The sequence below is a fragment of the Neofelis nebulosa genome, chromosome 2, assembly GCF_028018385.1.
Source record: "Neofelis nebulosa isolate mNeoNeb1 chromosome 2, mNeoNeb1.pri, whole genome shotgun sequence".
Lineage (NCBI taxonomy): Eukaryota > Metazoa > Chordata > Mammalia > Carnivora > Felidae > Neofelis > Neofelis nebulosa.
This window is the reverse complement of record NC_080783.1, coordinates 145,915,534-146,179,068: the sequence shown is the minus strand read 5'-3', so window position 1 is coordinate 146,179,068 and position 263,535 is coordinate 145,915,534. Positions and strand designations below refer to the sequence as shown.

Below are 263,535 nucleotides of genomic sequence, written 5' to 3'. Positions count from 1 at the left end.
ATCCTGGGGAAGAAAAGCTTATTGGGGCTTTCATGACAGCCTTTTATCTCTAGGGGCTCTTTAGTCTCTACCTCTTGCACCTGGCCTGACAGAAGGTTTGGAGGCTTTGGGGGTCAAAGCATTTGGGTTGGGAGAGGCAGGAAGGGGCAGCAGTTACAAAGGTCTGACCTGCACCCAGCTCGAAGGACATCTTTGCCGTTCACACATTTACATGCACTATTCTTTTTTCTTTTATTTATTTTAATGTTTATTTATTTTTGAGGGAGAGACAGAGACAGAGCATGAGCAGAGGAGGAGCAGAGAGAGGGAGACACAGAATCCGAAGCAGGCTCCAGGCTCTGAGCTCTCAGCACAGAGCCCGACATAGGGCTTGAACTCATGAACAGTGAAATCATGACCTGAGCCAAGGTAGGCCACTTAACTGGCTGAGCCACCCAGGAGCCCGTACATGAACTATTCTAAAATAATAAGCCTCTGTACTCTCTCCTCTGTGGTCTCCAGTACACCTTGTTTGGGAAAGCATTAAAATAATTTTTTTGTTTTTTGTTTTGAGAGAGAGAGAAGGTGCACGAGTCGGGGGAGAGGGACAGAAGGAGAGAGAGAGATAACCCCAAGCAGGCTTTGAGTGCTGTCAGTACGGAACCCCATGCAGGGCTCGATCCCACAACCCTGAGATCTTGACCTGAGCCCGAATCGAGGGTCGGGCGCTCAATCTCTTGAGCTACCCAGGCGGCCCAGAATGAATTTTTTGAATCAAGTATTATTATGCTGTTGCAGCTTGTTCTATATCCCATTGGAAATGCTAAAAATGATGGGAAACACATTCAAAGTCCAGGTGTTGTGAGATAAGATTGACACTTGTATTCCAAGCTTCCTTTTTTTTTTTTTATGACTTCTTTTATTTTAGTGTTTTTTATGCTTAATACCACAGTTGCTTACTATGTGCTGGACATTAGGGCCTAAAATAATCAACAAGAAAGAGGCTGGGGGGAGGGGTCTTTAGGGAGGGGTGTGTGTGGAGGAATTTGGCCTGCCCATAATCTTCAGCAGCCACCCCAAAACCACCCAGTTAACACCAGGATCTTATGAATAAAGTGAAAAGGCTGTTTTGATGGATCTAAACCTGTATTCTCAAAACATAAGCTAACGGAAATGCAGCTTCAAGACAAGATTTAGTCCCGTCTTCCCATCAGATTTTTAAAGGTGCCGCAAGAGAAGCTTATGGTCTATTGGAGTAGGAAACTGATGTGTGCACAATGAAATAAATTACTAGAGGGTAAATGCTGTAATGGGTATTGTGTTTTCCTAATGAACCCTTCTGGGGTGGGTCAAGAGTGCTCATTTTCTTCTCGGAAATAGCTATCTGGCCCCAAGAGATAATCCTCTCTCAAATACCCGGTCAGTTGGCACCAATGTCTTTATACCTCCAAGGGGTGTCCTCCCACAGTCTGACCTCCTGTATGAGGCCATGAAGAAAGTTTGCCTTGCATCCCTGAACTCATTGCCACCCCTTACTAAGTGCCTTCACAGGAGGTCCTGCCCCGAGCCACCAAAGTTGGCCATGTATGGAAAGGTTATCTATCACTCAAGACTGCTGGATTTTCTTCTACATGGGACAAAAAACAAAAAGAATGGGTTCCATAAATGTATGCTTTACAGGATCAGGTGACTTTCCTATCAGTAATTACTTCAGGGGCCTTTTCCGTATGCCAGCACAGTGCTATGCATTGGCCATGCTATGATAAGCAAGATGGATGTCCCTTACTCCCTGAGTTCCTCACAAGATAGGTTACCCCATCACTTTAGGTTTTCTTTTCCCTCTTTTACCAGAAGGATGGAGCCAAGCTTTCTCCCTTGGAGCTGCCCCCCAAAGATTCGTTCACACACATGCAGACACCTAGATTTCTGTGCATTAAGAAAGAACATACTTTCCCCATGATATTCTTTTTCACAGCACCCTATTCACAGCCTTTCTAAGACTTATAATCTGAGGATATTTCACTAATCAATTTGTTCTCTTATTCATTACCTCACCCTCTCATTAGTATGGAAACTCCACGAAAGCAAGGACTGCTTGGTCTTAGTCCCAGCTGAATCCTCAGTTCCTAACCAGTCCCTTGCACATTGTAGGTGTTCAACAGTATTTGTAGAATTAATAATATGTGGAAGGAAGGAAGGAAGGGAGAGAGGGAGGGAGGGAGGAAGGAAGGAAGGAAGGATGGATGGATGGATGGAAAGGAGGGAGGGGTGAAGGAAGGAAGGAGATAGAAGAAAAAAAGAGAGTCAGAAAAGGTTATACAAGGCCTACACAAAGATAGGGTCACCCAGTATCTTAAGGACTTCACATATCCATTTATAAGGGGATTACTGGTCTGGGGTGGCATCTTTGATGAGTCTAGAGACCCACAAGCAGCTCTCCCGGACATTCTCTCAAGGTAAACAGTGACATACTTTGGACCTTGCAGACCTTGAGTCACACAGCTGAAAGGGGTTGTTTCTTGATGTCACTGACTAGAGAGACTAGAGAGAAAGGAGCACCAACCTCTGGGCTCTCAGCAGGCAGTTGTATCTGGTGGTTGGATGTGTCCTTGGAGACAGAACCCAAGCAAGGGTCCAACAACGTTTTCCTTCAATCAAGGCAAAAATTCTAATGAAAATCTCTTGTTTTATAAGACAATTTTTAAATACATTTTTTCTAATATCCTTAAATACATTTTTCTAGTTAGAGTTCACATAGGCTGGAAGCAAGCCCGTTAAATTGGCCAAGCAAAAATGCGTGCACACAATGAGGTCACTGCAAAGAAATAGATGGGATCAGAGAGGTGTGATCCCTCAGAACCACAGTGTAGGCCCAAGTTGAGAATTTTAAGCACCTGAAGTCATTTATTTATTCCTATTTCCTGCACTTATTAAACATTTATTGAGCACATATTATATCTTCAGTGGATTCATTTATTCAGTGATAAATATGGTGGACAAAACCAAATCACACAGGTTGGGGAGGGATATGGTAGTGTCCACTGCTGAATGCCCTGGACACGTAGTAGACTGTTCCATGCTGTTGTGTGTTGGATGTAAAGAACTCATCAGTCCCACACCTGGAGAGCAGCGTTTCCCAGCCCGCTCCCTGTGGGACTAAAGTGCTTTTTGGTGCTACCAACGGTACAAAGATGTCATTAAATTTATTTTTACATCAGGGGCATCTGGGTGGCTCAGTTGGTTAAGCGTCCAACTTTGGCTCAGGTCATGATCTCACGGTTCGAGTTCGAGCCCTGCATCGGGCTCTCTTCTGACAGCTCAGAGCCTGGAGCCTGCTTCGGATTCTGTATCTCCCTCTCTCTCTGCCCTTCCCCCACTCACACCCTGTCTCTCTCTGTCTCTCAAAAATAATAAGCATTAAAAAAATTTTATTTGAATTTTTTTACATCAGAAAGTACAGTGGGTCTAGGGGGGCCTGAGGGGCTCAGTCAGTTAAGCATGGAACTCTTGGTTTTGGCTTAGGTCATGATCTCACAGTTTGTGAGTCCGAGCCCACATCGAGCTCTGTGCTGACAGTGCAGAGCCTGCTTGGGATTCTCTCTCTCTCAAAATAAATAAATAAACATGAAAACAAATTTTAGTAATAAAAAAGGAAAGTACAGTGGGTCTCACTGCTTTTTATCAGGCACCATTTATATAAAAAAGCCGGCGAGATCATTTTCTTGATAATGCAGTGCAAATGCAAACACTAATAAGTAGTCCAAATTGTAGCCACACTATGTGTAAGAGAATTTCAGGGCCAGGCTGCCATTTCTAGGTCTCTCACATTCACTTTTGATGCTAATTAATGCTAGAATTCACATTTCTCTGGGTTTCCAGTTTGCTAGCAGGTGCTGTGTAGATCACCTATAGATCACGCAGGGACTTAATGCTCCTGGCAGCCTTCCTCGTCAAACAGCAGCAACATAGCTGTCCCATCCCCAGCTGACCCGCTGGAATCATGCCACTGGGCAGGCACTCTGGATCACCCTCTGGCATGCACTGATCAGCTGCTTTTCTGTGATCCTGCCTGACCATCAGATGTGGAACAGAGCTAGTTCACTTACACTATGAAGCATCGAGACTCCCAAAGTTCTTGGCATAGAGGGCACCCTTATATATATTTTTTGACTGGTTTTGTTAGTCTCTGAATTTCTCAATTCTCTCTACCTGAATACTCTTACCCTGAGCTCAGAATGTTTCAGCTGCACCATTCATAATTTAGTTTTGTTGTTTCTCTCTGCCTCTCTTTGTTTTTATTATTTTTTTAATTTTTTTAATGTTTATTCTTAAGAGACAGAGACAGAGACAGAGTATGAGTAGGAGAGGGGCAGAGAGAGAGGGGGAGACACAGAATCTGAAGCAGGCTCCAGGGTCCAAGCTGTCAGCACAGAGCCCGATGTGGGGCTTGAACTCAGGAACCGCAAGATCATGGCCTGAGCTAAAATCAGACGCTTAACTGACTGAGCCACTCAGGTGTCCCTCTCCACCTATCTTTGAAGTCAGGAAGCTAAGTATGGTAAGTGGAATAATGGCTCCCCAAAGATGACAATGTCCCAATCCCTGGAATCTGTGAATGTGATAGGCCACACAGAAAGTGAGCTAAAGTTGCAGATGGAACTAAGGTTGCTAATCAGTTGTAGAGATAAGATTAACCTGGATCATGCAGGTGAGACAAATGTAATCACAAGGGTCCTTATGAGTGAAAGAAGGGAGGGTGGTTGGAGGTAGAGGAGACATTACAAAGAAGCAAGTCAGGAGGGTTGTAACTGCTTGTCTTTCAAGATGGAAGACGGCCATGAGCCAAGGAATGGGGGCAGCCCCCAAAAGCCAGAAAAGGAAAGAAAACAGGTTCTCCCCTCGAGCCTTCAGAAGGAACACAGTCCTGCCATACCTTGATTTTATCCCAGTGAGACTCATTTTGAACATCCGATCTACCGAACTGTAAGGTAATACATTTGTGTTGTTTAAAGCAGATAAATTTGTGGCAATTTGTTACCACAGCAATAGAAAACGAATACTATGCTTGATTCTTCGTTTCCATAAGTGCCCTTGCTTTCTGCAGATATTCAATAAGCATGTGTTGAATGAGAAAATACCAAAGAACTACTGTTTTACACCTATGGTTGATTTTTTTATTGTGATAAAATATACACAGTATAATATTATGTTTACCATTTGTAAATGTACAGCTCAGTGTTACTAACTTTATTTACACTGTTGTATAACCATCAGCACCAACTATACCCAAAAGTTCTTAATCTTCTCCCTACTCTACTCATGAAACAATAACTTCCCCCTTTCTGTCTATCCCCACCCCCTGCTAACCTCTATTATACTCTCTGCCTCTATGGATTTGTCTATTCTAGGTAACTCATAGGTGGAATCGCACAGTAGATGTCCTTCTATGTCTGGCTTATTTCACTAAGCATGTTTTTAAAATTCATCCATTTGGTAGTATATATCATACACACACACACACACACACACACATATATACATACATATATATATGTATATATATATATATATTCCTTTCTATGGCTGAATAATATTCCATCATATGCATATGTCACATTTTGTTCAGCTATTCATCTCTCGACAGACACTTGTGTTGTTTCCATGTTTGGCTATTGGCAATAGTGCCACTAAGAACATTGGTGCACAAATATCTGTTCGAGTCCTAGGTTTCAGGTCTTTGAGGTATATACCTAGGAGTGAAATTGCTGGATCATATGATAGTTCTATGCTCGACCCTTTGAGAAACTACCAGAGTGTTTGCCATAGCAGCTTCACCATTTCGTATTCCCACCAACACTATCTGAGGGTTCCAATCTCTCCTCATCCTCATCAACACTTCTCTTCCACTTCTTTCGTAAAATCAAGTTAGAGCCATTCTAGTAGTTGTGAAGTGGTATCTTAGTGTGGTTTTGATTTTCATCTCCCTAACCCCTAATGATATTGCACATCTTTTAAAAGGGCTTATGGGTCTTTGTATATCTTCTTTGGAGAAGTATCTATTGAAGTGCTTTATTCATTTTTTGAATTATTTATTTTTGCCCTTGAGTTTTTGTTGTTGAATTTTAGAAGTCCTTGTGTATTCTGGATATTAATCCCTTATCAGATAAATAACTTGCAAATATTTTCTCCCATTCAGTAAGTTGTCTTTTTGCTTTCTTTAATAGTACCCTTTGATCCACAAATGTTCATGAAGTTGATAAAGTCCAATTTATCCTTTTTTGTTTTGTTTTGTTTTTTGCTGTTGCTTATGCTCTTACAGTTCATCTCAACTTGGATGGCAGATGGGTTCTGTCTGAATATCTCACAAATATCATCAGAGGCTTTTTTATTTGGTTTTCCGCTCTGTGTCTGTCCTCATATAAAGGATTGTCCAAATAGCAGAAGTCACATATAGCGAAGTGTTCTTTTATATGTAAAATTCTCTAACTAGTTTTATTCACAATAGTCTAAAAATGCAAATAGTCCAAGTGTCCATCAGCAATAGAATGGATACAAAAACTGTGGAACATCGGCCCGTGGAGGAAGACCTAGCGATGAAAAGAATGCAGTGTTGCTATAGGTACAAACCTGAATGACTCTCAATGACACACTGAAGAGTAAAAAGACACAAAAGTGCACACACCGTAGGGCTCCATTTATCACGGAGTTAGGGAGGTCCGTTTCATGGTCACCTGGAGTAAGGTATTAACTGGGAAGAGGCCCAAGGAGACAAGAAAGTCTTCTGAGATATTGGAAATAGTTTATATCTTGATCTAGGCAGCGGCTACACAGGGGCATGGGTATGCATAACGGTCAAGGTTATGCCAGATTTGTGCGACTTACTGTTACGTTATCCCTCAATCAAAAAAAAATTAAATCTCTGATATATAGTGAGAATCAGTGTTCATATTGGTAAGTGATCTTGGTAATGTTTCCCATCAGGACATGGGCTGAACTACCTCTCCAAAAGGCTCTGCCTTGTCTGGAAACCTCAAAAACAATAGCTGATAGAGCAGCAGCAGCAAATAGAAGCTCCCTACGATGGCCTGGGAGTCTTGGAAATGTGCCCGTGGCCGGAAGAGCTTTCTTGAGGGGTTGTTAGATGGGCAGTAAGTCATTAGCTTCTAGATTCCTGTTATATTCCTAAAATATAAAAATAGGTTCCCTGGAAAATATCAATGAGCAACCAAGTAGGATGACTTGAATGGTGTAATATTTGGAAACAACTATGGTTGTTGCTCAAAGGTGTTGCTAAGATACTTTAGATACCAAGAAACAGGATTCAAAACGATAATGAGCAGTAAAGCAGTTTGTTTGTTTTTTTTAACATAAGTGCAAGTTGACACATGCGTATGTTAACACAGATTCAGGTGTGAAATTGAGAAAGCATGAAATGATAGGACGTGGCGGTAATTCGTTCACTGACTTTTCCTCTCGGAAAAGTATGTGAAAATGTGGAAATAACCTTGTAATACCTGATGTTTGAGAAAATTAAATTTTTTGGAGAAATTAAATTTTAAAAATCATTTATATGAGGTCCTAAGTAACTAGAAATATCAGTTATCAGTCCATATCAAAGGAGCAGTCCTGGACTGTAAGGTTTGAGGGGCAGGTGAGATGAGCAGGCAACACTGGGCAGGACTATCACACCTTAGAAAATCTGGCTGTTACTCAACATGAGATTTATAAAATGGCCCACCAAAGCCAAGATGAAATTCATACAGGAAGGATAGGGGCCTGAGGTTGCATATCCGGTCCAATCCCTCTTGGGTCCTGAGACAAGACTGAAAAGACATGGAGCATCAACACATGCTACATCAAAAGTTTTCAAGATACTAGAATGCATTAACTGAAGTACGACAAAGAAAGACATCTGGTATGCAAACACTAAAAGCAATCCTCCGTGTGCATTGTATTGTCTATGTCACATTTTGTTCACTATTTGGAATAGTTTTATTTTGATAGTTAAACTGCGCAGTAGTTAGGAATTCTACTTGTATTAGGCAAGTGCTATGGCAATAGGCATGGAAGTCATGGGGCACTTTGATAGGATTTACATAACCACACAGATTTCAGAAAATTCCCCCAACCCATCTCCTTAAAAAGAACTATTAAATCATTAGAGATCAACCTTATTTGAGGGGGAAAAAAAATGACAGGAGTTACTTCACAATCTTCAAGTATGTAATTTCCAGGGTTGTTGTAAACAGATCTGATGAGGTGCTGACATTAATAGGGATCAAAACAGAACTGGGCTTAAACGCTACTAAGACATTCCAAGCTATTGTCTAACTTTGGATTGCACAAGCAGCAAAAGACGGAGCTCGTGTCTTGAAAGATCTTTAAAATAAGACCAACCCCCTCCTATTCCTAACAGTTTAGGCATTTTGTACTTTTTGGAGTCAAGGACTGAGCGATTTCAAGTACCTTACACATACAAGAGCTCTTTCTTCAAAGTGCTCACACAACCATCAGATGGCAGAAGTGGCTATATTGCTCTATGGTCAGATACAAATCTATATTGATATTGAGTAAAATGAGTGAGAGAGAGACCATGTGAGTGGTGGAGAGAGGCAGAGGGACAGAGAAGATTCCACGCTCAGCGTGGATCTCGACACAGGACTTGATCCCACGACCCTGGGATCACAACTCAAGCCAAAATCAAGAGTTGGACACTCAATCAACTGAACCACCTTGGCACCTCAATAGGTATTTTTTAAGGACAAGTGTGTATTTCCCCAGGAATCAGAATATCTTACACATTTACATGCATATACACTTCTCCTTCTCGTTTCAAAGTACATTTCTGAGCCTCTTTCCCCAAAACCCACCAAAAGAAGGCATCTCACATTTGGCTAGTACCCAGGGCTGACCACACACTCAGTTCAGAAAAGGATAAGGCTCGTGAACAAGGAAATAGATAGAGCTCTGAGCTCTCCCTTAATAGGAGTCCCATCTAAACAGGGCAGTCCTTCCAATAACTGAAGAGTTTAAAATCACTATAAACTCCCACCAGCCACTCTGTCTCAGTATAACTGCTGGACATTCACCATTTCCCAGAGAGGCCCCGGGATGGATCAGGCCCCACCTGGAGCCAGAGCAGACATCTGACCTCTGTTCCTTGCACTCAAATTGTGGTTCCAAACAGAGCTCCAGCCCACACCCTCCTCTCATGTCCTTGATCACTTCCTGGATCCGTGTGAGAAACTCAGATCTGTGCTTTTAATCTGTTCTAAAGGGAATTTAGCTCATCCCAGGGGTTGGCTCACACCCATAAAAGCAAGGGAACTAAGGTCCTAATCAGTGTGTGATACTACTTGTCTTCCTCTTCCTGCAGGATCACAGGATCAGCCTCTGTATAACCAGCCTCTGAAACTCCAGGATTCTCATGAGCCCTTCTCTACTGGCAAAAACACTAGCTAACACTCACTGAGCATTTACGATGTGCCAGACACCATTCTAAATACATTTGTGTATAAATGCATAGAGTCATTTACTCATTCAGCAAATATTTATTGAGTGACCATTATTGTCAGACACTGTCCTGGCAAACCAAACACGTGCTTTTTTAGATGGTATGGTCTAATAGGAGAAAAACAATAGCAAAATAGTTAAATTATATAGTATATTAGAAAGTTACAGGCCCGGAGAGAAAAACAGTACAAGTAAGAGGAATGAGAAGTACCAGAGTAGGACAAGTGGTAATTGCTATTTTAAAGAAAGTGGGCAGGGGGCTCCTGGGTGGCTCAGTCAGTTGAGCATCTGACTTCAGCTCAGGTCATGATCTCACAGTTCATGGGTTCTGGCCCCTGGTCAGATTCTGTGGTGACAGCTCAGGGCCTAGAGCCTGCTCCAGATTCTGTGTCTCCCTCTCTCTCTGCCTCTCCTCAACTCTCTCTCTCTCTCTCTCAAAAATAAATGAACATTAAAATAAATAAATACATACATACATACATACATATCTACTTTAAAAAAAGGAGAAAAAATGGGTGGGACCCCACTAGAAAGGTAGCCTATAAGCAGAGGAAAGAGTCAATATAAAAGCCCCAGGGCAGATTTGCAACAACATGGATGGAACTAGAGGGTATTACACTAAGCGAAATTAGAGAAAGACAAATATCATATGACCTCACGCATATGTGGAACTTAAGATAGAAAACATGAACACAAAGGAAGAGAAGCAAAAGTAATATAAAATCAGGGAGGGGGCCAAACTATAAGAGACTCTTAAATACAGAGAACACACTGAGGGTTGCCAGAGGGGTTGAGGGTGGGGGCATGGGCTAAATGGACAAGGGGCATTAAGGAGGACCCTTGGTGGAATGAGCATTGGGTATTATATGTAGGGGATGAATCACTGGATTCTACTCCTGAAATCATTATTGCACTATATGCTAACGAACTTGGATGTAAATTTAAACAAACAAACAAACAAACAAACAAAAATAGTCCTGGGGCAGGAGTTTGCCTGGCATGTCCAAGAACAGCAAGGATGCCAGAGTGACTGGAGTAGAGTGAACAAGGGGTAGAATCATAGGAGGTGAGGCAGAGGAGGTGTTGACAAGGTGATTAAGCAGATTATGAAGGAGCCTTTCAGTCACTGTTGGGAATTTGACCTTTATGCAGTGGGGGGAAGCTATGGAGTGTCTTGATGTAATTTATGGGTTTTTTAGAAGTGTTTATTTATTTATTTTGAGAGAGAAAGGGACAGCACAAGCAGGGAGAGGCAGAGAGAGGGAGAGAGGGAGAATCCCAAGCAGGCTTCCCACTATCAGTGCAGTGCCCAATGCAGAGCTCAAACTCATGAAGTGCAAGATCCTATCCTGAGCTGAGAGTTGGACACAGCCCACTGAGCCACCCAGGCACCCCTTGATTGAATTTACGTTTTAACAGAGTTGTTGTGTCTACTATGTGGAGAAGAACTACAGAGAGTTAAGAGTATAAGCATGGAGACCATTCAGGCAAGGTGGCCAGGTCTTTGTATCTTTGCATCAGCCCATCTTCGGTGGGGTTGCCCTTGGGAAATGATGTAAGTTTTGAATGAAGTAATTCTCTTCAACCAAGGCAGTCCCCATGGGGAAAATACCTGTGTGCCTTCAACAACCAATAGTCCCAGCAGGTGGGGATGAGCACATCTGTCCTCAAGAGGACATCTGGGAAAAATGGGCACCAGTAGCCACTGCAAAAATGAAGGTGGCCACAACCAGGTGATAGCAGTGAAAGGGATACAGAGCAATTAGATCCTGAATGTATTTCCAACTTAGATCCAACAGGATTTGCTGCTGAGAGAAGAGGGGTCAAGAATAGTCCATGATTTGGGGACTGAACAATGGAAAGCTAGGACCGCTATTCATCAGACAGGGGATACTGAATCAGTGCTGTCTCATTTCACCTTCATAAATAAACTATGTGACAAGTCCTTTTATTGGCTATATAATACAGCCGAGAAAATTGAGGCACGGAAATGTCAAAAGACAACACCAGAATTTGAGTCCAAGCAGTCCCTCTCAAAACACTTCACTTTTTATCATTTAAAACAAGATAAAGGGATCCCTTCTCTGAAATATTTGTTAAGGGGCCCAGAAACTGAGTTTATCTACAGAATCTTGACCTCTCACCTAGCTGAGAACAGTGACTGACACATATTAGAATGGTCGAAACTGTGTGAGGACTGTGTGAAGATACAGTTGCAGAGACAGAACACTCGCCCGCCCGTGTGTAGTGGCTGGTTGACATTGGATTCTTGCCCAAAGCTCTTCAGTGCCTCCAACCTCCATATTCATAAAGTCCAGATCTTAGCTCAAAATCCATGATGTGGCTCAAGATTCATCTCTCACCGAGCCTTGGCCCCTTCTGTGCTGTTTCAGATGTCCGCTCTTTTACTTTTCTCGCTCTTCTTTAGACACCACGGAGATGTGTTAACTATGCTCTGCCCAAACCCTCTGGTTCCCCACCTTCCCCTGAAGCCACCATCCTGGTTTTGCTTCCCTGTCACTGGGTCGGACATACTCCATACCTCGGACACTTCTCTTTTCCCCCAGCGAAGCTGAATATCTCTCTTTCAAAGCTGTCGAACTCTCCTCCATGAAGGCTTTTGCAGAAGTGAGGATTTTGTTCAATTGTTTGTGCCAGAGTCTTCACTACACACATCGGGAAGTCCAGATGTAGGCGGTCCTGGACTGCTACAGCTGCATAAAGAAATCGTCAAGGACCAGGCTGCTTCTAACTTCCTTGCCTGCCATCCTTAGCATCTGGCTTTAGTCTTCATGGTTGTAAGATGGCTGCTGCACCCCAGGTATTGTGTCCAGGTCCCAGGATGAAAGAAAGGGCAAGGACAAAGGGTCAAAGGTCCGTGTCAGCTGAATCTGTGCCTTTGTATCAGAAAAGTAATAGCTTTCCAGGGAGCCCCACTGGGGCTCATCTCACTGGGTAGAACCTGACTGCATGGCCACCTCTTAATGGGCTCAATGCTGTCCTAAACAAAACTGGCATCTGGTTAGAAAGCAAGAGGAAGAAACAAAAGATGAGATGGGCAATCAGCAGTGTCTGCCACCCCTTCAGAGCCAGGTCTGGCCTGTATGAACTTTACCCTTCTCTGAGCAGCTATTTATGATAGCAACTGCGTGCAACTGAAGAGCAGAGTCCATGTCTATATTTCCTTTAATTGAGTGCTGAGCATGGGATACATGTCCCAGTGACTAATGCCATGAATGTAGGGGTAATGTGGCATAATGGTTACTAGCCAGGTGTCCTGGGTTTGAATCCCAACACTGCCATTTACCATTTATTCGCTCTTCAACCTCAGTCAAGTTGCTTAACCTCTCTGTTCTTCTATTTCCCATTGTATAAAATGGAAATGATATAGTAATACATATTTTATACAGTTGAGACAAGAATTGATTTCAAAAGGGCATTTAGACTAGTAAGAACAATGTAAGTATCTATTCAGTAGGTACTTACTTGCTACCTATGTTTGAAATATTACCAGAAAATGGGATACACAAGTGGACAAGTTAGAGCATCTTCATGGACCAAAGGGACAGAATACTTGAAGCCAGGACTGTTGAAGACAGTCTGGATACATGGTGATCACCGGGCAATGTGATCTGGGCGGTGTGCCGGTCAGAGTTCAGGCTCTAAAGTCAGCTGCCCAGATTTGGCTATTGTCTTTTTCCCACTCAATAACTGTGTGCCCCTGGGCAAATCACAAAATCTAAGATTCAGTTCTCTCATACTTGAAATTCAGATAAGAATAAGCAAAGCCAGAGCACCTGAATGGCTCAGTCGAGTTAAGTGTCCAACTCTAGATTTCAGCTCAGGTCGTGATCTCATGGTTTGTGAGTTCAATCCTTGCATCGGGCTCTGCATTGAAAGTGCAGAGCCTGCTTGGGATTCTCTCTCTCTCCCTCTCTCTTCCCTTCCCCGCCCCAAGTAAATAAATAAACTTAAAAGAAAATAAGCAAAGCCTACCCCTTAGATGTGTTTTGAAGATTAAATGAGATTACCTATATAGTGTGCTTAGCATGACTCATGGTTTTTCTGAGTAACTGTGAGTTTTATTAAGAATCAAGACCAGGTGAGCTAGACCATTTCACCCTGGCTGGAGAGGTGCAGGAGTGCAGAATGAGGCTTTGCCATACATGTTGATCCTTTCATTTGAAATCCACTGGGGAAAGGTGTCAGAACTGCGAAGTCCTTTGGTCTCCCTGTGGCACTAGGAGGCAGTCAGGGACCAGCATCCTCCTCTTTGAGTTCTGACAATGGACCTTAAAAAAAAAAAAAATGCAGCAAATGAACCTCTCCTAAGAAATACCCACTTTAGGGGCGCCTGGGTGGCTCGGTCGGTTAAGCGTCCAACTTCGGCTCAGGTCATGATCTCACGGTCCGTGAGTTCGAGCCCCGCGTCGGGCTCTGTGCTGACAGCTCAGAGCCTGGAGCCTGCTTCTGATTCTGTGTCTCCCTCTCTCTCTGACCCTACCCCCTTCATGCTCTGTCTCTCTCTGTCTCAAAAATAAATAAACGTTAAAAAAAAAAATTAAAAAAAAAAAGAAATACCCACTTTATTTTTTCTTAGAACTTGTGTTCAACAGACACCTGCTTATCTCTGGAAGTCCCTACCTAACACGAATAGAGGCTTACTGAAGCAGCCCTGCCCAAGAAAAGTTCGTGGGTCTTGAGTCCGGTGCAGCTTTTTTTTGAGGAAGATAGGTCACTACAAATGACCACAGCCATCTTTCTCCAACCTCAAGCATTCATGTCTGTCCTTCTCTGTTTCCCAAGTTGAAGCAGGGATCAAATTGCTGTTAAAAACAAAACACCAGAACTTCACTACATCACACTTCACAATTACTAGAGCTTTCTTTGGGCAGATATAACACTTTTAAAAAGCTTACATTAACCATCCAAGAGCCATGATAAAATGGCTAACTGTCCCTTAATGTTGCCATTACATTATTGCAAGAACAAAGTAAAATGCCAAGTTGTTAAAAAAAAAAAAATGATTACATACTAAGTTGATGCTGTGTAACAAAATCTCCCTCAATTAGAATAATAGAAAAAACCTAGATCAGGATAACTAATATATATTTGCAGAATGAAAGCACAAAATGGGTAAAATATTTGTTGTGACATGTTTTTAATCCCTTTAGGTAAAGTATACCTAACTAGCATTAACATATTCTAATAAACTAAATGAGACTAATTAAATGACAGAAGCCACAGTTTAAAGTAGTTGTATGTCATACAAGTCTTTGAATATAAAAGAAGTAATTTTTGGTTCCTATAGTAGACTGCATATTGAGGAATGTGAGTTTTTTAATCCCTTGCTTTGAAGCTAAAAGAATGCTATGAATTTAACAAGTAAGTCTTTGAAAATGCTCAGGAGAAATCATTTCAAAAGCTTAAATCCAGTAAAAGATGTTTGAACTACTATAGAAATTCAGTAAGTTTTCACCAAGTACCTATTACTATTTGTATAAGATAGATATTATAGCTCATTTACTCCTAACTCTGATAAAATATATACGATCACACACACACATGCATGCACACACACGTGCACACGTGTGCGCGCACACACACACACACACACACACTTCCAAGAAACCAGAGGCTACATATCTTAGCCAATATCACATAGTTAGTGGGATTTGAACCCCAGCTTTCTAACTTTATTTTTTGTTCTACTGTTTCAAAAAAAAAATCTCTATGGTCAACATAGGTCTCAAACCCACAACCATGAAGTCAGAAGTCACATGCTCTACCGACTGAGCCAGTCAGGTGCCCCCTACCCTTCTAACTTTGAATTTGTAGTCTGTTACATTTCAAAGCAATTTTGTGTATTATAAACTTGAACACAGGACTGTCCGAATTAATGTGCATTCTCCACGTTCTCTACGTAAAATCCTTCTCTTATGATATATTGTTGCAAAAGCAGAAAAACGCGTGGCCTGCAGAGAAGATCAGAGCCTTTCAGTCCCTAACCCTTCAGAAACTACATATGTATGAACTGTGTTGAGACAACGAAAGCTTTGAAACCTGGGCTTTGGCTTCAAATACCACTGGACTCTGGCAGGCAAGGCTGAGCCAAGTAAAGTGGCCTGGAACTTGGCAATAACACCAATCACCCAACCTACTTGACCCTCCTGTCTAGGCACCCCCTGAATGTCACCCCCTCAAGCCCACACTTGGTGGTAAGGCAAGACCAATCCAATGGAAATCAGGAACGAGAGCCAAGAAGAAAACATGAGCCCACGGGTATACTGATGCCCAGGGCAGAGCCACTCTGGGCAGTCAGCCCCAGCCCTCAGCTGAACTCAGTTCAGCTCTGCCCTTTGGACTCACCCAGACAAATGGGAAAGAAGAAAGAAGGGAATGAAACAAAGTAGTCAGGACTCTCCCTCTTCCTTCTCCCTCCAGAAGAAAACCATCCCCAAGGACAGAAGTCTTATTTAAGCTCCACGTCCAGTGTCCCACACTGTGGAAAGCATGGCCCAAGAATATCCCTGCATATTGGATTGGAACAGGACCAATCAATACAAACATCTCTCCTCCTGGGATTGACCTCAGAGGTAGAGGAGGGAACACCGAGAGCTTCCTTTGCCTACAAGCCACTATTTTATATTTGTGATGCAAACATTTTAGAACTTAATAACATCATACAGCATAAAATAATAAATTTTGCGGGGTGGGTGAAAGCCGTGGAAATCCCTACTGAGTCTACTGAAGCTCCTACTGAAGATGCATCACATTCATCTCCTTACTACAAGCAGACATAATCCGTGTTTCTGAATGAATTTGTAACACAGGGCCTTTAAAGGGTGGCGTGTAAGTTCCACCTTCTTCATTTTTACAACAGGGGAAGGTTATTTCCAGGAAGAGATTTTGAAGACGTGAATACTAAGTGAGCAGGGCTATTATATGTATGTGAAATGGAAAAGTCTCCCAGTATTTGGCAACTGATGCAGTGGACCAGCACTGGTTTTAATTATGTAGAAGCGATTGGTTACAGTAAAACTCAAACTGGAAAATTGCCTCAGAGTTAGAGTAAAGAATTCTTAAGATTCTACAGTAGGCAGAGATGAAAGAGCTCATCTCATTCAGTGGTGCCCTGCAATCTATTAAATCCAAACAACAAATGTTTTCTGAACATCTATTATGTTCCAGGAACTCAAGTACAAAAATTCTTTCCTTTTTTTTTTTTTTTAAATTTTTAAATCTTTTTTATTTTTATTTTTGAGACAGAGAAAGAGAGAGAGGACAGAGTGTGAGTGAGGGAGGAACAGAGAGAGAGGGAGACACAGAATCTGAAGCAGGCTCCAGGCTCTGAGCTGTCAGCACAGAGCCCCACGTGGGGCTCAAACTCACAAACCGCAAGTTCGTGACTGAGCCAAAGTCAGGCGTTTAACCGACTAAGCCACCCAGGCGCCCCCCAAAATTCTTTCTTAATATTAAAAAAGCTCACAGTCTTCCATAGGACAGTAATTGGGATTCTAGATATTTACAGAAGAAAACTACCTGATGAAATCAAATTAACTGCAAACATAGTAAAATTTTAAATATCACATTTTAATCATTATGACAGCACCTACATTTGAAAATTGGTAGTATATGTAAAGATGTGTCATGTTATTTCTTCCAGTGATAGAAAATGCTTGATTCTCAAATATTTTCTAAAATTATTTGTATTCACACCACAGCTCCCTCTTAGTATAAAGCCTGTATGTTGGAAATTGCTGATTTAGTGCCGTATGCTCATTTTACAGACAATACAAACCGAGGTCTAGAGAGGCGATAAGTACCTCGTATCTAGTCTCGTCACTAGTTAGTGGTGGAGCTACGTCATGAGGCCTCTGCTTATTTGCTGTCTAGTCACGTAGGTGACAGAGAACACTATCTCCCATGATTCAGCCTCTCGGTCCTAAAAGTTTGAGCTGAGCACATGGGCAGCCAGATGGAGACTGTATTTCCCAGCCTTTCTTGCACACGGGCATGGCCATGTGACTTTGGCCAACTGGACTTAAGCAATGGCACAAGAATTAATGTATGCCATCCAGGTCGCATTCTTACATGGAATGCTTTCACCTCTCCACATCCTCTCCCTACCCTCTTTTTACTTGTGAGCCAGCTTTAACCATGCAGTTGAAGTCAGCACCCTAAGGGTAAAAGCATAAATAGAAAGAACCTGAGTTCCCGGTGCCCTCAAAGAGCAAGGTCATCCTGCATTGGCCTACCCCCTCTTGTTTAAGCTACTATAGTTTGAGGTCTTCTTGGTGCAGAAATTCAGGCTGAACCTAACAAAAATAACATACTATACTCAGATAAAAGCCTACAGGGTGAGAGGGTAAGGGAAATAAAAACAATACTGCTGAACATAAGAAAAAATGGCATTTCATTTGTATTTCTAAATAATGACACTATTATTGAGGGATCACAAGAGGCAACTAATCTCTGTGGTTGCCAGCTCCCCAGTATTTACACCCTGTGTAGTCCCCTCCCACATTGTATCAGGGTTGGTCTCTGATCAGCGGAATACAATGGAAGCAGTGGTGGGTGTTTCACAAAGTCCAGGACCTTAGAAGGACCATCATCACAGAGAAACAGGCTGAACTGACAGCCAGCATCCCAGTGACCAATCATTCATCCCCCAGATATTCCATGAGTGTCCACTATGTGCCAGACTGGCCACTAGACGCTATGAGGAAGACAGGCCCAGTTGCGGCCCTTGGGGCTCTTACAGTCTAACTTTCAGAGCTACCGCCCATGCCCCCCAGGGCTCCATCAACTTCTCTCTCACCTCCACCCCAAGCTGGAAAGTAGAGGTAGGCACCCAGCCTGTGCTCTCCCTTCACCTCCCAGAGTGGGGACTCTGTGGACAGTTGGAGCAGGGGGTGGTCAGAATGGCAGGCTCAGTTGGATGATGGGGGTGTTACCCTCTACTATGTCAAATAACTGGAAAAGAACTTGATCTAGGCAGATATTTTTTTGAACACCAAAGGAGCTTAGGGAGCAAGAGCTACATTTTCATTCTGTGTCAAAAACAATGTTTTGGTGGCCCAAACACTCCTTCTCTGACTATGACAGTATGTAAGGCCACAGTCAGAGAGAGTCCTGGGCTGGTCTCAGGAGACCTGTATGCCATCCATTGGATGGCTGGGACATGCTCAGATGACAAGTTAGGCTTCAAAGCCGATGAAGCCACAGGGTCTCCTACTGGTTACAAATGCACCTTCTTTTCTTCATAGAGTATTTGCCTGCTGAGATAAAGCAAACTAAAATAAAGATATATATTGCTTAGATCCACTCTGGAAGGGGGATGAGGCTGTTGAGGGGGGAAAGACCTTCTCCCATTGTTTTGTCTGAGGATAATATTCCCTACCTCATCAGATTTTCCTAGTGCTCCAATACTCACTGCGCTCTGTGGAACAGTATCCCACAAAATCCATATCCACCAGGGCCTGAGAATATGACCTTCTTTGAAAATAGGGTCTTTGTGGATTTAGTTATGATGTTGTCATACCAGAGGAGAATGGGCCTAAATCCAATAACTAGTATTCTTAAAAGAAGGCCGTGTGACGGCACAGGAGTGTGCACAGAGAAGGTCATATGATGGCGGAGGCAGAGATTAGAGTGAAGCCAAAGGATGCCCAGGGCCACCGGCAGCCACCAAAAGCTAGGAGGAGGCAAGGAAGGATTCTTCCCTGGACTTTCAGAGGGAGCATGTGCCTGCTGACACCTTGATGTCTGCCTGCTAGATTCCAGAACTGAGAGAATAAATTCCTACCCCCCCCCCCCCGTTTGTGAGACTTTGTTGCCCTAGCAGAAGGGCCCCCTTGCCTGAGGCCCAGGTGTCAGTCGATGGATCAGGCTTGGTGAGGTCCTTCCCATAGAAAGTCTGCCTCAACTGCGTGAAACTGATGGAAGACTAAGGAACAAGTACGAAGAGGAGGGGGGACAGTGGTCACGAGCCTGGGGAGCAGCCAGCTGATGTGGGGCCCAGGATGTGGCGGGTGTAGACTGAGCCCCGGGCCTCTGCTTAGCTGTCAACTACCACCGCTCTGAGCTCCTGGGGAAGCTCATGCCCTTCCTTCTTGATGGCAGAAAGGAAAGGTGACCCTGAGAGTGAGCACAGGCAGGCCTTTGACTGGGGAGAGGAGGGCAGGTGGAGGCTCAAGAAGGTGGGGTTGCAGAGAAGCCCTTCGATACGCTCCGCTCACAGAAACCCTCGATGATGTGGCGGGTGTTGTATATGCCACAGACACGGCCTCAGACTTTGTGGAGATCATCTTTTAGAAGGGCAGAAAATACTAATTACAGAATAAATGTGGCATTGCTACCACAAGAGGCACTGCTGTCAGGGGTGTTAACGTGGGGTTTTGATTCTGCTGTTGACAAGACAATGGGTGGCCAGTGCTCTCAGGTTCCAGAGGGAGTTGGCTAGCTCAGCTGTGCAGGACGTGCAAAGGGGGAGGCTAAGAACTGGTCTGTAGACCTAAGCTGGCTATGGGACCCCAACCTGTGAAAGAGGCTGGGGAGTCTGAGAGCAAGGCCAGGACCTGCAGGAGGAGGGTGGGGTGGGTGCATGGTGTGTGGTTCACCCTAAATATCCACGATGCAGGAGAGGTGGGAGGCCTGCAGGGAGACTTTCTGGAGCATTGACATGCGTCCCTGAAGGTGAGGCTTAGACTGGTGTCTGCCTCCTGCCTAAGAAATCCAAAGGGCAGGAATGTGACTGAAGCCACCTGTGGCAACAATGTAGAAGGTGCGATTCAGGAAGTAAGTTCTCTCCACTGACGGCCGGTCAAAGGTGCGTGTTTCTGTGAAACAAGAGCACAGACATGGGAGGGGATGCTGGGAATTGGCCTGGAACCTCCGTAAAGGGACTTTGCCCCAAAGGGCCATTCCTGAAGGTCCTCCCACAGGCAGAGTCGAACACCCCCGTGACCAGAGGCTAAAGGGGGGAGTCTCAAGTATATACGTAGTATAGCTGAAAGAGTCCCGGGCACTGGGTCTCCGAAGAATCACAGAGCAGCCCCTAGGACCAAGGACCTGCCTTGGACACTTGCCCATCCCAGACAGCATCAACCACTGCCCTTCATCAACTAGTCAGTAGAACCTTTCTGGCCCCCTCTGTCTACTTTCCCCTCTAATCCTGGAGGGGTCAGAGGCTGCACCTGGTGGAGGGAGGGGGGCACTGGCATCATAACGAACCTGCCCACACCCCCCTCTCCCACTGTAGGCTTCCTATCCTCAATGGGCCAGCTTTAATCCCGTTTGTATTATCCCTCTGGGCTGGGCATGATTATGCCTAACTGAGACTGAGATCCCAAAGCGACCAGAGCACTTTTCATGGTCTGTGAGAGATCAGTAAGCTGCGGGCCCCACCAAGGGTCTCATCCGAGGGAAACTCTCCCCTCAGGGCGATTTACAAGGGCAATCATTGTGTGTGTGAGAGGGAGGAAATAAGTGTGCTTTGTGATTAGCTCTTTAATTCCTACGCTTTCAGTTACATTCTGAAGGAGAGACTTGTGCAGGAGTGCCTTCAGCAGGGGTCTGACCTAAGAAGGGAGGAGGTGAGAGAGCACAGAGAGAACAGACAGGGCTCAGTCTGGGAAAGCTTGAAAGTTCAGAGCCACAGTGAAAGGAGAGGTGAAGAGTAAAGGAGGAGAGGTGTAGGAATTAAGGTCAGAGTGGCCTTTCTGAAATACTCTTCTGAGAGATGGAATAGTTTGGGGTGGCTTCCAGAACCTGAGTGTGGTCATAGGAAGTAGTGCCTGGGCTAAGTGAAGAGGAAGGTAAGATAAAGACGAAGAACCAAGGAAGCCAGGGGCTGGGGCCACCCAGGAGATGTGAACACCATCCAGAATGATGGCAGGACTTGAGACAGAGAGAGGGGCTATGACCGTAGTGAGGAGTGAGTGAGGAAGAGCAGACAGGAATCTGCCAGAACCTCAGAGAGACAGGGTTCCACACATGTGAGCAAGAGTTAAGAAGATAGGTGGTCCAGATGGATCTCCAGAAGGGCTTGGGAGAGAGGAAGTGAGCAGGAAACAGCCGGAGGAGAGGGAGCACCGAATTCGTTGTGGGTGAAGTCATGGGGTGGGGCTTACACCCGTGGGTCACCCGGTGACAACGGGGATGTGATGCAGAGGTGATTCAGCACAGCCTCACCATTCCGTGTGCTCTGAGAACCACCAACAGCGGCCCCACCTGAGAGCTGCGTGTCAGACCCCGCTCCAGGCTGTCTGCATCCGATTCACATTTTACAAGATCCCTAGTTGGTGCTATGCATATTAAAGTTGAATTCTAGATTATGGCAAACGTAACCCAACTACGGCCTAGAAGTGGCACCTGAGGTTTTCACATGTATCCGGATATTCTTTTTCCTTTAGGTTTACAAAGGGCTGTTGCACTGGCCTCCAACTGTATGGAAATACATGTTAGGAGGTACAGAGTCACTCACAGGTGGATGGGCCCAGGCTGCCGTGATGGTGCCACAGAATCGGGTCTGTGTACCCTTTGTGGATGGCTGTTAGGTGGGGACAGTGTGGCTGAAGGGAACTGAAGCCAGTTTCATGTCTGGACAGAGTACATAATTGAAGAGAGTAAGCAAAGATAAAGCTCCAAATATCTCTTCATCAGCTTTGCTTGCTTCATGCCTGACATCCCACATATCTCCCTCCAGCAGCCAATTCCACAAATATTTGCTGGCTGCAAACCAGGGGGCAGGCAGGCACTCCTAAGGTCCCCTTCTAGTTTCCAGAGCCTTTGCAGAAAGCCTATCATGTTTTAAATTTTATTCTTATAACCACCCTTTCAGGTCCATAAGGAACATAGGCTATACTTTCTCTATTCACAGGCCTTCAGGATTTGCCCCAAATCACAGAGCTAATAAGTGAAGGAGGTGGGTTTTGTTTTTTTAAAATAGGATATTCTATATTTTTAGTGTTATATTTATTTTTGAGAGAGAGAGAGCATGTGTGTTGAATGGGGAGGGGGAGAGAGAGAGGGAGGCAGAGGATCCAAAGCGGGCTCTGCGCTGACAGCAGCAAGCCTGATGAGGTGCTCGAACTCACGAACCGTGAGATCATGACCTGAGCTGAAGTCAGACGTTCAACCCACCGAGCCACCCAGGTGCCCCGAGTTGGGATTTTAATCTAGATTTTCTCACTTGAGTCGGCCTCTGCAGAAAAGATGGGCTGTTTCATGAAGGGGCATCTTTCTTATTCCATGGATATAAGAGTTTAGTGGGCCTTGAATTGCTGTAACGTGTTTGATTTCCTAATGATATGCACAAGGGAGTCTGAAACGCAGAACGAGGGCCTTTCTCCATCCTCGGCAACACATCTCACGGGACACTGCAATCAGAGCAAGAGGCGCCACAGAAAGCAGACACGCCTACTTGGATTGAGTTATCTGGGACAATGTGCAGAGAAGCCCCGATTTCCTTCGTGGAGGGGACCGCTCAGGGAGACGTAGCCGTTGCTTTCGGCTCACCTACCCCCCAGGTGACTTTAGAGCTGTGTGGCTGTAAAACACCACCATCTGGTCACTCTGATTCTAAGATGAAAGCTCATCGCACTAAATAGATCCCTGGCAGGAGTCTTAATTTTTAAAACAAGAGAAATGTGGGAGGAATGAGCCGGCTGGCTTCCCCACTCCAGGACTGTCACACCTGTCTGCCCACGTGCCTGCACTGCCCTCCTCGCGGGACTCCCCTGTCCTCCGGGCACCTGGGCTGGGAAGGAACGGGAGGGAGACACAGAGCCTCTTTCATCAGTTTTGTTGTGCAACCTGGGCTCTCCCCTTGCAGTCACACCACCTGAAAACAAAATTGTTTTTCAAAATCCAGGGGAAATAATGCTGACGTGACGTTGGCTCATCGATGTGGTGGGTACCACTTCCTTCAGTTCTCCAAATACGGTCGGCAGATAAGGCCAGCCAGCTCTTGTGGGGCATTTTCCTCAGCTGTTTATGCAAACCTTCTTTACCCATGATGGGAGGGACGGTTGTGGAAATCAAAGGCAGCAAGCCTACTTTCAGCATCATAACTGGGCCCCAGGAGTACCAGAGCCCACAGCTGTTTGCTCTCACAGGGGTTTGTGGTCTTTAATTGGGCTTCCCGTTTTGTCTTTGGTTTTATTTTTTGAAGAACACCGTATGGTGACCGGAATATAGGTCAAGGACCCAGCGATAAGGAGTGTCTGTCCTGCCACTCTGTTTCGTCCTCTAATGTTTTGCCTTTAAGTAGGCAGAATGTAGAGGCCTACTCGGGGCGGGCGGTGACGGCTCTGGGAGCGGCATGGTCGAGCTGGGTAGAGATGTCTCAAGCCCAGAGAATCCAGAGATTGAGAGCATTTTGTATAATCATCCTGTTCATGTATCCCTGGCCTTCTGGAATCCGTCAGGATACTGAATTTCTGAGTTGGCTGTTCACGTTGATTGCCAGAATAGTTTCACAGCCAAGCACGCACCTTAACTGTATTCCTACAGTCTGAGCCCTTCTGATGATTTTCCTGTTAACGTGTTCCTAGAATTCAAGATGTACAGCATGTACCAGGTCAAAAAGAATTCCATTCAATGGCCTCAGAATAAAATCCTTGACTACTTCTGAAAAATAATGTAACTTTTCTTTCTTAGCTTCTTTACCCATTAAATGCTACAATGAAATTGATTAGAGAAAAAGAAGAGCAAGCAGTTATTATGTTCAGCCCTTTCATATATTTCTTTTTTTTTTCAGTGAAAAAGTATTAAAATATATTTTCATGAGAACACTTTCCTACTACTTTTTTTTTGAGAGAGAGAGAGAGAAATAGAGAATGAGAGCCACCGGGTAGCTCAGTTTGTTAAGCATCCAACTCTCAATTTTGGCTCTAGTCATGATCACATGGTTTGTAAGATCGAGCCCCGTGTCAGGCTCTGTGCTGACAGTGTGGAGCCTGCTTGGGATTCTCTCTCTCTCCCTCTCTCTCTCTCTGTCCCTCCTCTCCCTCTCTCTCAAAAAAATAAACATTTTTTTAAATGTTTAACCACTTTCAGTTTTGCATTCCCTGAAGGAATATTCTTGTGGAACTTGAGAAGTATGGGCTTTTTCTAATCCAGGCATCTTCATTCTTTTTCCCAAAATGGACATCTTTTTGTACTTTTCACTCTGGTAACAATATGCAGTTTACGAGGGTGCTGTGGATCCCCACCATATTTTTCATGATCTGCAGGTGAAGGCTGAAACATGCTATCTGCAGTTCTTGAGTTGGTAAATTTGTGACACATCCAGTCTGTATAGATGAGACACTCCACACCATTTGTCACAGTTTGTAGTCTGCCTGGGAGCCTCCGAGCTATTGAGCACAAAATCTGCACGAGGGTGGTATCATTCTCCTCAAAGGCCAGGGGAAGCAGGTCAGAGGACGGACTCAGCCCTTTCATAGATTTCTTATTTAATGACCACAACGATATTGACCTCTCTTTCTTTATAGTTTATAAAATTGAGGTTGAGATTTACCTAAAGTTCCAGGAGTTACTAACCAATGACTTTGAAACTCAGACGTGTTTGTCCTTAAAGTTATTAACTGCCATACGTTGTTTACAAGAGATGACTAGAAAGGGGGTCCGTATTTTAGAAACTTGAATTTTACAGTATCCAACGTATTTTGTGAACAGCTCTTTTTTGTGTGTTTTATAAGAACTGTAAATAAGGCAGAGCAGTTCTTTCTCCCACTTTTCAGAAGAGGAAAGTAAGGTCCGGACAGGTTAAATGGCTGGCCACAGTCCCAGAAGCGGTAGATACTGGAACAGGAATGAGGATGTAGGTCTTCTGACGCCTCTCCGGAATGATATGTCCTCCCTTCACAGTCTCTATTTAGGCAAAGAGCCCATGTGCTAGAAGAGACCTGAGTGACCACAGAAAGTTTGGCTCTCACTTTACTCTTGCAGAAACCAAGATCCAGAGAAGGAGTGTTACTTAGCCAAAGTCACCCAATTAGCCAACAACAGAACTGGCACCAAAAATCAGACTGCTAATGTTCCCAATGTAATGACAGTTCTACTTTTTCAAAAGAAACTTATAAGTGAAACAATCAATAAAAAACATTTGAAGGAAGCACTTCTTCAGTTGCTTTGGAAGCATGGAAGGAGAAGACTCAGGATGGAGAACCTTCGTGTCTTTGGTTCTATCTTCAACCCCAAAGTATTTCCTGAAAGATTCTGTTTAGAGAAGAAAATTATGAACCAGTCATTTGTGAGAGCTACATATTACAAAGTAATTTTCCCTTGATGACGATGGGTAGATTCCTACTAAAAATGTTATTTTTATGTAGACTATATTAGCTTTAAAGAACAGTTTCTTGTAAGATCAGAAAACGTTATCCTCCTTTCAGAGACTGAATGAGTCATTATAGCATCCAGCACTAGGGGGCGCGCTAGGAGAAGGCTGGCTACACAGACTCCCAGGAAGCCACCTGAGCAGCTAGAGATAGGCAGAGGGGAAAAAAGAAGGGAAATAAACGGTAAGCAGGTTCAGCAATTATCATGGGGCCAGACATCACAAACCACATGATGGGTTGTGGAAAGGTATGTGTGTGCGTGTGTGTGTGTGTGTGTGTGTGTGTGTGTGTGTGTCTGCATGTTTGGTTTTAGCTTTTGTTATTGTTTTAATATAAACTTGGTCCAGAATAGGACTGATTTTTCGCATATATACCATTCAATCTTCACAACTCTGAAAAGTAGATATTATTATCTCCCCTTTATAGATGAAGAAATTGACATTCAGTGAAATTAAGTGAGGCGTTCCATCATGGACAATGCAAAGTTAGATATGCAATGCAAAAGTACCTTACTATTAAGATACCATCCTTCCAATGGTATTTCTATTGCACTGGGGCTTTTTCTGTTGGATACCATGTAATGTCCTCCTGTCTAATTAAATGCCCTTCATTTGCAGACTTTCTTAGAATTTTTTTTAGCTAAAACTCTGTAATTGCACAACCTTGCCCTTCTACTCCAGCCAGTCCAATATTTTTGCTGTTCCATGCACACGTCTTTTTGGACTCCCTATGATTATTCCAATCTCACCTGCTAGAAACATCTTTGCTTTTCTTCATCCACCTCTGAGACCACCATGCCTTCATGCCCCAGAGTCTGTGAGGCTGTATCTGGGCCTTAGGCCATTTCTCTTCCATCCTGATTGTTAGGGCTTGTTGAGACTTGATGGGTACTGAATACATAAATACTGGTTCGCAGTGGTTCTCAAACCTTTAAAGGCACCAGAGTCACCCAGGGTGATTGATGAACTTGCAAATGTCCAGGCCCTCCCTCCAGACGTTATGATACTTGAGATCGGAGATAGTGTCCTTGCATATTTAACAAGCATCCTGAGTGACTCTGATGTACACCATTCATGAATTTCATTTTGACAAAATACTCTGAATATATTCACACTCATATATCACATCATCCTGATGTGATTTGCCATTTGCCGCTGTTACTTCAGACATTTTCTCAAGTTACCTCATTTCTTTTTTTTAAATGTTTATTTATTTAGTTTTAGAGAGATAGAGTGGGGAGGAGGCAGAGAGAGAGAGGGAGAGAGAAAATCCCAAGCAGGCTCTGCACCGTCAGCATAGTGCCCAATGCGGAGCTCGATCCCATGAACCATGAGATCATGACCTGAGCTGAAATCAAGAGTCAGATGCTTAACGGACTGAGACACCCAGGTGCTCCTCAAGTTACCTCATTTCTATACATTTTGTTTCTCAAGAGCAGAAGCCCTATTCCCTGCCTCCCCCATACCCAGTAGGTTCCTTTTGGGTTAGCACTTTTCCAGAGCTTCTCTCTGCCTAAAATATAACTTCCTCCCTCTAGCCCTTACCCATGTAGCTCCCACTCCCCTCCATCACTCAGTTTAGGCTGCTCCTAATGATCTTGCTGCCAGAGTCTGGGTGCAACATTCCTATGATGTGTTCTCATGGCACCCCACACCTCTCCCACCAGAGCAAGGCACATGGGACACACACCTTTCTGTCTCATGCGCGCATCATTCTGTATTTCCTTAGTGACTGTAGCCCAACCTCATCTGTTGGATACTTGCTGTATCCCTTTGTGAGAGCAGGAACTTTGGTTTTCTGGTTCATGATTGGATGTCAGCATCTAGCACAGGGTCTGATGCATAGAAGGCTAATGCTCATTTATAGAGTAAGCTTTTATGATCATTTGTAGGGTAAGTGCATGAACAAACTGAGAAGAATGACTAAGAGAGAAAAGAAACTTTATTTTTTTTTTTTAATTTTTTTTTCAACATTTTTTATTTATTTTTGGGACAGAGAGAGACAGAGCATGAACGGGGGAGGGGCAGAGACAGAGGGAGACACAGAATCGGAAACAGGCTCCAGGCTCCGAGCCATCAGCCCAGAGCCTGACGCGGGGCTCGAACTCACGGACCGCGAGATCGTGACCTGGCTGAAGTCGGACGCTTAACCGACTGCGCCACCCAGGCGCCCCGAAAAGAAACTTTAAAAAGCATCTTAACTCACAGTGGGCTGGGATGCATGGAGGCAATGACTTGGGAGTCAAATGGGGCACCTAGGAGATGGCCAAGGGGAGCCGTGAAGCCCTGGTTACTTTACCAGCTTCGTTTTCCCTATGGATGCAAGTCAATTCAACTTAATACATATGCAGTGGTGCCTTAGATGTGACAGGTACTCTGCCAGACACGGCGCCTGAACTTGTAGACGGGATATTTAAAGCAAAACCATTTTGTGATCTATATGCCAGTGTGTTTAACTATTAATAGGAAACAAGAGATGACATTATTCCACTCTCAGGAGAGTTCAAATGACTGAGTCTTGTAAGTGCCACATAATGTAAGAGAAGTCTTAAAGAGCAGTGCAGCATAATGGGAAAGAGCCAGGCTTTAACGTCCCGTGGACACAGGCTGGAACACCAGGGCCGCAGGGAGACTGGGCTCTATGTGTAACATAGGCGTGACAATAATACTAATACTCCTGGCATGGAATAGCAGTGGTTAACAGTAGTGAGCACTGTGCCAGGCACTCTGCTAAGCCCTTCCCATGTATTAATTTACTTGCTCCTCTCAGCTATCCAGGATAAGTGCTTTTATTATCCACATTTTACTACTCGGGGAAACTGGCTCAGAGAGGTTACGTGATTTGCCTGAAGTGACCTGGTAATAAATGGCCCAGCCAGGATTTGAACCTGGGACTGGCCGATTGATGAAGAGATGAGATAATGCAGGATGACTGGCAGATAATAAGTCTTCAATACATGGTTTCTAATATTCTTATTGTAATTGTACTCAAGAAGTGGGACCCACAGAAGGATTGCTGTCGAGGTGAGTCCCTAGGAGGACAGTGCAGCGGATAGGGAGGAGGGCTGGGTTCCTGGGTTGGTGACACAAGCCAGAGGCAGGAAAGGAGCCCCAGTGCTTTTGCAACTCCTCCCACACTGTGCTTCCCAGACTCAGGAGCCATCACCCCCAGACCTCAGACCTGGGGAGCCAGAACATCTTGGGGTTACAAAGAACTCACAGACCACCCAGTCAGGGTCCCAATCTGTTGTATGCATGCCCCAACCACATCCCTGCCAAGTGGTTGTCTCTGCCTAAATGTCCGTGCCCACTTTACCCACCCTTTTCACACCACCTCGTTAGTGCTCTCCCGCAGTGAGGGCAGGGGATAGAGCCTGAGCCCCAGAAGTCACCGCTGGACAGCACTCTCAAGACCTTTTAAGTCAACCCTGTATGTTGTGCATATGGTGCGCCTGCAGTGAGGGACATAACCTTGGGAGAGACTGGAGATCTTCCCTCCCTCCTAGAGAATTAGACATTCCTTCCCACTGCTGCTCCACTCCTCCCTCTGGGAGACAGGGAGGGCAGGAAAGGTGAATCCAAATTAACCTTGGTGCAGGCAGAAGGGGCCCAAGTCACGGGGACCTGGTGGCCGGGGCACCATCGCTGGGTGCCTGGAGGAGCTGTCGGAGGAGAAGAACTGGCTCAGTGCTCCTGCGTTCGGAGCCTGGAACATACAAATGCACTCGCCGAGTCCAGAAGCAACACGTCCCCAGCTGGCACGGGCCCTTGTTAAAGCTCTGGGCTACAGACTGTTCATTGATGACTAATTTCCATCTCCATGGCTCCCCTCGCTTTTCCTTTCGCCAACTTGAAAACCTGGGGAGGGAGGTGTCGGGGGCTTAATTTGCTGCCTCCAGAACCCTCCTGGTTTGGCTCTCAGCACAAGGGATGGTTAGTGAAGGACCAGTGGATAAAATTCCACTTCCTGCAGTATTCACACTTGGGTACCTGTTTGTTTTGCCTTCTCTTTTCTCTAGGCACACAGCAGGCAAGGCCTTATCATCCCCCTGATGAGTCAGGACAGCTGTCTTCTTCAAAGATCTGCTGCCTCAAACTGGAGCAGCCCTTTGGGTTTTTCAGCCCCAACTGTCTCATGAAATTGTACCAGGACCCTGACATCCCAAGCAGATGTGAGTCGGGAATTTATGTTATAACCATTTGATAGCTTATGTGTTATATGTTGATAGGTGCTTGATAAAAGCAACATCACGCTGACTCTGAATGTGAGTCCCTACTGGAACAGGAGCTTTGCCCCCCACAGTCTTTGTCAAGGACCCCCCCCCAGCCACCCCCTCCTGCTGGGGTCCCACGGCTCCTGCTGGGCTTTGAATTTCAGCTGCAGAAACCCTCCCTGGACCTCATCACCAGTTCTTCCTGACAACCAAAGCTTTCATTGTCTCCAAGACTTGTGCTCAGGCTATTTTTAACTTGTCCTTTCTTTAAAAAAAAAAAAAAAAAAATTACACCAGAGGAGCTTAATGAGCCCCATTTAGCTTTTTGTAGAAAAAGAAAATTTTCAGACATTAACCAGTAAGTACCGCTAAGTGCCTTGGCTGGCTAGCACGCCTCTTAAAACCAGCTTTCCCTCCTCGGTACAAGGGTTTATTTTGGGACAGCAGCCTCCGCACCACATCACAAACATGCCATACTGGGGGTTCTGGTGAACTCAACAGAAGGTAGAGAGTTAGATGAGAGGTTCAGAAAAAGAACCCAGAGGTGTGGTGGGGGGGGGGGGTGTTGGGGGAGGGAGTGGCGGGAGAGGGGAAGAGTTCCTTGCATGGTCCTGGCTGCCCAAAGCTGCCTTCAGTTTTCTCACCTGCCGTTCTGTGCTTCCAGCCAGCCAGCTGTGCCTCAGATAGGAAGCAAGTGGGAGAAGGAGTGAGATTTCAAATTTGTGTTCATTGTCACATCAAACTGACACACACATACACACATACCCCACTGCTGCCACCGCCACCGCCACCACCCTACCAACAACCACAGAACAAACAATAAAAGAGCTCTAGTGTTCTTGCAGGGCATATGAAATGATGGCAATAAACGTGTCCACCGTCCATCCACCCAAACCCCAGGGTCCCCCTGGGTCAAAGTTGATTCTAGGAAAGGTTCTCAGCTGTTCTGCAGGGCAACAGGTCCAAGTCACAAATTATAGCACTGACTGCCCCCAGCAGGGTCAAAGCTGTCAGGACATGGCCATTGGCCTTCTGGACTTTTAAGGTAAAACATCACGGAGGCCTTTCCAGGGGTGAAAGTACAGCCTCACTCCCCTTGATGCTCACACCCAGCCATGCGTTTGTTCCAAAGTCTGCAGATGACCTTCCCAGGCATAGCACTTGCATTCTTCACTGGGGCTCGGCCATGCCTTCACTTAACAGACTCAGTACAAATGCTCTCTGTGGCCCAAAGTTTCTGCATGCAGTTAGAGGCACATAAATTCAGTCTTTGTAACTGCTGCTAGTGGTCTAAGGTCTTGTAGATGAGAGGGAGATACTTCTACTTCATCAGAGGAAAAACTTCTTTCTGGTAAATAGCCACCCCCCCCCCACCCTGCTTTCTCTCTCTTTTTAAGGTTTTTTTAAAAGTAATCTATACACCAATGTGGGTATCAAACTTACAACCCCGAGATCAAGAGTCAGATACTCTTCTGACTGAGCCAGCCATAGCCCACGTTTTGAGCTGCGTTAGTGTTATAATGCACCATTCTTCAGAATCCATGTTATTTCAAGCATTCCATGGTAACTCACAAGATAAAAATGCTTACTCAGAGCTGGATAAAGTGCTGTTGGACCATCTTGGCTAAATGAAAAGATTTTTAGGTTGCTGGGAAGTAAAAGGGAAATTTGTAAATACCAAGAATCTTTTTAAAATTTGTTATTATAAAAAAAAGAAGTTATTTGCAGTCAAAACCAATGTGAGGTACTTATTCATGATATATACAACTTCAGTTAATTAATCAAAAGCAGCCAAGATGAAAAGAGAAGGTCTTTTGAGTTGACACTCAAATCTAGTGCTCATAATGAAAAAGGCAAAGAATCTCATGGTTAGACTCTTTTTTTTTTTTTTTAACGTTTATTTATTTTTCAGACAGAGAGAGACACAGCATGAACGGGGGAGGGGCAGAGAGAGGGAAACACAGAATTGGAAGCAGGCTCCAGGCTCTGAGCCATCAGCCCAGAGCCCGACGCGGGGCACGAACCCGCGGACCGTGAGATCGTGACCTGAGCCGAAGTCGGACGCTTAACCGACTGAGCCACCCAGGCGCCCCTCATGGTTAGACAAGAACTTTACAACTCAGCAAAGCCCCATCTAAAAAGCAATTGGCTGAGGTCTTTACGTACACGGTTGCTAGCAAGGCAAAAGAATAAAGACAATACTTTCGGTTTATACACAATATGAACAGAAATTGTGTATTTATCCTCATTCGAGGACTCATTAAATTTAGGGTAGAAGAGGGCTTGTACCTTCTGTGATTACAAGGGCGGATGAAGGTGGAGAATTAAGCTCTGCATTTGTGCTCATACCGTTCCCATTGTCTGTGGGACTTTCCCTGCCCTCCTAAGTGAACCCTTATTCATCCTCTGGGACTCAGCAAAATGATCACCTCTTCCATGAAGCCTCCCCTGATACACCTGGTATCATTTTTCTATTTGCATCTCTGCCCTTCCCTCCAGGTACTGGGATTAGGCTTTACTGATGAATGTGTTTCAGCACCCCGCACAATGCTTGGCTCACAGTTAATAAGTACTCAGTAAATGTTGTTATTATGTGTTATGTATAGAAATAAATTCTTTTTAGGGTGCCTGCATGGCTCAGTTGGTTGAGCGTCCGACTTAGTTTTGGCTTGGGTCATGATCGCACGGATTTGTGAGCCCCATGTCAGCCCCACACTAGCAGCATGGTGTCTGCTTGGGATTCTCTCTCTCTCTCTCTCTCTCTCTTTCTCCCTCCCTCTCTCTGCCTCTCCCCCACTCATGCGGTCTCTACCTCTCTCAAAACACATAAATAAACTTTTTTTAAAACTTTAAAAATTCAAGAAAGAAATTCTTGTTGAATGCATGCATGTATGGCAATGGCAGGAGAACAAATAATGAAAAGAGTTGATGATAGGTATTGATTCATAAATTAATAACCATCAATCAGCTCATCACTGGGCAAGGCAGTGAGAGACAGTGAAGAAGCATAAGACAGAGTTTAGGTCCTGGTTGGAAGAGTCAAATGAAACACACATGAAATAGCAGGGGAAACACAAAACAGTATGTGATACAGTTAATGGTTCAGAGTAGCAGGAAGTGGGAATCAGCTCAGCACTGTGAGTTCTTACCCACCCCCTCCAATACACACACACAAGAGAATTACCCCAAAGCAATGTTTAAAAGTCAAGTCAGATCTCTTTTCTAGAGTGTTCCTGACCTCATTTTGCACCCACCTTGTTCTACTTTGCCTGTTCTCTCAACAGAGGACCCCCTTTCTCATCTCCCCCAATCCCTCACACCCCTTCCTGCTTTTTCCCTTGAATTCCCTACTCCTCCAGCCCAGAGTCCCCTCACCAACTCCTAGCCTGGGACTTCCCTCCTCCTTCCTGGTTGCCCCTGCTCAGACTGACACCCAGCAGGTGCCTTCCCTGTCATGACCTCAGAACCCTTGCTCAGGAGTGAGGGCAGACCTGGAGGGTCTGGCCCAGTGGCCTGGGGTTCTCCCTTTCCTTGGCACTGGAGGTGTTCTCTGAGAGACCAAAGTAGTTATGGAAGATTCTGAAGGAAGAGTTGCTTCACAACACCATCCCCTCTAGGCTCCACATAAAGAAGCCCAAGCCCAGGGGCACCTGGGTGGCTCAGTCAGTTGAGCGTCCGACTTCAGCCCAGGTCATGATCTCATGGTCCATGAGTTTGAGCCCTGCGTCGGGGCTCTGTGCTGACAGCTCGGAGCCTGGAGCCTGCTTTGGATTCTGTGTCTCCTTCTCTCTCTGCACGTCCCCTGTTCACACTCTGTCGTCTCTACCTCAAAAATAAATAAACATTAAAAAAAAATTTTTTTAAGATAAAAAAAAAGAAGCCCAAGCCCAGCCTTTGCAGACTTGACATCCCAACTGTTGACACTACCCATGTACACTGGCTCTCAGCAAGGATTCTGCTTGCTGTCTACAGCTTCATGTAGTGTTGCCTTCCAGATGCCCAATTCCATTCTCCTTGGCTTCTGATCCTAACTGGCGTCTGGAATTTCCAAGCATCCCCTTGCCTCCTCGGTGAGGACCAGTCCAAGACAGCTGTCTTGGGGTTTAACCAGGCCCCTGAATTGCTACATATCACTTTCCCTGGGCACTCTCCCACCCTCCCTCCCGGTGTCCTAAAAAGTGCCAGGCTTCACGAGAAGGGTGAGTCTTAAAGACTGGGTTAAATGCAGAAGGGTGACTAGCAAATGTTGGCAGGTAGTGAGAACAGCAAAAAATGGGAATGAAGAAGACAGGATCTTGGTGAGATGGGGACCTTTGGATAAGTCTTCTGAGGGTCTCATCCTGGGGCCAAACCAGTGCCACTGCCAATGCCACTATCTAGATTGGGGATACCATAGTGTCCAAAAGAGCCTCCAGGGTAGAGCTAGAGTTTAAGAAGTCATAGAAAATGTCTAACTTGGGCAAATCACTGCTTACATTATTTATACCTCTCTAAGAAAGAACTTGTAGGTTTTGAAGCCTGCAACCCCGTATGTAATCCTGAATGGTTGGATGTTTAAGGGAACTGCTGTTTGATTAGTACCCCAGCCACTTGTAGTAAGGGGCAGATTGTTTGATCCTTCTGTTGTGTGTACTAACAGACAATGTACGAGGTTCTAGGTTTACTGTCGCCATAACCTAGAGAACCATAAGCAGAGCCATCAATCTCTAACTGAGCACATCTTTGAGGATTAGTTGATACCAAGCAAAATGATAAGTCCAAGCAGCTCTAATTCAGCAGGACTAGAAAAGCTGTGGACAGCATATACCCCAGCACAGAGCCCTGAAAAAAGAGCACAGTGTGTGGCCTGAAGGAAACAGATGGCTTGTGGAGGTTGTATCAGTCAGCTTTCTCTGGGTCATCCCCATGACAAACAGTGTCAGACTCTCAGTAGCTACGACAGCAAAAGTTGATTTCTTGCTCATGTCATAAGTCATCTCATACAAATAGGAGATGGGACCGTCTCCTCCTGTAAGTCCGCATTGCCCGAGGATCAGTCCCCATGCTCATTGGGACTCTGTTCCAGTTTCTTCATTCCAAGATTCAAGCTGAAGAGGCAGTTCTAATCCAGCACCTTGCCATTTTCAAGGAAGAGGGAAAAGAGAAAAGATGAGAACCCACAGTGACTCTTAAAACTCTTTCTCAGAAGTGGTACCTGTCACTTTCACTTATATTTCATTAGTTCAAACAAGTCATATGGCCAAGTCTGAGGTCACTGGGTGGGAGGTATAATTCTCCTATAGAGAAGGACAGCAGATACTGGGAGCAGTATTGTAGCTAAGAGAAGGATGGACCTTGAACACCAGATCCAGTAGTTGATAGATAATTGTTTAGAAAACCACTGCTACTTTCTGAGACAGACAATGTAACTGGGAAGCTCTATTACAAAGCCACTTTCTTTGCCTGTAAATACGGTCTGGAGGGACACAGAGTGCTGTGTAAGGGCCTCAGCTGGAGCCCATTACCTTAATCCAAGAGTGAGTCAGTGGATTTGGGGTGAAGATTGTATACAGGGAATGGAGACAAACATTTGGGTAGAATAGTTGTTTTAAAGGAAAAACAGACAAGACCATCCACCCAATTAGAGGTGGGGTTGGAGGAATATAAGTCAAAGATGATTCCAATATTTCTCCTAACTAGCTGGGCTGTAAAGCATTGAAACATGTTACTGAGTTGATGGCAGAGGACTTTCTAAAGATTTCTCAGAATCACAGCACATTGGCTTTCAAGGACAATATGCAACAGCTACAATGTGCCATAAGGAGCATTGCGGTTGGCCTGAAAACTCTGGGCTTTTTCCTAGGCTAGGCATTTATTAGCTGGGTGGCTGTGGGCAAATTCCTTCACTTCTCTCTGCACCTCAGTTTTTGCATTTGTAAAAATGGAGGTAATGATACATACCTAGCAGAATTGCTTGAGGACTAAATTTCCATGAAAATTATTTATAATGATTTATGAAGTATGATTATCAGAGTCTTGGTTAGAAGTTTCTCCTCAGTCTTAACCACCTGATAATTATATTAATTATATAATGTCTTGGGTTGTTCAGGGCTCTTACCACTTCATTTTGAACACCGTTTAGAAGTTTTGTTGTTGTTGTTGTTGAAAACCAGGGAGGCCAGCCCGATAATACAAACCATGGATCACAGACTCAAATGCGTAAAGTCACCAGACAGGCAGTTAAAATGTGGGTTGGGTCTGGAAAATGTGAAGCACATTTGTAGGAAATATTAAAACATGGTGGAAAGAAGTATGTCTCTGTTATAGAAAACACAATAGTGTACACAAAACGACAAAGGACAATTGCTCCTCTTTGCCTCAGAACCCAGAACCATAGGAGTGGCTGGGCCACTTGTGACCTGCAGAATGAGAACCAGCTAAAGCAGCAACTTTTCAGCCCTCGCAGGATTTTGCTACGCAGGATTTTGCTACACAGGAGTTACTCCAGGTTTGCCAGATAGCCTGGTTGTTCAAACTGCTGGAAATCTGGGTAGTTTTGTGACATTTCCCAGTTATTGAATATTGGCATCTAATTAAAATTTTTTCAAGAAAACTCTATGCAGTTACAACACATCCGTAGGCTTTGGGTTTACAGGTTGTCACCCAATTGTTGCACAAAAAGAGAAGAGACTCACACAGTTAATGCAGAAAACATTACTCATTTCGAAAGTGAGAAAAGAATAGAGATTCAGGGAGAGGAGGCAAACATTAATGAGGAAAGTGGCAAGAGGAACTATTCATTAGTGCACTGGAGATAAACTTCCAGGGGATATCACAGAATCTGAGACGTCTAAGATTTCCTAGTCTCATGTATTTAGATTTAGATATAAATCCAGACACATGGCCTGGGCTCCCCTTTGGCCGGGGAGCTATGTCTAGGCTGGGCAAAGGCCCAGGAACAGGAAATGGGGCTGCTGTCTCCTCCGTGCGTCTGCAGCGCCCAAGAAGTGGCTTGCATTAGGGCAACACTGCCTTTTAGTTCCATGATTCTAACCTCTCGGGCTCACCTTTACTTCCCAATCATCTCTAGACCACACTGTTTTGAAGAACTGTTGGATGAAGTTTCAGACAGTACCCAGACATATTACTCTTTCAACTCCAGAATGCTAGGATTTCACCCATGAGTAAGAAAACCCCACAGCTGGCTTGTCTCCCTGTCCTCGGCATTCCTCTCCTCGGCTCAGGCACTGCTCAGCCTCAGCTTGACATTTAAGGTTTCTGGTTGTGCTCGTCTTCTCTTCCCAAGGAAGACAGCTTTCAGGAGACAACCTAACAGAGTGAGTTCCGTGTGGGTTTTTAAACATTCAACTCACCATTTGGAAACAGCCATTACTCCTCCTTCCTCTTTTCAAAGGGCCACACAAATCAGTTTGCTTTGGGAGCCAGTTTTGTTTTGTTTTGTTTTAAAGTATTGCCCAATTCCTTTTTACGGTGCTTTTCCTCCGGATTTTTGTGTCATTTCAACTTTCAAATGGCAAAGTTATAATTAAGAGTCCCGCTTGCTATTTTATGTCCCATCTAGGTTCCTCCACTTCCTTTAAACCTTTTCTTTTAGCCAGATTGGAGTTCATAACAACTTTACTACACAGTAAGATAGTCTTAAGGTTAAGTAGTAAGTTACGAGGAAGTGAATGTATCATTCGTCCTTACTTATTCTTTTCATTGTTGTGTTATGTTGCTTACATATTTTCATTAATAAGAATATGATTGACAACTTTGGAATTCTTAGTTCGCAATTTTGTTTGTCAACTCAGGGCAGATTGTTTTCCTTTTCCCTTTTTGCTAGGAGACTAGAAAAAAGGTAATATTTTCCATTAAGTTTTTCTTTTGCCACACAAGCTCCTAGGTGCCAGGTGCTATTTTAGTAAAAGGTCCAGATTTGGAGACTGAATACGAATGCCTTTTCTCGTTAACAAATACTTCGAGAACGGCACGATACACATAAAATCTCTCCCTATGAAAAGTTTTCCTGACTTTATACTGATTAGAAATCTGGACTACATTCATTCATTCATTAAAACATAATTATTGACAACCTACTATGTGCCAGACACTATTCTAAATGCATCGAATACATCTGTAATCAAGACAGATAAAATTTCCTGTCTTTAAAGGGCTTATATTCTAGCAGGGGGAGATAGATACTAAACGAAAAAAAATAATAAGTCAATGATAAGTGCTCAGAGGAAAATAATAAAGGTGAGAGGAATGGGTAGGCATGAAATTTCAGTCTAGATACGGTTGTCAGGGTATGCTTCCCTGAGTAAGTGATGTTGGGAGGGAGGGATACAGATTGTGCAAGGACCTTGTAAGCCACTGTAAGGACTAAGCCTTTACTCTGGATGAAAAAGGGAGCTATCACAGGGTTTGAGCAAGGAATGAGTTGATTAGTCTTATGTGTTAAAAGGCTCACTTTGGCTGCTCTTGAGAACCAACTATGGGGAGGGATGGGGCATGAGTGGAAGCACATAGACTAGTTAAGTGGCTTATGAGTTAATACAGGAGAGAGATGATGGTGGATGGAACCAAGGCATAACAATATGGTGCATGTTTGGAAGGATTTCCAGACAGTTTCAACATAAGTTATGAGACAAAGACAGAAGAGCCAAGGATGACCGAATCCAAGGCTTTTAACCCAAGCAATTGGAAGGACAGAGCTGCCATTTACTAAAAGGGAGAAAGGTGTGTGGGTTGCACAGGTTTTGGGGGGAAATCAGGAGTTTGGTTTGGAAATTGTTAAGGTTGGGATATCTGTTAGAAGTCTAAGTGCGAAAACCAAAAAAGTAGTTCGAAATGCAAATGGGGGGGGCACCTGGGTAGCTCAGTTGGTTCAGTGTTGGGCTCTGTACTCAGCTTGGAGGCTGTTTGAGATTCTCTCTCTCTTTCTCTCTCTGCCCCTCCCCGACTCACACTAACACACTCTCTCTCTCTCAAAATAAATAAACATTTAAAAATTTTTAAGAAATGCAAATTGGATCTCAGGAGAGAGAAATATGCTGGAGACACATATGTCGGGTTGTTGGCCATAGAAAGGGAACTCGAAGCCGTAAGAGTGGATGATCTCCTTGGAGAGAGTGAGTGTGGTGTCCTGGAAGTCCAGACAAGGTAGTTTACCAAAGAGGAGGGAGCGGTCTAATGCAGCTGAGAGGTCAGTTAAGGATTCGCTGCTATATTTAGTGAAGTAGAAGTTGTCGGTTATCTTGGTCAGATCAGTTTCTGTGATGCTTTGGGAGTAAAACCCTAATTAGATTGAGTGGAAAAGATAATGGGAAGAAAGGAATTGGAAACAATATGTTTAGATGCAACGGAGAGATGAGAAATGGAGCAGGGATAGTAGGGTCAAGAGACAGTTTATTCCTTAAGATGGAAGAAATAATATTTTTAAAAAATGTCAGACGCGTGGGTGGCTCAGTCGGCTAAGCCTCCAACTTCAGCTCAGGTCATAGTTTGAAGGTTCGTGGGTTCAAGCATCGCATCGGGCTCTCTACTGTCAGTGTGGAGCAGGCTTCCGATCTTCTGTCCCCTTCTCTGTCCCTCCCCTGATCTCTCTCTCAAAAATAAATAAATGTTAAAAAGAAACAATTAAAATTAAAAAATGTTGATGGCAATAGTCAGCAGAGAGGGGTAAATTAGTAATATAGGAGACTTGCTGGAATTATCATTTGAGATGGGGTTCAAGAGCAGAAAAACTGGCTTTCGCTAAGAACATGAAGAGTCCATCCCTAATGGTGGCTGGCAGGAAAGCAGAAGATATGGGTACCAATCCTCACCTAGTTAAATTTGGTGTTTTTTTAAATGCTTCAAAAAAAAATTTTCCCCAGTGAAGAAAACACAGTCTAGGGCTAACAAAGAGCACTGGCATGCCTAGATAGGCAACCCTAATTTTTTTTTCACTCTATGAATCTATCTTAGAAGGGATAGGTCCACTTCTCCTCATTGTGGGTAAGACATGTACCCTTAGTTCTTCTAGTTTCGATTTCACTGTCTTATTTCTAATTATAACAGCCTAGCAAATTCCCTTCCTCTTTGGACCCCGTATTATGTCAATTCTTACGGAGAGTTACCCCACACACCCACCCAGTTCTGTTCCTCCACCCCTCACTGTTCTCCTTCCTCTACCTGCTCATGTCTAATCTAGTCTCCAGCATTTCAATTTCCTCAGCTGTGAGGAAAGGGGACAATTTGCTTTCTACCTCCTAGGTTGAGAGTTTAAATAAGTCTACGTGAAATGGGTTTAACCCATGTAAAATAATAAAAAGAAGAGGAAAAGTGGAAGTGGGACAGAAGAAGAGGAGACTGAGTGTCCATTTGCTTTGACTGAGCCCCTACTCTACCATTTCAAAGCACGATATGCATATGAGCTCCCCCACATTGCCCACTGTGTTAGCTGTAGAGTTTATAGTCACAATAGATTTGGAAATCAGGTCACATTTATAATAAATGGACACACTTACAATAGGTAACATTTACTGAGCAATGCCTATGTTATAAGGCACTTAGCTAAGCCCTTTCCACATGTCATTTAGTCCTGGGCCTCACAATAACTTGAGGTATGTATCTTCCTCCCCATTTCAGAAACCAAGAGAGATGAGAGAAAAAGAGGCTCAAATAATGTGCAATTTTGTATCCCTTCCGCTCTTTGGCATTACTGCCACTTTCCAAGCAAATATAGTCTATATTTATTTATGTGTGGTTATGCAGGTGTATCCAGATTTAGCCCTGTGCCCCACGGCTCTTCTTCATGTTACAAGGAATTCATCATGCTATTATATTCATAAGCTACCCCAGTGTATTTAGGATCAATTTATAAAGCTTGACTCCCGTACAATATTTCAAAAACATGTTTACAGATTATCGGAATTCATATTGCTTACCACATGTTGGGCATTCTACTAGGTGATAAAAAGGGGAACAACGCAAACTCGCTCCTCCCAGGAGCTTAGAGGCTTCTCCATAGGAAAGTCAATTATTCGTTCATTCATTCGGTATTACTGAGTGCCTCAGGGCCATGCCAAACACTATAGTTTAGGTAAGCAAAAATCAACCTAGAATTACAATACTTGCTAAAAACAGATGCTCAGGTAATAATGTATAATGGCCTTTATCTTAAAAGGTCCTTTTAGACAATATGGTAAGTGCTTACCTCTAGAGCCACTTAAAGGCTGCGTAAACTTGAGCTAATTTTATAACCTCCTCAGGCCTTTGCTTCCAGTCTTAAAAAATGAGGCTAGGAATAGTATCTATCTCCTGGGGTTGCTGTGAGGACTAAGCAAACATATGTACAGTACTTAGGGCAGTGCCTGGCCCATCATAAGCACTGCACTTGTTATTAGCGAGATACAGATTTACCGTGTGCCTGAACGGCTACCAGATTCCTGACTGTAACAACTCAGCAAAGGATAGTAACTGCTGTGTAAGTTCTTGTTGAACAGAACTTCTTGAAGTCTGTTTCCCCCACCTCATCCCTGTAGACATGCCTAGAGTAGCCCCAGGTTCCTTTTCTGTCATATTTCTTAACTTTGAATCCAATGTTACATCAATTATTGTCCTTCGTCTCCTTCCCATTTGTTTTCCTTGGGGAATAAAGGAAGGTGACATCCTTTTACATCCCGGACCATCACAGTGATTTTTCATTGTTTGTTATTGGGAGAGTTCTTACCAATTTTACCTTTAAAAATGTTTTTATTATTTTTCTTGTTATCTAAGTAATATGTGCTCGACATAAAAACAATGCAAACGCACAGAACTTTGTAAGAGAAAGCGAATGGCCGTCGTGATCCCACAGCCAGAGATAACCACTGCTAACTGCTTGTTACACATGCTTCCAGATTTCCACTAAGCATACATTTAATAGCATGTATGGTTAGAGACAAGAAAAAATGCAAATAAAAATGAGATCATAGCATCCATACTGTTCTGCAGTTTGCTTTTTTCACTTATAGATTTTGAATGTTCTTCCATGTACAAATAGATCTATCTTTTTTATATTAGTGGCTACTTGGTTTCCTTTTACAGATCTAGTATAGTTTGCTTAAAGTTTCCTACTGGCTTGTTAGACTTGTACACCATTACATGTTTTTGTTATTACAGACAATGCAATAAACACCTGTACATGTATTTTTAGACACATGTATAAATATTTCTGAAATATATATTTTTTGCATATATAAGCCTGAAGTATAAACTCCTAGAGGTGGACTTATCTGGTCAAAAATAACACACATACGTATTTTTTCCAAAGTTGCCAAATTGCCCTCCAAAAGGATTTACCCAATTTGTACTGATAAGTGTATGTGAATGCCTGCTTCTCCATATTTAACTGTATTTTAAGTATTATTTTTTTTCTTAGTTTATACCAATCTTGAAATCCTATTTCTCTGAAATCTCAAATCATAGTTTAAAGCCCCAGTAAGATCAAAACATGGAACAAAGTGTTTTTACAAACAGCAAAACATTCCAAATCAGTTACAATAGTGGGGTGTTTTCAATCAAACTATTACACCACTAGATGTTAACAGTTTTAAAACTGTTCTAACATCCAGAAGAGCAAATCTGGTTCTGTGATTAAATCGCTTAGTGCACAGCCCCTGCCCACATACCTCCTTCTCAGCTGGGTGTGTGGAATAGGAGAGGCTGCTGGTATGAGGGACAGGGCAAGGAAAGTGAGAAAGCAAGAGAAGGTCAGAAGGGTTCAAAATCTAGTGTCATGTGGTAATTCATCTAGGACAGTCCCTTGAGTGTGCTCTGGACCTCTGTTCATGCTCCTCCCTGCCACGGCTGGTCTTCTTCACTTCCAGGGCCTGATCAACAAGGGCTCCCTTTCCAGGGTCGGTTCTAATCACCCTCTTCTCTCGGAAGCCTTTCCTGAAACCTAGAAAACCACTCTTTCTAAGGCCTGCCTATATCCTATATCTAAACACACATCCACCCGAGTACCTGTCACATTTTGTGCCCCATGTTTACAAGAAACATGGGGACGCGGAGTTAATGGTGACTGAACATTCACTGACATGGAGAGACCTTAACAGAGATGGGACTTTCCGTTGTTCACAGAAATGGGTGGATTCAGATAAAAGGAGATATTGAAGTATTGGGCTGAAGCCACTTGACTTGTTATAAAGCACCAATTCCAAACATCCCTCCTGGCTTTACTTGTTTATCCCTGCTTCTCCCCATGAGAAACAGGGGAAACACATTTCAATATTACAACAAAAACAAGAGGGAAAACTATCAGGCTGGGGAACAGGACAGCCTTAGCAGGACAGTCCTTAGCAGAGGGCAGCCGTTCACCTGCCGGCTTCAGGCACAAGATAATTTTGGTAAAAAGGAATGGGGAAAAGAGAGTAGACTCGGATTAAAACAAGAACCGACTCTCCAATATATCTTTAATAGCAGAGACGGAACAAATGAAGCCGAAAAGCTATTCGTGCCAAGATAAAGTTGTGAGTGCCCCGAATCCGAGGCAAGTACTTAGCTCCTTAGACTAGAGCCTGCTTAAACGACTTTTACGCCAGTTCCCCCCTACCATGTCACTGCATTTCTCCCCATGTCTTAATATCAGAGTTTTAGTCAAAAGGACAGACCCAGGAAGGGCGAAGGTTGCTGACCTTGCCCCGCTCCCTCCAGGCGACAGCGTCTGCCTGGCTCCGCGCCCTGCTCAGGTAGGCGTTTGACAGGTAAGTCTTCAGGCGACAGCGATCTTCCCCGCCCCATGCACCTGTTCGGCGGCCAGCAGCCTCCCGCCACCAATCCCCGACCCTGGGCCACCTAACTGGCCGCAAGCCCCCTCCGGTGAGCTCGGCCCGCTGCGGAAGAGCCCCGACCCTCCGCGGGCGCGGCAGGGCGGCCAGGGGAAAGTGCTCGCCGTCACATGGAGGCCCCGGCCCGCCCCATTGGCTGTGGCCGAGCCAGTCGCGGCGCTCGCTGGCTGCGGTTGGTCCCGGAGCTGCAGCGCCTGCACGGGCCCGGAGTCCATGTTACGCTTTGTCTAATTCCCCCCGTTACAGAGTCATGTGCTGCTGCTCCCGTCGTCGCCGCTGCCGCCGCCCGTGGTGCCCCGGCTCCTCCGCCGCGCTTCGAGGTGGCAGCCGCGGGCGGGGCCTCGGGAGCAGGGTCCAGGGCGCCGCGCGCCTTCGCCGCCCCGGCGCGTCCCGGTGCAGCCGCCGCCCGCCGCAGGTGATGCCGCCACCTCCCGCCTCAGCATAAGCCGTGGCTCGGCGGCCAAGCTGCCCCGACTGCCCCCCAAGGTTAGTGCTAGCCTCGCCGGGGCCGGGGCCGCGCAGGTGGGAGCCGCCCCGGAGCCGAAGCGCGCGCCCCCGGCGCAGGCGTCCTGCCCCGCGGCGGGGAACTGGCAGCGAGGGGCGGGGGGGGGGGGGGGGGCGCGGGCGGCGCGCGGGGCCGCGCTGGGTTCCCGTCTGCGACCGCCCGGGCCCGGAAGATTGCGCCGCTCTGGGCAACTGGAGCGGCGGGCGCCGCCGAAGCCTCGGCCGCCGGCGGTGGGCCCTGAGAGAGGAGAGTGTGGACTGCCTCCCTCCAGCTCCCCCTCGCGCGCGCTCCCTCCCGTCGCCCCCGTCCGCGCAGTCGGGAGGGCGGGGAGTCCCGGTTTCGGCTCCGCTGATTCCTCCCGGAGGTGGGTGTTTGGTGTCTGGCCTTGCTGGCCAGGAGCCCAGAAGGTGAGCCCTTTAACTTCTCGTGAAACGCCTCCCCCTCGCCTGCTTCCCGCGCCGGGTGGGCTGGGCGGGGAATGAGGGCCGCGCCCCGCCCCCCGCGCCGGAGGGAGGGAGCTGGGGGCCCGCAGGTGCACCCTGCCCGCCGCGGGCCATCTCCGGGTTGGGTACCGGTATAATCCGCTTCTAGCTTGTTTGAAGGCGTGGGCACTTGGGAACTGGACTTCTGCTCGAATCCTGGCCAGGGGCTTGGGAAGGAGGATTGGGGGAAGTTGCTTACTGGAGGGTTGATAGAGGCCTTCCTCCTAATGTCCCCCTCATTTGGGGTCTCCCGTGAGGATAAACAAATTAGGCTTTTGGTTTTTTTGGAGGGCTGTTTTTTTGTTTTGTTTTGTTTTCTGTGTTGTGTTTCTTAAAAAGCCAGCCGCAGTGAAGGAGAGCTGCCGCAGGTCGAGGGAGGAGAGGTAGGTCCCTGCTGGAGAGGAAGAGGTGGGGATTTGCGGTCCCAGTGGGTACGCAGCTGGGGGTTGTGTGGCAGAAGGTGGGGAGGTGAGGCTTCAGGACAGAAACAACGCAAAGGTGTGAGGGAGCGAGCGCTCAAGAGGTAGGCCGAGAGATGGGGAACAGTACTGGGGAGTCCTAGCCAATTGTGGGGCCCAACTTGAGCTACTTGGGCTCATACATGGCTCCTGCTTTGCAAATTTCCTCCTTTTTCTTCCTTGAATTTCAAAAATATTTCTTGTTGGGCAAATCTGTGAGGATATATTTTGAAAGATAACTGAGTAAAAAGAGAGCAGGCTTCTGGAAACTTTCCTGAGCTTTGAAAATAAAATTCCATTCAGGCCGCTCTTATTGAGCACCTATTTTGTGTTCTGTGCTGGACTTTGGAAGAGTTTGGACAGGCGAGGAGTTACTGTCTGCAGTAATGGTGACGGCTGTTTGCCTCATAAACAACCAAAGGGCACTTCCAAGTGCCAAGAATGACAGTGATTCAGACCTTCCCCACCAAAGCTTCTGGGACCCCCCCCCGCCCCCACCTCCGCCGCTCTTTACAGACCTGTGGGAAGAATCCATGGCTAGTAAAGGAGGTCCGTAGACAGCATTTCATTTTACTGTCCATAAATACTGGCCAAACCCCTGCCATCAGCTAGGAAAGGGTTAGAGTTGTCACTTCTCTTGTATTCCACATCAGTTGATTAAAATCCTGTTAAAGTGCAAAAGCAAGAGAGAAAAGATCCTGAGATGAGTTAAAATAAGGATCCAGCACAGTTGATTTGGAGTGTTTGGTCTCTGTAGGTTATTTAGGGAGTCTCCTGTAAAATGATTAGGTAATCCACGGAGCTGAAAGAAAATGCAAATCTTGAATTGGCATGGTTTACTTACATATTTGAACATTTTATCTTAGGTTTGTCTCGTTTTTATTGACGGTGTGTGAGTGTGTACTTTGTTGATTAAAACTCAACACGTTAGAAGTTTGCAGAGGGAAGTGTCCTTAGGTGACCCAGTCCCCCAGTCTCTTCTGTTACCATGTTGAGTAGTGTATGATGCAACAGCTAAAGTATTGAGCCATATTCATATCTTTTTCTCCTTGCCAAGGTTTACAGAATTCAAAAACTTGATCAACACTTTGCTGTTTTCCCTTCACTTTTATACTGTGATGAGCTTTTTAAAATTAATTTCACAAAATGTTGATGTGTTTGTCATGTCCTGGTAGCTAAACTGTTTTGGTAGCTGTATGATGGAAGTTACACTTGGTTCAATCTCAGTAACACAGGTAAATTGGCACTATCTGTGAAGAAGTCAAAAGTTTTGTTCCAACTGTGTACTCATGATCACACATGCTCTTGAAATGGTAGTTGGTAAGGGATTTCACGTACTTTTCATACATAATTGGAGCTGATTCTTGACATTTTAAGAAACACCAGTCACTTTATTGAGTGCCAGCAGCAAGCAGAAAACCAGAGTGGGTGTTGTGGTTCCCTAACAAGGAAGGAGAAGATTCTTGCACAAATAGAGGGCAGGTAAGACAGATACAAGTGAGGACACCACCAGAAGCAAGGGATTGCATTTTTCTAGGAGGTCAAGGAATACTGAAATGGAAAGGGTGTTTGGAGCCAGATAAAAGTATTGTGTGCTTTGGGGAAGGGGGAAGGAGCATGTTTTAGGGGAAGCAGTGAGCTTTGTCCCAAGTCAAATATAGTAAATAGGTTTGCCTGGCTGGAGCAGAGAACAAGACTGATGGAGTTAGGGGAGATCTAGTTAGTGGAAAACGTGAAGCACAGGTCAGTGATGCTAATAATTTGCCTCAAGAAGAGTGGTTCTCAACAAGGGGTGATTTTGCCTCCCAGCAAACATTTGGCAATGTCTGGAAACTTTTTTTTTTTTTTTTTTTTTGTCATAGCCGGGAGGCAGGTGCTACTGACATCTAGTGGAAAGAGGCCAGGGATCCTGCTGCACATCCATCCTGCAATGCTCAGGACAGCCCCCACAACAAAGAACTATCCCGGCTGAAATGTCAGTAGTGCCAGGGTTGAGAAATCCTGCTCGACCTTAACAGCAAACGTTAAGGTCACCGTGAAGGAAAGTTACATCTCAGAATGGGCCTTGAAGGAGGTGGTTCTTGACTGGTGAGCGAGGACGTCAAGTTTGGGAGGCCAATCTAGGAGACCTCTGCTCTGCTCTGCTCTGCTCAGCCTGAAGTGAGTAGGATCTGGGCAAAGCCTAATCAGAAGAAAAGGGCATTTTTGAGAAATCATGGCAGATGAGTTAGCAGGGCAGTATAATACTGGGTAGGTGGGGAATCTTGGAGTCAGAACTGGAATTTGAGAGAGGTCCTGGTATAACTTCTTTAGTAAATTTTACACTTGCTAGACAGCCTCTGTTTAAACACCCCTAGAGGGAAGCCAGTCGGTTAAGCAACCGACTTCCGCTCAGGTCATGATCTCATGGTTTGTGAGTTGGAGCCCCTTGTCAGGCTCTGTGCTGATAGCTCAGAGCCTGGAGCCTGCTTCAGCTTCTGTCTGTCTGTCTGTCTGTCTCTCTCTCTCTCTCTCTCTCTGCCCCTCCCCTGCTCACACTAGCTCTCTCTCTCTCAAAAATAAATAAACATTAAAAAAAATTTTTTTTTAAATAACCCCTAGAATGTACAGGGAACCCTGTAGTTAGGAAGACATGTCATTATATCTTTGGATTCCATGTGTGATTTTTATTTGAGCTGAAGGCTGCCTCCTCGAAACTGTTCCGTTGATTCTGTGCCTCTGGAACTTCCCATATCCAGAGGACAGCCCCTTGAATTCACAAAGACGGTATGATGTCTCTCTCCCCATTTCTCAATGCAAAATAGTCAACCTCTTCTCACAATCCTGTGTGGGACATGGTTTCTAGATGTCTTTTTAGTTTGTCAGCATCTCTCATAGAGAGTAATGGTATCTGGAATTAAATACGGTAATTGAGGTATGCTTGGTCAACAGAGAGTATAGTAGGACAGCTTTTTCCTAAGACCAAGGCATAAACATCTACTTACTGCAATTTAAACAACTGTCTTTTTTTTTTTTAAGTTTTTATTTTATTTTGAGAGAGACAGAGAGTGCACACACAGAGGAGGAGCAGAGAGAGAGTAAGGAAGAGAATCCCAAGCAGTCTCTGAGCCCAGCGCGGGGCTCAATCTTGATCTCATGAGCTGTGAGATTATGACCTGAGCCAAAATCAAGAGTGGAATGCTTAACTGACTGAGCTACCCAGGTGCCCCACAAAACTGCCTTTTTTTTTTTTAACGTTTATTTATTTTTGAGAGACAGAGTGTGAGCGGGGGAGGGGGAGAGAGAGAGGGAGACACAGAATCTGAAGCAGGCTCCAGGCTCTGAGCTGTCAGCACAGAGCCCGATGTGGGGCTTGAACTCACGAACTGTGGGATCATGACATGAGCCAAAGTTGGACGCTCAACCGACTGAGCCACCCAGGCATCCCCAAAACTGCCTTTTTAAAAAAACAGCACCTAGCACAGATTCACCTGTAGGTTCTGTCCAAACTGTCAAAACATCCAGATATGGTGTTGAGCTGCTGCGACCCTATTCATTGGGCAGATTTTTGTATGTGTAGGTGAGATTGAGTGGACGGTTTTTAGTTTTTGTCCCTGTTCAGTGGTATCCTATTTATTTTGGTCCAGTCTCAGGCCTTTTGAGATTTTAAAGTCTTGATTCTGCTTTCTAATCCTATGAGAGAGGAGTAGAGGATGACTTTGCCAAAAGCTTTATAGTCACTTGTATTAATACTGCACGAAACCCAGTAGTTTGGCACTGCTGGTCCTATTTGAGAGCTGAGGTGTTTAGTGATGGAGGTAAATTCTAGGGATTGATTGGCCCTTAGGTCAGGGGCTTCTAAGGAATCTATGTTTGTGGTCAGACTACATTGCATTTAGCTTTTGCAAATGTTTGCACCTGAGGTGCCCTTTTGAAATTATTTGAGTCAGTTGCAAGCTTCTGAAATCTGTACTCCATCCTCTAGGGTCTTTGTAATTCTGTTTAGACATCTGGAAGAGAATTTCTAATGTTCTGTGCAAATCTGAAGCTTACCAGATCAGAGTTGCTTTTGAAATTTGTGCGGACATAAATAGGATAACTGGTATTGAAAAAACCACGTATGAACGTGGTTCCCACTCGGGCTAAGCTTTTTTTTCCTTTTCTTTTTGCTAGTATGCTCAAAATACTTAATTAGTGACAGGTTTACATTTGGGGCAGGAGAGAGGATTAGGGCTTAGAAACAAGCCCTTTTCCCAGAATTAGGGTTTAGCTTGTCATTGGTGTGATTTCATACTTACCAGATTTCACGTGTCTTCACTGAAGTGACATTAGGAAATTACCACGCTCAGATGTCTTTTGAAGCAGGCAGTTCAGAAAGCGTAAGTAACTTAGGGCCAAGTTCTTCAAATGTTCTAGATCTATCCAATAAACTAGATTTAAACAAATGATTTGGTTGGGATGGTAGCCATCCAACAGTTTTGAGAGTGTTAGAACAAAATTCCAGATCTTGTAGCTAGCAAGTACAGCCTCTTTGTTATGAATATCCATCATGCCCTGGTCCCCTGCTGGTGTGTTGTCTGTCCAGATGGTCTGTTCGCTCTCACTTCTGTTCTGGTCCACATGGGAAACCTCTCCATGTCCTCTGGAGGTGAGAGATATTCCTGAGAGCAGAAGGGATGTTTTGTGAAGGTATGAGATTTCTTGAGAGGGAAAATATTTGAAAGCCCTTAGGTATTGTCCTTGTAGACTTTCAAAGGCTATACCGAACTTGAAGCCACCTTGGAATTAAAGATGTGATGTATCATTTTGAGTAGAAAGGTAGAATTTTGTAGATGGAAGGTATCAACACTTGAATTTTATATCCATAAAATCGAGGAAATCCAGGCCCGGGGAGGTGATGTGATTAGCTGTAGCTTACCCAGGAGGTGACAGAGCAGGCATTCGAATTCATCTGCCTTAAAGACCACAAATAAAGGCTAAGAATAAAGATTTCTCCTCTGCTTGAAGGTGTGTAAACAGTGGGTCCCTCAGGCCTTATTTACATAATTGATCCAGAAGAAGGAGCACACAGTGGAATTTCTAAGTTTACAGATGACAGCAAGCTCTTCTGAATTATGAAATAAGTAACCAATGGGGATTTACTCCAGGGAAACCGTATTAGGATATATGAGTCATCAGCAGATTTGCAGGTGAGTTTCTCTGTGGGCAGTATGAGGTCAGGTACTTAGAAATTATGGAACTGTCACAGGGTGGGTGTTTTGCTGGCAAAACCTAGGAAAGGACTTCAAAAACACTTTCACAGTGTTGTCCCAACTTGCTCTTGCAGGTTAAAAAAGGCAGGAAATGCTAAGCTTCATACAAAAGATTTTGGAAACGAAACAGAAAATCTGATTTTTCACTGTGCTTTGTTCAAAGCATGGGTACCTATCTTTAGGAAAGACCCTGGAGCTGGAACGACCAATGTAATGGTACCTAAAAAATGTAGACATTCCTGCTAGAATGGAAGCTCCAGGAGGACAGGGCCTTCCCCGTCTGTTTTTTGATAAAAATATTGGGATTTAATAAAATAAAATAAAAAATAATGGGATTTTTAGTATCTGGAAAGAAGACTGCAAGGAGATATTATTGAAACCCATGAAACCATTAGGATAAGGATAGAAGAACCTGATTGTTCCCCTAATCCCAGCAAACCTGAATGTGGTATTTCAGTTGCCTGCTTCCTTGTCTCCATGGTCCAGTACTTGTCAGTGTGGCAAGGTCAGGGAGATATCTGTATTGTTCTGCACTGATTTCCTAGTGCCTCATGCATGGCAGGTCCTCTGTTCATATCTGTTGCCAGAAGGAATGCATGAAGAGGTATACGTTAAAGCTTTATAATACGCAAGTTCAGGATGAAGGCAAAAAAATATGGCACTAGTTTTTCTCAACCCTGGCTATCATCAGAGTCAGTCTGGGGAATATTTTTAAAGTTACTTAAGCCCCATCTATCGAATCAAAATCTCCGGGGAGTGGGGGCGGGGGGAATTTCGTGTTGAAACGAGCTCTCCTCCACCGCCCCCCCCCCCCCCAAGTGATTCCATGTGTAGAGCTAAGACAGAACCACTCACTGTCTTTTGTACACAGAAGTCTGGGTACCCACTGAAGACAAAAGGTTTTGAAACATTCGTGGCTGACAGGCTCACAGTTAGTTACTAAGACAAAGAACTTTAAGGATACATCTGTGTCCTTGGAAGGTGATGACCAAGGCAGTGGATGGTTCACAGGGTGGCCTGTGGTGTTTTCATGAGGTGCTGCATCCCCAGACTGGATGGCATAATGAGCCAACTTGAAGTCTGTTCCTAAGCAGTTGTTTCCAGGTTCCATGGTGACAGTTGCACCAGCCTGTGGGGTAAAAGAGTAAAAGCAATGCGGCAAGCTTTTGAGTTTTGATTTTAATGCTAAGTTTATTCAATTTCAAAGGTCTTTTTAAAAAATCTTGGGTACTTCCTACTTTGAGGTGTTAATTTTGTTTCCTCTTGTGAAGGATGGCGATGATCGCTTTTTTGAGGTCATCTCTTGGTCACCCAAACCCTGGCAGTTTTATGACAGCCTTCCTGTAAGATTCTACTGGTCTATGAAATCAAGTGTGGGAACTACTGCTGAGGTTTTCAAGATGTCCATATCCTCCTGTTGACACCTGCTGTTGTGAAGGCTCACAGATATCCATGTTAGATGCCATTATGAACATTTCTTAAAACCCTTTTTTACTTTCCTCTTCTGCTTGCTGGTAATAGTCAGGAACACTGCCAAGGAAGGCTTCACTTCCCCAGCAACCCATAAATTCCATTGCTAAATCTTAGCGTCAACAGATCACCAACACTGCAATAAATTCTACAAAGGAGGGAGAAGAAAGGAAGCGCAAGGCCACCCTCCCCTCTGAAGGATGTTGATCACCAGAAAGCACCAGATCTCCAGATCTCATGCAGTGGAGACAGGACACATTCATGCCATCCCACTGTGTATGAAATACCCTCAGTCAAAATCCTCTTTACTGATTGTTCCAAGCTTAGTTCTAAGAGATATTTAAAAATTAAAATTGTTTGGAAAATGGTCTCCATGATGCACCCCACTAAATAAGCTTTCAAAATCAATTTATTACCAGATGTAACTAGTTTTGTTTTGTTTTGTTTTGTTTTTTAACTTAATTGGTCAAGAAGTAATTGGACAATGTGTGGACTACCCCAAATTAATACTAACAACTGTTAATTAGGCATTTTCTGATTGTCCAAATGTATGCCCTGAAATTTACATGCATTCTCATTCCATCCTCGAAGCAATCCTGAGTGGAAGGTAGACTTACATCCTACCTTACAGATGAGGTAACTGGGGCTTCAGAGGTTATGTGATTTGTAAAAAAAAATCACACAGAAATGGTGGAAGTGGAATTTGAAATTAGCCTTGTTATTTCAAAGCCCGTTCTCTTATCTACTGTTCTCATTACTCTTGTATTCTTTGTATTCATTTTATAATACCTATTCATATTCTTGCCAAAAAAAACCCAAAAAATGCCAAGAAAGAGAATGGGATTTTGAGGTCTAGAGGGACCTCGCAGCTTGTCCAGGTCATGCTCCTCATTCAGGGGTCAGATCTGAAATGTGGGGACAGAGGCCGTAGAGACTTGAGCCCCAGTGACAACTGCATCTTCTGGTTTCTAGGACAGCGTTCTCGCCAGCACACAGGGTTTTAGAAAATAGCAACCAAAATAATACCATTTGAGTGAAACTTTACCCTAGAATTGAGAGGGTTATTTAAAAGCACTTGTTTTGGTGACTTCTCTAGCCCTGTTCTGTTTTGTCACCAGTGTTGGTGATGGAATGCCACTTGTAATAGTACATACACATGAAGCCCCCTTCTCCTAAAGAGATCAGCCTTACAGTAACAGCTGGACACAAATATGTCAAGATGTAGCTGATATTTATTAAGGTGTTAATACCCAAGTGCTCGCTGAACAACTGCTATCACAAATATATGCAATTAAAAAAATAATCATATCTGTATTCCTCTAAATAGACCATGAATCAATATCCAAATATCTATATCCTGTATTTATATTGTCTTAATATAGATTTATTATGATCAAGTATAATTATTTCAGCGGAGTGAATTCATCCTGTTAGAATCTCTCCTTTCATGGTTTTATTTTTCATACTAGCATTTGGCCACTAATAAAGTACAAATTAGGAAATGGTCTGCAGCGCTAACGCAGATTTCACAAATGCACCCCTTCCTATACACACAGGTACAGAGAGGGAGGGAAAGGCAGAGGGAGGGACACTTTTCTCTCTCTTTAGCCTAGTTCTTTTCAAATATTTTTCTATTATGGGGCATTTCCCATTTCTCTTGGTTCTAAGTTCTTTTCCTTATAAGTTATTTGTACCTGGCAAAATCTGTATGGAGCCAAAACTGGGTAATTGCATCTGTAGTTTCTGCACTAACTAGAGGGAGCATTAGAGTGGGTGGTAGCTCTGCCTCCGGTCTCAGGCAAATACTAAGCCCTGCAGCAGGCCTCAGGGAAGATGATGTGCAGCAGCTGGTCCTCAGCCTCAGGGTAGGGTGGTCAGGAGGGAGGGGGCTGGACCTGGGCTGAACTGGAAAATGCAGGTCTGCCTGAAGGGGCTCTGTTTAGCTGATCTGTTCAGCAGCCAATTGTTGGCCATATGGGATTGTGGGCAAGTCTTGCCAGATCTTCTGATTTTTCACCGTAAGCCAGAAAATCTGGATTATTACTTTAAAATCTCCTGATTTTAAAAGATCAGCTAACTCAACATTTTAAATAAGAACTTCCTGCCGACCAAACAAAATGGCTTTGTGGACTGAGATACAGCCTGCAACCTTAGGCCCTTAGAGATGGATAGCCCTAAGGGGCCAGGTAAACAGAAGCATAGGATGTGAATAAAACCACAGCACATTTGGCAAATCAGTTTAAGTGGAAACAAATCAAAACTTGATTTCATTGCTTTGTGCTTCGCACCCCCCCCCCCCGCCGCCACCCCCCTCCCTGGCCATGTACGCATAAAGCAGAAAAACTCAAAAGCTGCATACTTTCAATGATGGTAACAGTTTCTGCCCTTTAAATTTGGTATGTTTGAAGTGAATGCATTTGAAGGGTTGTCTTGCTTGAGGAGTAACAGATTCAGGGAGAACGGTGTAGTTTGGGAGGGAAGGAGCTAGGCAAAAGTGATTCAGAGCTGGGGGCTGAGGGGGCAGGTGGGCCGAAGAGCAGAGAATGAGGGGTGAGTACCACTTGGGAAGTGAAGAAAGAGATCATCTACCCCCCAAAGATAAGGGAAGAGGAACATTTATTTATATCTCAAAATTGATTTGGGGGTGATAGGGAAGACAGGGTTAGGAGAGTCCTTACCCAAGAAAGGGAAAATCATGACCTGATACATACTGAGAAGTAGTGTGGGATCTCTGTGGGTGGGCAGAGTGCCATTATTTCGCCATTGCTAGTGTGTGCGCATTAATTTGTGTTGTGGCTTCTGCAAAAGGAGAACCGGAGTGAGAAGGAAGGCGAAGGGTTCATGTGAGAAGGGAGAATGTAGAAGCAGAAGAGGACACTGCACAGCAGCCAGTACCAAAAAGGAAACCCGGGAAAGCGTTTGCATTGCAGAAAGTTGGCTGTGTTGGGATCCAGAGCGAGGTGGTCCCCCAGCTCGCACGCGGCTCCCCGGGGCTCCAGCTTGTTTTGCTTGTGGAGGGCTCGCATGCTCAGCTTGGCTTGCGGCAGCCCCCACACCCCCCGCGTATGAAGTTAGCAACAGCACGACCGCATCTGCCCAGTCGGGGCTTGCTGCTGGGGAACAGTGGAGGCTGACTTGCCGCCCCTTCTCCCCGGCTGGGTGCCTCCACGCAGGACACGACCTCAGACCTGCACTGTGACCCCCACTAACGCCTGGTTTATCTGCTCTTCTGGGGAGAAGCCTTCCGTCGTTCGCCTAGAATAGGTCGAACAAATGCCCTCTCTGAAAGTGGAGAGGTTCAGAGAGGTGACACTTTAGCCGATCTCTGTTGGTAGCGGAGGCTACACTCCTAGCCTGAGAGGGGGATTTTTAAAAGCATTGTTCTCTTAATCATCCCGAGCATAGCACATTGTTCCTGGAATTTCAGCATTTTCTGGGAAAGAACTCTTTTGATTCATCAGCAGGTTCTATTCCAGTCCTTAGGACTGTCATCCCTGGGTGAGCTGAACCATGTCCTTCTCAGCTGGTGAAACTTTAAATTTTTAACACTTTGGTTGCTTTCAGAATAGAAGACGCATTTTAAAAACGTGCCCTCGCATCAGGGTAATGCAGTGAAGGTCTTCGGGGTTTTTTCTCCTTATGGAAGCCAGTTTGTAGTATTGAGAGAATGGGTGCAGATTTCCTTGCACTATTGCTGGGAAAAAGAACAGTTCTTCGAATTCCACTGTTTGTTCTTCCAGTGCCTCCAGTCCACAGATGGGAATCCAGAAAGATCCTATCAGGAAGTGAAACTTGTAAATAATCTTTGTGCTGGTGTGGGGCATCATGGATCAACAAATGGGACAAGAAGTCTTCTTGAAACTTCTTATGAAATACACTTTGAAAAGACCACAATCTTAGCGATTCTCTTCTGGAAATAATAATAGGAAACATCTATGAAGTACTCACACGCACCTGGCACTGTTTGGAGCACTTTGCATGTAGTAGCTCATTTGCCCCTCACGATGGGCAGAGTGCCCCAGTGTGGACGCACTTCCCCGTGACCGTGGGCAGCAGTCAAGGAGCTCGGGCGTGTATTGGGGGTAGTAGCAGGGCAGTGATGGGAACCAAAGCCCTTGCTGCTTCAGGATCCGTCCTTTCAAGGATTGCATTACTGCCTCTTGCCCTCTCTCCCGGCAAGGGCCTCAGATTGGCGTTAGAAACTCTTTTGCTTTCCACATTACCTCAGCTTTAAACTCAGGATCAAGGTGGGATTTTAAAAAAGAATGAATATTATACTCCTTCCCTAATTGCTCCTCCACAAACAGAATGAACAGAGTTGTCAGGAGCTGTTTCCATCCAGGAACAGAAAGCTGATGATCTTCCTGGAACCATGTTCTAGCATCTTGGACCGCTCATCCTCGGGGCTGCCGTTGGGGCCTTGCTGCTGTCACAACCCTCACTCTTGGCACCAGAATCATTTTTAAGAGCACAAAAGCTGTTTTACGTTTACCTTTACAACTAGTGGGTTTGGAATGCTTCTGAGAACCCTAAAAAAAAAAATTGTTTTTCACACTTAACGTAAGGCAGTGGGAGGTCCATGAGTCTGGAGCTTAGGGACTTGAGTTCTGGTCCTCGCCCTTTCTTCTACTGACCATGTGACCTTGGATTTCACAGGACCTGGATTTCATGCCCTTGGGAGTGATGGGGGTGAATAGTGGCAATATGACTGGTTTCATGAGGGTAAGGTGCTATTATACAGGACGGTAGTTTATCAACAACAGTAGTTGTGTGTGTTAGGCAGTGACTGGACCAGTGTGTCCTTTGTGAGCCGTGGAAGGCATTTTCCATGGGTGAGCGGTGAGGTGGATGCTTGGGAGTACTTGGGAAGGTTTGTGTTGATCTGAACTTCTTCCCTTTCCTGTTCTTCCCTTACCTGTGTTCTAGTGTGGACGATAGTATGGGTGTGGACTCAGTTTCTGGCCCAAACTCCATTTCCTTGGCTTTTCCCCCTCCTACTTTGGGCTCGCCTCCAGTTTGCCTACAAAGTACTGTTTGTTGTGAGGGTGAAGCAGGCGATTCTGGGCAGCGACACTGTGGCTGCAGGCAGTTACTGTAGTTCAAAGCAAAAAGCCAGGCTGGAGTAGGAGGGACACTGACGGGGCTTGTGCATTAGAATTTCGTACACTGGTTTTTGAAGGAAAGAAAGGGGGATAAGACATGACTTGTCACTAGGAACGTTATGAAATGCCCTTCCTAACGGAACGGAATTGGGTGAGGAAAAGAGGCCTTTAGGAAATCACTGCCTATTACTCTGAAAGCAAATGCTTTTTTTTGTTTGTTTTTTTGGTGAAAGCAAATGCTTTTTGAGCAGTGTGTCTTGTGGTACATTCTAGTAGGATACAAACAAAAATTAATAAGAAATAATAAAAACAGGTGTCATTTTGGTGAATTTTTAGGTGGTCCATATTGAGCCAAACATTTTTCATGTTTTATCCTCACTTCAGTCATGGGGATAGGTATCATTTGTTGTTGCTGTTCCATTTCAAAGATTACAAAATTGAGGCTCACTCTGTTTAAATAACCTAGCAAGGGTCTGGGCACCTGGGTGGCTCAGTCAGTTAAGCGTCCGATTTTGGCTCAGGTTATGATCTCACAGTCTGTGAGTTCAAGCCCTACTTTGGGCTCCATGCTGACAGCTCAGAGCCTGAAACCTGCTTCGGATTCTGTGTCTCTGTGCCTCTGCCCCTCCCTGCTCATGCTCTGTCTCTCTGTCTCTCTCTCAAAAATAAATAAAGATTAAATAACATACCAAGGGTTACAGTGCTAGTAAGTACCTGGAGGAACTAAACTTTGAACCTGGATCTGTCTCTCATCCACAGAATAAAACATGAGTTACATTTCTCTCCTGCTTTCAGGGAGGAGACTGGCTTGTGAACAGTGTAGTATAATTGAGCACAGTGTGCATGCAGTATATGCTGTAACCCCTGCATGAGCTAAAGTTTTTGGACATTTGCTTGGAGGAAAGAGAGACTGACCAAGAGTCAGACGCTTAACTGAGTGAGCCACCCAGGTGCCCCGAGACTGTAAAGACCAGTGAAGATTTCATACACACAGAAGAATGGTTTCAGAAAGGACCTTGAAGGATGCAATAGACTGGGACCGTCAGGGTGGGAGTGGTGAGGTATGGAAATGACAAAGGAAGTATGCAGTGTGTTTGGGGGAATTGATGCTGTGACAGAGTGAGAGATGTGGGAGAAAAGGAGAGCAGAAAAGCAGTTTGGGACAGGTTACTGAGGGCCTGGAGTGTCCTGCTACAGAATTTGGACTTCGTTCCATTGCCTTTGAAGGTTATTCCACTAAAGGTTCACGAGAAGGGACTTTATTTGCTTTAGTCTCTGACTTCATCAATGGTAGCATGAAGAGAGGAGTAAATGTCTGCAGCAGGGATTCCCCAACTGGGCTGCACCTTAGGTCACTGGGAGTTCCTTAAATGAACAGAATGGTGCACTCACTCCCAGCAGTGATGCTGATGTTGTAAATCTGGGGTGGGGCCTGGCCTGGAGGATTATATTTGAAAGGTGCTTCTGAGTGCAGCCAGATCCAGGAATAGATCCTGTGGGCATTAGAACATCGGGGACTGGGGCTGGACCGAGCCCAACAGTCATTGTGTGGATAATTTTGAAACGATGCGAGGGGGCCAGTAATCAAACCTTGGAGAAGATCTGTCGTATATGCTCTATAAATCTTAAATAATAATCTCAGAACAGGGTCATTTCCACATAAATTTTCCCATTCATGTCTAGAAGGTAGTATGGCTCTAATCTTTATGCCTGTGTGTTCTATTTGCCCTTTTTCTTTTATTTAGAGGGAAATGGAATATGTAGGATTTTCTCGGTGACTGTTCATCAGCGCAGTCTCTCAGGATGTGAGTTCTGGAGTCCACTGCCTCAGGCAGGGTGGCTCAGTGCTCACAGTTCACTTCAGTCTCTTAGGAGTTGGCCGAAATGCTGCTCACTTGTCCATTTCCTGGGACCCAGCCTGAACCGAAGCCTTTTTTCCAAATGTTGCAGATCTCTCTTACTCCCCTTTCTTGAGTTCTAAATCAACTATTGACGTTTAAAGTTTAGTTTCTGCTGGGAAGGCAAACAGTTCTACCAAGGGAGAAGCGATTTCTCAAGATTAAAGAAATTTGAAATTATAATTTATGCTTAAAAAAATAATGTTAGTCCAAGTTTTAGCTCTCCTCTCTCTTCCTTCTCTACTGTTCTTTATCCTGCCGGGTGTCTGCAAACCATTCTCATGACCTCCTGCCTGTGTGGCATATTTGTAGTGGGGCCAGATTATACATACACCACTGACTGACTTTTTCATCTGACCTCCAAATTCAGCTTTTGAGCCCCTTCGTTTCTTTGAATTTTGCTAACAAAGTCTTCTTGTTGAAAGGAATATTATTTCTCATGGAACTGTATTGATGGTGTGTGGAATAATAGGAGCATGCTTTTTAAAGTTCAGACCTAAGGCCCCCAAATCCTAAACCTCTCCAATTTGCTGTTGCTTACTTTATACTTAGCTCAGTGTTGGCATTTCAGGTCTAGAGGTGGTTAGCACCCATCGGACATCCCAGCCCCTCCCTGAAAATTAAAAGGAGCACAAAAATGAAACTGAATTCCTTGTTTTTCTTCACCCCTCGGTTAATTTAACGGACTCCATTGGCTCGCCCTCATTTGCCCTTTTTACACCTCCCAAATTAATGTTATGTGCGCCTTTGATTAGAACAGTGTGAGTAATTTCTGAGTTGCTTTTGAAAACTGTTCCTTACGGTTCTTTTCTTCACCATACCAGTAGATCTGGCCAGTGTTTTTCTTTCTAGCTGCTTAACTCCTGGGTGGTTCTTGTTGCCACATAAGTTTCAGTTGATTTAGTGATCCTGATTTCATGGCACACTGTATCAAATGCTTCGGAAAGATCAAAGTACACGGGGATCCTTGGATTCCCTTCCGTTGCTAACTCACTTGTGCTGTAGCCAGGCAGTCCTGGAGCCTTGCAGTCCAGGATTCTGCTCAAGGCGAGGAAGCAGCTCTTCTCCCTGGCTTTTCCATTCTGCAGATATCCTTTCCTTTCCTGTATTCATTTATTTAGCAACATGTAGTGGGCTGTGTATCTCTGAGCCCCTTCAACCACTTTTTGCTGCAAAAAGGAAAAACTCTGAGCCTTTCATGTGCCATACCCATGGGACTATTCTCCCCACGAACTTTCATGCTGGAAACAAGCCCCATCTAATTGTACCTTATTGGTAGTAAAATGTGTTGGTTAAAAGTAGACTCTGTGGCCAGCCAGGCTGCCCGAGTTCTGCTATTTGCTAACAGTGTTACTTTGGACAAATTGTTATCTTTTTGTCTGTTTCCTGATCTGTAATACAGAGGTAGTGGTAATTCCTACCTCATAGGGTTGTTATCAGGAATAATTGAGTCAGTGTATGTAAGTGGCTAAAATTTGTTTGGTTAGGTTTAGTTTAAACCTTGGTGAATAATCTTTCAGAAGTTTATAATAACGTTTCTGGGTTTTCTAGGCATTTTGTTACTCTTTTGTGCTGTTTGCCTTAGCCATTCCATTACAAGCAAAGGAAAGAAAATTAAATCAAACTATCCGATTTTGCCACCTTAGGGTTATTCATAAATTGCTTTTTTTCCTTTAAGATTCCATTATAATAGGGGCACCTGGGTGGCTCAGTTAAGCTTCCGACTTCAGCTCAGGTCATGAGCCACATCAGGCTCGATGCTGACAGCTCAGAGCCTGGAGCCTGCTTCAGATTGTGTGTCTTCCTCTCTCTTTGCCCCTCCCCTGCTGGTGCTCTGTCTCTCTCAAAAATAAACATTAAAAACATTAAAAATTTTTTTTTTATGTTTTTATTTTTGAGAGAGAGAGAGAGACAGAGCCTGAGCAGGGGAGGGGCAGAGAGAGAGACACAGAATCTGAAGCAGGCTCCAGGCTCTGAGCTGTCAGCACAGAACCCAATTCAGGGCTCGAACTCATGGACCGTGAGATCATGACCTGAGCTGAAGTCTAAAGCGTAACCGACTGAGCCACCCAGGCGCCCCATTAAAAAGGATTTCTTTATAATAGATAATTGAGAATTGATATATTCACTAGAACAGTGATGTGTGTGAATTATTCCCTCTCAGCTCCTATAATTTGGTACCTTCAGATGTGTACAGATGTTTATGATGTTTATGTATTTTTTAAATCCTTTTTAAGAACACGATTTTGTTGGTAGTGTAAGTTTTATTTGTTTGACTTGTTAGGAGCAATCCTTTTAAGTTGTTGGATTTTTCATATATTATTTTTTAAATGGATGCACAAAGAGAATTAAATTTTTTTAAGACTGTTTTTAACTAAGCTCTACACTCAACGTGGGGCTCAGACTTATAACCTCAAGATCAAGAGTCACATGCTGGCCTGGCTGAGCCAGCCAGGCGCCCCTAAATATTTTTTTTTAATAAGGAAGCAGAAATACTCACTACAGAAGATGAATAGACAAAACGTGACTTCCAAAGAAAAATGTCTTATAGGGCAGTGTTTAGTCTACACAATACACATCACAGTCAGCAGTCAGTAAATAACCCACGGCTGTCCACGGCTAACAGTTTGTGCCAGAACCATTTTGAATACTCTTAACTTGTGTATAGGTATTTGCATTTAGTCAAACTTATGTTGTTTCTTGCTATTCTTTCATACTTACGCTCTTTAAGTGACTGCCCATCAGCCAGGATGGCCTACTTTACTTATATATTTCCATACTAACTGAAGAATGAGAGGGAGACTAGGAAAAAATGTATTGAAATTTTGATCATCACAGTATGACCTGTAGATCTGTCTTCTTTATTATTTCATGAAGTAATATTCAGCCACAGCCCAAGAGCATATGTAACCTAATTTGTATGGACTTGCATTGCCAGGGTTTAAAATGAGTTGGCCTGTTGCAAAATACACATTTACAATTTACACTTTACAAAAATTTGGCAAGGTGATGAAGCCACATGATGCAGCTAAGAGAACATTACAAGTTGGGTTTGAAAAGTAAGTAAGAGTCTTCTGAGTAAAAGTTGTGTAGCACAGAACTATAACTCCACAGCCAAAAAGGCACCCACTCGTTTCTCTTTAATTAAAAGGAGGAAGTACAGACCCAGGGTGAGTTTTAGCTCCATTACCTGCTGCTTTGAGAAAATGACTTAACATCTGTGAGCCCCACTGCTTCTTCTCACATAGGGTTAGCGACCCTTCCCTGTAAAGGCAGTTCTGCAAATTCAGTGAGGCAGGGCATGTGAGGGCCCCCAGGTCAAGTTCCTAATTCTGTGCAGCCTGGGTGAGTTCCTATGTGTGATTGGAAGCCTGTGACCCTGGGGCACTGGGCTGAGAGGTCTACCAGCCCAGGTCTATAGTCACCCTGGCCCTGTGTTTCTCCTCTGTGGCTGGCTTTTCGAAGTCCTGCCATGGGGTGCTCCAAGTAGTGCTTTCCTTCTCAGCTCCCTCAAAGCCAGGAAACCCCTGTGCCCAGAAGGGACCCTAAACCATCATGCAGGCAGAATTTTTAAAAATGGTGTGTACCCCTTTACTACATTTCTGCCGTGGGAAATGACACTCTGGCTCCTGGAAAATGGCTCATACCCCTCTGTGGGTAGATGCCAGTCTAGGCAGCCAGTTGGCTCCGAGGACGTCTTCCTTGAAAGCCATGGCCCAGGTTCTGCAAAGGCTGGGAGGTGAGTGTGAGTGCCAGAGACGTCCTTCACCAAAAAGCCTGTTCCAGGTGCCATCCTGGAAGTGCAGACAGACAAGGACACTGACTGAAGGCTGCGAGTACAGAGAGAGACCATCTTTTAGGTGACCAGACAGCTTGTCAGTTTTCTTTTTCTTGTTTGCAAAATCCAGCCGTAATAATGACCAAGAGTCCTCGTACAAAGAAATCTGTGGCAAACATTTTTAACCACCAAAGTAAGATCTTTGTCTTTCTTTTTTATGATGAAGGAAGATAAGCAGCATCATTTGAGACATGAGTTTATCGTCTCCTCCTCCACACCTCTTAGTCCTCAGAGAAGCTGTCTCTCGTCACTTTGGAGCTTCCAAAATGGCTTTCACAATGTTGCCATCTTCATCCATGGACTGTCATACCTAGGGAGTGGAGACTCTCAAAATGAACTTCCAATATCCTTCCAGAATCAATTTTATCTCTTGTGGCATGATTTGTACCTACCAGGGAGCATATTTTTTCTCTTCCTAGGAGGTTGTGATATACATAATGTATGTGTGTGTGTGTGTGTGTGTGTGTGTGTGTGTGTGTGTGTGTGTGTGTATGTATTTATTTCTCAACAGGTATAAGGTAGAAACACTTCTCCATGAAACACAGAAACACAGAAGGTGTTAGGAGAATTCAGCTGTTCAGGAGAATAGCTGAACAAATGGGGAAGTATGATATGGTACTTAGACCTTGTGGCTCTTAGGAAGCATGTGTGGGACTGATGCAGTCATAGGAGTGTTGTATGTATTATCCAAACTGTAAACTTTGGGATCCATGCAAGTTAATTTAAGCATGTTTCCTTTGGATTTTCTTAGGAATTCACTTTTTCTTCAGAGGTTTTCCTTCTAGGCTCTTGGGAGTCCTAATGAGTAACAGAAATGAAGGTAGGGATACCAAAATGTATTGTATTGTATTGTATTGTATTGTATTGTATTGTATTGTATTGTATTGTATCTATTTTATTTTATTTTAATGTTTATTTTTGAGAGAGAATACACACACATGAGTGGGAGAGGGACAGAGAAGAGACAGAAGATTTGAAGCAGGCTCTGCACTGACAGCAGAGACACCCACATGGGGCTCGAAATCATGAACCCTGAGATCATGACCTCGGTCAAAGTTGTGCTTAACTGACTGAGCCACCCAGGAGCCCCCAAAAATGTATTTTAAAGTAGATTGTGTCCTCAAAAACATGGTAACATTGACAGTTTTTTTTTAAATGAGAGAGAAGTGAGAACAGTTCTGAGCTACGTGCCTTCCTTTCTGTTGCCTTCCCACCGTGTACTTTATGGAGGGGGGGATATGGTAGTGCTTTGGGAAAAAGGATGAAAGACATGAAGAGATCTGAAAAGAGATGAAGAATTGACAAGTCTAGGGAGGCAAAGGACTGGGAGAAGGAAAAGGTGGCAGCCAGGGCCCAGCGGGACCCTAAAAGGATGCTGAGACCCCTCAGAAGTTTGTAGTGACAAGCCCTCATTAGACTGGGCATGCCTGAAGGATGGGGATGTATCTCTGCCCCCACCCAGCCCCCGCTGCCCCTCTTGAACTGCTCTTGCCGTGCACCTGCGCACACTCCTACTGCCGAGTGTGCTCCTTAGGGAGGGGGCAGGCAAGGGCAGGTGAGATGCAGTTCATCTGGAGACAGGATAAACTTTCTCCTTCACTCTCTGCAAGTGCCTGGGGTCTTGCCATTGCCAAGATTCTTAATCGCCTTTCTATATGTGCTCTATTTCTTGGCTTGTCAGGAGGGCAATAGCACACTATTACAGGTGAGTGTGAGCTAAGCGCTGAAGCAGAGAGGAATGGAAAAGGAGAGAATTTCAACAGTTTCACTCAAAGCTGAGGTCATGTGTATGTTGTTTTATTTTCCCTCTTAAAAAATCCCAGTTAGAGAAAAGAATTCAGGGAACAAATATTAGTCAGCTGATTAGGTTCTGAACTTGCACAGACTTTGTACCTTGGCATAAGAGTGGCTATCCTAGAACCTTTTGAACTTTTGCCATTGAGTAATTCTGAAAAGGCTGAAAGAGCCAGTCGTAGGCACTGGGGAAGAGCACCGTGTCCTCTGCTTGGGTAATAAAGGTACATATTATTGAGGTGGGTAAGGACCCTAGGTAGTCGAACAGGGTTATAGCATGTAAATTGCAGAATCATTTAGAGATGAAGAAATGGATCACAGATGGTCACTGGGCTTGATTTGTCTCCCAGGATTCACTATTGTTTTGAGAATTAGCAGACTGTAGAGGAAATGGCCCAGATTTTATACTTAGGAAAGACCTGTTATTCAGCTCTCCATTTGACCACTTTCTTCTAGCTGAGACATCAGGACAGTTACTTAACTTCTCTGACCCTATTTCCTCAGTTGGGAATAAGAGAATAGGACATTCATAGATCTGTTGGGAAATGTTGAAACTAAGAGCTGATTAAAATGAGATGCTGTCTAGCCAAGAGTAGGAACTTAATGTCCATCAATTTCTACTTCAGTCAAAATTTGGCTTTTTATATAGAATAATTGTCCTACTCTCCATGTTGAGTTTTGAAACATGAATAAATTTTATTTAAGCCATCAGCTTGTGATAAAAGGAGCTGTTTATCCAAGACAGGCCTGTAAGTACCTTGTAACCCAAGAGATTTGTGTGCAAGGACAGAGAGGGTACAGATGAAGCCATCCACATCTGGAAGTCCAGAAACCAGGCACTAAACGCACGTACAAACTCCTAGGGCTGGCATGCTCTGCATATAGCAGATTCTTAAACCATCTGTTTATTAATTTTTAAACATTACCCCGAAGTTCACCAAAGTCAGAGGGTAGCACAATCAACCCAAACTCAGATTTTGGAACTGCTTTCTGATTTTATAAGCACAGAGAAATCCTTAGTTGTTCATTGAAAGAACGCACTATACCACTGTCTTCTGTGTGGGATTGGTATCCGTCATGTTAGGGGACTGTGAGCTTGAGGTTGGTGTGCCTAGAGACCGTAGCCCCCCTGGAACGCTCTCCCCGCCCCTCCACCCCAAGTTCGCGGCAGTGTGCACGCTCTCTTGACTCAGCCAGGAGCAAGACAAGTAATTTCCTCCCATCCTCGGGTCTTTCAGTTGCTGAGCTGGAGTGAATATACTGGGATGTGGCTATGCGCTTTACAATTTTGCATAAATCCATCCTCCACTCCCTGGAAAGGCTGGGTCCCGTCTTTACACCTTCCCCTAGGCGATTTTGTTCCACGGGCGGGGGCGGGGAGGAGAGGAAAGGAAAGGAGGAAAACGGAGGCAGACTACACGCGGCACCGCGCTCTGCGCGCGGGAGGAAGCGTGCAGTCCATTGACTCGGTACTTGTGGGGAGGGGAGAACCGAGGCAGGGGTGGAAACGGAAGGGCTGCGAGCGCTCCGGCCGCGAGGCCTCCGGCAGGGGGAGGCCCGGGCCTCGGGGAGCCACCTTGCCAGAAGCCAGTGTAGCGGGTCAGAGGACAGCGCCCGGAGGGACCATGGCGAGGCGGGCGGGGGCGGCGGTAGTTATGCAACCCGCAGCCCCCCTGTGTCCTCCCTCGCGCGGGTCTGCGCCCCTCCCTCCACTCTGCCAACACTCGGATCTCTCGCTCTTTCTCTCCCCTGTGTTTTCAAACAGGAAGTGCACGGCTGTCTGTAACGTGCCGGGTCCCAGGATGGAGGAGTGAAGTCTCTGTCGCCGCTGGTGCCAGCCTGCGGAGCGCCCCCCTCCCCCCGGAAGCCAAGTCCCCGGAGAGCGCCCTGAGGGAGCAGGGTGGCCGCCTGGTCCAGGTGCGTGGGGCCGGGTCGGGGAGCCCGCGGGCCGGGCGCTAGGCTGTCACTGGCCACCGCCCCTGGGTGCCGCCGAGCCTGCTCTCCAGCTCCGCGCCGCAGCCTCACTCGCGTGCCGCGGTAGCCTGGTGGCACCCCCCTGCCCGCCTTCGTCCCCAGGGGTCTCTGCCCAACTGTGGCCTGCTGCCCCGGGCGTGTTGGTCCCCCGCCCCTGGAGGGCGGGAGGGCTTTGGGCTGCCTGACGCCTGCGGGACCTGCCCGGGCTTACTTAGCCTAGGCAGGCGCTTTCCAGGCGGGGCTGCCTTTGCCCGGGAGGCTTCCCCGAGTCCCCAGCTGCCCTCTCCGCCCTCACCGCCGCCTCCTCCCGCCACTGCTGCCCGACGCGGGGCGCTCTGTTGCTCCGAAGTCTCTGGGAGGCTTGGATGTTACGAAGGGTAGCGTGTGAGAAGTGGGGACCTAGGGAGAGAGAGAGACGGTGAGCGAGGTGTAAGGTGGAAAGGGGAGCAAGAGTCTTGGTGCGCGGCTTCCGAAAGCCCACCTTCTCAGAGGAGCCTTGCTGTCTGTTGGTGTGTTTGTTTGTTTTGTTTTGTTTCTGGTTTTTTTGGGGGGGTTGGGGGGGTGGTTGGAGCCAGGCTTTCAGAACAGAGGGAATTAGTGATGTAGACATGCGCTGGAAAGGTAGCGACCAGGAGTGAGGGACAGCTACTTCTGAGGTGTTTAGTCTGGTGTCTGGCTGCTTAACTCCAGTTGTGGTTTCTCTCAGCCAGGCTCCTTAAAGGTATGAGCCAGACGTCTTTATTCATTATATTCCATTTTCCATCAGAGGAACATGGAGAATGACTTCTCGCATTCACCAAGTGGTTTATAATTTCACATCTGTGTCTTGCTGCATCTCGGATGTTCCCAGGCGGAGAGCACAAACTGCTCGAGAAGAGGGTGGTTTCATGCGCAGGCTTAGTGCTTCTTCATTTCCCTGGCAGCTCCGGTCTCAGCAGACTAAGTCAAATTGACTTCTCCCCTAATGAAAGCCTGGCCTTGTTTCTCCGCCTATATTTATCTACCTGGTGAAACTCCAGTCTGGTGGAGAGCCACTAACGGAGGTTGGATAGTTGAGAAGAATCAGTTTAATGGCAAGATTGGCCTCAAATGCAATGTTTGAACAATGTTAAAGCCAGTGGCGTCCTCCTACTCTTATTTTAGAGGAAGGGATGTGAGCAGAGGACTAGAGGGGAGGCAAGTCAAGAAGGGTCTCTTTCTACAGCGTTGGAGGGAGTGTGTAGAATCCCACCACCATGTGCACTTATTAACTCCTTCACCTTATGGGGAGGCTAAGCTTCATCAGGGAGCAGCGTTCGCTGTAGATTTAAATTCGTGATGTCATATGCTGGCTATGCTATTCTAATTTGTACCTTTTGTAATAAAATATATTCCCCTACATAACTAATTTTGCTTTGAAAGGAAAATCTTCTGTGGTCAGGTAGCCTGGTAAATTTGTACCGCCCTCTCTCTCCCTTTTTTAATGCCTGTCATCAGTGATTTTAATTCCATGATCCCATTATTCCAATAGTCCCTCAGAACTTTAATCCCTTTTAGAAAGCAGCTGCTTTGAGTGTTGCGATAGTATCAGTAATTGGCATAATTGCGTTAGCAGTAAATAGCCAAGATACACTGTGAGAACTGAGCAATTAATTTCATCTTTCTCTAGATAGATGGACTTGGGTGTCTTAAATTTGAATTTCATTGGGATATGTCCGTGTTTAGGCCTCTTCTCTTTGCCAGATACATGACATGATTAAAACAAGTCAGTGAGAGGGACTCTTGAAAGACCTGTACAACCGTAGTGTTTTGTCTCTCTTTTTATACCCAAGTATACTCCTGGCTCTCCAGTTCGTTAATTTATTTGAGGAGTGTCTTCAGCTTCAGGTGCTCTGCTTCAAGATAAAATAAAACAGCCTTTGTGACTCTCCAAACTCATACCCTGTTTAGAGACAGGATTTGCTCCCACCCTAGGAAAATTTAATAATATTAAGTAATAACCCAGAAATAATGATAATTGATCTTAAGAGCTCTTCATTTTCTGTTGACAAGCACATTTTCTAGATCGCATTTATAATTTGTTACTCCCTTTCATAGTCTGGTGAAACAGGTCTTGTTCACTCTGTTTTGTGGAGAGAGGAAACTGAGGCTGCGGAAATGGGACTTGTAAAATGGGACTACGTAAATGGGGATGCTGGGACGTCTTTTGATGAACACGTCCTTGGCACATCTGTAATCTGGAAAGTTGCTGCCTGAGAAAGGGATGTCCGTGCTGATTCAGGTGGTCTTTTGCTATTCCCAGCAAGCTGGTAATGACCGACTCCAGACTGGCCTTACCTACGTCTTTGGATCTTTTCCCATAACCTCTACCCAGAGCTGAGGGGTTTTTGTTTTGTTTTGTTTTGTTCCCACATCTGACATTTATACTTCCTCTGTGTTAGTCACTAGATTTAGCTGTGTTTGTATCAATCTGATCTGTTTTCTGCTGCCAGAATTCTAATGGCATATTTTAATTTACAGATATTTTATGTCAAGTCTTAGTAAACTGTCTCTTTTTGAAGGGTCAGATTGTTTTTTAGAACAGAAAAACAGTACTTCTGGTTTAACCCTAGAACACTTTATGTCCCAGAAAAGAAATAATAAATTATAAAATGATGTGTGGGACTGTCTCTACAGCCCACTACCATACATAACGTACTACCACCGTATATAGCCCTGCAACTCCCACCCCAGTTCAGGATACCCACAGTAAAGGTCATATCACAGGGGTGACTGGCTGGCTCAGTCAGTAGAGCATGATCTTGGGGTTGTGAGCCTTATGTTGAGCATAGAGATTATAAAAAAGAAAGAAAAGGTCATATTACAGAACAACAATAGCAAATCCATGTATGCTTTAAATTCTGTGTTGAGTAATTTTGTAGTATTCTCCAGATGGAAATAAGTTTATTTCTTCTTATCTTTGTGATGCTTAAGGTTAAGGTTTTCTTTAGCTAATATTTTATGCGGCATTAAGAAAAACATAAAATTGAGAGTACGTTTTTACTGGGAAATGCTGCATGCAATATTTATTTTGTCTTCAACAGAGTATCTGTAGTGATCTATAACTTCTGTTCCTTAGAATTGTACCAAGTATCAGAAGGGGAGAAGGTGGGAGAGGAAAGAGATAAAGTAAGTGGTCTTTCTTTTATAAATGAGGAATGAAATATGTATTTTTTTTTTAATTTTTTTTTTCAACGTTTTTTTATTTATTTTTGGGACAGAGAGAGACAGAGCATGAACGGGGGAGGGGCAGAGAGAGAGGGAGACACAGAATCGGAAACAGGCTCCAGGCTCCGAGCCATCAGCCCAGAGCCCGACGTGGGGCTCGAACTCACTGACCGCGAGATCGTGACCTGGCTGAAGTCGGACGCTTAACCGACTGCGCCACCCAGGCGCCCCTGAAATATGTATTTTTTCTTAATAAACAATGTACTGCCATTTCTGTCTGTCTGGGACAGTTCCAATAGCTTGTGAATAGGAATGAAAGCATACTAGCTTTGATGTTAAATGCCAAGGAGAAGTTTGTGACCAAGAGAGGGCTAGAGTAGAGATTGATTGTGTTAGCATTTTCATTTTTTCAAAACCCTCTGGTTTTTTCATGTCCATTATATAGTAAAAATTGTCTTCTATTGGAAATTGCAAGCTTTAAAGCAGTGGTTCTCAACCCTTCACGCAAATTGGGAAGCTTTTATTAATACTTAAAGATTTCAAAGATTTTGATTTGCTTAGAGTTTTACTTCTTATTTCTGATGATTGCTAATATTGAGTGACAGAGGTACTATGTGTCACTCAGCTGAATATATAGTGTAAATAATGCCTATAAAATCTTCTTGTACTTACACAGTAGGAGTATATATCTATGTGAGACGTGGGTTCAGTGCACTGAAATCTGCCAGCACCTTGAAGTGCATGGGCTGGAAAATCAGGACCAAAGTAAAACAACTGCTCCGGGCTAGGGCTGGCGAAATGGTGATTTAAATGTACAGTCTGTTAGCCGTCAGATTATCAAGATACCGATCTCCGTCTTTCTTGTACATTAAATAGTTGATGTGTAAAGTCCTGACTTTGAATCTGATTTTGTTTCCAGGTTAATTGTTTTTCATGGTCAACTTTGAGGTCTTAGAAGTACTCAGTTATGGATAACTGGAATTCTTGTAAGACCATTTTCCCTACATTACTTCTGTGCATATCTTTTCCTTACGTTAATATAGTCAGGACTCTGACACCAGTTGGATAATCGCCACTGGTTTAAGTACCACCAGCAGCAGCCTTATTTTCATTTCCCAGAAGCTAAAAGAAGCTTCTTCTCAACCTTAACCTTTACAGTTTTTGATAAGTACGTGGAAAGAGATATTATTTTTCCTTATTTTGTGGTGGAAAAAATGGATACATAAGTTCCTACTGAATCGGTCTCTTTGGTTTCCATGCCTGTTTCTGTGGTTTTGGTGTTCTGTTAAAGACAGGATAGGCCGAGCACCAAAACTTATTAAGGTTAGTGCATAATGTCTTTTTTTCTGATTAAACAACAACAACAAAAAATCACTTCCTACTTAATGAACACTTCATGTGTGCTAGACCTTTACATGGATTGTCTCTAATCCTCCTGGTGTTGTGCACGGTGGATAATCTCCCTGTTTTATAAAAGGTGAGGAAACTGAGGCAGGCAGAAATTATAGCTTACCCATTCACAGAAACAAGTGAAGCCCTGGACTGGGATCCAGATTTCTGATTCCCCATGCTAAAACTGTCCCTCCTTCATATCTGCTTCTTTCTGTCCTTAACCTCCCTAGTGAAGAGAAATGATCACACTTCGTTTAGTCTTAAGTTTAACTTTGCCCTCTCAGCAGGGGTTAAGTTACAGCCACAGAGCATATAAAGGCATTAGGAAATTAGGGACGTGGAAGAGTTAAGGTTTTTATGAATATTTTTGGCTTTCGCACAGTATGTATTCATTTTTTGCCCTAAAAAGCCTAGATATATTGACTCTGTTGGTGAGAGTGTCTTGAGGCAATATTGGCCACAAGCAGCCCAGCTGGATGTTAGGCTGTAAGCGTATTGGTTTTACTGGGAACTCTGCAGTTTGTTGGCAGGTTTGTATCGCCACCAATACTGCATGATGATTTCTTTTTTTATTAACAAATTTCCTGATGTTGGCCAATCTGATAGATGTTATTTGTACCTCATAGTTTAATTTTGCCTTTTTATGACTACAAGTGAGGTTGAGCATCCCTTCCTTTTGCTTAATTTAATTTCCCTTTTCTGTGAATCAGGTCTCTTGCCCTTTTCTGATAAGTTCTTTGAAAGAATTCTTCTAGCATTCCTGTATATTCTAGAAATGAATCCCTTCTCTGCTTTGGGTATTGTGAACACTTTCTCCCAGTATGTCACTCGCCTGATAACTGTGTAGGGTGACTTTCATTAACAACAACAAAAATCTTTAATTTTAATGTAGGTGAACCCATCGGGTTTTTTTTTTTTTTTTTTTTTCAACGTTTATTTATTTTTGAGACAGAGAGAGACAGAGCATGAACAGGGGAGGGGCAGAGAGAGAGGGAGACACAGAATCTGAAACAGGCTGCAGGCTCTGAGCGGTCAGCACAGAGCCCGATGCAGGGCTCAAACTCACGGGCCGTGAGATCATGACCTGAGCCGAAGTCGGACGCTTAACCGACCAAGCCACCCAGGTGCCCCGAACCCATCCGTTTTTAATGTTATTGTGGTCTGTGATTGAGTCATTTCAGGAATCCTTCCCTGTTCTAGGATCATACCATGGTTTAGTCTTCCCTCACTTTATTCAAGTTTTATAGGTTTACTCTTGAGTTTTTAAACTATTTGGAATTTAATATATGAGGTAGAAACTATTTGTGAATGAGAGAGAGCATAAGTGGGGAAGGGGCAGAGGGAGAAGAAGAGAGAGATTCTTTAAAAAAAATTTTTTTTAATGTTTATTTATTTTTGAGAGAGAGACAGAGCATGAATGGGGGAGGGACAGAGAGAGTGGGAGACACAAAATCTGAAGCAGGCTCCAGGTTCTGAGCTGTTAGCACAGAGCCCGGCGTGAGGCTCAAACTCAGAAACCGTGAGATCATGAGCTCAGCCGAAGCCGGACACTTACCCGACTGAGCCACCCAGGCACCCCAGAAGAGAGAGAATCTTAAGCCCAGCGTAGAGCCAGATTCAGGGCTCAATCTCACGACTCTGGGATCATGACCTGAGCTAAAATCAAGAGTCAGACACTGAACCGACTGAGTCACACCAGCATGCGCATTTTTATTTTTTAAAAACTGGTCATGTTGTGAGTCAATTTGACCACCGAAATAATCTACTCTTTCTCTACAGTTGGTGCTGCCTCTAGCATGTAAGTGTATATTGATAGAGATCTCTTTCTGAGATCTCTCATTTGTTTAGGTGACTTACTTGTGTGTTCCTGGGTCATTGATACCCTTTTAAAATTATTATGGCTTTCAAATATGTCTTGTTACATGTACATTTATATTACCAAGATTAATATAAATTTAAAAGTTCAAAAATAGCAGCACCTGGGTGGCTCAGGTCATGATCTCATGGTTTGTGGGGTTGAGCCCTGCGTTGGGCTCTGCACTGACATCACAGAGCCTGTTCTCTGCCCCTCTGCTCATGTTTGTGCACACTCATGCACGCGCTCTCTCTCTCTGTCTCTCTCAAACATTAAAAAAATAAAGTTCAAAAAATACATTATTTTAGGTAGATTTCTTGCTGTTATTTCTGTGTGTGTTAACTCTTAACACCTGCAGACGTCTTCTAGAAATGTGTTTACTTCACTGGGAGCATTATTTAGTAACGTAATTTAACATTCCTTACGTTACATTTCTTTCTCAGTTTTATTTTTTTAGCAACATGGCTCCCTTCCACACTTGGTTATCTATGTAGGGCAGGGGGGTCTCACTTCAAAGGCTTCTCTTTCCTCTTTAGTGCTTTGCATGTACTTATAGATCTGGGATGTGCATTCCTAGTATGGCTTTTGAGTGAACGTTTGTGATGCTGTAATACATGGCTGAAAACTGTTGAAAACCTGTTGATTGTAGATGTCTGTTTATTATTGGGAAAACATTGCCAGTTTTGACTTGGTTTTCCCCAAGTTTACTTTGCTCCACACTCTTCTCAGATCACTTGGTCTCATCCCTCTTCCAGGCTCTAATACATGTCACCCTGAATGCTGGATCACTTGATTTGGTAAACAAACATTTGCATGCCTATGCAGAATAGTGTCCTTTTTCCTTAGTTGATGAAATGGCATGAAACCATGTTGTATATAACATGGCTTATATTATTGTAAGTAAATGTGAAATTACTGTGGGGGACAAATTTTGGTTGCCTGGACCAAAGATATTCTTCTTGGCCATCAGGTCTAGCATTATATGGGTGATAGGCTATATGTTATTTTTCTTTTGTTTGGAGTTATTTATAGGTGCTTTGTGGATGTAGGGTTGCAGTCTACTGAAATTTACTAAGCTTACACAAAGTCCAATAAAGTTATAATATAGAATGTTCTAGAGTCTAAAACCTGCTTAGACAGATAAGACCATGCCCTTGGGCTGTTGGAGTTGTTCTCCCAGTGTGCTTTAAACAGGATTCATTAGGTATTCACCTAAGTTTGATGATAACAACCCCAGCTACTGACCTGATTGAACTTACATACTCAGGAGAGGTCTTCATCTGTGCTGACATTTCCCATTTCTCATTCAGGTTCCTTTATGCTCACCTCACCAGCTGTCAGATCCACCTGTCTTACCAGCCTCCTCTCTTATTCAATTATTCTAATATAACTGACAGCAAAGCTACTTCATCCATTCAGCAGACATTTGCTGAGCTCCAGACTACTAGATCTTAGTTTCCCTTCTCTCTCTTCCTCCTACCTGCTGTGTGCCAGTCATTGTGCTAAATGCTGAAGATATAGTGTGAATATGACACAGTGCCCGACCTCAGAAGATAGACACATAAATCATTAACTGGAACTTAGAAAGTGAGGCACTTTACCGCAGTACGTTGTGATAAATAATAATAGAATCGGGCACAAAGGAGGCAGTGATTTATTCTTTCTTATTTGTGAGGGAAGAATTCATGAAGGAGGTGATTTTGGTGCCGATTATTAGAGGGATAGGATTACTTACCAGGCTGTAGAGAAGGGAAAAAAACGAAAGAAATAGTCCAGGTTCGGAGCTCCGATGAGCTCAATGTGCGAGGAACATAGAGTATGAGTGACTGGAGCAGAGAGGTCATGGTGCAGGGGAAAGGGGGCTGGAGGTACATCTTGGCCTCGATTCTTGATCCAGCCATGTCCAGGGCTACACATGCTATTTCTGGTAGTGGTGTTTTTTCCCAACCAGAGATGAAATAAATGCTTAAGTCACGGTCTTAAGGTACATGAAAAGGAAGCAGGGAGAAGTCCAGTGACTATTAAAACAACCCAGGTGGAAGTAGTGAGGACCAGAATTACGTTGACCATGGTGGGAAAGGAAAGGAGAGGATGGGTTTGAAACTCATTTAGGAGAGAGAATTGGTTACTGATTGAATGGAAAGTGGGAGGGGAGGGAAAAGAAAGATGGCTCCTGGTGTTTCTGGTTGGGAAAATTCGCTGATGGTGTCATTAGTCAGAATGGAAAGTATGAGAGGAGCAAGTTTGGAGAGAGAGTAGTGACTTCAGTTTGGAGTCAAGTTGGGGTGCCCCTGGGACGTTCAGTTGATCTTGAGAGGCCTTGCCCTAGAGAGAAGTCACAGCCAGAGATGTGCTTTGGGGAGTGACTGGAACTGATGACTGTAGCTGTGAATGTAGCTGAGATCACTGATGGATGGCCCTATGACCAGAGACCAACAGACAAAAGGGGAGAAGGAAACAAGATCAGGAAATGGTACAAACAAAACTGATGGGAAGCTTGAGCACTCGGGTTTTTGTCTTGTTTCTGTCTATTGTCATATGGTCCTTTGAATAAAACCCCCGAAATCATTGTTACTGGCTTTTATTTACCTTATTTAAAAAATATATTTTTTTAATGTTTATTTATTTTGGGGAGAGAGAGACAGAGTGCGAGCAGGGGAGGGGCAGAGAGAGAAGGAGACACAGAATCCGAAGCAGTCTCCAGGCTCTGAACTGTCAGCACAAAGCCCGACGCGGGGCTCGAACTCACCAACCATGAGATCATGACCTGAGCTGAAGTCAGACACTCAACCAACTGAGCCCCCCGGCTAGCCCCGTTACTGGCTTTTAGAGATAAGTTCTGTGAAGCTCTGGTAAGGAACTGGCCAAAGCACCCGGGTAGTAAATAGAGAAAAGCTCTCAGGTCTGTGGGAGGCCTCGGGAAGGCCAGGTAGTGCAAAGACTGAAAGTGGGAGCCTGGATTTGGCCATGAGAAATTCAGTTGGTATTCGGTAGTCGGAAGAGTTCTTAAGTCAAGGGTGAGGAAGGACTGAGGGGGAGGCACCAATTGGAGCGTGTGTGCACACGTTTGTCCATGAAGGAATATTTTTCAGGTGTAATTGTGACCAGAGCTTGTATTTTGTTTGAGAATAAGCAGAGAGAGTAACCAAAAGTAGAAGAAGAGAGAATGAGTGATGGAGTAAGGCTTCAGAAAAGATATGATCTGGAGTGTATGCACGATCAAAGGAGGTATCGTGAGAGGGAACAGGGACAGTCATTCCTTTGGGATGGGAGAGGAAGAGAACATACATCTGACTGTGGGGGCACCTGGGTGGCTCAGTTAAGTGACTTGACTCTTGATTTCAGCTCAGGTCATGATCTCAGTTCATGAGATCAAGCCCCACGTCGGGAGGGAGGGTTCTGTCAGCATGGAGACTGCTTGAGATTCTCTCTCTTCCTCTCTCTCTGCTCCTCCCTGACTCATGCACACATTCTCTCTCTCTCAAAAATAAATAAACATTAAAAAAAAGAAGAAGATACGTGTAACTGTAGATGAGTGCTAGTGGAAGAGGAGGAAGCTGAGAAAGTTCGTTCCTGATGGCTTGGGTTTTCTTAGTAAAGTAGGAGCCGATGAAATCTGGGAGTGAGGGGGCCTGGAGATGATAGTTGAGACTTGGTAACAATAAACTTGGAGAAAGGAGCTCACGGATTTAGGATGAGTAAATGTATCAGTTGGTGTTTTGTCAGCTGGCATTAGGTGCTGATGGTGGGGTTTTCTTCTGGTTCATACAGTAAGATAAATACCATAACTGACCTTTTAAAATAAAACCCAAAAGCCTTGCCTGAAACATTAGGTTTAGATGGTGATTTAAGGAACCTAAGGATGAGGGGGAAGGAAGGAAAAGGAGCACAGAAGGAGCTAAGAGATTGAACGTTAGGGAGCCCGCGTTGGGGTCTGAGTTCTCCCATCAACAGGCAACGGCCTTGGGGAAGTCCACTAATCTCACTGAGCCTCGCAATCCTCACCTTTCAGGGGAGAAAATTACAATTCATGTCCCCTCGAGTCTCCCGTAGGTCCCAGAACATCTGCGAGACCTGTTCGTTATTAGACAAAAATGAGTGGCCAGAAGAGTAAGAGAAGCTAGGTTCCTGTCATTTATCATTCAGGAGTCCCTCTGATACCAGCCCTCACCAGTGCCTTTGGGGAGTTGACAGGCCAGCTGTTGGATAGCATGCCCGGGATCCACTGCAGGCCTGCACCCAGGAGCTCAGCAGGAAAGGAGAGAGGCATGGGGCTGTGAGTGGTGCAGGGCGATGACAGGGTAGGTTTGCTGCGTGTGTGTACCTTGGCTCCCCAAGACCTCACAGGGCACTTTGTAAAGGCAGTAGGAGGTCTTTGCGTTCGTCATCTGTGGTATTTCTTTCCCTTGTATGATTGCATTTTATTTTCACTGGGTGTATTTCTCCCTCCTCATCAAAAAGATAACATTGTGGAAGAGAATTCAACAGTCGAAGAAGGGTGAGCATTATTTCCAGCATCTTGCCTCAAAAGACTTTTCTCCTTCCCATCTCCTTCACTACACCTTGATTTTTTTGCTAGTAGAGAAACCAGAAATAGTTTGAAGCATTTCATCACTGAAGGCTCAGTTGGGAATGTTCTTCCCCTGGATGAACATTTACTTTTCAAAGCTGTTTAAACTGTCTGATTCCTGTTAAGCACAGGGATGACAGGGTGCCTGGCTGGCTCATTCAGGGGAGTATGTGACTCCTGATCTTGGGGTTGTAAATTCAAGCCCCACATTGGGTCATAGAGATTACTTAAAAATAAAATCTTAAACAAACAGGGATGACATCTTAAAGCCCTAGAGTTCTAGCTAGCCTTAAAAAGTGAATCGAGATCGGGGTGCCTGGATGGCTCAGTTGGTTGAGCGTCCAACTTCAGCGTGGGTCATGATCTCATGGTTTGTGAGTTCGAGCCTTACATCCGGCTCTGTGCTGACAGCTCAGAGCCTGGAGCCTGCTTGGATTCTGTGTTTCCCTCTCTCACTGTCCCTCCCCTGCTCGCGCTCTCTCTCTCAAAAATAAATAAACATTAAAAAAAAATTTTAAAGATTAAAAAGAAAAAGTGAATCCAGATCAGGGCGCCTGGGTGGCTCAGTTGGTTTAGTGTCCGACTTCAGCTTGGGTCATGATCTCACGGTTTGTGAGTTCAAGCCCCGTGTCGGGCTCTGCGCTGACAGCTCAGAGCCTGGAGTCTGCTTGGATTCAGTGTCTCCCTCTCTCACTGCCCCTCCCCTGCTCGCGCTCTCTCTCTTTCTCAAAAATAAGTAACATTAAAAGTTTTTTAAAAAGATTTAAAAAAATGTGATGGGGTGCCTGGGTGGCTCAGTCGGTTAAGCGTCCGACTTCACTTCAGGTCATGATCTCATGGCTGGTGAGTTCAAGTCCCGCGTCGGGCTCTGTGCTGACAGAGCCTGCTTCAGGAGCAGCAGGAGCTGCTTCAGTTTCTGTATTTCCCTCTCTCGCTGCCCCTCCCCAGCTTGCACACTGTCTCTGTCTCTCTCAAAAACAAATAGACGTTAAAAAAAATAAAAAGAAAAGAAAAGTGAATCCAGATCAGGTGAGTAGCTCCAGAGCTTACTGTAATAATTTAACAAGCCTAAACAGGTAATGGGACACTCTTTTTAAAATTAAGTCTCTAATCTTTCTCTATGCTATTACATATTTGAGAGAAACTTGGGCATTTCCTTTTTTCTTCATTAAGCTGTTACACAACTTAATGCTTGGAAAATTCTTCACAGGAAGAAACAGGGTGTAACAGTGTGCATGAGAGTTTTTTTTTTTTTTTTTTTTTTTTTTTTTTTTTTAATTCACCCTTTTAGCTTAAGTCTGAGAATACTATTCTCTCTCCAGGCAACTGTTCTAGTTTCTCTCTGAAAGTCTTAATTTCGCCACATAATTAAATATTCATCTAAGTGAAACATAGTTCAAAAAAATTAAAACCGTCTAAACGTGAAGTTAAAACATAGTCTATAAATGTGTTCTTCCATTTCCTGAGAAACAACAGGAAAGGTTTGCTTTCTCAAAATAAACTAAGTAGCCTGACTGTGAACTTAGAGTAGTGGAGATCAAAGATTCCAGCATCATCACACAATGGGAAAGTTTCAGTTATTTTTTTCCAACCTCAGAAAATCAAATTGAATGCTGCCTTTTTTCCCCTTTTAACATGCGGAACCAGGATATGTATGTGGAATTCAGAAACTTCCATTGGCATATGTGAAATTGTCATCACCGGACCACTTCCTAGTTTAGCGGAGTCCACTTCCAACGTGTGTTTGGTCAGTGTGGGCCATGCTAGAGATGCAGCAATGAAAATGTCCTTTTTTGGGCATTCAATTCAGGAAGATCGGAGAAAAACCCACTGAGTTTCTGCAAACATACAGAATCTAAACTTGAACTTAAACATGCTAGATCAGTGAAGTATTGCAGAGCTCAGCTAGTAATAAAAGCTTAGCAGCTCACGTTGGTCATGAAACTGCATGGAAGAAGGAATCTACAGAATTATTATACACACACACATTCTCAAGTAGCAGTAAGAACATTTGTTAATATTTCTCTACTTCCAGAAACAAGGAATGAGAGCTCATCTTTAAGGAAGGGCATCAGTTGTGTTATGGTTGGCAGATTTTTGTTAGATACAAGCAAGATTAGGGAGAAATAAGTGTGTTAAGTATTTATTTACCATTAATTTGTGGGTTCAAATAATATGCAATTCTGTATTCCTCAGATCCTATAAAATAGGTCAATATTTGGTCAGACCTATAAAATAGGTCAATAAATTGAAATATTGGATAATACTTATGTATACTGGGAAAATGACTTAAACATTGAGAACTTTACAGAATTTCTCAATAGACCAGTTTTTTTCTGCATTTGTCTTTCAAGAAAAGATAGAACACATCTCAAAGCTCCACACAGCTTTGATCTCTTTCTTGCTGTTTTTTTTAAATTTTTTTTTTTATTTTATTTTTTAAAAAAAAAATTTTTTTTTTTTTTTTAAATTTTTTTTTTTTAATGTTTGTTTATTTTTGAGACAGAGAGAGACAGAGCATGAATGGGGGAGGGGCAGAGAGAGAGGGAGACACAGAATCTGAAGCAGGCTCCAGGCTCTGAGCCATCAGCCCAGAGCCTGACACGGGGCTTGAACTCACGAACCGCGAGATCGTGACCTGTGCCGAAGTCGGACGCTCAACTGACTGAGCCACCCAGACGCCCCTAAAATTTTTTTTTTTAACGTTTATTTATTTTTGAGACAGAGAGAGACAGAGCATGAACAGGGGAGGAGCAGAGAGAGAGAGGGAAACACAGGATCTGAAACAGGCTCCAGGCTCTGAGCTGTCAGCACAGAGCCCGACATGGGGCTCGAACTCAGGACCGTGAGATCGTGACCTGAGCCGAAGTCGGCCGCTTAACCGACCAAGCCACCCAGGCGCCCCTCTTGCTCTGTTTTTAACCTAGGTCTGTGTTGACACTGGGTATCTTATAGACCGTATATATTTGGGTTTATTTTTTAAAGATAAAATCTGATAAGTTGTATCTTTTTAAAAAATTTTTTAATGTTCATTTATTTTTGCGAGAGACAGAGACAAAGTGCGAGTGGGGGAGGGCAGAGAGAGAGGGAGACACAGAATCCGAAGCGGGCTCCAGGCTCCGAGCTGTCAGCACGGACCAACACGGGGCTCTAACTAATGAACCGGGAGATCATGACCTGAGCCGAAGTCAGACGTTTAACCGGCTGAGCCACCCAGGCACCCCAAGTTGTGTCATTTACTTCGTGTATTTACATGATTCACATTTAAGGTGATTATTGATCTAGTGGACTAAATATCTACCATGTTTGTAACTGTTTTCTATTTGTTGCAGTGGCTATTTGTTTCCTTTTTCTCCGTTTTCTTCTGTGGTTTTTAAGCGAACATTTTATATGATTCTATTTTATCTCCTCTTTAAGCATGTCAGTTATACTTTACAATTTTTTTTTTTGGTGATTACTGTAGAGTTTACAATTGATTTCACTTTCTAAATTTTTTATTAAAAGCAAAAACATGTTTGTGTGCATATGCATAGAAAAAAATTGGAAGATTATATATACTAAGACATTAAGAGTAGTTAATCTTTGGGTAGAAGAATTATAGTTAGTATTTACTTTTTTAAAAGTATTTTTTGATGTTTACTTATTTACTTATTTATTTGAGAGACACAGAGAGCATGAATGAGGGAGGGGCAGGGAGAGAGAGGGTGAGAGAGAATCCCAAGCAGGCTCGTTGCTGTTAGCACAGAGCCCAACGTGGGGCTTGAACTCACAGTCTGTGAGATGATGACCTGAACCAAAATCAGGAGTCAGACACTTAGTCAGCTGAGCCACCCAGATGCCCCTCTTTTTTTTATTTGAGAGAGAGAAAGAGTGTATGCGAGCAGGAGAGAGCGGCAGAGGGACAGAAGGAGAATCTCAAGCAGGCACCACACTCAGTGTGGAGCCTGACTTAGGTCTTGATCTCAGCACCCTGGGATCATGACCCAAGCTGAAATCGAGAGTTGGATGTTCAACTGACTGAGCCAATCAGGTCCCCCTTTATTTTCTTTTCTATAGTTTTCTGTATTATCTGATTCTTTTCATGGCAAGTAGGTATTGCTTTTATAATCAGAAAGAAAAAAGGCTCTTTTCCTTTCGAAGGGAGAGGAGAGGGCAAATGACAGCAAAATAAGCTGAAAATTTCCTATTCTGTGCTTCACCCTCTCTTGTCTTCCAGCTTGAGACCACCACACTGCCTCACAGCCCCATCACTGCACTGGTAGGAACAAGGGAAGGGGTCTGCTGCTGCTCCCCTTGCGCTGGGAAGGTTGTCACTCCTGCCCTGTACCTTCTCTGCCTACACAGTGAGAATGACTTAGGGATCAATCCACCATGTGGTTTGACGTAAAAAAAGGTTTTCACTTAATATAGAGTTAAGCATACTTCTCTGTTTCTGCATAATTAAGTTTTCCTCTGCATGGAATGTCCTTATGCCTCTTAAGTGTCTTTCACAAAATAATGAGCAGTGTAAGAACACTTGAAAAGCAGATTGAAGTGGAGCTTTCCTTGTAAAACTTGTAATCTTTCTTTGATTTCCTGGTATGAAACCTGTGTTGGGCAGGGTGGGGAGAGACTGTTAGAGGTAGTATCTCTAGTAGTAGGTGAAGAGCTTGTAACTAATGTGAGGCTATTGCTGTCTCTATTTCAGAAAACTCCCCCTCATTGCCGTAGTAGAGAAAATAACCATTGTTTTTTCAGTGTTGATTGTATCTTCTCAACCTATTTGGATTTGCATGTAAATCAAACCCACATTAAAACTTAAAAATTGCATGGCTCATTGTAAACAGATAAATGTAGATTTGTTTAAAAAATGGTTCTAGGGTGGCTCATTTGGTTAAGCATCCGACTCTTGGTTGAAAGCTTAGGTCATGATCTTGTTAGGGTTCATGAGATTGAGCCCTGTATTGGGTTCTGCACTGACAGTGCAGAGCCTGCTTGGAATTCTCTCTCTGTCCCTCTCTCTCTGCCCCCCCCCCCCAATAAATAAATAAACTTAAAAATATATATGTATAAAATAAAAAATGGTTTTAGTACCAACTAATCTGCCAGGTGTTTTCAAGAAAGCCATAAATTTTATAAGTACTGTAGTAGTTCGTTAGCCTCTAAAATTGGGATCATTATCTCTTGCTGCTTGCCTGCTGCATCCAAGTAAGCAAAAGACCAGTGAGGCTTTTTGTGTCTTCTGAAAGAGAATTTTTAAAAAGCACACCAGTTTTGTCTGTATTTCCAGGTGAAAATTATAGGTCTCCATTCTAATATAGTCTATTAATAGAGTTGGGAAATTTCACTTAAGGTAAGAAGTGAACTAGTTGTCATATTCTGTTTAAAGCTAATAGAATCCAACAAAGACCGTTGGAAAAATTATGAAATAAGTGTAAAAAAGAATTCATTCAGAACATATTGATTATTGCAACTGTGCTGAAATACGTACAGATTTAGAAGGAAATACAAAAATATAAATATCGCTGTTGAAGGGATTCTGGGTAGAATTGAATACATTTCCTGTATATTATTTTGATGTTTTGGTATTTTATAAGAAGTAGCGAGGTCAGAAGTCAAGTTTCTGATTTGTGATGCTTATTAAGATAAACTTGAAATGAATTGACATTTGCAGTATAAACCATATTAGTAAACTCTTCAGTTAGGTATAGGATTAAGGATAAGTAATTTGATTCTTTTTTAAAACTCATTTCTGAGTGAGAGACTTGATACATGGAAATGTTAATGGAGAAACAATGGTGAGAATTCTAGTGGTTGTTTCTATGTTGCCCATTTATTTAAAACTTACCTGTGTTGGCTTTGCTGCCTTTGACCTGAGTTGCCATTGGTTCCTTCAGTTTTTAACTTGTCACTGTCTACACTGTGACATTCTATCTGCCTTTTTTGCTTCTCAGGTACAGCTGTGAAAATTACTTAAGTGAGAAATGGTTTGGGGCTAAGAACTGAATGGAAGAAAGAAATAATCCCCTCATTATTTTAAATATGGGGAAAGAGGATTATCTGCAACCCTGAGCATTTACCCCCAAAAGAACTGATAGCATAATAGGTTATCTTTGCCTTTCTAAATGTAAACCATAATGCTTTAATAAGTACCCTCAGGGAAGAGTCAGTAGGCGCTAATTTTGGTCTGCCTTACCACCCATGTATTTCATGACGATTCCCCTATGTGTTTCCTGATCACTTGCTCTTTGAAGGGAGTGTGAGCTTGTGATCTGTGGTGCCACAAATGCCCAGTATGAGATGGAGACGTTAGAGCAGTGTTCTCACAAAGAGGCGAACTCCCACTTTGTGCCTTCAGGAGGTGGTTACAAATAGCGAAGTGAAAATTCAAAAATTGAAACAATGATTTTGTCAGTACCTTTTACAAACACTGAGCATTAAAATATATAGTTGCCAAATTAATATATACATATAATATATAAATACATGAAATCTTTTCTATATTTGTTTAAGTTTCCCTGCTTATTTTAGCATTTAATTCTAGATGAGTAATTTGTATATTTTAGGGGGCAGTAACAGTAAGACCAAAAGGCAACATTTTTACAACAGTCCTAAAATACAGTGTACCAAGTAGTATTCCCACTTTATGGATGGAACTTAAATGCCAGGCAGTTTAACAGTTTAAGTTGAAGGTCACACATTAGATGAGCTTTTCATTTTTAAGTAAGCTTTCATCAGTACTGGGAAAGAAAGCTTACAAATCTCATACTTAAGGGAGGCTTTTATCTGAACCATTCCAGGATAAAGGAAATGTACGATGTAAGCTTTTCTGGAAGAGATAAAATCTCTGTACTCTCTGATCTCAAGTCAGTAATATTTTTAAATAAATCTTTTACATTAAAACTTAAGGCAACTCTGATTCCTTTCTTAATAGAAATAGATGTATATCATCCTCTATGAAGTACCTAATCAAAGATAGACCCATGTTCAACCTTCCTGTAGTAAGTTTACAAATCCCAAGGCTCTTAACTCTTACCTTACATACAGGTCTTATTTAAAAAAAAAAAAAAAAAAAAAAAAAAAAATATATATATATATATATATATATGGTTTTTTGAGATTTTCCTTGAAAAATTTCTGACATTTAGAAAATTTTAGTTACTGATGGGGGCTTTGACAGGAAACCTTATAGCTGCTAATGTGTTGATTTCCTGGGATAAAGGCAGGTCGAGGTTGCAGGGCGACAGACTTTGGCTTCATATGAAAAACAAATCTCCAAAGCTATGCAGAGCTGGACTGAGCTGCCCTGTCCTATCCAGGGTCCCAGCGCTGAGGGCACCTCAGAGAGGCTATCCATCCTCAGTCATGGCTGCAGAGTAGACCAACGCCTCCCATGGGCACAAAGTGAGTTCTCTGAGGTCACAACGTGCACACATACCATTCAGTCTTAAATTAAAATCTCTAAGCTTCCATTTGCTTGTCTTTAGAATGAGGATAAAATAAGGATAAGATGATGTGAGGCTTGTCATGTGAATTTAATGTACCTAAAGTACTTTGGTGTAGTTCTTCCTTCCAAATGAATATGATTCTATAGGTTTTCATTCTGTGTCCCTTTTCCTTTCTCTCTCTTCCCTTTCTGGCCTCCTGTTAAATTTTGTAGAGCTTTTAATTCTTTTCTCTTCCTTTTTCATCCTACTCTCTATACCTAAGCCTTGGGGTCCACCAGTGTGCCCAGGGATGCCCTGAGCTCCTTGGGTAACATTGCCATCAATGTCTGATACCTGGGCAACTCAGTGAGTGAACAGCTACAGATCCTCTGTGTCCTTTGGATTTGGCACAAGGGACAGCCATAAAACCCTTGATGAAGCCAAGATCCATTACTACTTTAGCTTTCCTGTGAGCTTTTTCTGCTTCATCATTAAGGTCACGAAAGCATTAAATGGCAGTTGGATATGGATAGAGAAAAATCTCCCTATTCAAGGGCTTATGAATGTAGAAATCTGTATTGGTAACATTTAATTTTTCCTCTAAGTTTCTTTTTTTTGGAGCCAGGCTCCTAATTGCAGATATTGTATTTGAGAGAGAAGAAGAATAGGTCCAGAAGGGCCAGATGCATTATTTTAAGAGAACATTTTCAAGATAACTGGGGAATCTCTGTAGATAACTAAACCGGCAACATAAAAAATTTATTCATTACAAGCTATTTGAAGATCTACTTGCTTGACAGAGTGGTATCACTTAGAAATTTGATAGATCTCATCAGTACAGACTTCATGACTAAAAGAGTGATATCAGGTTTATACCATCAAAGAAATACAGATTGTTAGAGCTGGAAGGAATCTTTGGGGCCACTCAATTCAGTTTTCTTTTATAAGCAGTGAAATGGAGAATCAGGTGAAGTAACTTGTTCCTTGAAACTTAACTCTTCGTATTAGAAAAAGGCAAGTTGGAGACCTGGTACCTAACGTTGTAGTTATTTCATACATTCCAACGCAGCACAATAACCGTAGCCTGTAGACCTAGAAGTCATTTCTTTGTGGCTCAGAGATGATCTCTACCCTGTTAGTCCTGTTGCTGACGGCTAAGTAAGGCATGGATGAAAACCTTTCTGGTTCTGACTCAGATTCATTCTTGTGCCCATGTTTAATTATTTCATGCGATCTTTGGTTGATTTGATTGCCCTGGCCCAGGAATGATCTAAATAGGCAAATATGAGAGTTTAGCTCTATGTTTAATAGTTTTTTGACCTCTTACTCTATACTAGGTACTCTTCTGTTTTTAAGTGTTTTATGTGAGTTAATTCTAGGAGACAAGTGTAGCTGTACAGGTCAGAAAATTGAGGCTTACGGGGCTTAAGCCACTTGTTCTAGGTTTATACAGCTTGTAGGCTGGAACTAGATCCAGGTCAGTTTTCCAGACAACATGTTCTTAATTGGTACTCTTCTTTACACTTTCTGTTCCCTGTGCTGCCTGTGTAATGGGGGAGCAGAATGTGGAATTGAAGATCTGTGGCAGGTAATCCAAAGAAGATCATCTGGGCCCAACCCCTTGGTTTCCAGCAGATGAGGTGTTTATTCCTGTGATTTCATAGAAGAGGTATTTGAGGCCTTGTTTTTATTTATTTATGTATTTATTTATTTATTTTTTGTTTTGTATTTCAAAGTAGAAATGATCTTTTAGCTTTTCCTTATTATAAAAGCAGTAAATCCTCATTTAAAGAAAATATGGGAACTATAGGAGAAAATTAAAATAACCTTTGTAGCTCTACAGTCTGATGATTAAGACTGGGTTCATATCTCAGAGGTATCACTTACTAGCACTTTGACTTTTGGCAAATTTTATCACCTTTCCCTGCCTCATTTTTCTGCATGGAAAACAGGAATAATCATAGTGCCTCTCTCATATGGTTCTAATGAGGACTAACTAGGTTCTTATTTGTGAAGCATTTAGAACAGTGTGTGGCACGTAGTAAATACACAAGTGTTGATTAAATAAAATAAATGATCACCCATGAAAATACAGTTGATCGTTGAATAACATGGAGGTTAAGGGCTTAACAAGCCCCTATGTGGTCAAAGATCCATGTGTAACTGATGGGGTGCCTGCTTGGTTCAGTCAGTTAAGAATCCAACTTCTGTTCAGGTCATGATCTCATGGTTTGTGAGTTCGAGCCCTACATTGGGCTCTGTGCTGACAGCCTGGAGCCTGCTTCCGATTCTGTCTGTCTGTCTGTCTGTCTCTCTCTCTCTCTCTCTCAAAAATAAATAAACATTAAATAAATAAACGTTAAAAAAAATCCATGTGTAACTGTTGACTTTCCCACAACTTAGCTACTAATAGCCTACTCTTGACCGGAAGCCTTACTGACAACATAGTCAATTAACACATATTCTCTGTGTTATAGATGTATTGTACACTGTATTCTTACAATAAAGTAAGCTAGAGGAAAAAAGTATTAAAATCATAAAGAAGAGAAAGAACATTTATAGTACTGTACTTACTGAAAACCAATTGGGTGTAACTGGATCTACAAAGTTCAAACCCATGTTGTTCAAGGGGCATCTGTAGTCTTCCCACTTCTGGCCCCTGGAGGAAGAGGTAGAGACAGACCCAAAAGATTGTGCACTACAGTGAGTGGTAATGGGGCTAACCTGTGCACAACCAGGCAGGGTGGGTGGTCCTGGATACTCTGCTTCTGTTTGTCTCCTTAGGAACCCTAATAACCGGGAATATTAATAAAATTCTACTTGCGAGGTGTTCAAAATGGTTGTGATTCTTCTTTTTGTACTCCTTGCTTTTAGGAAGCCAATAAAAACCAAGCCTGTTTATTTGAGATTTTTCTGGTGTAGGCTCGGCCAGACGTGATTTCCTTTCATGTGATATTTTCTGCGGTCTGTGTTAGTTTCATTCTTCCTTTGTTTTCTTGTGCTTTGGTGTGAAGAAGATGCCCTGTTTGTAGAGCCTTGGTGTCTTTCATGTGTGATGCATTCTTAAACTAATTCCAGTTGCTCTGACCCTTTGAGATTTAAAAATTGCTTCGTTCCGGCTTTTAAGCATTTTTGAAATATTAAAAATGTTCATGAGGAGGTGGGTCATGGGAAAATTTTCCCAGAGTTGTTTGTTCCTAGAAAATTGTGAATTTGCATGGAGAGGTTTAATGCTGGGTTAAATTCTGCCAGGTGCATTGGTCACTTGAACTTGAGTTCCCAGCTCTTTTGATATTTAAATCCTTTTTCTGTGGCTTAAAATGTAGAGTGAGCCTCTTAAACCTAAGTGCCTATGTTGAGCTGTTGCCCTTTGTCCCATCAAAGAGAGGTCTTAGTAGTGCTTGGGGTTTGCATTGAAGCACCGTGTCAGTAGGAAGGATCAAAAGATTTGTCTGTTCTCTGATTTTTGTCTTTGAACCAAGACTTCCCAAAAAGAACACAGAGTTGTTTTGAATATTGCCGCCCCTGGGTGTGAGTGATTATGCAAGTCAGTAGTATTTTTGTTTAAAAAAAGAAAAACTATTCATAATAGATTTAGAGGTATGAAATTGCAAGAAAAACAAAATACTTTTTTTAAGACAACTTGTACAAAGCAGTCTTTGAATGCAGGTGGTCCTCAACTCCTAAGGATTTGCAATTCTTCCTCCATCTTGGGAAAGACACCTCTGTCCACCAGTTACCACTTGGCCCTTTCTCTTAGTATAACCTTCTTCCTTCCCTGCCACTTGAAATGAGTTGCCAAATAGTCTCAATTCAATCTTAAACTTAAATTCTTAATCTTTTCCTGCTGTCCCTTGAAACTCCCATATACTTCTTCAACACACAGCTCCAGAGTGGCCACTGCCCAGTCTTGCTGGAACTGCTGAAGCTACCTCCAGCCCCCCTCCCTGTGTCTGACCTCTAGTGCTCTCTACTCACTGTCTTAGGGGCTTTTACATGACCAAACACAATATGTAAGTGGCTTGCATAAAATCTTCCAGTGACTTCTCAGTGCCCTCAGAACTTCTTCATAAGAAGTTAAAAGCCAGAGTCCTTAAGAAGACTTTAAGACCTTGCATGAGAAAGTCTCCATTTCATGGCTATTGCCTTCCCTTCCCCCTGACTGTACTCCAGACACACTGTTCACAGCCCCGAGAATGTCTTTCTGTGCCTTGAATCTGCTACACTTCCATGACAGTGAGCCTTCTCGATGTGTCTGATGCCTAGAATGCTCTTCTCCCTTTGCTGCTTCACTTTTATCTAGCTAATTCCTGTTTCTTCCTTTCATCTCACCTTAAATGTCATATGCTTCAAGAAGCCCTCTTTAACCCCTACACTAAATTAGGTCCCTCTGATGTTTGTTTCTGCAGTACCTTGTACCTCCCTAACATTTCGCTTACTACATTTATTTACCTTTTCTGATAGATTCCAAGCTCCGTGTGAGCATAGGTAGATCTGTCTTTTTTCCCCTCTGTATCTTCGTGCTTTGCACACAGTAGGATCTGCTATGTTCTTTGAATGAATGAACATGTTCCAAGTCACGCTCACGTTATTACATACAGTATTGCTTACGTGTGAATTTCTGTCAAGGAGATTTTAGTAAATTCCTCTTAATGATTTAAATTCGCTTTCCTTACTTACACTAAATGTGTATAGTCACAAAATATATACTCCTTATGCTGATAGCACTCAGGCAACTATTGAAACATTTGGAAAGTCACAAACAAATGCAAACAATATTTTTTAAAACCATTAAAATTTAAATGAAAATTATTCATATGATGAGTGCTTTTTTTGCTGAAACTGAATCACCTATGTTGATTTAAAAAAAAAATAATATAAACTTGTTTTCCTTAGGTCCTAATAATTAGTGCATATAAGTCTTTTGATTTTGATAATAGTAATGCAGGGAGTACTTGTTTGTAGTATAATCTGTTATTCAGAAGCCCATTATGGACTTGAAGGCCTTGCCTACTATCTCAGAACTGTGAGACCTTATCGGAACACATCTGTCAGTGAGCAGTCCTTGAATTACAATTTTGATGATTTTAACGATTTCTCATTTTCTTGCTAGTGCTGTAAATTTCTTGTACATTTAAAGATAAGGTTAGCATTGTAGAATTACTGAAATCAACATCAAGCATATACCTACTTCAACTGTTACTAAAACCAGGAACAGGGATATGTTTGTCGATTTTAGTTCTTATAGATGTGGAAAATTTTTTAAGTTTTAGCATGTGGCTAAGCGGCAGACTGTTGAAGGAAGTCAATAGATGATAGAAATGACTCATTCACACTATTTTGAAAACAACTTGAACGTAACTCTTTTTCTTACAGTTGCCTCCACTTTGTAATTTTTGAACCACTAAAAACAAACCCTTTGTTTTACAATACTTTCATGCTATTTTGAAGGCATTATTATGAAAGCATTAATGTAATATCATTTGGCTTTCACTTAGTGTGACTGCATCGTTTACGTATCAAGTCTACCTCTATCCTTTCCTTATTAGTCTATAGCAGTTAATATACTACCATACTCTACTGTTTGTTATTTCATTGTGTCATGAAATTAAAGTCTTGTTCAGTGTCTTAACAATGGCCTTTATCGTTGCCCTGTGTGCTTGCTACCGTATATATAAGTGCTGTTAGTGATGGGGATCACTCGGAACCACTGTGATCATAAATGCAAACCTGGGCACTGTATTGGTAAGGGGAATAATTCAGATGGCCCGTTGTGTATTTATATCAGTTTCTTTTAGATTAACAGTGAAATGAAAACAAAATAGATTCTTTTGGAGCAGTCACAGACTCTTGAATGTCTCTGGTCCTCTAGAGCTCCTTAGAGCCCCATGTCAGAACACTTGCTTATGGCACGCATAACATACTGCAGACCAAGCACAAACATATCATTGGATTTCCAAAGGTGTTTTGGCTCCGGTGGGTCATCCTCTTGGGTCTCTACCTCTCTAGCCTCCTAAACTATATCTGTATCTTACAAAGCCTCTGCTTGGTGAGAGGAATGGAGAGGTTTGTTTTTTGTTTTTGTTTCTTAAGTTTCTATTTATTTTGAGAGAGACAGCACAAGTGGGGGAGGGACATAGAGAGAGGGAGACAGAGAATCCCAAGCAGATTCTGACCCTGAAACAGGACTCGAACCCACAAAACCGTGAGATCGTGACCTGAACCAACTCCAAGAGTCAGATGTTTAATCGACTGAGCCACCCAGGCGCCCGAGAAACCTTGTTTTCTTGTCTCACGAAGGGCTCAAGGCTCTCTATTGTTGTCTGTAGGTGATTTGTGGTTACCCAGGTAACCCTGAAGCCCTGTCACTCAGGAGCACCTGTTGAGGAGGGAGTGTAGTAAGAACACAGCAAAGCAGCTAGGAAAGGCCGTGAGGACTTTAGGTGTATCAGATCCTTATACTTAACACTGAAAAGAAAAATTGGTAAAAATATTACTGATATAGACTGCATAGCTGAAGGTCTTTTATTAAGCTAAACAGAATGTCATGGCTTTAGCCTAAGGACCAAGTAATTCACTTAATTGTCCTTTGTTTTTGTTTTTGTTTTTTTTGCTTACATATTTTTGATAGCTTGATTAAGATATAGTTCACATGACATACGATTGGCCTATTTAAAGTGTACAATGGTGTTTAGTACTTTCACAGAATTGTGCAACCATCACCACAATCAACTTTATAATATTTCATCACCTAAAAAAGACTCGGAACACCTGGCTGGCTCAGTCAGAAGAGCATGTGAGTCTTTATCTCAGGTTGTGAGTTCAGGCTCCATGTTGAACGTAGGGATTATTTAAATAAATAAAACTTAAAAAAAAAAAAAAAAGAAAAGAAATTCATTACAAGTCATTCTCCATTCTCCCCGAGCCCCTGGCAACCACTAATCTACTTTCTGTCTCTGTAGATTTGCCTGTTCTGAACATTTAATATGAGTAGAATCATATAGTATGTTACCTTTGTGATTAGTTTCTTTCCCTGAGCATAATGTTTTCAAGGTTCATCCATGTTGTAGTGTCAGTATTTCATTTTTTTTTTTGTCAAATAATGTTCCATTGTCTAGATATGCCAAAAAATTTTTTTATTTAGAGAGAGAGAGAGCAGGGGAGAAGGGGCATAAGGGGAGAGAGAGAATCTTAAGCAGGCTCCACACTCAATGTGGGGCTTGATGCTATGACCCTGGGATCATGACCTGATCCAAAATCAAGACTTGGATGCTTAACTGATCGAACCCACCCAGGCTCCCCTATGGCAAAAAAAAAAAAAAAAAAAAAAAAAATCCTTAAGTTTCAGTTCAGCCATATTATGTTCACATTGTGGTGAAACAGATTTTCAGAACTTTCTCATCTTGCAAAACTGAAACTAGATATGATATACCAAATTTTATCCATTCTTCTTGGTTGACAGACATTTGGGTTGTTTCCCACGTTTGGGCTGTTGTGTGTACTGTTGCTATGAACATTTGTGTACACATTTTTGTGGGGGCCTATATTTTCCTTTCTCTTAGTATATACCTGGGAGTAGAATTGATAGGTCCTGTAGTAATGCTGTATTTAACATACGGAGGAACTGCCAGACTTTAATCATTTAAACTGCATCATTTACATTTAGGGGTGCCTGGGTAGCTCAGCTGGTTAAGCGTCCAGCTTCAGCTCAGGTCATGATCTCATGGTTTGTGGGTTCGAGCCCCATGTCAGGGTCTGTGCTGACAGCTCCGAGCCTGGAGCTTGCTTCCGATTCTGTGTCTCCCCCTTTCTGTGCCCCTTCCCCACTCATGCTCTGTCTCTGTCTCAAAAATAAATAAATATTAAAAACAAATAAATAAAATAAATTGCATCATTTTGCATTGCCAGCAGCAGTGCATGAAGGTCTCGGTTTCTCCACATTCTGGCCAACACTTGTTATTATCTGTCTTCCTGATTATAGCCATCTCAGTAGGGGTGTAGTGGTATCTCATTGTGATTTATGTTTCTCTAGTGACTAATGATACAGAACATCTTTTCATGTAAAGACATTTAACTAAAATTTTTTCCCTTAAAATGAAGATTTCCTAGGTTCTTGGGAATTCTAATACATTTAAGAAATACATGCTTTGGGAATTCTTAAAAGGTACAAATTATGACCCACATTTTGACCCTGTGACTTCAGGGATTGGAAGGTTGAGAGAAAATAGCTGCCCTGACTGGAAGGACTGCCTGTTGACGGGTTAGAATTTAAGTGGAAGGGGTTGAGCAGCCTCTCATTTTCAGGGACCTATTAAGTAGAATCCTTGTCTGTGACAAGCAAAGGAAACACAAAAAGGTGGAAAATGGACCCAAATGTAAGAGATTTCTTTTAAAGGTACTAAATTTACCAGCACAACCAAGCCAAAGAATGACCTTCTAATGGTGGGATAATATAAGAGTCAACTTTATATTCCCCAGTACTCTGCTTGGTGTCTGGCACAGAGTTTTTATTCCTGGTTTTGAAGAAGATGTAATGAAGCAGACAAATCAGAAGAGTTTAAGATCCTAAAATGTAAGAATCAGAAACTACTGGTCTCTTCCAGGGAACTTTACATCATTTAAAAAGGGGTTGCAATGGGGCACCTGGTTGGCTCAGTCGGTTGAGCGTCCGACTTCGGCTCAGGTCATGATCTCACGGTTTGTGAGTTCGAGCCCCGCATCGGGCTCTGGGCTGACGGCTCAGAGCCTGGAGCCTGTTTCGGATTCTGTGTCTCCCTCTCTCTCTGACCCTCCCCTGTTCATGCTGTCTCTCTCTGTCTCAAAAATAAATAAACATTAAAAATAAAATAAAAAAATAAAAATAAAAAGGGGTTGCAAAGCAAAGCGTCCCTAGATCAAGTCCTTAAAAGCTGACAGGCTTCCTCAGATCACACGGGTGTCTTTAAAAACATTTGCGTCATCTCGCCCACAACTGCTGCACACCCCATCACACGTGCTTGAAGAGTATTTGTGAATTCTGTGATGTCCGTGAGGTTTATTTATGTAAACATACCTCACTTCATTCCTCCCCATATAAAGCACATCAATACCCAGACACTCACTGTGTCACTTAATTGACACAACGCTTGAGGTGAGGTCAGCTCTCCTTAGTCCCATGTTACAGAAAAGGAAGTTTAGGCTCAGCACAAATAAGTAACTTGTCCAGGATCACACCAGCTCTCAAGGGGCACGCCAGGAGGAGTCCAGGCTTCCAGCCCGTCCTCTCAGCCACTGTACTCAGTACAAAAAAAGTCCTCCTCCCCCGTTGGAGCCTTTGCAACAGGAATTGGGGAAAGGTGTAGAAGAAGAACCTGGTGCACATATCACCACCGTATTATTTTGATGGGGATTTTGTCATTGCTCTCTTGGCCTGCTCACTGTAGGTATAGTTGAGGGTGGCAGGAACCTCACAGGGTATGTGATCATGGTGCACCTGAAGTAGTCGTTGCAGCTTTGTGCACACTTGTGAAGGTTGGACTTGATCCCAGAACCAGCAGGGGAAAAAAGTATGATTAGATTTCCATTTTCTTTTCTAAAGACAGTAGGCTGCAGTAGATAGAAATAGGTGGCAGGGAGTTTGGTTGTGGTTAAAGCCTGGATTTGGGCAGTGGGGAGAAGAAGGCCGGGTGAACAGTTTCTAAGCTAAAACCGTTAGGACTCAGCAACCTTCTGGATATGAGAGTTGACAGATGACTTGAAGAGGACTTCAACAATTCTAGCTGGGGGACGTAGGGTAGGTGCCATATCAGTGCAGAGTTAAAGGATTGGGAAGGAAGCGGGGTGAAGGATATCAAAGCCGGTGGTAGACTTAGGTTCAAGCTCTGCTCTGATGGTCTGAGAACTGTAGTGGTTCTCTTAAGCTTGGTTGGGTGCTTAAGTCAATTAGAAGATAAAAGCAGTTAAATTGTGTTTGCTTGCCTTTTAGTTTTTCTAGAAAATTGATGTACACTGAAGGTTTTTTTTTAGTAAGCTCCACTCCTAGCATGGAGCCCAACGTAGGGCTTGAACTCACAACCTGAGATCAATACCTGAGCTGAGATCAAGAGTCAGATGCTTAACCAGCCAAGCCACCCAGACACCCCTCAGGGGCGCCTGGGTGGTTCAGCTGGTTAAGCATCTGACTTCGGCTCAGGTCATGATCTCACAGTTCGTGAGTTCGGGCCCCGCGTCGGGCTCTTTGTGACAGCTCGGAGCCTGGACCCTGCTTCGGATTCTGTGTCACTCTCTTTCTCTGCCCCTCCCCTGCTCATGCTCTGTCTCTCTCTCTCAAAAATAAATAAAAACATTAAAAAAAAAAACAAACTTCCTTTTAGGTATGGACATTTAGAAGGGAAACTCAAGAAACGCCATTTTTGGGGCGCCTGGGTGGCGCAGTCGGTTAAGCGTCCGACTTCAGCCAGGTCACGATCTCGCGGTCCGTGAGTTCGAGCCCCGCGTCAGGCTCTGGGCTGATGGCTCGGAGCCTGGAGCCTGTTTCCGATTCTGTGTCTCCCTCTCTCTCTGCCCCTCCCCCGTTCATGCTCTCTCTCTGTCCCAAAAATAAATAAAAAACGTTGGAAAAAAAAAAAAAAAAAAAGAAACGCCATTTTGTCAGGAAATGAGAAGCATTTTGCATTCTGCCACTCCCCAGAGGAATCCAATCTGATGTCATAGGTGCTTTCATGGTTGTAGCTCCCAGCATCCGCCCCCTCCTTGGCTGTACGATTCTTCAGGACTAAGCTATAATGGAAGAACAGCTGACAGAGAGCAGTGACCGCCTGGGACTGGGTACCCCTCCCAGTTCAGCTTGATGAACAATGGTCCAGTTTGATAATCTGGAAGTAAACGAGTAGTATTCTCAACGGAACTATTCTGTTCTTCTGGGAAGAATTAAATCTAGATAATTTCCGTAGGACACTCCATACCTTCCATTTGGGCATAGAACCGTGCTTTAACAATTCTGCTTCAAAATCTGTTCCTGAGATGAGATATTTCATAAACACAGCATTGAAGCGATGGATGGTGAAGTTACTTCCTGTGTTGGTTCATTCATGCCTCAAGGTTGCAAAGTTATGTAAGTTGTTTACAGATAAAACGCTAGTGAAGGAAAGTTCATTTGCCACTGCTAGAAGGTACGAGCCCCAAGCAGTTAGCATGATGAGTATCTTTGGCCTTTTCTTGCAGCTGTCTTATATTTACAGGGTCGAGTTATCTTACCCATATCTAGGGTTAAAGGTCGTAGTCTCATGGGTAATACAGTGTAGCATAGCTTCTGTTTTGTACTTTGTTAAAGAAAGTGGGTAGATGATTACCTGAGGTTGAATTGGTATTTGGAGCCTCATTAATGATTAATTAAAACATACAGAAGTGCTTTTTTTCTAAGTACCTGTACCTAACGGTCTTTGAGGGTTCAAATATTCAGAAGATATCCTCTTATGCCTCATAAGAAATGTTTACTCTTAGACTTAAAATACATTTGAACAGAATTCAACGCTTAGAGTTTTTAGACTGCTTGCATTTACATTAATTTACATAGGGCATAATTACTCTTAGGTCTCTGATAGCAGTAGGGTTCCTTTTTTTGTTTTTGTTTTTTCATTAACACTTGTTTCTTTCTGCTACTTAGAGGTCCACTAACAAGATACCTTAAGTATCATCTCAAGAGTTAATGATTTATGTCAATCACCTTCATTATAAAGTGCTCTGGTGATTGGCAGTTGGAAGATGTTGGTGACTTATCCTATCTGGTTTCGTTTGGTACAGGTGGCAGACAGATTTATTTCAGTACCTTTGGTGACTCTTTTCCACAGTAAAGCTTCACTGAAAATATTGTGGGGTTGTTTTTATGTTTTGTCTTCATTTCGGATTGTTTGCTTTTAAATGCTATCTTATGTTTCTCCAGTTTTCCTTTTGGGCACCTATGGCTTTTACCTTCATTCATCATTGGGGTCATTCTATTTCTCTTGACCTGGTTTATGTAGCTCAGTCCCTTGAATGATTTCTTCCTCACTACCTAGGAATATTCTGCAGAATTTCAAACTTAGAATTTATAAATTTGAATATGGCTTAGGTCTATACATATTTGCTTTCCCGAGAGTATATTCTGTCTCTGACTTAAGTGCAAGTTCTTTGGGGACAAGTACTATAGTTTAAATGTAAATTGTCCACTGACAGAAACTAGCATGGCGTTAACGACATGGTACTGCCATGGTAAGTGCCCGTTGAGTCGAGTTGCCCTGCGTGCATGAAGGGCAGCCTTATTATCTGCATGGAATGTAGAGAGTGTTCTAGCAGCTTTCAGAGATGTTGCATATCCATTCCAGGTCGCAACACTTCATTGCCAAGACACGAGTTCTGAACCTGCCCAGTGAGGGGTGGGCGGGGGAGTGGAGGCAGGCAGGTGGCTGTCGATGCTTTCCTTAGTCTCTATGGGGGTTCTTCTACTCTGGTGACCAGGACACTATTCTCCCGTTTGTCACAGAGGAAGCAAGACGTGAACCAACCCAGTCATATTCTGTACAAAGACTTTCACAGTCTATTCTGCTTCCCCCACCTTCTGTTTCTTCATTCCACATCTCTGAGAGAACTACCATGATAGCTGTCATGAAAAGTCCATCCTATTGATGGCGAAGGGCTACCTCTATGTGGTCCTTTGGAGAAACCAAGCAGTGTCTGTATTTCACTGTTTTAACTTTGCTGTGTGTTCTGCTTACTCAATACAACTGCATTTCCCTGAAGTTGGTGTTGGTGTGTTTTTTGTTCCCTTCCCCAACTCAGCCCTTCCCCTTTCAGGAAGTGACCTTACAGTGTGCCCTACTCTGCCTCCTGCACGGTGCCAGGTATATAATAAGTGCTTATGGTGTTTGTTCAAACTTGTATGAATGACTACTTTTAAGAGATTTAACTCTTAATTATTTTGCCTAATTTCCGTAAGTTTGGGAGAGGGTTAGAGTTGAAATCAGGATAAAGTCTTGGGAATTTAGGTGGGAATAGTTAATAACCTAAGAGGAATAAAGATGGCTTTTGTAAGCCACATTACAACCAGGCATCTAGTACAAACGATTTAGTTATTCTGTCCAGACTGTGAACAGTTGTCTTGTTCTCACTAAAGGCAATTTTGTTGAAATGTTCTTAGAAACAATGTGTGCAGGCTTCTGTAATCATATAGGGGAGAGAGAGAGAGATGTAGGGAACATCAAGATACTGACTCAACCTGTCCTTTTTGAAAAATATTTGACCCCTTTGCTCTAACTCAACAACCCCTCAAAGTTGTTGATACAAAGTTCCAAAATAGGAAAGAGATCAAAACCAGTTTCTGTGTTACAGCTCTCTGGGAAGAGGATGCTAGGAGAAAATATATGTATTTCTAAATGTATCGTTTCATATAAGCCATTCTTAGGTTGCTCTTGTATTTTTAATGACCTAACCTGGAACATTTTTGATAAGTTTAGTTCTTAACAGAAACACTGAACTCCAACACCCACCCCCACCCCCACCACCCTGCCCCACGGCAAGCAGCTGGAAGCAATGAAGAGCCAGGCGGTTATTGAAGCTCATGGCTCTTTCCCATGGCTTCTCATGTTTATGCCCAGAATGAACAGACAGCATTGTTATGTTGCAGATATGCTGGATACGGTAGAGGAGGGGACTCACCATCATATAAAATAGGGCCCTTCTGTAAAGCTAACACTAATCATTGAAGAATGAAAATACCAAAGACCTCCTTGTCATTGTGTAGGATTGGAAACGATCTTGATTTAGACTGTTGAATCAAATCGATGGTATGGTTTTTCAATCCTGAATTTTATAATCCCATCTGTTAAACTGGTTAATGAAGCCTAGATGTCTACCCTTATGTGCCTAAAACAAATCTCTAAGGGCTTCAGCTATATCATAGCAAACTTGGAGTGCCTTTCAGTGCTGAATGACGTAATAGGTTGTTAATCTTTTCTATGGGGAATGCTTTTTCTTCATCAGCTGTCTAAAATATTTGGGAAATTATATCTTGTGGGAGTTGCCATTCATCAGGAAATGCTTGTTCATAGATGTAAGCCAGACCACATGTAGCAGTAAATGTTATGTATCTCTATGGAAACCAAAAATCACAAATGGATGGTCTTATGCATTAAGCATTCTGCTTCTTACGGGGATAAGTCATATCCAGATTCGGTTCAGTTCACTCAAATATTTATGGGGCATTTAACGATCAAAAGGTCTGTGGGTACTTTGTTTAATGACTAATTTTCCTCTACACAAAACTGAAAAGATCATTAAAAGGAAAAACTAGGAGGAAAAGATCCCAGTGTATGTGGATTGTCAAGCTTGTAAATGCAGAACTCTGAAGTGGGAGGCAGGAGACAAGGGTTTTAGCTCTGGCTCTTGCCAAAACTAGTAGTGTGGCTTTGGACAAGTCTTTGAAACTATTTGTCTCCGTTTTCTCATCTGTAACAAGATAGAATTGGACTCTGTGACTCCTGAGTAATGAATCTGTTTTCCTATAAACTATTTTTTTTTAATGAGAGATATTATACCTGGATGTTTCTCGTTATTTCAGAGTAATAAGGATCATTGTTATACTGCAATGACTTTATCACCTAACAAAAAATTCACTAAGGACTGGGGTCACATTGTAGCCATTTGTCAGTGGATCCTGCTTTCTTCTCCACTCAGTATATATTGACAATGGGGTGTCCATAGAATCTAGTAGTGACAAAGTATGCAATAATCTGAATTATAGACGTTTAATTTAGTAGTCAAAAGGTGGCATTTGAAGAGTATAATTGCCATTCCTAGATAAAGGTAAGGACAGTGCCTTAAGTGGTATTTCAAAGATGTGAGGAGGTTGGTAGAAGAGAAGGCTGGGGCTGAACTGGTTGGTGATCATGTTTATTCATAGATCCATTTAATTCTTAGCTCCAAGACTGCTTTGTCTGTCATTTCAGCAGTTTCTATAACAGGAATATCTCATAAGTGGAACTGGAATCAGTTGGCCCTAATGATTCAGTAGAACTTGTGAGAGAGGAAGGGTGTCCATGTTGCCAACTTTGTTGCTGATCTGGGTGTGTGTGGACAAGGAAATTTCTCTGGACTGTTTTCTCATTGTTAAGTAGGAGGAAATATCTGTCCCATCCCTACTCCTTGAGAACATTGTGAGGATATACAAGAGACCTGAATAAAGGTATAAACAATGTTGATTTATATGTTAAATAGACAAGTAGAATCTTTGGACTTGTGCAAAATACAAACATCCTTTTGATAGACCTTGCAATTTGATTTTTTTAATATCAGAGAGTTTACCTTTTTTTTTTTTTAATTTTTAATGTTTATTTATTTTTGAGAGCGAGAAAGAGCGTGAACAGAGTAGGGGCAGAGAGTGAGGGAGACACAGATTCCGAAGCAGGCTCCAGGCTCCGAGCTGTCAACACAGAGCCTGACGTGGGGCTCGAACTCACGGACTGTGAGATCATGACCTGAGTCGAAGTCAGACGCTTCGCTGACTGAGCCACCCAGGCGCCCCCGGCTTTACTATTTAAAAAAATTTTTTGAATAAGTCTTTATGTTCAAAATTTTTTTAAGTTTAAAAAAAAGTTTAAAAATATGCATGTGATTAAAGGTGAGACACTCCAAAATATTTGACTACTTGGCCCTTACAAAATACCGTAATACAATAAGGATTTGTTAAGTGTTCTTCATACACACTCCAATTCATGTCATAAATAGTTTTTGATCATTTACTCTACAGCAGGCACTGTTTTAGAGCTAGAGATACAGTAGGGAACATCACGGAGTTTTTATCCTCAAGGAGACCATGTAGTGGATGGAGCCGATAAGAGTTATCTATCCTATAGCAAGTGCTAATAAGAAAAATAGAGCAGGATAAGAGACAGAGCAATGGGAGAAGAGGGTGTTAGTCAGAAGACATGAGCAGAGACCTGGAGGAAGTGAAGGTATGTGCCAGATAGGGTATCAGGGAACGAACGTTCCAGGCAGAGGAAACGCAAGTACGGAAGCATCTGGCAGCTGTGGGGTGGAGGACGGCACCCTGGCAGAGCAGGGCTAGCGATGGGGGCGGAGCAGAGGAGACCGTTCTGAGGAGGATTCAGGAGGTGAGCGGATCCGCCAGGGTCTTCTGGGCTACCATACACACTCACCATTTGAGCTTTTGTTGTTGTGTCTGTGTTTTTTGGAGTAATAATACAGTTTTTATTTTTCAATAAGATGACACATTCTTACCTAGGAAGATAATACCACATGTCATAAAACACCACCACAGAAATCCACAGTGGAAGTCGTGACTAAAGAGTCTTCGTGGAATGTAGTCTCTTGGAAGCAAAATGACTAGTTTGTAACAGGAGAATCAGGTACTTGATGTCCTTTAAAAAAAAAAAAGCCCCCATTTTCTGATTGATAATATTAAGTCCCAGTAAATAACATTCAGGGGTTTGGGGTTTGTTTTGTTTTGTTTTGTTTTTTGTATTTTGGTTTCTTGTAATTGCTGGAGATTTAATGATGAACAAACTAAGATGCCATTTCAAACAACTAGTCTAACCCCTGTGCTTCCCATGTGACACCTCTGAGCTGCATCCCCAATGTATCCAGGAATGCAGTCTTCCATTTAGGAACTGGGTCTACCCTTACATCCTCTCTGCATCCCTCCTGCTTTTGTCCAGTCCCAAAGTACCCCCATCAACTTTTCTTCCCCTTTCTCCTCGTGCCCTCCTTTTAATTTTGATTTGTGATCTTTTTTTATGGTGGTTAAAAAAAAAAAAAAACAGGTAATTTAAAACTTCCCATCTTAACCATTTTTCAGTGAACAGTGCAGTTGTGTTTATATGCACATTGTGGTGCGACACACTTCTAGAATTGTATCTCTTGTGTTCCCACAGCACTCCCTTATTTATACAGATAGCATATCCAGCAGTGTTTCCATTTGAGGTTCTCTTTGTTTCTGTGTTTTTCATCTAACACTGTACCTGACGGGCAGGAGGCGATCATTAAATGTTAAATGGCATTTTTTCATTTAACAAACGCCTCTAGAGCACTTAACTCTGAGCGCGTGCTCTAAGTGCATTGCACATACTCACTGATTTCATTTTCACAAGAACCCTCTGTATACTTTGTTTCGTTTTAGGGGGAAGCTGAGGGATTCGCACAAGGTCACAGCTAATATTGAATGAATCCATTTATAAAGGAAAAAAATATGTAAAGAAAGAGTCGAAAATTCTTTGTGCTGCTGCTGGGTTCCAGGAACAGCAGACAGGGTGGGAGTCACGTGCTGGGGAGTATGTCCACTCCTGAGGTCCTTTAGGAAGGCTGCTTTGTCCCCTGCCGTCCCTGCCAGACCAACTGCACTCTCCCCGCTTGCTCCTGCCCAGAGCTCTTTCCTGCTGGCCTGTTTGGTGCCTCATCTCCTCAGTTGACATTTGCACTTTACTGGGGCTGTTGGGTATAAGTGCTAGCTTCTCTCTGCTTGGCTTGGGGATTACACCTTCTAGAGGGGAATTTACCTCCTAACCCTCCCTCCCTTCTCCCACCTGGTGTTTCAAAGGCTTAGCATTTTTCATGTTGTGTTGCAGAGTAACTCCCTCCCCCCCCCCCCATCCGTGGGGCTCATTTAACATGCACCTTCCTGGGCTCCACCTCAGACCCACTAAAGCCTGCTTTGTAGATGGGGCCCCAAAATCTGTATTTTAGGCTTCTTAAGAGCTACCGTATTAGAAGATGTGCCCCCTTGCTCTTGTGAGGGGAAAGAGATGAGATAAGAAAAGAGAGTTATGTGACCCAAGGTTCCCTCCACGGAGTGCAGGGCAATCTTGCTGCAGTTTTTTCTCTGCTAATTAAGAGAAGTTGCAGGATGGTAGAAAATCAAACCTTGAGGGCAAACCTGTGGCAAAGTGACCTGTAGTAACCATAGTAAACTGTGGCCTGTGGCACAGCTGGCTGCATTTCTGGAACATAGCCACATTCATTCTTCATGTATTGTCTACAGCTGCTTTGCACTACAATGGCAGAGTTGAGTAATTGCTGCAAAGACTGTACAGCCTGCAAAGCCTAAAATATTTACTATTTGGCCCATTATAGGAAACTTTGTCAGACAGCTGAGCTATCCAGTAGCACTTTCTGTCAAGGTGGAAATATTTGCTCTGCTAGCCAGCAACACTTGCCTTTTGGGCATTGAGCACTTGAAGAGTGAGCGATATGATCGAGTAACTGGAATTTTTGTTTTATCTGGTTTTAATTAATTTGATTTTAAAAAGTTAATTTAAATTTAAATAGCCACCTTTCACTGGTGGCGACAGTATCAGACTGTGCAGGACTAGAGCAAAGGTTTCAGATTGGGATTGGCTTTGAGGTGTCAATTAAATACCGGCAAGAGTTTCCTTCAGGCCACTGGGAAGAGGGAGACCAGGGAAAGAAGTCTAGAAAGGATGCATTGTTTCCTTTTCATTTTTTCCATTGTGATTTTTAAGGAGTTACTTGTGTCAGGATCTACCTCTGTACCACTTAATCAGCTTTTTGACCTTGGTTAGGTTACCTAGTTTCTCTTTGCCTCAATTTTCTCACCTGTAAAAGAGATAGTGATAGTACCTACCTTCAAAGACTGTTATGAAGTTAAAGTGCTTAAACAGCATCTTGCACATAGTAAAATCTTTGTGTTTGCTGCCCTTATCATTATTTCATAAGTTTTTTTGTGGCCTAGGTTAGCAAAATAATCCTTATTATTTACCCCTCTCCTTTTTTTTTTTTTTTTTTTTTTTTTAAATGTTCATTCACTTTTGAGAGAGAGAGACAGGGCATAAGCAAAGGTGGGCAGAGAGAGAGGGAGACACAGAATTGGAAGTAGGCTCCAGGCTCTGAGCGGTCAGCACAGAACCCGACATGGGGCTCGAATCCATGAACCTCGAGATCCTGACCTGAGCCAAAGTTGGATGCTTAACTGACTGAACCACCCAGGCACCCCTCCTTTTTTTTTTTTTTTAAAGGAAAGTGGATTCTGAATTCCAGGATAACTTGCACGCTAATGTGACTAATGTAGTTTGTTTCTAATTTGGAGACCAGCTGTGCTTCAGTAGGTTCATTACGGTTAACCCAGATGGATCCAGCATGTGACATAGGCAGCAAGGTATTGTCAGAGTTTTACTGATGGGTCACTGCAGACAGATGATAGATGATAGATATATCTATCATAGATGATAGCTAGATGGCCAGATTGTTTTGCAGAAACTCTTCACAAATGAACTAGGTATGTTTAATTAGAAGCAGAACATTTCTTAGTGACTAAGTTGAAGAAATCCTCATAACATTTGAAAGGAGGTATGTTTCTATTTTATCTTGAGACATGTCAGAATCTCCTACCATGGTCTTCCCTGTTAGAGAACCGTGAGCAGAACCAGCAGGAACCTGCTGGGAGGGGGGAGTTGGCAATTGTTTGTAAATGATAATAGTAGTAGAAATCCAAAAGTGAAAAAAAATTCAGAATAAGATCACTTTGAGGTTTTTTTTTTTTTTTTAACTGACTCTTTGGTAACTTTCTCATCTTCAGTAGTGTCTACTAATAAATAACCCAGTGCTATATATATACTTGCCGTGGCTAAACAATACCACTTTTAAAGACTTCCCAGAAGCCAATGAATGTGGCCTCTTAAAAAATCTACTTTCAGGCTTTCTGAGATGGTGATGATATGACAGTACTTTTTAGCCCTTAGATCTGTTCTCCAAGGCTGGAACATCAGTGTTCAGCAGATATTCTGTGCTCAGCAGTTGCTCTCCAAGGCTGCCTTTTTGATCTGTAAGACCATGTTGCAACACTCCTCGATAAGCAAATAATATAAGGAGAAAACCTTGCCCAGATGGTAGGCACTGTTTCATTCTGCAAGTAGTGATCCCATTCTTTAGGCCATCGTGTGCTGTTTGTTTTCCGTTTTCAAATTCTAGATTGTGTTTGAATATATCTGAAATACAGTGAACCTGCTGAAAGTTTCCATGGCCCATTTGACATAGAGCAGAAAGAATGAGAAAATAGTCAACTATTAATATCCTCTAGCTTAAAATCATGTGTGGTCTGAAACTTTAGTCATCTTAGGGAGGGAGGATATGGAAGTATCAAAGTCTCCGATGCGATGTGGCCCTTAAGGGATTAGGCTGTACAATAAGCACAGCTGTTGGACTTGCTCGGTTTTTACATGCGCTTGTCTGCACCTCCCTGCTCCGTATCACCCCACTGCACGTGCCTGTTCAACTCTATCTACTGCTCTTCTAGCATATTTATCTACAGCCCATTGACACCCATTTGCATCACTTGAATTGAAAGAGAGTAAGCAATAAAAACTTTTCTCCTGCTCTAAATTCAGTACTTCCCCTCGCTTTTTGTCTGAACTGTGGAGTGAGGATGCAGCTTAGAAGACTGTGGTTCCAATTATAAGTTTTCTTGGGGTGGAAACCTTAGTAATATAAATTGCAGAGCTAGAATTAACGTGTTGAAGTTACAGACATAAGCTCAGTATAAGGAAACATTTGTTAAGCACCAGTGCTGGCCAGCAATCTGCTATTCATAGACGTTGGATGAGCTCAATCAGACCATTCTGTTAGGGATGAGGGAATGGATAGGAAGCTGGACGAGATGGTGTTTGCTGTGATATTGTACACTTCAAAGATATTAGAACACAAATGAATATTTTCCTGTGAAATCTGTGATGTTACCTTAAAGTGTCTTGTAGAAGGAATTATTTCTTTTTAGATAAATTGTATGTGAATGAGACTGACTTATTAAATGTGACGCATTAGTAGGTACATTTGTTCCAGTGATGTGTGTTGTCTAATCATCTTCCTGACAAATCCGTTTTAAGATTAATTAGCGGTTTACTAATGAAAGTATACATGGATGGATTCAGCACCTATTTATTTGGGACCTACTGTATCCTTCACACTATTCCAGCCTCATTGAGGATAAAAATGTAAATGAGATAGTGCCTTCGTTTTCTAATTGGAGAAGTAGACATGAGCATTTTAGCCAGAACATAAAGGAGACTATAAAAAAAAAAAAAAAAAAACTAAACTAAAATCCAATTGCAAACAGAGGGAGCCATTTAATTCTTCCTGGATCAATCCATGGAGTCGATGCGGACTGAACTTTAAAAGACAAATAAGAGGAGGCTCCACTGAGGTGGCTCAGTCAGTTGAGCGTCGTACTCTTGATTTCAGCTTGGGTCATGATCCCAGGGTCGTGGAATTGGGCCTCACATCGATCGGGCTCCACACTGAACATGGAGCCTGCTTGAGATTCTCTCCCCCTCCCTCTCCCCCAGCCCCTCTCCCTCACTTGTGTGTGTGTCTGTTCTCTCTCTTTCACCCTCTCAAAATAAATAAAAAACAAATATGTTGGGGGGGGGGCAGATGTAATAATTCACATTGTTTTGGTATCTACTGCGTGTGAGACTTTTGTGTGTGTTTTGTATGTCTCTGTGATGTTTGGTACTGTCTTCTTCATTCTACAGATCAGAAAAGCAGTTGTGTAAAGGAAAATGCGGTCCAGATATGTGAGGCAAGGAATGTTAAGAGTCTAGCGTGGCTGAACACAGGGTTTGTAGAGACACAGAACTGGGTAAGACAAGGGAAAGAGGTGTATTGGAGGCATATTATCTAATCCAAATGAAAAAGTTGACTTTCTAGAGTCGACTTCTAGGACCATCACAAGCAAAGTGTTTCCTGCAGAATATATTGACATTGGAATGATGAACTTTAGATTCCAGTTCTAGCCTGGAATGCAGAGAAATCTCATTAGGTTGAACATGTGTCATGACCGGAAAGAATACCCGGGAGACCAGGGCTTGATTCTCTCCCCGCCCCCCCCCCCCCCAATTTCTTGCTGAGTGTGCTGCAGAAACTTTGTCTCCATCCATAATGTGAGGGGCAATAATACTGCTCCATGAGCATGTGACGGATCTAAGCTTGGTGTCATATATGCATATCTCTGAAGGAGTTAATAGAATATCGGTTGAATCTAAATCAGAAAATGGGATTTAAAGCAGCAGCTCTTGGGGTGCCTGGGTGCCTCAGTCGGTTAGACGGCCGACTTCGGCTCAGGTCACGATCTCGCGGTCCGTGAGTTCGAGCCCCGCGTCGGGCTCTGTGCTGACAGCCCAGAGCCTGGAGCCTGTTTCAGATTCTGTGTCTCCCTCTCTCTGACCCTCCCCTGTTCATGTTCTGTCTCTCCCTGTCTCAAAAATAAATAAAAACGTTAAAAAAATTTTAAAAATAAAGCAGCAGCTCTTGCCCAGGCAGCCAGATACCCTGAATATATTTTCCTTTCTATCCCCTTTCAACCTCTTGTGTTTAGCACCTGATTTCCTCTTGCACAGACTATTGCAAAAGTCTCTGAACCAGTTTCCACACTTGCTCTCCTAAATGTAGACTGTCAGACTAATTTTTTCAGGTATAACCTGTATCACTTTATTGCCCTGTTCAAAGATCTGCAATGGCGTTTCATCTCCCACAGAATGAAAAACAGGTTCTTACCGACTGGTTCCAACTATTCCAGCATTAATCTCTCCTTCTCACCCACCTGTCTTTGGCCTTTTCTCATTTCCATCTCCATTTCTATTTCTCAAGCCCCAAGTCCAAACTAATTTCTCCTTCCTTTGTTGCACTTTATAGCCTGTGACATTTTCCCCTCAATTATCTATTCAGCCAACATTTATTGAGCATCTGATATGAGTCACAAACTCTGGTGGTGAAGACACACAGGTAAATAAGATAAGAGTCACATCCCCATTTGAATCACTGAGTGATATTTGCAGGTGTAAACATCTTCCCCCTCCTCCAGACCGCAAGCTCCCGGAGGACTAGAACTCTGTATTTATTACACATTTCCATATAGCACTAGGCATCTTCATTAGTGATGTGTAAATTTTGTTGAATAAATGGTTGAATTTAAGTTAGTTTAACAAAAATATTCCGATTTCTTGTATAGCTCTGGATACACTGAGGGATTTTTAGTGAAACAGTGAACACTCACTGTCAGTCTTTGCATTTACAAAATGAGTACATCATTCCTTTATAATTAAAAACATGATGGGCCAGTAAAAGAAATAGCTATTCTTTGGACTCTTCACACAGAAAGCGATTTTGGTAGGTATTTGTACGTAATTCAGTCTGCTGAGAGAGGCAACAGATTCAGGTGTCTGTACCTTCGGTATCTGTGTTTTTCGGTATATATTTTTAAGTTGTAACTTTTATAGAAATCTAAACTAGTTGGGAATTAAAACCACGTTACCACGTAGAGAAGATTATCTGAAACTATGGAAAGAGGAAGTCAGCAATGAGTGGGGACTTGGCACAGGATGTGGAGTCAAGTCTCAAGACCCACTAGTTCACAAAACAGCACGCGCAGTTGAGCCTTTTCGTGTATGTGTCAAAATTGCCTTTTCTTAATTTTAAAATTTAGATATACTTTTTTTAAAAAATGTTTTTAACGTTATTTATTTTTGAGAGGGAGAGAGACAGAGAGAGAGACAGAGCACGAGCAGGGGAGGGGCAGAGACAGAGAGGGAGACACAGAATCTGAAGCAGGCTCTAGACTCTGAGCTGTCAGCACAGAGCCCGACGCGGGGCTCGAACTCACAAAGCATGAGATTATGACCTGAGCTGAAGTTGGATGCTTGACTGACTGAGCCACCCAGGTGCCCCTACATTTAAATTATAAAAGCAATATGCTAAATTTTGACACGTGGAGAAAAGAAAAAAATAGCCTCACATAATTATTACAGTAAATCTTGACCTCTTTCTGTGTCTCTAAAAATGTAAAGTTGTTCTGTAGTATGCAGAACATTTGGGATATTACATTTTTCCATAGTGATATATATTTTTAAAGTTTATTTATTTTGAGAGAGATAGAGACAGTGTGAGTTGGGGGGGGGGGAGAGAGAGAGAGAGAGAGAGAGAGAGAGAGAGAGAGAATATCCTAAGCAGGCTCCCCACTGTCAGCTCAGAGCCCAATGTGGGGCTCAAACTCACAAACTATGAGATCATGACCTGAGCTGAAGTTGGATGCTTAACTGACTGAGCCACCCCGGTGCCCCCCATATCAATATTTAACCACCATTGTTATACAATATTCCATTTAGTGGCACACATCATTTTACTGTGGTGGGAAGATCGTGTGCTTCACTGTCATGCAAAATGCTCTAACCTGTGATGCTGGGTATCTTGTGCTTGTAGTTTTTCCTAGATTTGGGCATATTTCCTTAGGTGAGGTTTACAAAATGACTATTCTTCTCTTTCTAATGTTAAAAATAACAGCAGAACCATTTGATAGAATCATTTTTCCCCCCAAAACACAGGACTTGTTTTACTTATCCCCTCCCTGGACAATTGATGAAGAAATGGTGGCACCATTTTACCCAAACAGTAGTTTGAATGTATTACAATTCACCACAGCTTTGAGTGATTTGGTAAAAAGAAATTTTATGTCTGTGTCTGCCAAGTGACTTTAGCATTTGAGTGATTAAGAAATAACTTTGAAGACTGGTGTACCTGGATGGCTCAGTCGGTTAAGTGTCCCACTTTGGCTCAGGTCATGATCTCGAGGTCCATGAGTTCGAGTCCCATGTCGGGCTGTATGCTGACTGCTCAAACCTGGAGCCTGCTTGAGATTCTGTGTCTCCCTCTCTCTCTGCCCCTCCCCCACTTGTGCTCTCTCTCTCAAGAATAAAAACATTTTTAAAAATATTTAAAAGGAAATAACCTTGAAGACATTGTTGGCAAGCATCTGATTGAATTAGAGTTTTGTTATTCATGTGACTTAGTAAGTGGCAAGTTTATGTGTAATCCGTCACTGTAAGGTGTCTGAAGACTGTCACCCAACTGCGGGTGTCGACCATGTCAAATGACACCCCTTGAGTGCTTCCTAGCAGCCTTCCCAGACACTCATCCAAGAGTTGCAGACGGGTCTCCCCACAGAAGGGAAACTGCTAGAGAGAGCAAATTATATGCTTCAAATGATAATCCAGGGAGCATTCTGTGATCTTGGAAACATCCACAGGTCGTACAGAACAGAAGCCACACACATTATCGTATTTAAAACTTTAATAATGAGACAGCCAATGAGAGGGGAGAGAGATGGGTAAGAACCAAATTTATTTAGAATATGCCATGTGGCAGTAAGGACAGTGGGGAAAGATAAAACACAGGAAGGGGACTGGGCACTGTGAAGGTGTGTGTGTGAGAAGGTGGCAGGCAGGGAAGCCTGGGGGAGGTGATGGTAGGAACCGTGTGGAGATATCTCCGGGAAGAGTGTGTCAGGCAGAAGGGCATCCTGGGCAGAGGCTCCAAGACAGAACAATGCTTGGCCCGTCTGAGGCTCAGTGAGGAGCCTGGGTAGCTGGTGTAGAGTGTTCTGGCAGAGTGAGGGACAAAAGCCTTGTTCTGTGTCTTTTAAAGAGAATGAGTGTGGGCATCTCTTGAGGAGTTTCCCTTTAAAGGGGAGCAGACGAGTAAAAGAGAACCTGGAAGAGGATATGAGGTGATGGGGAGAGGTTTTAAAGATGGAGAAAATGGCAGCATGAGGTTTCCAGACAGGTCCGACCCAGTGGCAAGGGAAAATCCGGTGACTTAAGAGAGAGGATGTTGCTGGAAGACTGATGAAGTCAGAGAAGTTGTTGGGGTATCTACAAGGGCAGGACTTGCTTTAGATATGGCAGACTATGGAATGTATGTCTAAATGCAGGAAAGTTGGTAAAGGTGGAAACAGGAGTGTGGAGATATTCTCCTTCTGTTGCTTCTTCTTTGCTCAGTGGAACACAGAGTGCACAGTTTTGCAGCCATGGGTAGGGAGGAGATTTCTATAAAGAAAGGAGAAATGGCAAAATAGTCACCTAGGAGAGAGGAAGAGTCATGGAGTGAGGAAAAGGTGGTTGGGTTGCAGAGGCTAAACTAAGGACCCTGCCGAGATCAGTGGTCATGAATTTTTTTTTTTTTAACGTTTATTTATTTTTGAGACAGAGACAGAGCATGAACGGGGGAGGGTCAGAGAGAGAGGGAGACACAGAATGTGAAACAGGCTCCAGGCTCTGAGCAGTCAGCACAGAGCCCGACGCGGGGCTCGAACTCCCGGACTGCGAGATCGTGACCTGAGCCGAAGTCGGACGCTTAACTGACTGAGCCACCCAGGCGCCCCAGTGGTCATGAATTTAAAATAGAACTTGTCGAGTGGCGCCTGGGTGACTCAGGTCATGATCTCATGGATTGTGAGCTCGAGCCCTGAGTCGGGCTCTGCACTGACAGTGCAGAGCCTGCTTGGGATTATCTGTCTCCCTCTCTCTGTCTCTCCTTGAGCTCTCTCTGTCTCTCTCTTTCTCTCTCTCTCTCTCTCTCACTCACTCACGCATGCACGCGCACACACACACACACACACACACACACAAATAAACATTTTTTAAAAAAATAGAACTTGTCAGTTACCATGATTATGTGTTTTTCTCCAGCCACAGTCAGCAGCTTTGGAACATGTGCAGAGCAAGCATAGACTTGCATTTAGAACAAGACTACGTTACGGTCTGCGAGATCACTGGGATGAAGGAGAGAGAGGTGGAGGGGCGGGGGGGGGGGGGGGGGTAGGTGGAAGGAAGGGTTGAAAATGGCAGGAAAGAGAGGAGGCTGAGTGACAGCTAGGAAGTATAGGATCTGTGGAATTTAGTCCCAGTGGCATTAACAGATTATTAGACTGAGTACTAGAGGGAGCGAATTGGAAAATTAAGAGTTTCAGAAATGTTTAAAAGATGAGTAGAGCTTTCTATCAGTTAGCTCTAACAGTGAGGACAAGAGTGAAGTCAGAGATGATATTCAGGCGCTTGCTTGGGTTGACTACATTAAATATGGTTTCCAAACTCAGGTGTTCACCAGGCCAAGCAGATGTGAGTATCAGAAAACAGGAGTGATCTGGGACTGTTGTGAACTGGCAGACACGTGGTCCTTCTGAGAGGGGACAGCTCAGCTGGGGTGGTTGTTGCCGTGGAGTAAGTGGATCCCAGACTGCTAGATCTTCCAGTTTTAAAAGCAAGAGTCAGATTTTTAATGTGCAATCTCTCAATTTATAAATGCTGACTACATTTTTTTCCTTAACTATACAATGGTAAATTATATTTAGATCCCAGACCCCTTTTCCCTTGAGAACAGTCTGTCCAGTAAAGAGAGATTTATTATATACATGAAACTGCATCTATACTTCACCTTAAGAAGGAATTTGAAGCGGGGCGCCTGGATGGCTCAGTCGGTTGAGCGTCTGATGTCAGCTCGGTCATGATCTCACAGTATGTGAGTTCGAGCCCTTCATCGGGCTCTGCGCTGACAGTGCAGAGCCTGCTTGGGATTTCCCTCCCTCTGTACCCCTCCCGGCACTCTCCCCTTCTTCCCTTCTCTGTTTTTCTCTCAGTAAATAAATAAATAAATAGTTAAAAAAAAAAAAAAAAAACTTTAAAAAAGAGAGAATTGGAAGCCACATGAGGTAGAGGCAAACTGGGTGCCGAGCTGTGTGGTCCAGGCCACACAGCGAGAGCAGTTCTGAGAAGGGGCCCAAGAGAGGTTACAAAGCGCTGGCCAGTGTGGTGCTGATTATGTGCTATCTCCCAGAACCATGGGCCTTGCCCTCAGGCACAAATTCTTTTGTGGTTTCCATCCCATTAACCTTGAACAGTTTCACTGAACTTTATTTTTAGCTTCTGCTTTTCATTTCCAAATTGATAACTGAATGCAGAAGCATTGGCCCAGAGTGGCAAGGCCATGGGGTGGGGGGGGGTACCACTGGCCAGGAGCTAAGAGATGGAGTTGGCGCTGGTCACTTTATGCCTTTCTGTGAGCTGCTCATGGGTCTCAGTCTGGAAGCAGTTCATCCGTGCCTCTGCATAGGTGATGTCTCTGGAAGATCGGGTGCTAAAGACCTGCCCAACAGAGCAGCTGCCAGGGAAGGAGTCATGAAGCTAAGACCTTGCTCCCATGGGAATTGGGCCCAGGACTTCTGTTTCTCCTTATAATCTTGCCTAAGAGCTTCCTCTGGCCATGTGCTGAGAGAGGAGACTGGAAACCTGACCGTAGGTAAAGAGACAAGTTCTTCCAGGGCAGCGGCTATGGTTATTTGCTAAATGTTTGTTATTTCCCATATGGGCCAAACCCTGTACTGGACCCCAGGGACAGAGATGTGAACAAGACAGACATCCCTGTTGTCACGGTGGCTTGCTTCTTGCCTCCTTCTCTTCATTCATTCCTCAGAATTACTGAGAGACTGCTACATGGCATGCATCAGAATGGCTATTGGGAATATTAAAAAAAGGAATGTCAGTCTGCTCAAGGATAAGCACATAAGTTACGGTACATTTACACTCCGTGACCGAGAGAGCTTGAGAGTTTTTACGGGTCCACAGATGGCATTAAGTGCTGTGGGAGATACTGAAGAAGAGGGCTCATTCCCTGTCATCAGGGAGTGTATGGTCTGCTTGGAAGAAGGAAAGCCACAGTACCTCCAGAAGCACATAACCACTAGTTGATCATTTGTATTTCTGATTCCAAGTGTCTTTGTATGCCCAGTAGGGTACCTGGTGCCCAAGTGCTTTACTAATAAGCATTGGTTGAATTAATGTATAAAGAATAAATGAGTATTCTTCGCAAGACAGAAATCAGCTTGTTGCTGTAATAGAGAGCCATTCTTTTAGGAAGAGTGACATTTGAGCCAGGCCTGGGAAAATAGGTGGGCAGCTCCACATGAGAAGAGAGGAGGTGCCCCGAGGCGTATTCTGGACATCAGAAGTGGCATGAGCCACTCATTACGCCCAGGAAACAACAGGGGTTCTGTTTGGTGATGAGCACAGGGCATATGGGAAAATGTGGAGAGACGAGAAAGGATGGGGGCAGGTAATGGTGGGACATCGAGTGCCTGGCAAGTGAGTTTAGGCTTTAATAGGCTACAGCGTTTTTAAAGGGTTGCTTCAGAGAGTACTTCCAGAAACTACCATTGGTGGCAGTTCGATGGGTAAATTGGAGGAATTGCAGAATCAAAATAGGGTCTTATTTTTTAGGGTCGGGGGAGACCGAGGCGGGTTTTCTAAGGTGTAGGATCCCTCTGACATGCTGAGAGAGGGTAAGATGAGCAGCATGCCTTTGGAAGGCCTGTGCGAGACCGCTTGGCAAAGCCCCACTGGAAAGAGATGCTCTTAGAGGGGCTGGCCCAGGCTGCAGACTCTGAGCCTCTGAGGCCCTCATAAGATATCTGACCATGGGGTTTCAGCTGGGCAGGGGAACAAGGAGGGAAGGAAGAAGGAAGAGGCAAATTCTCCGCCCCTTCCATGTTCTGTAGCCTCCAGCATGTTGTTCAGTGGGTGTAACTGGGAGATTGACCATTGGGCAGAAAATGCAGAACGTTGTGCATTCATCTCTTGGGACCTTAATTACCTTCTTTGTCAAATAACTCTTCAGATCCTGTTCAGCCCCAGCAGCCTATGAGTCTGTCATTGGAGACATAAGGGACTTTAGAAAAGCTGGGTGCCTTCTGAAAGCCCAGCCAGACACCATCTGCCAGCACCGGGCAAGGCTGGGGTGGGGGAGGGCATCTGAACCTGGCAGAACGTGACTACTTTGATCCACTTCGTGCTTACTCATTACTAATACTTTGTAGGTAGAGTTTATAGGAAAACAAACCAGCTAGTTGAGAGTGTTTCACTTTAACCTTTTTTCTCTTTGTCGTTGTTAAAGAAAGTAGGGCATGTTGTTTGCACAGCATCTGGTCGTGCTACAGCCTGTACCCAAAATCGCAGATGGGCCTTTCTGTAAGAATCCCAAGCACGTGGACACAGATGCTTCATTTGTTCTGTCTATCTTGGTATAAAGGAAAATGACCTCACAGTAAGCCTTAATAAGTTCATCTTTGGGCTGGGCTGTAGGTAAGACACACTGTGTAAGGGAGCCCTTTCTATTTCCTGACATTAGTCACTGTAGGAAAACGCCCACATAATAATAAAAATAATACCTAACATCTGTTCGGCACTTTAGAGACCCCCAGGTGCCATATATATTCACAACGAAATATCAGAAATCGTGTATTTGATATTATACTGTGAACTGGTGGAGGCAAAATAATTGTAGCTTTTGGGTGTATAGGAGGCTGCTGCATTAGGTCGGGACTTGTGAAGAGCGGGCTGCTTCTATTTCTTGAAGCCTTGACAGTGGGGAAGCAACAGAGTGAATAAGAGCCACGGCATTAGACAGACATGGGTTCACATCCCAACTCTTCCAGCCAGTGGCCTCAATGTCTTTGGGTCCAAGCTTCCTCGTTGTAAAGTGGGGTGACAATTCCTCTCAGAGTTGGTGTGACGATGGAAAGAAATGAGGTCCATAAATCTTGTGGGACATGACCTGAACCAGAAGTGTGCGGTGGCTGATAATCCCTAACTGGGATGTGGCTTGCTTGCCGGTATGCTTTCAGATGTTTGCGTCACTGAACTGTCCTCCCCTCTGTTCCCCATGGCCACACGATTACAGTTCTCACCTGTGTTTCTTGTGACCTGCTCTTTCTTTCTCAGTCCCATTGATACCATATATGACCTCTCCAACTAAATAATGACCACAATCCCAGCCAGTCTCCAGTGTCTCTCAACGCCCCCTGCATGGCTGCTACCCTCTACCTTGTATCTCATATATCATGATGTGACTAGGCTTTCCAAAGCTGTTTCATGTTACTGTGAATTTGCACAGTGTCTCTGTTGCCCTACTAAATAAAACCATACTCTCTCAGATTTCAGTGTACTCTGGAATCTAGCTAAACCTTAACCCTTTGACTTCATTTCTTACGACTCAGTACAAATGCTGTGCTCCAGTCAACACAGACATCTATCTTCTTCTCAAAAATGATGAGGAGCTTAATATCTTGACACATAGCCCTCTGCTTTTCATTTTGTTTCTGCCTCGATAATTAATTTTCTGACACTGTTGGGATATGTTACCTTCATACTGACATCAGTACATCCCAGTGAGGATAGTACCAGAGTATTAAACTGCCCAGAGGAAGGTGTTTTTGATTTAGGGGATTTGGAAAGAACAAGAAGGTAGTAATAAGTTTGCTGTTTATGGCACTAAGAAACAGTTTCCTCAACCTTCCAGAGAATCCTTATTTTACTACTGCTAGACTTACTGCCATGGCTTAACCTTTTACTTAGATGGAATAAGCACATCACACTTAGGCATTAGTGAAGAACTTGTGTGCGGAGCCCCGCATGGGAAGAGTGCCAGGCCTCAGATCTCAAGCTGTGGAGGCAGAATAGTCACAAAGGCACTTAAGTTCACTCCCCAGGTTCCCTCCCATCACTTGGCTTTAGGTGTTAACCAGATATCTTTTTGGACATGTAGACTGGCTTGCATTTTTCCTTCTGTCCCTTTATCTCCATAAGAAGAGGTGAGGGAAGGGAGAGGGATATTAATGAGAGGATCTGTTCCCTGTCACACCTCATCCATGATGAATTTCATCAATCTTTGAAGTTCTGTCTCCCATTTTCTTAAGTATAGTACCTCATCCGCAGCAGGTAGCAGGAACTTCAATATCCGAAGATTTCTCTTTTTGCCAGTTCATTTAAGAGTAGGAGAGACTGCCTTAGGACAAGGAGGAGTAGTGATTTATAACTGCCTAAGAGATAGTAGTCATATGTAGGATATTCTTTTTTTTTTTTTTATTTTTTACCCAAGTTTCTTCTTAGAAGTTTAAGTAGTGGAAAAAGGATCTAGCAGCTCTTATAGTCTAGCTCACTCAGTAAGATTTCTCATCTAACAAATGCTCATTAAATCACAGCAGCAATTAAGAGACTACTTCTCTTTTTCTATTAGCATTGATTTGCAAGGACAAGGACATCTTTTCAGAGGCCTTAAAGCCCTCACTAATGAGCGATTTAAAGTGGGGGGCATGGAGGAGGAAACATTTTCCTTGGTTTTTATCTCAAAACATATGGTACATTCACAGCCCCATAAATTGATGGTAACAGCCTATTTAGTAAAAGAGAAAAATGCTACTCAATTTCACCAGGTCAAATAACAAATATGCATGTGCAGTATGATGACTTCAATGTAAAGTGGAAGCCACAAATGTATTCACAGCAAAAAGTGGAGGGGAACTCCACAAATGGTAACAGTGGTCAGAAAATCATCTGATTTGTTTTTCTCTTACTTCTCTCCATGTGTCTGTGTTCTCCAGTTTTTCTTTCAGTGTTTATCACCTTTATAATAAAGTCACTTTTAAAAAGTCAAATGATGATGGATATATACCCGTTTGGTGTGTGTGTGCTTGTTTTTAATTTTTTTTATTTTAGAGCATGAGTGAGGGAGAGGGGCAGACGGAGAGAGTCTAGAGAGAATCCCAAGCAGGCTCCACACTCAGCACAGAGCCTGACTCAGGGCTTGATCCCACAACTCTGGGATCATGACCTGAGCTGAAATCAAGAGTTGGATGCTTAACCAGCTAAACCATTCAGATGCCCCAGTTTGGTGCTTATTAGAATTTTATTTTATTTTTAATTTTTAAAATTTAATGTTTATTTTGAGAGAGAGAGAGAGACAGCACGAGAGGGGGAGGGACAGAGAGAGAGGGAGACACAGAATCCGAAGCAGGCTCCAGGTTCTGAGCTGTCAGCACAGAGCCTGACACAGGGCTCGAACTCAGGAGCTGTGAAATCATGACCAGAGCTGAAGTTGGACGTTCAACTGACTGAGCCACCGGCCCCAGAGTTTTATTTTTAACAAAAGAAAAGTGGGGGGAAACATGGTACAAAATGTGGAAGAATAAGTGATTAAATACAACCTGTTGAATGTAGGGATGGTTCACTTGGGCAGAAATGGGGAAACCTCAGGTATCTAGAAGATGACCAAGAAGCAAAGTAAGCTGTTGGGTTAAATGAATGAATACATAGAAAGTGCTTTGAGCAATGCTTACGATATATGCTAGTTATTTGCATTGTTATCATTTTCATTCATTATCATCCCTGGGTACTAGCATACTTTATAGTACCTTGCACAAATCATAGTACTCACCGAAATGCTTTCAAGTTAATTTTTCGAGACTCTACACAACCCTGGTTCACCTACTAGCTATGTCACATGTGGACTTATACCCAGAACTGAACTGAACACAGAAGGGCAGGCTTGATCTGAGAAGCAGAAAGATTAGTGGGACCACTTCCTCTCCTGTCCCAGTCATTGTCTACCTGGTAATGTTTGTTTGGTGGCCGGTCTCCTCTTTGGCTCATATTAAGGTCCCAATCTGTGAAAACATCAACATCTTTCTCATAGATATACTAACTGGTAAGCCAGTTCTTTCTTTCACCCTGATCTGTGCTCTTGAAATCTTTTGGATTAAATTATTTAACTTGATTCCTTCTAACTATAATCTGTTTTGATTTGGCCCATCTTTCAGCCTTTTTGAGGTGTTTTAATTGCTAATTCTCTTTTGCTCTCTCTCTCTTTCTTTCTTTCTTTTTTTTTTTTTTTTTGAGAGAGAGAGAGAGAGAGAGAGAGAGAGAGAGAGAGAGAGAGAGAGAGAATCTTAAGCAGGCTCCATATCCAGTGCAGAACCCAACGTGGACTCTAAACCACGACCCTGGGATCATGACCTGAGCAAACCAAATTCAAGAGTCGGATGCCTTACTGACTGAGCCACCCAGGCGCCCCTCTTTTGCTCTCCTCTTAAGCTTTGTGCAATCAAAACTTTTTTTGCAGCAATACCACCAATTTAAAATGTGGGACTTGGAAGCACCTGGGTGGCTCAGTCAATTAAGTGTCCAACTCTTGATTTCATCTCAGGTCATGATCTCAAGGTTCATGAGTTCGAGCCCAGCATTGGGCTCTGCACTGATAGCATGGAGCCTGCTTGGTATTCTCTGTCTTCCTCTCTCTCTCTTTCCCATCCCCTGCTTGCACTCTCTCTCTCTCTCTCACACACACAATAAATAAACGTTTTTAAAAAATAAAACGTGGGACCAGACAGGAACAGGACAGAGAGCCCTGTGCACTGGCATTCAAGGTCTTTTCATAGGTTGGCATAGGAGAATACCTCAGGGTCTTTTTTACGACCTGCTCATTCTTATTTTATGTATAATGCTAACAGAGTTTGTGTGCAAAAGGAGCACAATATTAAGTAAGCTGAAGTGTAGGAAAATAATCTGTACTTATCCTTATTTGTATGTGAGTGACATAAGTATATTTTCATAAAGGCAAGATAGGGGCGCCTGGGTGGTTCAGTGGGTTGAGTGTCCGACACTTAATCTCAGCTCAGGTCTTGATCTCAGGATTGTGAGTTCAAGCCTGAAGATCGGCTCCTCACTGGTGTAAAGTCTACTTAAAAACAAAAACAAAAACACATAAAGACGAGATAAATAACCACTTAAAGAATTGTCTCCTTGCTTTCGTCAGGATGCAGGCTCTCCCATATAGGTGAGGAAGCTCTTGGCTTACGTGTTATGGAAAGTTCTGTCAAGTTCAGAAAGAACCATGCAGTTGCCAAAGGGAAAAGCTGTGTTCCCTGCAACCTGCACATGTTCTTTCATTGTTCTCCTCAGGACCGGGGCGTGTCCTCCACCCTCCCCTCCATCACTCAGGAAACAGGCGGGTGCTCCAGTGAGCAGTATTGACTAACTCCTCTATTTGCTTGTCTGAGAACAGATAGGTATGCTGGATGATGAGTAACAACATGTATGATAATATAGTGAAAATTTTTGAGAAGCACAATTGTTACGTGTTCCTAAATATATAACTGAGTGTACTAGGAACATATGCAGGGCTTTTACGTTACTTCCCCAAAAAGATACGCCTGCCATATTCATGGAATATATTTTAAACATCTGTTAGATGGCATTTAAATGTGTTTGTTTCTCTTATTTGATGAACGTTTTAAATCTCTGTGTATTTACAGATTTGGCAGACTTGGTATGTTTTTTTCAGCTATCATTGTAAATAAGCAAATAGCTTAGAGAAATTCACAGCGAGATAGTTGTATCCGAAATATCTTCTGAAATTTCAAAGGCCACTTGAGTCAGAAAACTATATAAATATGTGTGTAGTGAAATTTTCCGTGTAGTACATGTATCTTCTAGGTGACATATATGTTGATTTTAAAAACTCATATATAAAGGTGTATCTGTTAATTCTTTTTCTGGTTTATCTTCATTTCTAATTTTCTATGTGAACAGGTTTGACTTATGTAATTTTTTAAATTATGTAAAATATCTTTGTATCCGCAGGTTTCTATTCATACAAGATCTGTTTCATTTTATATAGCAATTCAGTTGAGCTTCTTAAAAGTTGTTGAGGCTTTGAACTTTTAAAAGGGAAATTCTTTTGGGGCGCCTGGGTGGCTCAGTCGGTTAAGCATCCGACTTCAGCTCAGGTCATGATCTTGTGGTTGCTGAGTTCAAGCCTGGTGTTGGGCTCTGAGCCAACAGCTCAGAGCTTGGACCTGCTTTGGATTCTGTGTCTCCCTTTCTCTCTGCCCCTTCCCTACTCACATTCAGCCTCTCTCTCTGTCTGTCTCTCTGAAAAATAAATAAACATTAAAAAAATTTTTAAGGGAAATTCTTTTTAGATGTCCTAAAAGAGCTCTTTTTTTTTTTCTTTTTTAAAGTAGGCTTCACACCCAGCCCAGAGCCCAACATGGGGCTCAAACTCATGACTGTGAGATCAAGACCTGAGCCAAGATCATGAGTTTGACACTTAACCACTGAGCCCCCCAGGCACTCCAAGAGCTCTTTAAAAAGAATAATCATCTCTAAATGTTTCTGTGATCTTAGTGATGTCTTTATCATATTTTTTTTTTAATTTTTTTTTTTCAACGTTTTTTATTTATTTTTGGGACAGAGAGAGACAGAGCATGAACGGGGGAGGGGCAGAGAGAGAGGGAGACACAGAATCGGAAACAGGCTCCAGGCTCTGAGCCATCAGCCCAGAGCCTGATGCGGGGCTCGAACTCACGGACCGCGAGATCGTGACCTGGCTGAAGTCGGACGCTTAACCGACTGCGCCACCCAGGCGCCCCTCTTTATCATATTTTTAAAAGCAGTTTACATCTCTGTGTACAATCTGTGAGACGAGGATAGAATGTCTGAGTTTGAAACTCCTCAGTGTCCTCTCCAGCCCTGGGAGGGGCAGTGTTTGCATGGGAAACACAAGGAAAAAAAAGGTGTGCCAGAAAATGTTTATGAAACATTTCCACAGTATGTATGTATGTGTGTGTGTATATATATATGTGTGTGTGTGTGTGTGTGTGTGTGTGTATATATATATATTCTATATTATTCTAACAGGCAGTAGTTGGAATCATTAGTGGAGATTATCATCTTAATACAATCTCAAAATGGTTTATGAATACATTCTCTAATAAACATAGTGTAATACATGAGTTTTAGTTTCCAGACCAGCCTCCAGAAATCTATGTCTTAAGTGGCTTATTATAAATTCTTTGCCACTAATAGTGTGTTTCCAGGGCTTGGGCAGAAGTCAGAATGTGGGGAGAGGGTCAGTACTCATGAACTTCCCTTTGGTGGGCGGGAAGGCAGAGGAGTGCATTGGGAATGATCAAGGATAGCTGGGAGGGGGCCTGGAGGTGGGGGTGTGGGGGGAGAGGAAGGGGGTCATAAAACTTTGGATCAGGAAGAGGCCTTGGAGATCATGTTGTGTGATGCCATCGTCTTACAGAAGGGGAAACAGAGATCCAAGAAGTCTGTGTGGCTGGCCCAAGGTCACATAGCTAGTGGCTGAGCAGGATCTAGGATCCAGGATCCAGGTCTCCCGACTCCAGTTCAATTTATACACCAGCAGGTGCTGATAGGAGCCAAGAAGTCCACATTCTGGGGCTTGTGGGGAGAGAAGCTGTGAAGAAGGGCAGAGGGCAGGGGAAGCTCCTGTGTGAGGACCAGATTTTACCTGCCCCAGAGGACAGAGATGGCAAGAACTAAGCAGAGAGGTCAGGACCCTAGCCAAATAGATTAACATTCAGGACAGTCTAGTGTAAAAATGGGAAATTGCCATACCACAGTGTTGATAATAATTACTCTTCTAGTTTTTTGGATACCTGTTAAGTACTAGGCACTGTGCTGTGTGTTTTATTTTAACATATCACTTAATTTCCATAGTAACCCTGGTAGAAAGGTGCTGTGTTTCCATTTTCAGAGAAGTGTGCTGATATTCAGAGTTCCATGGCTTGCTTTGAGAGAGAGTGCCATGATTTGAACCTGTCTGTCTTAGCCATATCTGTTTGATTTCTGCAGTTTTATGTTGCCAAGCCAGAATTATAGATAAGAAAGGCACAGCAGACAATGGGAAGAATTCCCACCTAATCCCTGTACTTACTCCTGAGGAGCTAAATAAAGAGGACTAATCATCCCTCCAAAATGTCACTGAACCTGCACATATGGTTTAGTGCCCATTGGCAACTGATACCGAGTATATGGGTGGGAGGTGGGGGGAATCTAGAGCTCCTAAAACTTGTAAAATACTTAGCGTGAACCAGTCCGCAGTTGATGTTATGCCACCGTCACTGTACTGGAACCCACTGATGCCTGGAAGCGATGCCACCACAAACAGTTGTCACAGCTTAGCATTTCACGGGGGTCTGGCTGAGCTCAGACGGTAGATCGTGAGAATTCAGATCTTGGGATCATGAATTCAAGCCCCACGTTGGGTGTAGAGCTCACTTAAAAAAACAAAACCAAATCTAAGGATTCAGAGCAGGAGAACTGAGAGGATGAGGAATGGAAAAACCACAGCCTGATGAGTCATTAACTGTCTGTGGATTGTAAACATGAGCAGTGTTTAGCCTGAAAAAGGACTTTGGGGGAAGACTTCCATTCCACCTTTATGGAGAGAGGAAAGGAAGCTTTATTCATTGAGCATCTTACAATGTTCCAGCTACTAGGTGCTTTCCAATCCTCACAAGTCCTACAAAGGAAATACTGTCACTCCATATGGATCAGGAAATTGATGCTTAGAGAGAGATCATTTACTGTGGACTACTTACACACACACACACACACACACACACACACACACACACACAGCTTTACTGAGATATACAGACAACCCCTGATTTATGATGGTTCAACTTAATGATTTTTTGGCTTTACAATGGTATGAAGTGATACACATTCAGTAGAAAACGTGCTTCAGATTGTGAATTTAGATCTTTTCCCGGGCTAGCAGTACTTGGTTCAGTAGTCTCTAATGATGCCAGACAGCTGGCCGCAGCTCCCAGTCAGCCACAGGATCACGAGGGCACACAACTAATACACTGACTACCGTGCTGTGCCACACAGCCATTCACTTTCAGTACAGTATTGAATAAATTACATGTGACATTCAACACTTCATTATAAGGTAGGCTTTGTGTTAGGTGATTTTGCTTAGATACGAGCTAATGTAAGTGCTCTGAGCACATGTAAGGTAGGCTAGGCTAAGCTACGATGTTTGGTGTGTTAGGTATATTAAATGCATTTTTGACGGACAATATTTTCTTTTTTTTTTTAACGTTTATTTATTTTTGGGACAGAGAGAGACAGGGCATGAACGGGGGAGGGGCAGAGAGAGAGGAAGACACAGAATCAGAAGCAGGCTCCAGGCTCTGAGCCATCAGCCCAGAGCCTAACGTGGGGCTCGAACTCACTGACGGAAGATATTTTCAACTTAATGGTGGGTGTGTCGGAACTCAACACCATCCTGGATTGAGGAAGACCTGTAATTTACATACTGTAACGGTCACCTGTTACAAGCATACAATTCCAAAGTGCCTTTTCAAAAGGTAGCGAGTTCCCTGTCATTGGAAATGTTTGACCAGAAGAGGCTGGAAAATCTCCCAGTCAAGGATATCGTAGAGGAATGTTCTGCTTCCATCTCTAGAAACATTTAAGTAATGAAAGAGCGGTTTCAACACCTCCAGAGTGCTGGCAGCCATTCGCTTCAGTGTTTTAAACTTTGATGGACACATGAGAAAGGAAGGGCCCAGAAGATGTTTCGGTTGTGTTTATCGTCTTAACTTTGGCTGTGCGCTAGAATTGTAGAGGAACTTTTATTTGTTTTTAATGTTTATTTTTATTTTGAGAGAGAGAGACAGAGCGAGTACATATGGTGGGAAGGGGGCGTGGGAGTGTGGGGCAGAGAGAGAGGGAGAGAGGGAATCCCAAGCAGGCTCTGCACTGTCAGCACGGTGCCCGACATGAGGCTCTATCTACAAACCACGAGATCATGACCTGAGCCGAAAGCAAGAGTCAGACGCTCTGCCAGCTGAGCCACCCAGGTGCCCCACAGAGGAGCTTTTAAACACTTCCGATGCAGATATGAAAGCCACACCCGAGGCGCAGCTAAGTCAGCACCTCTGTGGCTGGGGCCTGGCTTGGCCACACTTCAGAGGCTCCCTCACATTATTCTAGGGTACAGCTGTGCTGAAAACTGCTTTCCTCAGCTGAGGAGAAGTTCAGCTGCACTTAAGAGAGTCGTGAAGGGTCAAAGACCAAACCAGCCCCGTCCTGCCAAGCAGCCACAGTTCCTACAGGTTGTTGCTTCTCAGAGCATTAATGGTGAATCAGCCACACCCAGGTGACTTCTAGCTTGGCAGCTGCTGCGGCCCTACGTCCAGCTCGTTCAAGAAGTCTGAGGCGGTGTTGGCAGTTTAACCAGAGACAGTTTGTCTCGTGACCTTTTAATCAGATGAACTTTTGTTTGTCTTTAACTCACATCCACCAGACATTTCTGCAGAGCTTTAGGATGGAAAGGTGCTTTAGAAAAGAATGAGTGTAAATTCCATCTCCAGATCAGATCAGTGTTCCTCCCTTCAGAGCAATGATTTTATCCACATTTGAAGGTTCTGTGTTATTTCTTCAGATAAGCAGGTCACTGCATATATGCTTACATCAGAGGATCTGAGCTTTCTCTTTCATCCTCTATATAGAACTTGTATAGGTAACTGATGGTAATGGGGTCCAGTGAAAAGCCTGGAGCCAGAAGGTGCCAGAACTGGTGGCCTTGGGAGCCTATAAAACCTTTCTGAACGTCAGTTTCTTTGTAAAGTGAGAGTAACAATTCCTAAGTGTCACTTTAAGAATCCAGTTAAAGAGGCGCGCCTGGGTGGCTCAGTCGGTTAAGTGTCCAACTTCAGCTCAGGTCATGATCTCACGGTTCGTGGGTTGGAGCCCCGCGTCAGGAGCCTTTGAATTCTGTCTCCCTCTCTCTCTGCCCCTCTCCCACTTGCTCTCTATCTCTCTCCCTCTCTCTCAAAATAAACATTAAAAAAAAGAAGAAGAATCCAGTTAAAGAATGGGGGCAGGAGGGCTGGGTGGCTCAGTCAGTTAAGCATCCGGCTTTGGCTCATGTTATGATCTCTCAGTTTATGAGTTCAAGCCCCACGTCAGGCTCTACGCTGATGGTGCAGAGTCTGCTTGGGATTCTGTCTCTCTCACACACACACACAAAATAAATGAATAAACTTACAAAAAAAAAAAAAAAAAGAATGTGTGTGACACTGGCTTACAACCATGTAAGTGTTGCGCTCTTGCTGTGTGCCAGGTGCCATTACTCATCCTTGGGGAAACAAACATGAATAAGTAGTGATCCCTGCCCTGGAGAAGCCTACAGTTCAGTAAGGAAGACAGACTCAAAGCCAGGTAATTGTAAAAGGGTGTGGAGGTGCCAAAATGCACAGGATACTCTGAGAGCCTCACAGAAGGAATTAGAAGGAGTAGGTTACTGGCATAGAGATTTGGGGGAAGGCTTCCCACAGGCACTGATGGGTGACAAAGGGGAAGTCAAGGTGAGGGCAGGAAAGCTGGATGTTCTCTGGATATACTTGGCAGAGGCTTGTACGTGAGGACCAAGAAGGGGGACATTGTGATGCTAATGATGACAAGCTTTTTATTCAAGTCTCACTTGCTTTCCCTCCAGAGAAATGACCTTTTTATTAAGTAGGGTGCCTTTGAGAGCTGTCAAAGGAGAAAGAAGGCAAGAGATGGAGTCATCTATTTTCCTCTTCATTTGCCTGATTTTGTGTAGGTGTTTGGAATAGGGAACAGGAATGCAACTGAGTGATTTATGTACATCGTCAAAATCCCAAGATTAAAAAGAACACTGTGTCCAGGTCAGGTACCATATATGTGTTTAACACTTGCAGTGGGCATTGAAGCATAGTGATACTTGCAGAAAGTTGCTCTCAGAGGAAGGAGGCTGGATTTTATAAAGATGGCTTTTATAGCTCAGGAGGTCCGGATTGTAATTAAACTGAGAGATGGTCCACAAGCCATGCAGAGCACTTAGCAGGAGCATCTGTTGAGCCTCACAGTCATTTTCTGTGTCTGCCCTAATTTTATAGCCAGAAACCAAAACAGTATCCCTTTCAAGACTGTTCTTAAAGCAGCTTCCTCTGTTGGTTTACATGTCCTATACTCACCCTGTGTTCTTCACAGTTGTACTCTTAGGAATCAAGAAACCACAAAGCCATGTATCCAGTGGTGATTTCATTTCTTCTACAATGACCAGTGGAGGCAGTAGGGGCACTGGGAATGAAAATGGTGTGTACTTCTTGTGCCGTGTGCTTTCACACCATCAGTTGTCAAGCCTGGGCCTGATCCAGCCAGACGTCCTCCTGGCTGGGAAACATTATGCCCATGCATCTCTAGTCCAGCAAATCTGATCAGAAGGGCAGATGGCTTCATCAAAACAGTGGATAACCAGGAGCCTAATCTCTCTCACCTCTTCTCTTGGCTCTTTCAACATGTGGCACTGAGGCAGGGGAGACTGGGGAGCTTTTTCGTGGCTGCTTGAGTTCTGAGCCCTGATCCCTCGTGCCCTGTGAGTGCCCAGGAGGTAGGGCTCCAAGGAGGCATTGGGAGACCCAGATTCCAGTTCCTGCTCCACCCCACACTGGCAGCTTTGGCGTTGAGTAAGTCATCATCAGTGGGTTGTCACTTCTGGCCAGTAAAAGGAGAAGATTGCAGTTCTCTCTAGATTGAAACTGGCAGGAATTGAACTCACGAACCTCACTCTGACTGCATCGTTGCCCGATTTCTAGCTGCCATCTCTGCCCCTCTGCTTTGGTTCCTGCTGTCTTCACTCCTCCCTCTCCACCTGCCGACTCTTGCCCGACTCCATCCTTCCACGCCTGCCTCTCAGTGTCCGCAGGGAATCCTTTGGTGCCCAAGTAGGGCTAGATTACCAGATAGGTCAAACGTGCATTTACGGCACCTGCAAAGCAAAGGTACCACTAGAAAATTTTTAAAAGAATTTGATGTTCACTGTTTTAAAAAAAATCAAAATGGCCATCATGGCTGCGGCGGGGGCGGGGGGTGGGGTGGTGGTGGTGGTGGAGAGCAGAGTTTTGCTGGACTTCCTTATTACTTTATGGTTTGTTATTCAATTCAAATTCTCCTTGGAACTGAATCTTTTCAGTAGTTCTACTGACAGCTTAATGTTCTATCTCTAAACTTTAGGGACTCAGCGTTTTCACTGAAGCCTCAAAAAGGTAGGGGCAGGCATAATGCTCTGTGTCTTTTTCTCTGTACTAGTCATGTGTGTGCTTATTTTAATATAATACCATGTATCTCTATAGCACTGGCTCACTCAGAGCCTTTACATTGTGTACTTCCCATTTGAATATGTCCATCGTGGGAGTTAGGTGCTGGGATAGGCCAGGAAGAGAGATGTGAGAGTATAAGGCACACACATACCTCCTTTCAGAATTTATAATTGAATTGAGACGTCAGTTATTCCCCAGAATGATTACATGCCAAAGGTAGCCATGAAAATGTGAAAAAGTGCTCTAGGAACTTCGAGCAGTTTCTGGAAGATGGACCTTGAGGGAAGGGTGGTGGAGAGTTTTGCCATATTAACAAAACCGTGCATATCTGACTGGCCTGTTACTTTCTTTCTAAGTTCTAAATCCCATGATTGTGAACTGTTGACTGCTACCACTTCTCGGAACTGCCCCAAACGAGTTTCTCCCAGACTCAAGCACTCTGTCTCTGTTCCTCCCTATCTCTCCTGCCCTGGCTTTGGTCCTTTGAGCCTGACCCTTCTGATAAGCTGCTGTAGCCACTGAGAAGAATCACTTTGAGTCCCCTGGGTCCACAGAATAAGAAGGCTTTTTTCTAGTGGGTTGTGTGCTTGCTTGGGGGAACTATGTGATCCCCAGGTCCTTGTTTGCACCACAGTCTGGTTAAGCCCCTGTCCTTGTCATTGCCATCATCACCACCATCATCAAAGTTAAATGTATAGAGTGCTTATCGTGTGCCAGGCACTGTGTAAGCGCAGTACATGTACGGATTCATTCAGTCCTCACCACAGCCTCAGATGAGTGCTATTTTTTTCCATCTTACTGATAAGGAAAGGGAGGGACGGAGATGTTAAGTAACCAACCTGAAGGTCAAACAGCTAATACATGGCAGAGCCGGTATTTTTACTCTAGTGATGGGATTTCCGAACCCTGCTCTTAACCATTCCGCTTACTATGTGTTCAAAGGAAGAGGAGTTGGGGAGGTTTGGTGGGCTGGGAACAGCACAGGGAAAGTGGCAGTGCTTTCTGTTTGAGGAGAGGAAGAACTGATTTTGGATTTATTCTCATCGAGATGAAGGTGGTGTGAATTATTGGCAAGAAGTTCCGGGAAGTGCTTCCTCTTAAATATATTAGGTAATGTCTTTTCTCTGCAGTGCCATCTTTTTTTCATTCTCCTCCTCCTGTTTTTCTACCCTGTATTTGATCAAAATAAAAGTTGTCTGATGGGGATGCCTTTTCAGTGAGGTACACAGTATCACATTGCCAAGTGTAATTTCCACTCGGGTGACACTGTTCTCACCGCTGAGAGAAATGGCAGGATTAGCCAGAAAGGCTGGTTTTAGGTAGCTTACCTCTCACTCTTCAAGGGACCACAATGACACACATTGAAATGTGCTTTTTTAGCATTCTGGTGTTGTTGATTGATTTGTTCTAAATAGGAGGGTTTCCGGGCCACCTGGGGGGCTCAGTTAGTTAAGCATCGGATTCTTGATCTCAGTTCAGGTCTCGATCTCAGTTCAGGTCTCAGTCTCAGGGTTGTGAGTTCAAGCCCTGCATCGGGCTTTGCACTGGGCATGAAGCCTATTTAAAAAAGAGGAAAAGAAAAGAAAGAAATAAAAAGGAGGGTTACCTTCTAAAAGTTAAACACTGTTTTCTCTGGTGCTTTACCACCATTGATTTTTGAGGTTATTTGCTGGCATTCGTAATAGTGGTGATAACCATGACTCATAAAAAGGAGTCTCTCATTTTATGAATATTTCAGTCTGCTACTTCCCTTGAATGGAGTTCTTAAGACTAATTTGGTGCCTCAAATTGAGCCCAGAAATTTTATAGTTGGCTTTGAATTGATTTCTTCCAAAATACAAGTATACTTTTTAAAAATTTTTTTTAACGTTTATTTATTTTGGGGAGACAGAGACAGAGTGCAAGCAGGGGAGGGGCAGAGCAAGAGGGAGACAGAATCTGAAGCAGGCTCGGGGCTCTGAGTTGTTAGCACAGAGTCCGACGCTGGGCTCGAACCCACAAAGCACATGATCATGACCTGAGCTGAAGTCGGATGCTTAACCGACTGAGCTACCCAGGTGCCTCTATAAGTATACTTTTAAGATTATCTTAATAACTCTGGTATTTTAACATTCACTAGTCATTTATTTATTTAGTGGCTTGAGTGGCTCCAGTCCGTCATTGTTTTTGCCCCCAGGAAGAACTGTGATCATGGAATTCCCATGGAATTAGCCTGAGACCACCCAACTTCCCCCTTCTCAGGACTCAAGCCTGTTGCTGTTTTTCCAAGGACAAACCAGAGAAGGTGGGGTCTCGAAAATAAGTGAGGGGACAGGATGAAAACTTTACAATAAAGATGTCATTGGGAGCATTCTGGAGGAGCTCTCTTACCCTCCCCCCACCCCCTCCCTTCAAAGCCAAAGGCTTTTCACCCTTAGCTTGGCTCCTTCAAGAGCCCCCAGGCTCAGCTGCGGTTTTCATCACAGCTGTACTGACCATCTGACCACTGGGGAATTCAAGAAAGCTGGACCCTCAGCTTCCCTTTGGAGTTAGCAGAGCATCCTATAGTTTAACAGATGTGAAACTGTTTTTAGAGATCTCAGCTCCCCACTGGTCTGGTTCCCGGGCTGTGTCTTTGTGGGTCAGGCATGGGGAAGGGAAGGAAGGAAATTAAATGAAATGAGTTCACTCACTTTTCTTCCTTAAAAGGGCTGAGAAAGAATACAGAAGGTCAGGGGAATCTGAACTCAGTGAGCTAGCTTGCTCTTCTGTCTGCTTCAGATTACTTCTTTTGGTTGTTGCTGCCCAGGTCTCTGGAAAACTGGAGGGAGGGTGTAGGCACCTTAGTATCCTAATTCCAGCATCATGACTTCATAGAAAGCACATACGTTTTACCATCAGAAGACCTGGGTTTAAGTCTCCCTGCTGCCAATGTTAATTACCTGAGTAATCTTGGGCGGGGTGGTAAACCACTTGAACACCATTTTCTCTCCCCTCACTTGAGGTTGATAGTAGTACTTAGTTCACAGAGTACTTGTGGAGATGAATTATAATAATGACACATATTGAAGTCACTTTGTTAGCTGTCTAGTGTCTCTGCTTGTTACGATTCTACCCATGACTGGCTTTTTCAGTTGCAAGCAAATGGCTAGCTGTAGAACTTTTACACAGAAACACTTCATTTTGAAGGCTTTTAATAATGCTCTTATAAAGGATTGAGAGTGTAAAATATTCACCTGTTAGAAACAAGGAAGAACTTGAAGACATTTCGTGGTGCCCTTCAGAACATACAAATCATACTAAGGGTAATAAACTTTTTACTTGTATCATTTGGCTTGTAAAGTATTTGGAAGAAAGTTTCCAGGTGGTTCATGCTTCTCATAGGTCAAAAACCTATTTCCGTGGGCTAAGTCATCGGTAATATTTTTGATAGAGTTGTTTCTCTTTCGAATATATTTTAGATGAATTGTTTCCCTCTAAATTTCACACAAATTGGATACCATGTTTTGGACTACCTTCCCGAGAAGCTGGTGGGATGGGATATGGTCACAGAGCCACCCATGAGCAGATTAGACCAGACAGATTATTTTCATTTCCTTCTCGCCACATTGTGTAGTGTACATATATCTTCAGTAAATAACTGCCATGAACTGTAAGGCCAAGTGGCCTACCCACTCTTGAGGTTTGAGGGGGGCTGGAAATAACTCCTCCATTGCCCAAATTAAAAAGCCACTGAGAAAGATAAAGGAGTCAGGCTGATGGGCAGCAAAATGCCAACTTTATTACTGAAAGTACTTTTTGGAGAACGTGGCTTTTGGCCTGCAGCCAAGTGGGTCTTCTGAAATTTCATCCTTGAATTAGATAGACTACCTGCTTTTTCCCCAACATAGCAGGACAGCGGAAGCTGGCAGCCAGCAGGTAAAGCCTCCTAACACCCAACAAGAGAGGAGTCCGGAATGCACCATCTCTGCAGGCAGGCAGGTCCCAAAGAGAAGAAAGGAAGGGGAAGGCGGAGAGAGAGACCGGGTCTATTATTATGGGGAATTTTGTCTGGGTGATAACATGGGGAGGGTAAATGAAAGTCCTCTTGCAACACCTGTTCTTGTATTCAAAAGTAGGCTAGCCCTGGCCCTGCTCACCAGGGACATTTAGCGAGGAAGGGAGATACGGCATCTGTCAGTGTGATTGAACCTGAGATTGCCCTTCTTTGCCCTTCTCTGCCCTTCAGCTAAAGCTTCAGATGTAGAGTAGAAACACATGATTTATGTGGCTGCCACATTTTTTTCCTGGTGATCTGGTGGCATATATAACTTAGCCCAGGTGAATAAGCAACATACAGAGAACCCTGTGTGGCAACACTCAGCTCAGACAGAAGCAAGTGCATTGCAGTTCCTGAAGAATAGAAAAAAGTAGAGTCTCATTGAAAGAAATTTTATCATTATTATTACCATGATAAATTTCATAGCTTTGGAAATTGATTTGTAGTACTTAGCTGACAGAACCCCACAATCCCACCTCCCACCCAACTTTTCTACTTTCCCTAACTTCTGTGCCTTTTCTAAATAATAGAATTGTACAGAGTTTAAGGAGGACAGTGACCTTTTTGTTAGTGTTCTCGACCAACCTCTTGGGAGCTGGTTGTCAACCAGGAATTGGGGCTTTCTTCGGGAAAACCCGCCCATGTTTCGTGCCAAGCTGTGTTAGCCACTCCATGTTCTCAGATGGGCTCTGGAGTAAGACCAGTCCGTGCTTGTGCATTTGTAGTAGCCATGGGATAAGAACCAGAATAATGAGTCCAGAAGTAAAGGGTCACAGCTCTAACCTGCTGAGTCATCTCACCTCAGCCTTGCTGGCCAGAGTTCCCAAGCTGCATTTAGTTTGCTTTACAGCTCATTGTATTTCAGCCTGTAAAAAGGCTGTTTCACAGATTGGAACGTGGGATGGGGTGGTGTGGCTCATGTAGAAAGGGAGACTTCTGAGCAGAGCCCAGAAATCTGGGTTTGCAATGTGCACCCCGGCTCATCTCGATTCAGGTGCTACTTAAGAAATGCAAAGAGCGGTTCCCCTCAGTCTCCTCCATGCAAATGTGTCAGCATTTATTCATGCAGAGAGCCTATTAAGAGTTGTCAGCAAAGGGTCTGAAGGGCTTCTTGGCCATCCTTCAGGTGCTGGGCTTCCTGTCTTCCACGGTGCCTTTATGTACCAGTGCTAGCAGCCTTTACTCCCTTTTGTTGCTAACCGCCGGGGATGTGCATGAACAAGAGAAATAAATACCAGAAAACAGACGAGTACTACACAAAATGATGTTTTGGAACTTGAAAGCTAAACACTTCAGACTAAAAAACATACCTTTTTACTCCTTTTCGTTTCCATGCTCCAGCGTGAGGTAACTTCACACTTAACTTACACCTCCCATTACAAATTTGTATTAGTCTTCCCTAAATGTTTTTTCTTTTGTTTATCTTCAAGTATCTAAGTCTTTGTCCACTCTGAATCAGTCTCTTGCTCTTTTGAGATCAAGATCACTTTGTCTTCTGAACAATTGAATCATTAAAAAATGAGTATGAAGGGTGCCTGGGTGGCTCAGTGGGTAGAGTGTCTGACTTTGGCTCAGGTCATGATCTTGTAGTCCGTGAGTTTGAGCCCTGCGTTGAGCTCTGTGCTGACAGCTCTGAGCCTGGAGCCTGCTTCAGATACTGCGTCTCGCTCTCTCTCTGCCCCTTCCCTGCTCACACTCTGTGTCTCTCTGTCTCTGTCTCTGTCTCTCTCTCTCTCTCTCTCAACAATAAACATTAAACATTTTTTTTAAATTAAAAAATAATAAAAATGAGCATGATACAGGGGCGCCTGGGTGGCTCAGGCAGTTAAGCGTTTGACTTCAGCTCAGGTCATGATCTCGTGGTTTGTGAGTTCGAGGCCCACTTGGGGCTTTCTGCTGACAGCTCAGAGCCTGGAGCCTGCTTTGGATTCTGTGTCTCCCTTTCTCTCTGACCCTACCCCGCTTGTACTCTGTCTCTTTCTCAAAAATAAATAAACATTAACAATTTTTTTTTTTTTAAAAAGAGCATGCCTACAGAGTCATACCCATAATATGGAGAATGGTTGGAGGAGGGGAAATGGTAAGCCTTTGCAAGGTCACTCACACAATGTTAAAGCATCAAAGGGTCTTAGATATATTAAACTCCAAGAGCATGTTTTTTTCTATAAACCTCACTTAAAACTTATGACTTAAAATGTACTAAACTTGTATTATTATTCATCATCACACATGATTGCCCTGTTTCTAAATTGCAAGTGCTTTATGGGCAGGAACTTTGGTTCATCTCCAGAATGTGGTCTAGAGCCCAAACAAAGGAGGTACCAAATGAATGCCTGCTTCATAGGGTAGTTCAAAGAATTTATTTTTAAAACATCTGTTGCATATCTTTTATATACCAAGCAATTAGAATCTCAGTCTTATATGACATACACAAAGATCAGTAAGGCACAGTTTCTCCTCTGGAAACACTTATACTCTGTTGGGTAAACAAATAATTATATCCTAATGATTACCCTAATGAACTGTGAATAAAGCAGTGTGGGGACTCAGCTACTCTGAGCAGCTGACTGTGCCTCCGGGTGAGGAAGGGAGGCAGATGGCTCTCTTTGAAGGATATATTAGAGTTTGGATTTTAAGTGTGAACTGAATCTTAAAATTTAATGTCAGGAAGGAAGAGATAATCTAATACAGTCTTATCTGTTTTACAGATAGAGAACCTAAGACCTAGAGATTGCTAGGATCCAATAGGTAGTCAGGGCCAGAACTAGAGTTCTACTAGCACTTTGCTGTTGCTTCTAGAAGTAGAATTTGGGGTACCCAAAGAATGCATTGTTCTGGGAATATGCGGTCAACTTTGCATAGTTTCTCCTAGAACAACCTAGTGTTTTTAGAGTCACGTTTATCATAAAGCTGTCCTAGATGGGTTGATTAACTATTAAATTCTCTTTTGTATGAGCCTAAAGTAACAGCTGTCCTGATGCATAAGCTAGTTACATTATTTTAATATTTTATTATAAAACAGCAAAAGGCAGGACAGTCTGGAAACCTGCTAATAGGAAGAGTTTATGGCCCTCAGATACTCTAGGAGTTATAAATCATTGCACCAAATATAGCAGAACGTCACACAGTATAATTAGGCAGATAAAAGCATGAAAGAATCTTACTCCTCTATTTTCTGAGCATACTCAGTGAACATACTCAATGTACATCAAAGAAACTTAATGGCACTGAATTGTTTGAATGTTGAGCCCTATTTTAAGTAAACCTTTTCTATAAAATTATTAAAATATCACTCTACTTTTCGGTTTTAATTAATTTTGATTATAAGGATTGGTTAGTTGAGAGAATGGCCTTTTGACCTTACAGGGGCACCTAAAATTTCTGTTCTCATAAGGTTTATTCCTAACTTTTTGACCATATGTCCACAGAGCACTTTTAGGTTCGTTTTATATTATTTGTAATTCTTAATTAGCAAAATGAAGTAGACTCATCTAATTCCCTCATTAAGAAACATTTTTAGTCTTCTTTATCTGTCTCTAAAATGATTACCTGGATAACCTACAAGCAAGTGTGTGTGTGTGTGTGTGTGTGTTTAGGGTTAGTTTTGCTTCCCAACCTAACGTTTGTAAGCTTTTTTTTTTTTTTTCACCTGTAAAATTAGGGAAATAATTTGTCTCAAAGAGTTGTGCCAATTAAACAGACTTTTGTAAAACCCCTCCTCAGATGTGCCTAGCATGTACTTGAATCTAAGTAAATTATAGCTTGAATTATTTTGCTTCATTTCCTATGGATACATTATAAAGCATCAAGTAGAATCACAAAACAAACCTGTTTTGTATTGAGAAAAAGTATCCCATTCTTTCTAGAACATAAGACTGATAAATATCCTGCCTCTCTTTATTTTTGTGGGGTTCTAGTGAACATTTTTTGCAGCAGCAGATTTTAATGATTAATTTTGAGGCCTGAAGCTAAGCATTATTGACTAAGATGAAAACCACAGGCCCCAAGAGTCCGCAAGTATTGATGTTGGTTGAGAGCCAATGGGATGATGATGTTTAATATATTAAATATTAAATGCAGAATCTTCTGGTTTGGTGAGTGTTGCTAATGCTACCAATTAAAATATGGCAGTTTGATTTACAGAAGTTTAATTTTATCTGGATACAATCCATTTCACGTGATGGCTACTACATAAAAATGATGAATACTGTTAGCAGCCCAAGTAATTTCCTGAAATTCTGGGTGAATTCAGTGAGAAAAGTGAAAAGAGCTTTGTTGTTTAAACGCTTATATTTTTCAGTGGGTAGCTACATTTGCATATTTAATATTCCTTGAATATTTATTTTAAAGCATTAAAATGTTTTAAACATAAAACTAAATTAAAAAAATTTTTTGTGAGAATATGGGCATTCTCCCTCTTTCATTTTCAGCTTTTTTATAATTCCAAAGTATCATTCAAAACTCTGGTATAGTCCCTTTAAAGGCATCTGGTTTTCTAAAGTACAAGCATTTCTATCACCATAAACCTTTATTGCCTATGTTTTGGATCTGTCCCTGGAAATCAGTTTTTTAAATCATACTTAGTGTGTCTCACTTAAGCAGAATTTGGGGGTATATATTTCTGAAGCAGATAACCTATATTTCATTCTTTTTTTAAAATTTTTTTTAAATCTTTGTTTATTTTTGAGAGAGAGAGAAAGAGACAGAGACAGAGTGCAAGCAGGGAAGGGGCAGAGAGAGAGGGAGACACAGAATCTGAAGCAGGCTCCAGGCTCTGAGCTGTCAGTACAGAGCCCGATGTGGGGCTTGAACTCACAAACTGTGAGATCATGACCTAAGGCAGTCAGACGCTTAGCCAACTGAGCCATCCAGGCACCCCTATTTCATTCTTGATTAATTGAACTTTTGATAAGTTTCTGAAAGATGAAAATTGTGGATCGAGACCAAATTGGAAACTTTCAGGCTTAAGAGAGTATCTGTAGAAGTGCAATCCAAAAAATGCCAATTCTTATACTTCTGAAAATCATGATAGTAGCTAACTCAGCCTTTATCGTGTGCCAAGAATTGCTCTACGTATGTGTATATAGTAGTTCTTTTTTTTATGTTTATTTATTTTGAGAGAGAGAGAGAGTGCATGCATGTGCGCACACACACACGCACACACACACGACAGGGGGAGGAGCAGAGAGACGGGGAGAGAGAAAATCCCAAGCGGGCTGCACACTGCCATCACAAAGTCCACACAGGGCTCAATGCCATGAACCTTGAAATCGTGACCTGAGCCGAAATCAAGAGCCAGACACTTAACCAACTGAGCCACCCAGGCAGCCCTATAGTAGTTCTTTCAGTCCTCACAACAAACTTGTGAGGTAGGTGTAGGTGGTGGTGTTACTACTCCTCTTCCTCCTCTCCTGCTCCTGCCACCACCACCAGCATTTCATCTGAAGCACAGAGAGGTCAAGTAGCTTAGCTAGTTACACAGCTAGAGAACAGGTAGAGTCCAGAGTTTAACCCAGACAGTCTGGCTCTAGGATCTAAGTCTTATAACTACTACAAATAGGGCTAACTATAGACCCAGCTCCCACAGACTTCTACAGACTTGCAAATATGATTTGTATTTGAGTAATATTCTGAAAAATCTTGTTGCTCAGAGATTTATTTTTTTTAATTAAATACTTATTTTTTTAATTTTTTTTAACGTTTATTTATTTTTGAGACAGAGAGAGACAGAGCATGAATGGGGGAGGGTCAGAGAGAGAGGGAGACACAGAATCTGAAATAGGCTCCAGGCTCTGAGCTGTCAGCACAGAGCTGGACACGGGGCTTAAACTCACGGATGGCGAGATCATGACCTGAGCCGAAGTGGGACGCTCAACCGACTGAGCTACCCAGGCGCCCCACCTGCATCGTTTTACATGCAGTATCAGCTGTGCACAGGTGTCCAGGAAGACTTGTTCTGTGTATCAATACTGCTGGCAGCCTCTCTAAGCCTAGTTTTCTCAGAGCTTTAGCTCGGAGAGACATTGATAAATGTGTGGTCTGATTTCCTTCTTTTCCCAGTTGACAAATGAAAGGAATTCTTCCATGAGTTGCCCAAAGTTAGTCATTTCCTGCTTTGTGATCCCAAGGCATTTTGTTCAACTCCATCTTTTAAGCAAATACCATTTTGTAATTAATCCTGTTTATACGTCAGTTTTTTCCATCCCCCACTCTCGCCTGCAAGTGAGTTCTTCAAGAGCTGGAACCAGGTCTAATTTTATTTTTGTCTCCCACCAGCCCGATGACAGATGGATGAATCATATCGCCTGCAGAGGTTAAAGGGACTTGCCCAGAGTAGCAGACCTGAATTGTGCACAGCTTTCGTAACTCCCAGCCTCGTACTTACCTCTCATGTGCTGCCAGAAGTATATTCCAATGATTTGGATGCTTGCTAGGGAGTGAAGACGCAGTTTTCCTATGATGTTCTTCTAGACCAGCTCATTTATAAAACACTACTAATAACAGTGTTGGTGGTGATGATGATGCAGCCGCCACCACCTAAGCTACTGAATCATTTTGAGGGTCAAAGGGAAAGATAATATTTGTGCAAGCTTTGGAACTGGTAAAACCCCTTCTACAAGGGTATGTATTGCTGTTACTCTGGGGTGTTATTATTGACCGGGGACTTGCAGGGTATTTTGACATTCATTGTCTCGTTGCCCATGTACAACCTTGTGAAATAGGCGGTCCCATTGCCACTTCACAGATGAGGGAACCGAGGCCAAGAGAAATAAAGAACTTGTGCTACGCACAAGTGGCTGAAGGAAGCCAAGCCCAGCTCTCCTGCTGGAGCCCCGGAGAGAGACCTGGGGCAGGGGGGTTGTTCCTGGGCTTTCCTAGACCCTGGGCTATTACATTATGTGTGTTTAACTTCTGGTCAGATTTCTCATTCTGTCAAAGCCTAGGACCTGGGCACGGAAAGCTTTAGAAGACAAAGTGAGCAGGCTGATTTTGAAGTGGCCAGCCAGTCCACAGCAGCATGTGGCTCTGGGTCCAAGCAGGGGTAGGCTACCCGTCCATTGCTTTTGTCTCAATGGGGAGTTCCTTACTACAACTCTCAGAGGAAATGAAGGATGATAAATCCAGCTGCTGCTTCCTGTTGCTATAATTCTAAGATTCTTTTTTTTTTTTTTTTAAAGGGTAGAACGTTTTATTTTTAAACCAGTGGAAAATACCCTCAACCTGTTTCTTGTTGTTAGTATTTCCTTAAAAACTAGATGCACTCACTTGGGCTTTAAACGGTATGTGTGTGTGTGCCTGAAATTCCCATGTTGCTGCTTGGGGTGTGTGTGTGTGTGTGTGTGTGTGTGTGTGTGTGTGTGTGTGTGTGTAATTCTCATGATGCTGCCTGGGCTGGCTCACTCTTTCTTTTTTTTTTTTTTTTCTTTTTTAAGTGTTTATTTTTGAGAGACAGAGCCTAAGTGGGGGTAGGGCAGAGAGAGACAGAGGGAGACACAGAATCTGAAACAGGCTCCAGGCTCTGAGCTGTCAGCACAAAGCCTGACGCAGGGCTCAAACTCAGGAATGGCGACATCATGACCTAGGCTGAAGTCCTGACGCTTAACCAACTGAGCCACCCAGGCACCCGTCTCTGTCGGTTTTTCAACAGCAACAACAGAAAGAAAACCAGTCAAGGCAGATTTTACTGGGCAGGAAGCTCTCTGTGAGATTGAGGATGGTCTCTGATTTATAGGAGGACTGTAATTTGTATTGGTGGTATTACCATCTTTCAGCGACGCTTTTGCAATTCAGGTCTGGTTTTCTTCTCCTTGTGATTATGTTATTAGTGAATAAAGACCCAAGTTACTTGAGAAACACACTACCTGCTCACATACCATACTTTATGGAAAGTAGCCATTAGGTATAGATTATTAGGATGTAACTTGATGGGCTTGATTGTGTAACCATTGAATTAAAAATAATAGGTAGAAATATTTTCCCTAATACCAGTATTTTTCATTCTCAGAGACTGAGAATGTTATAGGCATGCCAAAGGTGCATCTTTTCAGAAGCACTGAAGGAAATTGATTTGTCAAGGTAGAATTATAAGAATGTAGTAAATGCAGGCAGTCCCACCACTGACTAACATTCTTAGCACTGATTGAAGTCACTTAACCTTCCTGTAGGATTCCTACAGTCATAGCTACAGCAGTACTCTGTTCACTCTGGGCAGTCAGTACATATTTTGCACCAAGAGCTGGCAGGCTCAAGTAAGTTATTTACTCTTTAAGAAGTACAGTTACAGTTTATAGTAAATGAATTCAGAATAAAAAGGAAAGCTTCATAAACTGCAGTTCGAGAAGAGTTTCTAGTGAATATTTGGTCTGACTTCACTAGCTACTCCTGAAGATTATGTAAAATTGTGAGACCATCTATTCTAGTAAGTACGCTGTTTGACATTACAGAGCTCTCGGCTTCCAGTATCAGCTGGGCCACTGCCTTGTTGCAACAATTTCTTGGCTAAAAAAATGACGTTGACACTATTTCTTTGTCTCCCAGGGGTTTGTAAGGATCAGATTAGTTGGAATCCACGTAAGTGCTTTTAAAAGCTGAGATGATGATAAAGGTGTTAGGTAATCCTGTTATGAAATGGCAGTGGGATTGTAAATGGTCATTTCACTTTTTAGACTTTGCTCCTTGTGTCCTGAGGCAGCCTTTGAACACCAGGGTTATGTCTCCTTTACTTAAGCATTCCTTCTAATAATTCATAAATAGGGGGACATTTTTAAATTTAATTGGAGCCAATCTCCAATTTAAAAAAAAACTTTTTTTAATGTTTATTTTATTTTTGAGAGAGAGAGAGAGAGAGCGCGCGCACAATCTGGGGGAGGGGCAGAGAGAGAAACACAGACTCTGAAGCAGGCTCCAGGCTCCGAGCTGTCAGCACAGAGCCCAATGCAGAGCTCGAACCCACCAACTGTGAGATCATGACCTGAGGCAAAGTCGAACACTTAACCCACTGAGCCACCCAGACACCCCAGATTTCCAATTTAAAACAAGCTCAAGGGGATAGGAATGGGCTTGGTAGGGTCAGATGGGGCTTTGAATCCTGGTTTGTTTGTTTGTTTGTTTGTTTGTTTGTTTGTTTGTTTGTTAGCTGTGTGATCTTGGTAATTCACGCTTTCTAAACCTCATTTTTTTTTTTCTCAATAAAACTAGAACAGGCATTAAAACTGTTCAGGGGGATGTGACAGTTTCATGAGCTTGGGTGTGTGTTGATTCCTCAGTGGGGGCAGTTTTCCTCCTGTCTCCTGTGAATGTGCAGCAGTCTCCTTGTTATGTGATGGTATCTCACAGCCAAGATAGTCACTCACAGGGGCATCTGGGTGGCTCAGTCAGTTAAGGTTACACATCAGTGGAGTCTCTGTCTCACCCTCCCTCTCAAGTAAAAACAAAAAGATTGTCACTGACAGATGCCAGCATCATACACTACCTCCTCCTCACCCCGTCTTCCCCTCCATGCTGTGGCCGAGGAAACGAGAAGTAAATTAAGCTGCTTTAGGTCACTAACACTCTCCTCAGCAATGATAGATAGTTCTTTGACCACCTTCTTCCTTTCAGTGTAATCTGACTTGAGTTCTTTTAATGCTCGACCTTAATAGTTTCAGGGGGTGAGAGCTCCTGATGCTGTTTAGATTACTTGAACGTACACAGAGCTGTTCACTCACAGGTCTGTGTGTGGTGTTTTCTTTTCAAAGTGAGAGGAGTTGTGGAACTCTTTTTTTCTTTCAACGTTCCCCACAAAGGGCCCTTTAAAGTTTTACAACTGGGTAAGTAATATAGTGGATAGCGAGATTAATGTTTACCGACTTACTGAAGAGAAAAAGCAAACAATATATATCCAAACTCGGTTAAAGAATTTCTGTAGAACTATGAATTCTGTAATCTCTTTACCTTAACTTAGTCAGAACAGCATGTTACATCCTTGAGCTGAAGCTTCTTGTATAAATGGGTTTACTGCACTATCTTTTAACTTTATGTTCCAGGTAACAAACAGCCATATAAAAAACATCTCTGTTCTTTCGCACCCTGTTATTTTTAACTTCCAACTCCCCACTCCTTTCCCATCCTAAAAAGTACACCCTTCCATCAAACCTGCTTCCCTTTCTTGCTATTGTCCCAGCCTTTTGTTTTTCTTCCCAGTCCACGTTCCAGAAGCAAACATTCCCATTCCCACTAATATCCTTACACTCAGTGAGCTGGACTTCTTTGCCAGCAGTGCTTGGGCTCAGGTCTCAAGTGACTTTGACTGCTGACCCACCAGTCACTCTTTACTCCTTAACATCCTTGACTTGCCCCCTTGGGCTTCCAGAACACAGTTCTCTTTCTCTTTCTCTGACCCCCTTCTCCTCCTTCACGAAATCCTTTTCTCCCACCTGTTCCCTAAATGGTAGTGATCCCCAGGATTCTTTGATCTTTTTCTCCATTTGTACTCCCCTTGCGTACTCTCATCTTTCATATACTGATTAGTCACAAATGAATAATTCCATCCTGGATCCTTCCCCTGAGATTTAAGTCAAGTGACTTCTAGTAATCTCTACTTAGTGTATTACACCAGTCCTAGCTATTCAAGCTGAAAAACTAAATTTACCTGGAAGTCACCTCAACTTAGTATGACTTTCACACTCACTTCCCCCCTTCCAGTCTTTCCTACCTCAAGTCCTACTTCCATACTCTGGGCAGAATTCTTTCTAAATCAGGGCAGTGATCTCATCGCCCTCCTCCTCGTTCAGGCCCTTCAGAGGTTCCTTATTGCCCTTTTAATAATTTGGATCTGACAGTGTCATGCTTTCCCTGAACCCTACTTTTGGGAAAGCCTCCACTCTTCCGTGTTCTGGGAAACCACAAAGAAGTACTCACAAATGAGTCCATCCAAATCTGTTTCTGGACCCTCGTATTTAAGAGGCGTTTTGGAGTAGTTTGAAATTTTATTAATTACGGTACCAGTTAAACTGCTGTAACAGCTGCATCTTAAATAGAATGGCTCCGTCCAGATGCGAGCAGCCTGCGGCTGGCGCACAGCTCTGCTATGCTTTACCCATGGCTTCTAAGGTTGTGCCTGCTTCCCTTTTCCAGCCAGCAGGAAAAAGGAAAAAGGAAGGCTGAATCAAGTAGCCTTGTCTTTATGGAGCTTACCAGGAAGTGAACGGGCACCTCTCACATTCTGTTTCCCCAGCTCAGTTACATGGCCATACCTGGTTGCAAATAAGACTAGAAAATATGATCTCTACCTGGACAGTACATGTGGCTCAACTGAGTGGTGATGGTAGCAGGTGTCTGTTACCAAAAAGTAGGAAGGGAGAATGGTTTCTGGAGGATAGTCAGTTGTCTCTACCACAGGAACAAAGAACTATGTGGATTAAAAGTCAAGCTGTGGGAGAGGGGAGTCAAACTGGGAGAAAATGAGTGTTTGGGATTTTTTTTTTCCCCATCTGGACCTACTCTGGAAGATGTAGCAGTTGCCATATGTAGGTAATGGGATTCAACACCTCTTACTTTTTTCCTTCCCTTTCCAGAATGTGTGCCATCCACGGTTAAGAGCATAAACATGGAAAGGGCAGTTTATAGCTCTTATCCTCAACCAATGGATTTGTGGTAAAAATTGGTGACACCAGACACATAAGCATAGACAGCATGGAACTTCCCTCCAGGCTTTTTGTCTCGGCACTTATATTTTCACACTGAGTACAACTCCAGGTAGCCTTTCATCACTGTCTACAGAGCGTTTTCTGAAAGATAATATTGATATATTCTCTTCCTAAGAGAAATTATCATTCATCCTGCCCTCCTGTATTCTTCACTGTCAAATGACTAAACAAACATCATCCATCAATGTGTTGGATAATTTGGGTCAGTTTCTCAGCTGGTGTGGTGTGGCACACTAATAGCACAATTACATACGTGTTTGCCAAAATACAGTTGCTCTCAGCCCACCTTGCAGGGCACTCCAAGCTATGAGCAGCTTCAGCGGCCTTCTGCTTCGTATAGGACAAATATTCTGTACATTCTCTGCACATTTCCTAATGGATAGGAAATACTGTTTAGATGGTTTGTATCTATTTCATCTTTGTAAAAATTTTAGATTTCTTGCTGGAAAATAATTATAATACGCAACATACTACCATGATAGAAGATCAGTCCCCATTCATAAAGTTGTAAAGACTGTCTTGACATACCAACTACTTTCAATCAACTGCTATAGAATGAAATATTTAAGATACGATGTGTCTACAGATTATTTGCCTAACGAAAATCTGGACTCGTGTTTATACATCAGCCTCGCATAACAGCCTCAGATATTTCTAGCTCAGGTGGCCTGTAAAGGTGACAACTCACGGTTTTCCTGAGGTAGTCCCAGTTATACCTTCTCCTGGCATCCTCTTGTGTTTAGCATTTGTCACTCAAACATTTTCCATTTCAGAAAGCAAAGTATATTTTCACTTTCATTGCATAGTACTGGTCTCAGCTCTGACAGGTTTCTTAACAGCCATACACTTACTTTGTTGCCGTTTTAGATCAGGATGTGTTAGGACCGTTGACCCTAAATAATTCTGGGCAGAATGGTGGTAGTGGTTCATGCTTCCTGTTTTCCAGTATACATACTTAAAGTAAGCATGGGCAGATCTTTAAGCTCTGGGAGGTCAAGGACTGTATGTGTCTTGCTCTAGTATATACATATTCTCAGCACCTATCACATTACTTAAGCCAAGTATTTGTTGATAACAGGTAGTGATGGGAGCTCGAGGGCTTAATGACAACAAAGGTTTCCTGAAGTCTGTGGTAGGCCAGGTAAGTTAACTTCAACTACAAATCCTTAATACTTTCACGCAACATACAGTGCTTGATGCTGAGTCAATGAGCGATTGAACAGCCATCCTCCATTTTAGCATTAGCAGGCCTCTACCTAATGATATTGGTCCATCAAGACACTACACATTATTGTAGTTCTAAAGTGTCGCATGTAAAATTAGATAAATGAGCAAATTTTTTCTTGGTTATAATGATCTGTTTTTACTGGGGTTTGGCTCTTATGAGGAAGAATGGAAAATAACATTTAATCATTCCAAAAATTATCACACCTCAGATGGGTAAATTCTATCACTTGGAAGATTTTAGACCTTAATTTACATCAAATATCTTATATATACTTAGTCTGCAGTTCCCAATCTGTGCCAGGAATGGGTACCAGATGGTTGAAATATCCGCTCATTTGGGTGGAGCCCGAAGCCCACAGCCTTGATTGTGTTTACCCTCTTCAGTTTACCCAAGGGCGTGCAAAAATGTCCTTTTCTCTGTGGGCCATGACATGAAATCGATTGAGGAACACGGTTTATGATCTCTACAATTAAAACAGCAGATGCTTCAATAAATACGTTAGTACTTGAGTATGTAACACTTTTTTTCAAAAATGTTATCTTGAGCCATTTTTTTGGAGTTGAATAGATGTCATGCTTTTTCAGAAAGTAAATACCCCAAATTTTTTAAGGTCCATAATTTCATGTAATCTTTAAAGAAGCAACTCATCTAAGATAAGTAGCAGTGTACTAAATTAAAAAGTATGCTTGTTTATACTTAAGGTAACTGTACGTATAGTTAAGGTCATTCATTGTACCTTCCCAATCCGAAAAGTTTCAGGACTTTTTACAAACTATGGGCTATTCAATTGTGATTTGGCTTTACAGCTTCACTAATTCTTTATAACTAGGGGGAATGTTATAAATTATATCATCATGATTGTGGCTATGAAAACTCCACTAATTCATCATAATTTGGGAAAAGGAAAAGACCATTAATTCCATACACACCATAGCAAGTGAAGGGCTGCCAGTTAAGTATCCTATCAGATCTGCTTTTCTAGAGATGATTTGTAATTTTTACAAGAGCTACCCAAATAGATGTTAACCACTTAGAAATAAGATTAAGTAAATTGAATCTGAATAAAACATTGTTTTATCAAACCCTTTGAAATAGGACAAAAGTTATATTCAACCAAGTTTATCAGTTTATCACTAATTCTGAAATAAAGTTTTATATTTATTACTTTAGAAGGCTGACCTTTGGGAGAATTTTTTTTGTTAAACCTAATAAGATGGTTTTGAATGTCAGTAATGAATTCCACTGTAATAGAGATTGTCAAAGGTCATTAATGATTCTTAAGAGTTTTGATAGTTTTTTTTTTAATGTTTATTTATTATTTTTGAGAGAGAGAGAGAGTTCATGAACGAAGCAGGGGCAGAGAGAGGGTGACAGAGGATCCAAAGCGGGCTCTGCTCTGACAGCAGAGAGCCAGATGCAGGGCTCAAACTCACGAACCATGAGATCGTGTCCTGAGCCGAAGTCGGACACTCAACCAACTGAACTACTTAGGCGCCCCAGGAATTTTGATAGTTTTTAACCTTTACGGTATTTGATTTACATTTTTATTATTATCTTGAAGTCCCCTCCTTCTTATCTTGGGTTGTTGTTGATTTTTTTTCCCCTATTCTCTTTTTTTCTTCATTTGTTTTTTTCTTTTCCCTCAAATCCTTCATGGTCCTTTTTTCTCTCAGGGCTTTCTTCAGGGGCTCCAACCTTCCTTAATTTTTTTCTGGACATCTAGAGCCAGGTTTGGAGAGTGGTGTGTGTGGGAACATTCAGTTAGCATGCCTACTGTGTGTTCAAGATTATACTGGATGTTTTGTCTCTCTTGCCACAGTGGTATTTTATCCCGACTTCATTGAAAAAGAAATGGAAGGCCCAGGTTTACACCACTAATGATGGGTGAGACATTAATTGTGTGTCTGTTTTATAGATGAAGCGGTGAGAGGTAGAGTTGGGATGAAAACTCAGGCAGGCTACCTCCTAAAGCCACATTCTTCTCCATTATGCTTACCACCTTACAGGAATTGAAATTTTTTTTTTTAATTATTAGTTCAGTAAAAAGAGACTCTAGATTATTTGTGCATAAATTATGATATTTGAATATTTTTGTACAGGTTTAAAGTATTTGGTTGTGTTCTCATACTGTTCCCCCTTATATCTTTGCCCCATCTTCACTGCCATTGCACTCCCTGGCTATTGTTTACTTATGAGATATAAACTCATTTTAATATTAACCTAAAGAAAACAGTACAGAATGAAACTCTGCTGCCTTTCTGTGTCTCCTGTGAAAGGTCTAATGAAGGTATTTGTTGGGGGGGGGGGGGTTGTTTGTTTTTTAGAGACGGAAGGAGAGCGCACACATGTGTGTGAGTTGGGGAGGGGCAGAGGGAAAGAGAGAATTCTAAGCAGACTCCCCACTCTGCGCAGAGCCCAACATGGGCTCAAGGGCTTGGGCACAAGCCCAAGGTGTGGGCTTGATCCCACACCTCTGAGATCAAGACCAGAGCTGACATCAAGAGTTGGACGCTTGGGATAGGGCACCTGGGTGGCTCAGCTAGTTGAGCATCTGACTTCAGCTCAAGTCATGATCTCATGATCTACTCCACCCCCGCTCATGCTCTGTCTCTCTCTCTCTCTCTCCTTCAAAAATAAGTAAAAACATTTAAAAAAATATTTTTAAGAGTTGGACACTCGGGGTGCCTGGGTGGCTCAGTTGGTTGAGCGGCCGACTTCAGCTCAGGTCATGATCTCACAGCTCATGAGTTTGAGCCCCGCGTCAGGCTCTGTGCTGACAGTTCAGAGCCCGGAGCCTGTTTCAGATTCTGTCTCTGTGTCTCTCTCTCTCTGCTCCTCCCCGACCACAAGAATGGGGGCCAGGAATAAGCCACAGAGGGGGACTGTAGGGAAATGAAAACAATAATGTGACCGAGGATGAGAAGTGATGGAGAAAGAGGAACACAGAATACGAGAATACGTGGAACACTCAGCCCTGAATAAGTGGGCAGACCGACATCCAAATACATCAGTAAGTATGTTAAATACAAAGGGACTGAAGGCCCCAAGGAAAACATGATCCAGGAAGATACTCAAACGATGAAACACAAAGTCGACACACGAGCCAGAAACTCCACCAGGAGGCGTGAACCCCGGAGAAATGGAAACCTACATCCACATAAAAACCTGCATGTGGATGTTCACAGTAGCATTTTTCACAAGAACCAAAAGGTCCATCAGTGGATCCACAGATACACAACACGTGATCCATGCGTACGATGCAACAACGTTCAGCCACGTAAAGGGATGAAATGCTGACGCACGTGCCACAGCCTGAAAGACATGATGCTCACTGGAAGAAGCCAATTAGAAAAGGCCACATATCAGGGGCACCTGGCTGGCTCAGTCGGTGGAGCCTGTGCCTCTTAATCTCAGCGTCATGAGTTTGAGCCCCATGTTGGGTGCAGAGACTACTTAAGTTAAAAAAAAAAATGTTAAGGGGGCACCTGGGTGACTCAGTCTGACTTCGGCTCAGATCATGATCTCACAGTTTATGAGTTTGGGCCCCACATCGGGCTCTGTGCTGACAGCTCGGAGATTGGAGCCTGCTTCGGATCTGTGTTTCACTCTCTCTCTGCCCCTAACCCATTCGCATTCTGTCTCTGTCTCTCTCAAACATTAAAATTTTTAAAAATTAAAAAAAAAAAAAAAAGAGTTGGATGCTCAACTGACTGAGCCACCCAGGTGCCCCTGTTTGTTTTTTTTTACTAGTTCCTATTTTAATTTATTACAAAAAACAGGTTTTATTAGCACAAAAAATCACAAGCTTTGACTATAGGATTCTTACAGTATTATATGCTGGCTTTCTCTTGATTATATTGCATATAGTGTTGTAGAGTACAGTGCATTGTATGTATGTGTTCTCTAAATATAGATGAAGGCAGAACTACTTTTGGTTTTGAAATTGTGCTTCAACCCAGAAGTACAGTAAAAACATAGTTCCCAATCATCTGTATGTTGATAGCACTAAAGCAGTGTTTTTCAAACATTGCTTACAGATTTCATGCCCTAGCATGTGAGGGCTTATATTTCTTTTCACTTATATATAATCTGCTTACTTTTAAAAAGGATTTGGAAAAAAAAAAAAAAAGAAAGAAAGAAAGGATTCTGGAAGATGCGTGAAGGGGAAAAAGAAGATTTGAAGGGTTTAGGAAAACATGAAATCCTGTAAATGGATATAAAAGAACAAGCACATGAAACAATGAAGTAGAGAATTGAAAGAAATCTGGGGGTCATCTCTGACATCTTTCTCTCCTTTGCCTTCCTCACCCAGTCCATTAAGTCCGATTGTTACTTCTTCAGCTTGTTGGCTCATAAGTCATCCAGGCTACCGTCTCCGCCCCTTGTCCACCCATAGTCTAGTCTTCACCATCATCTGTTGCCCAGAGTAATCAGTAGCTGCTCTCCTAATCTCACGTCTTCCATCACTAGCCTTTCCCTGAGGCCCACAGCAATCTTTGAAAAGACACAATCCCGATTTTCACCCACCCCCCATCTCCAGCTCAGAACACATCAGTGGCTCCCTGCTGCCCTTAGTTTGATAACATCAGAAACTTCCCTATGGCTTACTGCAGGCTGCCTGCTGGCTGCCGACACCTCAGTTCCTCAGAGGCTCTTTCCTCATCTGGCCTAGCACCCCCGCACTCTGTCCACACCTGGCTCCACTCAGGACTTCTTCCTTGACCTTGCCAGCTGGAGGAAAAGCCCCTATTATCCACCTTCATGATGCCATGCAAGCAGGGGAAGGTCAGGATCTTCTGTTATCTGACACTGGGGAGCTGTCTTTAAGGAAAAGAACACAGAGTTAGAGATGGAAAAGTAGGTGCAGGACCTTGAAAGGGGCCTGTTAAAGCAAGGGGTCACAAAGCTTACTCTTCTCTCCCTGCAGGGCAAATCTGCCTGTCTGGTCCTCTGCTGCGTAGCTCCTCTCGGTTGACCATTTTGTATCTTCAATTCCATGAATAGTTATCTCTCCTACACTGTGTGCTCTATGAGAAAGGAAATCTGTCCGGATGTGCTCACCAGAGTTTCTCCAGGAACTTACATCATGTTAACGCTTGAGTACACAGACCTCTTTCATGGATGGAGGGATGAGGGAGTGAATACGTAAACAAAGATTCAGGCCAAGGGTTAATGGTTATAATGCCTATATAAAATTTAGCTGAATTTCTTGGAAGCCACAGCTAAGTGGAGAACATCTGGATTCCATTGCTTTTACATGGGCACATCATGAAAGACAAACTTCTCTTATTACCTAGTAGTAAAGAATGTTTATAGGGTTCTTTATCCAAAATGCCTTATTCAACACGGTGAATAACAGCAGCAGCTCTCACTGAGCACTTACCATGTGCTAGGTACTTATTCAGCACTTTGACGTGTATTCTGACTGAAGTGTTTCTTGACTCCGGCAAACTGCGCACACAGTTAGATATGGGCAGAACATCTGCATCCAGTACATGGTCGGAAGGGCAGAAAACCTCAGGAGGACAGGGAGAAGGACAGTCAGGTTTTGGCAACTTCATTGTCTCAGGGAGTCTGCCTCTCTCAGGCCCATTCCCGCGTGGCCTTTATATCACCTAGCTATGTGCTAAAATGGTGCCTCTTTACCTCTGTCCCAAAGTTCACACTGGCTTATCACCTGCCCTCCGTCAAGAATCAGACCTTGGTCTTATCTCCTGGTGAGGGCGTGCCCAAACCTACCTTTGTCTTCTTGTTTTTCTGCAGAATGTTTAATCATGAGCCAAACTGCATGGTCTATCAAAACGAGTAACCTTCAGAATAACCCGTTGAAAAGAGTTGTATAGTGTTGTCCATTTGGACTTTGAAGAACTCCCGTCAAAGCTGATTATGTTGACTTCGGCATGATTATATGTCACTGTCATTAACAGTATTTGGCTCATAGGTTCGGTGCCTTCTGTGCCCACTCCTAGAATGCTGTTATAGGTCCCCAGGATTCCATCTTTTATTAATTTTTTTCCCATGTCATGCCTGGGGACATGCAGGTAAAAGAAATTCTCCTCTTTAGGTTAGGACTTCAGATGCAAGTGGAGTAAGAAAAGGAGAGAGACAGATGAAACTTACAGTTCAGCCGCGATCATGAGCAACAGTTGTCTAACTCTGTGTTCATTTTTAGTCCTGATGGCTGGGGTCTCCTAATAAACTGCCAAGTAGCCTTTTAATAGTGTAGCTATACCTGATTATCTGTTACTAACTTTGAGAAGTTCTCTCAGGGTTATTAAGATGAGCACTAGGCAAGGTAGTCAGGTGCTTTCTAGCAGTCGTGACTAAATCAGGAATAAGGACTGGTAGGCTCCCAGCTGTCTATATCCACAGCAGATGTCTGTGGGTTTGTGGTGAGAAGGGCTTTCTGTCCTAAAGGTAACTGGAACAGAATGTGGCAAGACTTTCCAGGACCATGGAAAGGTACTAAGGGGATCAGGGAACTCCTTGATAGTTCACTCTCCTTCAGTCAGTCCCAGGCATGTGCCAGTCATACTCTGGAGAGGCAATATTAAAGGTGAGTAAACTTAAAAAGAAAATGGTCAGGGGTACCTAGGTGGCTCAGTCAGTTCAGCGTCTGATTTCGGCTCAGATCATGCTCTCACGGTTCATGGGTTCAAGACCCACATTGGGCTCAAGACTCACATCGGGCTCTGTGCTGACACAGCTCAGAGCCTGAAGCCTGCTTCAGACTCTGTGTCTCCCTCTGTCTCTGCCTCTCTGCTGCTTGCACTCTGTCTCCCTCTCTCTCAAAATAAATAAACATTAAAAAATGAAAATTAAAAAAAAGAAAAAAGAAAATGGTCAGTTTGGTCTAAGATGACTATCTTACAGGTGGGAAGAATTTAGAAATGCAAACAGAACCTCCCTCAGAAATCCCACTGGCTGCCTCACAAACTGGATGAAGTTAGTATTAAAAGCATTTGACCAAACACTTGTCGTTGAGTGGGATGGCTTTCTGTGGAGCCTTTATTGAGCTCCATTAGCTGTCGACTCTCTTTTTAGGGGCTAATCAAGCCATTACCATACCTCTTTGTTGGTGTTTCCTCTCAGCTGCTTTTTCAGTAAGGACAGCTACTAATTTTTCCTTACTTTTATTTCCCTTTTTATCCCCAGCACTTGTACCTAGCATATAGATACCTTGTAAATATTTGTTGAATGAAATGAAGTTTCTAGTAGAGGGTACACTAAGCGAGGTATGTAGGTACTAAAGGATTCGTGAAATTCTGGTGGCCTGAGTTCCTGGTCAAGGCAATGCTAGTGATAAATTGTGAAAGAAACTCTGATGTTGCCTAAAATGAAGTGTGGGAACCTTTGATTTCAAGATCCTTTTGTTCCACAAATAAGATCTCATTTTCTAGCTTTAAAACATGGGCCATGACTTTTATAATTAAGAGCTAGAAGAAAAAGCAAGAAAATACACAACAGTGTATTGGCACATTTTTTGTTAATTCCTAAGATATTTTGCCTTGGGTCTACTAAAATGTATTTAGAGTTATATTCCTTACCTTTGAAGTAGATTTTCTCTGTGAATAGCAGTACTGTAGAGAGAAACTCCAAATAAGTACTAAAATATACTTTTGTGTAAGTTTGAATTTGTAGCTCAGAAGTTCTGAATTTTCTAAAGTCCTCTTCTTTCAGGTGTTAAATGGATTTATTAAAAGCCTTTGGAGATTAGCAAAATGGGTGAATTTTGCTCCATGTGAAATTTGATTTTAGTAAGTTTTATATGGCAAGTGGTTTGTAAAATCAAGGGATGGGGTCCATAAACATTTTTTTTCTTTCAATTATTTTTGGGGTATCTAGACCAAAGTCGTGTTAGGAGAAAACTCTTTTTTTAATTCTTTTCTTAAAAATTTCTCTCTCCCGGGGCACCTGGGTGGCTTAGTCAGTTAAGCATCCGACTTCAGCTCAGGTCAGGATCTCAAGGTCCGTGAGTTCGAGAGCCCGTGTTGGGCTCTGTGCTGACAGATCAGAGCCTGGAGCCTGCTTAGGATTCTGTGTCCTGCCCCCCTCTCTTTCTGCCCCTCCCCCACTTGTGCTCTGTCTCACTCTGCCTCTCAAAAATAAATAAATGTTTTAAAAAAATGTTTTTTTTTAATTTCTTTCTCTCTGTCTCTCTTTTTTGAGAGCGTGCACAAGCCGGGAAGGGGCAGAAGGAGAGAGAATCTTAAACAGGCTCCATGCTCAGCCCAACATGGGGCTTGATCCTCAGCCAAAACCAAGAGTCAGGCGCACTCAACCCACTAAGCCATCCAGGTGCCCCTAAAGATTTTATTTTTAAGTAATTGCTACACCCAACATGGGGCTCGAATTCACAACCCCCAAAATCAAGGATCCCATGCTCTACCAACTGAACCAGCCAGGCACCCCAAAAGAAAACTATTTTTAAAAGAACATTTCTTATCGTAATCTTTTAAGAGGAAGTAACACTAAGTAAGTTGTATTTGTATATGGAATTACATCAGCTATAGAGTGTCTTGCATAATTATAATACCAAACCCTTAATATTTGTTAATACCATATAACATCTGCAGTTAATACTTACATAATACCAGGGATACAGAGCTCTGAAAAAACTAAAACATTCTTTCTCTCTTGTTATGCATCTGAACCATTTATTTTCTTTAATAATATGAATTTTTGATGTCTGAATTGGGTGTGGCATGTGTGTGCATGCGTGTATACATACACTGCTGTGTCTACATGCACACTGGATATTGAGGAAGGGTTACTTGTAGTGATGATAGTTTATTACCTCTTTATGAACTTTAATTTGTTGTGCTTTGAGTTATTTCACTGAAGGATTTGAGAATTTGATCCTCAACAGTCTGAGTGTTCTCCCATTTGCCCAGTTTGGCCAAGAAAACTGACTGGGTTTTCATAGAACACAGTAGAAAGAAAATGAAAATTAGTATCTGATTGGACAGGAAACTCCTTCCTCTGTGAAAAATATATATATTAGGTTAATTAATTAAGCTCTTATGCTTCTTCCTACTCTACACTCTACATTAAATAACATTTGAGAACCGTTTGTATTCCTTTTAATAGGGGTGTTGAAGGCCTCCTCCTGGTGCAAATGGAATTAATTTTTAAAGTTTTATTTATTTATTTTTATTTTTTATTTTTTTAAATTTTTTTTTTCAACGTTTTTTATTTATTTTTTGGGACAGAGAGAGACAGAGCATGAACGGGGGAGGGGCAGAGAGAGAGGCAGACACAGAATCGGAAACAGGCTCCAGGCTCCGAGCCATCAGCCCAGAGCCTGACGCGGGGCTCGAACTCGCGGACCGCGAGATCGTGACCTGGCTGAAGTCGGACGCTTAACCGACTGCGCCACCCAGGCGCCCCAATTTTTAAAGTTTTAAATTAGGTGACCTTTTTTTTTCTGTTTTGATGCTGGGATTTTGCTGTATGTTAATAATAATCCCATTAATGTAAGTTTTCCAATAGACCCTAAGTTACCCATGTTTATACTGGTAATAAACATGAACAAAAAGCAACATTTGAATCCCGCTGTCTTTGGCATCAAAGTTACGCTCTTTCTAGTATAATTTGCCACTGCCTAATACAAGTAATTTCCATTGTAGGGCACCTGACTAGCACGCTCGGTGAAGCATGTGACTCTTGATCTCAGGGCTGTAAGTTTGAGCCCCACATTGGGTGTAGGGATTACTTAGAAATAAAATCTTAAGAAAAAATAAGTAATTTTAATTGAAATGTTTTTGAAAGAAATGAAGTTGAGTACAAAGTTATATTGTCATTTATTTCAGGATTATTTCTTTGTACATAGTGCTATATGCTTATTCAAAATTCAAGAAATTTACCTGATCATCTTCAGTTAAAGACTAATTAAAATGGACTTGCTTTTCCCCTGTGTGATCCTTTTTCCACACTCAGATTCAGCAGACATCTTTAGGGCTTCCTTTGTGTCAGACCCTAAAAACTGAGTTGTTTCCAATACATGCCCCTAAGAGATAGGTATTGTTGCCAAGATTTTCTCCAGAACCAGTTCAATGTAATCAAATGGAATAGCAATCATTTTAGAACATATTTGAACCTAGAATGCAGCCTAGCTTGAATACCTACAATTAGGCTGCAACCCTATCTAGTTTCACTATCCTGTTTCTGTTGAAAGGCAGTTGAGGGAGTAAAATAAACAAAGATTGAGGTCTGGCTTCTCAGTTTTAACAGCTCTACTGAGATATAATTCATATACCATACCATTCGCCCAGTTAAGTATACAGTTCAGTGTTAGTATATTCACAGGGTTGTCCAATCTCATAGCTTCTAATTTTTGAACCTGGCTATTGGTCATTGGTTTATTCCATTATTATTGGTCATACTTTCATGTAAGAAAATAGAATCGTGTATCGGAAAAGAATTTAGACTGAATCTTTTCTGATTCGTCTTTGTTCAGCCAAAGTCCATTAACTTCCCTCTTTCACTTCTAGTACAAGAGCTTTCTCAATTTCCATGAGAAATGTTTGCTTACAGGAATGTTAAGCTGATTTTCACATGTACCATAAACAGAGAAGCCTTGGAATGTGAAATCCTCATCCTCGTAATGTAATTCTTTAAGTCCTTTACAAGACATATTATAAAGGAGAGCCCAAAGAATGTACTTACTTACTAAATGTACCTTCCTTGGGTTAAAAAAATATCTGCTGATAACCATGTATACCCATTCTTTATTTTAAAATTTATTGGGGCGCCTGGGTGGCTCAGTCGGTTGAACGTCCGACTTCAGTTCAGGTCATGATCTCACAGTCTGTGAGTTCAAGCCCCGCATCGGGCTCTGTGCTGATGGCTCAGAGCCTGGAGCCTGCTTCCGATTCTGTGTCTCCCTCTCTCTCTGCCCCTTCCCTGCTCATGCTCCGTCTCTCTCTGTCTCAAAAATAAATAAAAACATTATGAAAAAAATTTTTTTTCAATAAAATAAAATTTATTTATTTATTTTGAGAGATAGAGAGTGCACACGAGGTGAGGAGGGGCAGAGAGGATGAGAGAGAATCCCAGGTGGGCTCTGTCAGCACAGAGCGCAATGCAGGGCTCAATCTCGTGAACCTTGAGATCATGACCTGAGCCAAAATCAAGAGTCAGATGCTCAAGTGACTGAGCCACCCAGACACCCCTGTGTATATCCATTTTGAGTCTTGATTCACTAAAGAGATCAAAGATACAGAAGTTACATACCGATCTTCTCTCTCATTGACTTGACTTTCACATGAGAAAGTCCTTGAAGATCATCATGTACTTAATATGCTATATTATAGGAGTATGTATTTCATATACTTTGTGTGCACTCGTGTATGTGAAAAGCAACTTCTGTTTTCAAAGTGCTAACTGCATTCTGGGGCAGTTAATGGTTGAAACACTCCCTGGGAGGTAGGAAGTTTTTACTAAGTTTTTGATGGGTAAAATAGGATAACAGATGCATTTATTGAAGCCCAGTGCTTGAGATAAGAGCTATCAAGAGGCTGACATTGCAGGAAAGTACTGGTTTCCTGCCCTATGGTCCAGGCACTTCCTTAAGACTGCATTTAAACCATCCATGCCTTGGTTTGTTTCTATCTCGTGACTTACCCGTAAAATGTGATATCTGTACAGGAGCATACTAGACTAATAATGGGATAACATTAGAATTATTTGTAGTTACTTTGTAGTTTCTGTAACAGATAATTCCCAATATCTCCATACCTTTGCCCTGTTTCTTCTGTCAAAATTATATTTCCTCCCCTCCCCACCACCGCATGATGGTCCCCCTCCTTCTGATCTCAAGTTGGAAACCACCTCTCTGTGGAGCCCTCCCAGTTATCCCAGTTATCAGATGCAGACATGGGTTTGTCCTGTGCTGTTCCTCCTGTATTTTGTATTAACCCGGTCAGAGCAGTTTTCTTACAGTGTTGTAATAGCACACTTAATGCTTCTCATCCCCATTTGACTGGGAACTCCTTGGGGGCACAGACTGGGTTACGTTATCTCTGTATTCCCCTTCGCTGTGCCTGGCTCATGGTTTTCTTGAATTGAGTGAATGTCATGAAAGGTTACCTTAGGAAGGTTATGATTACATAATTTCATTCCTCTGTCTCCTCAAAGCCAAAGACAGTGGTTGGCTCCCTCCTTCAGCAGCCAGCCGTTAGCCAACAGCACAGCCATTGGAGGACTGGGTGATGGAGAATGAGATTTGGAGATGAAAGATTCTGTTAGCTCTGTCACTTAATCAGCCCAGGGAGGTCATTTAAGCTTTTTGTGCCTCAGGTTTCCACATACTGCTGGGCAACAGCAGTGCCTAATTCACTGGGAGTTACTGTGAAAATCAACCAAGGAACTTTATAGAGAAGTAGTTTGCAAACTGCAAACACACAAAGTAAGGAAGAGAGGCAGGATAGTCTGCTAGAAGGAACATGCGGTTTGGCCCTAGATGAGATTTTTCAATCCAGACTCCACCGCTAATTATTTGACTTCCACAGCGTTACTCCTGCAAGCCTATTCCTCTGTCTGTCAGGGGAAAATAACAACACTTGAGCAGATGAGAGTAACGCTGTGAAGGTTAGATGGAATTCAGGCAGTGTTCCACTCATGTTCCATCTGTGCACGTTCGACTGTTCCCAACCCCAGCTTTCGCACATTTCGCGCATTTTGCACACCCTCTTTTCCGTAGCAGATTCGGTCTTTTGTACTCCAGGGAGAGGAGTACTTCTCCCAGGCCAGGCAGGATAGTCAGTGAGAGGAGGCTGCCAGAAGGTTACGGGCTTCCCTGGCCTGTGACACCAGCCAGCAGGTGTGTGCCTTGGGGTGGGAATAAGGCGAAGCCTCCGTCCGCTGTCACTGCACATCCGTGGGGCGGGGATTTGTGCTGCAGCTTCTTTTCCTATTTCTTCTTGAAACTTTTTATTGACGTTAAAACATGTATACCTGAAAAGGCTTATGGCCTAAGTGTACACATCGCATTTTATAAACTGGCCAGACCCATGTAACCAGACCATTCATTCGCATTGATGCCTGATACTTCACTTTGTGACTACCACATTTCACCTTTTCATTCTACCGGTGGTGGACATTTAGCTGGTGTCCACTTTAGGGCTATTGCAGAGAGTGCCGCTGGGAATGGCCTTGTACATGCCTTATGATGAAGATCTGTGTTTCTCATAGGTATGTAATTCACAGTGGAATTGCTGGGTCGTAGAATATGCATATATCCCATTTTTGTAGATATTCACTCAAAAGTTTCCCGGTGTGGTTATGCCCATTTAACACCCCTGACAGCAGTGTTGAAGGGTTCTGAGTGTTCCACATCCTCACCAGCATTTGGTATTATCTGTCAGTTTAATTTTAGAAATTCTGGTGGATTTTATGATACTAGGTAGCATTTTGGAAGTAGAACTGTTCCCTCATCCTCCAGAACTTAAAACTCTAAACTTTCATACATTCATTTTCAGGAATGCATCCTGCACAAAAACAGGGAATTATACCAGATACATAGCCCCCAGTACAGTGTTTGGTGTGTGGAAGGAAGATGGCAACATGACAGCTGCCATTATTACTCTCATCCTCATCATTGTCATCACCAAATGCCTTCTCTGTTCTTTAGAGGGGAGAGAACAGGTCACAGTGGATCAAAGGTGAATAATAAGGCACAGTCTGTACCCATAAGGAGCTCAACATCTGGATGAAGAGACAAACATTAGAAACATTATTATTAGACCATGTGACAGGAGTTTGGGGAAAGTTTGAGTTGGAACTTGAAGAATAGGAGTTCAACAGACAGGAAAAAGGGAGGTGGGCTGGAGGAAATGGCAGAGCCCCAGAACCCTTGGTGGGCAGTGGCAGAGAAGACAGCATGCTGGAGGAGGAGAGCCCACCCTTGCATGCCCGATCTCAGTTGTTCCGATGTCATCACCCTGGGGTGATGTGGGGGCTGAGCTAGTGACCATTCGGGGTCATTGTGAAGTTATAGTACTCTAATGCTCTGTCTTCTCCTTTTAGCTTTTTCTTCCTCCTCTGCGAAAGTGATCAACTTCCTCTTCTCTCTCGGGACTCCTGTCCTGAGTCTGAGCCCCAGGTGCTTTAAAACCACGGATGAAGCTTTAATAGCTACAGAATATCACTGGTTACAAGAATGCCATAGTTTTCTTTACTTTGTGTTTTTAGCTATTTATTTTTATGTGGAAGCCTGACTTGTAGTTTTTATTCTTGTAGGCCTAAGTTGCAGTTAAGTTTAATTAATGCAGTTAAGTGGCAGTTAAGTTTAATAAAATGCTCTTCTGCCAATACCATGTGTAGATAGTTAATAAATGTCCTTGAGGAATTTTGAGGAGGAGGAGGAGGATGCTGAAGATGACCATCAAGAGCCATACAGTCTTTCCTTGATTAAGCACCTACTAGGTGGCAGGAATTGGCTGTATAGGAATAAGGAGGCTGGACATGGTCCCTGGCCCCGTTGAATTTTAAATCTAGTATGAGATCAAACAAGTAATCAGTCAGCCCACCACAGTGTGATAAGGGCTATTATGGGTAGAGGTGCAGAGTCCTGTGGGACACATCAGAGAAGGCTAGAGGTCAGGGAGGGCTTCCTAGAAAAGGTGACAGAAACCTGATAGCCTCATGAAGGGAAGTGGGAAGGAAGTAGAGGAAATAATGCATGGGAGGACCTACATACAGGGAAGAACAGCTGTTTGGAGAAACTGGAAGACGTTACCAACCTAGGGCATAGAGAATGTTGGGAGAAGAGGAGTTTTAACTGAAGGGCGAGCAGCAGGTGGGAGGTGGATTGAAGGAAGTCAAGAATGGTGGCACACGGGGGCGCCTGGGTGGCTCACTCAGCCCAGATCATGATCCTGGGGTCGTAGGATTATGCCATGTCAGACTCTACTCTGCACATGGGTCCTGCTTTGGATTCCCTGTCTCCCTCTCCCTTTGGCCCTGTCCCCTGCTCGCTCGCGCTCTCTCTCGCTCTCTCTCAAATTAAAAAAAAAATAATGGAGGCAGATAGAAAAAGACAAACATCATATGATTTCATTTATATGTGGAAACTAAAAAACAAAACGAAAAACAGAAAAATAGACTCAGAAATGCAAGAACAAATAGATGATTGCCAGAGGGGAGTGGCTGAGCAGGGATGACTGAAATAGGTGAAGGAGATTAGGGAGTATAACTTCAACTTATAAAATAAGTCACAGGGATGAAAAATACAATGTAGGATATATAGTCAATAATATTGTAATAGCTGGGGCACCTGGGTGGGTCGGTTAAGTGTCCAACTCTTGATTTGGGCTCAGGTCATGATCTCACGTTTCATGGGATCGAGCCCCACATTGGGCTCCATGCTGATGGCACAGAGTCTGTTTGGGATGCTCTTCCTCTCCATCTCTCTCCGCCTCTCCCCTGCTCACGCTCTCTCTCTCTCTCTCAAAATAAATAAACATTAAAAAAAAAAACCACAATAATATTGTAATAGCATTGTCTGGTGACAGATGGTAACTACACTTAACCATGGTGAACATTCCGTAATGTATGTAATTGTTGACTCCCTATCTTATACGCCTGAAACTAATAGGGCATTTAGTGTCAACTCTACTTCTGTAACAATAATTAAATAATAAGTAGATAAAAGACTGGAGGCAGAGAAGTAACCAGTATTCTCAGCAGGGTGACTTTCAAAATTCCCTTCTCCCCTCCGTCCTCCAACCCAAACATCCTGACTCTTTTAGAGCCCAATACAGCTATTTGAAGAGTAAAGAAAAATCTTACTAGAAAGAAGTGTTTTGTGCAAAAAATATGTATATATTTTCTTCTATCAGTTATACTGATGGCCCTTTAAGACCATCGTCCCTGGGTGTGACCATATGATGTTCTTTGCCGGGAAGAAACTTTGTGAGCTGTGTTCTGCAGTCTCTGTATGTGAAGTAAGAGCCGCTCCGTAGCCTGTGGCTCGGTGCTGTGTTTTGTGCATCCTCTACAGGGACCAGAGAGCTCAATGTGACACGTGGGTGAACAGTTTCTCATTTAGTATGGCCCACTGTGCATTGCAATAATCTTGTTTTTTGCTTAAATTCCCAGCCACTCACAAAACTGTAGACACACACAAGATACAAGAGCTCAGAATAAAAGGATTCCAGTGGGGATGTTGTCTCCCACTTCCTTGATCATTTTTTTAATAAAGACTGGGTGCCAGTCATTTCATACTTAAGCCCTTGAAATCTAGAAATGTGATTTCTACCAATTTTCACAAAAAGAAGTAAATAGTCTGGCTGTATTTGGCGTTTTTGGGCTTATGTTTACCTGATTAAATAAAAGACATTTCACTTTAAAAAAGCAAAACAAAACTGCAGGGGTGTCTGGGTGGCTCAGTCAGTTGAGCATCCGACTGTCAATTACTGTTCAGGTTGTGGTCCCAGGGTCGTGGAATCGAGCTCCGAATCAGGTTCTGCACTGAGCTTGGAGCCTTATTAAGAGATATTTTCTCTCTCTCTCTCTCTCTCTCTCTCTCTCTCTCTCTCTCTCTCTCTACCCCCCCCCCCGCCCTATTCTTGCTTGTGTGCACGTACTTTTAAACAAACAAGGGGCACCTCAGTGGTTCAGTGGGCCCATTCCCACTACTTGCATCTGACTTAAGCATCTGACTTCGGCTCAGGTCACGATCTCGCAGTTCATGGGATCAAGCCCCACATCTGGCTTTGTGCTGACAGCTCAGAGCCTGGAACCTGCTTCCAATTCGGTGTCTCCCTCACTCTCTGCTCCTGTCCCACTCATGCTCTGTCTCTCAAAAATAAATGTTAAAAAATAATTTAAAAACAAACCAAAAAACCACAACAACTCCAAATATGAGAATTGCTGTTACAATTGAATAGATATTCATTGTATTTTATTGAGAAAAATTATGTGACTCCTCTGTACAGTACCAGATATGTGGAGAGAAAAAATAAGGTATGGCCCATCCCAACTCTCAGAGATTTACTCTACAACAGAGAGAACAAGCAGAATCAAAGTACTGATATCATCCAAGGGAGACACCAGTAACCTGTCATGTAACAGTATTTCCTGCCACAGTCAGAGTCAGCCTCAGAATCCTTTTCAACACAGCATACCAGGCAACTTTTGTAAGATAAAAGTGTTTCTTCCTTTATTTAAAAAAAATAATGTATAATGTATTCCCAGAACTTTAGGTATTCACCTGGCCTTTTATCTTTTTGTTTTTATAAGTCATTTTATATATGAACGTTGGAACCTGAGAGCATCTCGAGAAAGTAGAATATAGTAAAGTTCCTTTTCAAGAAGTTTCAACTTCCAGCGGTGCCTGGGTGGCTCAGTCGATTAAGCGTCTGACTCTTGATTTCGGCTCAGGTCATCAGCTCAGGGTCATGAGATCAAGCTCCAAGTTGAGCTCTGAAATGAGCGTGGAGCCTGCTTTTAAGATTCTCTCTCTCCCTCTGTCTTTGCCCCTCCCTCCCTCTCTCTAAAATAATAAGAAATAGGGGCGCCTGGGTGGCTCAGTCGGTTGAGCGGTCAACTTCGGCTCAGGTCATGATCTCGCGGTCTGTGAGTTCAAGCCCCGCATCGGGCTCTGTGCTGACAGCCCAGAGCCTGGAGCCTGTTTCAGATTCTGTGTCTCCCTCTCTCTGACCCTCCCCCATTCATGCTCTGTCTCTCTCTGTCTCAAAAATAAAATAAATGTTTAAAAAAATAAATAAATAAAAATAAAATAAAATAAAATAATAAGAAATAAAATAAAGAAGTTGAAACTTCAAATTCAAGAAGATAAACACCTGTTTCACATATATGATTACAGAAACCCATTCCCACTACTTGCCCTATAAACATTGTGTTTTTCTTGGTTACTTCCAGGATGATTGTCCTTGGTACTTTGACTCTTTGTATAGTTTCAAGACTGTAAAGCTGCCAGCTGTCAGTGAATGGTGACCACATTTTCAGGTGTCCTGGTGCTGGAATTCCCTTCATTGCTTCTGGGCTCACCCACATTGGTAGAGATCAAAGGTCTTACTGGGCCTGACCTATTTGGTGTCATGTCACTGACCATTCCACCTGTGTCTTTGACCCTCTTCTCCTTCCACATGCTTTCCACAGGTGCTGTATCCAAGGCCATAGTTTCAGTTTACATATATTGATAAATCCCAAGTATGTATAGTAAGATTTCTCTTAAACTCTGGACCCTTAATTTCAACTGTCTGTGGCACATTTCCACCAGAGTGATAAGAGCTTTATAGTCCTTACTTAATCTAAGCTTTCCGAATAACCCTTAGAAGTAAACATCCCCAGGCTTGGAGAAGCACACCATTCACCATTCATAAACAGTAAGCCTGAGTCTGGTACACAGGCTATCTAGAAGTTAATAGTATACACGGACCATTCCATTTTGGCTTGAACAAAATAGAAGTCATCTCACTCCTCTCCCTAAAACTCCAGTCTTAACCTTAAATCAGTCCAGTCCACAGCAAATACCATCTTGTTCTCATATCCTTCTTCATGGTCCAGGAAGTTGCAAGACTTTCCAGTTCTGCCCCTAAAATAGTTCTCAAACTGCCCCCGCTCCTGCCTCCATTTCTACTCTAACCCTTGTAGACCTTCAGCAAAGTGTTGTAATTTCTTACCTAGTAGGCATTCTTATTATTCCTCTCCCATTTTTTTCTCTTCTCTTGGGCTAGGAGAGAAAAGCTACAACAGACCGCAATTTTTCTCATATATGTTCGTTCCTTTTAGTTTATTTACTACTATACCTATCTTGGATAAAAAGCTAGGATGTGGATGAGAAAACTTTACTTTGGTGCAAGTAAAGTGTTGGGTTTTGTCTTGTTTTGTTTTCTACTTAATGTTTTCACTTGTATCTTTGTAATAAAGTCTTTCGTTTCCTTGTTTTCTAGGAATGTTTACCCTTGCGGAAGTTGCTTCACTTAATGACATTCAACCAACTTACCGAATCCTGAAACCATGGTGGGACGTGTTTATGGATTACCTGGCTGTCGTTATGTTGATGGTAGCCATCTTTGCGGGAACCATGCAACTTACCAAAGATCAGGTGGTCTGCTTGCCGGTATTGCCATCTCCTGTAAATTCAAAGGCACACACCCCACCGGGAAATGCCGACGTTACCACCAATATCCCCAAGATGGAAGCAGCCACTGACCAAGACCAAGATGGGCGGACGACAAGTGACATTTCCTTTGGCACATCTGCTGTGACACCTGACATACCTCTCAGAGCCACATACCCTCACACAGATTCGACAGTTTCAAATCAGGAGACAAAGAAAGAGAAGAAGGATCCAACAGGCCGAAAAACAAACTTGGATTTTCAGCAATACGTATTTATTAATCAGATGTGTTACCATCTGGCCCTTCCGTGGTATTCTAAGTACTTTCCATACCTTGCTCTTATACATACTATTATTCTCATGGTCAGTAGCAACTTTTGGTTCAAATATCCAAAAACATGCTCAAAGGTAGAACATTTTGTTTCAATATTAGGAAAGTGCTTTGAGTCTCCGTGGACTACTAAAGCATTGTCTGAGACAGCATGCGAAGACTCGGAGGAAAACAAGCAGAGAATAACAGGTGCCCAGACTCTACCAAAGCATGTGTCTACCAGCAGTGATGAAGGGAGCCCCAGTGCCAGTACCCCGATGATCAACAAAACAGGCTTCAAATTTTCAGCCGAGAAGCCTGTGATCGAAGTCCCCAGCATGACCATCCTTGATAAAAAAGATGGGGAGCAGGCCAAAGCCCTGTTTGAGAAAGTAAGGAAGTTCCGTGCTCACGTGGAAGACAGTGACTTGATCTATAAGCTCTATGTGGTCCAAACATTTATCAAAACAGCCAAATTCATTTTTATCCTCTGCTATACTGCAAACTTTGTCAACGCAATCAGCTTTGAACACGTCTGCAAGCCCAAAGTGGAGCACCTGACTGGTTACGAGGTATTTGAGTGCACCCACAATATGGCTTACATGCTGAAAAAGCTTCTCATCAGTTACATATCCATTATTTGTGTTTATGGTTTTATCTGCCTCTACACTCTCTTCTGGTTATTCAGGATACCTTTAAAGGAATATTCTTTTGAAAAAGTCAGAGAAGAGAGCAGCTTCAGTGACATTCCAGATGTCAAGAATGATTTTGCGTTCCTTCTACACATGGTAGACCAATATGACCAGCTGTATTCGAAGCGCTTTGGTGTGTTCTTGTCAGAAGTCAGTGAAAATAAACTTAGGGAAATCAGTTTGAACCACGAGTGGACGTTTGAAAAACTCAGGCAGCACGTGTCCCGCAACGCCCAGGACAAGCAGGAGCTGCATCTGTTTATGCTGTCAGGCGTGCCCGATGCTGTCTTTGACCTCACAGACCTGGATGTGCTCAAACTTGAACTGATTCCGGAAGCTAAAATTCCCGCTAAGATTTCTCAGATGACTAACCTCCAAGAGCTTCACCTCTGCCACTGCCCTGCAAAAGTGGAACAGACTGCTTTTAGCTTTCTCCGAGATCACTTGAGATGCCTTCACGTGAAGTTCACCGATGTGGCAGAAATTCCTGCCTGGGTATATTTGCTCAAAAACCTTCGAGAGTTGTACTTGATAGGCAATTTGAACTCTGAAAACAATAAGATGATCGGACTCGAATCTCTCCGAGAGTTGCGGCACCTTAAGATTCTCCACGTGAAGAGTAACTTGACCAAAGTTCCCTCCAACATTACAGATGTGGCTCCGCATCTTACAAAGTTAGTCATTCACAATGACGGCACTAAACTCTTGGTACTGAACAGCCTTAAGAAAATGATGAATGTCGCCGAGCTCGAACTTCAGAACTGTGAGCTGGAGAGAATTCCCCATGCTATTTTCAGCCTCTCAAATTTGCAGGAACTGGATTTAAAATCGAATAACATACGCACAATTGAGGAGATCATCAGTTTCCAGCATTTAAAACGACTGACGTGTTTAAAATTATGGCATAATAAGATTGCCACCATTCCTCCCTCCATCACCCACGTCAAAAACTTGGAGTCACTTTATTTCTCTAACAACAAGCTCGAATCCTTACCGGTGGCAGTGTTCAGTTTACAGAAACTCAGATGCTTAGACGTGAGCTACAACAACATTTCAGCGATTCCCATAGAAATAGGATTGCTTCAGAACCTGCAGCATTTGCATATCACCGGGAACAAAGTGGACATTCTGCCAAAACAGTTGTTCAAATGTGTGAAGTTGAGGACTTTGAATCTGGGGCAAAACTGCATCACCTTCCTCCCCGAGAAGATTGGTCAGCTCTCCCAGCTCACTCAGCTGGAGCTGAAGGGCAACTGCTTGGACCGCCTGCCAGCCCAGCTGGGCCAGTGTCGCCTGCTCAAGAAAAGCGGGCTTGTTGTGGAAGACCATCTTTTTGACACCCTGCCACTCGAAGTCAAAGAAGCATTGAATCAAGACATAAATATTCCCTTTGCAAATGGGATCTGAACTGAGGTGATACGTGCACATCCGTGTGCAGGAACCACTTCCTAGATTGCAAACACTCACGTACAAGTTATTGCAAGATAATGCATTTTAGGAGTAGATACATCTTTAAAAATAAAACACAGAGAGGACACATAGAAGGCTGATAGAAGACATAACTGAATGTTCCATGTTTGTAGTGTTTTCAGGCATTCCTTTCCAGATCTTTTCTCTTTTCTTTTTTTCTTTTGGGGAAAGGGAAGGAACGATTATAATCACTAATCTTGGTTTCTTTTTAAATTGTTTGTAACTTGGATGCTGCCGCTACTGAATGTTTACAAATTGCTTGCCTGCTAAAGTAAATGATTAAATTGGCATTTTTCTTACTCTACCACCTTTTGGGAGGTGTCTTGATTTACTTTGCTTGACCGATGCAATATTGGTTTAACTCAGACCACTTAAAGACACATCGGGTCCCAACTTGTAAATGTAGATTTGCTGAAATACTGATTTCCTTCCTGTTTTAATTTAAAGTGCCTCAGATAAGCACTTCTTATAATACTGGGCTAGGGCTCCTGCTTCTGAGAATCCCATTTTATAGATTTTATACTCTTGGAGGCCTGGAACACGATAAAGGTGTGTAGACTTTCAGTTTGTGGGGCGGGGGGGGGGGGCATTATTTAAAAAAAAAATAACAAGGAAAAGTAAAATAACATCCCCCTTACTAATGGCTATTTTTCTATAGTCTGGAGTTTGGATTATGAGATACATTTTTCTACCAATACTATAAGGTTGCCAATGAATAGAAAATGATTTTTGTAAAAATTAATTACAACCAGGACAAAAATTATAATGGCTTAATGATTAATACTTTTCAGTATATCAGGAGCACCTGGGTGGCACAGTTGGTTGAACGTCAGACTCTTGATTTTAGCTCAGGTCATGATCTCACGGTTCTTAGAGTCAAGCCCACATTGGGCTCCACACTGACAGCACAGAGGCTGCTTAGGATTCTCTCTCCCTCTCTCTCTCTCTGTCCCTCTCCCCTGAATCTCAAAATAAATAAACATTATTTTTAATCTTGAAAAAAAAACCTTTGCAATGTATGAATATTTGGACGATAACACAAAATCAAGGGTCATTAATTTCTTGCCCTTTTCACTGTTGCGGGGGAAAACGGGACTTAAAGTTCATTAAATTGGAAAACTGACTTTCCCTATTGATTTCAGTGACAAGCTGTATTTCCTGTGTTTGTCTGCACCTAGGAGGGGTCATGTCCAAGGAAATGCTGGCAGAATGTACTTTTTGGATGATGGTTTTCCTTCTTTAACCTACAAAGTGTACAGAAATTCGCTGCCATCTGTTTAGGTATTGGTCAGCAGGTGTTTCTTAGCCTTTCTACAGGGGTGTTTTTTCAAGAGAAGAGGACTGTTTGACATTCCTGATGACAAAATAATGTCCTCTCTAGAAAAGACTGGACTCATCTAGTAAGATACTGGAGGGGCCTGGCTGGCTCAGACAGAAGAGCATGTGACTCTTGATCTCGAGGTTGTGAGTTCAAGCCCCACTTTGGATATAGAGATTACTAAAAATAAATGAACTTAAAAAGAAACTGGACATTCTCTTGTCACACTTTAGCGTGAATTGAAGGATTTTGCAGAGAATGTGAAAATATGGACTCACATCCTTGCTTTTCCTCCCCAAACTGGTCTCAGAGTACCGGCCCGTTGCAAGTGGTGATGAATCTTTGTTGGCTGTAGACTTACAAATACTCTGGGAAGTGTTACCACTAATAGAGAAAGCCTTGTCCTCTCTGGCTGCCTTAGGAACTGACCCTATCTCCAGCATCCCAGCCACTGTCTCTCTTCCTAAAAGACAAGTGTATAAAATCCCAGGTTCAGAAAATCAAAGGACAAGGGCAAATTTGGGATATATAAGCCATTTGTCTTCCATATACGCACCTTTGATTTCTCTACTATGCGCCTAGCCAGCCCAGGGAACTGGGAATTCACTGCTGGAACGAGTCAAAGTCCCTGGCTACTGCAGCTTTTTAGCAAAGTGAGGAAGAGAATACTCATAATGCCAGTTATACAAATGATTAATTATAATTGTAATCTAGAAGGTGTGCAGAATCTACGTGAATGAATTACGGCTGGGAGAGGTAACACTTAAAGAGGAGCTTCAGGGAGGTTTTGTACCCATCAACTCTGCTTGTAAACAGACGTTTCCTTCCCACCGGCCACATAGGGCACTATCCTCCCTGCATAGTAATGCCACCAGCAGACTATGGGCACAGCATTTTTAGAAGGATGCTTGTGAGGTGAACAGGCCAGATTTCAACGATCCTTGCTTTATGGACTAGGAAACTTGCTTTCCTTTCTTAAAACAAGTGTATGTTATTTTGAAGGGCATAAATGGCAAGACACCCCCTGGTCACCGTGCTCTGCAGAGAGGTCTTCTGTAGGAACCTGTCTGTGACACTCCCAAGCTTGACAGCTGGCCCTGGCCCGTGGGTACCCATTTCCTAATCAATACTTGAGGTTCAGTCGCTTAGAACTGATTGGTGTTACATGCCTTCAAACATACCCAAACTTCTATTGACTTTATCAGCCCTTAATGATTTCCTTGAACTCTGAAGAGTTCATGGTCCATTGATTTAAGTGCCTCATTCCTTGCCACTGTTTGCACGTAGCAATATTTTAAGAGAGGTTTCCCAAGAAATGCTGATTCATCTTGCAAACTTTAAATATACAGGATCTTGGAGTCTCAACAAAACAACAAATGAGATGATGAAATATACTGTCAGTCCATGTGTCTTCACAAATTTACGTTGCCACCGCATGTACCAGACATGGGAGAAAAACAAGTTAGAATGTATGACTTTTGGCTTACCAGTATTTTCATTTCTTTTTCCAAAGCCCCTTGAGCACCATTTGGAGAGAATTCATTTAAAGAAACTTTAAATATTCCATGTCTGTGTGAGTCCCACAAAGTCTGAGGTTTACTAGTGCCTGTTTGACCCCCCTCCCCCCACTTTCAGTTGGCTCAACGGAGAAAACTGGCTTTTTGGGGGATTCAGAATGCGCTGAAATTGTCACAGGGACCTCAGTCTTTGTAGTGGAGATTTAGCAATTTAATAATAGGTAGAAAGAGTTCATTCTGTAAAAGTCCTGGCCCACAGTTCCTGCCCATTTGACATTTTTCATAGATAAAGGGAAAAGTCTTACATTTTATTGCTAGCACTTTCTCCGACTGCCCCCTCTGAACTCAGAGGCAACCAGCAACTAAACCCGAAGTTGCTGATGGCAGTGAACTCCAAAGTGCCCTTGATACCCACGCCCAGTAGCTGTTTCCATTCACCTTGCTGAATAAAAGCCAGAGTGCTGGCCTCTCACTAGGATTTCTGGCACCACTTGGCCAGTAATTCATTACAATAAAATGGTCTCTTTATCAACTGAATCCCCAAACAAAGCCTGAACTAACAAAAAGCCCTTTTCATGGAAAGAAGAAGGAGGGGGTGAACTTTGGAAAACAGTTTTCAAATGTCCTCTGACTTGTGACTGACACAAGAAGTGGTCCCATCTGGTCCTGGCCAGCTGTGGCTCTCCCAGGACAACCCTACCAGGTATTCGGAGTAGTGTCTGCTTGGGGGGCTTGGTGGGTGGGGAGACAACAGCAGGGCCACAGACCATCGCCTTTCAAGTCTGGTATAGCCTGAGGTGACCACCATGTCGCAGCTATCAGGGGAATAATAAGCTCCTTGGTTCACAAATCTTCCAACTCCAAAGAATAGCAACGTAAACATTGTCACAGGTAAGCATAGTCTTTCTTGTGGAATGCACAAGATTTTTTGCAGTCAATTTTTTGCAGGGTTTCGTCTCAGACTCAGGACCCACACCCGCACCTCTGAGGGTTGAAATGGCCTAGCCCCACCTGCTGTTCCTATAATCAGTTCTTTCCCTACTACTAAGATTCCAGGCTCTGGATTGACAGTGGCTGGATTTGAATCCTGACTCTGCCTCAGCTGTATGACCGCAGCAGGCTACTTAACCTCTCTAAGCCTCAATTTCTTTATCTGTAAATGGGAATAATAATATTGCCTCCCAACGGTGCTTTTTGTAAAGAGTGAATGAGGTGATTCGTTTAAGGTGCTGTGCCTGCCAGATAGTAAGTACTCAATAACGATTACTGTTACTGATGGAGGAACATGGGGCAAGCTGAGGGCAAAGTACAGGCTAACAGCACCCCCGCAACCTTGTATGATATTCCATACATACATTCCCACTACCCCAAAACAGGAAAGAACAAAAAAAACAAATAGGAGTCTCTACCAGTTTACAAGAACAAGACAATCCCGTCAATGGCCTAAAGTCCAGGAACTCCCTACTGTCTTAATTCTTTGCTAGAGGGAAAAACAACCTTAGCCTGACAATAGCTAGGCCTGCAGTAAGTCTTTAGCATGTGAAAGCCTGTTTGGAAACTCCCTCTAGACTTTATCTCTCCCAACTCCTTAAACCGGTCACCAGCCCCCACCCCACCCCCACCCTTGCCTCACAGCTCTTCCTGCCCTCGGGTCCTGTCCCTGTGCTTTAATAAAATCACCTTTTGCACCAACGACGTCTTCAAGAATTCTTTCTTGGCCATCAGCTACGAACCCCGCCATCACCCCCAAAACTGCATCATTACCATTATTTTTATCCCCAACCGTCACAAAAGACTGTTAGTGTCCCCTAATACGCATTCTCTCCTTCCCTTCCTTGGTATGGAATTTTCAGTGGACACCGGGAACACAGCATAAAATATGTACAAAATAAAATATTTCCCAACCTTACTTGGGGCTGGCTGTGGCCATGTGACTAAATTCTAGCCAAAAGAGTGGGAGTGGAAAGGGAATGTGCACTTTCTGGATTGAGCCCTTTAAGGGAAGGGCCTGCCATCCCTTTCCCCATTGCTTCTGGTTAAACTGCAGATTTTAGAAGGGAGTCCAGTGTAGACTGCAGACCCAGGGAAACAAAGCAGGCATGGGCCTGCAACAGAAGACTGGGTGGGCCTGACAAATTCAGAGAGCAGGATTACATAAAGGAGGAGTAAATTCTGTCTTGTGGAGGCCTCTGTGCATTAGGGGGCTCTCATACATGCAAGTCCCAGAGACTTTGCTGCTCAAGCTGCTGTGCAGGGAGCTTCTCAGAAATGCTGAATCTCAGATCCTTTACCCAGACCAATGGAATCAAAATCTATATTTTAACAAAGTAATATCCAGGTGATTTATAGGCATGTCAAAACTTGAGAAGCATTGTCCGAAGTAGCACACCTACCAAAAACGAGTTGGCTGGCCATCATCAGGAGCTGGGAAGAGGTTGGTGCCGATGACTAGTGTTTTTTCCACCATTGGGCTCTGCCTCTCCCTTCAGCCTGCCGCTGGGCTCTCACTGGGGAGGAAACCAGAGTTGGGCTGATGCTTGTGGCTTATGCCAACTTCCATGCTTCCCCTTTGCTCCTGCTGGCAACCATACCATTCCTATCACTATGGCAACCATAGGAAGGCAGTGTGTAGTCCTACTGTTGTTGACTGCTTGAAGAGATGGTGGAGGAGTCTGAAGTTTCGAAGGTCCTATAACTGCTCTAATGACCTATGTGTCCATGTTCAGGCCATGGACACTCTTCACAAGCCCAGGTGGCTAAACAACCCCATTCCATTGTTTCACCTTCAGACTGCGTCTGGGTTAGCTGCTTAAAGCTCACTCAACCGTGGGATAACCTGCTCATTTGAGCCTTTCCAGAATGTCCCTGGGGAACTGCCAAATAGCCTGGCATGGAAATTGGCTGGAGTCATTTCAGGGGAAGACCCGCCCAAAGGAATCATCCAGGTGTTAAGCCAAGTTGTGTGTATACTGTAGAGAAATCTGTGTTTTCAATTTGCCAGTGGGAAGCTATAATTCAATAGTAGCCACATAATTCAGTACTTTGAAATGAGATACTGCCTGGATGGAAACCTCTTCAAGATGTATCTCCCAGGGTTTAACCCCAATCTTTCCTATGACTTAGGCCTGCCGGCTCTTTATCTGCTTTGGTTGTGGTGGGAACAGCTGGTCACCATCCAGACGACAATCCTTCATCGTCTTGAAGATGGTGATTCAATCACTCATCAGCTTCTTTTCGCCAGGATGTTTTGAAGATTATGTCAGCATGGTGCTCAGAGCTCCCTGGAGATAAACGGTGAGCAAACACAGCCTGCTATTAATTTATCATCACACTAGGCAAACAATTTAGCCCAAGTCCATTTTTTCATTCCTGCCCAAGAAGTAGCTGATGCATATTCAAGATGACGCCTTCCACTTATCAGTTCTATGTAACTGCTATTATCTAGGGGATTATGTGTTTCAGGTTTCCATTTCTGAAGGTGAAAGAACACCTTTGAACGTGGATTGAGCAATATAAGTAGCAATAGCAGCTCAGACTGTATACTAGATGGGCACTTGACTGACTGACTTGTTCCAGCAAACCTGGGTGGTATGAATTATCCCCATTTGACAGATGAGGGAACTGTGAGTTAGACAATCCGCCTGAGGCCACCTAGCCAACAGGAGACCAGGGCACTGTTAAATCAGAGGATGTGCCTAGCTTATCTCGTTCAATCCTCACCAGACCAGGAAGAGAAAAGCATTGTCCCCAGTGATGAGAAAACAGATTCAGGCAAGCTAACCTGTCTCTGGTTCCACATTGTAGGTAGCAGACACTAGCCACAGACTCATGTGTGTCTACAACCAGAGTCACGCTCTCTCACCAAACGACACGGCAGATGTCTGGTGCTCTGTCAGCAATTCAGAAAGAGGTTGTGAAAGCTGTGTTGACATCTGGTTATATAAATCCGCCCCAAGCCAAGGCTTTTCTTCATTCTTTAGTAATAGGAGTTTTTGATGTGTCTCAGCATCTGTCCTTAGCGTTACGACTTGTTTCCTCTGGTAGGCTGTCTGACAGTCATGAAAAGGCAATCCACCCAAGGTAATGTAATTATTTTCCCCTCACTAAATGTTCAAGGCATGGCCATCTTTACTCATGGTCATTTACTCCGCAATGAGAAAGCTCTGTCTGGACTATTTGATGCAGAGTAAATGTGGTGAAGAGTGACATTCAACAGGTCCAGAAAGGTGGGTGCAGGAAAACACTGTAACATTTGCTGGGCCCTCCAGGCAGATGTGACTTTTCTTTCCAGCATGGCATTTGAGACAGATTCTCAAGCTGTTACCAACCCGGGCGGCACCGGCGCCTGCGTTGTCCTGACCTTTATTTTTACTGGATCTCTTTCTTCTTCTGTTGACGGTCCCTGCACTCCACCATCTGGGCTAGGACAAGAATCAGATATTTGTGGTCCCTGGGGAGAAAGAACCAGTTTTACTGGAAGAAACTGCTTAGAAGAAAGAAAGAATGTATAAAGTTGAGGAAGCTAACATTCCCACCCCTTCTGGTACCTTTGTAACCCACCCCGCTTCAGATTTACCTTTCAAAGCCTCCAGAATGTTTTGATTTGGGTTTTTTTTGGTTTTTTTGTTTTTTGTTTTTGGCATTTCTTATCCTTTGTGATTGTTCCTTATCCGTTGTAATTTGTTCTAATATCTTACCTAAAGTGAGCTCAGTTTCCTGGGAGTAAATTTTTTTTTAAGTTGACTTAGGTATTTTGAGAGAGACAAAATAAGCAGGGTAGGGGCAGAGAGAGAGAGAGAGAGAGAGAGAGAGAGAGAGAATCCCAAGCAGGCTCTGTGCTGTCAACACAGAGCCCCATGCAGGCTCGAACTCACCAACCATGAGATCGTGACCTGAGCCTAAGTGGGACACTTAACTGACTGAGCCACCCAGGCGCCCCGGAGTTAATTTTAACCAAAACGTGAATTGTCATTTGAAAAACACTTATGTGTGTCATGTATCTCTGACTCCTTGTAAAAGTGAGTAGAACTTTTACAATATAACACAAGTAATACACAGACAACATAAGCAGAAAAATCTTGTCATTCACTACGACTAAAATTAATCTCGATTAGACTAAAATTTTCTTGGTTGGGAGTGACCAAGAAAGTATGCAGATGGAGCAATAAGAAGGAGGTCAGAGGAGGCGGAAATAGGTGGGGATGTTTTAAAATATTGTCAACAGTTATTCTATTATTTACAGAATAAAATTAGCCCAATGACACATTCTAAGTATGGCCTCAGTTCTTCCACCAGCCGGAGCTGAAGACGGGGTAAATAACACGTGTGCTCGGTTGCCATGAATCAGGCCCCGTGTAGTCGCTTTGGGGAAGATTGCAAGAGGTAGTAAGTTAACTACTCGCACTGAGTTCTTAGTTGCTAGAACTTAGTTGCTTTCCTGGTTGTATGAAATTAAATTAATTCGTGGCCGGGGCGCCTGGGTGGCGCAGTCGGTTAAGCGTCCGACTTCAGCCAGGTCACGATCTCGCGGTCCGTGAGTTCGAGCCCCGCGTCAGGCTCTGGGCTGATGGCTCGGAGCCTGGAGCCTGTTTCCAATTCTGTGTCTCCCTCTCTCTCTGCCCCTCCCCCGTTCATGCTCTGTCTCTCTCTGTCCCAAAAATAAATAAAAAACGTTGAAAAAAAAATTTTAAATTAATTCGTGGCCTCAGACGTAAGTCCCTGTTTGTAAATAGAGCCTTCTGCCAATAGTTCAGCCACTTGCTCTTTGTCACTGGAACTGAGGGAATGCAGTGTGGTGGCCAGGGTTCCAGCCTGCAACCTAACAGACAAGTCACTTAACATGGGTGTGCTTTTGCTTTCTCATCTGTGAAATGGGGTTAATGATAGTATTTCCTTCGTGGCATTGTGTGGATTCAGTAAGTTAACACGTATGAAGCACCTAGAACAGGATTAAGCATGTTGAGGGCTTCATACATTTTAATGGTTTTCATTAATAAAGTTTCTAAAACATTTGGAGGATATATCCATAAGCAAAAAAAAAAAAAAATCTGGAAAATAAAGTTATAATGTAATATTATGGTAGAGCTAGGAAAATGGACACTGACCGATTATGAACGAATTGTGTCTTTCTCTCCTTTCAAAAGTCAGCAAAGACAAGTCACAGGGTACTTAATGCCTTACAAGCAGCTTTTCATACATTTATTCACTTGTTTATTTTGCTCAGCAAATCAGAGTAACCAGACTCTGTATCATTAGGAACCCTCTTTGGTTGGTTATGAATGTTTCTAAGTAGTTCTCTAAACTTGGGTCAGACCCTGTGACCCATCTGGCCAAAGGCCGGAAGACAAATTTCCGAAGAACGGCAATAAAGGACTGTGTCTTGAGCTAGTTTTTTGGGTCCTCAATAAGGAATGCTGACTATTTTAGTTACATAAGGATAAGGAATTGGTTGCTGATATAAGGGAGGAAAAAAAAATTGTTTTCCCTCTACCCATCTTAGGTTCATAGACACAGCCCTGTAAATTAGACTGACAAGACATTAGCAAGAGGAAATCAAACAGAAGTTTATTAACAAGTGCATGATGCATATACAAGGGAGCACCCAGAGAGGAGTCATTCAAAGGCGTGGTATAGCATTTTTTACAATTCTACCTACAGTGTTAGGTTAGTTTCAGGTGTACAATATAGTGATTCAGCAATTCCATATGTTGCTCAGTACTCATCATGATATGCATACTCTTAATCCCCATCACCTATTTCACCCATCCCCCCACTCCCCTCCCATCTGGTAACCATCAGTTCTCTATACTTTAGAATCTGTTGTGGGTTTGTTGTTGTTGTTGTTGTTGTTGTTGTTGTTGTTGTTGTTGTTTTAAAGTAAGCTATACACCCAATGTGGGGTTTGAACTCATGACCCAGAGATCAAGAGTTGCATGTTCTACCAACTGAGCCAGCCAGCTGCCCCTTTGTCTTTTTTCTTTTATATATAAAGCCTTGTTTTTTTATTATTTTTTTAAGTAGGCTCCATGCCCAGCATGGCACCCAACGCAGGGCTTGAACCCACAACCCTAAGATCAAGACCCTAGTTGAGATCAAGAGTTGGACATTCAATCAACTGCCCCACTGTGTCTCTTTTGTTCATTTGTTTTGTTTCTTAAATTCCACATATGACTGAAATCACATGGTACTTATTTGTCTCTGACTTATTTCACTTATTTCATTATATCCTCTAGGTCTATCCACATTGTTGCAAATGGCAAGATTTCATTCTTTTTTTATGGCTGACTAATATTCCATATATATATATATATATATATATATATATATATATATATATACACACACACACACACACACATACATGCCACAATTTCTTTATCCATTCATCTATTGATGTACACGTGGGTTGCTTCCATTGTTTGGCTATTGTAAATAATGCTGCAATAAACATAGGAGTGCATATGTCTTTTCAAATTAGTGTTTTCGTATTCTTTGGGTAAATACCCAGTAGTGGAATTACTGGATCATACAGTAATTTTTAATTTTTTGAGAAACTTCCATATTGTTTTCCACAGTTGGCTCCCACCAAGAGTGCACAAGTGTTCCTTTTTTTCCACATCGTCTCCAATACTTATCATTTCTTGAGTTTTTTATTTTAGCCATTCTGACAGGTATGAGGTGATATCTCACTGTGGTTTGATTTGCATTTCCCTGATAATGAGTGATATAGAGCATCTTTTCATGTGTCTATTGGCCATCTGTGTGTCTTCTTTAGAGAAATGTATGCTCATGTCTTCTGCTCATTTTTAAATTATATTATTTGGGTTTCTTTGGTGTGTGTTGTATGAGCTCTTTATATATTTTGGAATATTAACCCCTTATTGGATATGTCTGTCATTTGCAAATATCTCCCATTCAGTAGGTTGTCTTTGTTTTGTTGGTTGCATAGCATTTTAGCAAAAGAACAATACATGTTTAGTGAAATCTTAAGAAAAAAAAGGGCTTCGAGTTTCTAGGAGCGACAAATTGTAGGAAGGCAAATATATGGGGAAATTAATGGTAGATAAAGGCTAGTTTTAGCAAAGATTGTTTTGTAGATTTCTCTGGTGCTATCTCTGAGCTGGTAAGGTCTAGGGTCATCTCCAGTGGTGAACTTCTGTCCTCCTGGTAGAGAAAAGAGACGGGACACCTTTGCAAATTTACATCCTACTTTTAGGCAAATAGGGGTGGGCAGAGAGCTTTTTTTGTATCTTTTTCTTCTCAGTTGCCTTCAGCTCAAAATTATCCTTATGCCAAAGTGGCATATTTGAGGATGGCATATTCTAGTACCCTTCACTGTGCTGATCATCATTCTGCATTTCTTTTTCATTAACTTGAAACTTTCATTAAGACTGGTCATTGGGGCTAAACATGTTCAAATTTTTATAATCTATTCAAGAAGATAAAAAATTATGATCACAGGGGTTCCTGGGTGGCTCAGTTGGTTACGCGTCCAACTTTGGCTCAGGTCAATATCTCAAAGTTTGTGGGTTCAAGCCCTATGTCAGGCTCTGTGCTGAGAGCGTAGAGCCTGGAGCCCACTTTGAGTTCTCTGTCTCCCTCTCTACTCCTCCCCCATTTACACACACTCTCTCTCTCTTTCCCTCTCTCTCTCTCTCTCTCTCTCTCTCAAAAATAAATAAACATTTAAAAAAATTATCATCAGAAATAGTTGGCCGATGCTTCCTTCAAAGGATTTTTAAAATACCTGATCCATGAAATGCCAGATTTATAGAACAGATGACTAAGGGGGTGATCATTCACAAAACACAAAGAATCTTTCCTTCTGTTCATCAGAGTTAGCGCCTCTGGAACTGAGAAAAAGAAGCGGGTTATACGTAATGTTTAGAAAATGCATCTGTTGCTGATAGCAAAGCACATTTGCACTTTAAACAGAATGCTCATTTAAAAAGTACTCTCTGTCCAGGCTTGCATTGAGCATCTTTGTCTATTCATCTACTCCTCTGCCAACTAAAGAATAAAATGAAGTGAATGGAGGTTTTACAAGAAAACACAAAAAGCAGTGTTTCTGTTGCTTTTTTAACTCTGCTAGTCCCAGCCCATGATGATGAGGTGTAAAGTGTTATCTGAGAACCTGTGAGATCTCAGCCTTACTTGAAGATTCAGCTCAATTTGTTACATTTATTTATTTTTGAGAGAGAACGTGGGAGAGGGGCAGAGAGAGAGAAGGCTCCAGGCTGTCAGTGCAGAGCCCATCACAGGCTTAAACTCATGAATCAAGAGATCATGCCCTGAGCCAAAACCAAGAGTCAGAAGCTCAACCGACTGAGCCACCCAGGTGCCCCAATTTCTTACATTTGAAAGACTAGGAACCAATCACAAGGTATGCAGGGCTTAATCCAGTGGACTTTTAACCCTTTCATTATGCCAAAGATCCGCCCTCTACTACACTAAAGGGATTTAAAGATCCCCTTTATTTTTTTTTTTTTTTCAACGTTTTTTATTTATTTCTGGGACAGAGAGAGACAGAGCATGAACGGGGGAGGGGCAGAGAGAGAGGGAGACACAGAATCTGAAACAGGCTCCAGGCTCCGAGCCATCGGCCCAGAGCCTGACGCGGGGCTCGAACTCACGGACCACGAGATCGTGACCTGGCTGAAGTCAGACGCTCAACTGACTGCGCCACCCAGGCGCCCCTTAAAGATCCCCTTTAAACTTCGGCTATACTAACAAAGAATAGGGGTGAGAATGGGGGGCGGGGTACACAATAACTGCTCAGGCCAGGTCATATGTTTCTGTAAGAAATAATCCAGCTCTTGCCCTATAGAAGCTGGGCAATGTGTTAAGTTCTGGGGCAAATCAGATGTACTTGATCCCTATCAAGAAAGAATTCAGGGGCACCTGAGTGGCTCAGTTGGTTGAGCACCTGACTCAGGTCATAATCTTACGGTTCCTGAGTTTGAGCCTCTTTCGAGCCCTGTTCGAGCCCTGAAGTGGGCTCAGGACCAATACTGTCAGGACAGAGCCCACTTTGGATCCTTTGTGCCCTGCTTCTCTCTGCCCCTCCTCTCTCTCTCTCTTTTAAAAATAAACATTAAAAAAAAAAAAAAAAAGAGGGCCGCCTGGGTGGCTCAGTCAGTTTAGTGTCTGACTTTGGCTCAGGCCATGGGCTCACAGTTTGAGTCCGAGTGTCACGTTTGGCTCTCTGCTGTTGGCACAGAGGCCACTTCAGATCCTCTGTCTCCCTCTGTGCCCCTCTCCCTCTCACGCTTGATCTCTCTCAAAAATAAATAAGCATTTAAAAAACTAATAAATTTAAAAAAAGAGGGGCGCCTGGGTGGCTCAGTCAGTTAAGCGGCCAACTTCGGCTCAGGTCATGATCTCGCGGTCCGTGAGTTCAAGCCCCGCGTCGGGCTCTGTGCTGACAGCTCAGAGCCTGGAGCCTGTTTCAGATTCTGTGTCTCCCTCTCTCTCTGCTCCTCCTCTGTTTATGCTCTGTCTCTCTCTGTCTCAAAAATAAATAAACATTAAAAAATAAAAATTTTTTTAAATAAAAATAAAAAAAGAATTCAGCCCACACTTTATTCTCTGTTCTTGCCCCACCGTCTGCCCCCATGTTTGCCCTGCACCGTCCCACAGAGGTGCAGCTCCCAAAGAACAGGACAAGTCCTCAAAGAAGCCAAGGCCTTCTCATCAGCTGCAGTCTCCCCCACCCTTTCATTTCTTGCTGCCCCTCCCTGCTTTCCCCTGTACCCACATGTTGGCATTAAAGGACACAGCTTGTACTTGTTAGCTCTCTCTTATGTAGTCTTCTAAATGTCCTGAAGTCTTTTTTTCTGATTACAAAAGTTAGCACATGTTCATTGTTACATAAAAGTCAAATATGACAGAAATGCATGTCCTCTGAAAACATATCACTCCGTCCCTCCAAACTGCAGACTTTCCTTTAAACTTCAAGTAATAGTCAAAGTCTTTCAATAGCCCTCTGATTTGCATACATCTTCCCCTCTCTGACCCTTTATCCTTCATCTGGCCCTCTTTACTATGCTCCAGCATTACCGCATTCAGCTTGCCTGCACTCCAGGACCTTTGCACCAGCCCCTCCTTTTGCTGCAGTGCTCTCCCCGCCATACCCACATGGCTCTGTCTTATCAGCTTGGGCTGCCATAACAAAATACCACAGACTGGGTGGCTTCAACAACAGAAATGGATTTTCTCACAGTTCTGGAGGATTTAAGTGCAAGATCAAGGTTGCAGCCGATATGGTTTCTAGTGAGAATTGTCTTCCTGGCTTGCTATGTCCTTACCTGGCCTTTCCTCGGCACATGCTCACAACCTCATTTAACTTTAGCTACTTCCTTAGAAGTCCCATCTTCAAACATAGCCACAGTGGGGGAGAGGGCTTCCCCACATGAATTTTGGGAAGACACAAACATTCAATCCATAACCACTTCCTTCTTCCATTCCTGTTTACACATCACCTTATCAGAGAGGCCTTCTGTGGCCTGCTCTTTAAAAAAACAGATTTAGGGGCACTTGGGTGGCTCAGTTGGTTAAGTGTCCAACTCTTGATTTCAGCTGGGGTCCCCATCTCACGGTTCGTGGGATGGAGCCCCACGATGGGCTCTGTGCTGGCAGTGCAGAGCCTGCTTGGGATTCTTTCTCTCCACTCTTCCCTCACTCATATGTTCTCTATCTCTAAATAGATAAATAAATAGATAAATAAATAGATAAATAAATATTTAGAAAAAACAACACACAGATTGATTATTTCTCACAATTCCATGGGTCAGCTGGGGTCACTGGGGTCATCCAAGAGCTGCAGTCATCTGACTGAGACCAAAGGGTGTGGGGTTGCCTTACTCACCTGCCTGGACCTCAGTGCTGCTGTTAGAGAGTCTATCTCTTCAGAGAAATCTCATTCTTTTACAGTCTAGTCCAGCATGAATGCTTCAAAAAGTCAAGAATGGAGGCTTCAGGGCTCCTAAGGGCCTGGGTTCCTGATGAACAAGTCAGGAATAGCAGAGTCCATCACAAGGGGATGTGGACACTCAACAGTATGACTTGTCAGGTGCCTGCAACGATCTGCCACGTGATCCTACTTTAAGTTGCTACTCCACTCATACTTTTTTCTTTTTTCTTTTCTTTTTTCTTTTTCTTTTTTTTTGAGAGAGAGACAGAGTGCAAGCAAGGGAGGAGCAGAGAGAGGGAGACACAGAATCTGAAGCAGGCTCCAGGCTCTGAGCTGTCAGCACCGAGCCCGACATGGGGCTCAAACCACAAACCGTGAGATCATGACCTGAGCCGAAGTCGGACGCTCAACCAGCTGAGCCATCCAGGTGCCCCTCATTGCTCCCACTTTATAGATGAGGAGAGAGAGGCCTAGACAATGGAGAGTTGCTTGCCTGAGGTCACATGGCTGATAAGAAGAGAGCTTCTGACTTGGCAGGCCAGGCTTTCCACCAGCTATGGTGCAACCTTCCTGGGGGCATTCAGAAATGCACCCTCTGCCTCTTGTATTTCCCTTCCCAGGGCTTTGGGCTTGAGAAGCTCTGTTGGGTAAATAGTTGCAGTTTTCCAACTGGCTACAGGCCATGGGGTCTACAGGCCAGAAGCAGCATTATCTCTTTGAAGTCTTCCTGTGGAGGCCAAAACCTAAAGGTCTCAATGACCCAGAGACATGAAGACACTAAAAGGTAAGGGTGTCAGGATCTATCTCTGTGGACCTTGCCCTGGACTGCACTGCACTGTTGGTGTAAAGTTAAACTTTAAATCCGCGTGTCTAACCGGTGGTTGCCAGGTCATTCTGGTCTGGATGAGCCTTGCTTTAGCCCAGAGGGAACAGAACACACGCTCCTTTCAAGCTTTGAGCTGCTATTCCACTCAGAGAATGTCTAGTGAATGAGTGTATGTTCATATCAAAGGGAAATGGCACCAGATGGAGAAAGTACTCAAGTCGGTACATTTGAAATGTTTTGTGGTACTTTTAGGGGGTGGAGAGGAAGGTTTGTCTCCTTTAAGAAAAGCCCCTTGAGAGATAGCTTGCAGATTGTTAGCTAGAAGCAAGTTTGTGGTTACTGTAAAAGCAGTCATTTTCATGCTTATTTTATTTTAGAGAGAGAGATGGTGAGTGAGCAGGGGAGAGGGGCAGAAAGAGAGGGAGGATCTCAAACAGGCTCTGCACTCAGCTCAGTGTGGAGCCGGACGTGAGGCCAGTCTCACCACTGCGAACTTGTGGCCTGGGCCAAAATCAAGAGCCACTTGCTCAACCAACCGAACCACCCAGGCACTCTAAAAGCAGTCATTTTTAAAATAGAAAGTTTTTGACGGGGTGTCTGGGTGGCTCAGTCGATTAAGCATCTGACTTCAGCTCAGGTCATGATCTCACCATTAGTGAATTTAAGCCCCACATGGGGCTCTGTGCTGACAGCTCAGAGCCTGGAGCCTGCTTTGGATTCTGTGTCTTCCCCTCTCTCTGCCCCTCCCCTGCTCACACACTGTCTCTGTCTCTCAAAAATAAATGTTAAATTTTTTAAAAAAGAAAGAAAGAAAGTTTTCGGGGCACCTGGCTCAGTTGGTTAAGCATCTAACTCTTGATGTCAGCTCAGGTCTTGATCTCAATGTCTTGATTTCAAGGTTGTGGCTTCAAGCCCTGGGTTGGGCTCTGTGCTGGGAGTAAAGCCTACTTAAAACACAGCTAGCTAGCTAGCTAGCTAGGGGCACCTGGGTGTCTCAGTCAGTTAAGCCGTAGACTTCAGCTCAGATTATGATCTCACAGTTTGTGAGTTCAAGCCCCACAGAGCCCACTTTGGATCCTCTGTCCCCTTCTCAGTCTGCCCCTAGCCTGCTCTTGTGCTCTCTCTCTCTCAAAAATAAATATTTAGTAAACAAATAAATAAAGTAGAAAGTTTGCTCTTTTCTGCCTCATTCTGTTGATTTGTGATGGTATTTTTCATTTGCGACTTAATGTCATTCTAAGTAAAAATTAAAATTTTAGATTAGTATAACATTTAGCATTCATCTTTATATTATGCAATGTCCTTTTTTTCCACTTTTTAAAATTGAAGTGTAGTCGACACACGTTACCTTAGTTTCAGGTGTAAAACACAGTGATTCAGCTCCTCCATACATTATGCTGTGCTCACCACGAGTGTAGCTACCATCTGTCACCTTGCAATGCTGTTACACTACCACCGGCTCTCTTCCCTGTGCTGTGACCTATCCATTCCATAACTGGCAACCTATGTCTCCCACTCCCCTTCACCCATTTTGCCTACCCCCCACCCCTTCAACGTGTGTTTTATTTTTTTTATTTAAAAAAAAATTTTTTTTAACGTTTATTTATTTTTGAGATGGAGAGAGACAGAGCATGAACGGGGGAGGGTCAGAGAGAGGGAGACATAGAATCGGAATCAGGCTTCAGGCTCTGAGCTGTCAGCACAGAGCCTGACGCGGGGCTTGAACTCACGGACCATGAGATCATGATCTGAGCCGAAGTCGGACGCTCAACCGACTGAGCCACCCAGGCGCCCCAACATTATTTATATTTAGAGCACCATTACTTTCTTTCTACATTCAAATCAAGTTCTGGGTCAAGCAGAAAGCAAGTCCTCTGAGGGCTCTGTGTGCCTGCCGCCCTCTGTTATAGATGGAACTCACTTACCTTGTGTCTGCCTTGAGTAACACTGAACTCCCCGACATCATGGGGATCCATGGCAATTCTGCGCTCATGGGACATCAAGAATGTCACATGCAAATGGAACAACAAGGAAGAGTAGATACTCATATTATACCTGTCTTTACTTGCACACATGCTCCCATCAATGTAGTGTAAAAATCCAATACAAAGATAAAATTATTAAAAATCTTGGCAATAGAGCGTTAAAACAGGTGTGGTGTGAGTATACGGCTCTTGCATTCTTTTTGTTTTTTAAAGACTTTATTTTTAAGCGATCCCTACACTCAACATGGGACTCAGACTTACAACCCTAAGACCAAGAGGCATACGCTCTGCCAACTGACCCAGCCAGGCCCCTCATCTCTTACGCTTTTAAAGCAGGCCTTGCTCCTTGCTCTGTGTACACCATGGGGAAGGACGGTCTGCTCGAGGAGCTGTAACACACACCCTTCGGACTGTGCTATTGTTCTCACCATACAATCTCCACCTTTGGTGAGGAGAGGGTTAATATTTGTTTATGGAGTTACCATCCTGAAAGATCAGGACAGGGAACCATTCTTTTCTTAATTCATTCAGCACATAGGTATTGATTCCCTCCTGTTTGCAAAGCACAAACTCCTGATGTTTAATTATCCAATTTGATCTCAATAGAAATGGAGTTAACAATTGATCATGAAGAAGTGTCCATAAAATCTCAATAGTATGGGGTTTGGAAAGTTTCCATGTTGGTGAACACCTCTGCATATTGGGAGGATGAAGCCTTTGGAACCCTCCCAACCTTATCCTATGTAGACCTTCATCTGGCTGTTCATGGGTATCCTTTATCATGTTTTCATAAACTGGTAACTCTCTGTATTTCCTTGAGTTCTGTAAGCTGTTCTAGCAAATAATCAAATCCACAGGAGAGGAAGTCATGGGAACCTCTGATTTTTTTAAAAAAAGACTTTTTTTTTTTTTTTTTTTTTTTTTTTTAAGTAATCTCTACATCCAGTGTGGGGCTTGAACTCACAACCTGAGATCAAGGGTCACATGCTTCACTGACTAAGCCAGCCAGGCGCCCCAAGAACCTCTGATTTTAGCCAAGTTGAACAGAAGTTGTGGGTTACCTGGAGACCTACTACTTAAAATTGGCATCTGAAATGGGAGACGGTCTGTTGGGACTGAGCCCTTAACCTGATCTGATCCCATCTCCAGGTAGATGTCAGAATTGAGTTCATTTGCAGGACACCAAGCTGGTGTCACAGAATTGCTTGATGTGGGAAAAAAAAATTTTGCACATCTGGTGTCAGACGTGTTATGAGTGTGGTAGTTCTGTGAGAATAAAGGAGAAACACAGTACTGAGGGTTTTCACCCCACACATATTGCTAACATACGTTCTCCTTCTTAAGGGCTACTAGTTAGTGACATATTCCTGGGAATACAATACAAAATATAAAGCTTCAATCTTCAATGTTTTACAAGCTCTAGGTGAGAAATACCAATAATAGCATAATTTACACCATGTTGGGGAGCCTGCCATAATCTCTTACTTATCTCTGTAGTCCTATCCTGTGAATCCTTTGCAATGTCACTTCATTTATTACCCTGACATCTTCCAAGGCCAACCATCTTTCTCTCCCCACTCCCTCCCCCCTTCCTTCCTTCCTTCCTTCCTTCCTTCCTTCCTTCCTTCCTTCCTTAAATTCCACTGGAGTACAGCAAGTGATTTATGCCAAAACAATTGATTCGATTCATATTTTTTTCTGGTTGGTTATTAGGTCAGATAAAGCCAGATAAATACAGGTCAAAAACTTATTCTATTTCACCATCTCTTTGATCATTAAGATTAAAGTCATATGTGAATATTCATTTATCTGTCAAATATGTATTGATGACATAGGCTAGGTGGTAAAACAGTAGTGGGCAATGTAAACATGCCTCCTGCTTTCATAGAGCTTACAGTCTAGTGGGGAAAAAAATAAATATATCAGTTAACAAATAAGGTACTTTCATCTAAAGTTAATGGCCAAAAATGAACAAATCAGGAGACTATAGATGCTGGAGAGGATGTGGAGAAACGGGAACCCTCTTGCACTGTTGGTGGGAATGCAAATTGGTGCAGCCGCTCTGGAAAGCAGTGTGGAGGTTCCTCAGAAAATTAAAAATAGACCTACCCTATGACCCAGCAATAGCACTGCTAGGAATTTACCCAAGGGATACAGGAGTACTGATGCATAGGGGCACTTGTACCCCAATGTTTATAGCAGCACTCTCAACAATAGCCAAATTATGGAAAGAGCCTAAATGTCCATCAACTGATGAATGGATAAAGAAATTGTGGTTTATATACACAATGGAGTACTACGTGGCAATGAGAAAGAATGAAATATGGCCCTTTGTAGCAACGTGGATGGAACTGGAGAGTGTGATGCTAAGTGAAATAAGCCATACAGAGAAAGACAGATACCATATGGTTTCACTCTTATGTGGATCCTGAGAAACTTAACAGAAACCCATGGGGGAGGGGAAGGAAAAAAAAAAAAAAGAGGTTAGAGTGGGAGAGAGCCAAAGCATAAGAGACTTAAAAACTGAGAACAAACTGAGGGTTGAGGGGGGGTAGGAGGGAGGGGAGGGTGGGTGATGGGTATTGAGGAGGGCACCTTTTGGGATGAGCACTGGGTGTTGTATGGAAACCAATTTGACAATAAATTTCATACATTAAAAAAAAAAAAAAGTTAACAGCCATCGGAACAAAATCAAATACATGGTGTAATAGAGAGTGATTTGGGAAGCTAATTTGGATTGAGAGTCAGTTAAGCCTTTCAGAGGAGGTGACAATTGCACTGAGACCTAAGCTAGACCTTCTCAACCTACAATTTGCATATGAATCACGTGGTGATCTTGTATAAGGGCTGATTATGATTTAGTAGATGAGGGGTTGTGTGCCAGCTTCTGCATTTCTTACAAGGTCCTGTGTGATCCCTATGGTGCTTGTTCGTGGAGCACTTGTGGGGAAGAAAGGCCAGTGAGAAGAATCTAAAGAGAACTCCAGAGAGAGAAAACAGCAATTGCATAGATGCTGAGGTGAGAAGAAGGTTGATGTTTGGGTTCGAGAAATACCATTTTGTAGAGAGAGGCTAGGAGTGGTGAGTAAGAGATGAGCAATATGCAGCAAGTTCAAAGAAGTGGGCCAAATCACACAGAGCCTTCAAGGCCAGAAGGTTTCCTTTTATTTCAGGGTAGTGGAAGACATTGGAAGATGGCAAGGGGACAAAGAGGATGGTCAGATTGAAGCTCTTGAAGAACAACCTGAAAACTATGGGAAAAATGAATCTTAGGGGAGCAAGAGTAGGAGGAGAAGAGAGTTTAGGAAACCAGAGTGGCACTCCTTATGTGAGATGTCGGCGGCTCAGACCCGGATGGCAGCAGGGGAGAGCGAGAGCAGCGGAAGGCTTGGATGGTGAGCTGGTAGCAGAACCAGCAGGACAAGCGCATGGATGAGATATAGAGGAGGTAGGAAAGAGACATTAAGGATGTCAACTGGATTTACGTTTTGATCAGCAAATAGCAGGTGACACCGTGTCCTGAGATGTAAAACCAAAGCAAAAACTAAAAGTAAATAAGTAAGTAAATAAATAAATAAAACAAAAACAAAAAACTTACCTTTTTTGGTAAGTGGAAAGGGAATATCATCCAGAGTGACTCTTACTTCTAAAGCCTCTGTTTGTATGTGTGCTGGTACAAATTTCATTTAGAATCTGACATTAGAATCAAGGTAGGAAGGCAAATGCATCTGAGAATTACTTGATTAATTAATTGATTAGAAAGCCATTCAGGGGGCTCTCTCTCACAAATCCACCCTCCCTCTCCCGGTCACAAAGAAAGAGAAGAAAGATACATCATCAGTGACAAATGGCCTTGCCTTTGCAGAAGCAAACTTAGGGCCAGTTTCACTCCAGGAGACAACACTGCCTCTCTCCCTCATGGTTTCTAGTGCTCTACACGTTCATAGAAACTTCTCTAGTAACAAACTATAAAAATGATGCCTGAAAGTATAGTCTTGCGTCTGCGAGTTTAGAATTGTTCCGTAATGTATCATTACAAAAAAGAGAGAGAAGCAATGCTACCCTGATGAGTGATGGAAGTTGTCTGGCAAACAGTGTTTTACATTAGAATGTAAGTTAAGTAGACTTTTTTGCCCGAGCCTGGAATTTTCCAATGGAAGTTGATTTCTTAGAATGGGGATGGATGGAAAGTTAGGGTATTTCTAAAGACCCACCAGTAAAATAGCAGTGTTTTACCCTCAGAGATTTCTCCCTGTTGGATTCCCATGAATAATTTCCATCACTGGAAAGAGTTTAAGAAAAAGTTACCTTTTCTTTTTCCAGTTGAGCCTCTTTTGACACATTTTTCTGGTACCGTTAATATGCTCATATTTCCTGTTGGAAGAATGGTTAAGATCTGAATGATTATTCAAATCCTTTTTTTTTTTCCTTTCAAAGTTATTTTTCCTTGAAGAAGTTTCTTTGTCACTGTCAAGGTTAGGTGAAGTCACTCCTGAAGGAAAAAGCAGAAGGAATTTGGAATGCTTTTCCATAAACCCCAGTGACCTATCTCAAGAATCCCCAGTAGATCTCAGGGTTTTAGGATAAATCATTTTGGGAAAATGTTTTCTTCCTTTGCTGTTAGGTTGATGAGGCAAAAGAAATAATACTGTTTGTGTTGACCTTTGTTCTAGAACAATTTCTCAAGCAGGTTATAGGATCCCTGGGAATTTCTACCTGAATGATACAAAGTTGCATTTTCACCACCCAAAACTGCACATAGCAGATACTCAGTAGATGTTAATTGAATTACATTGAATTCTAAGAATCTGCTAGAAATCTTAGATCAGTTCCTTTCATCTTACAGATAGTGAGCAGGAAGCCAAGGAGGACAAGTTGAGAGTCTGGCCCCTGGGCAAAAGGACACATGTGGGTTAGGAATCTCACCATTTCCTTTGAAATTGAAGATGCCAGTTTCTTAAGGACACTTTATAGATCAAGGCCCTGAATCCATAAACATCCCCCTGCAATTATCTTGCTAATTCTTTCTACAGGCAAACTTCTAAGTTTTTTCTTTACTGCTGTGGTAGGATAAGCAAAGATCCTCCCCACCCCCGCTCCATCTGGGGAGAAATGTGGGGATCAACAAATTCCATCATAGGAAGTAAACAAACATTCTCAACTTACAGGGACCTTTGTAATGACATGGATCCAGTAAGGAAACAAAAACGACTTTACCACAATAATGCCAAAGTTTTCATCATAGGGCTAGGTGAAAAACACGCTGATGGCTGAAAAGTACTTTGCCTCTGTGTTACTGGCCTGCATTCTCTTTGGCAGATGAGTAATACTGACTGCGGGGTGGGGGAGGGGGGTGGTGGACATCTGTCCTTAGGTAATTCAGGAGGAAACTGGCCTCTGCTGGCCACCCTCACGGCCTGAGAGGGAAAGTCAGTGAACGTGCACACTGTGTTCCACTACAGGACCAGCCCACGTTCCTCCTACTTGAGAGCAAGCAGCAGGCTGGGCAGAGGAAATCTTCCATTAACATCCAGCTGAAGTCCAAGTCATTAATTTTTGCACTTAAGAAGAGACAGCGACAACTTAGGACGGCTTCCTCTTGTGAGGAATGGGGCAGCTTTCTGTGGCTAAGGGATGGGGATGCTACCTAGGAAACTTAGAGACAGGATGTGAGGAGGGTGACAGAGGCCTGGAGAGAGAGAAGTAGAGGGCAACTGGAACATCCATTTGGTGTAGCTCCTGAAAGCTCAATGTGATTGACCCCTTGTCCTGTCTGCTCACCTCCACCTTTCCCCACAAGGTCACAGGGAGCAGGTTACTAAGACGGGATATCACTATCTGTGCTACTAGGAATGATTTTGCAATGCTTACCTAACTTTTGGGGTTACTCCTTCGTCGGTGTTCAGGGGTGTTTAGGCTCAGGAAATTAGGTGTGGTTGTATCTAGGAAACACAACAAACTTCCTGGTCACTTGGTGGGCCTGGGTAGACATGGGTCTAGGAGGGACACAGGCCAGACTCTTTCCCATCACTAAGATAAAGAGGAATTTACAGGCCAGCAGATGGCCTCCCCCCTCCCGAGTTGTGTGAGACAAGATACCTACTTTGTCTTGACCTCCCCCTTCGAATGCTAGCCAAGTCCATGCACACGACAGCAGGACAGGAGAGGGTTTCCTGGAACACCTGGTTCATGTGACATTTAATTGTTATTGCAGGTGGTGGGCACATTCTGGCACTGAGCAGTCCTTCCACAAATGCTAATTAAATGCCTAGAGATGGCAGAATCCAAGCTTAGTTCTGGGGAAATTAATTCTTTTTGGTCTCTGACCTTAAAGATCTCATAATCGATTGAGGAAGATAACCATGATGGGATCATTTGTTTCAACTCAATTGGATTGAAGAGGAGACTATGAAATAAGTCCAGTTAGTTCACCCAAGAGATGAGAACCACCTGCGCAGGTGCAGTGGCAAGAAGGATGAACTAGAGAGGGAAGCTGAGTCTGAGAGACATTCTGAAGGAATTCCAAATGGCTGCGTTAGGCAGCTGGACACAGTGGGAAAGGGGGCAGAGGGTGGAGGGAAGAAGCTTGTGGGCTCCTGTTACATAATTCTGACCTCGTGTACTTAGAGAAACTAAAGTTGAAATTTGAACGTCAATATTGTCCAAGTCAAAGGAAGAACTGAGAAACTCCTCTGACCAGCTTCTGTCATTTATCGCCCCACATGATTCGACTTGACTGAATTGACAGGCGAAGTGTTTTAAATTTGGGGCTTTCGGTGTGAGTTCCAGGGCAACCCCAGCTCGGAATTCCCTTTCGAGGGGTGTCAGAGCTGCTCCTGCCTGTCAGTCCCTAGACTGTCATGACCAAAGACTTGGCACCTCTGGGATAGGGCAGCTTCAGTTGTGGCATCAGGGACTTGGTATTTATTCTGTGTCATGAACAAGGCTGTTGTTTTGCCCTTTTGGACAAGTGTGTGTGTGTGTTGGAGACTCTGTAGATTCTGGCAGTTCTAGAAAGGGTGGGGCGGAGGACTCACCTCAGGGAAGGGAAGGAAACAAAGAACATGGACAGAGTAACTTGTCCAACACTAACAGCAGATACACTGTTTTCCTCCTGCAAAAATGAAACAAATGTCAAGATGAGGAAGACACACATTCAGTAGGACAGTGAAGTAGGGGCTCCAGAATCAGATTGGATTAATCCCCCTAACCCTGGGGCCCTGGGCTGGTTTACCCAAGCTGTCTCAACTCTTAGCTAAAAACCTGGCACATAGTAAGTGCTTAGTAAATATTAGCTTCTACTATCCTAAGTCATTTGGAGCAGGAAAGGGAAATCAGAACTATTTTTCTAAACCTGAACAGGAAGCTAAGAAAAAGTAGCTCTCAAAACAGCACTAGAATATAACTCCAAAAGCACACGCAACAAAAGAAAAAATAGATAAAGTGGATGTCACCAAAATTGAAAGCTTTGTGCTTCATAAATCTTTTTTTTTTTTAACGTTTATTTATTTTTGAGACAGAGTATGAACGGGGGAGGGGCAGAGAGAGAGGGAGACACAGAATCGGAAGCAGGCTCCAGGCTCTGAGCCATCAGCCCAGAGCCCGATGCGGGGCTCGAACTCGCGGTCCGCGAGATCATGACCTGGGCTGAAGTCGGACGCCTAAGCGACTGAGCCACCCAGGCACCCCAAAAGCTTTGTGCTTCAAAGGACATCATCAACAAAGTAAAATGACACCCCCCACACACCATGGGAGATAAGTTTTGCAAACTGTATATATCATAAGAGACATATCTGAAATATATAAAGAACCCCTACGATTCAATAATAAAAATCACACAACTTAATTTTCCAAAACGGGCAGCAGACCTGAATGGACATTTCTTTAAAGAGGACATGCCCGTGGCACATGAACACATGGAAATGCTTGGCATCTTTACCAATCAGAGAAATGCAAACCACGAGTACAAGGAGACACTGCTTCACTTACCCTATGGCTGTCACGAAAATGACAAGTACCAAGTGTTGGCAAGGGAGTAGAGAAATGGAAACACCACCCACTGCTTGTAGAAATGTAAAATGGTATGGCCCCCTTGGAAAACAGTCTGGCAGTTTCTGACAAGGTTAAACATAGAGTTACCATATGGCCTGTGTGAGTAGAGCAATTCTTCTTCTGAGCATATACCCAAGAAAAATGAAAATTGTGTGCACACAAAAACTTGCACATGGACATTCATAGCTGTATTATACATCACAGCCAAAAAGCCCCAAACAACCCAAATGTCCATCAACTGGTGAGTGGGTAAAGAAAATGTGGTCTATCTATACAGTGAAGTATCACTTGGCAATAAAATGAAATGGGGGCGCCTGGGTGGCTCAGTTGGTTAAGCGTCCAACTTCAGCTCAGGTCATGATCTCATAGTTCGTGAGTTTGAGCCCTGAAGCGGGCTCTCTGCTGTCAGAGCAGAGCCTGCTTTGGATCCTCTGTCCCCTTCTCCCCTCTCTCTCTCTGCCCCTGCTCACTTGCACTCTCTCTCTCAAAAATAAAAAAATATTAAAATAAAAATAACTGAAGCACTGGTATACACTGTAACGTGCATGAGCCTTGAGAACATTATGCTTAGTGAAGGAAGCCAAACACAAAAAGGCCATATTTTGTATAATTCTATTTATGTGAAATCTCCAGAATAGGCAAAATCTGTAGAGACAGAAAGTAGATTAGTGGTTGCCAGGGGCTCGGGGTGTTTGAGGAGGAATGAAGGGTGAACGAGAATGGATATGGAGTTTCTCTTGAGGAGATGAAAATGTTCTAAAATCGATTGTTGTGATGGTTGCATAACTCTGTGAATATACCAAAATCCATCGATTTATACACTAAATGGGTGAATTGTATGATGTGAATTATATCTTAATAAAACTAAAGAAAAAAAAAAGAACAGTACTAGAAGGAGATATTAGTATGTTAAGAATGTTCCTTGTCAGGGGCGCCTGGCTGGCACAGTGGGTGGAGCATGTGACTCTTGATCTGTGGGTCATGAGTTCAAGCCCCACGTTGGGTGTGGAGTCTACTTAAAATAAAAATTTTAACATATACAAAAAAGAATATTCCTTGTTCTATTATACCAGAGAGTCTGTGTGTAGATGACTATCATGACTATAGATGAAAAATGTCTAGCGGCTATGCAGAAGATTTCCATTCATGGTCCTGAATGTCCCACATTTTCATTAATGACCCAGAAAAGACCACCTGTGCTGAATATCTTGACCTTGTTCCTCCAGATCCAGTCTCCACCGTCCACCCGGCTCTCTGTGGAGGCTGATTTGTGTGAACTAGGCCAGTGGGCTCCTGTGGCTTATGGTTGATCCAGCAGGAGATTGAATGGAAAGGAGGGGAAGGAGGAATTTGGGGATGTTAACCAAAACACCACCGATGCATATGTGGCATAAAGCAGGATCCGAGGACACCTAGACTAAGAACAACGGGGTGGTTCCAACAAGAGAATGTTTAATACAAAGTCCAGGTGAAGATGTGGTTTAATAAAAGTCCAGGTGAAGTTTTCATTATTGCCAACTCACTGTGAATCAAGAGTTCAGAAATGCACACCCCCTAAATAAAATTCTAACATTCTGAAGCCCCAGATAAGGGAATGTTTGCATTCTCTTCCCTTCTGGTCAGAGCACGCTTGGAAGTACTGTGTTCAGCTCTAGGTGACGTGTGAAGAAACTGCTGCAGAGTTTAAAGCATCCATTGTTTTTTGTTGTTGTTGTTGTTTTTTAATTGTTTCAAGTTTATTTATTGAGGAGGAATGAAGGGTGAACAAGAATGAATATGGAGTTTCTTTTGAGAGTTTGAGTTTCTTTTGAGTTTCTTTGAGAGAAAGAGAGAATCCCAATCAGACTCTGCACTGTCAGTGTGGACTCACGAACTACGAGATCTTAACCAGAGCTGAAATCAAGAGTCGGGCACCTAACTGACTGAGCCACCCAGGTGCCCCAAATTTTAATGCATCCATTTTATTTTCAGCCCATCTCTTGGGTAGCAGACATGAGCAAATGGGTGCTATGAAGTTAGATAATTCGATAGGTAGACATGGGGCTGTTTCTAAAATCACCTGTCCCAATTTTTTTTAAGTCTATTTTTTTTTTTTTATTTTGAGAGAGAGAGAGAGAGCACAAGTGGGGGAGGAACAGAGAGAGAGGGAGACATAAAGAATCCCAAGCAGGCTCTGCTCTATCAGCACAGAGCCCAATGCTGGGCTCAAACCCACAAGCTATGAGATCATGACCTGAGCTGAAAGCAAGAGTTGAACACTTAACTGACTGAGCCACCCACATGCCCCATACATCTAATTTTTAAGAAATTGTTTTTGAACGAAACTCTCACTTCCATTAAATTCTTTCTCAGAAAGAAATTCTAGAATTTTTATACAAATAGACTTAATAATTCACCCTGCAAACCTTAAACAAACCCAGACCTATGTACACATATTAGCCTCAAACCTAGCACATATGGAAGAACTGTCTAATCAATAAAGTTGATCAGAAATATTTTCTCATAAGCTTAGTTTCAAATGTATGGTGACATTCAAATAATGTTAGAATGTTCTTGCTGGAAGTACCTTTGATATCATGTAGTCCAAACCTCTACTGTTGTAGGTAGGGGGATTGAGGCCCAGAGACATTAAATGGCTTGTTCTCATCTGAGTTCTCCTGATTTCTTTAAATTTTTATTTTTAACATTTATTTATTTTTGAGAGACAGAGCATGAGCAGGGGAGGGGCAGAGAGAGAGGGAGACACAGAATCTGAAGCAGGCTCCAGGCTCTGAGCTGTCAACACAGAGCCCGACGTGGGGCTCAAACCCACGAATCATGAGATCATGACCTGAGTTGAAGTCGGAGGCTTGACCGACGGAGCCACCCAGGCATCGCTGAGTTCTCCTGATTTTAACCCAGAATCTACAAACTGTGCTACATTGCCTTCCTGATGAAATCCTGCTACTACTAAAAGTTGATGAGCTTGGACCAACTTGCAGTGGACTTGTCTTATATTCTCAATGTTTATTTGGTATCTACTTGGAACTTAAAAATATATAGTACTTATAATGTTTTATTGAGAGCTTTTCAAAAAAAGTTTTCCTGATTTTTCATCTTATCTATTCATTACACCAATATTTATTGAGAATCGATTATGTTAGGTCATGTCTAAAGGTAAGCACAACAAACAGAAGAAAAAAGTCTTTACCTTCACAGAATTTATCTCGTAGTTTTTATTTTTTATATTTGGAGTGGACTTCGAGTCAGTTGAAAGAATTCTTGCATTACTTCCTGTGAAAGCCAGCCTCCAATAATCCTTGCCTCCTGGTATTCACACCATGTATAATGCCCTCCTGTGGTATCCTATGCTGAATGTGTGCTAGGACGCCGTGGAAGTGACAGTGTGTGACTTTGGGTTTCAGTCATAAAAAACATTGCAGCCTATGTCTTTGCCTCTCTCGGCTCACTTGCACAGGGGAAAGGACCCCAAACAGTTCCCCAAACAGTTCTGTGGAGAGGCCGCGTGTAGGGAGGAATGAGACCTCCTGTCAACAGCGAACACTTCTCAGCCATGTGAGTGATTCTTGGAAGGTCACTTGGAAGTGGGTCTTTGGCTGTGTCTTGGAAGCAGACCTTTAGCCTCTGAGAAGTCTTCAGGTGGCTCCTGCCCTGGCTGGTATCTTAACTGCAACTTCACAGCAGGCTTTGACTCAAAACTTCCAGCTCTGCTGGAATTTATGACCCACAGAAATTGTGGGAAATACAAATGTTTATTGTTCTTTTACCCCACTAAGTATTGGGCTAATTTGTTATGCAGCAGTAGATAACCAATACACTCCTGAGTTTTAGGAAGGCTTCCTACAAAAGAAGGATCTGGAAAACACGTGCATATTATGAAGTGAGAAGGAAGCATTATTTTCCCGCATTTCTGGGTTGAGAGAACCAACTTCTAGTGGGAAACACACATACAAACACAGGCCATTTCAAATCCATGGTTTTTGATAGAATGTTCAATGCGTCTGATGCCATCAGAAATTGGGGTTTCAAAATGTGATTAGGCACCATATAAAGGAGGTCCACGTTTACGACATGGGAGAAAGGAAGATCTTCTCGACTACAATAAAGAAGCCTACAGAAATTAATTTAGTGTACTGAAACCCAGCAGTGGGCATAGCAACACAAAAATATTGCAAAAAGTGCAACAGCTCAGCAAGATTATTTGCTAATAATTTATTTTCATCAAGAAAAGAGAAACATATCCTTGGTAACGTGCCAATTCTCAACAAGCTAATCCATGGCAAGTCTTTCTCTGGGAAAAGAGAATTAAATCACTCTGAAGTCTCTGCTCCCTAACTACAGTAGTCATTAAGGCCGCTCACAGATATTCTCATTCTCTTTCCTTCCTGACATATGGTGGGTTGTACTTTCTCACCCACTCGAAGGTATGTGCCTTGCTTTGGCCAGTGAAATGTGAGTGGAAGCTTTGAAAGTCAGGATGCTTCACCATCTTATCTTTTCCTTGTCATGGCAACCAGCACTGTTCCTGCTAGTGGCTGCTTTGTCAACCTGGGGCCTGGAGTGAGGATGACAGTGTTGTGGCATAGAGCCCTGGCTGACCATGCTAGAAAGCAGGGTGAGTCAGAAACAGATCTTCAGGGTGCCTGCTGGCTCAGTCTGTAGAGCATGTGACTCTTGATCTCAGGGTCATGAGTTCAAGCCCCATGGCGGGAGCCTACTTAAAAACTAAAGGAAAAAAAAAAAAAAGAAATCTTCATATTTAGGTCACTGAAATTTTAGGGTTACTTGTAACCACAGCATAATCTAGACTATACCCGCTGAAATGCTAATAAGTGAAGCTCACATTCATTGTTCTTGTATCGTCAGGTGCTGGCTCAGCAGCTCTTCAATGGTTAAGGAGAGCCACTAAGAGTATGAGTCTTGCTGGGAGTCAGGTGCCTTCGATCCTGTGTCTCAGTATATTTTCACAATAAGCCAGGTATTAATAACCCCATTTTACCTGTAAGGAGCCTGAGAAGTGACATGGCTTGCCCCAGCTCCCTGGCAAGCAGCAGAGCTGGGACAAGAAGCCAGGTTTTCTGAAGCTAAAACCTAAGCAGAATCACTGAAGTGTACTGGGGCCTCCTATTACTGACTATGAACTAAAGTAATTTTAGCCTACATGATAACTCAGCTGTGACCTCTTCCTGCGTTAGTCACTTTTGCCTCCTCCTTCTTGTCTCTGCTTTTCTATTTTCTACACAAATCCTCATCATGCTCCCCCAGTTTGAGGTCATTGTCCCCCTCCCCCTTAGTGGTGAGGAAATAAATACTCGGCATGCAGCCCCCCAAAGGTATACCAAACATTTTATGCATATTGCAATTTTACTTTGTCCATATAGGAACCCTGTGGCAAAAGTATTATTGACTTTATTTTAAAAACAGGAAACTGAAGCACAGGCAAGTTATGTAAATCATCTAAGGTCTTAGTTAGTAATCATTGGTGGGTGGAGTTCAAGCCTGTGTCCACCTGACTCCAAACCTCTTGCTGTTTCCAGTGTCTGTTCCCACAATGATATTCCCTGCATCTAAATCCTTATGGGGGAAAGATAAAAACAAAGTTGGATTAAGACACGCTGCAGCCTCTTTGGGCTTTTCTCTCAAGAATTAGGCCTTTGGTCACCCAGAGTCTACAAAGATCCAGAGATCCAATCATCATGAGAAAACAGGACCCTCCGATCTCCTCGGAGAAAAGTTCAGGAACAAGAGCAGCTGGAAATGGGCATTTCTCAAAATTTTTTAATGTTTATTTATTCTTGAGAGAGACACACACAGTGCAAGTGGGGGAGGGGCAGAGAGAGAGGGAGACACAGAATCCGAAGCAGGCTCCAGGCTCTGAGCTGTCAGCACAGAGCCCGATGTGGGGCTTGAACTCATGAACCAAGAGACCATGACATGAGCCAAAGTCGGACGCTTATCTGACTAAGCCAACCAGGCACCCCTGGAAATGGTCATTTAATTTCCATTCTTTGATTTGCATGTAGAAAGTGCCCAGTGTCTATTTATTTATAAACTTGAATTCTCTAGGGGCTTCTCAACGCCCGTGGTAGACGAACACAGCCTCCATAGCTTCTAGCTTCAAGGCAGGCATGGGTACTTGGCCGGTCCTCCAGATGGGCATTTTTGGCCTCTGCATTTTCCTTTTTAACCTTTTTAATAACACTTCTTTGGACTGCCACGGACTAGGTAACCAACTTCTTGGCCTTTGGCTCCAGCTCTCCTCCTGTTTCACTGCTTCAAAAATTAATTGTTCAGGTCCCTCTGGGGAATGAAAAGACATAGGTTCCTGGTATTCGAGGCCAAGTATGTGAGGAGTTATTTACCCCCACATCTTTTTTTTTAATGTTTATTTATTTTTGAAAGAGCATGTACTTGCACAGGGGAGGGGCAAAGAGAGAGGGTGACAGAAGATCTGAAGCGGGCTCTGTGCTACAAGCACAGAGCCTGCTGCAGGGCTTGAACTCATGAACTGTGAGATCATGACCTAAGCTGAAGTCAGACACTTAACCGACTGAGCTGGTCTTAACTTGTCCATGCTACAAAAGGTTCTCCTTTCCCTGCCTTAGCTGTAGCAAGGGGAGATGCCAGAGGCTGGACTGGAATATCTCATGGTTGACCTTCTAGTTCTAAGGTCCATATAAACTAGATCAGTTTGTTTTTTTTTCTTAACATTTATTTATTTTTGAGACAGAGAGAGACAGAGCATGAATGGGGGAGGGTCAGAGAGAGAGGGAAACACAGAATCCGAAACAGGCTCCAGGGTCTGAGCTGTCAGCACAGAGCCCGACGCGGGGCTCAAACTCACGGACCGCGAGATCATGACCTGAGCCGAAGTCGGCCGCTCAACCGACTGAGCCACCCAGGCGCCCCAAACTAGATCAGTTTTAAGTTGAAGCCACATATGCGTTGGTTTAACAATCACACTAGTCACTCATTGAGTCAGTGTTTACTGAGGACCTTACTCAGTGCCTGGTTCTCCTCTAGAGGCTGGTGACGACCAGTGAGTGAGACAGACAAGGTGCCTGGGAAGAAAGAGACAATAAACAAGTAGACAAGTGAACCTGGTAATTTCAGATTGTGACCATTGCTGTGAATGAAATAAACAAGGTAATGTGATCGGGTATATGAAGGGATAAAGTTTGTTACTTTATTTATTTATTTATTTATTTATTTATTTATTTATTAAGTTTGTTACTTTAGATAGATGGCTATGAAAAGTTCTCTGATAAAGGACCTTCTGAGCTAAGATGTAAATGATTAGGAGCCGGACTGGGAAAGAATATTTCAAGTAGAGGGAGTAGAAATTCTAAGGCTCTCAGACTGGAGTAAGTTTGGGATGTTTAAGAAATAGAGTAAAGCTGGGATGATTACCATTCATTGAGTGGTTACTATGGCCCAGGCACTGTGCTATGCATTTCCATAGTATCTCATTTTAATTCATCACAATACCCCACAAGGTAGCTTTTATCTCCAGTCTAGGTGAATCCTTAGTTCTGTTGGCACCAGGGGTTTCCTCACCTCCATGATGGCACCCTAGAGAAGTAGATCTCAACTGGGGCTATTTGAAAATTCAAGACTGGGCTCTTGAATTTAGCTAGCATTTAGTAGGCGGTAACCGGGGAGGAAGACACCTGTTTCAATAAGTAAGACGTCTCACACAACAAAGAATTGTCCCTCTTTATACCTGATTCTCAAATATACCAACAGATCAAGGCAATTTCTTTTTTTTTTTTTTTTTTTTTAATTTTTTTTTTCAACGTTTTTTATTTATTTTTGGGACAGAGAGAGACAGAGCATGAACAGGGGAGGGGCAGAGAGAGAGGGAGACACAGAATCGGAAACAGGCTCCAGGCCCCGAGCCATCAGCCCAGAGCCTGATGCGGGGCTCGAACTCACGGACCGCGAGATCGTGACCTGGCTGAAGTCGGACGCTTAACCGACTGCGCCACCCAGGCGCCCCAGATCAAGGCAATTTCTTAACTGGGAAAAGCACTGAAACATCTTTTGTTCTAATATTTGGTCTTTGACCTTGGTTTCTCACACAGAACTCCCAAATTCCATGGGATTTCTTAGGTGATAGGAGTGTCTTTTGTTCTAATGAGGTGACTCTTGGTGGGTTCCTGGATAGCTTTAGGATGGGGGCTGATCACACATGACTAGGAGCTTGGAACTTTCAGCTACATTCCTTGTCTTCTGGTAAAGGAAGAGGGCCTAGAGATTGAGGTAATGATTGATCATGCCTCCATAAAAATTCCAGAAGTATAAGGTTTGGGAGCTTCCAGGTGAACCCATGGAGGTGCCATGTAGAGTGGTGTGCCATGAAAAGACACTGAAACTCCACACCCCTTCCCACATACATTACCCTGTGTATCTCTTCAACTGTCTATTCACTGATATGCTTTATCATGTCCTTAATTATATAATAAACTAGTAAACATAAGTAAGTGTTTCTCTGAGTTCTGTGAGCTGTTCTGGAAAATGATCTAATCCAAGGAGGGGTTCCTGGTGCACCTCTGATTTGCTGTCAACTCAGACAGAAGTACAGGTAACCTGGGGACCTACAGCTTGTGACTGGCATCTCAGGGTGGCGGGGGGTGGGGGGGTGGGGGGGGTGTTGTGGGACTGAGCCCTTAACCTGTGAGGTCTGTGCTAACTTCAGTCAGTGTCAGAATTGCAGGATAACCAGGTGTCCTTTGGAGAACTGATTGGTGTCAGAGAAGTGTTTAGGAATTCAGTCACCAACTAAATGAAGGGGAGATCATACTTATTTTATTTGGAACTTTATCAAGAAATGTTCACCATTGCAGAAAATCACACTACCTGCTGCAGTGCTGGTCATGGCATTTGAGTCACCAGAATGACACAACTGTATCAGCCTGCATTTGTAACTGTTATGTGCAAATATGTAACACAGGAGATCTGATGCTTCTTGCAATTAAATTAAAATTAAACATTTCTAAGACTTAAAATCCAACTTTTTTGTTAGCAGAGAGGCATAAAATGCATTCTTATTTCTTAACTTATTCATTATAAGTCAACTGACTACTTCAGTGGGTATTCTAATGTAATGTGTCCCAAGCAAAGGCTTCTAATACATGTCATTTTAAATTACTTTATTTCTTCCATATATTATAATAAAGAATTAGTGCTGAAAATCCACTGTCCCTGAAAGTTCTCCAGTCCCAGGTAAACCAGGACTGTTGGTCACCCTAGGTAGTGTTATTTTTTTTTCCCTGAAATTATGTGTGGGTAGGTTCTATTATCTAAGGATTTAATTCCATGATGGCAAAGGAAGTGTTACAAATATCTGTTGTAAGAAAGGAGTATTAGGTCTGGCGGGGTGGAGAACCATGCCCTAGAGAAAGCCCTGAGTCATGGAGGAGTTTAAGGACAGGATCTGTTTCCACAGGCTGTCCAGAATGGGGAACACCCAGGGCTGAGTCCAGCCCTTCCTGCGTAGATAAGAGTTGCACCCCCACAGTGGGGCTAGTGTGTTGGGGTGGGGTGGTAAATCCCAGGGCATTTGGCAGCTCTTTTCCTTGCACGGCAGCCTCCAGCATGCATGTCGAAATTAATGCACACAATTATAATTTTTATTTTTGGAAAATCGTAGAGCAGAAGTTTGTTTTTTCCGGCCCTCGTACCTCTTTTTGACACTCCTGTTCTTGTGCTGTCTATGTCCTCATGTTGAAAACTGTCCCCAGACAGCAGCACCGTGGGCTCTGGCCTCAGACAAACTTTGATTTAGATCTCCACTCTGACCCGATCACTCTGTGTTTCAGCTTCCTCCACTGTAAAATGAGGATGATGGTAATATATCTGCTGCATCGAGTTAATGGTAGGAATAAATAGGAGGACTAATGTCATTCATTCTTAGCATGACACATAGTAAATGTCTAATAAGTTCTATTTATTATTATCCCTTGGGCTACCCACCTCTGCCCTTCCCAGTAGCAACCTGTGAGCCAATCTACTTATTTCTCATTCTTGCACCTCGTCTCCCACCTGTGTCACTGATTGCACACAGTTAGTTGGAGAGCATTCCACTTAAGGAAGCGATTCATATTAAGGTGAAGGTTGCCTGCATTTTAAAGCCTATTGACCACCACTGGAGGATTGTGTGTGAGCTATTTTTAGAAATGAGAGAGAAGTAGTAACAGATTTTCCAGTGCTCCCTGTTATGGGCTGAATTGTGTCCTCCCCAAATTCATATGTTGAAGCCCCAACCTTAGTGCCTCTGAATGGGACTGTTATGTGTAGGTAGGGTCTTTGAAGTGGTAATTTGGGTTAAATGAGGTCACTGGGATGGCCCTTAATCCCATGTGACTGGTGTCCTTATAAAAAGGGGGAGTTAGGACACAGACGTGCACAGAGAGAAGACCATGTGAAGACACAGAGAGAAGACTTTTAGCCATCTACAAGCCAAGGAGAGAAGCCTCAAACGAAATCAGTGCTGCTGACACCTTGATCTTAGACTTCTAGCCTCTAGAACTTAAGGGAATAAATTTCTATCTTTAAGCCAACCCAGTCCATGGTAGACAGCCCTAGCAGACTGTCACACCCCCTTCCTCCTGTCACAGATTAAAGTTCCTTGTTCCAAATCCCAGATAAATTCCTTGAATTCCCTGTTCTCTTTTCTTTCATCCTTATGGCAAACCCTGGAGATTCAGTCTGTGGTCACAATGGGGAGGAAAGGAATTAATATTTTTGAGTTCTACACATGCCAGGTACTTAATCATGATAACTTGCAAGTCACAGATTCGGAAACTGAGGGTCAGAGAGGGTGCACGTCTTTACTAAAGTAATCATTCATTCATTCATTCATTCATTCAACAGGTATTCATGGAACATATATATACCCCTACCTATACACCAGGCAATATGAAAGAGGCTAGAGATACATCAGTGAATCAAATTGACTTACTCCTTGTTCTCAAAGGGCTAATAGGTTAGTGGGGAAACAGATTTTAAACCAATAATCACATGGGGGGGCTGGCTGGCTCAGTTGGTAGAGCATTGATCTCAGGGTTATGAGTTCGAGCCCTCAGTTATGAGTTGGAGATAGAGTTTACTTAAAAAGATAATCACACAAATAACTATGTCATTATAAATGTGACAACTTACAAAGGAGCACAACACAGTAGGAGAGCCAGATCAGTTTAATTCCATTTAATAAAAATTTACTGAGCATCTATCATATGCCAGATGTTGTGCTAAGTGCTTGGGGAGTATCAGTGAAAATGACAGATATGGATTCTATCCTCTTAGAACTTCCACGTCTAGTGGGAAAAGAAGACATTAAACCAGCCTTACAAATGAGAGAGAGAGAGAGAGAGAGAGATGTTATGAGAGATGACTTCAAGGTTACCTGGGGGCATAGCGAAAGCATGTCATTCAGTATAAGAAATCAAAGTGGGCTTCTGGAGGAATTGCTATACTTACTGGAACGAAGAATCAGGTAGCAGTTAGCCAAGCAGAGGCATGCAAAACTTTTTCCAGTCGGACTATCTCCAGTTCAGATAGTACTTTTCTCCCCATAGACTTTCTCAGAAGGCGTCTTTTCTCTGCCTGATCATACACAAGTTGTTCAGATAGAACATGGGGCAGTAACCAAGAGCTATTTACACAGTCTTGTCTAGAAAGGGACATTCACCTGTGGGAGTAACTCTAAGAACTTCCCATCTCAGTGGGTAACTTTAGGGCACTTCCTTTCCTCTACTATTCCTTCTGTGGCAGACACTGGTGGTTGGCTTACTGAAAGCCTTTTTCCTGTTGCCCTCTGCTATACAAGCCAGAAAATGAATATATTTATTTACCCAGACTCCCTTGCTGGAATGTTTGGTTATGTGGGCCAGTTCTAGCCAATAAGCAGAAATTACTGGGTAAGCTTTTGGGAAGAACTTTTTAATTCCTTTTTCTTTTCTTTCTTTCTTTCTTTCTTTCTTTCTTTCTTTCCTTCCTTCCTTCCTTCTTTCTTTTTAAAGATTTTATGTTTAAGTAATCTTTACTTTTAAGTAATCTCCCCAACATGGGCTCAAATTTACAACCCCAAGATCAAGAGTCACATGATCTAGTCAGGTGCCCTAAGGGAAGACATTTTTTTTAATGTTTATTTATTTTTGAGAGAGAGAGAGAGAGAGAGAGAGAGAGAGAGAGAGAGAGAGAGAATGAGTGGGGGAGGGGCTGAGAGAGACAGAGACACAGAATCTGAAGCAGATTCCAGGCTCTGAGCTGCCAGCACAGAGCCGGATGTGGGGCTCAAACCCAGGCACGCCCAGGAACCCCGTAAGATCAGATCCTGAGCCAAGTCAGAGGCTTAACTGACTGAGCCACCCAGGCACCCCAGGGAAGAACTTTTTTAAAGGGACAGGTTCACCTGAACTAGAAGTGCAATAGCCACCTTGTGATCCGAGCAGGAAAGACACTTGCTAAGGATGTTGAATTGTAAAGAAAGGCCCTATTTATGCCCTGACTTCACTGTTTGAGAGGCTACTGAATCTTCCCTTCTTTAGTGTTTTAGGTGGTTTCCCCCCTGTTGTTCTTATTTGCTACATAAACACATCCCTAACTGATTTACCCACTGCCCTTTCTCCCTGGTAACAAAAAATAGGGGCTTGGACATTTCTACCTTAGCTTTGAAGGCTTGTAGATATTTTCTACATTCTGCTTCATGTCAGGATATGCCTGGTTGGGAAATTCTAGGTACTGCCAGAAATTCAAGCTGATCACATGGTGTTTAGACACCTGGATTCTGGATGGCAGAGCCAGCTGCCTTCTGAAATTCACTGATTTTAAACACCTGGCCACTTGTATTCGGGTGTTTCGTGTTAAAACAGGTAAAAAGTATTTAGGGAGTGGCTCCTCTCCAAAGTCTGAACACAATAAAAATGATGCACATTAACTGTGCAAAAAGTTATAGCTGAAGGAAAAATAGAAAAGGAAAAATTGAAGAGAGAGGAAAAAAAAGGCAAGAGTATAAAGACTAGTTTGGGGTAGTAGATCAGATTATCTTCCCTTTTGTGAGATCTAGATGAGTGGAAATATATTCTTCCAAAGAAAGTCTTTCCTTGGGGTAGAAAATTCCTCTGGACACCTCCCTTCCTCCAAATGCTACATCTTTTAGTTATAGGGAAGTATTTACAGAACAGATTTTCTAAAGCAATCACACTGCTCTGCAGTATAATTTCAAAAGCATTTTTCTTAATGAAAAACCCCCCTGCCCTTTTGTTTATAAGAATCTTTCCCCCTTGGAACACAGCCTCAGAGTTGTAAATCAAAACTACATGTTTACCTTATCGTAGTTGACTTTCTCTGATTCAGAAGTTTTGATCTTTGTGAAGTTGGTCTTCAAAGAACCAGACTAGCCACCTGGACTCAGGGGTGTATTCTGTGTGTTGTTGGTCTCACCAGTTGAACTGGGGAGACTGCAATGAACTGTGTTTATTGACTTGACTAGCTGGTTGCCTTGTGGGCAGAGGGAAAGGAGAGTAGCAGAAAATCTGGAAATAAGACCATCCACCTCTCCTACTGAGGTTTGAGAGACCCATTTGCCCCATTTTTCCTTTCAGGTACCTGACAGGGGCTAGTGCTTTGGGCTAAGTCAGCAAAGAACGCTGCAAGGTGGAAAGTGGAAAGTCTCCCTTGGTTTCAAGGAGCAGAGAAACAATGAGCCTGCCTAGGAAAGATTTATCACAGTAATAAAACTGGAACCAGAAAGCTGATCAGGGGTCAAGGCAGCATGAGGGACTGGCTTCCCCCTTTGTCTCTCCCATGGTATGTGCCTTCTCCCTCTTGTGATCTCTCTGCCTTTCTTCTAAGATATGCATGCCCTATTTTCCTCTACTTATTAATGGGCCAATTCTTCAATCTAAATGCCAAAAAGAGCTAGTCCAAATGACTGGGGTTAATCACATTGTTCCTTTGGGGTAGAACTCTTTGCCCCAGGCATCCTCATGAGCCATTAGCCAGCTGATGGACAGGCTGCCTCAGGCCAGGTGTCCACCTCTAGTCCACTCAGTGATCACTGATGCACAGACATCAGCCTGATCTGACTTTCCTGATCCAGGGGGCTGCAGACGGGGCAGTTTACACTAGAAGCAGGTGTCAGATAACACAGTTTCTGGGACTTACATTTAGACCAAGACCCAGTGCCGTCATATGCCTGCTTTGCTTGACCAGATTTACACTCAGATTTCCTTTTCTGTAAATAGGGTGTAATAATTTAACCTATTTCACAGCATTGTGGTGAAACTTAAACAGGATAGTGTATATAGGTGAAAGGGCTTTTGTAAATTGTTAAATATTATACTCATGGCATTGTTACCAGAAAGAGATAACCTGAAGACATTGTGAGCCATTTTGGCTCCTCAGAAAGTTTAATGGTTCTTGTAGAAAGAGAACAGTTGACAGGAAATAAGGAGTGGGGAGTGCTGGGGGCAGGTGGGCAGAAATCCCCTGCCACTGTGAGTTAAGGGGTGTCCAGGGTTAGCTAGCCACAGTCCTGGTCCTCAGGGTCTCACAAGGCTCTGGGTGCTTGGTATACGTGTGCTTGTGAGCAGGTGTGTGTGTGTGTGTGTGTGTGTGTGTGTGTGTGTGTGTATCTGTAAAACAAGTGGCAGAGAACAGAGAACCTTCTTCTATATCTTCAGAGCCTCTCTTCCCCTTTACTGAAGTTCCCCCTCTCTTTTAAAAAATATTTTAATTTAATTTAATTTTGAGACAGAGAGCATGAGCAGGGGAGGGGTAGAGAGGGAGGGGGACAGAGGATCCGAAGCAGGCTCCATGCTGACAGCAGCGAGCTGATGTGTAGCTCAAACTCACTAACCAAGAGATGGCAACCTGAGCTGAAGTCGGACACTCAACCGGCTGAGCCACCCAGGTGCCCCAAGATATTTTATTTTTAAGTAATCTCTACACCCAATGTGGGGCTCAAGCTCCCAATTCCAAAATCAAGAGTCACACGCTCCACCAACTGAGCTAGCCAGGCCCCCCTCAATGGTTCCCTTTTTGCCATTAACCTCTCCAAATTTCTTTAAAGACCAGCAGACAAGCAAACAGGAAATTAAAATATCAGAGTTGAAAAGAGAGAGGTGACAGTGAATAGGCAGAAGTCACATGATACCGAGTATGAGTTCCCCAGAAGGGCTGTGAGGTTCAGCCCACAGAACTAAACTGTGGGGGAATTCTGGCTCATAACTAAACATCCTGTAGATGCCAGTAAGTATCAAGCCCATTGTATGAAAAGTGGCCCTGACCTTGGGCAGAGCAGCATCTGGGCACCCCTGGAACTCCTTGACTCACTGCTGAGGTAGCTGAATGAGGGTGTGGTACTGATAAGTGCAGTGGCCTTGCTGGTGAACTCACTGGGACCCTCCTTAAAGCACAGGAGAAAAGGTAGGGAGAACAGCCTACTGAGGTCCTTCTCAGCAGGTCTCCTGGATGGGAACCCTGGGCCCTGCTTGAGGAGGCTCAGGTTGCTCACATTCGAATTGTCATGCAAAAATATACTGAAGCGTATAGGAAACATTCAAAATGTATTCATAGAAACAAAGCTCTCCAAACACACTGCAAGCTCTAATGTCTTGGTCCAGCAGACTACCTACTGAATTCTGCTGACTGAGATGAGCCTGCGCAGGGCCTCATGGGGCAGGAAGATTAACTGGGGGACCAGGAAAAGTAGAAGCAAAGTTTTGATATGTTCCTTTGAGAAGCGTACAGGAAGGGCAAACAAGGGGAGATAGGGAAGTGAAGAAAGAGATGAATCATTCTCCTCTATATTTGGCTAATTCCCTCATTGGCATTGGCAGATCTGACTGCTGAATCGAAGTCCTGGGGTCCTTGTTTTCTTCTCCCAGGCTTTTCGTTCTCTGTTAATTAGGACATTGGAGAAATTGTCATGATAATTATAGTGTCTAGACTTGGGGAACTATGGGAAGCAGTAAGTGAATATTTAATTGCAGAGTTGAGAAGACACATGTAGACGACAGTATTTTGAGTCTCTTCTGAGAACAATGCTACTCTGATCTGTATTTCTTGGGATTGCCCTGACATTGCCGGTTACATAAGGGGACTCTTGGGGGCGCCTGGGTGGCTCAGTGGGTTAAATGTCCGACTTCAGCTCAGGTCATGATCTTGCGGTTCATGAGTTCGAGCCTTGTGTTGACCTCTGTGCTGGCAGCTCAGAGCCTGGAGCCTGCTTCAGATTCTGTGTCTCCCTCTTTCTCTGTCCCTCCCCTGCTTGAGCTCTGTCTCTCCCTCTCTCTCAAAAATAAATAAAGATTAAAAAGAATTTTTTTTTTTTAAAGGGGACTCTTGAATGTTCTGTCTGAGCATTTAGGGTTATCAAAATTTTCATTTTCTCAGGAAGATTCCAAGGATCTGCAGAAAAAGCTGTGCTGTAGTACTCTGACCTTTATCAGTTTTACCCTCAGAGAGTGTCATCATAAGATGTGGTATAGGCAGGTGCTCTCAGTTTGTTGCCCAGACTGGAAGACATTGATTCTCTTGGAGAGAGAGGTCAAGTGATTAGGATGGAAAACTCCCACCTTGCCAGCTTTGATCTCATATTTTCCCTTCCACGAATTCAATGACTCTTCAGCCTATTGGTGGAAGAATGGAGCAGAATGCTTTCCTTCGCAACATACAGTAAATCCATCCTTATTGGTATCTAGTTAATTAGAAATCTCTGTTATTCAACATTTCCCCACTTGGAGAGGACAAAAAGATTGGTGTTCATAATGATACCTGGAAGGTTCCTGGAAGGTTCCAACTGCCTTTCGTTTTTCCCGTTTGGAAATATCACTACTGTTTCTGCCGATTATACATGTAAAATTGGCTTACTGTAAAGATTCAATGTTGAAAAATGGGAAAGCGAAAAATCCTTTTGTAAATGTCTCATCCCATGATTAGCCCTCAAGCTAAATAAAGCCTGTAAAACTAGTATAGATCCTTTGGAAGTTTTCATGTATATAAATATACACACGTACATAGAATATATTTATGCAAATGAGTATTTATCATACTATACATAGTGTTGTGTATCCTAGCTTTCCACTTTATAGGTCATAAACATCTATATCAAACATATAGAACTACTTCAGTCTTTTTAATGGTTGCACCGTATTTAGTAATATAGACTCATCATAATTGATTACTGTGTATCTATTAGTGAATACTTAGATTGCTTCCTTTTCTTTGCTATTAAAACTACTTCTGCAATGACATTTTAGCAGTTCTCTGACTATTTTTTAAAGCTAGACTGTATTATTAAAAAAGATTAACTGTATTGTTCCTTTTAAAAAATTAACTTAATTGAAATACTGTTTAAACAAATAAACTGAACTCATTAAAAGTGTATAGTTCCATGAGTTCTGACAAAAGTACACGCCCATGTAACTGATACCACACTTAAGGTCTACAGTTCCCTCACCTCGACAATTTCCTCGTGCTCATTAACAGTCACCCCCTCCTGGCCCCAAGTAACTGTTGTTTTCTTTTCTATCACTATAGATTAGTTTTTACATTTTCTATAATTTCACATAACTGGAATTATATAGTATGTGCTTTTTTGAGTCTGGCTTCTTCTACTTGACATGATGTTTTTGAAATTCGTCCACATAATCGACTGCGTCAGTAGTTCCTTTCTTTGTATTGCCAAGTACTATTCCATTGTATGGGTATGCCACACTGTATCCATTCAATTGCTGACGAAAATGTGGACTGTTTCCAATTTGTAGCTATTATGAATAAAGTTGCTATGAAAATCCGTGCAGAAGTCATTATGTAGACATATGTTTTTGTTTCTATTGCATATGAACTTTATAAGAAACTGCCAAACTGTTTTCCAAAGGAGTTGTTTACATTCCTACCAGCAGTGTGGCAAAGTTCCAGCTACTCTGTATTTTTTCAATATTTGACTTAGTCTTTCTAATTAGAGCCATTGTATTGGATGCACAATAGCACATCATCTTCATCACTTTAATTTGTATTTTCCTGGTGACAAATAGTGTTGAGCATCTTTTCATAGGCTTTTGGCCATTTGTATATCTTTATGAGGCACCTGTTGAAATATGTTGCCCATTTGCAAAAATTAGGTTATTTTCTTATTACTTCTTATTTATTCTAGATACAACTCCTTTTCAGATGTGGGCATTGCAAGTATTTTTTTCCCAATCGGTGGCTTGCCTTTTTCTTTTCTAATGGTGTTTTCCAAAGAGCAAAATATTTAAATTTTAATAAAGTCCATGATTTATTCTTTTGCAACATCAAAGAGGGAGAGAGAGAGAGATGAAATAGTGGTTAGAGTAGTTTTTGCCCTGAGTGCATACAATATTTCAATTCCTTGGAAATTGTCAACTGTGTGTTAATTAGAATATTGGATTAATCAAAACACCCCTTTTTCTTATTGCCTTGGATAACAGAATTTGCTATCTATATGTACCCTCATGCAGTGACTCTGAAATTTATATGTCATCTTAAGCTTCTTTCCCCTTTTAAAGTAACTTAATTGGGCAATGTAGAGAAAAAGGAATACATCAGATCTCTGCTGATCATTTATACCAGAATACTTTTTCCCTAAATGAGTAATCTGTAAAAGTCTGCCAAGAGTAATAATAAAAGCAAATATTGAGTGCTTACTATGTGTCAGGCACTGTGCTAAATGGATTCTTTCACTTAATCCTTACAATAATGACTCTACGAATTGGTTGCCATTGTTATTTCTGCTTTATAGATAAAGAAACTTTTCAAGTTTACTGAACTGAAAGCAGAGCTAGGATCAAACCCCAGCTATAAAAGTGCCTATATGCTTCAACTGCCAGCCACACTTTACTCATTCTGTGAGTTTTCTTTGGTGCATTAAAAGATATGTATTATATGTCAATCATACAGTTAACTTAGCAATGTAACTAAATTGTTGCACCCTAAGATTATTTACCATCCAATCTGTACTCTGATTTCCCAACGTACCTCCCCATATTTCTCAACACCAATATTTAACCCATATTAAATAGCATGTTTTATACCATTAATAGACCTATAATAACCAGCTATTATATCTCAACCATATATTTTTGTTTTCAAATAGCTTTTATATGGCTGTCTTATCATCCTTAAATAGGCATTTGTTGGGTTTGAGGGTGGATCTTTTTGAGATTTTTGAATATTTAATTTCAGCCTCACAATACATTTTTTCAATGTAGACACTTCATTTTTAAAATGCACACTTGCAGGGGTGCCTGGGTGGCTCAGATCGTTGAGCGTCCAACTTCTTTCAGCTCAGGTCATGATCTCGAGGTTCGTGGGTTCAAGCCCCATGTTGGGCTCTGTGCTGACAGCTCAGAGCCTGGAGCCTGCTTCAGATTCTGTGTCTCCCTGTGTCTCTGCCCCTCCCCTACTCACGCTCTGTCTCTCTTTCTCTCAAAAGTAGATAAACATTAACAAAACTGAACTCACACTTGCCAATATTCTTAAGTAAAAAATTGGAAAATTCTAGTATCGAACCTTCTCACTCTCTGGCAAGGTACAGCTCAAAAGACATGAATCTGGAAGGCTAGAGAGAAGTTGCTAAGGGAGATGAAGGTTGTCCCTCATAAATAAGAAAAGCTGCTGAGTCACAACTATCCTTCTTCATCTCCAGAAAAATTAATGAGAATTAGTGGAGGCATGCAGAGGTGAGATCTCCGTGCATCACAGAGCTGGCATCTAGGAAGGGGTGCTACGTTTTCAACATGGTATCGCACATTCGCACATTAGCACCATGATTTTTGGTGATTGAATGTGGCTTTGTTATTAGATTCTGTAGTTATATCCTCCACAGGTATTCTGATGGTTGTCCTGGGGGGAAATGTCTGAGTAGGGTTACAGAGGACAATTGTAGGACATGTGGTAGGACCTCTTCCTTGTTACTCTGAGCTTTAGAAATTAAGTAAAGTTAAGTGTACTGTGAACATTTTTTTTTCTCTTCTTCAGTTTCCTGAAGCAAAAAACAATAAAGAAGTTAAACGGTATGGGGGAAAGATGCCTTTGCCTTGCTTGTATTAATTACTGAACTCAACGTCATAAAATTATGACCTTTGTTCCCTTAATGATTTGTATCAGTGGAAATATTTAGGTCGTAAAACAACTTTTGGGAGAATGGTGTCCTATGTACATAGGACATTGCTGCCTTCTGTAAGAGCATCATCAAGTTCTAGGGCCAGACACTTATTTTGTCAAACAAGTGGAGCCGAACATGCCATCTGAGTTCTACCTCTCCCAGGCAGGTTTGGAGTAAGGGAAGGAGAGAAGGAAGAAGGGTGAATCCCCAGAGTTCCTAATTTTGTCCACCGATCCCAGCCAGGGCAAATAGATCCCTGGGGGAAAAAATGAGACAGACCCCTTCTCAGCTATAGCCCTCTTATCCTCCTACTCCATCCTGCCCTTCTCTCCAGACCTCTTTTTAGAGTTCCCGAAAGGATGTGGTTGGAGGGGAGGAAATTGTAGAGAAGCAAGTGGAAAACAGCTCTTCAAGACTCAGCATGAGGTGTGTGTCAGAAAGCTCCTTGGGTTAACCTTGCTCATTTTCTAGTCTTATTGGTTCCACTTGTTAGTTAAGTGACCTTGGAGAAGTACCCCCTTGACCTCATCTGAAAAGTCAAACATTTGGATTAGAGCTAGATGATCTTCAAATGCCTTTTAAGAGTTGACCGCTAGGACTCTCTTCTGTAATTCTTTGGTACTGTTTACACTTGCTTCATCCAAGACAAGGCAAAACAGCATGTGCTTTTTGTAGGGGTCTGTGTAAAAAGATCCAGGCACCTGCCTTTAGAAAAAAAAACAGTTTATTTTTGAGGGAGAGAGACCTCACAGGGGAGGGGCAGAGAGAGAGGGAGACAGAGAATCTGAAGCGGGCTCCACGCTGACAGCAGAGAGCCCAAATGCGGGGCTTGAACCCACAAACTGTGAGATCATGACCTGAGCTGAAGGTGGACATTCAGCTGTCCGTACCTCCCAGGTGTGCCCAGTCACCTTCTTTTTAAAACGTCTCATTTTCTGGGACACTTGGGTAGCTCAGTTGGTTACATGATGGACTTCGGCTCAGGTCACAATCATGCGGTTTGCATATTCGAGCCCCATATTGGGCTCTGTGCTGTCCGCACAGACACTGCTTCAGATCCTCTGTCCCTCTCTCTCTCTCTGCCCCTTCCCTCCTTGTACTCTCTCTCTCTCTCTCTCCCAAAAATAAATAAACATTAAAAAAATAAAAAAATAAACAACTCATTTTCCTATACTCATGTGTTTCTTTGAAAACAAGTATGAGGACTGATTGGTTAGAATAATGTGCTTCCAGAAGTATCTGGTAATAGGAAGGCCACTGATTGATCAAATGCACTACCTGCTTCCCCTTAAGGACTACATATTGGTCAGAGTACTACTCCATATACTTTTTCTTTCTTTCTTTCTTTCTTTCTTTCTTTCTTTCTTTCTTTCTTTCTTTCTTTCTTTCTTTCTTTCTTTCTTTCTTTCTTTCTTTCCCTTCCTTCCTTCCTTCCTTCCTTCCTTCCTTCCTTCCTTCCTTTCTCTCTTTCCCTTTCTTTCTTTCTTAACAGCCTTTAATTCACTTCATTTTTCTTGTATAAAACCATGTGGTGGCCAGAGCTGGAGCCTGGGTCCTCTCCATGAAACTCTGGTGTGGGCCTTTATAGATAGTCAGTGAATCCTGATAGGGAGACTTGGTGAACACGGTCTCTTTCTGGAGGTCAGTGGTGAGTTAGCTGTAGGTCTTGGAAATGGCATCAAAAGGGGCCTTGGCAAAGTTGCCCAGTGCAGCCAAAGTGTAGCAGTCGTCAGTACTGGCCGTCATCAGTAGTTTCTTGGGCACAGGGGCTGACACAATGCTAGTGCCTCTGGGGGCAGGGATAAGGCACATCGGCACAGAGCCACAGCGGCCGGCCAGCTTGCATGGGACACTGTGGGGCTTGCTGAGTGTTTCCCCCAGTAGCCTTGCTACATGGAAATGATGGAAAGCTTGGCCAGGATGATGACTCCATGGATGGTAGAGGCTACCTCCTTGGAGCACTTAACACCCAGACCAATATCTCTATTGTAAACTCTGTTGGCAACAAATACCTTGAACCTGATCCCCTGGCCAGCATGGATCTGCTTTTGCACAGGCATAATCTTCAAAACCTTATCCTTGAGGGATGCCCCGAGGAAAAAGTCAATGATCTCAGTTTCCTTGATGGGCAAGGAGAGGGACAGAACTCTTCCAGGGATTTGATCTTCATGTCCTTGATCAGGTGACCCCATCTTGGTGACCAGATTCTACTCTCTGTCTTTGGCCTGGCCTTGACCAAGGTGACAGATGCAGCTGCCCAAGCCTCTGTGGAAGCCACTGCAGCCAGGGCCCCAGGGCCCTCCTGGACCCTGGACACAGCACGGGCAACATCTGCCATTGGGTGTTTTCTCAGAGAAGAAACTACTTTCCTTTCTTTGAGCCAGATCTTAGCTGGCTCACTCTGCGTCAGGACTGAGTATGAAACCGTACTTTGCCTTGTGAAAGGCAAAGTAAGCTTCTTTTTCAAGACAGGAGCATGAGCCTATGTGCACTTAACCTCCTTGCTAAGACTCCACTGGAATAAAAGTAAACAAACATGGGGAAAAAAGTGTGTGAGGGGAAAGGGTGGAAGCCAATGGAGTGGAGATTTCAAAAAATGTCTGAAAGATAAAAAGTGAAAGGGAAGGATTAATGGTTGAATTAAGGAGAAAGTGCCACAGGCTAGAATATACAAGATAAAATGACAATTAGAAATTTGAGAAAAAGCAAATTCTGAACAACAGAGTCACAGACCACGCATGAAGCAAACTACATTCGGGCATGAATATAAGCGGTGAAAAGAGTGCAGAGAAAAGGCAATCAATTTGACCTTGATGCTAGAAATAGCCTCATTTGAGAGACCCAGGGGTTATAACACTGGGTTCATGGAAAATGTAATCCTAGCATATTGATATTGAATAGTGTCTATATCAATAATAAAGTATATGTGGCATATTGACTTGTTTCCATTATTTTGTATTTTAATAAACTTTATTTTTAACAAGTTTTTGATTTATAGAAAAATGTAAATACAGTAGACAGATCAACTATTATTAACATCTTATGCAAATATTAACCATTTGCTATAATGAATGAATGAATATTGATACATTGTCATTAACTACAGTTCATACTTTATCAGATTTCTTTAGTTTTTCCCTAATGCTTCTATTTCCATTACATTTAGTCATTCTGTCTCGTTTGGCTCCTCTTGGCTGTAATAGTTTCTCATACTTTCCTTGTTTTTGAAGACCTTGATAGCTTTGAGGAGTACAGGTCTAGAATGTCCATCATTTGACATTTGTCTAATGTTTTTCTTATGATTAGATTGGGGTTATGGGTTTTTCAGGGAAGACCACAAAGGTCAAGTGCCATTTTGGCACATCAAACCAAGGGCACATGCTATCAACATGACATATCGAATTAACACTCTTGTTGAACTTGATAACCTGGCTGAGGTTGCGTTGGCCAGGTTTTCTCTAATGTAAATTTACCTGCTCTCTCACTCACACTGTACTCTTTGGAAAAAAGTATATAGTCTTTTTAACTTCTAAAGTCAACCTATAGGCAAAGTAGAAAAGACTTTTTATGGTTGCGGCGAAGAATGTAAACAGTAAGAATTCTGTTGGTGGTACAGGGCTGCTGATGAAAATGAAAGGGAGAGGAGAAGTAGAACAATGGGAAGGGGCCAACGCCTTCATTTTATAGAGGAAGAAATGCACAGATGCTCTATTAAAAAGAAATAGCAATTCGAGTCCTTATTTGGAAACATAAGTGATTAGTTCTAATAGAGGAAATAAAAAACCATCATTGCCATTAAATATTAGGAAGAGAAGGGTAGTACGAGATACATGCTCATTTTCATACTGTGTAATCAATTGATATTGACTGAAGTTGGTAATCTAAGAAGAGAGATACAGAGTGCAGTGAAAGGAAACACCAAATGATCTCACCCCAGATTGCAGCAGGATTCTTACACAGTCATGACACTGAGGCTTTTTAATTTCCAGGAAGCAACTTTATTCCTGCCGGTACTGCTCAGTTGGGTTTGTGCTTGAAGAATTGAGCACTGAACGTCACATGGCATAGTTTTTAAAATCTATTTTCTATTTCTTTGTCTCCCATATATGGTAACACACACAAACATGTAGTTTGATTAAGCAGTCTCAGTTTACAAGGTCATGAGGGATGGTATCATGTAGGTGCATAGCCAGGTTACCTTGAAGTTTTCTCTCCCTTTTTTTCTCTCTCCTTAGGGAGGGGAACCTACCACAAGATGAAACCAGAGTTTTCATCTCTAGAGGGGAACAGAGTTAAACAAGGAGAAGAGGAAATATTGTTGCTTTTCACCGGAAGTCCTTTTATAGTATTTCATTTATTACCATTTGCACAAATCTTTTGCTTTAAAAACAAAGATGATGTGAAGGGTGGTGCCAGGACTCATATTAGACCACTTAATATGACCTCTTTTGTGTAGAACCTACCTTCAGTGATCCAATCCAACCAGCCATTCACACAAACCACACTACCATGCAACATTTTGTTGAGGCAGAAACTTACTTCTGAGAAAGTAAAGGGGGTAATCTTAGGTCTTTGATTGGTGGGAAAGACATTTAAGAAAGAACTCCTTTTGTTTCCCTTGAAATAAGGATTAGGGAGATTTTATTTTTATTTATTTATTTATTTAGGATTAGGAAGATTTTAGTTGCAAAGGGGAAATTGGCTGAAAGATGCATCAACTCTCTGGTTCAAAAGTATTGGCAGTCAGTGGAAATCCTCTGCGTGTTTCCTGTGTTTAGCATTTATACAGCATGTTTCAGTTTAAAAGCCCTTTACTGTCATTAGTTAATTACCTCCCAAGGGCTGCAGGGTAGTTACAGGGAATACTGGAACCAAGCCAGCTTTTAGAGCTGTAAGATGTACAAGTGTCTATACTAGCCCCAATTCAGAGTGTAGTTGTTACACCATTTCCCACACATGGATCGATTGGTTAATGTGTGGTTATTCAATCTCTAAAGTTCCTTTTTTAGACTTGACATTTTCTCAATAAGTACAAGTTACTGAAACAGAAGAGAACTTATTCCAATACCTTGTCTTGCAAGTGTCTCGAAAATCAGCACTGGTAACAGTTTTAGGTTTATCATTAAATAAGAATCTCCAAAGTGAAGCCTAAATACTGGCATTTATTAAAAGTGCCTGAATGATTCTAGAGTAGAGCCAGACTTGAGAACCACTGACTTAAATGACCAATAGAGAGAGGCTCCTTCCTCTGTTCCCAACAATATCTACAAAGAGAATGAAATACAGCATTTGGCTAAGGAGAACTAATTGTTAATACATGTTACATTTTGTTTTGTATCAAATATATATACATATTACATATCAAATATATATATTATATATATATTACATATCAAATATATATATTATATGTATATTGTGTATATATATACATATTATATATGTATTACATTATAAAAGTGTGAAAGAAATTTGGAGAATATAGAAGACTAAGTATGCATGCCTGTGAGTACATAAAAAGTCATCACGAAAAAGAATCACAGTTCATGTTTTACAATTTTTCTTTCCATCTTATCTTTATGCTTTGTCTTTTAAAAAAAAATATTGGTATTGCTATTATCAGATTTCACATACAATTTTGTATCCTGTTTTTCAAATTTACCACTACAGTGTTTTCCATTGTTCCATGCTTTAAAAGATCATCTCTAAAAACAAAATCTACTGAAATGAGGCAAACAGGGAAATTTATATCCACAATTGAACCAAAATAGAAATTCAGGTACTTTTAGAGCACAGGCCCATAGGAATATTTTCTGCTCCGTGTCCTTTCACAACATCTTAGACCAGCAGGAACTAGATAGACACGTGCTCCATTTCTGTAGCCAAACCTTGACTATATTTGGTGTGTGGTGCCCTCTACTGGGTCTCCTAGGACTGTGCCCTTTTTCTGTTTGTAAACTCTATGTGTTGGGTTGACTCTCAAGATGGGGGTTAGATTGTATGTGTGCATGTTTGAATTTTGTATGTTTGTATTTTTATTTACATTTGTTTCCCTAATGTAGAATTGAAGCTATTTAGATACAGAAGCTGACTATGGGTCTGTTTCCTTCTTATTCATTCAACAGACACTTTAGAGTCTACCTTGTGCCAGGCATGGTTCTAGCAGGCTGGAGACACAAAGATGAGATCTCCACCTTCAAGTGGCTCATTGTCTAGTGGCAGAGACCCTACTATCCAAGGCCTGGATAGTCCCACAGGAGAACTTGACTCCTTGTAGATCCTTGTCCTCCCCTCTCTAGGAAAACCATCCTCTTCAATGAAGCGTGCAGCTTTGGGAGAGACACATGTGGCAGAGCCAGGAAGAAAGGGGACACCTTTCCAGCAGGGCAGATCTACCAAATCAATTCTGGCAATCAGTGGGGTTGACAGATGTCGCAGACAGCTTGCTCTCAATTTACTTAGAAGATTAAAATTTATGATGGACTAAACACATTAAGAAGATGAAATGAGAGGTGATAATTCAGAGGTTTAACTGAGACCCTAATAGGGAATAAACCTCATTTTCTAGAAATGTATACTTTATATAATTTATACCTAAGGAAAGCACTTCTGTGTTTGGAATTTCACCTTGCTTTTTGGGGAAGGGAATGCACATGAAACTAATTGAGTTTTTCTAATCTGAGAAAGGCCTAAAGCACAGGATGAGGTGGGGAATCTCCAAAGCATTCATGATCACTTCTTTTCCTACATAACTCTCTTTGACTGCATTAGTACAATTATGCAAGATTGGGAGATTGGCAAAATCTCTCTCCTTTTTTTTTTTTTTTTTAACGTTTATTTATTTTTGAGACCGAGAGATAGAGCATGAACGGGGGAGGGTCAGAGAGAGAGGGAGACACAGAATCTGAAACAGGCTCCAGGCTCTGAGCTGTCAGCACAGAGCCCAATGTGGGGCTTGAACTCACGGACAGTGAGATCATGACCTGCGCCGAAGTCGGATGCTTAACTGACTGAGCCACCCAGGCGCCCCTCTCCTTTTTTTTTAATGTTTATTTTTGACAGAGAGAGAGAGACAGAGCATGAGTGGGGGAGGGGCAGATAGACAGGGAGACACAGAATTCAAAGCAGGCTCCAGGCTTTGAGCTGTCAGCACAGAGCCTGATGCGGGGCTTGAGCTCACAGACCGCGAGATCATGACCTGAGCCGAAGTTGGATGCTCAACCGACTGAGCTACCCAGGCGCCCCTCTCCTTTTTTTTTTTTTTTTCTTTCTTTTTTTTTTAACCTGAGAACTTTGGTGATGATATTGAATCTCCAAGGTTGGCTCCAAACAGCAATAGACCATGATTATATAATATTTGTCATGTATATGGAACCAGTAATTTCTCATTGTGCAGTCTTGGACAAGGAACCTAACTTTCTCCTTAATTTACCTCATGTGGAAAGGATATAACCTATCTTATTGTGAGGATACAAGTAAGGCATATGAAGAGTCCATCAAAATCCTTGTCAGGCAAGAGCTGCTCGGTAGAGCACAGTAGGCACTTCAGAATGATAGAGATGCACAAAAGGGCTCTGGAGCCAGGCTGCTTGGGTTTGAATCTTGGCTCTATTCTTTTCTTTTCTTTTTTTTTTTTTAACAGTGTGTCCTTGGGCAAGTAACTTTACCTTTATGGGTCTCAGTTTCCTTAGCAGTAAAGTAGGGACAATAGTACTACCTACATTATAGGATTCTTTTTTTTTTTAATTTAAAAAATGTTTATTTATTTTCGAGAGAGAGAGAGAGAGAGAGGGAGAAAGAGAGAACATGTGCATGCACGCAAGTGGGGAGGAGCAGAGAGAGCAGGAGACACAGAATCTGAAGCAGGCTCCAGGCTCCAAGGTGCCAGCATAGAGTCTGATGTAGGGCTCAAATCCACGAGCCTCAAGATCATGATCTGAGCCAAAGTCGGATGCTCAACCAACTGAGCCACCCAGGTGCCCCTACATCATAGGACTCTTAAGCAGATAAAAGGAGTTAATACATGTAAAGTTCTTTGGAACATTTATTAATATATAGGGCTTAATAAAAGCTAATTATTATTTTAATTGCTATTTCTTTTAGCTTTTAGAGACACCTGTGTCTTTTTCAAGTTGTAAATTAAAATTGGAGAGAGACATCTTCTCATATGTATAAAATACATCCATTCAGTGCTGTTAACACTAGCTGTTTTCAGCCGATTTCTATTGCTGTGGTTCTGTAACCAGCTCTCCTTGGATAAGTCCTCAGAACCCTCAGTAGGAATTACTTTGCTTATGTTAAGTTTGGCTGCTCTGCCTTAAGACAGTCATTTTTAGTACTTGACCTCCCTCTCTAAGTATTTATGCATTCCCTAAAGAACATGGAGAAGAAGAATTATTTGGAGCCAAGTGGGAAGGCATTGTGAAATCAGAACTCCCCTTTGTAACCCTACTGTCACTTATTCTCCAAAATAATTGTCGGATGCTGTGGTTTTGTGCAGAGGAAGCTCTGGGCACTCACTTTCAGTCAGATGCAGTCTTTTCTTCAGTGGTGATTTTGCTTCTCCTCCTTAACATACAGCGCCACTGTGCTACCTATAGGCCATATAAAAGGGGTACATAGAAGGGTCTCCATTCCCAAAGAGTATGAACAAAGAACTAGACAAGGAATACAACTAAAAAACTTACTACAACAAGAATCCAACTGTGCTAACCACTATTAAGGTGACACAGAGGGAAGGGGATTCTGACTAAGAGCTTAGGGAGAGGTTTAAAAAGAGGCGACATGAATATTGAACCTTGAAGAATGGCAGAGGAGGAAAGGAAACACAATAGAAGCAGAGAGAACAGGGTGAGCAAAAGCTTGTGAAAATACACAGCTTGTTTGGGGAACAGCAGATGGTCCTGTGTTGTTGGAGCAGAAGGTATGTATGTGGAGGGTCAGGAGATGAGGAACAGAGGTCCCTGGGTCCTCAGGGAGCCCACGCACCTCGCTCTTCTCAGGTTCTGGGGAGGGCAATGGTAGGGCTTCTTTGACGGCTCCCTCAGGATCAGGTCTTAGATGTAGCTCCCCATTTCCTCCTTCTCCCTGCAGACTTCTCTTGGCATCAGCACATCATCCTTTTAACCTCTGCACTTAATAAAACATATTCTCTTCTGTTTTCCAATAGGCTTAGCTGTTCTGGCATTTACTAACCTGCCACCTACTGCAAAATAAATGGAGAATGAAATAGTCTAAGACTTTGTACAAAACCTTGGCCCCTCAGGGTAAAAATCTAAGCCTAAACAAGTGGGAACAGGCCCGGTTGCCTGGCCAGTTTCTGGGGGACTGGAAAGAGATGACAGTGAAGGAAGAAAACCATGTTTGGCACATAGTTGGTGCTCAATCAATATTTGTTTGGTAAAGGAATTAAGGGATGGCTTGAGGGACTCTCAGGTATTGCAAGGCCTCTCAGGTATTGTGGGGTATCTAGGTATGGCCACCTGCTTCTGCCTTGGGAAAGAGGAAGGAAGGGGAGAAGATATCTATGTATTCTGGCTCTCCAGGCATTTGTGCTGAGGCCAGTTTTCTTCTTGAGTTAGGAGTTCCATGATTGGTAATTTTCTCTTTTAGGAGAGAAAGAAGGGTGTGTGTGTGTGTGTGTGTGTGTGTGGTTCCCAATACTTATTTCCTTACACTCATGCCTGAATACCACGGGTTACAAACCATTCCTTTGTCATGATACCAAGAAAAATAAAAAGTTAAAAATGTCAAGAGAGAGCTCTGTCCAGCATTTAGGATCCAGTTACATGGTCCTTACAGCCGCTTGTCAGACCCCAACCGCCAAAATGGTGAAGCAGATTGAGAGCAAGTATGCTTTTCAGGAAGCCTTGAACAGTGTAGGGGAAAAACTTGTAGTAGTTGACTTTTCAGCCATGTGGTGTGGGCCTTGCAAAACGATTAAGCCTTTCTTTCACTCCTTCTCTGACAAGTATTCCAACATGGCGTTCCTTGAAGCAGATGTGGATGACTGTTGGGATGTTGCTTCAGAGCGTGAAGTCAAATGCATGCCAACCTTCCAGTTTTTTAAAAAAGGACAAAAGGTGGGTGAACTTTCTGGGGCTAGTAAGGAAAAACTTGAAGCTACCATTAATGAATTAATCTAATTATGTTTTCTGAAAACATAACCAGCCATTGGCTGTTGAAAACTTGTAAATTTTTTTATTTACCAAAAGGAAAGATCAAGTATGAAGACTGTATACCCAATTGCCATCTGATTATATAAATGGCAATAAAATATTAAGTCTACCCTTAAAAAAAAAAAAAGTCAAGAGAGTTCAGTTTTACTTAGCAAATATATGTGCTCAGCACTTAGGATACAAAGAAGACTTGATTCTAATCTCAAAGGGCTTCGAATGTGGGTAGACATAAAGCCAAACAGAGTATTTACTGCAAGGGAGATAGTGCTGTAACAGGTTAGCTCAGGGCCTTGCTACTCCAAGTATGGTTTCAGCAGCAGCAGCAGCAGCAGCAGCAGCATCTTCTGGAAACCTGTGAGGAATGCAGACTCTGGCTCCAACCCAGTCTGACTGAGTGTGCATGTGAGTTTTAATGAGATTGCTAGGCGAATCATATACACGTTAATATTTGAGAAGTACCGGCCTAGGGTGCGGGGATGGGATGTGGGTGTGTTTCTTAGAGGAAGTAAATCCTGAGCTATGTTTTGAGAATGGGTAGGGTTAACTGGGTGGTATCACAAGCAGAGACAAAAGCATAAGTAAAAGTTTAGTGGCATGAAGAAGCATAGGGATGATTTGGGAAGCGGCTTAAAATTGATCCACAAAAGGGAGAGAGTGTAGGAGAGAGGAGGAGGGAGAAATGTAGGAAGATGGCAGGTCAGGCAGTGGCCAGATCCGGACGCACGTGCTCTAGGTTACGTAGCTTTGACTTGATCTAATCCATGATAGAGACGCATGATGAGATGTTTGGATTAGTGTTTAGAACACCGCAGCCCTGAGAAGCCTGAGAAATCAAGGCCAAAGGGCAGAGAAATTATTTAGGAAGATACAGCAACAGTTTGGGAGAGAGAGAATGAGAGTAGTTAGGTACTGCAGGTAGTGCGGTGGGAATGGAGAGAAGGGAACAAGTTTAAGAAACTTTAAGAGGTAATAAGCAGATGAAAGACTTCAGTATGAACTGGCGTGAGAGAATGGGAGAGAGCTGTGCCTTGACTAGATGAATCGGGCAGGCTTCCGGCTAGGATTAGTGGGTGGTTGCTCACCACACCACTAACAGAGATGAAAGAATAAAGGAGGATGAGCAGGTTTGAGGAGGGAAATTATGAGTTCAGTTTTCAACATGTTCAGCTCAGGTGACTAGGAAACATGTATAGGATGGGGGAAAAAAAGAAAACAAGGGTGGAGAATGGGTGAATCAATCAGGGTGGAGAAGGAAAGTGATGAGGAAGAAAAAATGCCCTGTCCAGGTTTGGGGCTATGGTAATATACATAGTATATCTGTGAGTTTTTCCCCCAGCCCTATTTCCACAAGCTGCCTTCTTGGAACTGGTTCCAGAAACTGGTTGGATCTCAAAGAAGAGCAAATGGTTTTGATTCATGGTTTCCTATCCTGCAATCAAGTCGTTGTTGACACTATTTCCTCGACTAAAAGAAAAAAAAAATTAAACCTGGAGTTCAAGCTGCTCCAGGGTCAGAATGAATAGTTGTCTTTTTCCATATTGACCTGTGGGGTGAATAATTTTGGCCACTTCCCCAACACTACTTCCAAAGTAGTGATAATACAACGCCAAGGTGTGTGGATATTTGTGGTCATTCGTCAGGTTCTGGAGGACTTCTGCCACAAATCATCCCTGGTTTTGAACTTTTACAGCACTTTCATTTTGGACCTTAAAATTCAGAAATTGGTAATAGCTTGTTTTGGATCATTTCCATAATTATTTCCTATTTTGCAGTCTGTTCTCTGCTCACAGAGTAAAAATCGTCTGGGACTTCAGCGTCTCCACAGCAAAAAGTCCAAAAACACGTTAACATTTTCGGTACAGTCATCCCCAGCCAATAAAAAGCAAAAGGTCGGCACGTGGTTTATTAGTTTGGGCAGGAGGGAGGTATTCCAACTAGATCCTTTCGCTCTTGCCAGGATCAAACATGGCGGGCCGCAGCCAGAATTTCCCGAACACCCAGTTCGCTTTCCCGTGACCCTAGTCAGTCTTCGACGCTCCTCTTTCTACCTTCCTTCCTCCTCAGCCGCTCCCAGAGGGTCAGCACTCGGGAGCGCGACAGCGGGCCTCCTTCCCGCCCCCACTCGAGGGTCCGCCCACCATCCCGCGCCAGCCAATCGCAGGCCGCGCTGCGGCGGCTGGCAGCGCCGGCCGGCCCCGCCCCTCAGCCTCGCTGTGGCCTGCGGCTCCCGGGCCGGTAGCGCCGCTGTCGGTCGCGAGGACGGGTGGTGTGGAACCGCGGGTCGCGGGCGCTCGCCGCCTGCCACAGCTCAGCCCAGCGTCGCCGAGGCTGTGAGCCCCGAGCCTCCGCCATGGACTTCGAAGACGGTAAGCGGCGCCTCTGGCTGGTCGCCACGGCGGGCGGGAGGCGGGGTGGCCGCCCCGGGGGTCTGTTTACGGTCTCAAGATGGCCGTGTGGGCTTTGTTCTGCGGGCCCGGAGGCCGCCCGCCCGCCGCGGGCCCAGTGCCCGGAATCGGCCTGTGTGGGAACCCGCGCGCCTTGTCGCGCCCGCCCGGCGCCCGCTGCCGCCGGGGACCTGGGAGTTCCGTGCCGGCCTCGGTGAGGGGAAGGGCGCGCCCAGAGCGCCACGGCCTCCGGTCTCGGGCCCCGGACTCGCGCTCCGGACTCGCCCCGGCCCCGGTGCGTGGAAATTGCCCCGACGCCTCCCAACTCCCCGGTCTCGGGCAGAGGGGCGGGTGGGGCCTCCCCGGCCTCGCGTCGCGTTCGCCTCACAGGGCGGCTACCCAGCTCGTCCGTGTAGTAAATCCCCAACCAGGTTGCTTCTTAACAGATACAATTTCCAGAGGCTTGTTCACGGTGATGTTTCTCGTCTTAGTTTGAAGACGAGTTTAAAGGGCGTCTGTAAGTGACAAGTATAGGTAGATCTCTGTGCCGAATGGAAACCTGAGCTATATTACTGGTTAGCAAACTGGGCTGTTTATCCACCAAAATTACCTGGTCGTTAATCCCTAATTTCAAATAGCTGCGTGAACCTAAGCATTTTTTCCTCTGGATTGTGTATGGATGGGACTTAAGTTAGAATTCTGGCACGGCATCACATGCCCTTCAAATTCAGCTCTGTGCCCAACCGCCTGCGTTGGACTTAACGTTTAAAGAAACCGTATTCCAGCAATACCTTTCAGCTGTCTCTCACGCTAGATTTTCACAGGCTCCCAGAGTAAAATTAATTTGGTTTTCACCTTGTCTTCAGATCTTGCCCAACTTTTATAGGAATTGGTGTCAAGATAAAACGAGTCGGTTAACGACAGCGTTAGGGAGACGTGGAAAAGGGTTTCAGTGATTAAAGTGGTCTTAATCCTGAGTAACCAGACGTGTCTAATTAAAACCGGCTCGCTAACTAGTTGTAAGCCCCTCACCCAACCGAAACAATTATATTAAACATTGAATGTACTGTGATCTCAGCATGAGTCTGACTAGACGATCTTTTTGATCTTTGATTTGATTTCATGCCAGAAAGAATTAAAGCTGCCAAATCTAAGTATATGAAAGGGGGCTGAAAGAACCCATGTTTAAAAAAGTTTATTTGTTTATTTTGAGAGAGAGAGAGAAAATCCCAAGCTGTCGGTGCAGCGCCAGATGTGGGGCTTGATCTCACGAAGCCTGACATCGTGACCTGAGCCGAAATCAAGAGTAGGGCTCTTAACCAGCTAAGCCACCCAGGCGCCCCTGGGATAACCCTTTGGTGGAGCCTTTTCAATTAGTTTGAAATAGGAAGCCCAGCTGTTAAGAGTAGCACACTCCGGTGTTTTTGTTTGTTTTGGTTGGACTTTGACTCATTTGGATACAGATACCTTAAAACTATGTTTATTTGAAGTAGCGAAGCTGGGAATGAAAGTTAAAAATACATTGCTATGTTTTCATACCAAAGTTTGATGATAGTACCAACACTCAGGGTACAGCAGAAGCTACCCAGGTGGGGGGAGGGAACAATGGGAGTGGTCCCCCCCCCCCACCAAGGGAATCCATTTTCTGTAGAGAGTTGAAAAACAATAAAACTTAGTTTGCTTACTTTTTATTGTCACCATGTGCCTGCAACTCCAGCGTTAGTAATAAAATTATAAACAGTGTCAGTGAGTAAACACTCCTCCTCTCTCTTGCTTCCTTTTCTCCTTTACTGCTATATTTGGGAGTGGAATTTGACTAACAATACATCTGAATCTAATCCTATGCAGCGTAGCTGGATTCTGTTGCATTCAAGGGATCACTGTATCAGCTTTCTTTCTTTTATTATTTATTAGTAAAATTAATTAAAGGACTTAACAATTGCCAAATCCGTTTTAACGGAAATTGCCAATATGGTTTTTGGTGATGTCACATCCTGGATAGATACAGTGAAGGCAAACATATATGTTTGTGTATATGCATTCTCAAATAAGATCTTGAAAACTTTAGAGAGTGAGTAGGTAAAAGAAATATATTTAACTTTGAAACAATTACATATTAGATACAATCAATTCTCACATGGCCCTTTTTGCAATATTTGGTACATAATTTAATCTATCTGCCTTCCTTTTGTTTCCCTGTATAAATCAGTACTGGATTCCCTTTTTTGGCAATTATTGTATATCAGGTGTTAAAGCGAATTTTTACATTTTAGTAATTTGGATGATTGGCCTCTTGGGGAGATAATGAAGAGAGATACATGTTTTTCCATATTAAATGTTTGTAATTATTTACACTCCATTTTTGCAGATAATAGAGTTAATGACATTTTAAGAAATTGTGTTTGATTTGAATAGATGAGTATGTAATTTCAGACTTTTGCTAATATTGCACTAATTTCTTTCTGTTAAATGTGTCTTCATAGATTATACACACTCTGCTTGCAGAAATACTTATCAGGGCTTTAATGGTGAGTATCCTCTTTTGTTTGCTCTTAAATAATGTTAAAGGAATGCATTTCACTTTTTCTCTACATGCACATAAAGTAACAATGTAAAAAGCCAGTTCTACCTTGTTTCAGTCATTGTTTTGTCTCTTAATGTATCACTGCTCAGTGTTAATGTGTCACACTATGTATAGTTTTTGAATTAAGGAATTTGGGAATCAGAAAAAGTCAGGGCTATTCCATATAGTTTGACTCTTTTGTTAGAATTATGATTCCTTTACTTTATTCCAAAAGGCCTTGACTACATTCTGAGTGATGAGTTACAAGAAACTGGTCGAGTTCTTTTTGCTGACTGAGAAGCTTTGGTATTGAATAATGTAGATTAAGTGGATTATTGTCTTGGTTTTATATCGCTTCTATTGTAATACATTTTGACCTTGTTTTTGAGGTCATTTGCTTTAGTGTCTAAATGTGTTTGTATATAAAGAGCTGTCTAGAGGAGCACATGAAGAAGCCTGATTGTTTATTTTATTTTTTTAAATATTTTTTTAATGTTTACTTTTTGAGAGAGGGAGACAGAGCATGAGCAGGGGAGGGGCAGAGAGAGGGAGACACAGAATATGAAGCAGGCTCCAGGCTCCGAGCTGTCAGCACAGAGCCCATTGTGGGACTCAAACCCATGAACTGTGATATCTTGACCTGAGCCGAAGTTGGACACCCAACCGACTGAGCCACCCAGGAGTCCCTAAGCCTGATTGTTTATTGACTTAAGCATGACGTTAGAGTTGTGACTACAGAGCTAGATAAAATCATAAGAGGTAGGCAGAGTACAGTTGGATGTTATTTTGATAGTTATTAAAGTTCTGCCAGACAGGATGATAACACAAAAAAGAACGTGGAAGAATTCAGTGAGGTAAAAAAGGACCCCCATAGAGTGGAAGTACACATATTGATTGCCAGAGAAAAGGAAAATTCAGCTGTGTACAGAATATAATATATTCACAAAATAAAACTGAAGCAGGTGTACTAAATAAAACCATGTGCCATTTTATGAGAATAATTGCTGTCCAATTAATTTCTGTGTATCATCTTTAAGAATTTAGAGAAACTTTGTATTTGATGTGGGCTATGTGTAGGAAGTAGTATATATTGAGTGCTGAAGAATACCTTTTTTTTTTTTTTTAAGTTTATTTCTTTTGAGAGAGAGAGCATGAGCAGGAGAAGGGCAGAGAGAGAGGGAGAGACAGAATCCCAAGCAGGCTCTGAATTGTCAGCCCAGAGCTGGATGCAGGGCTTGATCTCACAAACTGAGATTGTGACCTGAGCTGAAATCAAGAGTTGGATGCTTCACTGACTGAGCTATCCACATGCCTCTGGTTGTTGTTGTTGCTGTTGTTGTTGTTTTCTTAATGTATTTTTGAGTAACCACTACACCCAACCTGGGGCTCAAACTTACAACCCCAAGATCAAGAGTTGCATGCTCTACTAACTGATCCAGCTAGTTGCCCTTGAAGAACACAGTTTTGAACAGGAGAATGTCATAATAAAACTACCAGAGGAACTTTAATTTGTATCCACATTTAGGTAGATTGAAAACTGGAAACTTAGAGGAGTGCCTGGCTGGCTCAGTTGGAAGAGTATGTGACTCTTGCTCTTGGGGTTGTAAGTTCAAGCCCCATGCTGGATGTAGAGATTTCTTAAAAATAAAATCTTAAAAAAGGAAAAGAAAAGAAAAAAACTGGAAAATAAGCTAAAAAGCCATTTAATAAATTTAGGTGTTAGGATTTAAAGATCCTGAACTTGGGAGAAGACTAGTAATTTTGAAAATAGTAAGATGTTTCTAGAGAAAATTAACAGAACTTGCAGGTTGACTGACTAGTAATGAGTAGAAAATTGAGAAGGATGAATAAAAACGAGTCCAAGATTTTAAACTGGAGTGAGTAGGACTAATACGTTCACCAAAGAGAGACATTTGGAATGATAAAAGGCTTCAATTTCTAGTAGTGTTCACCAGAGATTTGGATTCAATGTCTAAATGTAGGACTTTGACATGTAGAGTCATACCAGGCCAGAAGTTTATTTTCTTAATGTATAGTGATGCAAAAAAAACTTTAGCAATTTCTATCACAGTGATGACTTTTTGCTTAAGAGATGCACTTTATTTTTTATTGAAGTATAATTGACATACAACATTACATTAATTTCAGGGGTACAGCATGATGATTCACTGTAGGAAATGATTTCACTGGGAAAATGATTACTGCAATAATTCTAGTTACCATCCATCACCATATATAATTAAATTTTTTTCTTATAATGAGAACTTTTAAGATTTAATCTCTTAACAGTTAAGTCATCATGCTATACATTATATCCTGTGACTTATTTTTTCCCCTCATGACTTATTTTTTTATAACTGGACTTTTGTACCTTTTGATTCCCTTTGCCCACCTGCACTCTCCCCTCTAGAAACCACTAACCTGTTCTCTGTATCTATGAGCTTGGCTTTTTTGTTTTGTTTTGTTTTGTTTAGATTCCACATAACAGTATTTGTCTTGCTTTGTAACTTATTTCACTTAGCATAATGCCCTCAGGGTCCATCCATGTTGTTGCAGATGGCAAGATTTCATTCCTTTTTATGGCTGAGTCCTGTTCCTCGTATATGTGAACCCCATCTTTTTTATCCATTCATCCTTTAGTGGACACTTAAGTTGTTTCCATACCTCTCCTATTATAAATAAAGCTGCAGCGAACATGGGGTGCATATATCCTTTTGGATTAATGTTTTACCAATGTTGTGAATTTTATTTTTTCTCTTAATTTTAGTTCCAACAGTGGTTTTCATCTGAGGGTGATTGTTAGATTCCCCTGGGGAGCTTTTCCAAAGTGTGTTTGTTTAGGTCATACTCTAGTCCTCTTGAATTTTAGTTTTAAATAAGGGATCCCTGGTTGTGCATGTGATGAAAAAGTGCTGTGAATGATTTTGGAATGCATTGCTGGTTAAAGATCATTATTTGACAACACTTTGAGGTCTAGGTTATCTACACTTCATACATGAGGAACTTAATTTCAGAGATGTAATTTGACTTTATTCATTTAACAAATATTTCTTGAGTGACTGCTGTGTATTAGATACTATTCTAGGAACTGGCAATATAGCAATGAGCAAAATGGAAAATATTCTTGCCCTTGTAGGGAGTACAGTCTAGTGGGATGAATTGGAGAATAAGCAAGATAAAGAAGTAACACATATTGTATATTAGATGGTAACAATTGCTTAGAAGAAAAAGGCCACAGAGGATGTTGGCGGTGGTGGTGGTGGTGGTGGTGGTGGTGGTGTGTGTGTGTGTGTTGGGGAAGGACTTGCTAAGGTGACCTTTGAGCACAGATTTGAGAAGGTGCGGATGCAAGCCATGGCTATCTAAAGGGAGAATGCTGTAGGCTTTAGCAAATTCGAAGCCAAATGAAGCCAACAATACAATTCATTGTTAGCATTGTCTTTTCCAGCGACTGAAATGAAGTAGAAGGTACTGGAAAATATGTCAAGTTCCAAATTTCCTCCACACCGTTTCCTGGAAGGAAGTTGTATTTTCAATGATTCCATGTTTCCTTCCTGCCTCACAATAACTCTTTTTATATAAACAGCAGAGAAAAAAAGGAGAGCATTCCAGATAGAGGAAAGCAGGAATAAAGGTACAGCTGAGTACATTGTGCTTCAGAGAGACTTAAGAAGAATGTTTTGACTAGAGCTGATGATTTTTGCTGAGCAGTCTTAAGACAGAGTTAGAGTGGTGAGGTGTAGCCAAAGGCATTGAAAATCAAAGATAACTTGTTTATATCTAAGAGACAATAGAAAATAAAGACCTGAAAGAGTAGAGGGATTGAGCAGTGCGGATACAGAGAAAGAGCATTCCAGGCAGAGGGAGCAGCAGGTGCAAAAATGGGTGTGTGCATACTGTGTTCTAGGAACAGCTGAGGGTCTAGTATACCTAGAGTAGAGCGATAACGGGAGGAATGGTAGATGATGAAGTTAAGAAGTGATAGGTAAATCATACAGGGCAGTATTTGTCAGATATAGCAGTTGACTTCTTTTTTAATGTTTATTTATTTATTTTGAGAGCAAGCGAGTGAGCGAGCATGAGCTGGGAAGGGGGCAGAGAAAGAGGGAGAGAATCCCAAGCAGGCTCCACGCTGTCAGCACAGAGCCTGATGTGGGGCTCAATCCCACAAACCGTGAGATCATGACCTGAGCCAAAATCAAGAGTCGGACACTGAACCAAGTGAGCCACCCAGGTGCCCTACAAGTATTGACATTTTGGACTAGATAATTCTTTGTGGGGGGATGTCTTGTGCATTGTAGACTGTTCAGCAGCATCTTTGGCCTCTGTGCACTAGATGTGAACAGCACCTGCCCTTTGGTTGTGAAAACCAAAAGTGCTTTCAGAGATTGTCAAATGTCCTCTGGAAGGCAAAATTGTCCTTGGTTCAAAGCCACTGGTATAGGGCCTTACGGATTATTTAAGGGTTTGGCTTTTACTTCAGGCAAAATGGGAAGCCATTGGAAGTTACTGAGCATTGAACTTTATTTAAGTTTATTTATTTAAGTAATCTCCACATCCAGTGTGGGGCTTGAACTCATGACCCCGAGATCAAAAGTTGGCATGCTCTTCCAACTGAGCCAGCCAAGTACCCTGAACATGATTTAAATTCACATTTTAACAGATTTATTCTGGCTGTTTTCTTCAGAATAAACAGAAAGGAAGCAAAAGTGAAAGCAGGAAAACTAGTTAGGAGGCTGTTGTAGTAATGTAGATTTGAGATGCTGGTGGCCTGTATCAAAATGCTAGTAGTATGGAGGTGGTGAACAGAGGTCCTATTTCAAGAGTTGGTGTGACACAGCTTGTTAATTATTTAGATAAGTCAGTTGTTTTTTCCTGTTACTCCTCAGCTCCTTCCTTATGATTTAATTGTAACTGAGTTTTAACATTTGTTGAACTTATAGAGTGATCAAAGCAATAGAATAGATTTGATTTAAAACATGAGGTCGGTTTTTGAGTGAATTACTTTCATTTTATAATAATAATAAAGATATGCTATATTCTTCTAGTTTTATTAATTTATTTAAAAAATATTTTGATGTTTATTTTTGAGAGAGAGAGAGAGAGACAGAGTGTGAGCGGGGGAGGTGCAGAGAGAGAGGGAGACATAGAATCTGAAGCAGACTCCAGGCTTTGAGCCGTCAGCACAGAGCCTGACGCGGGGCTCGAATTCATGGACCTCGAGATCATGACCTGAACTGAAGTCGGAGGCTCAACTGACTGAACCACCCAGGCGCCCTGTTCCAGTTTTATTTTTAAAGTGATTTCTAAGTTCATTTGGTAACCTGGAAGAATGTTGTTTATATAGAAGCAGTCATCTTATAGAATCTATATCCCTGTAATCATACTGATTACATACAGTATAAAGACTTTTCCTTTTTTCCTTTTTAAATTTTTTTTTTTTTTCAACGTTTTTAATTTTTTATTTTTGGGACAGAGAGAGACAGAGCATGAACGGGGGAGGGGCAGAGAGAGAGGGAGACACAGAATCGGAAACAGGCTCCAGGCTCCGAGCCATCAGCCCAGAGCCTGACGCGGGGCTCGAACTCACGGACCGCGAGATCGTGACCTGGCTGAAGTCGGACGCTTAACTGACTGCGCCACCCAGGCGCCCCTCCTTTTTTCCTTTTTAATTAACTGAATAGTACTATACTATGAATAATAAGCCAAAATCATTGCTATGTAGTTTTCTTAATTTTTGTGTACTCTACAGTGCCTGGCATAAGGTGGGTGTTCAATAGTAGTAATTTATGACTCCATAGTGAAATAAAAACACAGAATAAAAAACTAAAAGATTTAGTATCTGAAGGCAGCCTCTGCGAGCTCAAAATTGAAACTCGCAGAAATAACAATATGAAACTTTTTGCTTTGTTTATCTAACTGAACTTAGCTCTAAGATTATTTTTTAATATGAGGCTTAGAGGAAGGCTTTTTATTTTGAAATTTTTATTTTAATTTCAAAATTGTCCTCTATCTGAGATAATATAAGAATAAATTACCAACTCTAAAGACAGATAATTGACATCGGGCTCTGTGCTGAGTGTGGAGCCCACTTAACATTCTCCCCCCACCCCAATACCCTTCTCCCCCACCTGTGCTCGCTCTCTCTCTCTCTCTCAAAAAAAAAAAAAAAAAAGATAAATGACTATTTTATTAATCTAGAATTGTGTTGTCTAATATGGTAGCCATTAGCTGCATGTGACTGCACACTTGAATGTGGACAGTTGGAGTTTAGATGAGCTATAAATGTGAATAATGTGCCCCATTTGAAGTCTTAGTATGAAAAATGTATTAATAAACTTTTTGTGTTCTGTTATGCTTATTGGTACTTACAAGTTTTATGTAATTCTAAATTTCACTGAAAAGCTCAAGTTTTATCATTGGCAGCAAATGCTGTTAGTTGTTTTCCTTTAAGTGACAGTTTTACTTTGTTCATTTTTGAGAAAATGCCAAATGCTCAGTCTGTCTGTCTAGTAAAAATAGTATTCTTTGTAAAAGTGGCTAATTTCATTTCACAACCAAGCACTTGCACAATGGCTTTTCCTGGCAAAAACCGTGATACTTTGGTATGCAGCAAAATTGCTTTTTGTGCTACAGACACTACCAGAAAGAAATTGTACTCAAAAGTCATAGTTTAATAAAATTGATAATTCTTAACTGTTTCATCAAGGACATTTTTAAGTAGAGATGGCCCTTTTTATTATTTTTTTACTGCAAGTGTGCAGTATTAAGGACTGCAATGACTGCTAATATCCTTTGGTGCCATTGCCTTGATTTGTGGTGTGGGACCTGCAGTTTTACCCACCAGTGCTTTTGCGTCTTCAGTGCAAATGTCAGCACTGTGAAAAAGGCAAATAATGTTGCAGTGTTATTTATGAAAATAGTTTGATCTTGTGGATCCCTGAAAAGGTCCTAGCAACTCGCAGTGGTGAAGAGACTATTCTTTGAGAACAATGGTTCTGGGGTATATACAAAATTAGTAGAAATCAGACCCTGCCCACAAGATGAGTGTACATTTAGGATGAGGCCACAAATAGCAGAACATAAGGCAGAGTATCCTAAGCTCCATATAAGAGCTATAGACTTTTAGGTATTTAGAAGAAAGAGATGATAATCAACTGAGATGGTATCATTAAATTTGATCTTAAAAGGGTTAGTATTTGAAATGGACTTTTAAAAGATGAGAAGATTTAAAAAAAATTGTTTTTTATTATATTTATTTATTTTTGAGAGACAGAGTGAGACAGCACAAGCGGGGGAGGGGCAGAGAGAGAAGGAGACACAGAATCTGAAGCAGGTCCCAGGCTCAGAGCAAGTGTTCAGCACAGAGCTCGACAATGGGCTCGAACCCACAAACCGTGAGATCATAACCTGAGCTGAAGTCGGTCACTTAACTGACTGAGCCACCCAGGCACCCTTAAAAGTGAGAATATTTTTTTTTTTTAATTTTTTTTTTCAACGTTTTTTATTTATTTTTGGGACAGAGAGAGACAGAGCATGAACGGGGGAGGGGCAGAGAGAGAGGGAGACACAGAATCGGAAACAGGCTCCAGGCTCCGAGCCATCAGCCCAGAGCCTGACGCGGGGCTCGAACCCACGGACCGCGAGATCATGACCTGGTTGAAGTCGGACGCTTAACCGACTGCGCCACCCAGGCGCCCCAAAAGTGAGAATATTTTTTTTTTTTCCAACTTTTTTTTTTTCCCAACTTTTTTTTTTTTTTTTTTTAATTTTTGGGACAGAGAGAGACAGAGCATGAACGGGGGAGGGGCAGAGAGAGAGGGAGACACAGAATCGGAAACAGGCTCCAGGCTCCGAGCCATCAGCCCAGAGCCTGATGCGGGGCTCAAACTCACAGACCGCGAGATCGTGACCTGGCTGAAGTCGGACGCTTAACCGACTGTGCCACCCAGGCGCCCCAAAAGTGAGAATATTTTAAGAAGCAGATATTTGGGGTGTTAGCTGAGAGTGTTTCACATAGAAGCAACAGCATAAAGCTAGAAGGGTGGATACATATTGGACTTTGAGAAAATAATGTCATCTCTTTGGACTGTAGTTCCCTAATCTATAAAGCAAGAAGATTGAATTTTATCATTTAGGTTGCTTCCAGCTTTAAGGTCGCAAGATTCTGAGTGATATTTTTGTGAAGTTGTTGCTGTTGTCATTATTATTAGGACCAGAAATATTTAAGTGGTTGTAATTAAAATTTAGTGTTTTAAAAAATATAAATTAAGGTATTTGCTCTTTGTATATTGTTGTATTTATTAGTGTATAAAATTTGAGGAGGGTGACAATAAAGGATTTTAAAGGACTTTATAGGACACATTCTAAATGATTTAAAAATATCATTTTTATAATCATAGTAAATTTATTTTATTACCTCTTTCGTTGTATTTTTTACATCAGAGGTTGGGATATAGATGGAATTGCAGTGTAATAAGACATACTTAATACCCTTAATGTATTAGAATTTGTTTTGTGTGTGTTTTGTATTGCTAGAGTTCACATTCATTCCCTATTCAGAGTATTTGAGGATTTAAATATTTGTTGAGTTGTTATTTATAGGTGTAATACCACAGGTTGGTCCCCTACTCCATGATTTTTACTTTTTAAAAATGTCTATTTCGGTTAGTATATGAACAAATTTAAATTAGGCTAATTGAAAATGTGGCTGCTTCTGAGTTTTTAGATCTTTTGAGAGCAGCTAGATGCAAAAAAGTATACTTACAACAAAGTTTTTCTTCTTGACATTAATAAATGATTTTTTTTGAGAGTAGGAATTATTATTATATACTATGTAATAAGCTAATATAGAACCTTAAAGTAGCACCCTAGTCAAATAGATGTTGATTAAATTAAAAATAATTCTAATATAGAACTTTCTTAGTTGACAATGTTTTTTTGAAAAATAGGTTTTATTAGCAAATCTGATTATTCAGTAGATTATCATTTGTGAGGTTTTTTTTCCTTCCACGTCTACTGTGAGTTTAGCTTAAATGTTAATGATGACTTATTATCTCACATCATTGATACGAATATCTTGTGGTTTATGCAAAGATTCCTGAAGAGGGTGGTATATCTTACTGACCTTTTGTTACTGACTCTGTTTTAGGAATGGATCGTGATTATGGCCCCGGATCTTATGGAGGTCTGACATTCAAGGATATTTATCTAAAAATTCTTCTTTTGAGTGCCAGTAAAGGTGAGCATCATTTAATTTTTTTCTTTTTAAACTCTTTATAGGGATGGACCGTGACTATGGCCATGGATCCTATGGGGGTCAAAGATCCATGGACTCCTACCTAAACCAGTCATATGGCATGGACAATCACAGTGGTGGTGGTGGGGGTAGCAGGTAAATTGCTTAATCACTTGGCCAAATGATTAGATGACTATAAGATTCTGGATATTTTAATTTAAGTATTCCTTAGGCATGTTATGATGCTTGAATTTCACTATTTGGTATTGAATAATCACTTTAAATGTTTAGAGGTGTTAGTTAATGGTTATAAAAATTACCTCAGGATTACTGGCAGACATTATTTTAGGAAAACTTCAAGTAGCTATTTTCATTTCACTATAATAGAGTAAGCTTTTCTGTCTGTAGTAGTGAACTCTTTTTTTTTTTTTTTTTTTTTTACTTCCTTTACTTTTAACTCCTCATCAGTCAGAATGTTCTGAACAAATGATATAAAAATGTTATTGGAAATATTATCTGTGAACCTTTTTCTCTATGATTTTTAAAAGTGTCTTTTCTGATGTGGGGTGTTCTGTAAAGCAGCAAAGCAGTCTTTGACTGGAATGGGTTTAACTGAACCAGTCTAGCAACATTCAGTTTTCTGAGAAACATTTAAGGTAGTTATTCTTTTAATTTTAATTTTAGAGTAAGTTGTAGGAGCAAATTGTAATAATAAAATGTTCTTTAAGTCCATATCGAGGTTATTTATTGGCAGATACTACTTAGACCAAAAACACTTGTGCTCTAAGCTAGGAGCATTGTATTAAAGCCATGAATACTATACCTTTGCTTATTTTAATGCACTAGAGTTTAGATTATTTTTATATTTTACTGTTGATACTGTGTAAAGCTTAACACTAGTTGAACTATTCAGGCCTTAGGGTTGACCACATTTCAGGCAAAGAGCATATACCTTTTAAGGCACAGATATTTCTACTAAGTATAACTAGTTAGGTAACATTTGAAACTATCCTCCTTCTTCATAAAATGAAGGATCCAGATTCCTTAAGGATGGACTGAACGATGCTTTACTTCTTTCTGCTTCAAATGTGCCACTATGGTTTAATAGTAGAGGAAAATCAAGAAAATGAACAGATAGAACAATTTTGCTTATGTGATAGATGTTTTAAAAAGAGCTGGAAAGAGGAATAATTTTTATATGGTTACCAGGATTCAGAAATAAATAGTATATTCTATTTAGTGATCTGTAAATAATTGAAGTAATGTAACACATTTAACTGTTTTAATATATCCGTTACTGCCCTATTGCATTGTAAATGTGATGTGGATAAACTATGTAGATGTTATCGTTTATCTCATGTGTAATTGTGGGCCTTTATAAAACTATGTTGTAAGCTATGAAGCAACTTTTGTAATCCATGCTTTGGATTTGTGAGAAGATGATTTGTTTCTTCTGTTGACTCTATTAAAACCTTGAGGAGACGGTGTGCTCCCTTTTTTAGAGTAGTTTTATGTGATAATTTCCTACCAGGAAATAATTTTTTAAATAATTGAAGATATAAAATGTACTCTTTCTCATCTGCCTTGAAAATTCATATGCAGAGGATATATGTTCGTGGTCTTTTACTTTTATGTTCTATTTTATGTGCTTATTCTTCTAGATTTGTTAGATTTGCTAGTCTACAAGTAGAAAGTGACTGAGGATTGATTATTGACCTTACCCAAAGTTGGGCAGGATATCAAATTTTGTAAGCAGAGATAATTCTCCAAATTTTGACTGCTACAGACACAAGCAGTTTTGTTACATAGATTATTAGGGGTGCAAAAAGGATCTCTTCTGTGTCACAAATAGCCTATATTGGTATAGTCTTCAATTTATGTCCCTATTGAAAGCCAAAATATTGTAAATATTTGGTATTTTCCAGTACTAGGGATGGATTCAAAGAAAGTTTGAGTAGTTTGTGAACTTTAGCAAATGACTTTTTCCAAGACTAGGGCTGGGCTTAAATACTGACAGACAAATCTTTTTAATAAAATAGAAAAGCTGCCACAAAGCAGATTTTTAAGCTAAGGTTTACTTAACTCAATTCATATTTAAAAACTGACTCAGATAGCTTTCTATCTGGTCTCATGTTGAACTGCCCAGCCCTAATCAGGGTGTGAATAAAAGTAGAACTGTGCAAACCAGTATGGTATAAATGAATTTTAGTTGATAAATGTCATCTGATAATTTGTCTTTTGAATTGTCTAACATTAGTAAGCTTACTTTTGTTTTTTCCCTCACTGTGCAACTTTTCCAGGTTTGGACCTTATGAGTCTTACGACTCCAGGTCTTCTCTGGGTGGGCGAGATCTGTACAGATCTGGCTATGGTTTTAATGAACCCGAACAAAGCCGCTTCGGAGGTAGTTATGGTGGTCGATTTGAGAGCTCCTACCGGAATAGCCTTGACTCTTTCGGAGGTAGAAACCAGGGCGGGTCTAGCTGGGAAGCACCTTACTCCCGTTCAAAATTGAGGCCTGGGTTTATGGAGGACAGAGGAAGAGAGAATTACTCTTCCTACAGCAGTTTTTCTTCACCCCATATGAAGCCTGCACCTGTAGGCTCTCGGGGGAGAGGAACGCCTGCTTATCCTGAAAGTACGTTTGGAAGCAGAAACTATGATGCTTTTGGAGGACCATCAACAGGCAGAGGCCGAGGCCGAGGAGTAAGTACAACAGAATCTTTTCAGATTCTTTTCACTAGTCACTCTTTTAAACCCTTTCAAGACCACGGTTTTCAACTAGAATAAACACTGTTCATCCCAGTGTATTTTGAAGCAAAGCTGAATCATAAGCATAATTTTTAGGTTGCCTGTAAAAGTTTTTCCAGCACTTCAGAAAACAAGTGGCAGTGTGAGATGATTGTTCATAGTTTTGCCAAATCTCCCTTTATTAAAAAGGTGAGGATATTAGGTTTTGGTCTAAAAGGGGTTAAAAGGAGTTGCATTTTTCCTTGTAAAACACTAGCAGTTTTGCTGGTGGGACAGTTCTTGGATTATTGTAAAAGGTAACCAACCCTTTGGAGTTTTTGAGTAGGTTAAAGGTGCAATGTATGATAAAATGTTTATACTTTGCTGCTAACTCTAGCACATAGAATTTCTTCAGAGCTCCATATTTCACATATAACACAAGGGACTAAAAGTCGGTAATAACAGATGAGGGTAGCTTAGCTATGTTTACATGGTGAAGAAGTTGATATGTCTAATAGGTTGTAGAATGATTTGTGGTCAATATAATTACTAACTTACTCTCTTGCAATATGTCCTGTTGCTGGGTGTTTCGTTTTCCCTTGTGTCACTAGTTTTTACTATTGAGAAATAAGCTCCTACTTGTACAGACATGTCTCTGGCTCCTTCCTAGGAAGTAATCTTTTGTAAATTATTGCTTACATGAGTAAATATACCAGTCTTCAAGTGTTTTATTTCAGGACATAGTATAAAGAGAATGACTTATGTTCTTAGGTAACTTGACTGACATGAAATTTTACTAGTAAGTGTATGTAGATTGTGGAGTTATATAGTTTGGTCATATGAAAGATTCTGTATTTTTGCCTTAATGTAAGAAATGGTTTACTTAAGTCAGTTACTCTTAATATTCTCTTTGCAGAGGAAAGTACTTCTGATAAAAAATGTAGTAGGGCACATGTTTTTGTCTCTTCATTGGCTTTTGGTACATCAGTGTAGTGTGTCCTTTTTGTGTAGAAATTTTGCATTGATAACAGTTACCCTTTACTGATGTAAAATGCATTGCACCTTTAATGGATAATTAATGAAGATATTTCTAATGTGACTCTATAAGTTACCTGGAAACACTAAACTATTCAAGTTTACTAGGTTAGTTAGGGATTCCTAAGCATATATATAAATGTAAGCAACTGATATGTTGCTCTTCCACCATGATTAATGACTATAGGTTAATTGAAAATTGTTGGGGTTAGTAGGCTTTGGGTTTTGAAATTGAAAATCGATTCCAGTTTGAAAATTTGGAAAACACTTAACACTTTTCATGCTGTATTATTACTTTAGGCAAATGATTTTTTTCTTAATGAGACTTCAAATATCAATTTTGTTTTCACAGTAGAAAAACAGGTATTCCTGTACTTTGTGTTCACCATTCTAGTCTGAATGGACTTTTCTTTCTTTCCTCCTGTTAATGAAGTAGATGAACCAACAGGACTTTTCTTTTTTAATCTTCACTTGTACAATTCCCATTGGATCCTTCTCTTCAGATTACTCCTCAGTCTTTATCTTCTAAAAGTAAGGTTAGCAGAATAAATTTCTATGGACATGTAGCCTCTTGGTGTAGTGGATTTTGTTAATGATAAGAGAAGAGAAAGGGACACAAGAGTCGTTTGGTTGCATGACTCTTCGTCTGTAAACTTTTGCTTCTTGGGCTTCTGGGTCAGAATATGTTTCTCTAGGTAAGAATGTGAATGGAACGTCAGATGTAATTCTTTATCTGAAGTGTGTCCTGGAAGTTGATGCATGGTTATGCTTTAACTCTCCTATCTCATACTAATGTTCCATCTCGCCTTCTCATTCCCTTTTTCAACAGGGAGAAATCCTAAATGATTTCTGGATCTTTTTTACTTCAGACTTCATATATGGTCTTCTTTATGCATCTTAGTTTTAAGCCAGGTTTTAGTGAAATAAAGATGTCTTTTTAGGTCTTTTCATGGGAAAACATCAATTAGGAACTCTGAAGAGGAGTTGTCAGAGAGTTGTACAAGTGGTAATATTCTGACAGGCACATTTGCTGTTTATGATCTCAATTTTGAATTGTAAAAATTAAAAAAATAGGTAGGAAATATCCATATTTGTTTTACTGGAAATAAAAATACTAATTCACTGGATTTGAGTTCATGTAATAATTTACAAAGGTTTTCCATGTGTTTATTCAGAGCGGACATGTAAAATTTAGTTCAGTTCTGGGTAATTTTCAGGTGAAAATTATTAGATAGATAACAGGTAAAATTTGTGTGAATTCATACTTTATCTTTAGATATTATGCTAATATTTCTTGATTTCACAAATTTGCAGCATATGAGTGATTTTGGAAGCATTCATAGACCTGGAATTGTTGTTGACTATCAAAACAAACCCACCAATGTGACAGTTGCTGCTGCAAGAGGAATAAAGAGAAAAATGATGCAACCATTTAATAAGCCTGGTGGAACCTTTATCAAGAAACCCAAGCTAGCAAAGCCTGTGGAGAAGATGAGCCTCAGCAAATCACCCAGTAAGTGAGAAAACATAATTGCTATGGCTTATGGTACTTCTAGTTTTTTAAAAAATTAATGCTTTAGATAATTTTTTCATGTTCATATGACAAACTGCATAGTAGTTTCAACTGTAGAAATTAGATCCATTGAATCACCTAGTGTAGTCACTAATCACTCATACACATCAAAATTACCCAGAGACACTTTTTAAAAAAATTTTTTTTTCAACGTTTTTTATTTATTTTTGGGACAGAGAGAGAGACAGAGCATGAACAGGGGAGGGGCAGAGAGAGAGGGAGACACAGAATCGGAAACAGGCTCCAGGCTCCGAGCCATCAGCCCAGAGCCTGACGCGGGGCTCGAACTCACGGACCGCGAGATCGTGACCTGGCTGAAGTCGGACACTTAACCGACTGTGCCACCCAGGCGCCCCCCCCAGAGACACTTTTTAAAAATGCACATGCCTTGTTCCACCCCTCTTCCCTGAGTCCTTATTTAGGATGGAGTCAGATCATCTATATGTGTTAAAAGGCTTCTCACATGATTTTGATTCAAAGTTTTATCTTGGGTGTTATATTTGTTGTTGGAAGGTACTGCTGAGGATGTAGTATTCTCACATTATACAGATTCCCCTTTATGAGGATAAAGGGAAGAAATTTTTCATGGTTCTTGGTACCAGGAAAAGGTGTGTTTCTTCTGGAAATTTAATTTGCTTTTAATTTTGTGGACTGACGACTCTTAGAGACAGTCACATTTTCCATCTGTACATTGTTAAAAAATTGAGAGCCAATCTGAAAATGAAATGAAGAAAACCATTTCATTCATATTAGCATCAAGAAGACTAAATACTCAGGTAAATTTAGCAAAAGTAGTATAAAACTTAAAACAGTATTCAAAACCTACAAAACATTGTTGAAAGAAGTTTAAGAAGATCTAAATAAATGGAAAAACTAAATAAATGGTTCAAAGATCAGAAGATTTAATGTTAAGATGGTTATATTCCCCAAACTGATCTACAGATTTATTAGCACAATCCCTGTTAGAATTCCACCTGACTTCTTTGCAAAAATTGACAAGTTGATTCTAAAGCTCATAAGGAGTTGCAAGGGATCTAAAATAGTGAAAACAGTCCTAAAAAAGTGAAACAAAATAGAAAGACTTACACTTCACCTTACTTGGAAAGACTCAACACTTCTCAGTCATCAAGGCAAAAATAAATATAAAAAAACAAAAAGTAATTCAGTCTACATGTAAAAATAGACAAAATACTTGGTGTATATTATTTTGCTGTTATGTGTTTTCACAAAGAAGTCTGAAGAAGACCTTTTGTTAGCTTTTATTTAGGTACATCCTTGACTGTCATCTAGTTTAGTCAAGTGTACTTGATTTCGTGTAGAGATATGTTACAAAGTTAAAAAATAAAAATAAAATAGCATAGATAAGTAACAGTAATTTGGCTCTGAACTTTTTTTTAATAAAAAAAGCTTTATTGAGATATAATTCACACACCTTGTAATTCATCCATTTAAAGCGTGCCAGTCATTGGTTTTTAGTGTATTCACAGATACGTGCAAATATCACTAATCTATTTGAGAACATTTTCATCTCCTCGCAGAGACCTGGTACCCTTTAGTCATTACCCCCAACATACCCCACAGACCAGAGCAACTACTAACTTACTTTCTATCTTTATAGATACCTGTATTCTAAACTTACATATGAAAAAAAAAAAATTGTATAAAATGTGGACTTCTGTAATGGGCTTCTTTCACTTAGCATAATCTTTTCAGGGTTCATTCAAGTTACAGCAGGTATTAGTACTTCATTCCATTTTATGGCTGGAAATATTCCACTGTATGAACAAATCACATTTTCTTTATTCATTCACTGATGGGTATTTGGGTTGTATCTACCTTTTGGGTACTTTGAATAGTGCTGTAAACATCTGTGTATAAGTTTTTGTGTGAGCATGTGTTTTCATTTCTCTTAGATATATATCTAGGAGAAGTGCTGGATCATATAGTATAATCATTTGAGGAACCACCTGTTTTCCAAAGCATCTGCACCATTTTACATTCCCACTAGCAGTAGATGAGAGTTCTGATTTTTCTATATCCTTGCTATGGCTTGTTATCTATTTGATTCAAACCATCCAGGTGGTATGCAATGGTATCTCATTGTGGTCTTGATTTACATTTCCCTAATAACTAATGGGTGGGCATTTTTTCTCGTGCTTATTGGCTCTTCATATACCTTTCTTGGGAAAATGCACGTTTAGATGTTCTGCTCACTTATTAGTTGGGCTATTTGTCTTTTTATTGAGTTGAAAATATTCTTTATATATTCTAGCCATCTCTATCTCACTTATAGAGATAAAAACACAGACTTAAACATTCAACCTTTATTGATGGGGGAGTGGGAGGGAGGGGAAAGTGGGTGATGGGCATTGAGGAGGGCACCTGTTGGGATGATCACTGAGTGTTGTTTGCAAACCAACTTGACAATAAATTTCATATTAAAAAAAAAAAAAACAAAAAAACCCAGTCAACCTTTACATGAAACAAAAATTTAAAACTTAGACAATAAGAACAAAAAGGATAAAATTAAATACTGTCAGGCTATTGTCAGGTACTCTGATTTAATGCTGTTTGTTTTGATCATTGATGATGAATTTTAATAAACTTTTGCTTTAAGAAAATTATATGCAATGTTGAAAAAAGGATTTAGCTCATTTACTCACCTAGTTTTTGTTGTTTTCTTGTGAGAGAGAGCATGTGTGTGGGGGAGAGGGGCAATGGGAGAGGGAGGGCAAGGCAGAGAGAGAGAGAGAGAGGGAGAAAATATCGATAGATAGATAGATAGATAGATAGGAAGAAGGAAGGAAAAAGAAAGGAAAGAAAGAATGAACACCCCAAGCAGGCTCCATGCTCAGCTCAGAGCCTGATGTGCGGCTTGATCCCATGACCTTGGGACCATGCCCTGGACCAAAACCAAGGGTCAGATGCTCATTTGACTGAGCCACCCATGTGCCCCTTAACTAGTATTTATTAAAAATGATCTCTTTGAAAGCACTTTAGAAACAAGAGGTCAAACTGCCAAAGCTACTTCAAAATATTTCTTTAAAAGTTGAAAATCAGGAAATGCCAACTTCAGCGACAGATATAAACAATATAAATCACAGACATGACACATCAAAAGTAAAAATTTACAAGGTAAAATAGTACAGAACTTAATTTCAAAAAGTTTCAATGACAGAATGATAACCCCGTGTTTTATTGTACATGTGACAACAAAAGCAAATTCAAATAATAAATATTATGTGGGGCACCTGTGTGGCTCAGTTGGTTAAGCATCTCTTAATTTCGGTTCAGGTCATGATCTCATGGTTTGTGAGTTCAAGCCCTGCGTCAGGCTCTGCGCTGATGGTGCAGTGCATTACTTACTTAAGAGAAAAAGAACTAGACATAGACATGTCGTTAAGATAAAAATACTGAATAACTAGGAATGTGTGTTCTCTGGAAGACCAGAAATAGTTTCTAAGTCCCTAATTCTGCTTAGACAATCTAAACTCTGACCATCTAATTGTGTCTTTGTATTTTCCCAAATTCATTCTCAACAGTCACTATTTTGCTGAATATTAGGTCCAGGTAAGTTATAGAAGACATTGAGAGTCTAGAGTAAGATCTGCCATATTCTTCGTCTTTCCTCCATTAAAAGAAAGGTTGGGGGAAGAGGGGTGTGGAAGCACAAAAGCTTTTAATTTTGATAAAGTCTAATTTATCTATTTTTCTTTGGCTGCCCAGTTCTTTTGGGTGTATATCTAAGAATTCCTTGCCAAATTCCAAAGTCATAAAGATATACTCCTATGTTTTCTTGGAAGAGTTTTCTAGCTACAGTTCTTGCATTTAGGTCTTGTATTTTAGCGTTTGCATGTGGCTGTCCAGTTGCCCAGCACCATTTGTTGCAAAGACTGTTCTCTCCCAACAGAATAATTTTGGCATCCTTGCTAAAAACCAGTTGACCAGAGTTTTATGAGTTTATGTCTGGACTCTCAATTCTGTTCTGCTAATCTATAGGTCTGTCCTTGTGCCAGTAACACAGTATCTTGATTATCGTAGCTTTGTAGTAAGTTTGGAAATCATGAAGGGTGAGTCTTTCTATTTTGTTTTTCTTTTTAGGATTGTTGTCACTACTTTAGATCCCTTCCTTATGAGCTTTAGAATCAACTTGTCAATGTTTGCAGTGAAATCAGTTAGAATTCTGATAGGGATTGCATTAAATCTGTAGATCAGTTTGGGGAGTACAACCATCTTAACAACGTTAAGTCTTCTAATCTCTGAACCATTTATTTCCATCTTCTTTAACCTCTTTTCAACAATGTTTTGTGGTGTTTTTTTTTTTGTTTTTTTTTAAGTTCATCCTATATGTCTATCTACCTATCTTCTTATGTATATAATCTCTACACACAACATGGGGCTCAAACTCACAACTCTGAGATCAAGAGTCTCATGTTCTTCCAACTGAGTCAGCCGGGGACGGACCCCTGTTTTGTAGTTTTTAAGTACTGTGTAAGTTTTACATTTCCTTTGTTAAATTTATTCCTATTTAGTTTTGTTGATGCTAATATGAATGAAATGGTTTTCTTAATTTCATTTTCAGTTTGCCTCTCAATTTTTTAGCAATGTACAGATGGAAAATGTGACTGTCTCTAATTGTCAGTCCACAAAATTAAAAGCAAATTAAATTTCCAGAAGAAATACACCTTTTCCTGGTACCAAAAACCATGAAAAATTTCTTCCCTTTGTCCTCATAAAGGGGATTCTGTGTAATATGATAATACTACATCCTCAACAGTAGCTTCCAAAAATAAATGTAATATCCAAGACAAAACTTTGAATCAAAATCATGTGAGAAGCCTTTTAAAACATATAGATAATCTGACTCCATCCTAAATAAGGATTTAGGGAAGAGGGGTAGACCAGGGCATGTGCATTTTTAAAAAGTGTCTCTGGGTAATTTTGATGTTTATGAGTGATTAGTGACTACACTAGGTGATTCAAGGGATCTAATTTCTACAGTTGTAATTACTATGCAGTTTGTCATGAACATGAGAAACGTATTTAAAAGCACTGAAGCCATAGGGGTGCCTGGGTGGCTCAGTCGGTTAAGCGTCCGACTTTGGCTCAGGTCATGGTCTAATGGCTCTTGGGTTCAAGCCCCACGTTGGGCTCTGTGCTGACAGCTCGGAGCCTGGAACCTGCTTCAGATTCTGTGTCTTCATCTTTCTCTCTCTGCCCCTCCCCAGCTTGGGCTTGCGCGCTCTCTCTCTCTCTCTCTCTCTCTCTCAAAAATAAACAAACATTAAAAAAATTTAAAAAAAACCAAAACACTGAAGCCATGGTAATGATATTCAAATGAATGAAGTTTAAGAAATACTGGTTAATCTCAAACTGATTTTTCTGGTGAGTTCAATTTAGATTGTGATCACCAAATATACCTTGCATGTTTAATGCTTTATGAAGTGGGAACTGAAAAGGGAGGATGCAAAAATGATATTTAATTTTGACTCTTGTTGATATCCTAGCAAAAACTGATCCTAAAAATGAAGAAGAAGAAAAGCGACGTATTGAGGCTCGGCGAGAAAAACAAAGGCGCAGAAGAGAAAAAAACAGTGAGAAATATGGAGATGGATACAGGTTTGTGCTTAGTAGAATCTGAAAATTGGTCTTATTAAAAAACAGTTTCCTAGGAAATGCAAATATATCAGTTGGAATGTGAGAAAATTCATGGGGTCAAATGAAAAGGCTTGATCAAAGATACATAGGAATATTTTTGATTCTTGGTATTTATGTGCAGTCACCACTGAGAAAAATAAGAAAAAAGAGTTCCATCCCTAATGGTAATTTAAAAATAAAAAATACCTAGAAATACAGTATTCTTAAAAAAGAAATATGCGTCATGACATGAAGAAAACCACAAAGTCTTGAGATTTGACTACATGGAGACATAGTGATATTCTTGGATAGAAAAACTAAATAGTAGAAATGTAACAAGTGTCATCAATCTTGATTCCAAAGAAGATTCTGTAAAAGAAGAGTAGATGAGTAGGTACTAGCTTTTCTAGATAATCGAAACATTTGAAAGCTGTAATAGTTAAAAATATGTGGCACTAAAAAAAGGCTATTAGTATAATAGAATTATTAACCTCTAAATACATGTGTTATATGTAAGAATGTAATATATAATACAGATGTTGCAAACAAAAGGAGAATTGCTTAAAAAGGGGGGGGGTTGCTTGAACAACTGAACAATAAGAAAAATAGTTTAGATCCTCTTCTTACACCAGTGAAGATGAATCCATTGGATTAAAGAACCTACAAAATGGAAAATAACAGGAAAATAAAATAGAATATTTTAATTGCTGCAGAAGTCTTTTTTCTAAGCTTAAAAGTGGTAGATTAAATTACAAAGGAAATAATGACCACATTAGTTTCAATAAAACTTTACACCTTGAAAACAGACAGACTTGGAAAATATTATAAACACGAGAATGATTAATATCTAAGGTAAATATCACCCAACCAGTATGTTTTAAAAAGTAAAAACAGGATGCCTAATATATGATTGGGTGAAGGAACAATAGCTAGTTAATAGTTTTAGGGGAAACGCTGAAATTCATTGTAAGATAAACTGGGAATTTAAATAATAGCATGGCATTTTATTAGGAGAAAAGAAACATTGATTGACTAACATGGATACAATCAAAGCACACACTTATAATTGCTGGTAACCAAATAATATGGTTTTAACTACTGGGAAGCAGTTTAACAGTCCTTAAAAATGTCTTGAATTTTTTTATAGTCCATGATCTCTCCAGGAAGATAATGTAAAAGTAGAAGAGTTTAATCTAAAAAGATGCCCTTTACAGATCCTCTGTTTCCCTTCTGTCTGACCCTCCGCTGCACACGTGCATGTGCTCTCTCTCTCTCTCTGTCAAAAATAAACATTAAAAAAAAGTTTAAAAAAACTAAAGCTTTGGATATGATATATCTGTGTTAATATACACGTGTGAATTGGAGAAAATGAAAGAACTGAACTTTCATTTAGCTGTAAATATAAATCTCATATAAGCTAAAGTATGTCAGTTCAATTAAATTGTCATTTTAGAATAAGAATCCTTTACAATAGTCTAAAATTATCATAATTTATCAGAGCAGTTTTGCTTTGAGTTAGGAAGGTAAGAGACTGACAATAAATAACTATTCTTGCGATACATTCTTTTTGGATATTTGAATGCTTTCAATATAATGGAGTAGAGGGAGCCGGGGGGAGGGGACAGGGGTGTGAGAGCTATAAACAAACAATAGTATAAAGGGAAGAGTGCCAGAAGAGAAGTACAAAATGATCTTACAGGAGGTGACTTCTCAGTAGGAGTGCAGGAAAATCAGGGAAATGGATGGAGGCAGTATTTGAACTGACTTGGGAATGGTAGGATAAATAAAATAAATGGTAGGAGCTGTTAGGCAGCCCTGGTAGAGGGCATGGCTCGAGGTTACAGCAAGGAAACAGGGACGTTTCATTCATATTCTGGATATGGAAAGCTGTGTAGATTGAACAGGGCTCTAGCGGGGGTTGGCAAGTGTGATTTAATTTGAATATTTAACGAAGACATACTGTGTGCCAGATACTGTTAAAAGCATTCAGTAGGGGGATGGGGCACCTGGGTGGCCCAGTTGGTTGAGTGTCCAACCTCGGCTTAGGTCGTGATCTCTTGGTTTGTGAGTTGGAGCCCCGCATCGGTCTCTGTGCTGGCAGCTCAGAGCCCGGAGCCTGCTTCGGATTCTGTGTGTCCCTCTCTCTCTGCCCCTCTGTCTCTCCATCTCTCTCAAAGGTAAATAAACCTTAAAAAAATTTTCTTTATAAATATTTAGTAGGGGAGCACCTGGGTGGCTCAGTTGGTTAAATGTCTGACTCTTGATTTTGGCTCAGGTCATGATCTCACGGTTTGTGAGATCGAGTCCCACTTTAGGCTCTGTGCTGACAGTGTGGAGCCTGTTTGGGATTTTCCTTCCCTCTCTCTCTGCCCTTCCCTTCTTGTGCTCGCTTGTGTTCTCTCTCTCTCTCTCAAAATAAATAACTTAAAAAAAAATAAAAGTATTTAGTGGGTAAAGCCAACAAGATATAGGAGAGATTAAAAACTTTTTTTAAGGGCAGCTAAAAGTGTTTTGACTTTGTTTTATGATGCTTAAGTCAGTGAAGCCAGTAAAGTGCTGTTGTCTCTTTTAGGAAGTGACTAATTAATTGAATTATTACTGTGTGGTGGGAACTGTTCTAAGGGCTTTATATACATTTTTTTTTCCATCCTCAATGATACTTCTGTAAGGGTTCTCATTGCATTAAGATAAGAAAACTGTGATCCAGAGAAGTCAAGTAATTTGCCCAGTGTCTCACAAGGGGGCTCTGATATAAACCCAGCAGTAGGCTCCAGATCCCAAAGTTTTAACTAGGAAAATTAATATAATAGTGATATAAGGAATTAATTAGAGGGGCACCTGGGTGGCTCAGTTGGTTAAGCATCTGACTTCAGTTCAGGTCGTGATCTCGCGGTTGGTGAGTTTGAGCCCCGCATTGGGCTCTGTGCTGACAGTTCAGAGCCTGGAGCTTGCTTCAGATTCTATGTCTCCGTCGGTCTGCCCCTCCCTGGCTTTTGCGTGCACTCGCTCTCTCTCTCTCTCAAAAATAAACAAACATTAAGAAAAAAAAAGAATTGGAAAATGGAGACTAGAGACAAACCAATGAAGAAACTATTGTTATAATTCAAGGAAAAGGAAATAAAAGGAATACATAAGATAGGAACACTTTATAGGAGAACAAAGGGAAATTCATATTGGACTGGCTTCTGAGCTTCTAAATTTTTTTTTTTTTTAATTTTTTTTTTTTTTTAACGTTTATTTATTTTTGAGACAGAGAGAGATAGAGCATGAGCGGGGGAGGGTCAGAGAGAGAGGGAGACACAGAATCAGAAGCAGGCTCCAGACTCTGAGCTGTCAGCACAGAGCCCGATGCGGGGCTCGAACTCACGGACTGTGAGATCATGACCTGAGCTGAAGTCGGACGCTTAACCGACCAAGCCACCCAGGCGCCCCCTGAGCTTCTAAATTTATTTAGCCTTGTCAGTCATCCTGAAGTGGTCCTTAGAAGGTAGGATTTTTGGTCACCCAACAGCTCCAAAGGAGTGAATTATGGTTGTCTGATGTTCACCTGGCTTTGTTGGTTATTACCTTAGTGGACTGCAAGCTTGAGAGTGGAACAGAGTATAAAAATAAGTAGTGGAACTTCGGAACTTGGTATTTTTGGAAGTTTGCTTTGGCTTTATAACTCTTAACTTGAAGTGGATAGCTTAGGACTAGATTAAATAGATCCACTGATTCCATTATTTGCAAAGTGGTATATAATAGCAGTGTTGGCCAAATATTTAAAGAAATACTGTTTTTTCTGACTTCAGCTAAATTTAGATCAACCATAAGATGGTATAAAGGAAATCATTTATTTTGGTAAAATTAGTTTTATTGGCATGGTCTTATGAACTCTCAGTAAATAAGGCAATATTTAAGGAAAACTTTTTTTTCTTTATAGAATGGCATTCACATGTTCATTTTGTAAATTCCGAACGTTTGAAGAAAAAGATATTGAGCTACATCTGGAAAGTTCTTCACACCAGGAAACATTGGATCATATTCAGAAACAAACCAAATTTGATAAAGTAGTTATGGAGTTTTTGCATGTAAGTAGCTGTTTTTAAATCAAGAGGCACTTTATTTGTATTTTAATTTCTTAGTTTTTCAGTTTCCCACCTCTCTTCCAAGTTTCTAAAAATTTAATTGACTACTTAGAGAGTTTTTTTTAATACATGAGATTTATTGTCAAATTGGTTTCCAAACAACACCCAGTGCTCATCCCAAAAGATGCCCTCTTCAATGCCCATCATCTACCCTACCCTCCTTCCCACCCCCCATCACCCCTCAGTTTGTTCTCAGTTTTTAAGAGTCACTTAGAGAGTTTTTTTTAAAAAAACTAGATGTGAATTCCTCTGTAAAGATTTTAGATTTGTAATTTGAAAGAATATTTTATGTTTTTACAGTAGTTTATGGCAGAGGTGTCAGGAAAAAGAATTCCTTTAACACCTGATTATTGATGCAGAATCAGCTATCATAAGTTGAGAGTCTACTGTGTACCTAGTGTTGTGCTGGGTACTTTCATTCATTATTTCATTTGAGCATCATCACAGTTCTTTTTTATCATGAAAGATCATGCTCAGAGCAGTGTAGTGACTCTTCCAGTTAAGTGGCAGTCTGAATTCAGAGCTAGAGAGCTGATGTCTGTTTAGTGTCCTTTCTGTTATCAGTGTGTGGTCACTAGCTCAACAGTTTTTCTTGACTGTTTAACAAAAGGTGCTATGCAAGGACTGAAGACACAGATACCACCCTTAGTGAACTCAGAGTAATTGGAAAGAACACACTCATTTATACACAGATGACACAGTTAAGTCGGAGGGCCAGGAGTGAGGGTGTAGGCAGGGGGGTTTGGAAAAGGTGAGGATAGTTGGGGCCAGGGATGTTTAAGGAAGAGGCTAGAGCTGGACTGCTAATTGTACATATAGTTACTTTGGGCAAAAGACATGGAATTGTTAGGAGGTTAGAAACACAGTGATCATTCATTCTTCCCCATCCATGCAGAATTGTGTACCTTTACAGAAATTTCTTTCTGTTAATTTCATTCCTTAACTGGTTCCTGTCATTTAGGACTTTAATGTACTACCTGCCCTGAGAAGACCTCTCTTAACTCTTCCAGCTCTGTTTGATTTCTCTTGTTCTTTATGCCTAAAATACACTTTGAAAGTGAATATTTTTTGTAAGTATCCCAGTAATTTATTTGTATTTGTATTTAACGATAGTCTTTTTCAACTGAATTATAAACTCCTTGAGGACAGATATTAGTTCTTATATAACAGATGTTATCTTCCATAGGCTGAGTTTGATGCTAAGCTCAGTGAAAACTTTTTGTGTTTCTTCCTATTTTGTTTTATAGGAATGTATGGTGAATAAATTCAAGAAAACATCTATTCGTAAACAGCAGACAAATAATCAAACAGAAGTAGTTAAAATAATTGAAAAAGATGTTATGGAAGGTAAGTATTTAAACAAAGTGTATTAGAAATTAACACATATATTTTACTTACCATAATCTATTTCAGTGTAGATGCTGCCCACTAGTGTGATCGAATCATATGTGGTAGCCGTGAGTAGGTCATCAGAGGTGACCTCCTTTTCCTCTTGTCATGTTTACGAATTTATCACTACCTACCATTATGTTTCTCACTTCAGTTTTACAAGAAAAATCAGCTTTTCCTCTAGGTGGAAGTGAATTCTTACATTCTGTCTTCTCACTTCTCATCTCTTTAAGGACTTTTGCTCAAATAGTGAACTCTTCTGTTTTTCTGTCTTTTTATTCCTCTTGATTCTGTCCCTGAAACCTATGCTTTCATCTTTAAAAAAGAAAAAAAAAACTACATCTTTTAAAAAAATTTATTTTATTTTATTTTATTTTATTATTTTATTTTATTTTATTTTATTTATTTTATTTTATTTTATTTTTATTATTTTTTTAAGAATTTATTTATTTTTGAGACAGAGAGAGCAAGCAGGGGAGGGGTGAAGAGAGAATCCCCAGCAGGCTCTGTGCTTTCCACACCGAGTCTGACTTGGCTTGAACTGAGATCATGAACTGAGCTGAAATCAAAAATCAGATGCTCAACCAACTGAGGCATCCAGGTGCCCCTCTCTATGAAGCTTTTAGAAGTTGATATTTCCCAGTATTCTGTTTTCAGTTCCATGATCTTCTCTTTTTATATTCCTTCCTTATGATTCATCTAATCTCAGAGCTTAAACTATCTCCTCTGTGTTGATTACTTACATACTTCTGTCTCTAACACAAATCTATCTTCTGAACTCTTCTCTTGAACATCGAGATGCTTATTGGCCTTTCTCTTCAGCAGTCTTACAAAAGGAACGTATCAAAAAAATTTTGTGTGCTCTTTGGGTTTATTCCACCCCATTAAGAAAACAAAAACTCAGAAGACTGGTCTTTCATTTTCCTTGGAAGGTAGCCCCACCATCTAAGCCACAAGTATGAAGTTAGTCCTAAGTAATTTTACTTTATTATATCTATAACATTGTATCTTATTGGTTCTGTCTTTTAAATATCTTCCAAGTCTGCTTCTTTACCTCTTTAAATATTGCATCTGTTCAAGTCTTTATCGTTCTCTTGGCAGTTGTATTATTTTCCCAACTAGTGCCCTTACTTTCAGTCTTATCTCTTAAGTCTACTACATGACTGTAGTACTTCAAGAAGTTTAACTGGGTCTCCATCCTCTATAGGATAAACTTCAAATTCCTATGCCTGGCATGCAAAGTTCTCCATGATATAGTCCCTGCTCTTTTTGTCTCTTTTGTCCCTTCTTTATTCTCAGTGCCCCAGCTATATTGAATTACTTGGAACTCCCACAAAGTGCCATTTTCTCTCACCTTTCCCTTGCATACATTATAACTTCGCTTGTAATAAATCTTGATCACAGTTTTCAAGGTCCAACGTATATTTTGTTTTTTGTGAATCCCAATTTTGACCTCTTTTTCCCTATCCTTGCCTACCCATATTCATTTTTATGGAAATTCTTTTTTTTAGTACAAAAATCAACATTTGTCTTCTTTCATATTATATATTTGGGGGGCAGACTCCTGGGACTCAGAGCAGGATTGTAGAATATGCAAGGAAATATAATGTAATTCTGCTTTATAATTTTAATCTGTTATCCATAGTTTTAATCTATATATGCAGATTTATGAAACGTAGTAGAAAAACTCAACCTACATATCTTGATCTTCTTTTTGGAAGAAGGGGGTATAAATAACCATAGAAACGAAATAATAAAAACTCGTTTTGTCAAAAATAAGAATATATGAATCATTACTTATTAATAACTTGCTTTCTTTTGTAGGTGTTACTGCAGATGATCACATGATGAAAGTGGAGACTGTTCACTGCAGTGCATGCAGTGTGTATATCCCTGCTTTGCATAGTTCAGTGCAGCAGCACTTAAAATCTCCTGATCATATCAAAGGGAAGCAGGTAAGTTTTGACCTGTCTTGATGAAGTCATTGAAATGTTCATTAATCCTTTATTGTCCTTTAACGTCTGTTGTTTCACACCTACCCGCTTACATACAGTCCTATTAATCTCATGTGTGAAAAACTGTAAAGATAACTAGAGAGGCAGTGTAGCATAGTAGTTAAGTTAAACATGGTGGTTAAGATTGGGCTCTGGAGCAAGAAGTCCTGGGTTGAATCCTGGTCCAGTACGTGATGTGTTAAGCAAGTAAATTAGCTTTTCTTTGTCCAAGTTTCCTTATTTGTAAAATGGGGATAGATAATCATTCTACTCTTGCATGACTGTTTAAAGATTAAGTTAGTTACAATAGAAAAGACACTTAAAATAGTGCCTGACACATAGTGTAAGCATTCAGGAAATCATAGCTATTGAACTGTTTTTTTCATTAACACTTTTTTAAGTTGGTTCAAAACAGTTTTATGAGAGAGAGTGTGTGTTTTAGAACAAAACGGAAAGATTTAATCATAACCTACATTTTTCTGATGGCTGGGAAAAATAAAAAAAACTAGCATTACCAGTTACTATCTACTGTTACATTTTTGAGTAGAATTTACTAAAATATTCTAGGAAAAATGTACTGTTTTCTTTTTGATTGGCATATTTCTGCTTCTAAATTGGTTGGTTTTATTTAGTCCAGTTTATTTCAAATAAATGTTTATATTGTGAGAAACTAGCTTGTTTGAGAAGCAAACTTAAAAATTCAAATATTACAGGCTTAAGTTTTAAATAGAGCACACCTGGGTCTTAAATTCATATTTTGTATTGATGTGATTTTCATTTAACTTAGACTTTGTTAGTCACTTTGAGCACATATAATCTCTTAAAAATCTTCGTCCTTTCTCTTCTCTTTTGGCATTCCCTTGACACTTTTTTGGCAACTAGACATTTTTTTTTTAATTTTTTTTTTAACGTTTTATTTATTTTGAGACAGGGAGAGACAGAGCATGAACAGGGGAGGGTCAGAGAGAGGGAGACACAGAATCTAAAACAGGCTTCAGACTCTGAGCTGTCAGCACAGAGCCTGACGCGGGGCTTGAACTCATGAACCACGAGATCAAGACCTGAGCCGAAGTCGGCCGCTTAACCGACTGAGCCACCCAGGCGCCCCCAGACATTTTTTTTTTTTTTTTAACATTTATTCATTTTTGAGAGACAGAGACAGAGCGTGAGTGGGGGAGGGGCAGAGAGGGAGGAAGACACAGAATCTGAAGCAGGCTCCAGGCTCTGAAGTGTCAGCACAGAGCCCGACGCAGGGCTTGAACTCATGGTACACAAGATCATGACCTGAGCTGAAGTCGGATGCTTAACTGACTGAGCCACCCAGGCGCCCTGGCAACTAGACATTTCATATTAACCTGTCCTCCTTTGTATAATGCAGTCTTAGGCTAACTATAGCCCAGAGGAAGACTATTCTAGCAGTATGAAAAATTGTTCTTTCTCTTTTGATAGCATGAAAATTAGTAGTTAGAATAGTTAGGGTGGGGGAAAGTGCATGTTTAGTAGAAAGGAGAGCAACTGTTTAGTAGACCTAGATGTGTCATATGTAGTAACTGAGTGAATGAGTCTGATTGGCTTATTGAATCTTCATTATGTTAATCATGGATGGTTTAGATTGTGGTCACAGTAGTTGTTGCTTTATAGCTTAATTTGCCAGGAGAGAAATAATTTAAATCTAGGAATTTGAGCATACAATGTTGTTTTAATTATAGAAATATTCATGGCATGGTTTTCAGGTACCTCACTGTGTTCTATTTTTCATAGGCTTATAAAGAACAAATAAAAAGAGAGAGTGTCTTGACTGCTACAAGCATTTTAAATAATCCAATAGTGAAGGCGCGATATGAACGTTTCGTTAAGGTAAGACTTTAGGGCAAAACCTTTTTAGGTTACATTGTAATATCTTTATAATCAAATGATGACATAGTAACTGATATTTAAATATAGTGCAACATTAGGAAGACTTTTACTTAATATCTTGCATATAGGTAAAAACATTGTTTTTCCTAATTGTTGGGATTTGTTGGGAGAGGGAACAAGAAGTCATTCCTCTCTCATTTCTTTCTCACCGTGGATCATTTGAGAGAGATTCAGGAGTCTGATAGCAGATCATAATGTTAGCTTTATTCTTGATTTTTAAACAAAGGAGGACTTGAGGGTTATGTCTTAACATGTGTAGTTACTGTGGACCTTAAGTTTATTTTATTTTGAGAGAGAGAGAGAGAGCTGGTGTGAGTGGGGGAGGGGCAGAGAGGGAGAGAGAGAGAGCATCCCAAGCAGGCTCCGAGTTGCCAGCTGTGGAGCCTGATAATGGGACTCAAATCCACGAACTGTGAGATCATGACCTGAGCCGAAACCAAGAATCAGATGCTTAACTGACTCAGTCACCCGGGTGCTCCCTGTATTTCACTTCCAAATTAGATAAACTTTTATCTCCCCAGCTTCTGTTAACTGGTTCAGCCAGACAGCAGTAGGCTTCCTTAGCTTACCACATGTGCATATTATGTAGAAAGTACCTAAACTAAGGAGAACTCTTCTAGAATTTTTTACTATGAATGTGATCCGTGGACCAGCAATATTGGTATTTCCTGGGAGTTCATTAGAAATGGAGAGTTGCATTTGAGCAAGATCCCAATTGATTCAGAAACATGTTAAAATTCAAGAAGCACTGGTGTCGAGTTACTCAATGGTATCCCTTTGTTCAGCTTTCCTGTCTGCTGTGTTCCCTGATGTTATTCCCCAGAACATCCTCTGCCCATGGTCAGCTCTGGTCATGTCTTAAAAACTCTTTCAACTTTCAAGTGCTCTCAGTCTGACAGAATATCTTTTTAAATCTTTGTCCTATGAAGATATAATCAGTTCATCAATTTATCCCATTTCTTCAACTGCTTCTACCTTCACCCCCTCGCCTGGATACTCATGGTCAGTCCTTCCAACAATGCAGTGCTGCCATTCCAAAAGTCCTCACTCATTCTTCCACCACTTACCAGTTCCCAGCACTATGCCCTCTGTGGTTAGACTGTCTTCGCTGCAAGTATCATGGAATTGTACCATTGCTGTGTTTGCCAGGTTTTTGCTGCAGTTCACAGTAATTTTGCGCATTACCAACCAATGTAATGTGCTTCCTACAGTGACTGTTTCAAAGCTTTTCCATTTTTTTTCTTTAAAAATTTTTTTGAATGTTTACTTATTTTTGATACAGAGAGAGAGCATGAGCAGGGGAAGGGCAGAGAGAGAGGGAGACACAGAATCCGAAGCAGGCTCCAGGCTCTGAGCTGTCAGCATAGACCCCGACGCGGGGGCTCGAACCCATGAACCGTGAGATCATGACCTGAGCCAAAATCAGACGCTTAAGTGACTCAGCCACCCAGATGCCCCAAAGCTTTTCCACTCTTAACCTGTTTTCAGAGATCCTACCACAGAAGTACATTGAATCCTGGTGTAATTGAGTAGGACATAAATCTCTATCTGTTTCTACCAGAACCCACATATTTGCTTTTGTCATATGCATATGATTTTAGAAATTAGGTTAGGAAAATGTGGCCTTTAAGCGTTCCAGTTTATGGAATATAAAGAAATGACTTCAGTAATTTATTTATCCACTTTGGTATGAAATAGGTACTGAACAAATATGTCATGATTTGTCATAAGTTAAAAAGCTTCAGAGTGTATTTTTGATGTTACAGCAAATAAAAATTGCACTGGTAACAAAAATGAATATGCTGATTTTAAAAGCTGTTTTTCCTCATGTTTTTAGGGTGAGAATCCTTTTGAAATTCAAGATCATTCTCAAGATCAACAAATAGAAGGAGATGAGGAGGAGGAAGAAAAGATTGATGAACCTATTGAAGAAGAGGAGGAGGAGGAGGAGGAAGTGGAGGAAGTGGGGGAAGTAGAGGAAGTAGAAGAAGTGGAGGAAGCAGAAGAAGTGGGAGAAGGAGGAGGAGTGGAGGGAGCGGGAGACACAGAGGAAGCAGGGGACCAGGAGGCAGTGGGGGAAGGAGAGGCAGCCGGGGAGGGAGAAGCAGTGGGGGAGGGAGGAGTGGGGAAAGGAGAGGAAGTAGAGGAAGAAGCAGCAAAGGAAAAGCCTGTTGACTTCCCTGTTGACCAACCTGAAGAAAATTAAATAGAAGGTATTAGTCAGATTTAAAAGAAGCTTTAAATTTCTCTTGTAATGTGGAAAAGGGTAAGAATTTTAATAGTTTAAAATATGAGAGTTAACACCCATGTTGCATGCATTCTACACATTCAGATTTGTTTTATATAATTTCTAAATGTTTGGCATTTGTTTAATAAAAAGAGGGTAAGACTATTTTAGTTTAGTTTTTATAGTTACCAACTTAGATTAGATAAATTGTTTGTATAATTTTTAAGCTTAATTTTTATTACTTTAATTGGTGTTAAGGATAACAGATGTGTATTGTTAGTATATCTATTCTAATCATTTGAACTTAAATGCTGCTGTTGGGAGTATATATTCAAGTGTGCATTAATGTTTTCAATACTTACCCTAGAAGAGATAAATTGGGCAAGTATTTTGTGCTCTGACTGTGTATTTTTTTACTGCATTGGACATTGAATAGTAATTTGCGTTAAGATACGCTTAAAGGCTTTTTGTGACCATGTTTCCCTTTGTAGCAATAAAAAGGTTTTTACAAAAACTCTTTCCCTGGATTAGCAATTTTAAATGAAATGATTCATCAATTAGTATTTAAAATGAGATTTTGCCTTAATGTAGGAGTTTAGCTCACTGATATTTCGAGATGATTGAGATGAGTTGAAGAAGAAATTTACTTCCATCATTTTAAAAGTACTACTAAAATATTTTTTAACATATTTCAAGTTGAGGTCAGTCCATAACTGACTTGTTTATACTTGTTTTAATTCCTTTCTTTTCTTTGTGCCTATGTCAGATCTTGAAATCTTGAAAATACATTTGAATACAGATGATTTTTTATAGTTGTGTTAGTTCTTTTGTCATGTCTGTTTGTAGCTGAAGAACCAAGAAGCAAAAGTAATCACTTTTCTAAAAAACAAGTATTTCTTCCCTGAATATTTCTCTCCTTTAAAAAAAAAACTTTTTATAGTTTAAAAAAACTTCTTTCAGCTTACATACTGAAGAAGAGATGAGACTGACAGATGGTCTATTTTCTTTAACTTTTTTTTTTTAATGTTTATTTATTTTAAGAGAGTGAGGGCAGGGGAGGAGCAGAGAGAGAGGGAGACACAGAATCTGAATCAGTTTCCAGGCTCTGAGCTGTCAGCACAGAGCCCACGTGGGGCTCGAACTCATAACCTGAGCCAAAGTTGGAAGCTCAACCGACTGAGCCACCCAGCTGCCCCCAGATGGCCTATTTTCAAATGACCATCTATGTCACTGAAAAATAGTGCTCTTATTTCTTTGAATCTTTACTCTGGAGGGGGACTCAGTGAAATAAAATAGCTTCTCAAAATACTGAGGCATTGAATGGATGAATATATAGGAATATTAAGTAATCTTAAGGCATTGAGTGTGTGAATATATAGGCATTTGTAGAATTTCACTTTTTTGCATACAACAAAACTTTTAAAATTACATTTTTGGAGGCTGTGTTGTGGGCTAGATTTGCTTATCTTTAAGCTTTAAGTCATTTGTATCCATTTACAGGGATTTAGAGCCAAATATGACTGGAGAAAATTGGGATCCTATCTAAGAGTCTGTATTTACCTAAATAGGCTTCAGAAAGCTTTTGCGCTCAGAAGTTAAAATTTTAAGGATAATAGGACTTGATCGACCTTCTGTTTCTCATTTATTTAGTTTCTACTTTATTTAAAAATACTTGTGGAAGGGTAAGGTAAAAAGAGAACAGATCCCTTTGAGGTATAATTAGTGGGTTCTCTTGGCACTAAGTGGGTGTTTTTTTAAAAAAAGAATGTCCCTAGCAATTTGAGGTTTTAAACATTTGGAAAGAATCCTGAATAACAAGAATCTGTATAACAACTTCTAAGTAAATGTTTTATTTTATTTTATTTATTTATTTAATTTTTTTAACGTTTATTTATTTTTGAGACAGGGAGAGACAGAGCATGAATGGGGGAGGGCCAGAGAGAGAGAGGGAGATACAGAATCTGAAACAAGCTTCAGGCTCTGAGCAGTCAGCACAGAGCCCGACGCGGGGCTCGAACTCACGGACCGCAAGATCATGACCTGAGCCGAAGTTGGACGCTCAACCGACTGAGCCACCCAGGCGCCCCTGTTTTATTTTATTTTAATTTAAATTTAATTTTACTAATTTTTAAAAATGTTTATTTAGAGAGTGTGCATGTGTGTGCAGGAAGGGCATAAAGGGAGAGAGAATCTCAAGCATATACCATACTGTCAGTGAAGAATCCGTCTCGGGGCTCAATCCCACAAACCACGACATCAGGACCTGTGCCAAAATCAACAGTTAGACACTTAACCAATTGAGCTACACAGGTGCCCCAGTTTTATTTGTTTTTTAAAGATTTTAAAGTAATCTCTACACCCAGTGTAGGGCTCAATCCCTGAGGTCAAGAGTAGCCTGCTCCACCTACTGAGCCAGCCAGGTCACCTATAAATGTAGAGTAAGAGAGAAAGAACATGTGGGTAGCAATACTTGTGGGAAACATACAAAAACCTTCATTCAGACTAGCTTATTTGCAAAGTATTATTAATAAAGTATATTTTGTTAATTGTACTTAATTTAGAAATTCAAATTTATGTATATCCTGTTAGATAATTTGTAGTTAGGCAATTTATTTCATTTTTTAAATGTTTTTAATGTTTATTTATTTTTTTTTTATTTATTTTTTTTTAATGTTTTTTATTTATTTTTGGGACAGACAGAGACAGAGCATGAACGGGGGAGGGGCAGAGAGAGAGAGGGAGACACAGAATCGGAAACAGGCTCCAGGCTCCGAGCCATCAGCCCAGAGCCCGACGCGGGGCTCGAACTCACGGACCGCGAGATCGTGACCTGGCTGAAGTCGGACGCTTAACCGACTGCGCCACCCAGGCGCCCCTAATGTTTATTTTTGAGACAGAGACAGAGTGTGAGTGGGAGAAGGGCAGAGAGGGGGGGGACACAGAATCTGAAGCAGGCTCCAGGCTCTGAGCTGTTAGCACAGAGCCCAATGTGGGGCTCGAACTCCTGGATCGTAAGATCATGACCTGAGCTGAAGTGGGACCTTAACCGACTGAGCCACTTAGGCACCCCTGTAGTTAGGCAATTTAATTTGCAGGCAGATTAATTTTTGTGATCCTTAAAGTTTATATTTTCAATACTTTTCTGATAAGGATTTGTATGATATCTTTTAACTTTCAACTTCTGTTATCCAAGTGTTACTTGTGTGTTTATTAAAAAACAAAACGTGGGGCGCCTGGGTGACTCTGTTGTTTTAAGTGTTGGACTCTTGATTTTAGCTCAGGTCATGATCTCATAGTATGTGAGATGTCCTCCCCCGCTCATGTGAATGCACATGCTCTCTCTCAAAATAAATAAACATTAAAGAAAAAGAAAGCATGTAATTACAATAGCCAAAGAAATTTATATATGATTTACACAGTTGGTTAAGCCAGATGCCTAGGGATCGTCCTATATTTTTCCCTTTTTATCACCTCCTACCTCCAGGCTACGGGAAAGTCTGTGTTTTCTACTTCCAAATTTTATCTGTCTGACTACCATTCCCAGTTCAAGTCCCCATCATCTCTTACCTGGATTATTAAAATAGTTTATTAACTAATCTCGTTTCCACTCTTGCCCTGCTAGATTCAGTTTTCCACACACAAGTGTAATTTTCTAAAAATAGAATTCAGGTAATACTAGTCTCCTGCTTCTTTTTGTATCTGTACAATTTAAACTCCTTATAGCAATCAGGCCTGGCCTAGCATTCCTGCTTTATATCATGCTATTCTTCTCTCCAGCCACGGTTGTCTTCTGTTTAAAAAAATTCATTTTTAAAAATTTATTTTGAACGAGAGAGCATAAGTGGGGGAGGGGCACAGGGAGAGGGAGGGAGAGAGAGAATCCCAAGCAGGCTCAGTGCTGTCAGGTGGAGCTGAATGTGGGGCTTGACCCTACGAACCGTGAGATCATGACCTGAACCAAAACCAAGAGTCCAGCACTCAGTGGACTGAGCCACGCAGGCACCTCTCTCTATAATATTTTACAAAAGCATTAGAATGGCCTGTTTCAAATCTCTAGGAGTGAGAAAACTGGGTCTTGTTCTTGTTTTTGTTCTTTTTCTCCCATTGGATTATGTAATTCTTACAAGTATGTGAAGTTTTTTTTTTGTTTTTTTTTTTAATGTTTGTTTATTTTTGAGAGAGAGAGAGAAAATGAGTGAGCAGGGGAAAGGCAGAGGGAGACACAGGATCCTAAGCGGGCTTTGTGCTGACAGCAGACAGCCCGATGTGGGGCTCAGACTCATGAACCAACGAAGCTAAAGTCAGATGCTTAACCAATTGAGCCACCCAGGTGCCCCCATGAAATTCTAATAGTAGGAAAAAAAAATTCTAATAGTAGGACTAACAGTTTTTCCATATAACAAGCAGCTCTCTGTTGCATCATTCCCCTACTTGAAATCCTTCAGTGGCTTTTTATACATGTCAGTGTAACATCCAGAGATCCTTTTAGTGTGACATCTGTGGTTCTCTATGTTTTGTACCTTGCCTGCTTCTCTAACCTTGTATGTCAGTCTTGACTTATTTATATTAACTGCCTGTGCCTGTAAACATTTGAATTTATGATCCTGCATCAGGAGGCAGAGTGGATCCTAGAATTGCCAAGATTTAACTACAATCTGTGTTATAGCATCTAGATGTTATATTTATATTTCGTAATACTATAGCTTAT

General features: G+C 42.1%; 3 protein-coding genes, 1 long non-coding RNA gene and 2 pseudogenes across 10 annotated transcripts; 3 read left to right on the top strand and 3 right to left on the bottom strand.

The window, feature by feature from the left end:
- The first annotated feature begins 44,196 nt into the window (after positions 1 to 44,196).
- Positions 44,197 to 166,396, top strand: LRRC8D (leucine rich repeat containing 8 VRAC subunit D). 4 transcript variants are annotated; one of them, XM_058716647.1, is made up of 4 exons: positions 44,197 to 44,336; positions 66,394 to 66,545; positions 69,700 to 69,749; positions 163,451 to 166,396. In XM_058716647.1, exon 4 carries the CDS (start codon positions 163,453 to 163,455, stop codon positions 166,027 to 166,029), a length of 2,577 nt encoding a protein of 858 aa, XP_058572630.1. In that variant the 5' UTR covers positions 44,197 to 44,336; positions 66,394 to 66,545; positions 69,700 to 69,749; positions 163,451 to 163,452; the 3' UTR covers positions 166,030 to 166,396. The 4 variants fall into 4 exon arrangements, with proteins under 4 accessions (XP_058572630.1, XP_058572628.1, XP_058572631.1 ...); XM_058716645.1 differs by lacking the exon at positions 69,700 to 69,749; XM_058716646.1 differs by lacking the exons at positions 44,197 to 44,336; positions 69,700 to 69,749 and adding an exon at positions 45,198 to 45,220.
- Positions 166,397 to 187,411: 21,015 nt separating this feature from the next.
- Positions 187,412 to 187,646, bottom strand: LOC131505730 (small nucleolar RNA U3; annotated as a pseudogene).
- Positions 187,647 to 189,509: 1,863 nt separating this feature from the next.
- LOC131504404 (uncharacterized) lies at positions 189,510 to 203,421 on the bottom strand. The gene is made up of 3 exons (XR_009257977.1): positions 203,183 to 203,421; positions 190,687 to 190,763; positions 189,510 to 189,591 (listed from the first exon to the last, which is right to left on the bottom strand). It is a non-coding gene; the product is annotated as an uncharacterized LOC131504404 (long non-coding RNA).
- Positions 203,422 to 213,335: 9,914 nt separating this feature from the next.
- On the bottom strand, positions 213,336 to 214,060 carry LOC131491084 (small ribosomal subunit protein uS5-like; annotated as a pseudogene).
- A 7,571-nt stretch (positions 214,061 to 221,631) lies between these two features.
- LOC131504403 (thioredoxin-like) lies at positions 221,632 to 222,054 on the top strand. The gene has a single exon (XM_058716644.1). The coding sequence runs from the start codon at positions 221,663 to 221,665 to the stop codon at positions 221,978 to 221,980; it is 318 nt and encodes a 105-aa protein (XP_058572627.1). The 5' UTR covers positions 221,632 to 221,662; the 3' UTR covers positions 221,981 to 222,054.
- A 2,176-nt stretch (positions 222,055 to 224,230) lies between these two features.
- On the top strand, positions 224,231 to 259,341 carry ZNF326 (zinc finger protein 326). Of its 4 annotated transcripts, none has more exons than XM_058716640.1 (12): positions 224,231 to 224,379; positions 226,881 to 226,925; positions 236,112 to 236,147; positions 236,243 to 236,354; positions 238,763 to 238,904; positions 241,278 to 241,476; positions 247,044 to 247,155; positions 251,096 to 251,243; positions 252,548 to 252,647; positions 254,514 to 254,644; positions 256,445 to 256,540; positions 258,438 to 259,341. In XM_058716640.1, exons 1-12 carry the CDS (start codon positions 224,364 to 224,366, stop codon positions 258,804 to 258,806), a joined length of 1,506 nt encoding a protein of 501 aa, XP_058572623.1. In that variant the 5' UTR covers positions 224,231 to 224,363; the 3' UTR covers positions 258,807 to 259,341. The 4 variants fall into 4 exon arrangements, with proteins under 4 accessions (XP_058572623.1, XP_058572622.1, XP_058572624.1 ...); XM_058716639.1 differs by having other exon boundaries at positions 238,499 to 238,904; XM_058716641.1 differs by lacking the exons at positions 236,243 to 236,354; positions 238,763 to 238,904 and having other exon boundaries at positions 224,312 to 224,379; positions 236,112 to 236,201.
- The last annotated feature ends 4,194 nt before the right edge of the window (positions 259,342 to 263,535 follow it).

Coding starts and splice junctions, on each gene's coding strand:
- LOC131504403 (XM_058716644.1), top strand. CDS start 221,663: ATGGTGAAGCAGATTGAGAGCAAGTATGCTTTTCAGGAAGCCTTGAAC.
- LRRC8D (XM_058716645.1), top strand. CDS start 163,453: ATGTTTACCCTTGCGGAAGTTGCTTCACTTAATGACATTCAACCAACT.
- ZNF326 (XM_058716639.1), top strand. Junction 236,148..236,242: donor TGGCCCCGGATCTTATGGAG/GTCTGACATTCA, acceptor AACTCTTTATAG/GGATGGACCGTGACTATGGC. Junction 241,477..247,043: donor GAGCCTCAGCAAATCACCCA/GTAAGTGAGAAA, acceptor TTGATATCCTAG/CAAAAACTGATCCTAAAAAT.